This window comes from Epinephelus lanceolatus, chromosome 3 (assembly GCF_041903045.1).
Source record: "Epinephelus lanceolatus isolate andai-2023 chromosome 3, ASM4190304v1, whole genome shotgun sequence".
NCBI classification, from domain to species: domain Eukaryota; kingdom Metazoa; phylum Chordata; class Actinopteri; order Perciformes; family Serranidae; genus Epinephelus; species Epinephelus lanceolatus.
This window is the reverse complement of record NC_135736.1, coordinates 42261173-42516684: the sequence shown is the minus strand read 5'-3', so window position 1 is coordinate 42516684 and position 255512 is coordinate 42261173. Positions and strand designations below refer to the sequence as shown.

At 41.7% G+C, this 255512-nt stretch overlaps 4 protein-coding genes across 8 annotated transcripts; 3 read left to right on the top strand and 1 right to left on the bottom strand.

Annotated features, from left to right (window-relative positions):
* Positions 1-12673: 12673 nt before the first annotated feature.
* ift27 (intraflagellar transport 27 homolog (Chlamydomonas)) lies at positions 12674-25360 on the bottom strand. The gene is made up of 7 exons (XM_033624927.2): positions 25200-25360; positions 24198-24277; positions 15888-15947; positions 15507-15566; positions 15156-15273; positions 13114-13223; positions 12674-12970 (listed from the first exon to the last, which is right to left on the bottom strand). Exons 1-7 carry the CDS (start codon positions 25231-25233, stop codon positions 12866-12868), a joined length of 567 nt encoding a protein of 188 aa, XP_033480818.1. The 5' UTR covers positions 25234-25360; the 3' UTR covers positions 12674-12865.
* Positions 25361-27649: 2289 nt separating this feature from the next.
* On the top strand, positions 27650-68979 carry syngr1b (synaptogyrin 1b). 2 transcript variants are annotated; one of them, XM_033624720.2, is made up of 4 exons: positions 27650-28130; positions 59859-60096; positions 62544-62689; positions 62944-65389. In XM_033624720.2, the coding sequence occupies exons 1-4, from the start codon at positions 28029-28031 to the stop codon at positions 63043-63045; spliced, it is 588 nt and encodes a 195-aa protein (XP_033480611.1). In that variant the 5' UTR covers positions 27650-28028; the 3' UTR covers positions 63046-65389. The 2 variants fall into 2 exon arrangements, with proteins under 2 accessions (XP_033480611.1, XP_033480609.1); XM_033624718.2 differs by lacking the exon at positions 62944-65389 and adding an exon at positions 65924-68979 and having other exon boundaries at positions 27655-28130.
* A 4925-nt stretch (positions 68980-73904) lies between these two features.
* tab1 (TGF-beta activated kinase 1/MAP3K7 binding protein 1) lies at positions 73905-96384 on the top strand. Of its 2 annotated transcripts, none has more exons than XM_033625160.2 (11): positions 73905-73976; positions 75599-75729; positions 76934-77087; positions 80098-80193; positions 81034-81172; positions 85034-85150; positions 86400-86511; positions 88872-89016; positions 89417-89630; positions 92358-92511; positions 95662-96384. In XM_033625160.2, the coding sequence occupies exons 1-11, from the start codon at positions 73944-73946 to the stop codon at positions 95882-95884; spliced, it is 1518 nt and encodes a 505-aa protein (XP_033481051.2). In that variant the 5' UTR covers positions 73905-73943; the 3' UTR covers positions 95885-96384. The 2 variants fall into 2 exon arrangements, with proteins under 2 accessions (XP_033481051.2, XP_033481050.2); XM_033625159.2 differs by having other exon boundaries at positions 95659-96384.
* An 11552-nt stretch (positions 96385-107936) lies between these two features.
* On the top strand, positions 107937-224853 carry mgat3b (beta-1,4-mannosyl-glycoprotein 4-beta-N-acetylglucosaminyltransferase b). 3 transcript variants are annotated; one of them, XM_078166393.1, is made up of 6 exons: positions 107937-108091; positions 199366-199526; positions 206334-206793; positions 211739-212400; positions 215385-215667; positions 215858-224853. In XM_078166393.1, the coding sequence occupies exons 2-6, from the start codon at positions 199429-199431 to the stop codon at positions 216353-216355; spliced, it is 2001 nt and encodes a 666-aa protein (XP_078022519.1). In that variant the 5' UTR covers positions 107937-108091; positions 199366-199428; the 3' UTR covers positions 216356-224853. The 3 variants fall into 3 exon arrangements, with proteins under 3 accessions (XP_078022519.1, XP_078022520.1, XP_033480183.1); XM_078166394.1 differs by lacking the exon at positions 199366-199526; XM_033624292.2 differs by lacking the exons at positions 107937-108091; positions 199366-199526 and adding an exon at positions 123818-124587.
* Positions 224854-255512: the final 30659 nt, after the last annotated feature.

The window sequence follows — 255512 nt, the reverse complement described above, 5'->3', positions numbered from 1 at the left end:
CTTTCAAGGTGCCAAAACTGAATGATTCTGAACTTGGATGCATCAAGTCCTGATGACGAATAAAAATTGAACCCCCCCGTAGGGAACAGAATGAGTGTTTGTTGTATCATGCTTGGTCTAAAAATATCAAAGAGTCTAGTTAGAGCAGAGAGGGATCAGTCTACGTTAAGACATAGTAAACAAGAGATGGAGAAAGACAGATAGCATTTCTAAAAATGAGAAGGCGAGAAAGAGACCGCAACCAGGAGATAGGCTGGGTACTGTCATTCATTTAACCCTTTGACAAACTAAAGAAACTATCTTGAAAAGGTGTCATGGTAAAGAATCACTGATTGAAGTGCAACACAAAGAAAACAAAGTTTGCCCCTTTCTTTTATGTGGGACCCAAATGAATTGCCTCTCAATGTATTGTGGGAAAACAGATGACACAAGAATGACCAACAACATGAAGAACGGGTTGAAAGATCAACAAATGTGACCACCAGGAGGCTTCATCGTAGTTTGCCGATTAACTGTCTAAGAAATGCAGTGGTTTCCATGAAGTTCTGTTTTTTCCAGGTGTAGATCCGTCCGTCCGTAGGTTTCTTATTTCCACAATGCTCATTATAAAGCAAAATACCTGCTAGATTGCGAGCCTTGACAAGTCCACAGTAGCCTTGTCACACTCCCAGGGTGTCAAAAAACACAGCTTGGTCAGTGGCTCTCTGAGTCAGATATAGACGTCACACACAATATACCCTTTAGCATCTGTATAGCTCTGTTTCCACCGAGCAGTTTGGTACGTTTTTTTTTCATTTCCACTGTTTAAAGTTGTGGATGGTACCACTGGAACCATTCTGTACTGTTCCCATTTTTGGTCCCCCCTCTGTTGGGGTACCTAGCACACAGATCTGGTACTAAAAGGGGGAGCTGTGAACACTGCAGTCTGATTGGTCAGTAGAGGACGGTCACTCTGCTCAGGGCTGAGTTGTGTCTGGTTTTGAGGTTCATGTAACCACTGTTTATACTGTGGAGAGTTTTATTAGTAAACTATTGTAAACTATTAGTAACTATGAAATGAGAGGATGTTTTGCTGCCTCTCACAGCAGCTGTAGAGTGAGAACAACTTTAAAGGTGGAATGTTAACTTGTAATGTTACACACCTTAAATGTCACTGTGACAACTCTGACCATCACTTTAGTTTTTATATGACATACACTTTTAGTAATGAGTGGATCTTCAAGTGTTTATATGTATTAATTTCGACCGGATTATGTGAACTCCATATATTCTAATCCTCACTCCAGGAAAAGAAACAAAAGTGTCGTGGAGTGTTGTTCTTGTGGGCTCTGGAAACACTAAACCCCTGAGCTTGCCTAAGGAGGACTAAATGCACAAACCCGCTATGTTTAAACATCCCATGGAGAGAGACTCTCACTGCAGCCTGTTCTAAAATGTCGGCATGCAACCCCATTCTGTGGATGATAAACGAGGCGCACACACTCTTCGGCGGTGGAAACAAACCTTGGGTCTAGGTACCACGTCTGAAGGGTTACTTTTGGTTCCAAAGGTACCACACCGAAAGTGTTTGGCGGAATCAGGGTTTATGTGTCACACATCTGAAACACATGGATAATTTTGTGAAAAATTAAGTTGAGGCAATTAAACTATTGGATTAGGTTTGGACAAAAAATCGTGTTTTGGGTTAAAAGAAATGCGTTGTTATGTAACGTGACGTAAATACATCATGTGACTGACGTCAATGCATGACAGCCATACATAAAGTGTGCAATTTATTACGCTAAAACAGCATTGATATTTGGTTTTACATGGGACACGAACTGCTATCATCTGTATTGAATGCCTTTGTTTGACTCGTCCACATCGCCTTCCACCCATTAGTTGCTCTCAGGGACAAGTTTTGCAGTGGAAGGGTTTACATTGGGATTAGTTGAGAGTTTTTTAAAACCTGCAAAACAAAGACAAACAATAAATAATGTACCAACTTACAATGAGAAACATAAATCAACATTTCATGTCCTTAAAGAAGTAGGAAGAAGCAGCATCCTTGTCTAGCCCTACCCCCTATTCCAAACTAGATTAATCCATCACTAATCAAGCTATTACATAAATACACTTTCCTCACCATCGATCAACCACACATTTATACCACTGCACTTCTTAATACCTCATAAACAATATACAGTACAAGCTGAGAAAGTCAACAACAGCATCACCCTGTGTGTGCTTTACATTCCCTCTAATAATTTCTGTACCTTGTGAAAATACCGTCTTTGTACCTCTTTTTAAACTGTCCGATAACTTTGCTTTGTTCACCCCACAAATTGATATCAACACACTTTTCATCCATCTCTGTCCAAGAACATTTTTTGTATGTTGCCAGACAGTAAGTTATTTCTTGCTTTTTACATGACTTCAGCCGTTTAAAAATCCACCAAATCCCTACATTTCAGTTCATGTGACCTCAAAAACAGGTCATTAGTGTGATTCCGATATCCAAAATATCCAACATTTGACACCCTGGGGATAAGAACATGCTGTCTATAGCATACAGCGTCATCGTACACTACATGCACACATCATACTGACTGGACTCTAGTATCTGTGGCTATCAACCTGGCTCAACTTCACCATCTCACCCTGCACAACATTTTCTCACAGAGAATATTAAAATTGCTTGATCTTGTCGGGTTAACAGTGGTAGAAAATGCAGCAGTACATTGCAGCACAGTCAAAACTTCCTCAGGGTGCAAACAGTGTGTGCCGCAACATGTTGGCGAGGTTTATTAATACTGTTACACACTGTGTGTAACCCGTGGGTGAAGTATACTGTACAATGAACACTTTGTCCTTTTTTTTTTTAATCAAATTACTCTTTCATCCACTTATTTACTGTGCCATATCCTTGTTCACTCCATCACTCTACATTTTTGTTCCTCATTCACCCCACTGTTCACTCAATCTGATCTCTCTACCTCCGTCTGTCATTCACTCACTCATTCACTCCCTGTCTATCTCCCTGTTAGCTCTCCATTAGGTGGCTGATCTGCCGCTCCATCAGCGGTAGAATAAATGTCAAATTCAACATCAGCCTCGATGTCTTGCTGCATGATACCCTGTCTCTGCGTTCTCTCCCTCTCTTCCTCTTCCCTCCTTCTGTCTCCCTCTCCCTCTCCTCCCCTGGTGCGATGATCAAAGTGGCTGGCATGTCTCTCTGCAGTACTGCTGTGATCACTGAAGAGAGGCGAGCGAGGGAGGGAAGAGGAGGGAGGGAGGAAAGAGAAAAGGGAGTGGGGCAGCTTGATTCGAGCAGCACCACAGTGCCCCCCTCTGGTGTGGAGGTACAGAATGATTTTCTCATTTTAGTGTTCGAACTCAGTGACCTCGCCTAAGTGCATGGAATATAAATCTTGTACAGCAGTGTCTTTAAGCAGCATGAGTACAGGGAAGGTTAAAGAACGTTAACTTTGTCATTTGCAGACTGACTTTCCCGTTAACACCAAATGATACACATATGTGATCTATGTGTCATGATCCTGGGTTTTTATTTAATTCTGTTATCCTATGGGCTTTATTCTGTTTATGTTCCTATTCCGTGTTATTCATTCATGTTTAATCTGCCTCCTGTTTTATTTTGTAGATTCTCTCCTCATGTGTCGTGTCTGGTTTTACTTCCTGTCTTTTGTGTTTTCCCGCCTGTTTTCTGTCTTGTTAGTCCTTCCTTTCACACTTCTGTATTAGTCTTGTTTGCTCCACCCTGGTGTTCCCCTCCACACCCTTGTTGTAGACCAATCCCCAGTCTTTCTTTTGCCCATGTCCTCCTGCTCCAGCTGTGTCTCGTTCTTGTGATTAGTTTTCTGTTTGTATATACCTGTGTGTTTCCCTTTGTTCTTTGTCAGTCCGTCCTGCATTCATCCCTGCTTTTATTCCTGTGTTCACCCCTGTGTTCTCGGTGTTGGTCCCTGCTCCATTTTGCCTGAGTTCAATGTATTTTCTCCAGTTGGTTTTCAGTTTAGTTTTGGTTTTGCTTTTATTTGGATTTTTATCTACCTGCCTGTACCGGATGTTTTTTTATTAGGCCTTGTTTACACAGATATCGATACAAATAAAAACAGATTTTTATTTATCCCGTATAAAAAAAAATTTCCGGGTTGCCACGATCAGTTGTGAAAATGATATCTCTGTTTACACGAAAAAGCAAAAACAGCAGCTTTTTGCTGCAATTAGCATGCCAGGCCAGTAGGTGGCAATACGCCATATGTCAAACACCACAGAAAAACGTTCTGCACATGCACAGTGATTTGTTTTCCTCTTTGCGCTAGTGACAAAAACAATGATAAACTACATTTTTACCTTATGTAGCATAGTTAGCTGCTATGCACTTACTAATATTGGGCACGGCAGACGTCTTTGTTCCCCGATGTAGTGGTGATGTTGATGCAGCAGTGCTAAGTTCATTTGTAAGCTCGTAAGTAGTCCCAAAAGTGCTAACAAAACGTAAACAACCCGGCATATATCCGCCATTGTTGTTGTGGTTCCCGGGCGCCTAATGGTCATGCGTGAACTGGGTTGCAACGTTTTCCAAAATTTCTGTCTATCCTGTTTACACGTCTCCATAGACGTTGTGGAGACGTTTTTATTGTTAAAAACTTTCACTTTGGAAGCCGTTTTTGAAAATCTCTATCTATCTGTTCTATCTTTTTGTATTTAACTCATTTTGTTTTTGGATAACACCTATAACTTTCTCTTCCCACATTGGCCTGGGGGAAGATATTGAGTATCTTCAAGTCAAAGGGCTCAAGTCCAGGTAAAAGCCACGACCAAAGATATCATCACGTTTCTTTCACACTGGTCATCTTTCATCTGGGACAGCCCAAAATCGCACAGTGTATACCGGGCTTAACTCGAGTCCAAGTCATGTGACTTGAGTCCACAGTTTTAAAGGTGCTGGTTAACTGCAGATTTTATTACCTTCGCACAGAGTCAGACTAGCTGTTTCCTACCTTTTCCAGCCTATATGTTAAGCTAAGCAAACTGGCTAACTGCAAACATAAACATATATATGGTATAAATCCTCTAAACCCTGGGTCCCTGGAGTTACTGCAATAATATGAGCTAGATGACACTAAATCACTGTTTGGCACTTTTTTCTACATATTAGCCAAGTGGCGGTATTATTATTCCAAGTGCAGCCACGGTGGATCGTTTTGTAACTTTCTGAGCAAGAGACTCTGACACACTGGCTCCCTCAGAAACCACGGACAGAACAGCCTAGCGCTCTACAGCTGCTGACTTAGCAGCTACAGGTTAGCACAGACGGGAGAAGGACCCAAAAATATTCAGTGAAATATCTCAAGTTCAACTCAGTATATTTATATGATATTTATATGATATATGGACAAGGGCAGTGGTTCCCAACTGGTGGGTCGCTGGTCCATACTGAATGGACCGCAAGTGACTTGCAAATGTTTCAAGTTTGTAAAAAACACACTTTATTTAAAGTAAAGTGAATTTACGGCACAGAGCTTTTATTCTGAAGTGCCGTTTCCTGCTGTAGAGTGAGTGACTAATGGACAGCTACTTGACAGAGACAGTAAACTAGCTTGAGGACATGGCCAAATACAAGTATGACGCTGAATGTGTTAAACTGTGTGGACCTTGAACTAATGACCAAGGAGAAATCTGGACCCTGTGGCTGGACCAGTTGGGAACCACTGTACTAGGGGTTACCTGCGCCGTCTCTTTTTCAGTTAAGGGACTCTTTACTTGAAAAACCCACTGCTGTCTTCTATCTATTTGCCAGAAAGTCAGTAAACATGTTTCACAAAATGTTGCAATATTGAAAAATAAAATGGTTGGGAGACACTGATTCAGTAAAAATCTGGGGGTGATGTTTGTTGCATTTTACATTATATTATTTGCAATTTACTTGTGAGATGCAGATATTAGTTCCATAAACCAACAAGGCTGGTAGGCAATCAATTTCACAATGTGTGCCACTAGGCGAGGAACAGCAAATCTGTTGGATTCCTTCATGGCACAAAACAGAAAGAGAAATTTTGGAACAAAGTGCCCACAAGTTACCTGATTTCTTTTAAAATGTGAAAGCAAATGACTTCTTTGGGATGCTACTAGACCAGGAAGGGCAGCACGTTTCTAAAATGGCAGACATGTAATAATGTAATAAAACATTTTTGTTTTTTGTGCAGGTGAGCTTTGAGGCAGTGTGGCTGATTTTTGTCATGCTGCAGTTCAGACAGGAGGGTAGCAGATCTGGGGGAACAGCTGCTGTGTCCTCCCTCACCTGCAATTAGCAAGCTTTTTAGGTCACGGACAGTTAGGGGCTATGGAACAAGCCATGCTTAGACACACACACACACACACACACACACTTATACAGAGAGAGAAATAGAGAGCACAGAGAGATAGAGAGACCAAGGTTGAGGTCAATTCAATCAAATGACTACATTAATATGAATTAGCATAATTTACAATTACGGTGTCATGGTATAATTTGGTCGTATCGCTACGGGGCACGACTGATATAAACTGCAAAGGAGCATGGGGAAAGGCATGCAGAGAAGGAATGAGACAAAACAAGAGAGAAAGTCACCAGACAGACAAAAAGCTGATCTGCAGAAAAAGTGTGTGAGGAGGAGAAAAGAGGGCGAGTGTAGGTGTAAGATATGAGCTGGAACTCTTTGCCCTGTGCTCAGGCCGTGTCATGAATACAAAGCTCTGTGTTTGTTTGGGTGAGGAGCACTGCAGTGAAATAAAGCTGAAATAAAACCCTGATGTCCCAGAGCAGACCTTGCACAGACATGATGTGTGAGAGATGCACAGGGATAACTGCAACTGTTGATGTTGTAATGGTATCATTGGCTCATTACCAAACACTATGTGCAGTTTAATATGACGTAAAAGAGCACGGCAAGCATCATTTGTATCATTTGAGCATATGGCTGCATGACATTTCTAGGTAATCCAAGTGTAAATAAATTAGGTTTATCACAACATAGTAATTAGCGCTTGAGGTATTTACTCAACTTTTGCCTTTTGTAGCCGATGAGAAGATTTTCAATGCAGCAGCTCAGCTCTGCTTTGAGTTGAATACATTACACCAGTTTTTATTTGCGACAACTGCCTGTGAATTTCTACACTCATGAGAATTGGCCTGTCAAAACCACATAAATGATCAGTTAAGTTTTAAGGCTCTGCAGTAGGTGTCTGTGTTAGCTCACAGATGCTTGGGCACAGCATTCCCAAAATGTACTGCATGTGTCATGATCCTTTTTTTTTTCGTTTGTAGTCTGTTATCTTAAGCTCAAGTTTTTCCCAGACATTAAAGAGGAACTAATGTTTTTTTCAACCTGGGCCCTATTATCCCATTTCTCCAGTACGAAGCTAGGGCTGACCTGCCTGCAGCCCGTGAGCGTGCGCTATATTAAATAATAGGGCACTCAGACAGCATCAAACAACGTCAAAATACGTCCACTAAAAGTGCATTTTTTTCCACACAGACAGGCTCGGATTGTTAGTATAATTGTCCGACAACATAACGGATGTTCCTCTGCCTGTTGCTGCTCCCTCTCTCTCCTCGTCCACTCTTCAATTTCAATGAGCTCTGCATCCGTGTACGTCCGTGTACTCTGTGTTCAAATAAATATGTGCGGCCATCAAATTCAAATGGCTCATCCAGATCCAGTTGGTCAAAATCGTGTAAAAATTCAGACATGTTTGTTGTGGCAAGTCAAAACACTCACTCAGAGAGTGAAAGTCTGGCTCTGAAATCTCACGTCTCGCGAGATTTGAGTGGCCTCACTAAACGCGAGGAGTTACTCTGTTTGGAGTAGTCATGGCTGAATTTTTACCCGATTTTGACCAACTGGATCTGGATGAGCCATTTGAATTTGATGACTGCCCGTATTTATTTGAACACGGAGTACACGGACGCAGAGCTCATTGAAACTGAAGAGCAGACGAGGAGAGAGAGGGAGCAGCAACAGGCAGAGGAACATGTCCAAGTCCAGCTAAAGGTAAACACAGATGTTCATTTCTCCTTTCCGTTATGTTGTCGGATAATTATACTAACAATCCGAGCCTATCTGTGAAAAAAAAATGCACTTTTAGTGGACGTATTTCAATGTTGTTTGACGCTGTCTGAGTGCCCTATTATTTAATATAGTGCACGCTCACGGGCTGCAGGCAGGTCAGCCCTAGCTTAAACATCCTATCACTCATTCAGACAAAAGTAGATTGGAAAATAGGGTTGAAAAAATTATGATGACCCTTTGAAATAATCAATCTTTTTTTCTTAATTGTCATAGAAGAGTAAAAAAGTGTGTTTTAGGAGGTTTAGCAGGTTAGGTTTGGCATTTGGGAAGGGAACACTCGGCTCCTGGGTGAAAGTCCGGGGTTTGTTGGACCCATCCTGCTCACCCTGTACAGACTTTGCTGCTCCTTATATTCTCCAGCAACGTATCATACCGCCCTCATAAGTGGTACGTTACGTGTCTGACGCCGAAATCATTGACAAAGCAGCGGTATTTGACAACTTCTGAATGAGAGCCGGCTGGAGGATGAGGTCATAATCACAGCATATGAATTCAACAGCCTGGCTGACAATTGGCCCGTCTCGCCCTCATAGTCTATCTGACCCATTGCTATCACAATCACCGAAGACAGCATCTTTTATTATTTTGAGGGACAACTGTAAGGTTGTGTTTATTGTCTGGGCTGTCACCTAGATCCCACGTATCAACATATATCATTGAGACCCTTTATTATTTCAACATTTGCTGGAAATGCATTGATACATCATTCGCTAACATTTTTAGAGCCTTATAACCGAAAACTTTTTTTGCGGTCACAGTTGTTCCTGGTGGGATTAAATGGGTTAAGGACTTTGTTCTTTGGGTTTGGGGTTTTCTGTTTGTGTTTTCCCTTGTTTGTGTTATACCTTGTTTAGCTAATGTCTTGCTGCTAATGTTTAGTCTGTTTCTTGTTTGATTTTGTGGGTTAACTCCTCATGTGTCATGTCTAGTTGTATTTACTGCCTTTGTGTTTTCCCACTGCAGTGATTGCCCTGCCCTGATTTGTGTCACCTGTCCCTTGTTTCCACCCTCCTTCCCTTGTGTATTTACACCACGTTTACACATAGCCGGGTATTTAGAGAAACGAATATTTCCCCCCCTCCGTTTTCAATAATAACATCGTGCACACAACATCGTTTTCAAAAATGTTTTCATTTACATGAACCCAGATAAATACGCCGTCGAGCGCCGTCATAACTATGCCAAACCTATGGGCGGCAGTATAGGGAGAAGGATGAAGCCATGCAAGCCAATCCGAATCCTCAGAATCGACAACAACAACAACAACAACAACAACGAATAAGACACGTGACTTCCTGTTCGTTTGTGTGGACTGACAGTGAAGTGGAGCTACTCCTAAATGTCGCTTTAAACGCCGGATTTCCATTGGATGTGTGTCCGTTGCAGAATGGCAGCACTGGTTATCCGCTGCGTGCTCCGCCATCAGTCAATACCCACCGGCTGCGTTTGCTGCGCGGAGCGGTGCAGCTCCGCTGGAAGACATCTCGGTGCACTGCCATGATTAATATCTACTCATCTATGGTGTCAACGGGGTGAAATGACGTCTGAAAACCTCTGACCTGTTGACTTCAGGCCTGCCTCTGCCCATTATGTAGTTTTCAAGGTGTAGTGCAGGGAAATATGATCCGCCGTGAACACTGTGTATTTTATTTTGAAAATTAACCGGATGTTTTATTTTGTTTGTGTGCACGACTTCCTGCCCCGCACGATCTGCTCTGTGCTGAATTGCTGCGTTGTGCTCCAGCGTCCGGCAAAAATAGAAGTCCTGCGTGTCTGTTGCTCTGTAGTGCTGGAGCTGAGACGGAGCCGGAACGCAGCACAGCTGCAGCCGGTGGAAACACACACATTGACTAGAATTGAATCCTATTGGCTCCGCTGCCGTTCTGGAGCGGAGACGCAACCAACACGCATCTGGTGGAAAAAGGCCATAACAAAGCGTTTGCACAAATGTAAAAATGAGTACCACCTTAACAGCATCCATGATCAGTAGCCAAACAAAGTGTAAACATAGGTCGCTCACATGACATCAAGCATTTGCTGGCGCATGCTGTGACGTTTCATAACCTAAAACCCCGTTTCACCCAGTTTAGATGGCAACACATAAACGGCGTTTTCAGAAATCTCCACTTTGGCCGGAGTTTTTACAAATGATCGTTTTCCGTGAAAAAAACTCTGCGTGTAAACAAGAGGCCAAACCGCATGAAAATATGTGCGTTTTTCCTACGTGTAAACGGGGTATTAGTCTGTGCGTTTTCCCTGTTTCAGTGTCAGGTTGTCTGCTGGTCGTGGCATTGCTGGTTAAGCTTGTGGACTTATAAACCATCTCTAGCGCAACTTTAAATGGAGTATCTTCATATGGATATTACACATATGAGAGTGTGCAACCTTTTTGTCATTCCCTTTTTAAGTAACTTGATAGAGCATGGCAGCAGTGTAGTCGTTCGGTGCTCACTGGGGCTATGAATGATAAAATGCACTTATGGTATACTTTAGATAAAAGCACCCACGTGATGGCACATGTAAGCATTAATATGTAAGGCATGAGCAGTTTTAAAATATTCATTAGTGGTCTGCTGAGTGCTGCAAAAGAGACCCTGCATTAATTATATCCTAAGATAATCTTTAGTTCTACATAATCCGACATTACAAAAATCTATCTCCAATATGAGTTTAACTGAGGAAAAGGTGGTTGTGGTCTGCATCAGTGATCATGACAGGCATCTGTATTATACTCAGTGGACCACTAGATCAGTTCCTAATCATCCCACTGTCAGACACATCACAAAGTTGACCTCTACCACTGACCTCTCAGCTTTGAATGGGAGTGGCAGTGACCGCTTTTGCCCTCTCTTGTGGCTAAAAGGTGAACAGCAGTTGCTCCTGCTGTGTTACAGGTCGGCACCAAGGGAGCAAACCTGTTGTGAATACTAATTGAGGGCGAATGACTTTATTTATAGGGACATATGACACTGGATGTGTATAAAGCCGCCAAAACAGGCTTGTCTCAACGTTTCTGTGACTGCTGACTGACCGTTTCAATATCTGTGGAAATGAGGAAGTCTCTCCCAAAGCAATAAGCAACAGCCCACACTCTATCCTGAGATGTTATTAAGTGATATTCCCAAGACATGATAACATCCATTTAAAATGAATAGAAGACAGACTGTGGGATACAGCTGAAGTGCTTAGAGTGATTTTCCAGGATGCTCAGGAGCTTGTGGTACACCTTTTATGAGCGTGTGTGTGTGTACAATAATGGCTCACGTCTACGTCAGGGCTCCAGGAAAGTGCTGCAGTTTGAAATTCAACCCATATACACACATTTATATGCACATCAGTGGGCACAAATAAAAGTAAAAGATGTATAATCTCCACGCTGCTTCACAAAGCACCCTAATGTGACAGACAATATTGCTATTATTTTGTTTTTCTGCCCATATGCCTGAGTACAAAACAACCAGACACACCAGAAAAACACATGCCGACACCCTCGCACACACACATGCACATTATAGACACAAAAACAATGAGGACAGAAAGAAAGAGGAGAGAGATCCTAATTGCTGTAATTATGATCACCCACTCAAGAAGTACGAAAACATGCTGCAATAACAATTACAAGCTGTTAAATACAGAATCTGTAAGGAACCTCATTACGCATCAGTTTTCATCTTACAGGGAAAAACTAACTTTATGTATTATCCAGTAACGATATGTGTCTGTGCTGTGGTTTTAACAGCATCCTACATTTCTCAACAAATGTCAAAAGACAGCTGGAAAGAAAAATGTATCAAAAAATCAAATTCAGTGACTGTGTCTCCTAAAAGAGGACAGAGACCGTCTCATGATTATTACATGCTGCAGTCACTTTCAATGTAGCACATAATGAGATAAAAACCATTGTGTCTGGCTTGAACCAGCGCGCCCTCATTTGAATGGTGGCAGCTGGTCTGAGAGGCAGCAAGAGAACAAGGACGTGGCTTTGACCTGGTTTGAATGGGAGACTGCTAATTAGAACAGTGATTACTGGTTGTTAGCGCCGCACTGGGGACATGACTGAAATGATGTGAGAGGGCTGCAGCTGGGGAGTTAACACAACAAGAGAGGGGGAGAGCTAAACAGAGAGAAAGAGAGGGGAGAAGATAGGATTGGAAAAAGAAGAGACAGCGATCAGGAAGGACGAGTTTTTCAAACAAAGTGATAATGAAGGGAGACAGAAAGGGAAAGTGAGGCAAAGAGGAAAGATGGAGAGAGATGAGGAAAGAAGGCAGACGAGAGAAGATGAGGTCACGAACAAAGTCACATTGAGATTACAGCAAAACATAAAGGGAGGGGGGAGAGGCAATAAATAAGGGTGAGCTCCCACCTAAAATCAGGAGCAGCCATCTATGCAGAGAAGGGGAGGGGAGGAACAGACTCTCTTTCATCCACAAAGAGCTGGAGTCTTATTGTAGCTTTGGTAATGACTCCACCATCGAGGGTAAAGTAAACCCCACTATCTGTGCATACAGAGGGAGCAGACAGATAAAAGACAACACAGCTAACCACTGATTATCATAGAAAAACAACTTTATTCATGGCTGCATCAAAATATCCTTCTAAACAAGCCACTCTCTGCCGAGCCTGCAGTGCAGGTGGTACAAAAGAACACAGGGTTTCTTTGAATCGTCACATGTATTATCCATAAAGCTTATAAACTCTTTTGTGTCTATCCTATTATTAAAAAAACAAGGTGCATGTGACTGAGGGGTCTAGCCTGGACTCAGGTTCTGGATGGTCTCACAACGTTCTTGGTAGAGAGAGTGAAAGGCCCGGGCTAAACTGAGGAGCGGCGCATCACAGTTCTCCATCTCCTTCTGTAAGAGTCACACAAGAACACACAGTGATGAGTGATGCTATTCTAAACTCAAACATAAATACAGTACAAGCCATATGGTGCACTTCACCCACAAAGTCAAACGAGAACACATTAATGGTGTCCATATTGAAATAAACTTACCGCCGATGTCTCGTGGTACTCTAACCCCTGGCTTTGGGCCCATTCCTGGGCCACAGATGCCTGGACCTCCCTTCGTCCAGACAGGTCTGACTTGTTGCCCACCAGGACACCTGACACACACATAGAAAACTGTCATGGAAAGCAATGACATCTAAACAAATACTATTTGACTTATTGTCTCTATAAAGTAAAAGGCGAGACATTTCTAGGACCAAATGTTTATGCATTGCTTTTAGGGTGTCCAAACTTCTCGCGAGATTTCAAGCACGGTATGAGATCGCTGCTTGTTCTCGCGATATTTCGGCTGCGCTTTGGAAAGCAGAGCTAAATGGTAAACAAACATGGCAGCACACCGGTAAGGTAAGACAACACGTTTACATGTCGTTTTCTATATGTTCTCTGACATTTATCCTAACGATATGAGGCAGTCTTTGTGGAAAAAAAGCTCGTTTAGTGGACTAACTTTGCACTTGAAGGTTGCCCGTTCACTTACGTTTTAACAGGTCTGACGCTACTATGCGCCCCGGCTGTATCTAGGCTAATGGCTAACATGCTAACTATTATTTTTATGTCACTAATCACTTGAAACAAATTTAGGACGATAGGAGACAGGTTGAAATAAACCGATTATGATCACCCACCCATTTCCCTTTTAAGTACCAAATAATCATAAATAGCCCCCTACAGATTAGCCACCTTGTGCTATAACATATTAATGAATGCTCATCTAAAACTATTAGTATTATAGATAGGCTAATTCAGACTATCATTTGATAACAACGGTTGCAGACCGATGAACCAGGTGGTCATTTAATTCTATTCATGTCCATCCATGCATCCATTATCTCATGGAGAAGAAACAAATTAAAAATAAAGACAATATGTACCAAAGTGGACCCCCCGGAACTTCTAAAAAAAGAGAGCTTATGCCAAATGTTTGGTTGGTTACTTCATGAATTGGTATAATGGAGAATATATCAGAAGGGAAAACATGACATGTATTATTTCTGTCTTCTGTTAAGAAGTTTTGCTCATGCTTGTCGGTGCGTGAGTCCCTGCGCTGGCTAGCTAATCGCTGCCACTCTGCACTGCACTCACATGGTGGTTAGGGGCAGGTACTGCTGATAACAGCAACATTGTGAAAGCCTAACACCCAACAACCAGTATCCTCTTGATGTTAACACCATTATCTCTGTCAGCACGCTTGCCATTGTTAGCACCGTTACCTGCTAGCCACCGTTTCAGCCAACTCTATGTTGACAACCATGTGCAAACAATCCCGTCTCAGTCTCTGAATAATAGATAGCTCTAAATGTCACATACAGCTCCTTTAAGGGATTGTAAATGTATCAGTTTATGTTTAAAAACTGAATATTGGCTTATTTCTGTCTAACGTTTTCCTCATAAATATCAATATCTATTTGGGCCAAAAAATCCAGTGTCACACAGAGTCTTGAATTAGGTTGGGCACCCGCGGGTACTGGCAGAGAGACCTGCAAAAAATGTGATTCACGTTTGATATTTTGTCTTAGTTTTAATTCCAGGTTGGTTCTGGGTAAAACAAAGAACATGCGGGTTGGATTGTGGATGCTGGGTTATCAATAAAATAAAATGGAAATAATGATAAATTAATTTAAAGTTCTAGCGTTTTAATCATCTAACCACTGACTATGTGTGTCAGCTCTGTCTTCTGAGAATAAGTAAAAGTTATCTAAATTGTGTTTCCTGAATTACCTTTGTTTTAAAATATACTATCTTCATCTCACATGTATAAGATGGCCCAAAATGATCACTATAAAGCTACTGCTTAACTAAATTAACTGAACAGCGCATGGTTATTTTAAGATTTGCAGTTAGGGGTAAGGCCCTGGATCTTGTGTCAATGGATTGGGTGGGGTTTCAAAACTAACTGGTCATATATGCAGATGGCGGGTGGGTGTGGTATTGCACGTTATGGTGCCGGGAATGGTTCGAGTCTTGAAAATCAGCCCTGACAGTCTGCCAGCGTTCCACAAATTCTTTGACCTTTTAAGGGCTGTTACCTGGAATGTGGAGACCTTGGTAGTGAGCATGAACTCTCTCCATCCAGTGGCTGCAGTTAGCAAAAGACTGCTCACTGGTGAGGTCAAAAACCAGGCACAGCAACGACACCTCACCCCACTGTGGAAGAGGAAGATGATGGGTCGTGATCGGGCGTGTTGGGTTGTGTAGGGAATGAGGAGAAGGGGAGAGAGTTGGTATCACATCAGCTTATTTCTTTCTACTTCTGTGACAAAGTAAATAATACTTCAGTAGCTCCCCTGTGTTTGCACTTTGTGTAAAGACATGGCGGCCTGGGTAGTGAATTTCACTGCTTTCATGCAAAAGGAAAAACTCTAGAGAAGCAGTCTCACCATTTTCTCACAGGCTTCCACTAATGTCTGCTTCCCTGCAGAGTCTATGATGTAGAGCTCCTGGAGGGGAAAGGCGAGAAGAGAAGGGAAGGGAAGGGAAGAGGTGTTATACATGAAAATTTAGTCAAATTACATGATTTTAACTTCCTACTTTCTTTGGCAAGGGCATCAATGTTCCTCTTACAATGCTGCCCTATTGCTCACTGAATAAAGATGAGAAACTTACAATATTAAATGTCTGAGAGAACTTTTTCCACACTGAGTGATGGGTTCCAAATCTCACCACCCACCTCCTGTTATTTGGTGACTTTTATTACAATAAATAAGCCCATGAGCCTTGTGGTGGACACAGGATGAAGAAGAGACAATGGCTGGACTCACCACACTGTCACCGGTCTCTGGGATATTGACACATTTCATCAGCAGCTCCACACCGGTAGTCTGCCAAGCAAACACAACCAAGATGTTAATTATAATGCTGTTTATGTGATGTAAAGCTAAAAGACCGTCATGAAGCTCACAGTGTATGTCTGTGCTTTGTTGTGAAAAACAACTCTGTTAATGTAATTAGAAAAACATCTGCCATTTGCTTTTTTTGTACAAAGTGTCTCACAGTAGTGGGGTTCTTTTCGGCTACATTTTATGTGTAAAGTGTGTGGTTCTTTATAGAGAAGAAAAGAGACATTTGCTTGTCACAGAGTCGACACTATACACATTAGCACGGCAAACTGTCTGATGTGATTTATTGTTAACGTCCAAGCATGAGCATCACTAATTAGCAGCTTGGCTTTCCTTGAAAGCAGCTTTGATGTACTGTTGTTAAATTGAGTATTTTTATAAGAATGATACAAGCCCCCTTCGGGCCCAGTGGTGGCAACAATTAAGATGTAGTTAGAGTCTGAATTGTTAATGAAAATCTAAGGGGGGGAGGTTTACATTTATTCAGGGTTGACAGTTACCACAAGCTGACAGTTTGGCTGTGGTTTGTAAGTTATTGTGGAAAACCATTTGGCATTGCCTAAAAGTTGTTTTCCCTTCTATAATTCCGACTGGTAAAATTGCAGGCTATAAAGCTCCGTACAGCTGCGGAGATCTGCAGTTGGGTGATAATTCTCTGTGGATTTGCAGTCATGTGGTCCATTGTTAGTATAAAAATATTGATTTTAGCCGCTTTAATAAAAGACTCCATTGTTTAAGTTTTGAATGTCGTCCAGTCAGAAGCAGCAGTGCAACAGCTGTCTCACCCCAAATAAAACTAAAATTGGCAAAATTTGGATTTAAATTTGTGTGATCAAAGAAAAAGTGAACACAATTATGATTCTGACTAAACATTCGGAGAAGTTTTGGAACTTGACAGTTGTGGCTGTGGCTGTTAAGTCTCTTTTGGCAGACTTAAGCTCAGTACCAATCGCCCATTTAGCCCTTACCCCTCTGTTGTAATATGGCTGCTCAAGCAGTAAAATAAACCCACAAATGTATTTTCTTTGTTAATAAAGATTAAAAAAATGCATATTATCTTGGTTTAATGTTGTGTCAATGTATTAAGGTCATAAAAACACAATTAGTATACAGTTCTACCTAGCCATTGCTGATTTGTGCAAGACAGTCCCATATTTTGATATATTTCCTTATCACATTTTCCTCTTTGATGGCATATGATGCCCAATAAGTAAAGGTCCAGAGTGTAGAATATAGGGGGATATATTGATTGGCAGAAATGGAATATAATATAATAAGTATATAGTTTTTTAGTGTATTATCATCTGAAAATAAAAATTGTTGTGCTTTCCCTGACATGCCGTTTATATCTATAGGGAGCAGGTCCTCGTTTATGGAGATCACCATCGTCACTGCCATGTTTCTACAGCAGCCCAGAATGGACAAACCAGATACTGTACTGGCTCCAAATAGGGTCATTCACAGTCTACTGTTCTCCCGTTGGCCACCGTACTTAGAAGCCCATCAGTTTGGAGCAGCATCAGAAATACAGATTTGTAACGTAAAACTGCTTTATTTAGTGTTTTTACCAGTTAAATTATCAGGTCTGTTTTTGGAGAGGAGGAGACATCTGCGAAGAATTTGGCTAAATTATCAGAGAAAAAACGTGAGCACTCACTAGTATGCTGTGGGCAAGCCACCCGTCTCTGACATGCCAAACAGTGTCAGAGAAACACTGATTTGTAACTTGAAACTGCTTCATTAAGTGTTTTTACTGGTTTTAATTACCTGGTATGTTTCTTTTGGCGAGGAGGAGACCTTTTTTTTTACCTGGTATGTTTCTTTTGGCGAAATTCGGCTCCCAGTAAAAACCTCCTGAACAATGAACACTGAAGGAATTCCAGTTTGCTCACCACTATATGCCACTAAAGCCCGTTTCCACCAAGCAGTCCAGTACAGTTCAGTTCTGTTCGGTATGCCTTTTTACCATTTCCACTATGAAAAGTTGTGGATGGTACCAATGGAACCGTTGGTACTGTCCCCATTTTTGGTCCCCCCTCTGTTGGGGTACCTAGCACACAGATCTGGTACTAAAAGATGGAGCTGTGAACACTGCAATCTGATGACTGATCAATAGAGGACAGTCACTCTGCTCAACTTTGACTGTTCCATTAGTTTTTATTGTCTCTCCTGGATGACATACACTTTTAGTAACGAGTGGATCTCCAAGACTTTAAAAATGTATATTAATTCCAACTGGATTGTCTGAACTGCATATATTGTAATCCTCATATGGAGAAAAAAATGTTGGTAACATGTGGACTACGGCAATATTAAACCCCTGTGCTTGCCTGAGAAGGACTAAATGCACAAATGGTTTAAATATCCCATCGACTCTCATTGCAGCCTGTTTTATTTCGTTCTGAAAATGTCAGCGTGCAACCCTTTTCTATGGACAATAAACAAGGTGCAGACTTCCCTCCGTGACACCCATAATGAGGAAACATAGCGAGTGCTGGACGAGGCAGTGAATGACAGCAACTCCGCCCACATTTAAGAGTACTGTTTGCAGCGGAAATGTTAAAAAGACCTACCATGTCTGAAGGGCTACTTTTGGTTCCAAAGGTACTATACATAAAGTTTTTGGTGAAAACGGGCTTTAATCCCCCAAAATCTTAAATACTGTACCTTTAACTAAAATCCAGCATCGATTGTTGCTGTACTTTCTACCACTCCTCTAATACCACTGCAGAATGGTAGGGTAGGACCATGGGTTGCTAGCGTTAGCCTTAAGAGCATCACTAGTGTACTTTCAGTTGTGAACAGATCGGAAAGCAGGTGTCATTGTGATATACCATTATTGCCGTGGTTGACTCTGTTCACGTAAATGCCATAGATGACAATACTGATGACGCATCAGGGTTGTCCCATTTCATAGAAGATTTAAACAACCACCCAACGTGACTCCGTTCTGTGGGACAAAGGGGCAGTCGAAAATGAGGAGTAGGCCTAAAAATTGGGACTAAAATGACCAGAGTAGCTGTTTTCCCTTTTTTCTTGTATGCTAGAGGTGTGTGGCTGTGGTGGCAGATGGGTTTTGGAGCCCGCCCAGTGGTCGTTTCAAGAAAGAATAGCTGTTTGAGCTCTACTGCAGAGGCTGTAGGCATAAGTAGCTAAGTTTTTTTTTAAATTGATACAGGGCAAATAGAGGAGGTAGATATAAAAGAAGAGGGTAAGGAGGATATGATAAATACGGTCTTATCACAGATGCACGTTCTTCACAAGCTTGGAGATCTAATAAAGTCCTAAGTGGACTGGATGGTTGCAGGCTGCCTTTCGCCACTACATATCTGCTGTATGAGATCAGTGGTGACCTTGAAGAAGCAAGCCTAGGTTTCTTCACATCAGCACCAAAGTCTAAATTGATCTGATCTCCTGAGCTCACACTTAACTGAGCGTGTCAAATGCCTGAGACTAAAGCACACTCGCACACTCACACACACACACACACACACACACACACACACATACTTTTCACACTCACTGCCTCTGTGAAACACACACACAGACACACATACACACCTCAGACAAACATTTATCTGATTCATACACAGAAACAGTTCATAACAAGGATCCAATGATACACACACCCACAGACGATGCGGCAGTCCCACTTCGGAGCGGTCTAATGAGCTGGTGTGATGCATAGGAAGCCTCTCGCTGGAATGTCAATGAGGGCCTATTAGTAACAAATAAGCTTGGAATATTGCTAACGGGCCGTCTGACATTTTCAAAGGAGGACGTGAGCAGAATGGCCGACAGCCTCCGCTACCCTTCAAAATCAAAAGTTGAAGAACATAAGGGATGGCACAGGCGTCTGCACAAGGAATAACTCTTTACAGCGCCGGTTTCTTTTTCACATTAGACACAATGGAAAGGACACGCTGTTCCCTGTTTCCATCTGCAGTGAAATCTTAAAAAGAAATCCAAATCGATACATTTAACGCTGCTTAATGTTCCTCTCTGGGCATTGATCCAATCCTTAAAATCTCATCTCTGTTCCTCAAAATTACATATTTGTAAGTTTTTATCCTTGAAAAAAATCCTTCATGTCTTAAAATGGCTTTATTGTAACTCTGCACCTTTCTCATCAAGTATGCGTACCTGCTCACTTTCAATTCTGCTCATCGCACACACAAACCTCTGCTTGTAAACAGTAATAGATAACATGAGCCTCAGGCTTATACGATATCAAACAGCTAATAATGTGTTGCTCGTATTAGATAAATCTTTTTCCCGATTGCAAGGTCTGACAAGTTTAAGTGAGAGTGAAACTTAGCTTGCAAAATACTGATACTTCGCTACACTTAGATTCTCCTCTGATACCGTGCAGTTGACCCTGGAAGTAGGAATCCATGTTTTTGAGACTGTCATGGTACAATGCAGTTGCAAGGAGAAAATGTTCAGCCATTATGTTGACTGCTTCTTTTGCTCATGATATCTCTTGGAGCATATAAAAAACACCACATGGACATGAAAACAAGGGTAAAGACTTGGTTTTCCACTGGAAGGGGGTCTTTAAAAATGGTACTGGTGATGCACCTGCTAGTCATGTGTTAGGTGCCGTGTTTATAGTGGTTTAAGTATGTACAAAAAAAGGCAGCCTTATCAGAGTTTGTCCTACGAGTAACAGTAGAGTAAGGCCCTAATCACACAGAAAGTGTTTTAGCAGTTGGAGGCACCTTTTTGTAATCGTTTTAAAGAGAATTAAGCTTTTTGCTCACGGTTTTAAAGTTGCGATGCGCCTCATGTTTCTGCACTCCAGGCATTTGGTGTTTTTTGCCAGAGCGCTATGAACTGATTGAGTTGAAATAACTTCAACGCAGAGCAGAAAAGCACCACACAAAATGTTTTCATGATCTTTTTTCCCATTGTTCAATCGGATGATTTGAGAGGCCAGTCTTCTGTAGTGGTCATGACAAGTTTACAGTTGGTAAACAATGAAGGAGAAACTGGTGGTAGCGGTTGTTGGATATCCAGAGCTACATGGCCCAACGAAAGACAGCAGGTTGTCAAACTGCCCCTGAGTCATCCTTAAATGTGCCCGGAAATGGACATCATCAAGGTGAAGCTCCTGGACCAACTGGTGGTACTCCCCATGATCCACCCTCTTTTTTAGGTTCTACTGTACCCACACAGATCTCTGGCAATCTGTGAATTACAAATATGAGGTATGTTAACATTTTAGCCTGAGAATATCACCAAATGAAAATTCAAGGTGTATACATATGGAAAGAGATCACTCTCTTGGGAGCATTGAGGAGCTTAGTAAATTTCACGTCAGTCTGTCCCTTTAGATTTTGACATTTCTTGTGCATATGTGGATATCCTGGGTAAGCTGTGGTGCATGACGGAAGGGCAGGGATCATGAAAAAATGCACAAGATTCATCCCCTTCTAAATGTTTTAGGAAACATAACTGATAAAAGCATTGAGTCAGGGTTTGGTTTTACCCGGCAGTGGTGCAAGTCAAAAAGTTTCAAAAGAAAACATATCCGTGTCAAATGTGAATCTGATCAGTAGTTGTCCAGATATTTCTAAAGCTTGCTAAGCATTTCTGAAAACACACCAAGTGGTAGCAGAGTGCGGCCTGTAGTGAGTTGCCATGCAATAGCTATGGAAAGTTACGGCAGTTTAACTCTGCGGTAAAGTGCAGCCTAACTAAAAGCTGAGAATAGTCAAGACTATCAGTGACACATTGTGGTCCGACAATACCCACAGCGGTTAGCATGTTCCCCCCGTGTCAGCGTGGGTTTCCTCCAGGGGCTCTAGCTTCCTCCCACAGTCCAAAGACATGCAGGTTAACTGGTGACTCTAAATTGTCCGTAGGTGTGAATGTGAGTGTGAATGGTTGTGTGTCTCTATGTGTCAGCCCTGTGATAGTAGATAGTGATAGTCGCCCTATGTCAGCTGGGATAGGCTCTAGCCATCCCATCACCCCCAACAGGATAAGCGGTTACAGACAATGAATGAATGAATACCCACAGCCAATCAGTTCAAAACAAAGTTCTGTGACCTCTGTTACGAAGAATTTCTTCCTGCCTGAAACACATAAACACACTTCCAAGCTGCAGAAAAATATTGTTTGCTACTGCCTGGTGTGTATTTGGCACAAGATTGCAAAGGAGAGGATAACCTAAATTTAACAGATTCTCATTTTTTTGCATTCTCCTATTGCTTCTCTCAATACTACAACACATAATATAAATAGTAACTCATCAAAAAATTATTTTGAACAGCTTCAAAGTTTTGGAGGGTGTAGTGTATGAAGCACTTGGCGCCAACTGAGCAACAAGTTAAAAATACTTCAGCTAATATCAGGCAAGGGGCTGGCTTCAAATAGGTATTTTAACAGTTGCATAGCAACAGCAGAGACCGTGACCAGCAATTTCCCATGAGCATTTGTTTCAGTGCATCCAGCTAATAAAGGGGTGTCTGGTGGAAGGGGCTTTGATCTACAGGTGCACATGGTAACCTGCATGTTTCGCCTTTCACTCTCCATGTGGCATGCCCTCTTATTTTCATATTTGTTTTATTGCATATATTTGTTGACACATTTATGCATTCATCTGTATGTTTTTAATTTCTTTGTATTTTCTGATTATGCAGTAGAACAAATGTATTAAGGCTTGCATGGGGTGCAGCAACACATATTCTTGGCCAGTGCAAATTAAAAATGCAGCACTGTTGCAGCACCTTTCTACTCTGTTAATACTCTACTTGTCCAACATGAACAGACACATGCAGCATCACAAACAAGTAGGTATGGGTCTATGCAGTATGGAGACACTCAACACTGTTGTACAGTGTGTGTGTTTGTGCGCATGCTTGTTAAGTACCTGTTCTGGTGTCTCTCCAGAATCCTGCTGTATTAATTATCGACATTCCTGTCACCTCAGAACCCCCGATACTGCTGACACAGCAAGCGCTGAACAAACACACACATATACACACACTTGGCTCTTGTCCAGTATTTACCCACCAACCTTTTCTGTACCCTAACCAGCTACAAGGCTTAAAAGCAGACTTACGAATGACGGTGCGCAAGCTGTGCTAGTGCATATGCACTGCACCTGCATTCACTTGCATGTATAGTGCATGCACTTAGGCAGTACTAGCCCTTGAAAAAGTGACAGAGGAAATCAGTGAGCAGCCATGACCCCATATATCACAGAGTCAGGTTAATGACACAGTTCCCTCCCTCGTGCAGATTAGCATAAATAATGCAGATTGGACTTCTCTGCATCAGCATTAATTGGTACATTATGCTGTTTTGCACTTTGGTGATTCTTGGAGTAGACTTAAGAGACCTCTGCAGGTCCTTGAAAAGCTTGCAAGGAGTTCCATTAAAGAAACTACTCAAGTAATATGATCATGATTATCAGTTACTATTATTGGGCTTGATGATTTGCAACTGATACATAATAACATCTTGGGAAAAGGAAAGCTATGACCTCAGGCAAACTGAATAATTGCCCAATTCTAAGTGTATTTATTGATTGAGTAAATTTGAAATATGTGACTGTGCATTACTGATTCTAAACTGTGCTCCACAAGTACTTTATTACTGCTCAACTGCACTGTCTACATCTATTGAAGAGCCTGCTGAGATCTCTACAGGTCATAGTACTATGGGGGTTTCCTGGTAAGTTACTCTAAACAAAGTCTTGTTAAAAATGTGACAAGTAAAGCAGCAGATTGTGCTTATCAACTCACTGATTAGCTGCTGTAATATCAGGTAGGACCGAATAACTGAATACTAGATAAGTATTGTAGCACTTCATAGCACATGGATCCTCGTACTGCTGTCTATCCTGGGCTGGCAGTGAGCCAGACTTCACGAGTTGCTCCTTCAAATTTGATTCAAACCCTTAGCTACCCTACCTGAATGTAAAAATATAAGCCTGTGGCTAGTCCCCGGCTCAGAGCGCAGCCAATCCCTAAATCCCTCCACCAGTTGTTTTACAACCCAATTCCTCAGTTGTAATTGTGTGATGTGAATACATATATCTTTATTACAAGGAGTGTAACAAGAGTATGCAGGGTGCTCCACATACACCGCAGTGTATTTGGAACTGCGTGCCCTTGCTGGAGGTCATGTGACAGTATTGCAAGAAGGATTAAACCAGCAATATTGTATTTTCTGTGTGTGTGTGTGTGTGTGTGTGTGTGTGTGTGTGTGTGTTGCTCTCACCATGCTGTAGTTCTTCTGGAAGAGAGTACCGTCACTGTGGAACATGTGGGAAAGGGCGCTTTTCCCCACCGCAGCATCTCCTACACACACAGACAGAGAAAGAGAGACATAATATCAAAATCTGTGTCTGTTTAAGTTTTCAATTCTTATTTCTCAGCTTTGCTTTATGTAAAAGTGTGTGTTAAATGCAGTTTTCGGAGTGCTTCGTCAATCAAATTCATCGTTCACCTTTGTCAGTCAGAGTTTGAACACTGGCATTGTCAAAAACCTGTTAAGAGTAACAGAAACAAGCACTCCTTCATTCCTACTGCCATTTCTCTTTCGAATGCAGGGCAGTGGAAGAGTCATGCTTAACTGAGGCTACTCTTTTGGCTGGTTGTTACTCTTGCTGTAATCATGTGATGAGTGATGGTGATGATGTTGTTGATGATGATGATGTTGCTGATGTAGACACTGATGGTTGCTGGAGATGACCACTGTTGTTTCAGATCACTGTATTTGGATCCCCTCTCCTCACCCAATTGTTGAGTACTATTTATTTTTCTTGTGTGTCTTTTTTTGTATGTCTTTTTACTTGCTGTGCAACTAATTGCCCTCGAGGGACAAAATAAAGTTGAAGTTGAAGTTGAGTTGAAGTTTAAGTTGAAAAACAGTCAGTGGAGTCCAAACACAAACACAGACAGACCTTCTAGCAATTGTCAAATATCTACTAGTAACTTAGTGATTTGGTTGTGATGCTAATAACTGTCACAACATCTGAGGTATTATGAGTGATACTAATGAAAACATAACCAGCAAATTGTTGCGAATTGCCCGCTGCACCCTAAATACATTTTTGTACATTCATGGAAGCATTAGACAGGGGACCGTCTATTTATCTTTAGTGTTTTAACGCCTAAGTTAACTAGACGAGGGTGAGTTTAGCAACAGACTGGTTAGCTTTACCGTTAGCCCCTGTACCGTTAACCTTAAGTAGCATAAAGATGTCTTTCAAAACCTTACCGACGAGCAGACATCGCGCCCTCAGCTTCACCATCACCGTGGATAACTTCCGGACACTGTGAGTAACCTCTCTTGTTTCATTAATGACGCCAAATAAGCTCTACTTTCAGTTTTTAGCTCTCTGTGCATCAATCTTCTTCTTTTGCCCTCGGTAACACAGACACAACGCGTCTCTTAGCAACCAGCCATAGAGGCGTTTCATTGGTCCAGACAGCGAGCACGTGCAGTGCGTAGCTTTGCTGTCATTGGCTGGTTGTGAGGACGTAAGAGGAAGCTTGGAGCGTGGTGTTCTTCCCCTGAGCATGTCTGTCAGGCACGCTTCCTCAAAAGCTGTGGACAGTTATCGGCGTTTCTGGAAAGATTTATGAGCCGAAAATTCAACCATAGATAAGATCTGTTCGACAGGTGAGGCTTGCTGTTCGGGCACGATAATACGGTACATGGGTCAGGAGTGAGAACTACCTGAAAGACCTGTTTAGGGTTTTAAAACCCAGAATATTTTAAGCAAAGCCCGGTAAGGCCACTAGAGGGCGGGATTTCTTCCCTCAGCATCATAAATCACTTTATTTCTTAAAGTTTTGTGGTGTTTGTAACGCTTTTAAATGTATTATCATATTGTTACAGTGTTTTCAGACATAATTCAATATTCTAAGTCAATATTAAGTAACCTTGAACAAATATTTAATCTTAATCTCCATTTTAAGTGTAGTTTAGGGACTGTTCGTTACTTATGAGAGGGAATGGGGTGGTGCAAAATGGGACAGGCACTTCAGATATTTTTTTTTAAGTACTAGGGAGAGAGTTACGTTTTTTTTTTAAATTTGACTTAGAGCAGGGACATTCAACTTTAAATAATCGTATTTTGTATTTCTGTTAAATACCCTCAGAACCCCAAAAGAAATGGTTAAATATGGTGATTTATTGTGGAGGGAAGGTCATGCCTTTTCTCCCAGTCATTCAAGAAAGCTACAGGAAAAGTATTTGTGGTAGCTGATGAGGTATAGGTATATGAGGTATACTACTAGGTGGCTAGGTAGGTTATTGGGGAGGAAGTGGTTATATTCTGCTATACCCCTTTTCACCAAAATTAGTATGTGTAAACTGCTTTTTTTTAACATGTGTAAACCCGCTAAAAATAGGCTATAGGCTCTTTTCCCATTGCCAGTGCATCAGTGCTTTGTACACGGGTCTGCAGCAGATAAGTATGCCCTTCTGTGTGCATGTGGGTTTTTTGGTGTGTCACATTCGACATCACAGACAGGCCAGGTCAGTAAACAGCAGAGATGAGCACGGAGGCCAGTGAAAATGTTATGGTGGTTACTTCTTTTTATATATCTCTGACTTATTCAGTCTCTCTTTCAAACTCGGCGCAGACTAATTGTGGTTAAGCATTGTTGCCAACCAGGGTTTCTGGTTAGATGGGGGATTCAAACCCAGGATGGGGGAGCCTATCTGTGTGCAGTTTGCATGTTCTCCCTGTATCAGCAAGGGTACTCCGGCTTCCTCCCACAATCCAGACATGCAGGTTAACTGGTGACTCTAAATTGTCCATGGGTGTGACTGTGAGTGTGAATGGTTGTCTGTCTCTATGTGTCAGCCCTGTGATAGTCTGGCGACCTGTCCAGGGTGAACCCCACCTCTCGCCCCCCCACAACCCCAACAGTATATGCAATTACGAACAATGAATGAATGAACATCATTGCAGAATTAGCTAAAATTAGCGTGTTCACCTAGGTAAAGTATTTGTATAGCATTAGTGTTGCGGTCAGAGCACTCGTCTTCCATGCGGAAGGTTCAAGGGTTCAAATCCTGCTGGGGTCGACGTCAGCAAAGGAAGAGGTTCCCACCGCCGAATCAAACGGGATCACAATAATCTGAGCGAAGTCCTCAATGAGGGTGCATCTCAAGCCAGTCGTAGACGGGAGGTTCCACACGTAAAAGTGGATTAATTCACCCAGGTATAGTATTTCCATCCATGCCTATCTGCGGCAGAGGCGATAAATACATATGACTCTGATTCTGGTTTGAATGCTGATTAAAACCTTTCCTGTTGCATCAAAGAGACAGACGTAAACAGGTGGTAGCAGGTTTTTTGTGCAGTGGGAAAGGGGCTTTATATATTCCAATGGTTTTTAGCTGATAGGTGGGTATCTACTATAAACAGCCAGAAAAAGAAATGGGTACATGGCTACACCCCAGCGACCCCCTGCTCTGATAAATAAAGTACTGTCCCTTAGTTGTAACTTTGAATGTCCTGCTCCGGTTGAGTCCACTTGTTTCCCAGGTCTCCTCCTCCCGCCTGCTGAAGGGAAAAAAAGCCCTCAGACAAAGCGCGTGACTCCTTGTGGCGATCTTGTGAGCACCAGCGCGCGCTGCCTTGATAAACACGTGCGCGTGCTCGCCGTGTGTTTTTACGAGGGGTGCTTTCGATGTGGAGCGCCCCGTGCGAGGCGTGACAACGGAGGCGCGTTCACGTGTCCGCCACCGGCTCCTGCGCTGTGAGAGAGAGCATCATCACAACACTGGCACAGCCCACAGCTTCCTCTGGCCGGATATCGCAGGAGGACGACAGGGAATTTAGAGGTTAAATTAAAAACAACAACACGAGAGACCAGGGAGGCTGTGCGCCAAGGAGCCGAGGAGAAACCAGCATCCATTCTTGCAGCAGGAGCAGCAGGAGGAGCAGTGGTGGTGTTAGTACAGAAGCAGGAGCAGATTCGAGGATTTTCCGTGTCGGTTGCCCGGTGCTCCGCACACCCTGTGCCTTTGAACCAGCAGCGGGGAGGAGGGGAGGACCAGAGAGGAGGCTGTGCAGAAAGGAGGAGGACCATGGAGGGGATGCAGGCATACGGAGCCGGGAAAGCCGGAGGAGCCTTCGACCCCGTCACCTTCTTCCAGCAGCCTCAGACCATTCTCCGCATAGTGTCTTGGGTGAGTAGGAGACAGAGGAAATTAAGTTTGTTGGTGGAGCTACAGAGTGGTTACACAGGCCACTTATAATTAATCTAATTATATGTCTAATTTACACGTGCATATGACAAATATAGGTTTCTTTTTTCTCTTTGTTTATCTCTGTTAAGGCCCCAGACAGGCTTCATATCAGTCATAAATAAGAAAGATTCCTACAGGGATTGTAGGTAGGCTACCAACAGCCATCACATCCTGCTTTATAGTAATGGAATCTTATTTATATATATTTCATTTTTATTATACCAAAATATGTCTTTTGTATTGCAATTGTATGTTTGTGAAACTGTACATGGAGTTTATATCAGGCTGATGTAGGCCAAGAATGGGTCCTGATCACTGTTTACTGTCTCCCAGGTCTCATTATATTCTAGTTAGCAACTAATGTTTAATATAGTGGGAACACACAGGCACTATGAAAGGATTTAATAATTTCATAATAACTGCACATCCTCCCTCCCTCAGACAGAGGAACTCTGACAGCAACAGGATAGTAAGGAAAGCAAACACATGGCTACAAAAAACTCAAAGTTGCCACAGATCTATGAGTTGCAAAGGAATAATATGATATCACTGCAAATTCTAAATGATATTAAGTATGATATGATCACTTTAAACTCAGGACTTGATTCTTTATTTCAGGAATCCTTCAGCCTCAATATGGAATACCTTGATTTCTCATTTATCTGCTCCTTATTTAAAAGTGAGTTTATGGGAGCAGAGCTATTCAACGCTGACGTTCACTCAGATGATGTTCACAAACACTTTCAGACGTCACACGTCACTTCTAGACGTCAAACACATGAAATGTCAAGTGATATTTCTGTTTAGTAAAGTGCTTGTCTTTGATTTTTTTCGTTGGTGATTGGATCAAGATTAGTGATCACTGACTGTAGGTTGTGTTTCCTGTGTGTGATTCCAACACGTCATCACTTTTGTAGTGACTGTTTCAGTATACCAAAGTTCCTAGGCCACTTAGTTTGTGAGGTGTCTTGTGTTTCTGTTCCTTTTCTGGAGATCTACAGTACTCACACGAGGCAGGGAAAAAGTTGAACGAGGTTTATTGAGAATACAAAAAGAAAAACAAAACAGCAGGCCAAGCCCTTCCAAAATTACATCTTGTATTCTCTCGTATTACCTGTTATTATACTTCAACTCTGCATAACACGATCACTTATTACGATCCAAACCAACACAAACTTCCCGTCCTCTTTTACGTACGACGTTGTCCACAATCCTACTCTCATGCGCACTAATCTGCCTTACGACGCCACACCTGACGAAAATAACTTGTGTTTAAAATATACAGAAACTGTTGTGTCAACTTAAACACCATCAGAACTTCTATGATATGTTATATCAACACAGAAATTCTTGCTTACAACCTTGTTTGCACTTCCTCTTGAGAGATGTGTAACATTGCTCTTGAAGTTAGCTGGTTTTCGTTAAATGCACACAGAAAAACAAGAAAACAAAAAGTCGGTTTTGGTTTGTGGTCCCGCAACCCTACAGTGTTTATTCTGTATGGTAAAGTGTAAAATATTAAAGGAAGGCCGTTCTTTACAGTCTCCCCAAAGTAGCACAGTTGGGATTATTTCTTATTCATGGGACTGTGTCTGTCGCTGCATGTCCTTAAGTAACGCCAAAGAGCCTTTCCAAGTATGCTGAAGGGATAAAGATGCAGGTGGATTCATGTGGCTACACAAGTTATACTTTGCAGTAAAGGGGAAAATGTTGAAGGCATGCAGGCTGTTGTAGACATGGTGTCACCAAGGCTGATCTGATCTGAAGTGACTTCCCAAGTTAAGGCTAAGAGACCAGGAAACATGACCAAATCTCATTTAAAATGTTGCTAAAAATAAACCATTGGCATTAAACAGATCCTGTGAAAAAACATTAACTTCTGCATTCTTGCATAAATGACAATAGTGGAAAAAGCAACTTCAAAATTTCAATCTCGTTAATCAGCTGTCAAACTAGGCAGCGCTGAGCAAACTTGAATCAAAAGTCTCTAACTGCATTGCTTATTTCTCGCCTCAGATGTATTCAGGAACATATTTTAGTGCACCGTTTAGCTGTAAAATGAGAAGGTTGGTCCAGCTGGTGGATGGTGCTTGGCCATGTTTCCAATATGGCGGCCTGGTCGCATACTATCTCAGTAGCAGAATCTTGATTCATATTTCATCAACGCTGCCGAGTTCAACAGTTTGATCGCAGTTCACGAGTTGTGATTGACATGATTGACAGCTGCGTCAGAGACTCCTCTGATCCTCTGTTGTTTTCGTTCATATACGGTGGATTCTTGCAGAGAAGGCAGAGGAGGCAGATGAATTATCCATCACATGTAATACTTTGTGGACAATGTGGACACAAAAACTGATTTTCATAAAAGTTGCTAACTTTAAAGGAAGCATTTGTTATTGGTGGAAATGTGTACAAAATAGACCAAGCTAATACTTAGGTGTACTGTAATGTTAGCCTGTGTTGGAAACAGGAAAGAACGTTGAATAATTGTAGTTTAGTCTTTAGGTAAGAAAAAAAGAACTGACTTTTACCATCAAGTATCGTAACGCTGAGGTTCTATGTGTGTGACTAAAGCTACAAGTGTGACTGATGGTGAACTTAACATCCACATAACACATGAGAGAAGTGTGAACATTGGTTGTGTGTCAGCTGCTTAACTCTGAACGGCTTATGAAGGAGAGTCATGTGGCGATTGGCCGAACCATGAAAGACTTCATAGTCATGTAAGCTTCAGCTGTGGTTTTCTAAGAGTCATGAGGTCAGGTCTCTGGTTGGGGATAAATGCATGCACATAGACAAAGTAAATGAATGTGATGAAGCATTTTGAGTTTGAATTGGTTTTATGTTGACATTGTCCACAGATACATTTCTTAATACTGGTAACCTAGAGTATGCTACATAGTATGAATAGTTTCTGGTGTTAAAGGTCTAGTGTGCAGGATTTAGTGGATATCGGCAGAAATTGAATATCTTATAACAAGTATGTTTTCTTTAGTGTATAATAACCTAAAAATATGAATTGTGTTTTTATTAGCGTAGACTGAGCTATTAAATCTATAAAGGGAGCAGGTCCTTGTCTACAGAGATGGCCATGTTGCACCGCCATGTTTCTACAGTACCCATGAACGGACGAGCCAAACACTGACACTAGATAGGACCATTTGTGTTTCTTTCAGTCAGCCACTGTAGTGAGAAGCCCCTCTGAAATGAGAGCATCAGAAAAACACTGGTTCTTAAACAGACAGAATTCTATCCGGGAGGAGTTTTATTTGGTTGAAATCTGCAATCTTCACCCATAGATATTACTAAATGCCCTAAAGCCTAGTTCACATTACACGATTTTCACCGTGATGTTGACGTCACAGAGGATCTTGAGAGCCACCTTGGGTCAGAGGTGAATCGGCAGATAGTCTGCCACGACGAGTCCTCGTGTGAACAAGCCTACGAGCAAGTTGCCCCCTTGTCTGGGACTGGGACTGGATATTTGGCATGCTAGAAAACTGGAGAAGCCTGACACGACTGACAAAGAGCATCAGCCAGTGAGAGGCGGGATATGTCCCACTTCAGTACACAGGAGGACGGAAGAAATGTGAGGAGGACAACCCACAGGATTGCTATGTTTCTAAAGTGGAGTTGCTTATTTGGGCTTTCTCTCTAAACGTCATCTTCCTCTATATATATCCATCTAATAAGTTATTCAAATGCACGATAGTCGCTTCTTTTGGGCTTATTTCCATAGCCCTGGTTGCTTGTTTCTCTCCCAAGATCTGGCAACACTGACAAGCTGGCAAGCAACAACAACAATGGCGGCGTCCACAGGATCACGGGGAGCGTGTTGTGTTTGGATTCAGACCATGGAGGCAGATCTAATTCAACACTGGGAAGAATATCCATGCCTTACGATGTGTCGTCTCCAAGTTTGGTGACGTCACCACACTATCTGGGGCTCTGTCGGCGAGGGCTCGGTGGAGAAATCTTGTGGTGTGCACACACAGGTCGTAACGCATGAAAAGCGGTGTTTTCCATAGAATTGGAATGACAGGGGTAGCTAACTTTCCTTTTTTGTCTATGTGTCCTTGTGTATCAGTCTGTGTCCACTCTCTAAATTTGGATTTAGAGTGAAAGCAGATCCTTAGACCCAGTGCAATTAACCATTAAGTTTTACTGCACCTGATGTGCTGCTGCTCCATCTGTGTCTAGAGCACGCTCTCTGCCCCCAGTGCAATGAATAACTGAATGGCAGCGCACCTATTGAACGGTCCAGCTCCAAAAATAGAAAATCAAAACACAGCGGCAGATGTTACAACTATGGCAGACCACCTCTAATAAATTAATGTGTGGGAAACCCTGATAACTCACTATATGCCTTTTTCATCATGGCATTTTCACAGTGGGTTAGCTGGATGTTATCAAAGGCTGCAGGTTATTATAGGGCATCATTATTGGCACTAAAAATATCAGAAAATGTAGAAACAGACATTCATGATCTCACTAGATGTCCAGAGTCCAAGGTCCAGGTTAAAGATATTCGATTTACATTGATATGAAACAGATGGTGTGTCTCAAATCACATAGTTCTGTTAGTACACTTCCATGTAGTATACTATGTGCACTATGTACTCATTGGCGTAGTGCGCGAATTTCGACAGGGTAGTGTTGTCTCAAACCAAACACGGCCATTGTGCATTTACTGGAAATGACGACCGCAAATTAGCTAGTTAGCAAACTAGCATTAGCGTTATCGTTCGCGGTACCAAATCATTACAGACGGCAAAATTAACCCAACAAACATACTGCTGGCTCATAGCCGACAACAGTATAGTGGTGCTTAGTGCAAAAAACGTGTATCTGTACAATGCAGTGACGTTCACGGTTGCACAGTCCTCAGCTGCCATTTCCAGTTTGAAAAGTGGCCCCTCCCCTACCGCTACGTAGACAAGATGGCAACCATTGAGGGCGAGAAGTGTCCATAGTTCCACACTCAACTTCTTGACCGTTTTGAGTGCACCATCCAGGTACTCATAGTGCACTGCATTTTTCCATACTTCTCAGTGTGAACACACTTATGCACTCAAAATATTAAGTCTAAGTACAGAAGTACGCGATTTGAGACACAGCAAGAGAAATACAGTAAATCTCACATTTTAGAAGCTGAAACCAGCAAATGTCAAGTGTTTTTTCTTCATGAATGCTTCTGTCTGTGTGGTGATACTGTTGGCAGGTGTAGTTCTGTAGAAAGACAATAGTTCCTGCTGTACATGAAACTGCTCACCACATGGTCTGTGATTTATCTTTAGTTAGCAGTCATGATTTCCGAAAAGAGACATCGCTGTTGAGTTTTTCAAATGTATTTTTTTGGCACTTTGAGCACCTCAAGCCAAGTGCCACCTAGTCCTATTACATTGGTGAGAAGGCAGACATCTCTACAGCCAATGTCTCCAAAACTCAGCAGCTCACTCTGAAACTATCTAGACTGATAAATAGACAAAATGTATGCATTTTTGATTTGGGCGTGAACTGTTCCTTTAAACAGTCATCAAATTTTTGTCAATAAATTTTATTTTAGACTCTGAGAAACACTATAGCAAGTTTTTACTGGTAAAAGAAAAAAACAGAACATATACAGGTATGGAGGGACTGTATGGGCCCCTGTGAGATGCCTTGCTTCCTAGGTGTCACCAGAGCAACATGTCTCCATAGTAACAGCCACGGCCTGAGTTGTGATGTTTTGTGAGATGGTGCTAATACTCAGTCTGCTGTGGGTTGTGGGGGAGGAAACTATCAGCACTTTAAACATTTGGTGATGGGGAATGTCAAGTGTGTGTGTGTGTGTGTGTGTGTGGGGGGGGGGGGGGGGGGGGGGGGGGTGACATGGATAGATTTGCATAACTGAGAGAGAGGGAGAAAGAAAGAGAGAGCAGTTTATGAATGGTGGTTGAGGGTTGTATGTGGAGGTGATAATAAGTGTGTGTGTGTGTGTGTGTGTGTGTGTGTGTGAGAGAGAGAGAGAAAGTGATTTAGCCTAAGGGAATCACTCCAGTATGTTTGTGATGATACACAATGGATGGAGGAGAGAAGAAGACTGAGCATAATCCCAGATGGAGGAGAGCCGCTTGTGTGTGATAATGATTTCTAAATGAAAAAAAAAAAAAAGATAACAATTGAATTGATTTATTGAATTAAACAGAACAGGGTCAACCTGACTTGCAAAGTTGAGATGCCGTCTTTTTGCCTGTGGTTGTACTTTTGATCTGTATTTAAAAGAGCATTCCTTTTGAAGCTTGGATCAGCACTGTTTTGCTTTGAGCATAGTTCTGCTGCTTTTCAAGGATTTGGGTTATCACCAGGGCAACTTAAAACACCTATCAAATCATTACGCACCTAAATGTGGTGTTTAGTTCTGCTCTGTGCTCTCTATTCCTCTGAAGAAGCATTTTAACTTTAAGAAGTTGACATGCCCAAAGTGGAGTTTGTTTCGGCCCATTGGGCGTATTTGCAGATCAAAGTTCAACACTTAACACTGCTAAGAAGAAAGTGATATTTGATCTCTGTGCGTGTGTGTGTCTGTCTTTGAAAGAGAAAGAAGGCTGAAGCAAATAATTGCTCACTCTCACAGTTACTGTCTCAGTAGCCCGTGACAGCCACCTTTCAGTACATTGATAGTAATGAAAGCATTCCTCCACATCTAACAGTTCATCAGAGGCTGCTTTCACTTACATCTGATTCTTGATTTTAACACTTTCTGACACACAAGCAACATTTCAAAACAGACTTGTAATAAACTGATATTTACAAGTTGATGAACCTGCCGAAGAAAAATACTCTCCTCTCTTTTTCTCGTTCATTGAAATGTTCTTACATAACTAACATGGGTTAACATTTCGAATTTAGCCGTGGTGATGAGCATTTCAGATGTCAGGTGATTTCGTAATTGGTGAGTAACTATTAGCAACGCACACACACACACACACACACACACACACACAGATACTGCAGTGCAGTGCATTCTCTCAGCTCTGTGTAAAACAGGAACACTCACACACAAACACTCACAGTTTGTTAGTGCCTACATGTCAGAATGCAGACACTGTTTGAAAGCTATTTTAATATGTGAGTTGCATGTTTGCATCGTATAAACACCTTTATGTGCTGCATATGTTTTCAGATCTGTGGTGAACTAAAGATGCCTGTCTGTAGCATTACACAATTATAATATATAATATTCATGTATGGATGTATTCATGGAAGGGAGCTGAATGGGCACCAGGTGACCTGGGCTAGTAGGTATTTGAGAGTGTGTTTCTGCGTTGTACTTTGTTTGATGAAGAGGGTGTGGCTTGAAAAGTCACCCCGGTGGTAATTTAATTAAATTGGAGCCTGGTCTAGTGTGCAGACTCTATTATTTGTCTTTAGCATTACACATTCACAAATGAGCCAAGAGCAACACCCAACTGTCTGTCAAATAGGATTGTTAATACATTTTGGCATTTGGCTGGTCAGTGTCAGTACGCGAAACTCTTCACTGACATACATCTGTAGGGGGTGGCAGGGGCTCAGGAAGAAGAGCCTATCAGAAAAACCCTTCAACGTGTAAGGTTCCCACCACGAACCTTACACGTTGAAGCGTTCTTGGGCAAGATACCAAGACATGAGATGCGTCACTGATTATCTGATAATGATGAGTGTGTTAACGTTTCACCCTCCTGTCTGGTACGGTCACCATAACTGTACATCCAAGAATAGACTCTGTAGGATTGTGACAATGGCAAGTAAAACAGTTGGCAAGCCACAAGAGCCCTTCAGCAAACTGTTTAGGAAAGGAAGAGGAAGAAAGCGAGGCGTATCTTGACACATAGCTTACATCTTCTCTTTAGCCAGTTTGAGCTCTTAAGTTCCGGGAGGTGCTATAGAGTCCCCCTGGCAACCAGAAATGTATTTAAAAAGTCCTTCATCCCGACTGCCATCAGTATTCTCAACTCAACCAAGTGACTGATGACTTTTAAACTACAGACAGACAATGACCTGATCTGTATTGCCCATGCCTCCTTCAAATGTGGCCAAGAAGAATTTGGAGGATGCAACAGTTGAATTCTTTGTGGCCCAGTCTATCCCAAGATGCATTCTGCGCTGGTGACTATTATATATTATTAAGTTAACTAACAGTTCTTAACTAGCTAATGGTTAAGTATTGTCAACGTTACTATTAGCGCCTCCGGTAGTGAATCATCTCCTCAAGTATTAAATAAAATTTAAAAAAAATAATAAAATAACAATCTCTGGGTCCATGAGCTAACCAACTTACTAGATTACTCCTTCTTTCGTCAAACATAGCTGGTTACTGGGCAACAGGAACACCAACGGGTCGGGCTGGTAAACTGGTGATGCAACCAGGAAATCCGTCACAGACCAGACCATCCCATTTCAGAGACCGTTCGTTTTGGCTGATGTGGTCTTCAAAGGATGTGGCCGACGTAGATCGGGAATGCCACGTCCTTCAAAGGCAGCAGTCCCTGAATTTAGACACAGCTATAGTCTATTTTGTTCTACTCTATGCTAAGTCAGTGGCACCTTGAATGGTAGCCATGGCCACCAGTGTGTGAATGGGGTAAATGGTGTCTTTAGAATAGCCTTATGTGTATATTAAAACAAAAGATGTGGTCATATCTGTTTTCCTTTTTTTGTTTGTCTTAAGTACAGTTGAGTTAAGCAAGTTTGTTGTCTGTCTGTACTTTGTTCATTTGCCTGATTAGAAGCATGTGAATCTAATTCCAGTCCCTGTTACATTAGCTACTGGTATCTAATTTGGGAAGGAATTTTTAACTGACAAATTACAGACATGGCAGATTCACAAGGGATTAAGATCACAGTCAACCTCCACAGTTATTACAAATTACCAGAGATCCCAAGGTAATACTAGTCCCATGCAAATAGAGCTTTAGACTTGATGTTGTCGAAGAAATCACTCAAAATCCTTTGTGTCCTTGTTGCTTTCTGGATTGGTTTGTTTAACAGTATACTAACGATAAACTTACAGACACAAGGAGACACCCAAAACAACAGCAGGGTAGCACATGTGGTTCAAGAGGTAGTGATCAACCAGTGTGCAATGCAGTTGTAATCAGTGCATGAGGCACTTTTACAGACAAAAGGACCAGCTGTCAGTTTACAATGATAAAGTGATGAAATCAAGATATAAGAGGAAATGGTAGGATGCTGCTTCCACACCATGTGCCATTATCACTATGCAAAGAATTGCCACACTGGGGTTCAAAACCTTTGATCATTAGCAACAGGATATAATTAAGAATAGTGTGCTTCTTATATTATCAGATATACAGTGTAGAGATGTCCTGAGACCACCCTATGGATCTGTATCTGTGCAGATCCAGGCATATTTTAATGGACTGACATCAGCTAAAATAAAACCCATCAAATAGAGTTGCAACGCTGCTCTTCTTTACAACAGGCTGTACAGTGGGAGCAATTGCTCCATATGGAAGTGGAAATTACAGTGTGTCAATGTGAAAAACTATTCGGATATAGGCCACACAGGAATACACAGATTGTAACTTGATAAAAGACCAAAATCAGACTTGGCTGTGCCTGCACTTGACCACAGATTATTTATGAGGGAAGAAACTCCACTTTGTAACGCCACTGTACAGTTTCAAATGGACTTTGTTTTTATAGTTTCAACAAATTTTTGAGAAGAGTTTCACATGTTCTCAATAGCTAATCACTTTACGTAAATGTCAGGAGTTGCATTCTCTGATTTAAAGGGGACCATGGTGCATTTCAGGCACATACTTGTATTTTAGGTTTCTACTACAACATGTTGACCTGCTTTAATGTTATTAAAAAGCCCAGTCTGCTCTGATTGGACAGCTATTCCAGGTCTTCTGTGGCTGAATCCAACTGTCCAGATTTCACCGCATTTGCAGTAGGGCTGACCCAAAAAATTCAAAGCTTCGAAGCTTTGTTCAAAGGTATTCTTTACTGGTGAGTTAAGGGAGAATAGCTATCATGTAATTAAAAAAGAAAACATCTCCGACAAGGAAATAGAAAGCCCGACGTGCAATGAATGGAGACCTATTATCCTGCTTGAACACAGACGACTAAATTCTTTCAACAATGTGACTCAAAATAATGATAAAATAGATTTTATTGATGTAAAAATAATATGCTGATGGTGACATTTTCCACCGGTCCGCTGCGCTCTGAGTCTGGTGTCAGTGACACATGCTGCTCTGAGTCGTGCATCTGTCTGCGCGCCGAGGGTTTTAATTTTCAGTGTTAAATTAAAAGTTAAACACTACTTATCAGCAACCAGAAGTGTTTTTTCATTTGTGAATATTTTTATCTTAATTCTAGGGTTGCAAGAAACTACCTTTTCGCCATAATTTTTAAGTTATTAACTTTTTGGACTTTTTTTTATTACTCACCTTCGCTCAGCTTCGATTTTCCAAAATGAAGTCGAAGGTCAGCCCTAATGTGCAGACTTGTGGACTCTGCGGGCACGTTCCCGGGAAGTCCGGAAGTGCTTAGCGTCGTCCAAATCCACAATTCAACCAGTCCACAAGGGGCCTCAAGTGGACTTTCTACAGACTTCCAGAGAGTCCGCTTGGGGTGCAGACTTCAGCAGACTTCACTGATTCAATGTCCCACAATTCGTTGCAGTACAGACGTGACGTTGTTTTTTCAACTGCCGAAAAAAAAAAAAACCCTTATGAATGTGTAAAATAGTTATTGATAGAAAAGGCACGTACATGGGATGTATATCTTACCTGCAGGGACAGACGAGTAGGCATTATCCATCCACTTATATGACAAATATGAATGTGACAGCAGCTATAGTTGAGTGTTTCCATGGCAACTAGTAAAACAGTCTTTAGGGCTGTTTATCCGCTTACAGTTTCTGCCCTTGCAGACTTTACGTGGTGACAGTGAACTCATCACAGCACATACAATTGAAGTCCGCAAGGGCTCAGTCCACAAGTCCAGAGGATGGGCATTTGGATTCAGCCTGTATCTCAATATCTCTGCACCATCATAGCAGCCGGGGAATGATTGTAACAGAGTATAGCGGCACTTTATACCATGACAAATCATGAATAAAAGCTTCAGAACACAACCAGCAGTAATATGATCTGAAATCAGAAGGAAATTAACAATATCAGCAACTAAGATTACATGTTTCCCTGACGTTAACATGTAACAGTGTACTTGCAGCCAGGGAATGACTGTACCGGAGTACATCGGCACTTTCTACAGTGAAAAATCAATAAAAGCTTTTAAATCAAAATCTTCACAGCTGGTCAGGTTCCAGCATGAATCTGAGCCGAAATTGGGGAGAAATTAACAACATCACCGACCAGGATTATGTCCTCCAATGTTAGTTAGTAGCTCCATATAACAGTGAAGACCACATAGTGTAAACACTTGGAGTAGTATCCCTGAAGCAGATTATTATATAAAGAAATCCGTCACAAGGGACTTCACACAGGGATTACTTTCACATACATTTACTGCATTATCTGAAATATCATATCATGCATGCATACTCTTATCATGATGGCCCACTAGCAGATGCAGACATGAAATAGAATACTTTTCACTGTATGTAATATTCATTCATTGTGCATAATAAGAAAAAGCATTTTGGCCGATTTGTTCAGGTTCTTTTGATTCTGCTGATGAATTGTAACGCCAATACTGGCTGATACTGATGATGTACCAATATTATCAGCGTGTTGGCCAATCCCGATAGTTCATTTTAAATATCAGACGATACAAAGACGTGCTGACATTATCGTGCATCCTTAATTAGAGCCAGAAAGAAGCAGGCTTTTGATTAAAACTTTCACCACTAATCTTGTACTCCACAGTTCCTTGTAATTTTGCAATATATGTACTTGAAGCTGTTGTGCTCATTTTAACTCACTCTAGATATCAGCATCAGCTTAATGCAAAAGTATTCACCATTTCACAACAATGACACCGGGGGAAAAGGACCAACTCCTTCATGTGTTATGATACGTTCATCACGGAGAGAGGACAAAGCTGTAGATGAAAGACAGGTTGGATCCTTTATAGAAACCCACTGGAAATGAGGGATTCACTGAGATTTGTATTTGAGCTGCTGTCAGAATCAAACACAAACATAAAGATGGAAAAAGGTACTTGTAAAAGGAGATAGATGTGACGGAGAAAAGCGACTACAAGTCAACAGTGAGTTAGCCGGACTGCTACAGGATCACGGCTGGAGGATATTATATACCGTGTATGTGTGCGAGGGTGTGTGTGTGGGCTTATTGTCTGCTGCAGCGTGCTGGCCTGGACTGGGGATACCTGATTGCTGCTGTCACCATGGCAGCAGCTGCTCATGTAATGAGAGAGAGGGAGAGTGAGACAGAGAGGAGACCTTGTCAAAGTACAACTCAAGGAGAGCCACTGCAGCACCAAGGGTACACAATGAGACAGACAGACATAATCAGAAGTCCAGGACATAGCGACAATGATATCCACACATTTACACTCTCTTCTACCCACTCGCTTACACACTCTGCTCTCCTCAACACACCCCTCCCTTTTTTTTTTTGCTTTACTACCCCTCGCCATTTGAATTTGGGAGGCAATTAGTGAGAAAATGAGCAGATGATTCCAGAAAACAAGGTTGCATCGCTGTAAGGAAACAGACGGGTTTCTCAATCTTATAAAGCAGAGCGTAACAAAATCAAGTGGGAGTAGAATTGCAATCTGGACTGGCCGTCATTATATTACCACTGCATGTGTTTTTAACAAGTTAAAAACACAACAACAACTTAGCTAAGTACCTTAGCTCTTTTCTTTGACAACTTGCGTTTTCATCCAGTCTCAATTTAAAACTAATAGTTTTTATTATATATATGCATAAACCATAGAGGTTAAAGTATCTCGGGGGTCTTGTTCATGAGTGAGATGGACAGGAGGTTTAGCACAGCCTTAGCAGTGATGTGGGCAATGCGCCTGACCATCTTTGCGAAGAGGGAGCTGAGCCAGAAGGCAAAGCTCTCGATTTACTGGTATATCTTTGTCCCACCCGTCACGTATGGTCATGAACTCTGGGTAGTGACCAAAAGAATGAGATTGTGGATACAGCAGAAATGAGTTTTCTCTGTGGGGTGGCTAGGCACAGCCTTAGACATGGGGTGAGGAGCTCAGAGATCCAGAGGGAGCTTGGAAAGGGTTGAAAGGGTCCAGCTGAGGTGGTTCGGACATCTGATCAGGATTCCTCCTAGGCGCCTTCTGGTTTTTCCAGGCACATTCAACTGGTAGGAGACTCCAGGGCAGACCCAGACCACGTTGGAGGGATTATATTCCCCGTCTGGCCTGGGAATGCCTCAGGTTTCCCTAGCAGGAGCTGGAAAGTGTTGCTGGGGAGAAGGACGCCTGGAGTATCTTGCTCAGCCTGCTGCCCCTGCAATCCGGCCACGGATAATCAGATGAAAATGTATGGACATAAAGCTAATCCCAAACAAAGGCAGGCTTATTAAAAACAAATTAAATAATCTCACCCCACAGGACCTGCTTTCGTGTTTTAGAAAGTCTTGAAGACTGAATCTGAATCTGAGACCAAACTGCTCATTAAGAATGATGTTTTGGGGGTGTAATGACAGTTTGGACTCACATTGTCAGTAAAAATCTGTCAGTTTGCTTCTTAAATGTGCAGGGGGCATATATTTTATTCCATAGATTAGTCTATGATTCAAAAAAGGAGAAGACTAACTCACCTATGCAGTATTTTTTCCACAGATGGTTTTTCATTTATTATTCGATAATGAACACACTGTGTGGAAGGCTACAGCCACAAAGACCTGGACAAACTGCAGTGCTAGGCCATGGTCTGATGTGCCCCTCTGCATGTGTGTGTGTTGCTAGTTCTAACACAGGATTTTGTGTGAGGTACAGTGTGTGAATACTGGGGTGACATGAGGCCCGGGCTCAATTGTCTGGTCTTTACAATGGATCCAAAAGGCCTTTCAGCCAGCACAACAGCAGCTTTAAATCATTCACAAGCAGCCAGACTGGACCGATATGATTTAGGTCTACCCAGTCGCTGTTTGGCTGTTTGAAGTGGTGCATGGAGCAACCACCCAAATTTAAATTTTAGAGAAAAAAAGGGGAAAGGTAGATAGAGTAAGGAAGGTAGAAAGAGAAGGGGGGATTCCGTTTGCGAATGCATGCACAGTTTCACAAGCATGTACACACACACACATGCACATGCACTTCTAGCAGTTGGCATACTTAATGTGCAATTTGTAAGTGACCCTCTGATGGTCACAAGATCAGAAACCCACGTGGTGTCCTTCACAGAGCCTGCTTTCATCACCACCAGGAGCCTTGTGATCTGTCTACGGATCAGAGGGGCGAGGAAACCTCCCCACACATACACACCTAAAGAAGTCGTATCTACAGCATCGCAGCAGAAAAGTGTGGGGGAGGGCGTGAAGGAGAGTCATATAAGAAACCATATCACATGCTCCACTTTTCACGGCTTCTAAGCAAGTGAGGAATGTTTAGGTGCAGTGAGTTCAAGCGTTCACCACATTTCATTTGTGCGCACTTCAATATTTATGTTATGTAAGGTATCCGTAAGTGCGTACATGTATCTCAGTGGGACGCGCACAGTAGAAAAATGACTGTTAAACCTTGCGATATGCAGTCAGTGTGCATTTGAAGGACATGCTCCAGCCCCAGCCGTCACAAACCCTTCTGGATTTCTGCTCGCAGCCGGAGAAAAAAGCTCAGTAATTCAATCTGCCCCCTGCCATGTGACAGCAAATATAATTGTGACCCTGAAGACGATGTGCGTTTTCAAACCCAACGAACTAGGTCATGCCAAAACCAATCCTTATTTCAAGTAAGGGCGTTTGTGTGTTTGGTGTTTGTGTCACTGGAACAGGCAGAGAAGAGGAGAGAGTGTGGAAAATAGAGGCCAAAGAGAAAGATCATCCCTGGTGGTGAGTTTATTTCCCAGTGGAGTTTCTCAGGGGAGCATCATAAAACCAAACTGTGTCACACCACTAAAAACTAGTGGCCCTGCAGGTCCTGCTGTCCTTGTTACAGAGGCTGACAAATTCCCCTCTGCATCCAAATAAAAAGCAGCGGGGGACACAGATGTACATGTTCCATAATCACTGTGTACACTGAAACACCAGCACTTCACAATACGAAGCAAACTGCTATCACAGTAAATGTGATTTGGGGTCATTTTATGCCTTCATTAACAGGAAATGAGTCGAGAGAGATGAGGAATGAATTGCAACAAAAGTCCCAGGCCAAACTTGTGGGTGGTACATGGTCAGCTCTTAACCCTTCAGCCATTAGGGCACCCCTTTTTGAGAGCTTTGACCGAACCTTATGGCCTTGTCCAGCAAAAGAAACATACTCAGTGTCATTTCATGACCTGAGCGAAACAGCTGAATCAACATTGTGAGATATCTCCGAAAGAACCTTTTATTCTACAGTTTACAGATATGCATGTCCTCGCAAACTCAAGAACGGACCTCTGTGCTTAACAGGAAGTTTTCAGAATGATAGTAATTAATTCATAGAAACAGACGTGAGGCTTGTGAAAGCTAACTCAGGTTGGCATTAACAACATCAAACATCTGCTTTAAGTTGTTCTGTCCTACTGCAAAATGAAAGAAAACAAGTTGCCGTTGAAATAATTTATAATTTCACACTGCTTCAGTGTTTGCAGTAACAGTTAGCAGCAACAATAGGTGCTACAGTCTTTTATTACAGATTCACTGACATGTTTTAATCGGTTTACCAAATAAATGGAAACAGTTCCTTCCCATTATTATAATTATAGGTCCAGTGTGTAGGATTTAGTGGTATATACAGGCAGAAATGCAATATAATATAATGTATGTTGTTTTAATGTATAATCGTCTGAAAATAAGAATAAGAATTGTGACCTAAAGTTTAGCTGGTTGTAATCTGCATTCCTCACACTAGATGTCACTTAGCCCATAGTCTCGCTCACCAGACTTTTCTCAAAAAAAGAAAGGTCTGGTTGCGCCGACTCTCACTTTGAGATTGGAGAAAAAAAACGCCCCGGCTGCTTGTACTTCTTTCAGCCAATCACAATCGTTCTGGGCGGTGCCACAGCAACGGTGCGCTTGCAAAAATATTGCCGGGGGGAAACAGGTTTTGGTGTAACACGCCCACAAAAATATCACCTACAGGACGCGAACCATGGCAGAAAAATGGCTACATCCCCGCAAGATCAAACACCGCAAAAGTTAGTAAAGGACGTGTTGAAAACGGCTGAAAACTGCTACACAACCGGAGGTGGTAGGGCGGGACTTCAGCGGGTGGCTCGTTCCGCCCAATGAGAGGCTGATCTATGCAGCGAACGTCCGCCCGCTCAGACTACTTAGCCCACCTAAATCTTACTCACTGGACCTTTAAAGGTATAATATGTAGTTTTTCCACATAAAAATGTCTAAAAACAACTAAACCAATATTATATATTTTGTTTAGTTGTGTACTTTGATTTACAGAAATGTTTCCAACAATTTTTCAAACCCAGATAAATATGAAATATTAATAAAAGTTACGGACCGTGTCATTAGGTCGCATGTCAATGGTGACGTAACTCCAGTTACCATAGCCATTAAATGAAGGAGAAGAAGAAGAAGTAGACCGGATGAGACGTCAGAGAATGAATGTTACTGTTGCTAGGCTAAGCTAACTCGTCATGGATCATGATTACGCATTGACGGTTGCTGCACCTTCTGACACCGAAGCTGTCCCGGTAAACAAGCTGGTAAAATGGAAACGTACGGGTCAACCAAGCGATCCCAGAAGAATTTGGGATAAGAAGAGAGCTAAATCAAGGATAAATATTGGTGTGGTGCTACACCGGCCGATGGACCTCATTTGCATAAAGTGAAACATAAAGTGAATATAACTTCAGTAATATACCTCGTCCATGAGCATTTCTCTGCTGCTGAAGCTCGCTCTGTCAAAAAAAACTGCCACGGTCGGTTTCGGTTTCACGGAGTGAGGAACGTTAGATCTGTATCTGATATATAACTACAACTCCCATGATCCCACGCTAGTTCGTGACGTCATCCAACTCCGTCTTCTGTTATTGTTTTGGTTTGAGACCCCTAGCGGCAGAAAATGACATATTGCACATTTAAGTGAAGTATTCACCTTATTTTTCATGGAAACAGAACGCAGCCAGCTTCCGTTTTTTTTTGTGCGACACTTCCGGTCCAGCACTCTTGACCACTGTGTAAATGGGAATCGCCTCGCACAAAACACGGAAGTTGATCACTATTTACTTCCGTGTTTGAAAATAAGGTGGATAGCCAGAATCACGCATTTGCCCTGCAACACTTTATAGTCTGAATAACATGCATCACTGTTAGAACCTTTTGTTATTATTAAAATTATTAATAATTTGGGGTGGGAATCACCATAGAATCCACTATATGATATTATCACGATACTTAAGTCACGATTCAATTTTATTGTATTAATTCTTTCCCCTATCCCTATTATTCATAGAGTGGTTCCCCACATCAAGAAGCCAATGGGATTTTTCCATTGGATTTTGGGATTATTGCAGAAAAAAGGCTTTGTGGCAAACAAAAGTTTATGATAGGTACATGTTTAGTTCAGCGAAATAGTCTTACAAATCCTTTTGTTAGTTATCAGGAGTTAAACGCTTTATAAATATTTCAACTTAATACATGTCATGAGTTTGTAGTAGTGTGTTTTGTCATGTCTGCTTTTTGTTAGTTTCTGCCACTTTATGTGCAGGTTTGTCACAATACATAACAATTCTCACTTTATTTCACTGTTGTTTCCTATCTATTTATTTGGCATTGAACCTCTTGTTACTAAATATGTTCATTATTTATAGTATACATTTATGTCATTTTCATTGGCAATTTCTGTCAATGTGGGGTTTTTTTTTGTCTAGTTGACCTATACCAACATATCATGTGAGCTGTGTCACATGACCCTCACATGAGCTGTTAAACTGCACACGTGTTTCCAGTGCATTTTACACTCTGATGAAGACTTTCTAGTCAAAACATGTTGGTGATCCCGGATTTTTAACACAGTCAGAGTGCCTCGGATGCATTTTTTGACCTGCGTGTACTACAGACTTTTACAGTGAGCGAGCTGGCTATTAACTACAGACTTTAATTCAGGCATCTAACCAAAAACCCATTCAATAATCCCATTAACTTCAAGCCAGTTGAACCAGAAGTGCAGAGAAGCTAACAAATTTCAATTTTTTAGGGGAAAAAAATCAGCAGTTATAGCTCTAGTTTTAACTGCATGTAGTTGTTATGAAGTAAATAAGTAAATAATTTTGTGCATGATGAGTGTATATGTTGTTTTTAGGTAAACAATGTAAGAGAAATGAGCATAAATTAGCTTGTTAGTTAACATAATATTAACACACTGTTAAGATAACACTACCTGCTCCTACTATTCCTCTATGCTTTAAACACAGAGCCAAAAACCCAGCATGTCTGCGTCTGTGGGAGGCAAGAAAATATAAGCTTAAAGAAAAAAATTAAAGAGGCAAGAGAACAAGTCAGATAAAGATATGTATATGTATCTCTAACATATGTTTATTAAATGTCTACTCTGAGCACACAAAACATGCTGACATCATGTGATCGACTCCGTATGAGCTTGACTTTGTGTTTTCTGACCTGACTCTGGAAGTAAGACGGGCATGTGAAGCAGTGGACAAACTGTGCGTGCGTTTGAGCTGTACATGGTTGAGTGCGTGCGTTAGCGTGTGTGTAAGAGCGCGCTCATTTTTCTCAAGAATGCTCGTGGGCAGAGGCAGGGCCAGTAATGAGGGGAGATGGGAGAAGACGAGAGTGGAGGGAGCGAGCGATGATGCAGCCGGTCTAAAAATAACACCTCCTCCATACCCCTTCTGCCCCCAACGCTTCCCTCCGCTCGTCCCCTCTGCAATCCCGCCGCCTTTTCCTCCATCTCTTCATCATCTCTCTCTTTAATGAAAAAGGGCTGCAGGTAGATGGAGAGGGGATAGAGGTGTTAGTGTCCTCCTCCACACATCCTTCGTTCCATGGAGAGAGGAGTGCGTGAGGCTCAAGACGGACCAGAGATCAGAGAGGCAGAAAGGGGACAGACGGAGGGAGGGCGAGGGAAACAGAAAGGTTGTGCATGGTTGCTAAGACAAGACACAGACTCCAAATGCCAGCTCATGTTTCCTCCCTACATTGTGTAGACAGCTCTCCATTGACTTTGTCTTTAACATGAACATTAGTGATGTCTGTTTGCAGCCTAGCACAAAATAATAGTGTATTATTGTATACAGTAAGCTACCATACTGAGTCACTTGTGTTATTGCTGATTAATACGAGTGACTCAGGGATTAGGCTATGTCATCAGGTAGTAAGATTCATGGCTGTCAAAACTCACAGTGATGCCTGCTCTTCCCCTACATTTAGAGAGACAATTCAGGCTGGAATTGCTCAAGAGAGCTAAAATATGTAGGGGAGACCGGGGTTGGTTGTCACAGTGCTTATTACAGCCACACTAGAGGGCGCTGTAACACTATGTTGTTGAGTAATTTTTCATGTTGGTGTTGTTTTCGTATTAAAAGCTTGTAGGTTATCAGTTGTTAATAGATCAGATTCATAAAAATTCAAAGGTAATAGCTTTGATTTGAGTCAACTTTTAGCCCGCAGGCTAAAGCCATGTGGTAGCTAGCTTAAAACGTTTGTCAAGAGGTCAGCTGGGGACGGTCGTTTCAGTGCTCTGGGGGTTGGTTGTCATGTGTGACAGTTCAGAAGGACAGTCAGCATGGCAAACATGTTATGGTCCATATGTTCTCAGGTGTTTTTGATTGCACATACACACACATACACACACACACAAACACACACACACAGTGTTGCTTTAGTTCCTCAGTAGAAAACAATGTTGCATCCAAACAGTTTCATACTTCAACCTAGGCTGTTTGACATTTTAACAAAAGTTCTGGTTCATAATAGGTGCGTTTACATGGAGCCATGTATTCCTTTTGCATTCGGGTTGGAAGCCCTACCTGAATAGAAATGCTCCTTGTAAACACCTCAACCCGAATGAAAACAGCCAACCCAAAAGAAAATCTAATTGGGTGCACAGGGGTGGAATATTCCTTTTCAGAACACGAATGGAAGAATTTTTCTGTCTTGTATACACCTCCTACCCGATTACAGCCATTCCGGTCTTTCTGCGCATGCTCGTTTCCTTGCCCTTCTGGCGCGATTACGTATACAGCGTTCATTCCATTCGCCACAGCACGGACCTCTATCTCCCTTCTTCGACCTTCTACCTCCCTTCTCCTCCTCAACAGACGAAGCATTAGCAGAACAAGGTTGTTGTCGTACTGCTGCTTCAAGAATATAAGCAAAACAAGCCTGAGAAAGGCACTAAGAATGGCGTTGTCAAGCATCTTGTTATCCAGAGCGAGGACTACAGTGTTTTCTTCCGGTACACATAAAATGCGCCCCGCCCCCTATCCAATCAGAAACCTTCCCTGCCCCAAACCTTGCGCAGACCCGAATAAAGGCGGTTAAACTGATCTCCCGTGTAAACCCTCATTCGGAATGAATATTTCTCATGTAAACTACCTGGAAAAACTTTAATTCCGAATGATTTCATTCAGATTTATTTCATTCTGAATGAGAAGCCATCATGTAACCGCACCCATTGTGATGGAGATTAATCTTTTCCAATTCCACTGTTTCATTTAATGTTATATTCATAATGAATTGTTGTAAAACAATGGCCTCTTCATTACAGAGGATAATTCAAACAAACACCTGGATGAAATTTATGGTAACACAAGGGGCTACTATGATAGAGATAAAACTAATTTGGTGTTTCTGTCTTTAAAAAAACTAAAAAGTTACTCATTTTTTATTTTTTCATTCTTTTTCCTGAAACCCTTTTGATAATAAAAGGGACAACCAACCTTGTGATAGGGTTCAAATTCAAATCTCCGCTTTGCTAGGCTAATTTATACAATGTAAAATGCCATAGGCTTGTGCTGATATCGTTAGCAGTAGGGCCGTAACGGTACATGTATTTGTGTCGAACCGTTCGGTACGCGACTTTTGGTTCAGCACGACCCTGTACCGAATTATTGGGCACAGGATATTATTTTATTTTATTTTGTTTTATTTTAATTCAGTTTTTGCGAGCCGAACCATTTAAAATATCTAGTTACCCGACGGACATAATTGAGTGACGGACTGAGTCCGACCATAAATCTCCGCTTTCACTTTGTGCAACGCATTCTCGCATTTTGACAACATGGCAAGTGAGCCTGACGAACCTGAAGACCCACCCGCAAACCTCCGTTTGGGAACACTTTGGTTTCAGGGTAAAATACGAAGATGGAAATAAACAAGTTGACAAGACAAAAGCAGTGTGCCGACATGTATGTACTTGGAAACACGTCTAACATGCTAACGCATCTAAAGCGACACCACCCGAGTTTGAACGTTAACCGGCACGACTAGAAAAAGCAATCTGGGGCAAACTACGATATCGTCGTTGTTTAAAAAGAAAGAGCGTTTCCCTGACCATCGCGCTAAAGAAATAACCAACACCACTGGAGTTGAGTAAAATTGTTTAAGCTGCACTTTAGATATAAGCATGTTTTGTTTACTGCACTTTAACAAAGTGGGAAAGCTAAGTAAGTTCCTAGTAAAACTGAATCTCAGCAGGTTTTAAAGCTGACCAGCTGCACTATACTTTTTATTTTAATTGAGTAAAACTGTTTAAGCAGAAATTTATATTTATATTTTTCATTAAAAAATGTGTTAAAAAAACAGCAGGATTTTATTTTTCACTTTTATATTTCTATTTTCATTCAAACTGTGAAAAAGCAGGATTTTATATACAGTACAGGCCAAAAGTTTGGACACACCTTCTCATTCAATGCATTTTCTTTATTTTCATGACTATTTACATTGTAGATTCTCACTGAAGGCATCAAAACTATGAATGAACACATGTGGAGTTATGTACTTAACAAAAAAAGGTGAAATAACTGAAAACATGTTTTATATTCTAGTTTCTTCAAAATAGCCACCCTTTGCTCTGATTACTGCTTTGCACACTCTTGGCATTCTCTCCATGAGCTTCAAGAGGTAGTCACCTGAAATGGTTTTCCAACAGTCTTGAAGGAGTTCCCAGAGGTGTTTAGCACTTGTTGGCCCCTTTGCCTTCACTCTGCGGTCCAGCTCACCCCAAACCATCTCGATTGGGTTCAGGTCCGGTGACTGTGGAGGCCAGGTCATCTGCCGCAGCACTCCATCACTCTCCTTCTTGGTCAAATAGCCCTTACACAGCCTGGAGGTGTGTTTGGGGTTATTGTCCTTTTGAAAAATAAATGATTGTCCAACTAAACGCAAACCGGATGGGATGGCATGTCGCTGCAGGATGCTGTGGTAGCCATGCTGGTTCAGTGTGCCTTCAATTTTGAATAAATCCCCAACAGTGTCACCAGCAAAACACCCCCACACCATCACACCTCCTCCTCCATGCTTCACAGTGGGAACCAGGCATGTGGAAACCATCCGTTCACCTTTTCTGCGTCTCACAAAGACACAGCGGTTGGAACCAAAGATCTCAAATTTGGACTCATCAGACCAAAGCACAGATTTCCACTGGTCTAATGTCCATTCCTTGTGTTTCTTGGCCCAAACAAATCTCTTCTGCTTGTTGCCTCTCCTTAGCAGTGGTTTCCTAGCAGCTATTTGACCATGAAGGCCTGATTGGCGCAGTCTCCTCTTAACAGTTGTTCTAGAGATGGGTCTGCTGCTAGAACTCTGTGTGGCATTCATCTGGTCTCTGATCTGAGCTGCTGTTAACTTGCGATTTCTGAGGCTGGTGACTCGGATGAACTTATCCTCAGAAGCGGAGGTGACTCTTGGTCTTCCTTTCCTGGGTCGGTCCTCATGTGTGCCAGTTTCGTTGTAGCGCTTGATGGTTTTTGCGACTCCACTTGGGGACACATTTAAAGTTTTTGCAATTTTCCGGACAGACTGACCTTCATTTCTTAAAGTAATGATGGCCACTGGTTTTTCTTTAGTTAGCTGATTGGTTCTTGCCATAATATGAATTTTAACAGTTGTCCAATAGGGCTGTCGGCTGTGTATTAACCTGACTTCTGCACAACACAACTGATGGTCCCAACCCCATTGATAAAGCAAGAAATTCCACTAATTAACCCTGATAAGGCACACCTGTGAAGTGGAAACCATTTCAGGTGACTACCTCTTGAAGCTCATGGAGAGAATGCCAAGAGTGTGCAAAGCAGTAATCAGAGCAAAGGGTGGCTATTTTGAAGAAACTAGAATATAAAACATGTTTTCAGTTATTTCACCTTTTTTTGTTAAGTACATAACTCCACATGTGTTCATTCATAGTTTTGATGCCTTCAGTGAGAATCTACAATGTAAATAGTCATGAAAATGAAGAAAACGCATTGAATGAGAAGGTGTGTCCAAACTTTTGGCCTGTACTGTACATTTGTTTCATTCAAAAATTGTGTAAAAAGAGTTAACTGCTGTGGTGGTATGTTTTAATAAGGTTACCCATAAGTAAAAGATATTTAATAGTTGTCTATTTTTTTCTTTACTGTACCGAAAAAAAAAAAAAACCTGACTTGTGTACTGAGGTACGTACCGAACTGTGATTTTTGTGTACCGTTACACCCCTAGTTAGCAGTTTTGTCAGTGAACCTTGTGAGTTGTAATAGAGCAGCATTTTGCAACGTTACCTTTGTTAAATGTTGCTGTTGTCTCTGGCTTCATGTGAGTAGAGGAAAAGTCTGCTAGCCGCTAGGCTAATTTAAACAATGTAAAATGCCATAGGCTTGTGCTAAAAACATTAGCATGTTGTATTTGTCGGAAGAATGTGTGTGTGTTTTGTCTGTGAATGCTGCAAGTCATAATGATGTCGATTTGTGTACTTGTGTTTGAAATTGTTACTATTACGCCATGTTTAATGTGTTTTGAATCAACCAAACTTTACAGCGCTTCACAGAAACCCTGATGCCGACTAGTGGTTTGGAGGTGTAACTGCAGAGTGACACAGACGCCACCGCACAAGTAAAAATGCTCAGCCACATGCATAGGCTCCAGCGTAAGTTCTGTATAGAGCTGACACACAGGTATAAGTCCCTCTTAGAGGTACAAATACAGTAACAAGCACACTGGTTTTTGCTGGGCCAACACTGGGATAACGCAAGACATGGACAATGGGGATTTTCCTCAAAGGGTGCTATAATATCAAAACAAAGTGACTTGATTTTCAACTTTTTCCCCTCGCACAGTCAAATGGATTGTATCCCAGAATTCTCAGTCTTGAGATAATGAAGTCGGTGGAAAGTAAATTTAACAGACTTACAGTATATTCTGCCTCGGTTGGCACTTCAGATGTTGAGTACTCTGTGTCAGCAGAGAAAATGTGGTTCCCTGGGTGTGAAGCAGACAGTGGAAAGAAGAGCTTCAACGCAGATAAAGACAGAAAGAGTGGAAGAGAGAAACTGTGCTGTAATCCCCATCCTGACTGACATCCCCGTTCCCTCCCGGCCTGGTTGTTGGCCTTCATGGTCAGGGCTGTCAGTGGAAGTACAGTCTATTGTGTGCTCTCCCTTTGTATCGCTGTCATTTATCATATAAACACAGACACAACAGCTGGGTAAACTATCCAAGCAGCTCAGCAACCCAAGGTTCACTCCTAGCTTTCTGTCTCTCTTTTACTCCCTCAATGGCATACACACACACTACACACTGCGCACACACACACACACACATTCAGAATCCATCAGTCACCACAGCAAAATCCACACACAGACTGCAGACAAACATAAACACGCTCAGCCTCGGTCTTATCCAGACAGAACTGGCTCCCTAGAGGTTTGGTCTGAGGGTTTGTCAGTTGGATGGAGTTGTCTGATCCGCTGTTATCAACTGAAGTACAAAGTCGACTGCTACACTGCACTGCAGGGTGGAATACTAACACCGTGGGTGTCTGTACGTGTGTGGTCTTATATTTTATGGCCCCGGAAAGGGTGCTTCCGTGATGCTGTGCTGATTGGAGGAGAGGAGAGGAGAGTGGGATTAGATGGTATCTTAGTAACCTGCTCCTGCTATTGACTCCATTTTGTAGCCCTTTGTGTCTCTACTCCTTGAGGCAAAGGCAGACAGGAGAGGAGAAGGAAAGAAAAGAAAGGACAGAGGAGAGAGGATGAAAGGAGAGGAATGCAGAGGAGCGTGAAGGATTGAGGGATCAGATGCTATCATAGTAACCTCTTCCTATGGTATGATTGACTCCATTTTGTTGCCACCGCAGACAGACTGGCCCTGTCCGGAGAAAAAGCTCTCCATCACGTACTTGCAATTAAGAAAATCAGCATTATATTTCAACTGGCTGCCATGCATTTTTTAAATTAAACGCTTGGTTGAAAAAGGATTTCACATGGCCAAGAGTCACAGAGGACCATGTAATCCAGCAGTTGAATTAACACTGGAGCAATTACCACCAAAACCGCACTGATACGATAAAAAAGTACTTTAAACGTGTCTTTGAAATAATTAATTTTCAATGCTTATACATGTGCAGCATCAAATATTACTTTTCAGCAAATGATGGCGCATTGTATCACACACCATGTTAACATGGACAGACGCAGCACAGGTACATACCAGGTCTATAATAGAGGTGTAAAGATCATCGATTCAATGATCAGCAATCCAATATTATTGATGCAAAGTGAAAAAATGAATACACATCATCGTTTTCAATATGTGCCTTTATTTTACAAATCCAATGGCAAATTTGTGTCACCATTTCCATCCAAGCATACTTCCCTCCTAAACATTTAAACAGTGCTAGTGACCTAGTGCCAGGCAGATAATGGTGAGCAGCAGGGAAAAAAACACAGTGAGGATATTTACTAATATCGTCTGATATGGATCGCAAGCCCCTGAATCAAATCAAAATCATATCGTGGCAGACTTTGTGATTTCAGCAAATATTATATCACTGTCGAAAGAATCAATATAATATTGCATTGTGATAAAACTTGTGATTTACACCCCTAGTCTATGAATATCACTAATTACCATGTTCCTGTCTAGTATTACCTACGAGAACTGGGGCCGTATTCACAAACATTCTGTGTAGGCTCTCAGAGAGTTCCTAACTTAGTCTAAAAACAGATGTGATTGGTTGTCCTTTTGTGAGCCTGCAGGGTGTGGACACCAGTGGAAATGAAATGAACTGCATCACAATATGAGAATATGAATGTTGTCATTGTTGGTGAGATCACTCTGCTGAGGACAGGTTGAGACAGACCCAAGTCATCACTGCAGCATTGTTTTCTAAATATCTTAGTGTCGTGATCATTTTATTTCAGGCATTATAGTGTTATTGCGTTGGTCTTAACTTTAAGGGGAAATTCTACTCTAAGAATTGTCTTAGAATTTGATCACAAGGAGCAAATCTTGGTACTAGGAACCTTTGTGATTATGTGCCCTGATGTATAAATGATGGTTTTGTTACCTTTGAACAGAGCCAGGCTAGCTGCCCAGTTTCTAGTCTTAATGCTACGCTAAGCTAGCCAGACTGGCCATTGGGCAGTGTGAGAATTTTCCCAATGTGCTGTGTACAGACATGTCATTATCTGTATCTGTTGAACCAACAAAATGATGTGTCTCTGTGTCTGTATTCTGATCGAAGACTGGAGGTGGGTGTGGCTTATACCAGAAGTGACGTTAAATCTGCAACTACTGTACTTTTAATCTTTCTCCTTTAAAAAAAAAAAGAAAGAAATAGTCACATGTGTATCCTTCTGCTAACTTCGCCAAGGTCCATCACTAGCTCTCCCCGTCAGCTCGATCTGGACCACTGTAATGCATTGACCATGAGTGTCAGTATATGAGCACACTCTAGTTCTAGCTGATTTGGCCATGGAGATATGAGTGATGACTGGCTTGACCAGAGTTCCTTTCAGAAAGTGCTCTGCAGGTGACCAAAGGTCCAGTATGTAGGAGATAGGAGCCCATATTGGCAGAAATAGTATACTATTCCTCACTGTGTTTTTCATTAGTTGATAATCACTTGAAAAAAAATCAGTGTGTTTTCATTACCTTAGAACAGGCCATTAATGTCTACATAAGGAGCCGGTCCTTTCCACAGAGTCCACCATGTTGTTTCTACACTAGCCCAGAACAGATAAACCAAACACTGACTCTGCTTAGCAGGGACATCTGGACCCACTGGTTTCCAGTGAATAAGCACCCCCCATCAGTAGCTGTCTGAAGACAAGGGATGAGCTTATATAGCTAGCTGTAGACTTTGTTAGTTGGCTTAGGTTGGGAGACTCCAGTTTGTTTGTGTGGACTACCTTTTGGTTTTGTTAATGCACAAAGGCATTCAGCACTTGTTCACTCACTTGTTCAGCTTGTTTAATGGGAAAGGTTGTTGTTATAGTCAGTGATTGGGCCTTGACACACTCCCACACTCTTGTGCATTGCTCCTCATGTCTGTCTTGCTCCGCCTGCCCCTTCAACTAAAATCTTGTTTGTCTCCCTCTATAGTCTTTAAGATTCTTCCCCTTGTACCAAGGTTGTGGATATCATCCTGTGAAAAGCAGTTCAGCTATTGCTGGGATTTCATCTGGGATTGGTGGGAGAGATCGTGGTGGAACCACTTTTTTCTATGAGGGCATTGTGACCACCTTCTCTGAGCATAATACAATCAATACAAAGTGACAGATTTTTCTTTTTTTCTAATATGTACTCATTGATCGACAAACGTGTCAGTTTGTCGTATCAAATTGGGGCCACTTGACAGCAAATTCAAATGCTGCTTCTTGATGCCAGTCTGCCCCTGCTGCTGGCTGTAGCTTTTTATTGAACCGACAGAATTGATAACAATATTCATCCTTTCATCTAACTCTTGGCAAAAAAGCAAATAAGTCCATTTCCCAAAACATTAAACTATTCCTTGAAGAACAAATAGATATTGATATCCACCTGAAGTGCAATCTTTGCTTTCAAAGATTCTGGTGATGCAAAGTGAAAATGCCCTTGTGCGTTCTTTGTTGTGTTGATTTAGCAGAGGCAGAGATATAATGACGCTGGCATGCAAAACACCTGCGGTACTGTTAGGAACCTTATGTGATACTAATAAATATAGTGGAGGTCACCAGAGTGTGTGGTCCCATGCCATTTGGAGTTCCACAGTGTTAAAAAGGTTGAAGATGCTTGTTATGGATTCTTGATAACACGAAATTAAATGGTAGAGGGATTTATAAATGATACTTAAGTAATTTAATTTTGTGATGTTAATTTTTTATTTGGGAGGGAGTGTGCATATCTAAAATAATTGCACTGAAGTAAGGTAATTTGCATCTGCAGTCCCTGGGCAGAAAAGACAACTAATAAGTTCAAGATAATAATAATAAAACAGGATGCGATAAGTTGTAATTTCACAGACATTTAGGTGTAGTAAAGTTTGGAATTTTAAAAAATGATGTGGGAAAAAATGCAGCAATTGGTTACTCTTCACACAATAGACTGTCAAATTTACTGAATATTTTCCAAATTAATACAGGAAACATAACATCCTCAGTGAGCATTATATATGCATTATTTTATATTATGTAGCAGTCATACAAAATTGCAGAATAGCAGAGAATTCTTCCGCAGTCAAACTCCATGTTTTAAGAGAAACCCCAGAGGCACATTGAGCAAAACTGTTTGAAAAAGACATGAGGGATTATTCATAAAACTCCCCTGCAGGGTTGTCGTGACATTATGGGCTGAGAGCGTCATGCTGAAGTGTTCCCTTATTCATAAATTACCCGGTCAGTCTAAATATACCATCAGACTACAGCAGGTGGTTTTCTTTTGGGCTGAAAAGGGCTTTTATGAATTATTACGAAACATGCGAGTGGAGAAGAGGTGAGGTGGGGGTGTACAAACACAATACTGAGCAGGGGAGTTCAGATTAGTGAATGAAAATCCGCTCAGCCGCACACACACACTCGGGAACAAACAGTCAGCGTGAAAGTACAAGCATAATTAGGATGGACAATGGGTTCACGGCAAACAGACTCCAAACACAGGCTTTGTAAAGACATGCAAATTAAAATGACTAATATTTACTTATTTAAACTGTCCAAAAAATCTAGCTGCAGTTAAGTAAGTAAAAGTTTAAGAAAATTTTTTAATAGGATGAATTCCCAGATGAGGTAATAACATTTTTATGACTATCTTAACCAAAGACACTAAAGTTCTAAAGGTCCAGTGTGTAGGATTTTAGGGGATCCATTGACAGAAATTGAAACTAGTATACATAAGTATGTTTACATTAATGTATAATCATCTTAAGCTAAGAATCATGTATTCATTAGCTCAGAAAGAGCCCTTCATATCCACATAGGGAGCAGGTCCTCTTTCAAGGAGTCCGCCATGTTTCTACAGTAGCTTAGAACGGACAAACTAAGCACTGCCTCTAGGTTGGGTCGCATTTTTATGTTACCTAAAGGCCACTGTAGTTCTCTGACATGCTTGGAAAGAGATGGGTGAGTGGAGGGGTAGCAAAATGTCCAACCTCACGGCTAGTCATCACTAAGTCCTACACACTGGTCGCTAGGGTTGGGTCGGTTCTCGGTGATACCAATTCGGTTCGATATTCTGTCTTGGACCGGGTTTTTTTTTTTTTTTGAGACTGACTGGACCGCATATGAACATACGCGGAGCGGACTCTGCGGAGGTCCGTCCGGACTAAAAGCGGCTGTCCGCAAGCCCTGTGCGCGCAAAGCTCAGATTTTACAACCGTGCACCAGTGTCACACAAAAGACTGCTCGGCATGTATTTTTCACATCGCGGGGATTTTTCGCGGGGATTTTTACAGGAAACTGAGCTAGGGGGTGCGAGTGCGCATGCGCCGAGGCCTCTACTGTAGCCTGGAATTTGTTTAACAGTGACGGGGAGTCGATAATGGCGGACAGTTTAGTCTCAAAAAAATCAAAGAATGCTCCAATATGGCAACACTTTGGCTTTGAGCCAGATGAAGGAGGCACTGATTGAGTAAGCTAAACCTGCAAATTTATTTGTATGGAATAAAAGAAACAATGTGTTACTGTCACTCTGTTGTCCTATAGTCGTTTTTTATTTTAAATGAGTCAACTGCGCCCCCAAGTGGCGAAAATCCAGTATTACCGACTTGATGCCGTTTTTCACAACAACTGGACCGTTTTGTTTTTTCTCATACCGACCCAACCCTACTGGTCGCTGAAGTAATATTTGTCATTTGAAGTTTTTTTTATTTATGCTTTACTTTTTTCAGCAATATTTTCCAAAAGGTCTTTATTAAAGTTGAAATGATAAGTCAATTAGTCTTAAGTAGATGCCAGTTTACCAGTTTACTGACTATGTCTGGTGCAAGGTTGTTCAGACACTTTAACATTAATTTTAAAACTGTCAAAACTCAATATATTGTATTTCTGTAGAATTAGGCTGTGGTGCCATCCAGCAGGTTTCTGATCCATTACTTCCAATACCTGTTTATATAATGACCTAATGGGTGTGTGCGATCGATTGGCCTGACCCCACACAGTTATACAGTCTGATAAATGGGGAATTATCATAGGATGCATGAACTGCTGTGCTGCCCTTAAAGGTATATATTTTCTTATTAAGGGAAAGCAATTTAGATTTGTTTTAACAGTTTTGCACAGTCTTTTCACGTCTATCAAACTTAAGCTGAGAATCTAAAATTACATCTAAAAATTTAGACTCATGTCATAAGAAAATTTGCTTTATAGTTGTCAGTAACTTTTAATAGTTGATAGGTTATTTGTTTCAGTAACTTTCAAGCAAAAATGTAAAACATTTCCGGTTTCAAACTCTCAGATGTGGGAATTTTCTTCTTATCTTCATTTTAATATCACTGTTAGTCAGACAAAACAAAGCAATTTGATGACTGGCAGATGTAACCCTGATTCTGTTTCAAGTTCATCATGGATGTTCCATTATGAGTGGCTGCTGTCCTTTAAAGATGTAAATACATTGTCAGACACTATGAAACACCACGTGAATGCCTAAATCTTCCTTTTCATGAACTGTTGTCATTCATCTTTTGGTGTTATCTGGTTTACTATGCAAAATACTCAGATCATGTTGTGAAGTGTCGTGTCATTCGTGTCACACGTGAATTGATGTCTGGGCACAACAGTAATACTTAAAAGACAGAAGAAGTATTCAAAGCATGGAGGTCAGTTTGTGCCGATTTTTGAGCAAATATGATGAAGTTGCTGCCTTCCCATTGCTGGAAAGAACAGTGGTGTATCCAGATGAGTGTGAAGACACCATTAGTACGTGAGCTTAAAACAGTTGGCATTGGTCTTTTGGCACGCCATACACCACCAGTGTGTGTTTTCCCTTTTAAGAGTGATTATGTAAATAATAAAAGACAGCTCTCTTTTACCAGGTATCTTTAAATTGTATCCTGTTTATCAATGTCCTGACCGTACCTTTAGAGCTACAGGGGGTTGCCTTAGTACTTTTCTCACAGTTTCGTCCCTTCTTTTCACCTCTTCAGCTCTTCTCCATCGTGATCTTCGGCTGCATCGCCAACGAGGGCTACATCAACCGCCCCGACGAAGTGGAAGAGTACTGCATCTTCAACCGCAACCAGAACGCCTGTAATTATGGCGTCTTCATGGGCTCCATGGCCTTCCTCTGCTGCATGGCCTTCCTGGCTCTGGACGTCTACTTTCCCCAAATCAGCAGCGTCAAAGACCGTAAGAAGGCAGTGCTGGCTGATGTCGGGGTGTCAGGTAAAGCCATTATGCATTCATACTTCATTTAGCTTCATTTAGTTCTGATAAAGATTCATTTGATAATTTTGGTTTCAATTAGTCCTCCTCTTTTTCTTCCTAAATCCACTTCCCACACACTCTCTACAGAAGAGTGAAGCTTCTTAAAAGCAAGAGGAAACATTGACTGCATAGCATTAAGGCAGAGACAGATGCATGAACAGGAGTTTAAAGACCGTGTGCAAGGCAGTTGATACAAATGAACCTGGAACAAATAAATTCAAGTTGAATAGCTCTTTGAAAACAGATTCATAAAGTGCTCAACAGCTTGTGAGGCAATAACACTTAAAACCTAATAAAATAAATTAGTACAAGGCAATCAGAGAGCACATGTCCCACCAACGCAGCTATCCTTTTTAATTTTTTCTTTTTGCTGTAGCACCCAAGGACATGACTGCCATGATTTACAGAAAAAGATTTTTCTTGACCCACAATTTAACACATACCAAATCTGATCAGTCATTTCTTTATCTGACAGGCACTTTGTTTGAAGCATAAGAAGCTCAGATAAATCAACACATATCCTTACGTTAACTGCCCTGGGGCATGCTGGGAGGGTTCCCCACAGCCTACCTCTTGGGACCCACAACACGATTAGCTTATCCAGCTGTCATGACAACCATTACAGCAAATTCACAGACACAGAAGAGACTAAAAGAGGCTAAAAGAATGAGTGAGAATGTGTTGATTTGATGGATTGATTAATGATGTGAGAAAATTGTTCCTCATTAATGAGTTTAACAATAAAAAGATACAGTACTAAAAGCAGGTTTGGGAAAATTGGAAAGAGCAGCTTGTGATTTTTATCATTAAATCCGCTCTAAAGAAACAAGTCTAGCTGATGTTATTGCTGCTGTTGCCATACTTTGTATAGGAAGTTGACTTAGCATACATGCTGAGTGCCAGGATTGTCCTCTTTTCAACTCGTACATTTCTACTCTTGTGCTACCAGACTGCATGTACTGGGGTCGGGGTCAAGGTGCTTATCTTGTGAGTCAGCTATAAGGTTCCGACATTTAATCTCTTTCTCCTAGACCGATTTTCTCAGCTGATAAAAAGTCCCAAAGTACCCCACCCTCAGAGAAAATGAGCCCTCTTTTCAGTCTATAAAGAAATGACATTTCAGAGATTGGTAATTAGGTTATCATCACAACAAAGGGAGAGGAGGTGTGAGTGGGATAATAAGGAGAGGAGGACTCTTCTGGTGCTAACAAGCCTCTGAGACATTATGTTTTGGTGTCTCCTCAGCGGCTTCCTCTCCTCTCCTGCTGCACTGCCTCTGCAGTGAACTCAGACATGATGACAAGATAGTCAAGTGTTGAGTCGCTTAATGAGGCCGGTTCTGTCACAGACAAGATTTTCCTTCCCCATTTTCATCACTCACACACTTTCTGTCTCTCTTTCTCCCACTACCTCTGTGTTGTAATATGAAATGCTTTAAACCCTTACTTTAAGAAGAGGACAGCTGGTACATGTGTCCTGATCAGACCACAGTCATGTTTCTGATTACATTCTAGCTTTTGTCTCCTCAGTGACCACACATTTAGCAGCAGTAGATGTGACTGGGTGATGTTTGAATCCCCTTAATATCTTGGTCCTCCTCTAGTTGCAACAACTGGCCAGCAGGATAGAACCTAATCTGGTTTTGGGGTTGCTGCTGTTTATCTTCTCATTTTACATGTGGAATTCCACAAGGATCAATCCTTGGTCCCTTTTTGTTTTCAACAGATTCACAACTGCCTCCACAGTCCTCATCATTGTTATACTAATAATATACAGTTTAATTTCACACTCTGGACCTCCAACTATAGCAGTTTAGCTGTTTTAGCCTACCTTCCTGATGCCAATGTATCTAAGTATTTGACTTACTTTAAATCTAAATTATACCACCTCAACAGGTCAGAGGCCCCACCATGGATTGGACTTGGCTCTGACCTGTCTAGGCACTGACACAGCACCCATGGGGGTGCCCTGGGGTGTTTGGACCGAGGGAGCTGGTGGCAGATCTTTTGAGTCCTGTGGGTTGTGAGGTGGGATATTGGCACGTCCCAAAGATGCTCAATCGGATTGGGGTCTGGAGAATTTGGAGGATAGATAGAGGCCTTGAGCTCTTTGTTATTATCAAGCCATTCTTGAACTGTTTTGTGGCATGGTGCATTGTCCTGCTGCCACTGCCATCAGGGAGTGCTCTTGCCATAAGGTGGGTGGGGTATGTAGTCCGCAAGGGTGTGGTGCATGTCGAGTGGCATCTACATGAATGCCAGGACCCAGCAGGTTTCCCAGCAGAACATTGTATTGTAATAAGGTGAACAGGGTTATTCACGTCACTTGTAGGTGGTTTTAATGTTTAAGCTGATAGGTGTATAGCATTATTTTAACACTGTTTATGTATCTGTCTCTCTTCCCAGCGTTCTGGTCCTTCATGTGGTTTGTGGGTTTCTGTTTCTTGGCAAACCAGTGGCAGGTGACCAAACATGAGGACAACCCACTGAGGGAGGGAGGAGACGCTGCCCGGGCAGCCATCACCTTCTCCTTCTTCTCCATCTTCACCTGGGTAAGGGCCTCCACACCTCATTGGTGCTTCGTATAACACTACACAACAAAACACCTGCCGTTAGGTGGTGATGGATGTCCTAAGAAGACACTGAACACCTTAGATTGTGGATCACCCTTGTGTTCTTTTTGATGAGCTATTGAAAATGTGAATGCCTGCTGTTCCTCCATTTTCTTTTTGGTTAGTGTTTGGATATGTGTGGTCATGTTAATTTGTATGTGTACAAGTGATCTCATAAGATGTTGTTCCAACAGGGTGCTCAGACTCTCTTCTCTATGGAGAAGTTAAAGAATGTGTCGTTTGAAGAGGAGTACACCAAGCTTTTCCCCCCTCAGCCCCATCAACCTTTTGTCTGACTCTGCTCTGTCTTCTCTCCCTGCTGCCTTAACCCTCCACAGTTGGTCCTACACACTTTTATTACTCAGCTGTGGCTGCGCTTGTTTAAAGGCACCTAGTCACATGAAAGTTGTACCATCATTGACGCCAGTAAGATGTTGCTTGATGTTTTTTCCTACCATAGTTTATTTTCTGACCCAAGCACAATGTGATGATAATGTGTGCGCAGGTGGGTTGATTCAATTGTTGATCAATATGCATGACTCAACAATTACATCGCCAAATGCTGAGATTTTTGGCCTTTAACACCCACTTAAATTCCTGTAATCCGTTCTGGAATGAAAGCTCCCTGCCCACTGGAATTTTAAAATGCTCCCGACCAAAATCTTACATTACAAATTCATGGAGGAGTCTGTTTGAAATTTGAATTAAAACAAGACGTCAGACATTACAGACAAGCAGTATGTTTTAAAATGTGACCATGTGGTTGTTCAGTTTTTTTTACTTTATATTCAGAGCTGGCAGGTCAGTGGTGCATTGCTGAAGTAGCTGGGTGTACTGTAACACAGGCACAGAATCTGCCCAGCTGTAGCTTTATCCCCAAACCTGGAGCCTTTCAAGTGCAGTCTCAATTTATAGAACAGAGCACCACTTCTTCTCATCATTAACATGGTGGTCTACAGAGACATTGGTGCTTTAACCTTTTGCTATAGGGGACAGTTTTTATATGTAACAGTTCAGTTATGTGATTTCACTTTTTTTTTTAAACTGACTTGTTTTGTCAATACGTTGCTTAAAACTGTAAAGGTTTTGTATTTCTTTTGCTTTTTGATAAAGCTACATTCAAAATCTTCTCCTCAGTCCTTAAAAGAATAGTTTTACATTTTGGGGAATACACTTATTAACTGAGTCTCCTGCTTTCAGTCTGCATTGGCCCCTCCCGGATGTTGCAATACTGTGATCACAAGAGTCAGGGCCATTTCAAAGTCGATGCACGCAACGCACACAAGCGACGCGAGCAGAGCACTTCCTTTCATAGTCAACACATTGAACGCAAGCGACACGGGCGACACTTGAAATGCAATACATCGCTCACGCAATAGGGGGTAACAGAGTCACCGGTACATTCTGGCTAGCTGGTACTGCTGTAGCTAGCTAGTACTGCTATTTTATTAGAGTGCAGGGCACTAGAACTGTCATATTTCATACCTGCTCCTTCTGTGAATAACAAAAAGTGGTTAATTTCAAGTACGTCACTTGCATTATCACCCCCGCTGGCAACGCATGGTATTACACGCGTCGCAAATTTTAAAAAAAATGGACAACACATTTTGAGATGCAAGCACTTCATGGTGGCCAATGCGTCTCGATGCGTCCCAAGGCATTTGCATCTGCGTGCCTTTGCCTCGACTATGAAACGGCCCTTAATGTAAATTCAATCAATCCCTGTGAATTCTGCACGACCTTGCAATTTCCGACAACTTTTCGGCAAATTTGACCAACCGTTGTAGTTTCCATGTGTCACCAAATTCACTGTCTTGTTTCTGACGTGCAACACAAACATCTCACATTTACAACACAAGTTACTGCTAAAGGCTGTGCAGTGACAAACTGTGTAATACTTTAGGAATAAAAAGTCTCAAATAAAATGCAAGCATGGTATGAAAACTTTTTTAAGGCCTTTTTGGTAAGGTTACTGAGAACTCAGTGTGGTTTTATTCTTACTCGTGTTGAAGAGACAGACATTAAATCTTCTCATCTAATGCTCAGCTTTAAAGTGGAGACATGTATTTCCCAAAATGTCAGACTATTCCTTTCATTTCTCCAGTGTTGCATATCAAAGTTTTTCGATGTGAATCTCATTGTTTTTCCCTCTTTGACTGTTTCATTAAGTTTTATAGGTAGATTAGTTGTTTTTTTTATAGCTTTTTGAGATTTACTTCACAGTTTGATTGGACTGTTTTTAATTAAATTGAAGTATCAAACGGTTTTATTGCATTAGAATTTTATAGACTGGTGCATGTAACTGGGCCATAAATAAGTTTTATTACATGACTACTATATTAACATGTCCCACATCCATTTTAACAAAAAACAAAAAAATGTGAATTTTTAGGGTTCTGTCTGTAAATTGTGTTTTTATTTTATCAAGAAGTAACAATTTCTCTAAAGGTTTATTGACTTGTTTCATATTATGCAATCACCCAACCCGACAAAATCTTCGATGGGCCCGTGACAGAGTGGTGTATCAGACTGAAAGAGTCAAAACTGTTCAACCAGATTCGATCTGTCTGCAACATCTTATCGATTTGAGACACACCAGTAAATAAAACCCTCGTGAAACTTCCCAGCACTGAGAGCTTACATCAGCTCAACTCCCTCTGTGGTGTTCTCTCTCTCTTTCTGTGAGTGTCTGTGTTTGTTCTGTGTGCCCATTGTATCGTTGGCTTTGGTCCACTGTTGCCTTGAAACATCTGTAGTTATCGACAAAAATGAGTCTTGTGGTGTTTTACAGTGCAGGGCCTCAGCTGTTTAATAATGCACGCAGACACAGTTTAATTGCTTGGTCTCTATGCCGCTGTGGACTTGAGTGGCGCTGAGGTGGTGTTTCTCATTATGGAGCTGAACAATGGATAAATAGCCTTTTTGCAGCGCTGCCTATAGAACTAACTTGCTCTGACTGACTAAATGACTCACTCAAACTACCTAATAAGCTTCATAAGCTTTCCAAGCCAACTAATCAATGTTTCCTTCTCTCTCTTTCTCCTCCCCAAACCCCTGCTCTAACACTTCTGCATCTCTGCTTCTACATCTATCCATTTCGCCACACCTTTCCCCCATCTATTTATCCTCTTTGCCTTCCTGTCGGCTTCCATCTCCAATCCCTCCGTCCCCAAGGCGGGCCAGTCCTTCCTGGGCTACCAGAGGTACAAGCTAGGGGCCGACTCAGCCCTCTTCTCCCAGGACTACACAGACCCCAGCCAGGACGCAGCCGGAGCCCCTTACACCTCCTTCGGTGGGGACGACCTGGAGAGCCCAGGAGGAGGGGGCCAGGCCAACAGCGACGGGGCCTTTGATGGCACCGGAGGCTACCAACGTCAGGACTACTGAGAAATATAATAGGGGGGGAAGACCTTGTGAAGTTGCCCATAGTTCCTAATTTAGAGCAGGATTTGTGTAGTTTCTGTCACACTAAAAAATATTACAGTTTGGTTAATATAGCACAGACGCAATACCAGTACCAATGGGTTGTTTTGGCCCAGTGTTAGACACAACAACCACCCCAAAGTCAAAAATTCTTTTTACATTGTAGTTCAGCTGAGCAGGACTCCATTAACGTTAAAACCCGCTGCCTCTGCACACTCGTCGCCAGACTCCCTCTACACCTCTGCTGGACTCTGCGTTGTGATTTTTTTCTTCATAGTTGCAGTGGAGTGTCTTGTGGAGAGAAGGAGGCAGTAGACGCAGGATTTGGGATTGTGGTTGAGACCTTGACTGCGGTTTATCTCACAGTAACACTCAATAACATCTCTGTTGCTGGCATCACATCCTCAACAAAATCATCAACCTTGCAGGGCAAGAGAAAATAAAATTTGAAAAACATTGCGTCCTAAGCAAAATCTCAAAGCTACGGTGCCCTGCTGGGGACAAACAGTGTGAACTACCACGCTTGCTGCGAAATAGACAGCATGATAGCACCTCCCACTGGCTTAAACAGGTAGCTGTCTTACATTTACATCTGGAGCTGTCACTAACATGAGCTGCTCACGCATGAGTAGATGCACACTTCCTTCTGTGCAGTGATACAGGTGGTGGTTGTAGTTTGGTAGAAAGAAAATAGTTCCTACATGGTTTTGTAGTTTATCCTGAGTAACAGCATCATTATTTCTGGAGAGAGACATTACTGCTGAGTTTGTCAGATGTGCTTTTTCGCTCTGTGAGCACCAAATGACAAGTGCTATCTAGTCTTATTATATTTGAGACAAGGCAGACATCTCTATGGTCGATATCTCACACCAAAACAATCTGGATTGATAAACAGCACTACAGGTAACGGGAAAAATATGTATTTTTGATTTTGGGATGCACTGTTTATTTAAATTTTACCTTAAATCTGTCACAAATTGGTTGTTAAAGCTGCATTGGGTAACTTTTCTAAAAAATAACTTGTTATATTTGCTGAAACTGTCACCACATCCTGATAGGAGTACATGAGACGTTAATCCGTGGGGGAAAAAAACACGTTCCTCTGCCTCCTCCGAATGCTTCTGCTTTGCATTTGCAAGAATCCACCGTGCCTGAACGAAAAACAACCAATCAGAGCCAGGAGGACTCTCTAACTCAGTGTCAATCACAGCTCGTGCACATGCTGCAGAACTCCAGTGAAGCTCAAGCTGGGCTCTGATTGGTTGTTTTCATTCGGGGCAGTTGATTCTTGCAAATGCCATTAGAAGCACTAATGGCCCACAAATTATCTGTCTCATTCGCTACAATCAGGATATAGTGACAGTTTCAGCAAATATGGCAAAACGTTTTTTTCTATAAAACTTACCTACTGTAGCTTAAAGTGTACAAAACAATCAGCAAAGAACACTCAAAACTGCAAAATAATTGATAACAATTAGTCACATGTAAGATTCAAAAAAGCTAACACCAATACTGAATGAGAACAACCCATTGTGATTTTTTTTAATGCAAGGGTACTGCGTAGACTGGAGACATTATTGCATTAGTGCTATATGAACTCAAATTGGGTCAGTTTTGACATAATGACTTTTAGTGCGAGCATGCGTGCAAAAATGAAAGCACTTAGCTGGGAGGAAAAGTTGGTGGATTTCATGCCTGTGACATGTCGGTTATCGGGCTGATTTCCATATAAAGCTATATTCATCTCTGAGTCAGAAACTGTGGGCAACTTTCCAGATTTTTGGACAAGATGTCAATTAGGTGTGAGTCTGCGGTAGAACAAGAGCAAGGGGTTCAGGGTATCCATGGGAAAAGGTATTGGGATGTAGAGAGTCACTTGGTGCAGTTAAAGATGTCAGGAACAATTTAGGGGCATAAAAGGAGTGTGGGATGAATCGGGAGGTCAAAGGTTTGCAGAAACGGTCACTCTGTAGCAGATCGATGCTTGTGACCACATTGCCTTCATCCTCTGAGGTCTGCTGTCAGTAAGCAAAACGATCAGTGTTAGTTGAAACACACACAGACACACGAAAAACACACACATGCAAGCACAGGACATACAGATTTTTAACATACAACACAAGTTTCTGCTGACGAAATTCCTTAGAGGTGCATTACAGGATCTCAGCATAGACAAACAAGCAACAGTGGCATATCTGGCAACTAATCCCCTCAGTTGTAACACAGGACTGTGTTTGTGCGTGGGTCGAAAGGTCTCCATTGGGTTTTTGTTTTTATGTGTGGGTGTGGGACAGTGTGTCTTTTCTTATTTCCCTTAAGAACCCGCTTTTTCTTTCCTCGATTGTTGCCTTAGTGCTGACTGCCAAGCAAAATCCAACGAACACAGGGCAACATAACACCCAACATGCAGCATATCACAGTTCTCTCTCAGCATCTTTAGAGCAAAAATACAGCCGATAAAATTGTTTTTGTCCCCAAGCACGCAGAAACCCCGAACAAAATTAGCATTTGTCGACATTATAGCGCATCCAAAGTAAAAACGTTTCACATCAGCAGGCCTACAGACAACCTACCACACTGATAAACTACAGGTAATTTATCTTTTTCCCATTTTATTTCAACAAATCTGATGAGGCAACCACGAACATCCTGAGTATTTATGAACATGCTCCATTTTCTTAAAGAATAAAGTATATCTATCTCTCTATAAATATATGTAAATCTATAATTCAGTATATTAGAGTGTTTGGAAAAAAGATTATGCTTTATTTTAGGGCATTATGCTAGTTCTGTATAAAAAAAGAAAAGACTAAAGAAAGAAGATCTATGTTCTGTTGAGTGTTATTGTGATAAGATATATGGTGAGGTCATCCACGCCTCATATTTTACGTTGCTTTCAGGGTAAGGAGATGTTTTTATTTTGGGATAATAATACTAACTATAAGAAAAAAATACAGCAACAAAAAATGTGACCAAATTATCAAAGTATATATGCACATATATACTTTAAACTGTACAACTATGTAGACGTAGAAACGTGTGATGTTCCTTTGTGAAATCTGTCGAAAAAAGCAAGGTAAGATTTAAGACAAAAAAGGTTGTGTACAAATGTATGTTTTTGTTGTGTTTGATTTTAACCAATAAAAATAAAGAAAATACTGAGAAAGATATGAATGGCTGGTGTGGGATTTTTGGATTATAATTGCTTCACTCTGTTATTTATGCTTTTTAAAAACCTGATAAAAGTGTGTTTAGAAAGTGTCATATCGATAAATCTGTTTAACTTTCGGGTCCCCTCTAGTGTGGGGGATACATACATATGATACAATACATACACATGTCACCTACCATACTGCCTCATTGAATGAACGAATGAATGACTTCATTTTGAGCAAAATAAAAACAAAACATGCTCAAAAAGTAGTAGGAAGAACCGTACACTTATATAATCCTTCCCCCTTCTCAGTATTCATGTCTCAAAAATCGAAATTGTCAACAAGTATCTCAGTTTTAGATATTAAATATCCTCCTTAGACCCTGTGCCCTCATATGAGGACATCACATTTTGGGTTTACTCAACCTGTCCCAACACCCACACTTCCCCTAGAAATACCCACTTGCACTTGGTTGTGCGCATTCACGTTTAGGCTAGTGGTGTCCCAAAACAGAACTGAGGTAGTGGAAGGTCTCCAACACTTAAAACCCACCCTAGATTCCAAGGGAGCCTCGGCCCACACTTACATCCAAGTGGAGGATGAAATTTCCCAGAACACCTTGCAAAGTCAGCAACTTCGGCAAGTTTTGGAAAACAAATTGTTACTGTACGATCGGGACGTAGGCTATACAAACAACAGATAGCTGGACTAGCTTAACTCATCAGCAACTCGGTTGAACACAGTGTCAAAATATTTAAACAAAATCGATCAGAACTAGAAGACGTCGTAGGTGCTTCCCGTTTTCAGCATTTCTTCTCTGTTGAGTCATCAGACGGAGAAGAATAAACATAGCACACGCCACAACACAAGCGCTGGAGCTGGCATTTTCAAACCTGAATGACTACCGGTATCTTGCGTCGCTACTTGCTACTACACGTGACGTATGCCTGCATGTCGGCCACGCCGATTTGCATGATGTGGTGTCTCATTTCTTCGGGAAAGATCTCTACCCTAATATTTCTCACTTCCCTCATCAAGGGTTATCTCACAAACGAGGGCACTCAATACCAAGTGGAAGATTAAGGGGTAGAAATGGGATTGGGCCTTAATTCTACTTAACTTAATCCGCTGTCCTCGTTTGTGGACACTTTTTGTGCCATCTAGTGGTAGTAAGAGCACAATACACTAATCCATGTAAAAACAAGATGGCAGCCATCGCTGCCAAGTCAGTCTGCAGCCGATCCCACCAAAAAAATGGACAAAGTCCAAAACCTGATCACATTTTATGGTTGAAACTTGTTTGTTAATGGTAAATCATGTTTGTAGTTTGCTTTGGTAACAAATTTGACCAATTTTAGCAACAGTAACAAGCTAAGACACTGTTGATTACGATGTACTCATTTTAAGACATTGGGACTTAAATATTGTTGACAATGTTTAGTTTTTATATTTATTGGGTCCTACTGATCCCAAATAGCTAGGAGAAATTAAAAATGTAGACCAAACAAATGTTCGGACCTCAGGAGGATGTACAAACCCTATCCCAACCAAGCCCAGATAAATAAATAAACCAGCCTTTCAGCATCACCCCTCTTTGTCTGTATACCACTGAAAAATACTGTCTGTCCATCTTTTTAAAGTGCTCTACAGTTGTGCTTCCCTTTAACTCCTCGTCTGACTAGAGTAGACTATTTACATAATATACTCTTTTCAATTTAACCAAGTCCCCAAATTTCAATACATGTGATTTTAAAAACAGTGTGTCCGTATACTCCCTGTATCCAACATCATGTACAATCCTAATGGCGTTTTTTGTAACGTGTATTGTATATAAATTGCTGTTACCCCAGACCTCCACACATCAATTAAGATGCGGTAAAATGGGTGAGCAGTGGATGGTGTATAGTAATTTATGGTCCAGTATGTGTCTTGATTTTTCCATAACTGCAGTGCTCCTTGCCAGCTTTGATTGAATGTGACTTATTCGATGCTTCCAGCTGATTTCGTGATTCAGTATCACACCCAGAAATTTACTTTCACACACATTTTCTACATCAACTATTAATTCAAACTACAGCACTTTGTCTTGATTGTTCAGGAAACCCTTATCAATGTTTCTGCAAACAAAGTAACAAGTGTACTAAAGATCATTTCAAGTTTGTTTCAGTCCGGTTTTGATAATGTGAAGTGTGAAACCACATTAAAGTCTGAAGACTATCTTGAGTGTCACTTTGTTACTTCACTGATATATTTCTACAAGAAAATGTGTTTCCAAGTCAAATAATTTAGAAACTTTGGACCTTCAAACCTTGTTGTTCCATTACTGTTTTCCCTGCAGTACTCTTATAACTAAAAAGCAAAAATCAACACGCCACAACATAGCCTGCCTTGCAAGTTCTGGGACCACTGATTGGCTGCTTATATTTAAAGAGCAGGAGATATAAAACTTTCTTGTCCCATTTTACCTAAGGCTGCAAATTACCTGACTTCACCCTACTGAGCAGCTGCAGTGAGACACAGACTGTGCAACATGTCTCCCTCTGCTGGCACTTTACCTGTAGCTTTTGGTTGGAGAAAGATAAACCATACTGAAACTCTTGTAATTCATTTCCCTTTCCTCCCTGTTGACCCAAACAGTGGAGTGCAAGAGATTATCATCCAAATATGCGCTTGTTCCCACAATCCACTGATCCACTGATCCAACCCACTGATATTTAAAAAGATACATTTATCATTGTTATACCAGAGTATAGACAGTGCAAAGTCAAATACAAAAAGTAAAACTTCCATGAGCGCTTCCCTGTAGCCATGAATAAAATTCATGTATCACATACAGTCAGGTCCATAATTATTTGGACAATGATACAGTTGTCGTCATTTTGGCTCTGTACACCACCACAATGGGTTTTAAATGAAACAATGAATACCTGCTTAAAGTGCAGACTCTCAGCTTTCATTTAAGGCTTTTTTCAAAAATGTAGTATGAACTGTGTAGGAATTACAACCATTTCTTCACACAGTCCCCCAACTTTAAGGGCTCATAAGTATTTGGACAAACTAACATAATCATCAGTTAAACAGTCAGTTTTAATACTTGGTTGCAAATCCTTTACAGTCAATGACTGCCTGAAGTGTTGGACACATAGGCATCATCAGATGCTGGGTTTCTTCCCTGGTGATGCTCTGCCAGCCCTTTACTGTAGCCGTCTGCACTTCCTGCTTGTGTTTTGGGTGTTTTGCCCTCAATTTTGGCTTCAGCAAGAGAAACGCATGTTCAGTTGGATTCAGGTCAGATGATATGACTTGACCATTGCAGAACATTCCACTTCTTTGCCTTAAAAATGTCTTTGGTTGCTTTTGCAATATGCTTCAGGTCAATGTCCAACTGCACTGTGAAGCATCGTCCAATGAGTTTTGAAGCATTTGGTTGAATCTGAGAAGATAATGTAGCCCCAAACACTTCAGCTTTCATCCTGCTGCTCTTGTCAGCAGTCACATCATCAATAAATACAAGAGAACCAGTTCCACTGGCAGCCATACATGGCCATGACATAACAGTACCTCCACCATGCTTCACTGATGAGGTGGTGTGCTTTGGATCATGAGCAGTTCCTTCCCTTCTCCCTTCTCTTGTCTTGCCATCATTCTGGTAGTTGATCTTTGTTTTATCTGTCCATAGTATGCTGTTCCACAACTGTACAGGCTTTTTAGATGGTTTTTGACAAACTCTAATCTGGCCTTCCATTTTTAAGGCTAACCAATGGTTTGCATCTTGTGATAAACCCTCTGTATTTATTCTAGTGAAGTCTTGTCTTGCTTACAAGAGCAGCAGGATGAAAGCTGTCCAAATAATTATGGACCTGACTGTAGATCATTATGTCGTAGTGATGGTCAAAAGGCCCAACAGCCGACTGCAGCATGGAGCAATTTATTATTGTAGTTCACAGTAAACCCACACGGTGGCGATATTGCCAAATAAATGCAACGTAGCTACAAACCGGAAGTGGTGTTTGTCCGTTTTTTTATTTTATTTATATATATATATTTTTTTAATCTTTATCCTTTTTATAAATTACCGAAATAAAGGGCCATAGCCTACGTTTAAACGTTTTAAGTAGCAACCATAAAGAAAACGCATCGCAATAAAGAAAAATATTTATTTACCAGAAAAAAAATGATGCTACTTAAAATGCTGTCGGAAATTTAGAAGACTATTAAAGACTGGTAAATCTTAGCTGAGTATAAAACACCACAAGTCAGGAGGGAACTATTTTATACAGTCGCAGTAGAGAAGACATCTACGCGACAGCATGAAATAATTTCAACACCTGACCTAAAAAAATAAGTCAATGATTTTGTTTTGTTTTTTTTTCTTTTGTTGCGTAAAATAGAAAACAGTAGTTAAATGCTGATTCACATGTTGTGTTTTCTGGTTTTCTGGTATTCACATCAGTGGCGATACATTTTCTTAGCAGCCACGGTAGGTTTTGTTTCATATATTTTTAAAATTCATTATCGATGAATTCCACTAAGTACAATGACAGACGTGTTTCAAAGAGAAAATCAAAATTACGGACCTTGCAATGAATCCCTGAACGCAACGAGTACCGTCCAATATGGCGGCGCAGCGTCGGAATTTAATGCAGAGCGTAAGTGAAAACTCAGTTTTTTATCACTCTCACTAACCTGTTATGTTACTGTTGCACTGCCATTGAAGGTTATGTAGGTCTCGTTTATCCCCACAGGTGGTCGCCTTTGTTTGTTTTGTTCCGCTCAGTGTTGTTCCGTTTCATTCAGTGATGCTAGCTAGCTAATTTAGCTGGGCTGTTTGAAGTTGTTTGCTAACAGTTAGCTAGCTAAGTTATCCAACTTTAATCTCAACGTAATGCGATTTAGTGACTTCTAATGAACAGGGACAGTTGATATTGCTAATAATAGGAGGAGATAATTATGTGTGTGGTACTGACTTTGCATTGCTCTGTTTTTTTTCCCTCACACCTAACTTAGCTGAGACCCTGAGTCGGCTAGCTAGTTAGTTTGTAGCAATGGTCACTTCAGTATGTTTGGCTTACAGGGTTCCTGAGAAACGTTGGTGCCGGTGATTGTTTAAGTAGATTATGCTGTCTGTCAGGTCCTTATTAACACCCCTAACGAGTTCGAGTTGTAACCGCATATTAATTTTCACCAGTGTGGGGTGTGTAGTTTCATGAAAACGATGTCGGTCTCTGGTGTAAACATGAAGAAGTTAAGTCGAAATCAGAATTGTCATTTTGTTAATTACTAGTAAGTTCAGAGTTCGGATACATGTTACTGCCGAGGGACACTTGCCAGTCTGAAGCCTACCTGTTATAAACAATAGCATACAGCATGGCAATCCTTTCAGGCATGCCAGGCAAAGGTAAGTTTATTAAACAAGGCTTTCCATGAAATTCACACTTCATGTGTTTTACAATAAAGACAGACAGCAATAAGTGTACAGGAGAATGGTATCAATGCACAGTGAAATGCACCTAAAGTAGTACACATCACAGTGCATGGATACAGGAAAGGAAAGAGCACCTACCCACTAAAGATAGCTCATACCCATGGAAATGTTTTCAGTTTTACAAGATCATTATGTAGGTGAACATGGCTTTGTAGATTTTATTGCCTGAAGATCAATACAGTCTGCAGTATTTCTTTATTCTATGAAAACAGTTACTCACTTCGATTCTCCCATTAATCTGCTCGTCAAACAGTATTTGGCAACACTTTGTAGAATAACTCAGAGGTTTAAAGAGAGATAAGTGGAATTTTCCATAGAAAGAAATTAATTTCTGCCTAATAGTTTTGGCAAAGTATTTCTAAAGACATTAAGTTTCAAATTATTAGTTAACCTGCAACATATAGTCTGTGGCAGAAACATTCATGTACTCTAGTAGAGAAATTATTTCTGCATCAGGATTTGCAATGTCATGTGAACACAATGGATTTCTCTGTGTCATGGTCAGCTAGAACAAGGGGTCATAATGACCTACACTCGTAACCAATTTTGTGTGGAAGCTACAGGCTGCCCGGTAGTCATGATTAGAAAAGACACTGAAGATGTGCCGTACTCCTTAGATAATATGTGCAAACTTGCACTACAAACCTACAACATGAGGTTTCTTAAAGCTTTTAGTGAAGGCTGTGTCTATGTGTGCTCACTGCACTGAAGGCTTCTCTTTTATAGACATATAAAGACAGGACTTTTTTGTAAATTTTTTGCTCATTCCTTTTTTCCCCGTGACAGCATCAGAGCTGGACAGATGACCTGCCGCTGTGTCAGATGTGTGGGGTCGGCACAGCTACCAACTGTGTGTACGGCCCTGATGGTAAAGGAACTCAGAGCCACCCCAACGAGGACGGACACCTCGGGTTCAGGTGAGAAACTCTGGAAACACAAAAGAATGAAGCAGAGACAAAAATGAATAATAACATGCCTGGAGTGATATCTGCTGAGGAGGCAACAACATTGTCTTTCATGCTCAGTATTTGCATCTCAGATGCCACGTTGACTCCATTTTTCCGTGTTCATCATTTTGTCATACAATGAATTAACACCTGTTACATGAAACACTATCAAACTAACTGCTGTTGAACCAGCTGATGGCATTAGGATTTTGTTGGAGCCAACTTTTGAAAGAATTCCCTGAAGCTGGTAGGGATTGCGTGTCTTGCTTGAGGACACTTCAGCAGGGTAGACTCTTGCCAACACAGGGCTTTAGTCTCTAAATTGTATTTAAAGGAACAGTGTGTATATTTAGGGGGTATATTGGCAGAATTGGAATATAACATGTTTACATGTTAATAACAATATGTTTTCTGTAGTGTGTAATCTGTCACCCGAAAATAAAAATTGTTCTGTTAGCTTAGACTGAGCTCTTTATATTTACATAGGGAGCCGATCCTCATTTATGGAGATAGCCATGATTGTACAACTAGACAGTGGCTCTAGATCGGGCCAGTCACGTTTTTTCGCCTCAGCCACTATAGATAGCCCCACAGTCACAGCAAGCACAATCAGAGTTGCGTTTACCTGCTTTAACAGGTTTCCCTTTGGACAGCACGGCATTGTTTTCCCAGTTGTGTAAAGAAATCACTTTTATTCAAACAGTGTTACATATACAGCACATCCTAGTATTTGATGTTTGATGACCGACATGCTGAGTCATGTTGCTGCAAATACAACATGAGGAAGAGTTTATTGAGGCAGCCATGCTTTGCAGTAGTTACCACTCAAACTACAGAAATGTGCCACATTAAATATACATACAGTACGTCTCTGTGCTGTTTGAAAATTCCACAATTCAACATTTAAGCTAACCTAAATATAAGATGTAGAAATTATGTAGTTGTTTTCCATTTCGAATGTTATCTGATTAGTTTTTCTCAAACATGTCACTTTGCCATTATCATTATCATTATCATTAAACTACCCACACCTAACCTTACAATTTACACAAAACACACTCTATATCCTTCGAGTTTTGGATGAAGGACGTTTTGTTTTTTCACATTCTCACTGTCTTCCCTCATTGAAGTAAAGAAGTCACATGTTTGTCTTTGTTTTTCCTTCACCAATCAGAGGCGAGGATGGCTGCTTCCTGTACGGGGTTTTTAACGGTTACGATGGCAGCAGAGTGGCCAGTTTTGCCTCGCAGTGTCTGACGGCTGAACTGCTGCTAGGACAGCTCAACTCCAGTCACACAGACAGCGACATTCGCCGGATCCTCACACAGGTCTGCGACTTTTTATATTACAAGTGTCACATGTTGCTGATTGTAAAGCAAGTCACATGGTGTATTTATTTTCTAGGAAGAGTGAGAAATAAACTTTTATTCTCCAGGGTGCGGAATTGATTAATCTTCTCACACTGACACACTCACTTACGTCAAAGCAAATCTGTGACTTAAATGTAAAGAAGGTAGACCCACCATTAAGATTCAAGACACTATCACTCCAGTATTGATGGAGCAGTCATTGAAAATTTAAAGAAAATGTCAAACAATAAGCTGCATCTATTTTAATAAAGCACAAACAACATAAGGAAGTGACTTGATATAATTTAAAGGGTCATGAAAAAAACAAGCTGAACATCCTGTTTCTGCTGAAGTCTTATAAGTTTAAATTTTCGCACCTCATAAGGAATGTGACATCACACTATACTGCAAAATGCTGCTTGCACTTCTGATACAAGCTGCCGTGATGGAATGACTAGTAAGGCCACCTACTCTGTTGTTTTCTTAATGTAGCGAAGTATCATTTTAAACATCTTAGTGCAGCTTGTAGCTTCAGTAAGTGCAGTGAAATTGACCGAGGAAGCATAAAAAGATTGTGGATGTAAACATGGGACAGGAGGACCTTATGAATATATGAAATATGGAGAAAGATTTATAGTCATTCTAAAACTTATCACACCAAACTCACAGTCTACTTTATATCTGCGCATTCAAGACCCCTCTGCTTAATGTCAGGGTCATGTATCACCCTGACAATGACCACTGATTATGCCTTAATATAGACAATGAACCTCAACATAAAGTACCCAAGAGGCTGATACCCCATCTCGTTCAGTTGACAGTACAAGTAGTGTGGTATTGTACACCAGAGTCTCTGTGGAACCTTAAAAAGTCTTAGAACATGGTGAACATTTTTTTTAATCTAGGTCTTAAAATGTCTGCAGTTGTAGAAAGAGAGGCATCAAATTTTAACTGGGGCAGAATGAATTAGTCTATTTTTATTTCAGTTTCAATCAGCTGGAAAATGCATCTTCACAAAACCGAAAACAGGACTGTTCCTCTGAGTTCATGAAAAGTTGACTTTTTAGAGATGCATGGTTCTGGGGACAGGGGTGCCACAGACAGATGATGCTCTTACAGAATATGATGCATTGCTGTAGATTAAACTATCTGACAGTATATAAAGGACTTTAAATTAGCATAATCTTACACATCTAAACATGCAATATGCACCATTATTCAGTAATAGTAGAAATAATTTAACTTTACTTTTAGGGAGTCTAATGTAAAATCTGGTCAGATACTACCGATGAAAACACAATGAGTACTTCTTGGCCTGGCTCCAGATTATATTTCAGACCTGTTAGTCCCTTATGAACCTCTGCGTAGTTTGAGATCCTCGGGCAGAGGTTTTCTGCTTGTCCCAGAGTCCAGACGGAGGACCAAAGAGACAGAGCTTTTGCAATCAGGGCCCCGAGACTCCGGAATGACCTACCTGAGGATATAAGGCTGTCTGAGTCACTGGCTTCGTTTAAGTCTCTCCTAAAAACATACTTCTATCGGAAAGCATATCCTGATTTTATCTTAACTGTTTGTCTGTTTTTTTGCTATCTTATTTGATTATTATTTTTAATTTCCAATTATCTTGATTTTAGTTTTGGCCTTCCTTATTTTATCTTTACTTGTGTTTTAAATGTGTTAAGTTTATTGTACAGAACTATGTAACTCTGTTTGGTCACACATTACTTGAAGGTTTCTAAATAAGAGTGACATGACACTGTCATAACTCTGACATGATACGGTAATGAACCTGTCATGAACATTATATACATGTCATAAACCTTTATGACTGCTGTCATTAAGTGTCATTCGGTTTTTGTAATGACACGTTGACATAGTTTGGGTTGTCTTGATGATGACAAGTTGACACTAATCAAAGTGACATTACCAGAAGATGTCTTTGTCATGACAAGTTGACATTAAATGTGTTTGAGATGTCCTTATTATGACAACTTGACATTAACCAGGATGACATTACCAGAAGATGTCTTTATGTTAATGTCAAGTTGTCATTATAAGGACATCCCAAACAAATTTAATGTCAACTTGTCATGACAAAGACAACTTCTGGTAATGTCATTTTGATTAATGTCAAGTTGTCATAATCAAGACAACCCAAACAATGTCAACTTGTCATTACAAAAACCAAATGACTTTAAATGACAGCAGTCATAAAGGTTTATGACATGTACATAATGTTTATGACAAGTTCATGTCACCCTTATGTAGATACCTTCAAGTAAAGTGTTACCCTGTGTTTTGAAAGGTGCCAGATAGATAAAGTGTCTTCTTCTTCTTCTTATTATTATTATTATTAATACTACTATTATTATTGTTATTATACTTTGAGCACATTTTGATGATAATACTTAAACACGTTTACATAGGCATGGTTTTGAATTCAGGACTTCTACTTGTAGTAGAGTATTTTTAGGACCTTAATACCTCTTCCAGCACTCCAAAACAGTGATTTTGTTCAAACTGCTTTTTTCCCTTTTCATATCCTCTGCTACAATTGTACAGGCCTGAACACATCATTATAATCTATTAATAATTATTAGGATTATTGTCAAGGCAGTTTTCATACAAGGAATTATGGGGTATTGTTTTCCATTGGACTGGGTCTACTGCCACGCATATTTTATTTGCGTTAATAAATGTGCTCTGAATATTTCAGTCATTCAAAGTCAGTAAATTTCAGTAACAATGTATACTGTGGTGTAGTTTGTCAGTTTCTTTTTCCACAGTGAGAGGATTATTTTTTTCTTGTAGAGGTGTTAAAAAACTCTTAAAGATCATAAAATTTGTACTTATTAAATGTGCAGATACCCTTGTACACGCTGTATCTTATTAGTTATGCACGATATTTAGAGCATGTACTTGGCATTGATTTACTGTGCGAACCGACCTGGATATTAACCAGCATCCTGTCATGTTCTTGTCGTCGCAGGCCTTTGATGTGGTGGAGAAGAGCTACTTTGAGACAATAGATGATGCTCTGGCTGAGAAGGCTCACCTGTCCAACTACCTCCTACCACACAATGAGGTACACACACACATTCACACACATTCACACTCTTTGCAAAGCATATTGACAGATTTGGCTGAAAATTGAGGAGAGGGGTGCTCCGTACGTTTCCATAGCAACCGCAGATTTGGGCATTAGTGTGAGCTAATGCTCAGCCATTGGAAAATGAGCTTGTTATGTTCTAATTGGTCTCATCAGCCTGTTTCATTAGATAAGCAGGTCTCAGTTTTCCTTCTCTGGATCCAGCTCTCCCTGCTCCCCTGCCTCCACTCCTCCCCCTCCCTCCATTTTGTCTCTCGTCATGACATATCTCCTTTTCATTCAGTCTCTGCTGCACATAGTGGAATAGTCAGTTGTGATATTGCTGCTGGTTGTGGGCGTTTTTGTAAGATGATGTTAGTCACTTTCTGTCGCTGTGAGTTGGTTCATTAAGAACATTCAGTCATAATCTCCTTTTCTCGTTTCTCACACTTTGTTTGCTTATCTGTCTCTTTCATGCCCACTGTCTCCGGTGCTCTTACTCATCTCTTATCCTTTTTCACATCACCTCCTACCTGTTTCCTGTATCCCTCCACCACTCCTCCCTCTCCACTTGTTTCCACCTGCCTGTCCTCCTGGCTCATGTCTCTTGCTCAATGGTCTTTTATTACTCAACTCCTTTTTTATCACTTGTCTCATTCTCTCTTTTTCTCCGTCAATCTGCCCACTCAAACTGATATTTTTCCTCTTTTTTATATTCCTGCCTTCCTCCCCTCCTCTTTGCCTACTCCTCCCGCTCAATACATTTTCTTGACTTTTTCACTACTCCCATTTCCTTCAATCTTTCTCTGTCTTCCTTGTCTCCTCTTGGCTGGTCAGAATGTGTCATTCCACCAGCTTTCTCCTCAGAGTCAGAAGGTGCAGGAGCGTCTGAAGGAGCTGGAGCAGGAGGTGTCAGGAGGAGCGACAGCTGTGGTGGCACTGATCCTCAACAACAAGCTCTACATCGCCAGTGTTGGTATGGACACACATGTTTACACAGGCTAGAGTCATTTAACTTTGACAGCTCCATCTCTGGTTCTGTTCAAAATCAGTCATTATCAAAAACTTGAGAGAAATATTATGATGTACTTTTACCTTATTTTTCATCTTTGTTGTAGTGCTGGAAAATATGGTTAATGCCAAAGACCAGCCAATAAATGGCCTCTTAAGAATGAGCTTTACACCAGTAGATGTCAGGCTTGTCTCTCTTTTTTGGATTGGCTGGGTGGTATTCACAGAAAGCAGACAGGGACTTGAAAGTTTATGCATTCATGAAGGCCATTTCCACCACAGGAACTTTCCCGAGGGACCAAGAGCCTTTTGAGGAACTCAGGAACTAAACTTTAATTTCAACCGGAGGCAGCAGGGACAAATTTAGTTCAGGTGGTTCCACATGAAGAAGAAAAAAGTCCCCGCTGTGGGAGTAGTACTTTCCAAAGGTTAGGGAAATTTAGAGGTTGAGCTTGCAGGGCTGACTGTGGGCGATGTCACACTGTGGCGGCCACAGCTCGTGGGTCGTACAAGGGTCAGAACCAGTTGAGAGCATGAGTGGAGTAGAGAAATTAAACTATTTGCTCATTTTTTTCCACTGCAGTTACATTTAACACTTTACATCCACAGATAAAGGTGTTCTGGAGGTTTTAGTCTTTGTTTCTGTCTCTCTATTTCTTCTTTTTATTCATTCATTCATTAAATACAACTCAAACATCAGAGTTACGATACAGTAATATCAAACAGTACAGAATAATCCTGCAGTGAGACAAAGTGTGATGCATATGGCATTTATAAAGTCTCCCATCTCTTTTATCTTTTGCTTCTCCACCAAGAGGACACTAGTTCTATTTTTAGTAGCATGTAAGCTAATACTGGATGCACAGCATTAGCTACGGCAGAGCGAGTTCAGTCTGGGTTTGGGTTGGGCAGGTATTCCTCTTGATTATTTCTCATTCTGTTCTGCATGAGTCGTCCAGTTATGGTTTTTAACCTTATTTGTTAATTTTAGTCCAGTAATACAAACATTTATCTAAATATTTCTGTGGCCATGCGCTCCTACTCACACAGATGCACACACACAGATCTAATCAACCACGAGAAGGGTTGCAACATTATATGGCACAACAATCTAGATTATTTTGATAGTATTTACAAAATAAATGGTGATTTGTCATGGCTTTAAAAAGGTCTGCCATAGATGAGATGAAATGCTCCGCCAGCAAGCATGTGCTTTACATACTATGCCAAAAGAGGTTTATTTCTACAGAGGACAAGAAGTTGATGCCACACATTCTGTTTTCTGTGGCTGTCAAACAGATGTTGGAATCATACTGACTGAATCTGTATTCAAAACATAACCACAGTGCCGGCCATTGATTTTGAATCCCAAATTAGGCTCCTGTAGGCAACAGCTGCAGAGGGAGTCACATTAAAGCTTGGTCTGTGTGTGTGTGTGTGTGTGTGTGTGTAAATGTGTGTGTGTGTGTGTGTGTGTGTGTGTGTGGGGATTCTCACCAAACATCTTGAGCTACAGAAAAGAAGCATTTGTCATTAACTAGTCCATACCCATTGAGTGCACAGTTGCCCATGTGCAGTTTCGCATGGTGTGTGTTTGCGATACAGGTCATAGGAAATTACAGATTGCAGAGTTTTTGTGAATTTGATAGTATGATTGCTTTATTGAAAGTTCAGTAGTACCATTGCCAATAGTGGGATAGTTAGTGAGCTAAAACTGTACATTAATAGTTGAGGTGGCACGCTGAAAGGCAGATAGTTAAAGTCATTGCCTTATTGAAGCTCAGTTTTAGTAAGTTTTCCAACTTTTGCCAAGAGGGAACTTTAGATATTGGTCCCTAGATTATGCAGATCGCTCAAACTTCCTAGGAAGAGATCGATCTGAAGTGTTTTTAAAAAAATTCAAAATGGCGGAAAATCTATATAACCGGAAGTTATGGGTTCTTGAGGCAAATTTGTTCCTCATGAGGAGAGGCATCTCTGTGCAAAGTTCCATGTCTCTACGACATACGGGGCATGAGATATGCCCATTCAAAGTTTGCAAATTCAGTCGGTTGCTATAGCGCCCCCCTTTGGCCAATCGATGTAATATTGCTTCATTCGCATCCTCCCATGACCCTCTACCACTGTGCCAAATTTCACATGGATTGACCAAGTCATTGAGGAGAAAAGAACAGACACACAGACAGAGTTTTCGTCATTATATAGTAAGATATAGTAAGATATGTTTCTACAGCAGTCATTTTAGATCCATTACTGTAAACTACTACTGAAATTCTGGAGAGTGTGAGAAACACCCCCACTCACACACACATACACACACCAACCCTGAGGAGCGTTATCCCTTAGAAGTATTCCTCTTCAAGAATCATCAAAGTTAAAGTGCCAGACTCCAGCTGCTGTCTGTGTGGTTTGTTTCATGTATCTGGGCACATTAATCAAGGGTATGAATATTAGTTTAAGTTCGCACTAATTGAAAGTAAGTCTGGTTAGTGTAAATCCTTTAAATGCAGTGTTTTAGATGTTTCTGTCTTTTTGCTAACATCCTCGATTCTGTAGCAGCCAAAGGAAAAGAGCCCCTCACTCTCTCTCTTTCTCTCTGTCTGGGATTTCATTTTCTTTTGTCCGCAAGGACATGGCACAGAGCAGAACATGGGGTGGGGTGGCGGGGGTGTACTAATTAGTAGCGAGTAGAAAGGAGGACTGTCTCCCCACTGGCCTGTTGTGTGAGGGTCAAGAGTTCAGAGTTGACACAACATGAATCCCAGCGAGGTTTAAACATAAGAGTAAGTGTTCTCTAAAAAGCTCTTCCAGCTGTGTGCTGATGTGAAATATATTTGACAGTTAAGGTCGTATGACCCATAATTTGATATGCTGGGAGTGGGAGTGTGTGGGTGGCAGACAAGGGTGTATGGAGGTACAACAGGCATGGCTGGCTGTGTGTTGCACATATGTAATGCAGCTTTGCACATATGAACATGAGGATTATCACCAAGCCTACGAAGAGGGTATATAGAGTATTTTGTGACCAATCGGATCTGTTTGGAACACCACAAATGCGGTGCACCATGTCGGCACTGGCTCATTAACACATGGGGTGACAGGGGCTGAAGCCCAGGGCCCCACAGAGAGGACAGAGAGAGGCACATGGGGCCCCTGTCTGCACTTTCAGTATAATGTGGCTAATTGGTTGGCCTTGTCTGCAGATTAGACGAGCAGCACACACTACTCTGGGCATTTACTGAACTTTTTTTGGGTGGAAGTGGGGGTGGTCTTCATCAGGCTCCTGCTCAGTGTTCAGAAACTTTCATATAAAAGTGAGTTAATCACTGATGTATCTCCGGTCAGCTTTTGTCAGCAACTGGCTTCATCATTCAGTGATTGATATTGAGCTTGTAAAAGTAGCGCAATATCTGTGCTGATTCACTGGCGGAGGTTTGGGCCTGTGAGTCACAGCAGAGCAACATCACTGCATCTTTTTCCCTGCAAGATTATTGTGTGGAGAAACTACAAGGTGAAATGTCTCATCCTCATGAGAGAAATGGCAATAGAGTTGAAAGAGATCCTCTCTGAGAGTGTCAACAAAAACTGGTAACTCATTCAGATTTAAAACACTTCATTCCAGCTTAGTATTTTCTCTTTGTGCTGGCTGCTGTCTTACCTTGCAGCTCTAGTGAATGAATTGGATTATTTTTGTCTTGAATCTATTTAACCTTGTGTCGATGTTGACTTACCTTTAAAGACAAAAAGATTATTTTAAACCATGGACTTATTTTACCAGTCCCCATTCTCGTCTTGTTAATCCTTACGTGTTTGTCCTGGATTCCAGGTACCAACCGGGCACTGCTGTGCAAGTCCAGCAGCGACGGCCAGAACCAGGTCCTACAGATTGGCCGACCACACAGCACTGACAATGAAGACGAGCTGCAGAGGCTGGCTGCACTGGGTGAGACACACAGACAGACAGTCAGACTGACCAGAGTCATTTTGGTGCACTTATTCAGTTGAGATATATTTTCCGTAATAGTTTAGTAATTTATTTTTTTGCTTAGCTTCAGATCTTTCTGCACTATTAACCATTCGTTTGGTTTTATTTTTTCTGGTTTAATGCAGCTTCATTTAATTAGAACACAGATTTCACTTAAGTTTTATTAAGCGTTCAGTTTGGGGAATAAATATGTAATACTTAGCTATCCTGGGCATTTTTCATTTTGAGCTAACCATGCACCAACACACACCAAGATGAATATTCAACATTATCTGGTCAGTGACATCCCATTTCACCAATATGATTAGCATTGCTGCCTCCTTCCTCTCATACTCTGCTCACTTTGCTGCTGTTTTTTTCCAGGGACAAGACAGGAAGTAGTCCTGACAAAGACAGACAATTTGTCAGAATTAACAGTTTAGTTTGGAGGAAAAGCTTTTTGGATTTTGTTTTGCCTTTAGTCCTGAGGTCTGATGAATACTCAGACATGTATCTTGGTAGAAATCAGATTTGCACGTTAGCATAGCAGACATACCTTACATTACATAACATTCCTTGCATTCCATGCAGGACATACAGGCTGACAGTGAGTCAGCTATTAGTGTAAACTAGCTGCCACAGAGACACATAGAGATGTCTATCTATGGTGGGCAGCTGAGCTAATGGTCCAGTAATGTAGGTTGTGTATGTAGCAGGAAATACATACACTGTGATTAGCTTTGTGGAGGAAGCATTAGGTGCAGCCTGGCACCCGTAATGAATATAATGGAGAATTAGCTGCATTGTTTCCTGGTGCTTCACACCACATCATTAGAAGAGGAGGCAGAGCTCTCTGTCTCCCTTTGTTCTCCCGCTCCTCCCGTCTCCAGTTGAGAGTCACGTGATTATTCTGTTGTTCAGGCCCTTCTCCGAATGATTTAAATGAAATGGCAGTCATTCCATTAACCCAGCTGAAGGTGACCTCTCCCCTCATATTTTCATCCACCCCCAAACACACACACCCCTCCTCTCCTCCCACCCAATTTCCTGCTTCTACTTATTGCCCTTGTGTTATTGCTTTAAACTCTCCTTCCTCACACTAAATCTTTTGCTCCTCTCCCCCATACCCTCTGTCAGTCATCATATCCTCAAACTCATCTCCTCTGTCCTCATTTTCCGACTCCCCCTGTTTTTAATGTGTCTCCTGTCCTCTTCCTTTTTAATACAGGTGTAGATTCGGCCCGTGTAAGGCAGGCAGGGCAGATTGCTGGTCAGAGCAGCACCAGGAGGCTCGGAGACTACCGGGTTAAGTTCAACTACAATGAAATCGACCTGCTCAGGTGAAATCAGAATACTCAGACTACATCATAAGCACATACTGTACATGCCTGGGGAGGCCAAGCTGCCACACTCTTCTTTAATGTCTTTTTTTGCTTGTTCTGTCACATTTATGGTATGGTCTTTTTTATTTTATATATAGAATTCAGAGTCTTCGCAAAGTTATTTTATTCAGACAGCCAAGTTTCTAGAAATCTAAAAACAAGATGTTGTTTTATGGTGGGTTATGTGCTGGAACAACTTCTTGGCCTTGCACAGTGAATCCAGGAAGTCACTGAATGTGTTTTGGCCTTCTGGATTTCTGTTCATGTACAGATCAAACAAACAGGATATAAAGTCTTAGTAAGTAAAATGTAGAAATGTCTGTAGGCAAATTTCTTCAACTTTGGATCAAGTCAGGCCAGATGCTTTCCCCCTGTTTCCAGTCCAGTTTTAAAGGAACAGTGTGTAAGATTTAAGGAGGTTTAGTGGCTGCTAGCGGTGAGGTCTGCAGCTTGCAACCGGCTAAAACTTCTCCTATTAGAATTCCCTCAGGGTTCATTTTTCAAGATCCAGATTATCCGCAGAGGCCTCTTCCTCTCCAAAACAAATGGACTAGGAGCGTCATTTATAAACATTGTGTACGCACAAAACAAGGCCTGAAAGAGACATACGCCACTTCCCACGCAAAAGTTGTGATCTATAAAACCAGACGCGATAGGAGAAACTTTGACCCACGCTTCCGAACATTTTGGAGACGGGAAATTGGCGACCCAGATGGTAGGGTGGAAGTCTGATTGTAGAAATTGTTAAGTATTTTTTGGCACATGCCATTTTTGGCTTTTGTCCGTACGAACATTTTTAGTATGGATCCTGCAAACTGTTTTATAAATGAGACCCCAGATGATTAAAAACAGTAAAAACAATAAATAAAGCAGTTTCATGTCACTAAACAGCATGTCCATTGCTTGCTATGTGTGCTCACCTATTTTCTCTAATTACTTAATGTGTGCTTGCCTTGTTTCTTACGCCAGATGTTCAGGAGGGTTTTTACCATGAGCCAAATTATCTGCAAAGGTCTCTTCCCCTCCAAAATAAATGAAACAGGTGATTAAATTCACTAAAACACAGATTAAAGCAGTTTGATGTTGCAAATCGGTGTTTCTCCGGCGCTGTTTGGCATGTCGGAGACGGCCGTTAGCCCAGCACCTACTAATGTGTGCTCATCTTTTTTTCTCTTATAACTTAAGATCCAGACATTCAGGAGGTTTTTACCAGCAGCAGGATTATCCGCAGAGGTCTCTTCCTCTACGAAACAAACAGACTAGATGATTTAAACTGGTATAAAGCAGCGCTTTATCAATGCTCATGTCACAGAGGGGTTGCTAACTACTGTAGCCAAAGCAAAATTGCGAAGACTCGAATGGCTCTATCTAGAGCCAGTGTTTTGTTTGTCCATTATGGGCTACTGTAGAAACATGGGAGACTCCATGGATGAGGACCCGCTCCCTAAGTAGCTATAAATGGCTCATTCTAAGGTAACAAAAACACTACAGTTCCTATTTTTCTTATTATATTAAATTACATTTCTGCCAGTAGAAAAAATAAATCCTACACACTGGACCTTTAAGTCATGCTAAGCTATTTGCTTGACTAGCTGTTAGCTTCATATTTTGCTTATAGGCAGGAGATTGGTGCTGATCTTCTTAGTTTCCTCTCAACAAGAGAGTGAATAAGGATACTTTCCAAAACTTCTCCTTTATTACTGTGTTTCAACCGAAACTAGGGCAGCTAAATAAACACACTTAACGTACAATCAGTTCTGCAGGTTGTGTGTGTGTGTGTGTGTGTGTGTCTGTGTGTGTACTCAACAGTACCTGGACAGTGGAGGCTCTGTCTCCATATTATGGTCTTTGTTATCAGATCTGACTCTCCTCCAGCCTCTCTGAGCCTCTTGAAATTCCACGATCCGGGGGCCCCTCTCTCACACTTCTCATTTCCTGTTCCTGTCTGCTGTCCAGGCCAAGCGAATCAGGCTCAGATATCTACGAGTCATTCCAATTATGGTCCTCAATAAAACACACAATAGAATCTTCATAGAATTTCCTCCTTAGTGCCATCAAAGAGAGTGCAGGAAATTTGATGTGGACAAAGTATAAGCGATTTTTTCGGATTTATGAGATTAGCCAGGTTTATTGTATTTAGGTCAGGTGCACTTAGGTATGTCTCTATTTTCGTCTCAGTTCCTTCCTCCTCTTCTCTCCCTCCACTTCTCTCTTACTTAGTCTCTGTCTCTGTCTCTGCTTGCTTTCTTCTTCATCACTTCTTTAAATTAATTTATCTACCCCTGTATCTATCTTCTCCTGTCCTCCTACTACATCAGTGCGGCCAAGACAAGGCCAATCATCGCAGAGCCAGAGATTCATGGCAGCCACTCTTTGGACAACGTGACAGGCTTCTTGTTGCTGATGTCAGAAGGTCTTATCAATGCCCTTGAGTCCGCCCACGGCCCTGAACAAGCCAATCAGGTTAGACGATTCATTTTAAAGACTTCTTCCCACCTCAGCCACTTTCTCTCCACTTGTTTTTCTGGTGTTTTATTTTTTCAGTCTCTCTGCTTAAGTTTAATGTCTTTCTTTATTCCAAATCTGCTTTCTTTACCTTATCCTGTTCCTTCCCTCATATGCCTTCTATCACCTCCTTCCACTCAAATCTACTATTTTCTCCTTTTCATTTGATGTCATCCTTCTGTTACTATTCCTTGTCCCTTCCTGACTCTTCACTCATCACTTAACGTCCATTGTTGTTTTCTGTCTCTCACTTACTGTATTGCCTCTTTTTTTCATCCTCCTAATCTTCTTTAGCTCTTCAACTTTATCATTAATCTTTCTTTCTCTGACTCCCTGTCTCCTCTGCTGTCCACCGCAGGAAATTGTTGCCATGGTAGCAGCAGAGCTGGCCCAGCAGACCAGTCTGGAGGCAGTGGCTCAGTCGGTGGTGGAGCGCGTCAAACGGCTGCACCACGACGTCTATGTGTCCGGCCGTCAGAGGGCAACTTACTGTTCTCGGCACGAGGACATGACCCTGCTTATACGCACGCTCAACTATCCGCTGGCTGATGGAGTGCTCACACCCACACAGGGTAGGAAAGGGCATTCTGGGATTGGTTCATGTTTTATTGAAACTGCCTAGGGAGCAGACCTCTATACTCGCTACACCAACGCAACTGTTCATCATTAAAAACTTCAGAATTTTGAAGCATTTTGAATATATATTATTCAGGTTCCTACAGAACATTAAACAATCATATCAGTTCTTCCCAACTTTTTCTCTTTGAAACAATGTGAACTCACAACCCCTCATCTAAGGTTACAGTTTTTTGAGCTGGTCGTACTTTCAGATAAAAATATTCAAATTCAAATCAGGCCTGAAGAGGTAAAACTATTCAGTATTTCACAAAGAAGTCGTAGAGCTAAATGTCCAAACAAACATCATTTTTTCCCAACTTGTTGATGATATTGCGACTCTTTTGACACCTTTGGACGGTCCCAACTCCTCAGTGGTAACCACTGCTTGACAGATTTTACAATTACATTACGGTTTTCAAACCCATTTGATACTATGCTAAACACCAGACCAGACCAGTGTAGCAAATTTTACTGGGTGTCTCAACTCAGCAGCTCCTCCTGAGTTGAACATAGTGACACAGTGTTCCAACAGAAAACTAGCATGTATCGCACAGTAGGGGTGGGCGATGTGGCCCTAAAATAATACCATGGTATTTCAGGGCATTTTTGCAATTAAGATATTCTTGACAATATGACAAATTGGTTTACAAAAAAGGCACCCTGGGATCTATATCTATAAATAAACAGGCCATTTCTTTCCCTTTTAGCAAAGTTTTCTTGAGGGACTAACTCTACCATGTCTCCTTTCATCCCCCCCAAAAACACATGAACCTTCAAGTAAACAAATATAGCGTGTGCCGCTCTTACCCCCTCCCACCTCTTTTGAAAGGTGATCTAAATAAATGCCAACACTCCAAGAGAAGTCTGACCCATCTGAAGTGAACAGAAGGTGGTCTAAGTTTGGTTCACTTCAGGTCCACTGTGCAGTTCACTTAACCTGTGCAGTGTGAACACAAAGCACTCCAGGTTCGCTTTGCTCTTTGCCTTTGTATTTAGCCCTCTAGATCACATGCTATTGACCTGGGACGCCTGAAAAACCAGATAAAACCACACTGGCATAGGACGCAGGACGAGGAGTAGTTTGGTCTACGGAAGATACTGCACGTCTCCTGATGTGGAATGTAGAATATGTCAAACGGCAACGGTCTACAGCACAGAAACACTTCGGTTGTCCTCCAATTTTAAGTTCATCTGAAAGTGAGGGTCTTTGTAACTGCACCTGCATCAAAGTAAAAACAAAACTATGTCAACATATATCATATATAGACTATAGTGTGAACAGAAAGAGGACTGAGGCTTCATCAGAGCTGAACTCGACCAGAAAGAGAACTGAGTCCTCTTTCAAATGAACTGACAGTGTGAGCACCAAAAGAACTGAGTCCCTTTTCTGTGGGTCCACTTTTTGGTGCACTTTAAGAGGACTGACTTTGGTTTGTTTAAAGAGGATTATATGTGAAAACACTCCGACACACGATCTGTCAGACACTAGTGGCTCTGTTGGTCAGTTTATAAACATATTAGTCATGTTGTCATATTGCTTGTTACTAATGCTGTATGAGTTGGAATAGCTCCGTCGTATGATATCACAGATTTTTTTTTTTTATATATATATTATGTATATTATATATATATTTATATTATATATTATATATAATTATATATACTTTATTAATCCCTGAGGGGAAATTCAATTTTTCACTCTGTTTGTCAATTACACACAGGTCCGAACACACACATGCACTAAGTGGAGAGATGTCAGAGTGGGCTGCCCATGACAGGCGCTCTGAGCGGTTGGGGGGTTCAGGGGCATCTCGGCAGTGCCCAGGAGGTGAACTGGCACCTCTCCAGCTACCAGTCCACGCTCCATATTTTGGTCCGGACGGGGACTTTGTCAATTACACACAGGTCCGAACACACACATGCACTAAGTGGAGAGATGTCAGAGTGGGCTGCCCATGACAGGCGCTCTGAGCGGTTGGGGGGTTCAGGGGCATCTCGGCAGTGCCCAGGAGGTGAACTGGCACCTCTCCAGCTACCAGTCCACGCTCCATATTTTGGTCCGGACGGGGACTTGAACAGGCGACCCTCCGGTTCCCAACCCAAGTCCCTATGGACTGAGCTACTGCCACTGCTTGAACGTGTAATAATAACAAATGCCGGTTCAGCCAGTTTGAATAACATCAAACCGGTTGAAGCTCTCACACCTGACTGGACCAGCAAAACCGGATATCAACTCAACTCTATGCTGACTTTGAATAATATAAACTTCTAGGGTTGGTTGCTTTAATAAAGAAGAAGAAAAATCTAGTCCTGTACCAGGGGAATGCGACACTTCAAAGGAGATCTTAAAATAGTATTAGGTTTATCCTCGTCTGAGCAGCCAGCCCTGAGAAAGAGAAATAAAAGATTTTGAGAGGTCTAGCTAAGAATATCATACAGAGCCAAAAAAAAAGTTTGGGCAGAAACAATCCAATTTATTCCAGGTTCCCAAGACGCCCATTATGCTGAGACTACACACTAGTGTTTTTCTTGATAATAGTACTTGTGAAAAGTATATTAAAAAAACATTATTGAGCCTTCAATCTTTTGTTTCATTGATCTTTCCAAATAGGTCTGACATCAACAGGGCCACAGAATTTAAAGTGATTTTTAAACCTTTTATGTGAATGTCCTTCTGTCAGGTGGACGTATCTACCCCGTGTCAGTGCCCTACTCCAACAGCCAGAGCACCAGTAAAACCAGTGTCACCCTCTCACTGGTCATGCCCTCACAAAGTACCCTCACCAATGGAACCAACACTGCCTCCACCCTGGAGGAAGGCACCCCCACACCAGGGTAAGCTTGGTTTGTGTGTTGTCCCTGCTTGCTCTGGGTAAGCTTGGTTTTCACCCCAGCTTGTCTCCTACTCCAATATTTGGTCTGAATAAGCTCGTTTTTTTGCTTTTTATCTCACTGCTGTTGTGTTTTTATTTGATAAACTTGATTTTCCATTTGTCGCATTGCTGTCGGTGAGCTTTATCCTGACTCCTCTATCCCCTCCCGACTGTTAGGTTTATTTTGGCTGTGTTTTAGATACCTCCCTCATCCCTCCCTTGCTATATTTATTTTAGGTAAGCTTGATTTTCACTCCCCTGTGTCCCTTCACTGCCATGCTTATTTATGTGTAAGCATGGTTTTCACTTCCCCGTTGTTCCACCGTTGTGAGCTCTGTGTATCATGCCAGGGTCCTTTTCACAGTCTAGAAACAGAAGACTGATCAAGTACAGCTGTAAAAGTATTTTAATATTGAACTTTCACACGAGCATAAACACACGCTACAGTACAGTACACACCACACTGTAATGTGAGCATATGAGTGTAATCAAATCAGTATTGCTCTTGGGAGCCATTTCCACTGTGATTTTAGACAGTGCTGTACAGAAACAAATTACTGGAACACGTTACTGCTTTTCCAAGAAATTAATAGTTTTACAGATTGCTGCTTAAATTGTGTTAATGGCCTCCAGTCCTGCTTGTGCTGCCAACTGCTGCTAAACACATCCTTTTTCCTCAGTCTGTAATACAGGTATGTGGCATGACAGTGTAGTACCAAGCTACATCACAGCTGGCTGTGCTCACAAGTATAACAGAACACACTGTCATGACTTAGCAGGGACTCTGACTGAAAACAGCACCTTGTGTTAAATCAGTGCAGAGGAGAGTGATGTTTAAAGGTATACCATGCAAGAATTGTGGGTCACTGTAAACACAACGTTCAGACTTGATTCCTCCTTCCTTTGCTGCTTGTGCAAGTTACCACTCAAGGAACATTACATTTGTTACAATAGAGACACCACGGGGCGCTGATTCGCTCTGTCCTATCAAATAAAGGCCAAAAAGCCCCAAAACTCTAAAAATACCAATACTTCAGCAAGCTAACTAAGGTCCCATTTATACGACAACGATCTCAACTGAAAACAGTAAACTTTAGTTGTGTTTTGAAAACAGGTTCCAGAGTGCACTTTTTTGGACAGCACCGTCTCTGTTGTCATGTAAACTTGTAATATGCAGTTCCTCTGAAAACAGAGACTTTTCATACATGCGCATTACGCTTCCAGTCACTAGGCATGTGCGAGAAAGTTGACCATCACAACAACAATGACGGACTCCCGAGCTCTGTTTGTGCTGCTCAGCCTGTTGAATTTATTAACGCTTCTCCAGCAAAGTGTAGATTTACTGTAGCAACTCCACCTCATCGTCTGTCCAGACAAATGTTCGTGCGGTTGCCATTTTGTTTGTTTATACATCACTGCTCTGTAGAAGGAAGCGCATGTGCGCAGGTGCGTGTTGTTTCATTGCGAAGTCACACCACCAGCTACTGGCCTGGCGGGTATACTGCAGCGTTTTTGGTCATTTTTGCGGATCTGTGTGCACAGCAATTGTTATCAAAACGTTGTCGTCTGAACGCAGAATTTTTTTCAAAACGACAGTGAGAAATGATTCCGTTTTCAGCGGATCATTTTCGTGTAAACATGGCCTAAGCTAACCACCAGCACCTACTCGTCGTACAGAAAACAGGCCAACTCTGTGTCGCTCCTCATCAGCGAAAGTGTAAGGCAAAGCCAATCCCAGATTCACTTTAGTGTTGTATTAAGCTTTTTCTGCTTGGCATTTTGCCATGCTTATTTTTACGTTTTTGTTTGTTTTGTTTTGTTTTTTTGCACTGTGTCTGCATGATTTTCATAGTGTCCACTTGGGTGCATGCTGCTACTCTCTGCTTGCTGTCTGTTTATAAAGTCTTTCCCTCACCTGCAAGCTGTTACTGGCTGGGAGCTTCACTTGTGAAGTTTGAGTCACAAGGTGGATAATGAGCAGTCGATCCAATTATCCCTGAGCAGATCATTGATGGATGAGAGGAGCAGCTGCTGCAGAGGCCAGTGAATGCAAACTTTTAGACCCAGGGCAATGAACAATTAAGTTTCTCTTTCACTGCATCTGGGGTTGTGCTGCTCCTTCTGTGCTCAGAGAGTGCAGTGCAGTTAGTATCGGAACAGTGTATATATTCCAGTAGAGCTCCTATTGAAGGGTCCAGCCCCAAAAAATATAAAATCATGGGCCACCACAAAGAAATGTGAAAAAAATTAAATATGATCCAGGAAGTCCAGTTGGCATATCAGCTTAATAAGTTTAAAGGCTTGTCAGATGCTGACAGTTTGTAATACTCACAGGATTTTACAGCACTGGAAGGTTAACACACTAAGATTGAGCACTTAACATGTGGTATGTGATGTTCTTCTGCCAAGTTAATTATATGTTTAATTTGTAACAAAGCATGAATCACTGACAGCTTCAATTAGCATGCGTTAGTGTGCCTGGAGGTAGGGAGGGTACCTGCTTGTAATGTAGTATGAATAAACATGAGTAGCACTCATGTGGCTGCTGCTCTGGGTTTGCTGCATGTGCTTCACTTCCCGCGTCCTTTTTCGCCCTTTGCTCGCTTGTCCACAAGGATTGCTTCCCTGTCTCCTCTTCCTTAACGACTTTGACTCTGTCACTCACCGTCTGACTCACATCTGTGTTTCTCTTCCACATGGGCCCCGACTTGCCAATATCCATCCTACGTCCTACACTCTGTCCTTGCCTCTCCTTTTTCCGCCTCTTTAGCACGTTTCACCCCGCCACCTGCCAGACTTTCGTCGACATCCTGCAGCCCATAATTGAACTCCCTTTTTCCCCTCTTTTCCCCCTCTCTCCTCTTCCTCCTCTCCCCCTCTCCACCTCCCTCTTCTCTCTTTCAACCACTCCTCCACCCCCCCGCCCTCTCCCTCTCTCCACCTCTCTCCTTTGCCTCTCCACCCGCGACATGGACCCCTTTCTCTTTTCTGACGCCCCCACATCTTTCCCCTCTATTCCCACCCTCATACCCGTCTCCTCCTCTTCCTCCACCCTCCCCAACCAACCACCTTTCTCCTCCTCCCTCTTCTACTCCTCCACTCTCCCCAGCAGTCAGAGCCCCACGGCCACCCTCCAGTCCACCAACACCCAGACGCAGAGCTCCAGCTCCAGCTCGGGAGATGGCAGCCTGTTCCGCCAGCGAGGCAGCCAGGCGGCTCAGCCTGACGAGACGGGCAGGGTACCGCCGTACGTGGACTTCAGTCAGTTTTACCGCCTGTGGGGAAGTGACCACAGCGACGGCCAGAGCACCCAAGGAGGACTGGGACCCCAGTGAGGGGACGATGAGGGTGCTCGGTGCCAGTTGGAAAGGGACATACTCGGCTTTCTGACAGCAGGGAGGCTCATGGATTGCAAAGGGACACAGATTTTAAGAGGTAGTTTGGTTGACCAATGAAATGCTTTTAATGTATCATAACTGAAACTAAGTGACCTAAAGGTGCATGGGGACGCATGGACGAAGGACTGGGGTCACCAGGTCTTACTGTCAAACATCGGGTGAAACCAGTGGGCAAAGAAAAACCCTGAGACAGTGAGACACTGGTGTCACTACACGCCACAAAATGATGTTTGTGCTTCTGTTTCAGATGCTGGGCATGAGTGCGAATATATGTAATCCAGACTGTAGCCATTATTGTCAGATGTAAAAACATGTATCTGCAAACAGGGATCTCATCGACTTGAGAGTTCATGGAGGTGATAATTATGACTAAGGCCCTAAAATGAATGGATACGTTTGAAAGTACTTTTAATTTGTAATGAAAGTATATCTCCAAATGACTGAGTGGGCTCTCTGGGCTTCTCTTCATATTAACACTTGACCATCTCCTTCTCCAAACAAGACCAGGGACCAGATGCATAAAACTGTGTGCAGACTCACAACTAAAACTGTGTACAAACAAATACAGAAGTACGCATACGTATTATTTTCGTTAAAGTTATAAGCCACACGTACATCTGATTCTGTTTTATAAATCTCTGTCATTGTGCAGCTGGGCTCACATGCACAAGCCTCATCTCCACTCTCACAGTTCACCGAAAAATGGATGTGAAAACGCCCTTAAACATCAATTTGTATATCAATGCTTGGGCTCACTCTTCCACCATTTAGACAGAGAGAAGCACAGCAAAGAAGAAATGCAATTTTACTGATCGTTTGCATCGGCAAGGTTCCCCAATGGTGCCAGAGCAGCTCTCCTGATGCATCGCTGTGGATATTTGTAGTGTCCAAACCAATAATTCATCACGTTTTTGCAAACCTTTATCGCTGTTAAATCTCAATCATTATGATTGTTAAACGTCAGAAGGATGGTCAGTGATGCATTCATGGAGCCTGCAAAAATAATACGATCAGGATAAAAACAACCTGAAAGTAATGTTTTATTATAATGTTACATCTCTCACCTTATTTGTAATGTATACCCACATATCAGCAGCAGCTATCTGAGCTAAAACCACATGTCCGCCTGGTCTGAAGAATGCATGAGGTGCACACGTTCTCACCGCATACTTCTTTTTTTATGTGTAGCAAAAGGCATATGCATGGTTTTTGTGCGTATGCATCGCTTATACACTGCCCGGCCAAAAAAAAAGTCACCACCAAAAAAAAACGGTCATACACTCTAATATTTTGTTGGACCGCCTTTAGCTTTGATTACGGCACGCATTCGCTGTGGCATTGTTTCGATAAGCTTCTGCAATGTCACAAGATTTATTTCCATCCAGTGTTGCATTAATTTTTCACCAAGATCTTGCATTGGTGATGGTAGAGTCTGACCGCTGCGCAAAGCCTTCTCCAGCACATCCCAAAGATTCTCAATGGGGTTAAGGTCTGGACTCTGTGGTGGCCAATCCATGTGTGAAAATGATGTCTCGTGCTCCCTGAACCAGTCTTTCACAATTTGAGCCCGATGAATCCTGGCATTGTCATCTTGGAATATGCCCGTGCCATCAGGGAAGAAAAAATCCATTGATGGAATAACCTGGTCATTCAGTATATTCAGGTAGTCAGCTGACCTCATTCTTTGAGCACATACTGTTGCTGAACCTGGACCTGACCAACTGCAGCAACCCCAGATCATAACACTGCCCCCACAGGCTTGTACAGTAGGCACTAGGCATGATGGGTGCATCACTTCATCTGCCTCTCTTCTTACCCTGATGCGCCCATCACTCTGGAACAGGGTAAATCTGGACTCATCAGACCACATGACCTTCTTTCATTGCTCCAGAGTCCAATCTTTATGCTCCCTAGCAAATTGAAGCCTTTTTTTCCGGTTAGCCTCACTGATTAGTGGTTTTCTTAAGGCTACACAGCTGTTCAGTCCCAATCCCTTGAGTTCCCTTCGCATTGTGCGTGTGGAAATGCTCTTACTTTCACTATTAAACATAGCCCTGAGTTCTACTGTTGTTTTTCTTCGATTTGATCTCACCAAACGTTTAAGTGATCGCCGATCACGATCATTGAGGATTTTTTTCCGGCCACATTTCTTCCTCGAAGACGATGGGTCCCTACTATCCTTCCAGTTTTTAATAATGCGTTGGACAGTTCTTAACCCAATTTTAGTAGTTTCTGCAATCTCCTTAGATGTTTTCTCTGCTTGATGCATGCCAATGATTTGACCCTTCTCAAACAGACTAACATCTTTTCCACGACCACGGGATGTGTCTTTCGACATGGTTGTTTAGGAAATGAGAAGCAACTCATTGCACCAGTTGGGGTTAAATAACTTGTTGCCAGCTGAAAGATAATCGCCCATGCAGTAATTATCCAATAGGACGCTCGTACCTATTTGCTTGGTTAAATCCAGGTGGCGACTTTTTTTTTGGCCAGGCAGTGTACATCTGGCCCCTCGAGGCTCTCATTTGGTCGGTATGACAACACCTGTGGTGACATGTAGTCACACAGGATGTCTTAAAATAATACACACCCCAGCGTTTAATTCTAAATGACTATTTGTGTCTGTGGACAGGCAGACAGCTACACTTCGAAACAAATGAGAATGTTTAAAAGTGGAAGCACATTAGAGATTTTTATAGAAGATAACTAAGCAATAGGAGTTTTTTGGATGGAAAATAAGCAAATGTTTCTTACTTACCAGTACCGGTACGGTGTGTTAGTCAGGAGCAGCAACAAGCCACCATCTCGCCTACTTCAACATGCATAATTTCCTGTGCAGGCGTGGGTTATTTTCAAAAGCTGGAAACCAAAACTAGTATATAGAGAAGCACTTACAGAATGCGAATGCACTAAATGTCCACAGCAATAAAAATAACAGCATCAAATATGGTATTTTTAATAAAAATCTAAAAGAGTGGGGAGACCCTAGAAATTAAGAGTTTGTGGTCATTGGGACCTTGTGCAAAAAGTGACTCTTCCAAGCATGAAGGCAAGAAGGATCATGCTCTATGTGCACTTTTTAAATTACACAATGTCAAGGCCTCAGCATATGATTTTGATGGCAAGAAAAATATGACAAAATAGCTTTTTTAAATGGCATGATAGATCGTCACTGAACAAAAAAAAACAAATCTGAAAACAAAAAGCTGAACCTGGAGGTTTTCAGAGATCAGAAATGAGTCAATACTACATAAAGCAAAACAAGCTACAGTATGAGGACAGTGTGAGATGTGCGGTTCTGAGAGCCAGAGTGGACCATAGCTACTATGTTCCACTCCTTTACTATGAAGCGAAGTCTGCTCTGTCAACACGACAAGGAAGCGGATTGGAAGAGGACCTCTCTGACACCTCAGCAGCATGACATTGATGGATGGGGAGTGTGGAGACTTGAGCGCCGGCAGACTGTGTTCATAATGCAGTGAAGTAAAAAATATAATCGACCATCATGTGATGGTTAGGAGCAGGGAGGGTCGACAGGAGGAGCTGAGTGATTGTTGGAGCAAATGAAACCATCCATCAAAGCCCAGCAGAGTCATCACTTTATGGTTGTTCTATCCCATGTGCTGCCGTGTGCTTTGAAATAAAAGTTTTGGTCTTTCTAATTTCATTTATTGAACCCTAAATAGCCCCCCCTTTATTAGTCTCCCACTATTGCATTTCAGTGTGTATTTTGTGATGAAACTTTAATTTCTGCTTCTCCCAAACTCCAGAATTACTTTTAGGAAGGAGGAATGGAATCTCCCTGTTTTCCTGTCGCTGAACCGTACAACCAGCCACCATCCAGATTTATTTCCATCGCCTCCTCCCCTTGGAGGCCAGGAGTTAATCTAATCCCCTAAATTAACTTCACACTGTTATGAAACTCTAATTGGCCTAATCAGGGAACTGATTAGAAACACACACAAAAAGAAATGAATGGAAGGAAAAATAAATCCACATTAAAACCTCAAATCATCAGTTGGAGCTGCAGTGCAACACAGAGTTGTTTAGTATCAAAGCCGACAAAGGGCATGTTCCTAATTGCTCATTTTAGTGGTAATTGGTGTTTTCCTCCTGTTCAGGCCATGACCTCATTCTTGAAAAGTGGGTTCAATTAACTTTATTGCTCCTTAAAAAAAAAAAAAAAAAAAGACTTAGGTGAATGGTGGAGGTTGAACAGAGCTGGCTGCCGCCATCACTGCATTGTACTTGTACTCTGTTCATCCCTGTCCTTTAAGCCGTATTTCACTGCTGGGAAGTTGTTCTTTTCAGAAAACAAGGCTGTGTATACAGGAGAAAGACACATACTTGAAATTGGTGCTGTATGACCAGAGAACACAGTGAAAAAGGGCTGTGGCTTTTGTTCAAGAAATAGAAAACCTACAACCACCATAATGCACTGCACTTCACCAGACCAATAAACACTCCCACTGGTGGGTGACGTCAAAGACGGTGGATAAACCAAGATGGTCCACTGCGAGTCAGTTTCCTGTATCAGTGTCACGTGGGGTTTGCGACTGCCACGCCCCTTTAGGAGACTAACAGCAGGTCTTGAGTCCATTGACTTCAGTGGGAGAAATGAACGTGATTACAGATTATGGCCCATTCTTTGGCCCCATAGTCATGGAAGCAAATATTGGACCCATTTATCACAAGCCACATATCTTCAGAGCATTCCAACACCAAAATGGCAAATTTCAGACAGACAAATCAGGAGAAAATTGACTTTGTTCAAGACCGGTCTCTGTCTCAACAACACACTCTCGCGAGATCTGGTAACAGATATCTCCTCTCTGGTGCTGAAATCAGTGCAGTTTCACCAAAGATACTGGATTAAAAAAATATTTTTTCCAGCGGATAACTTAGTTACAACATGATTGAGCTAGCAAAGCAGTTTTGTGTTGCTATGTGTGGTATTTATTCAGTTTTGGGAAATCACGATGTCTAGAAAGCATCAGTGGCTGCAGCTGACAGGGACAGCTAACAGCAGCAGCAAAGCTAACATCAGGACGTCATCTGTTAAAAGCCTCCCGTTGTCGGATACGACATGAAACTACTCCAGTTAGCTCAATCATGTTGTAACTAAGACATCCGCTGGAACAAACATTTTTTTCACGGACCGTTTATTTATTTAGCTTACGGCCAGTAAGTAACACATGTTGACGGAAGCGAAGTTGGGGATACTTGTCTTTGATTGGCGGTTCTCCATCGTCTTTGATTGAGGTACGGGGGACAACACCTACTTAGGAGACCGGAAATGTATACCATTTCATACAATGGGATTATATTGTAGGTGGGCCATCTTGTAGTAATCCAGTATCTTTGGTGACGTAACGCGAGTTTGGGAGTTTTTCCACAAGAAACAATATGGCAGATGGCTGGTAACAAATAATCTTAAATTACAGTTAAACAGGAAGTGAATATATGATACTGAAAATGCGAGAGGTGAGACATAGGCAACACAGTCAAAGAATCTAGTTCATATTTTATCAGCAGTGCCTAGTTATACTGTTTGATCTAAGTTTTTTTAGTCTCCGCTTACACAATACTGGAAGCAATATGGCGCCCGCTTCTTGTTTAACAAGTTCTCGTATCACAGCCAAATAGTGCACCAAAATATATCTCTGAAGACATTTTAGGTGAGAAATTGGCACCACAGTAACAGAATCTTGTGCTGTGTCTCAAATCGCATACTTCTGTACTTAGACTTAATATTTTGAGTGCATAAGTGCGTTCACACTGAGAAGTATGGAAAAATGCAGTGCACTATGAGTACCTGGATGGTGCACTCAAAACGGTCAAGAAGTTGAGTGTGGAACTATGGACACTTCTCGCCCTCAATGGTCGCCATCTTGGCTACGTAGCAGAAGGGGATGTGCGACTATTCAAACTGGAAATGGCGGCCGAGGACTGTGCAACCGTGAATGTCGCTTCATTGTACAAACGTGTTTTTGCACTAAGCACCACTATACTGTTGTCGGGTATGAGCCAGCAGTATGTTTGTTGGGTTAATTTAGCAGTCTGTAAAGATTTGGTACCGCAAACGATAACGCAAATGCTAATGCTAGTTTGCTAACTAGCTAATTTGCGGCCGTCATTTCCGGTGATTACACAACGACCGTGTTTGAGACAACACTACCCTGTCAAAATTCCCGGACTACACTAATGAGTACATAGTGCACATAGTATACTACATGGAAGTGTACTGATGGAAGTATGTGATTTGAGACACCTTAGATCAGCACTGCACAATCTGCTGCTATACCCTTTGTGTCTGTGATGGTAGGTGTTCGAAAATGCATAAGTACAATCTGCAGTCTGAGTAGCAACCCTAGAGTTCAAACCTTTTGTTCCCAAGGCACAAAGTGCAAGCCAAAATTTAAAGGCACACCTGTATTTATATCTGCACAGTAGCTTCTATAACGTGTGTTATCACTCTTGTCACAACATAAGACAATAAAAGTAAGAAAAATAAAACAGGTAGCTTTCTTGATACTGTCTACTGACAATTTGTTTCTTTCGTTTCTTTCGGTGGTAGGTTGTCGTCGGTGGTGCTTTGTTGTAATTTGCTCCGCACAATAAAACAATCCAGTGTCCCACTCACAGCGTTCTCCTTTTAGATGTTATCGTCCCTCAGACTGGGGGTGTTTCTCAAAGTCAAGGAAGAATCCTTAAATGGCTGAATTGCAAGGATGCTATGTCGTCAAATCCCACCTAAGGACTGTTTTAATGCCAAGGATCCTTTAAATTCTACCAAGGACAGAATCCTGCATTCAGAGAATTTTCAAGGATGCATGTGTGTATCCTTAGCAGGTATAAAGTAGGCTACCCACAATTCTTTGTGCACAATTAGCTGAAAGTGAAGGCGGGGCCTCTTCAATGAATCCTGTGCCAGAGGAGCTCGGCAGGATTTAGATAAATATGTCATTTATTTGGATTAATACCTTCAAGAGTTTTTGTCATACAAGCATAAAAATTCTGACAGAAACCTTATAATTTACACTTTTCAATGTGTCCACTGCCAAATAATGAGATTTTTAAAATACTGTGATTAAGATAAAACATGAAAGTTTTTATTTACAGCAGTGATAGAGTCAAGTGCCATAAAAGTTTCATTTAGCCTACCTCTTTGTTTATTTAAGTATAATCCGGAAATATATTCTCCCTAAAAGTCATGTGACTTGAAAATACTGCATATATTTAGAGTGCTAAAATGATCCTAGTACCCTGAAGCCTCCTCGGTCTGCAGAGGGTTAATGACGCACACCTGGGGACGCTCGTTAACCTGTTCCAATATGTTCACTGGAGACTAGGAAGGACTCTTGCCTTACCTCTATAGAATGCTTCCTTGGAAGGATCCTTGACTTGGAGAAGCACCATGGCTGGCAGACAGGACCCTTGATGTGTCACACACTTATAATTCCCACATGCGAACAGCGACAAATAGGTTCTCTTGTGAAGGTTTTTTAAATTAAATTACATTTTTTAGCCAGAGTTTGTCTCTGTATTAGGAAATGGGTGCACACAACATACTGAAAATTCATTCATAACTTTTTGTACAGGCCCAGTTGAATATTGCTTATCACAAATCCCATGGCACACCTGGATTGGCATCATGGCACAACATTTGAGAACCACTGCCCTAGAAAAAAAAAATCGTAGCTGAGAGATGAGCAGCTAGATTCAGCCTCTGATAGATGAAGGCACGTTTACCACAGTTCTTTTACACATACTGTCCACATTGTTATGACACAAAGCTGTTTGAAAACCAGTTAAGTATCCCCTCAAGGAAATCTGTTCACGCTCATAAAATGTGAGCCTGCTGACTGATGGGAATGATGAATGTAGCTGTTCTGTATTTTCTCTGAGCGTGATGTGTTAGATCATCATGCTGTATGATATTAATCTGCCTTGTGGGAGATTTACAGTAGTGCCTCGCTGAGTGTATTCTCGAAACATACTGTATACTGTACAACATGACCTCATGTGTTGTAGTGATGGATGGTCTCAAAGAGAGCTCGATGTAAGCAGCGCGGCCTTGGATGTGATGATGACGATCCCGGGCGCTGTTCCAGGACTGACATTTAACACCTTTTTTTTCCATGAATAACAAACCTCAGTCTGAAAACAGGCAAACATTATGCAAAGTGACACAGAGAAACGTGTCAGGCATGCTATTAGAGCCCGACTGATGCTGGATATGTGGGGCTGGTGCTGATGTTAGGAGGTAAACAATTCAGATATTGATATAGCTGCTGATTATACATGGATGCAATCAAACATGTGGGACAAAGATGAAATGGAGGAAGGAAATAAGTAAAATGTATTGGTGATTCAAAAATTAAAAATTATTCCAAGCACCTTTCTCTGAATTATGTTCTGAGTTTTTGAGATTTGCCACCTAACTCCAGTTCAGATTTAGTTAGTGAGAAAACAGCGACCAAATGGACTGTCGAGAGTTATATTTATGTTTGGTCGTTTATGTCCAAAGCTACGCATAATGGGAAAACAATACAACCATAGCATATACCTAACTGTATCCTGATACAGTTAGCTTAGCATGAAAACACAACACAGCTCACTAAATAACCCTTTGAAACCTGAGCTAATCAGATTGGGTTCCGTAAGATACATGGTAAGAAGGCAATGAGCAACAAAAGAAGAAATGACCCCAAAAAATTATATGTAAAAATAAATAAATAAATAAAGGAGTCAAAAGTCAAAACAAACAAGGAAAAAAAGCTTAAAAATTATAATAATTCTGTAACATAATTTTCAATATGTAATGAAATGTAAATATAGTTTATCTCGAGCATTTTCTTTTTTCCTTAGCTTTTTAAAAGATATTTTCTAAATTTATTTTATTTTATTTTATTGCAGTTTGGGGAACATTTATCACCAAGTTGCTCATTGCCTTTTTCCTTAGCTTTTAAAAAGATATTTCCTAAATCTATTTATTGTATTTATTTTTTATTTTATTTTATTTATTTTTTTTATTCTATTTTATTGCAGTTTGGGGAACATTTATTACTAAGTTGCTCATTGTCTTTTTCCTTAGCTTTTTAAAAGATATTGCCTAAATCAATTTTTTATTTTATTTTATTTTATTTTATTTTATTTTATTGCAATTTGGGGAACATTTATTACCAAGTTGCTCATTGCCTTTTTCCTTTTCCTTTTTTTGAAAGACATTGCACCAATGTGCGCAGGGTTCAAAGGTTTCAATACTTGTGAAAGGTGTCTAAAGGCAGCGCAAGTACAAATTCCTTACCAGAAAATTACTAAGTTAAAGTCACCTATTATAATATTACTTGAGTAAAAGTCTTAAAGCATCTGATATTTACTGTACTTAAGTATCAAAAGTAATTTTATCATATTAAACGTGCTAAATTATTGAAAGTAAAAGTAAAGGCTGTAAATAAAAAGAATTATGAGGTTTATTTCCTGTTTACATGTAGGCTACACCACCGTAAAAATGGAGCCGACATTACACTTGAAGAAATCGAGGTCTTCTTCACAGCTGAAAGGATTTAAAGAAAACCTTTGACTATCCAGGGCTGACACGCTGCAGTGGAGCAGTCACCGCACAGTTACCTGTCACAAATCTTTATCTCCTTGAATCATTACTCGCCCTCTCTGCTGTGCGACTCCGGTCTCCAATCTTATAATGATAGATGAGACTTGGTGCATCCAGGCTGAGCAGAAATGAGCAAACAAATCATATTTACGTGGATGCTGGAGAATACAGTGGCTTCTTCTTAACGTGTACACCACCTTCAAAAATGGAGCCTACATTACACTTGGAAAGAAAATAGGTCGTCACAACTCAAAGGATTTTATACTTTGTTACATTCCTTATGCTAAGCTAAAGTTACCATTCCACTGTAGCTTCATGTTTAGTGTACAGAGTGATATCAATCTTCTAATCTAACTCTCACAAAGAAAGCAAACAAGCACATTGCCCACATTTACATTTACTCGTAGGGAAATCTCCTCATAGTGTAGATTACAGCCACAAGTTATTTGCAAACCCAGATCAGCTGCCTATGTTACAACTTTTGCTCAGACAGCTTCAATTTCCCACAGAACAGGACTGAAGTTAGTAAAAGTTTGCACACTGTATTTCACCATCTACAAGTCGTCTTGAGCATTTAGTGTTTGTGCTTAATAATTGTTTCCTTCTTTGAGAACACACACACAGCGAGATGCACCTCAGTGTGAGCTTGATGAACGTGGATGTTGGAAAAAAAAAGAAGAAAGAAACAGGAATGTAAACAGTGACGGGATGTTTTCACCATAAATACTGCGGCGACATTATCAGTTCACACTGTAACAAATAAGCTTACCAAGTTTCCATTAGGGGCGGGGGGGGTGTCTGCCTGGTTGTCTGCCTCTATGACATGCTGCTGTGTTGTGCTATGGCCGATTTAAGTGCTGGAATTTGTTGTTACGTGACAGCGCCTGAGCTGCTAACAGCTAACAGCAACAAGTGGCTCAACCTCACACACCTCATCCCTCTCCTCGCATCACTGCGCCGCTGTTAGCTGTTAGCCACTGTTAGCTGTTAGCCACTGTTAGCTGTTATCTGTAAATACAGTCAGCATGGTGAGGAGGGGGTTTGTCAACTCGCGTTGCGTGTGTCTGTGTAGGAGCCTGAATGAATACCCCATGAAGTATCGGGTCGGGTCACTCTTATCATAGCTTTTTGGTACATGGCGGCTACCGTTAGTGCTAGAGTGCGCTATCCGTTTGAATGCGATATATGATTTCAACGTTAGATGGGAGAAATTCCTACACACTGTGGCTTTAAAGGATTTCTGTTGTGATCTGGCGCTATATAGAAAATAAAATTAACTTGTCCTTCGGGGGGGGGGGGGGGGGGGCAAGCCTCCTGTTCATGAATAGATGCATGCTACCTTCTGCGTGATGATACCATTGGCGGGAAACTGTTCACAACAAGGTCTGTGGATTGAGTTTGGAAAGAGTCATTGTTTTGAGCACCATAAACCGAGTGTCGTCTATTTCCATTACATTCAAGAGAAGGCAAATCTCCAGCGTTCAGCAACTCACACCAACACAATCTAGACTGATGAGTAGCGCTGCAGGTAAGCAGAGCAATATGTATTTTTGATTTGGGGGTGAACTGTCCCTTTAAGCAAAGTACTTGAGTGAACTTACTTTGTTACTTTCCACATCAGTTACCTACAGACTTAAAATTAGATGTCTTGTACTGGTGTTACATGCTCTGAGAGACGTGTGTGACCAGGCATCTTTGCTTTTCCCTCAAATGAGACTAAAGGGAGAAAATCAGATAGGATGATGAGGCTGCTGCACCTTTCAACATGAGCATGTTTTTCTTTTTACTCCAGTAGACTTTAGGTTTTAATCATCATCAAACCTCCATAGTGAACCCACAGTTACTGCCACTGGCCCTGGTCTGTTGTGCTGTTTGTTCCAGTCAGTCCATCAGATGGCAATGTGGAGCTAGATTTCCACATGCATCACAGAGTATCTCCAAGTAGCAACCTGTGCCTTCAGGTCCTGACTCAATTTGATTTTGGCAACACAGCGCCTAAATGGTCGATTACCCAAGCGTACTGTAACCTGATGCTTTCAGGTTTAGTCGACGTAAGGCCAAGCAGTATTAAATGCTGTGCGAGAAACTGAATGCATTTCTGATCATGTTCTCTGTGTGCAGGGTCAGCAGAGACATTGAAAAACAGAAGCATAAGAAAAAAAGGAACAAGACATTTACCGCCACTGATAATATTCTGACCACTTTTATTATTATTATTCTCTGGATAGAAGTTAAAAAGTTACCAGCTATAGGGTGGACCTGCCAATCTGTGGGTGTGTTCATACTCACAACCAATGAGGCAGCCAATCTGCGGTGTTTTGTCACTCAGGAGAGTGTGGATTGCCGTGTTTGTTCAGCCCACGCTCACCTGATTCTTCTCACCTTTGATGGCAGAGCTTGTTAGTGTCACCTGGAAGCAGGAGTGCAGGACACAACAGGCAGGGGAGTGGTTTACCTGGAGCTGGACCGTTCACTGTGGCTGTGTTACTGACTGCAGAGGAGAGCACAGGCAGAGGAAAATTTGACAGGTAAGACTTTATCATTTATGCTCCCTAAGTGAGTGTGGGTGAGGAGGAGAGCTGTGCGTGCATTTGTGTGTAAACAGATGCAGGCTTGACAGCATGTCTGCCACTATTCTGGTAGTGAAGGAGAAATCCTGTGATGTTACTTCTGTCAAATGTCTGTAATTTTTTTGCTACGAATGTAATAATGTCTGACGTGCTGTCTCTGAGAGGACACACTACTGCTGAAGCTGATGCAGCCTGTGTGTGTGTGTGTGTGGAACTGTAAGGAGATTTGGGACTTGTTTCTAAAGGCAGTGGTGAGAAAATGTGTCCAAAAGCAGAAAAATGTCAAACAAGTTAGTTATTTTATCTCTCTGTCCATATGTGTGTTCACATGCTGCTTCATTTTTCATTTCATGACAAGAACTTTTAGATTTTCTGATAGTCTATGGTTACGTCTTGCAAAAACAGCAACAGGAAGTTATAAGCGCATATCAGCAATCTTTGACCTTTGGGTATACCGCAAAGTGTGCTGGTAAAGGAAACTGGGGATTCCATAGAAAATGTCTTACTTGCCAATATTTTGGCATTTTCTTAAACAAATCGTTAAACATTTTGGGAAATAAACTTTTTAGCTGTATTGGTGAGAGTTAGATGAGAAGATTGACGTCACTTTTCTGTTTGTCTTTTTGATATTAAGCTGGAGCCAGTCAGCTCTTAGTTGCAGTGCTGTGGGGGTATTGCGTGTAGCACTATATTTTTTTCGTCTGGAGTCTTCAGGTGCTATAGAGAGTGTGAAGATGTCACACTGTGTGGGTTGGGGGCACCATCTCATGAGCGCTCTGTCACTTTTATTCTCAGAGTCTATCCACTCAGTCCAAAATGGAGATAATTTACAGTATCAAGGTATGTCAGGGTCTGTAATCCAGCCTTGTGCTGCCAGTTCATATGGATCTATGGCTGTGTTCATGTTACAAGTAAATGTGGCCCAAATTGTTTTTGCAGAGGCGTGGTCACAGAAATTAGATTTTTTTCCCAATCAGATCTCAGCCACTTTCATATGTGATCCTAAATCTGATAAATGTCTGATCACTGGCAGTATGACCATCATCAGAACAGTCATATCAGGATTCATATGTGTGTTTTTCCCATATATCTTATCTTACTATATAATGACGAAAACTCTGTCTGTGTCTCTGTTCCAAGTTTTTCTCCTCAATGACTTGGTCAATCCATGTGAAATTTGGCACAGTGGTAGAGGGTCATGGGAGGATGCGAATGAAGCAATATTATATCAGTTGGCCAAAGGGGGGCGCTATAGAGTGTGCCAGTAAACCCGGAACTCCGTTAGCGCTTTTAGCACTTCCGGTTCTCTCGTCTAAAAGTCAATATGATTTTTGAATGGGATTTTGGTAAAATGCCTCAAATAAGGTCTGTGGTTAACAAAAGCTTAAGTGAGTTTCAGGTTTTGTTCTACGACATAAAACACGTCAGTAAATACCCTACTTGTGAATGTTGAAGCTTTTACGTGTCGTAAAAAAGGCGGTTGCTAACAAGTTGCTCAATACGACTACAAATCCTGTCGGGGACATTAAACGTCATCACCCCCAAACAGGCGAGAGTGCTGGCAGTCCGCCATTACAGCTTCTTATTTAGCTTAAACAGTCCGAATTCCCCATTATAAAATGTTTTTAAAATAAAGCGGCCAAAATCAGTGGAAAGCTTAGTGGCGGTGACGTCAAGAGTCATGTGACGTGGCGTAGTCATGTAGTCCGTTAAAGCCTAACATTAGCTTTTTACTTCTGGCGATCGCATTTAAGCTTCAAATGCGGTATGAAAGGTGTTCATATGTGAAGATTATCTCGCTGAACAAAACCTGTAAGTATCATAAACTCGTGTTAGCCACAGAGCTTATTTTCTGACATAATCCAAAACGCGATGCAAAAATCACATTCACTTTCTCTTCCAGGAACCAGCGCGATGCTAAACTTCTGGGTTTTGACATCAGCCCTGGCACACTCTATAGCAACTGATTGAAATTGCAAACTTTGAATGGGCATATCTCATGCCCCGTATGTTGTAGAGACATTAAACTTTGCACAGAGATGCCTCTCCTCATGAGGAACACATTTGCCTCAAGAACCCATAACTTCCGGTTATATAGATTTTCCGCCATTTGAATTTTTTGAAAAACACTTCAAATCGATCTCTTCCTAAGAAGTTTGAGCGATCTGCATGAAACTCAGTGAACATAGTCTAGGGACCAATATCAATATCTAAACTTACTAAAACTGAGCTTCTATAAGGCAATGAATATTGCGGAGGGCGTGGCTCATCACATAAAGGTGTATAACATCTCAAGGGTTTCACCCATCACCACGCAACTTTGTAGGCATATGACCACACATAATCTGAGGGGACCCCTCCATTATTGACCCCATCAAACAAAATGGGGGCGCTAGAGAGCTAATTTCTTAACTAGGCCTAACCGCCATATGGATTTTTACTAAACTTGGTAGATATGTAGAACAGGACGCCTCAAGGTGACTGGAGAAATTTAACTTTAATTGGCAACTGGGTGGCGCTATAACAACAGAAAAATGCTTAAAAATGGCTAAAATGCGACCGATCGCTGTGGCTCCCCCTGTGGACCAATGTTGTTGTTTTCTAATTTTTGGTATGACTAAGTCATGGTATGGTGTGCTGTACATAATCACGGAAACTGTCAGTGTGTCATTCTGTCAGTCAGTCATTCTGTCTGTCCCACGTTTTTCTACTCACTGACGTGGTCAATCTATGTGAAACTGCACATAGGTATTGACGATTGGCATAGGTAGAAGGTGACAAAGCTACCAATGGGTATGGACTAGTTCATTCATTCATTTTCCGTAACTGCTTATCCTGTTAGTGGTTGGAGGTGTGCTGGAGCTTATCCCAGCTGACATTGGGCGAGAGGCAGGGTACACTCTGGACAGGTCACCAGACTATCACAGGGCTGACACATAGAGACAGACAACCATTCACACTCACATTCACACCTACGGACAATTTAGAGTCACCAGTTAACCTGCGTGTCTGTGGACTGTGGGAGGAAGCTGGAGTACCTGGAGAAAACCCACACTGACACGGGGAGAACATGCAAACTCTGCACAGAAGGGCCCCCCCACCCTAGGGTTTGAACCCCTCACCCTAGGTTCAAACCAGGAACCCTCTTGCTGTGAGGTGACAATGCTAACCACTGGAACACCGTGCCGCCACCATCCCATATGTTGATGGTTTTAGCATGTCAGACTTCACTATGCAGGCACAGATTACTCACCTTACACTGTTAAAGAGGCTGCTCCAGTCACCAGCCAATAGAGCCCACCTGCCATACGCTTTCTAATGGGGACAGCTCAGCTACATTTGAGTCCTGGTGTGACAGCCTTGTTGTGAAGCATCTAAAGATGTAGTCCTGGAAATCCTCGAAGTTTTGGAGGAACTGTTCCTTCGTAAAACACTCCACATTGTGGCCCCAACACTCCTGACTCCTCTCCCAGTCACACCCTCTACCTCCACAGAACTAGCAATAACTATAGCTATGGCTTTTGTGTTTCTTTTCATCCTAAACATATGGCAACTTGTCATCCAACCTCCGCAGCAAGTCATTCGAGAGATGAACACTTGCAAAGCTACACAATTCATTTGTTTGTGACATTCTGCGTGGTTCCAATGCCCATGTCTAAGACGTCACTCACTGCATGTGAGGCATTTCAGGGCAGAGATCCTTTCACACGGATGTCAGATATGTTATTTCAATCATAATGTGAACAGTCGGGGCAGAATAATCAGCTCGGTTGTAATAATTAGAAGAGAGCATTAAGCCCTGGAATGTGAACGTAGCCTATGTTAGAAATACTGTTGATTAATCTTGATTGATGGCAGACACAGGTATCACTGCGTGATCCTCACAAGATGGTGCCCCTGTAGTTTAATGCTAACCTAAGCTAACCGGCTCTGGCTCTGGCTGTATAAGACATGAGGGTGGCATTATTAATCTAACCCTTTGGAAGAAAGCAGATAAGTGTATTTCCCAAAGTGGTAAACTATGCCTTTTAGGTCCTAAAGCCTTTGACTAAGATTCATTTTTGTTGGGTCAACCCTTTTTACCAGCCCACATTGTTCTGTTTATACTACACACACAGCATATGGCCACATATTGGCTCTCTTTGCCTTTTGTCTCAGAGAACATAAACCGTAGATAATGTGCCCTTTCTCGACACATACCTCCATGTCTCTCTAACCTTGCCTTGAGTTCAGTCAGATGGTTCGTCTCCAACTCCCGATTCCTGTTTTGTCACTCTGGAATTTTATCTGAGGGAAGCTCGTTGGTCGTAGAGGTGAAATCTGTAGCCAACAGTAACGGTTCAGTTTGTCTGGACTCAGATCAAAGTCCTCCATAACCCTCATATCTCCAGTGTCATCTGAGACGGCGCTTTGGCTGAATATTTAACATTCTGTGTTTGGAGCTCCGTGTGTGTATGTGCATCTAGGAAAATGACATTAATGTTTAAAATTGGCAGGACTTTCCATTTTGTGGGGCTTTCTGAGCAGTAAGGGTTTCATACATAGAGACAGGAGTTAGCAGTTCTGTGCCAGTCTTCAATAATCGTTTTAAATTTGACCTTTTTTAGTAACATTAAGGTTTCAAATGTTCAGTTGCTCCTGTCAGTATTTACTCCTGCCAGGGGTGTTGGTCCTGTTTTCAGGCTGTGAGATGATCAGAACCTGTTAGAGCAGGGATACAGCTGAAAAAAATTACACAAAGGGACACTAACCTATTTAATCCCATTTTTTTCCCAGAGGAAAATATCCAAATCATCTGTCATTAGTTTGAAATAATCATTATTGTTAAAAATTTCCATGGAAAAGTAGGTGAAAAGTGATTGAAATTCTTCTATATCCCAGTCCAGTTATTAACACATTTAAAACTCTGTCACTAGCCGTCCCCAACATTGCCACTAGAATGCTCTTTCACATCTGAGGGTGACTACTTCACACATCAGAAACCCTTATACAACACCAATCTGAATACTCAGAGCAAAGGCCCAAAAGCAGCCATTAGTGTATTTCAACACTGTTGTAATTGTTACTTTAATGTAATGTTAGCACTGGGTCGGGGCAGGTTTGTTGGATATGTCTGCAGCATTTAGGCGGTAAACAATGTGTTTTAGAATCACAGCAGCAACAGGCCACTGTGATTGTTTAAACACTCGATCTTTATTGTTGACTCCCAGCAGACTTTAAAAATAGTTAGAGGTCCTTAGCTGGTCTGGCTGGCCCATCTGTTTTGTACAGGCCCTTGGCTTTTCTGATTGGACCCTCTGGCAGTTTTAGGCCCTTTCCTGTTCTGGCTGACCCGTCTGGTTTGTAGAAGTCCTTGGCTCTTCTGGGTGGACCCTCTGGTGGGTAGAGGCCCTTGGCTCTTTATTATCAACAGTGGATAGGTGTGTGGGAATGGGGGTGGAAGATGGGCAAGAAGGGGTGGTGAGGGGGGAGTCATCATTACTGATAATGTTCCTGTCATGCTCTGTTTGCATAATTTCAGCATATGAATTCAACAGCCTGGCTGGCAAATGGCCTGTCTCCCCCTGATTGTCTATATCTGACCCATCGCTATCACAATCACTGAAGACAGCATCTTTTTCAGTTTGAGGGACAACTGTAATGTTGCATGCTTTGTCTGAGCCGTCATCTAGATCCAACATATCACAACTGCACTCACAATGACCCTAAAAGAAAAAAAAGAGTAGAAAGTTAGGTATGACCAGGAACTATGTGTGCTGTGTTATCCGGCCGGTCGCTATTGTTGCTGTCAACTTGTTCACTAATTCTGTGACCCCACTAAACAAACTTGGGTAATGCAAATGCACGCATCAATACTACACATTGTAAAGATGATTCGTACCAAAAAATCTCTGTCCTATCTTGATGTTAACATACATCAGTGGTTCCCAACTGGTGGGTTGCGGTCCAAAAGTGGGTCACAGGTCAAATCTGAATGGACCGCAAGTGACTCGCAAACGTGTTAAGTTTGTTAAAAACACACTTTGTTTTGAAGTACAGTGAATTTTGGCATGGAGCTTTTATTTTGAAGTGCTGTCTACCTCATAAAGAGCGAGTGACTCACAAACAGCTATGTGGCCGAGACAGCAAACTAGCTCGACACCATATGGCCAAACACAAGTATGACGCTGAACATCATACTGTGTGGACCTTTAACTAATGACTACGGAGAAGTCTTGACAATGTGGCTGGACCAGTTGGAAACCACCACTTTACATACTTTTGTTTGGGAGTTTTGATGCAGCCATCCTCTTCTTGTGGTGCAACCAGGAAGTAAATAGCTCTGGTCATGTGACAATTAACACTAAACAAGATACACTGCACATACAGTATTTCACTGAGACCCTTTATTGTTTCAGTATTTGTTGGAAATGGATTGATATGTCATTCAATGACATTTTTAGAGCCTTATAACTGAAAACTGTTGTGGTCACTATTGATATAGCATGACTGATATTCAACCTCCAAAGTTTGGAGGAGTTCTTCGGATGTAGGCGTGTTTTCTCCAGGTTTTCCAGCTTCCTCCCACAGTCTAAAGACACCCAGTTTAAGTTAACTGGTGACTCTAAATTGCCCATAGGTGTGAATGTGAGTGTGAATGGTTGTCTGTCTCTGTCAGTACATTTACATGACAGCAGAGAAAATCGATTTTGTGTTAGTCGGCCTGAAACCGGACTTTTAAATACATCTTAACATGCTGACTGAAATTGCACTAAACCGACTTTCTCAAAGCCGGACTAAGACATCTAGATAATGCACCTGGGGGTAGAATTCCTACGCTTTGCCCATGGTCCAGTTTCCGCCCCAGGCTTTGACCTGGAAGTCGAATAGCATTATCTGCAGCGTTCAAAGGTAAAAATAACTTACAGAAACATGGCTTGCAAAAGTCCACCTTTCACATTCACTTCCTTCTCTTTATCTGTCTCTCACACACACACACACATGCAGCGGCGTAAAGTCCAACTAAAGTCAGCCCCAAAAGGTCCTATTGTGTCCTGTCGAAGCTGCGAATATTTGGGGATTATTATCACTGAAGCTTCAAAGGTCCTAAAGTGGTATTCAAGACAGCTCCAATATTCAGTTAGATGAAAGAAAGGGTCAAATCAAATGTTTGTTTTCCTCAGAGTAAGGCATCATAAAGGCACCGATGCATAAGCAGTCTCTGTGGGCCCGTCTTCTCTCTCTCTTTTTTTTTTTTAAAGATATTTTTTTTTGGCATATTTAGCCTTTATTTGACAGGACAGACAAGCGCGAAAGGGGGTGAGAGAGAGGGAGTGACATGCAGCAAAGGGCCACAGGCCGGAGTCGAACCCGGGCCGCCACGGCAACAGCCCTGCACATGGGGCGCCCGCTCCACCACCAAGCCACCAACGCCCCAGGGCCTGTCTTCTCTTGATTCATATATCGTATTTCTTTCTTTTCTTTTTGGAAACCTGATTTTCCTTTCTTGATGAAAAGACATGACAGTGCACATTGATGCTCCAGCAGCATAAGAAGTCACTCACTCAGCTGGAGCTGTGTTTAGAAATGAATTGTAGTGCACCAGTGGACGAAACCATTTTGGTGAGAGGAGCCTCAGAGAGCTTCCACTAGTTTTTCTCAATAAAAAGTTGTCTTTTAACCAGGTTATTCAGCCAATTTCTAAGAAGTTATGGCACTAATTACTTTCTTTGCAGGCCTTTTCGAGGGTCCCCCTTCCAAAGGGGCCCTAGGTAATCAGTCCCACTTTTCCCCCCACTACGACGCCCCTATTTATTTAGTCCTTGTGGTCTAAAAGTGGCCAAATTTAAGCAGCATGTAGAAAACACTGGAATCCGTGTGTAAAATACCAACTCTGTGGATGTTTTAAATTGTACAATCTCAAACATCTCACTGGTGCTAAAACCCTTCACATTCCCAGAAAAAAATCCAGAGTAAAACCTCCAGTCAGAAGGCTTTTCACTTCAAAGCATGTTCCAGATTTGATGGGTCTCCAGGTATTACTCTCTCACACTTCATAACCGCGCTCTATAAAACAGTCCCCTGTTGTCAGGGATGAAAACCTTTGTCACATTGGATGTGCTGACAGGCTGATATCAATATTTGATAAAAAGGCAGAAGGGTCTGTGAGCTTCCTTCCAACAACTGCTGACTGCTCAGAGAGAGAGAGAACAAATGGAGGCTGTAAGGTTGAAGATGTCAGGCTGATACGAGGGATGCAGCACTACCGGCGGCCTTCACATCCAGCTGTATTTACAGTAGAACTAACAAGCTGAGGCGCTGCCAACTTCACCGACTTGCTGCATGAACACAGACACTCTTAAAAAGTAAGTAGGTCATAGGCCATTGTAAGTCTGAACTGTATCACTGCTGCCAAATAATGAGCATCTGAGTTCTTGTTCACATGAGTGAACAGCTCCCCCCCAGGCCCGAGTCTGAGAAAAATGACCCAACTGTAACCTGATAGTGAGCCTGAAACAGCTAGTCACAACAAATGAGAGCAATATGCACCGCAAAATCACAATCATGTAATAACTTGCTTTAGAGCTTATATTGTCAGCAATGAATTTTACAACAGGACAACAGAATGGTGCGCCACACAAAGTCAACAGGCCAATCCCCTCATGGCTCATCGCCTATTATTCCATTGAAAGATGATGAGCATTGTTGAATATGAAAAAGGTCAGGTTTATTTGTAGAGGGCTTATTCAGCGTAACAGAGCCACATTGTGAAACAAATGAGCAGTAGCTATTACAGCTATAGCATCGATGCTGCACAAATTAAAACAAACATTACACTGGAAAACATTAGCAAACACAAGTTTGTCTCCGCAAACTGTCAAAAGCTGGAAGACTTCCCAGACCTGTGTGCATCTGCGTCTCCGAGGCCTCCTAAAATGATCCAGCTCAGAGACGAGGCTGTTAGCGAAAACTGAACACATTCGTGCAATGGCTGAGTACACGTGTTGTGTTTCTTGGTGCTTGAAAAGGCCACATGTTCATAAAGTTATTGAGATCACAATGGGAGTCACTCATGTGATGTACTCAAGGAAAGTTGACATAATTGCTTGTTTCTTGAGCACATTTAAGACTTTTAATCCACTTCAGTCCAAGTTAAACTTGACTGTATATTGCCCAGCCCTATGTTACGGCTGTAATTCAGTTTGTGTCAAATTGTGCTGATATGGTGCCAGAGTTTCAGTATGGTGCCAGAGTTTTATGACATGTCATACATGTCATAAAAAAGCCAAAGTTCTGTACAAGAACTCAACTAAAATACAATTCAAAATTATGATTTAAAGTAGTCACAAGGAGCTCTTAAATGGTTATAAAACAGTCTTAATTTAATAGCAGTGTCTATATATGAATTGCATAAGCAAACAAGACCATCAGTAAAAAGATTAGCTATCGCCATGTAGTGTTCTTAATGCCTGTCCCCAGGTACAATTCCCAGGAACACCCTATGTTTACATTTTCCCAGGCACAGTTTGACAATTAGTCATACGTTAGGCAGTTAAAAGGAAGCAGGAGGAGATTTTTCTTTAGAGAATTTTATTCTTCTGTCTGATATTGGGGCATGATCAGTAAAGAGAAAAAGAAAAGAATTGACTGAAGAACAACAACAGCAAAAAAAAGCTAGAAGAGACTGAAAACATGAGTCAACCTTGGTCGGTTTGTCATATGTAGGGGTGGGTATCATAGATCAAGATACCAGTACCTTTAACATGATACTGATACCAATAGAGTTTGTCATTTGATCCCTTTTATTCTACTTCATTTGAAACCCGTCATGTGAACAGAAGCACTAGGTTGTGTAAAATGCCACCAGAAGTCACAGGCGTATAGTAAAGCCATGTTTTCAGCCCAGTCTCATTCTGAAGTTGTTGAATCCTTGCGCTTGGACAGTGACTTCCGGCATCAGACACCGATGAAAAAGGTGTCCTTTCACGTTTGCATGATACAAGGTTGGTAGCCATTAATGTGTAATGGCGCTCGGTGGCATTGGGAGTGAAAATGTGGCGGGACAACGCTGTAAGTTAATGGGGGGAAAAGTCAGAGTAGGGTGAGTGGGACAGGTGGTGGATGTGTTCAACAACCTCAGACTTTCACCTGGAGGGCCAGTGTTCACTTCTTCTTATGAATGTAAAGCCAAACAGGTTGAAGTTGACATGGCGTCCCAGACTGCAACAACAAACGCACCCAGGGTACCTTGCACGTCAAATGTCGACGTGGAAATTCCATGACCAAGTGTTGAAATGTGACGAGGTCGGATTGAGAATGTGTGTTTGGGTGGCATCTCTGCACGCTGAACTAGCACTTCCGTCAAATACCGCACTCAACTTCACCACACCACAGACTGTATGGGTTGTAGCTGCTGCGATCATCGTCCAATCACATGCAACATTAAATCAAATAACACTTGTGCTGCCAGCAAAACCTAACAAACACTAATTTTCTCTAGATCTGGGTACGTAAAGGATCAAATGCAGGTATTTTTTGACCGGTGAAGTTTCGGTACTACTTGGTATTCTGTTATGTTAAAATATACCGTAAAGGCATTGAGTACCGATACCCAACCCAAGTAATATGTCTATTTTAATTACATACATTGCAAGATGTGGTTTTACTTCAATATATGAATTTATGTTGGTGGCTAAAACAAAGTGTACTCCAGTTTGTTTCACTATTGTTATATTGCGGTTATTAATCTTATGTAGCCACAAACAGATAGAATAACTTGCGGCTATGCATCCTGCAAACAGCTGCTGAAACAAGAAAAGCAGTATTAAACATAAGATGAGTCAGTGTTTCACTCACTTCCAAAATAAACAAATGCACCCACAGGCCAGATCGAGATCTTTATGACACAAGGAAATGGTGTTCATGGAAACAATAAGGCTTTTGTCCACAAGGGCCTCTCAAAATAAACACCTTGTAGCTGCTTTAAATCAGGATTATCTCATCAATCAATTGGCAAGATTATGAATTTGACCAGACAGTCAACAGTACTTAACAGTTTTTGGACACGTTTGTTTGTCAAAGCATAAAGGTGCAATACTTTGCCCTCATTTAAACATGCACATGTAGCACCACATGCATTCAAACCATATGGAAATCAGTTGCCATGGTTCCATCAGCCTTACCATAAGTTGAAAGGTTACTGTAAAGAAAACCACATGCAACAACATGGTGTGGGTGTCCATCCATGCTTGTCGACACACATACAGCTCATTCCAGAGTGTATTACATGTGTTACTTCATTCAGATCACCTGAGGGTAAAAGGTGTGTTGGTGGTTTGAGATCTCATGCTTGATTTTAAAAGAAACTCAAGAGTATAAACTAACCAATGGGGGGTAATGGAACATTTCTAAAATCCATTGACAGTAAATGCAGTTAGAAATACAGTTTATTCTTGCAGAATGTATGGTTGCCTGTGCTTGATGTATAGTAACTGTCACAACTTGACTTGTAATGTCCCAGAGTGCATACCAGGGTAATGAGTTGTTTGACAAATTGAACAATAAAGTACTGATTACAGGGTGATGCATCAGTGACTACGACTGAAAGGAAATAGTCTCATCATGAGTATATGTATTTTGCACCAGTGCTTTTCTTCATGCAGGACTTTTACTGTGATAAGCGTACTTAATATTTGAGTACTTCCACCACCGACAGAACTGTTGAGTTGACATAGTCATGTCGGATTAAAATGTAAAATAACGTCTTAATTTTCAGCCCACACAAATATGTTTTCACTGAGTGTTGTATTGGTTAATTGATTAAACCAATGAGGTAGAGTCAGTACAGCTCTAAGGATTGCAGTCGCCTGACCTTTTGAGTTTTTGGTTTTGGTTACACCTCTTATTATTGCATAGGTTATCATTTAATTTGGTAAGAAAATTGACACGCACATCTGGCATCTATCAGTTTTCTTGAACCCTGGTAGTAAGACGATGGCGTGATGGGGACAAGTGCATGTTTTTGCTTTCTGTGTCTGGTGTGTGTTTGTGCTCAGGAGTTGTGTTATCTGTAATGTTCAGCTGGGCCCCTGCTTGTATAGCAGTCCTCCTCGTTCAGCAGAACTAAGCCAGTCTGTACATGCTGTTGATTTGTGTATCATGATGGTGACAAAACGTAAACTGAAAAAAGGTAAATCAAGTCCTATGATGAGTAAATGTAAGAGGGCTGCATTTGTATTGCGCTTTTCTACTTTTCTATGTTTACATCATGCACAGTTGTACTTCAGTATATTCAGGATGTAACATTTACATTGTACATAGAGAAACCTGGTTGTGCATATCCCTTCATGCATGATGACATAATGCAAGTTTACTTTTTCTCTGTAGTGGTGCAGGCAGGTCTTTATTCTTCACATCCAGCAAGTCTGTAATTTCTGGATGGACTGAGTTCAACCAACAATTGAGGATAAACTCAGTTTGGTTTTGGTCTGGACTCTGTACTTAACACTGTGCTGCATTTAGCTTCTCTCTTTAATCATCTGTGATGGAAGGTGAGCGCAATGAAACAACCACATTGCCACTGTCAGACTTTTATTTTCATTTCACCATGACATCGACCATATTGTTTGTTTTACTGGCTAACTTAAAGGTCCAGTGTGTAGAATTCAGAAATATGTTTCTAATCACCTGAAACTAAGAATCACTGTGTTTTTGTTACCTTAGAATGAGCAGTTTATATCTGCAGTTGCACGGGTCCTCTTCCACTGCAAGCTGCTATATCCGGTGGCGCGGCACGGCTGCGACACGGACACGAGAGTCGGGTGTCCTGTTATCACTGAGTCAGCCATGTAGCCAAGAACTGGCAAACTGCTAGATGCTACTGAATGCTACACACTCAACCTTTAAGTTTAGGCAGGACATGCACACATTGCACTCAATGGTTAGTAAATTGGATATGGTTGTCCCAGTATCCAGGTTTTTATTGTGCTACATTTAACATGTTCAGGTTTATCCAGGAAACAGTGTCATACTGACCATGCACGATATTTTCAGCCTGTCATGACCTGATCTGCAGTCACACAACCACGAGTTGCCGTATGACATGAATCACGAGTTGTAAATGTGGGAATCTCTGCCACTCATCTCATATTACAGAGAGTTAAATGAGAAAATTGATGTCCGTTACGGTTATAAATGCACTCAGTCAATATGTTTAAAGGTGTGTTGGGGTAATGATCAGCCAGGTACCACACCTTAGCATAGTGACAGGAAACAGGGGAAACAGGTGGCAGCCACTAGTTCACTAATTACCACTTAACAGCAATTTGTGGTTCAGCCTTGTTTTTTTTGTATAAAATAAACAAGTGAGGTAAAATGTTTTAATCACATAAACCAATTCAACTAAGCTAACTGGATTCTGGCTCCATTTTAAGACAGACAGACAGGGAGTAAATGTACAGTGGAGTTTTTCCTGGTAGGCTTTCTCTCAGAAAGCCCTTTCCGACAGGAGTCAAATACTTTTAATTCAAACCAGGACTCCCAAGACTTCTCCTACCTGCACAGTGAATACTACAGAGCCCCACAGTCCCGAAAGATGACATTTTTTTTATCTTGTGTACAAAAGTTAATATCTTGTGCGCACAACTTATATCTTGTGGGAACAAATGATCTTGTGCACACAAGATAATTTGTAGATAGTTATTAGGTCATTATCTTGTGGGAACAACTTATTATCTTGTGTGTACAAGATGATTATCTTGTGGGAACAAGTTATGTCTTGTAGGAACAAATACTTTTTTTGTATGTACAAGATAACATCTTATGGGAACAAGTAATTATTACTGTGGCAACAACTAATCTTGTGAGAATCGTCTTGTGGGAACAACTTACTTATCTTGTGTGTACAAGAAAATCATCTTGTGGGAACAAATGATTATCTTGTCCACACAATTTAATCTTGTGGGAACAAGTTATTTACCTTGTGCGCACAAAATAATCATCTTGTGGGAACAACTTATTTATCTTATGTGTACAAGATAATTATGAATCAATCAATCAGTTTTATTTATAAAGCCCAATATCACAGGGCTTTACAACATAAAACATCCCTCTGTCCTTAGGATCCTCGCAGCGGATAAGGGAAAAACTCCCCCAGAAAACCCCTTTGATGGGGGAAAAAATTCTTGTGGGAACAACTTATTTATATTGCACATACAAGATAATCATCTTCTAGGAACAAATTATTATCTTGTTGGAACAACTTATTATTTTGTGTTTGCAAGATAATTATCTTGTGGGAACAAATACTTTTTCTTGTGTGCAACAAAAGATCTTATGGGAACAAGCCATTATTATTGTCGGAACAACTAATCTTGTGCTAACAAGAGAATCATCTTGTGGGAACAACTTATTATCTTGTCCACACAAGTTAATAATCTTGTGGGAACAAGTTATTCATCTTGTCTGCACAAAATAATCATCTTGTGGGAACAACTTATTTATCTTGTGCACACAAGATCTTGTTGGAACAACTTATTTATCTTGTGCGCACAAGATCTTGTGGGAACAACTTATCTCATGTGTACAAGATAATTATCTTGTGGGAACAACTTATTTATGTTGCACATACAAGATAATCATCTTATAGGAACAAGTTATCTTGTTGGAACAAATTATTATGTCGAGGGAACAACTTATTATTTTGTGTGTACAAGATAAGTATCTTGTGGGAACAAGATGATCATCTTGTGGGAACAACCTATTTATCTTGTGGGAATAACTTATTTATATTGCACATACAATATAATCATCTTATAGGAACAAGTTAATATTTTTGTTGGAGCAACTTATTTATTTTGTGTGTACAAGATAATTTTCTTGTGGGAACAAGTTATTGTCTTGTCTACACAAGTTAATTATCTTGTGAGAACAAACTAATATCTCGTCCACACATGTAAATGATCTTTTGGGAACAACTTGTTTATCTTGTGCCTACAAGTTAATTATCATGTGCGAACAACTTCTATCTTGTGTCTTCAACATGACTATCTTGAAGGAACAAGTTAATTATCTTGTGGGAACAAGTTTTTTCCTTGAATGTACATTTTATTATCTCGTGGGCACAAGACAGTTTGTTCCTACAAGATAATTATCTTGTGCGCAAAAGATCAAATCATGTCACCTTTAGGGGCCTCAGGGTCTCCTCAGAACACAGTTTGCGCATTTGCCAAAATGTCTAATTATTCCTCTATGTCACAATATAGGCGTTTCTCTGGCGCCACCCTCAGGCCAAACTTTACATTCTTTGACCCACTATGGTATGTCTTTAAATAGTCTTCATATTTTATCCATGCATTTTTTTTGTGACATGCAATGTGCATTACAGCCTCACGGGGGCTCTGCTGTGGTCACTGACTTAAAGTCATGTTTTAGTTTTTGCAGAACTTGTATGGGGTTGGATATATTTAGGGTGCAGGACACCTCACAGTACCACAGCAGAAGTAGCAGTAATAATAATAGCAGTCGTCTCTGCTCAAGCCTCTGTGCAAGTTCACCACCACCAACACCCCCCCCCCCCGCTCATATTTCCTCCCTTATATCTCCCTACATGATGGGCGCCCCCCTCGTCCTCCACTGATAAGCAGCATAACGGGGAGGAGCTCTCTTCTCGCGGGACTCCTCCTTCCACTGCCTTCTTTTTCTTTCACTTGCCCCCACACACACACTCGTCTCCACCTCCTTCTTGCCTGTCTGATCGAAAGGGAGAAGAGGGGTTAGATGATGAAGAAGTGAAAGAGGGGGGGGGGGTCCTATTTTCTTACGAACGGAAAAAGCGTCACAGCGGGTGCAGAGCGCAGCACGGAGGACGGAAGAGAGGGAGACGCATCACGGTGAGGGGGAGATAGAGAAGACGGTGGGAGGAGGCGACAGCGGGTCGTAAACACGACAGAAAACGGCGAATAGGACGGCAGAGAGCGGCGATCACCCCCCACCGCCAACCCTCCTCATCTCTCCATCTCCATCCTTGTCTGCGCCGTTCGGCTCATCCCTTTGCGCACCGGAGCGGAGCGGTGTTTTCTGTTTTCTCTTTATTTTAATCCTCTCTGGACAAAACCTCTGCTCGGTCTGTCAGAGGATAAACACCAGAGGCAAGAGAGGAGGCTGTGCCATCACCACCGCCGACAGGATCCACTGGAGGTGGTGCACGGGACGATCATCGGCGCAGGCGATTCGGTGGATAAACCCAAAGGAGGGGGTAAACACTACGAGATGACCATAGAGTAACCCGGCTGAAGCACACACACACACACACTGAGACAGAGAGAGACCCCGGCCGCCGGCTACTACCGAGACTCCAGCATCACCAATGCGATGGCATAGCGGTTTCTGCTGCAAGACTACCAGACTAGACTCAGACCAGCAGGGCTCGCATCCACCATGAACCTCTGAAAGACATCCGACACAGGCACAGATGGGTAAGAGGAGATGCTCTGCTTTGCATGTGTGTGTGTGTGTGTGTGTGTGTGTGTGTGTGTTTTTTACTCCGGGATATGGAGGTTGGGCAGGGATGGGTGGGGGGGGGGGGCAGGAAGGCTTGTGACGTGAAGACCCTGGCCATTGCACGTACAGTTTAAGACTGCAATGTAGAGAATGGGGTGTATTTGTGTGTGTGTGTGTGTGTGAGGTTGATGAAGTGGCTTCTGGTGAAATTAGGAAATACATGGGTGGAACCAGATGGCCCTTTACTACTGGTGAGACTGGAGGTAGAGTATAGCTGATGCCATCTCGTATTATACTGTGCTGTGGTGTTTCGGGGGTCCTGGGTATGTGAGATTGAATGTAATAATAGGGTACCAGGATCATGGATGGGTTACGGAACGGGCCTATTGGGCGCAGGCCCATGGACTCAAGGGGTCAGGGGGTGAAATGTCACTGAAAGAGACACCAAACGGCCACAAAGAGATGCGAAAACATAACCACTTTCCCACCACTTTCACTTTGAGTTTTCTCTGTGTGTGCGATTGTTTTTGGGACGTTAACATTCCTGTGCCCACGGGCCCATTGTCTCATAATGAGTCTGTGACCTCATGGCACAGGACTTGAGGCCAAGCTTATAACATTTAAAACTATTTAGACTTCAAATCCTTTAAGTTCTTACTGCCTCAGTGGATTGATGTTGCACTAACACTGCCAGGATTTAGGGTTTGGCTGCCTGTCGTTCACTGAGTCCATGGTATTATAAGGTTTGTTTAGTGTCCACTAATTGAGCCATATTCTACGGGCTAGTTCTTAATTTTCACACCATCACACGTCCCCATTCCCCTCCCCAAACACCTGAGCGGATGGCCGCTGCTACATCTTCCAGCCCACAGAAAAGCCCTGCTCCATGCCACCTCGCCGCATGTGAATCACCCTGCCCCGGGTGGTCATCTTCTGTATGCAGCGACTGCAAGCCTTGCTGACAAAAAACATTTTCATCTCCCATCTGGTCCAAACCAAAAACCAAGCACCATCGCCTGCTGAATCCATTTCTAATTTCCCATGAGAGTGGGCCCCCCTCTCCCTGGTTGCCGCTCAGAGGTCAAGTATTGAGCCAGGGTCTCAGATGGGTTTGAGTATATGAAGGCTTGAGTAAGCTGATGGGCAGTTAAGTGCAAATTTAGCACTAATGAATGAAGGAGTTGCCTGGCGGTTGTAGAGGAGCAGGTGAGATTGTGGCTGTGGAGAAACACTGGAGAAATCTGGCTGTGTGGTGTAAATATGAACCTCTTCTTCTTTCCCTTGACATGCTGCCCTTCAGCAAGGCAATTAATCAGCAATAACGGCATTAGAGCGGCTCAGTGGTGCAACAGTAGCAGGCTGGAGCTGTACCTGGCAGCTCCCAGCTGTGAACGTGTGAAACAGGGTATCGCTGATGAGCATGCTCAGCGTGCTTCCTCAGGTTTTTAAAGATGCATGTCGGGTAGAGGTAATTATTCGAGTATCTGAGGTTGCTCCAAGAGAGATGTCTGCTTTGTACAGAAGATACGCCACTCTTCATTTGGTCCAGTTGAACCCAGAAGCAGTGATTTGATGAAATGGCAACATGGTTTTGTCTGGACAGAAAATCAGACCTGCATCTGTGCCTGCCAGGCAGTAAGGAGAGCAGAGAGGAGAATAATCTGAGCTGGGCGAAAGCAGGAAGTGTATACTTCACTGTGTTTGTAGCAGCATAAGCAGAGGCAGCGGCCTGCAACTACTGCGACGGCTCTGGTTCTCTGTGGTTATCTCACTGTGGCTTTCAAATTGTCGACGATGCCCCAACCAATATCCCAGATCCCCACGTTTCAAAACAACAACATCAACAAAGACCACATCTCATGGGGATGCTGGCCTTTTCACTTCACAGTGATGCTGATGCTGAGAGACAGGGCAGTGAGTTGGTGTGTGTGTGTGTGTGTGTGTGTGTGTGTGTGTAGGGTAGGTGTGGGGTTGCAGGAAGAGCAGGAGGAGAGAAGGAGACAGAAAATGTTTCCAAGGGATCTTAAAGGTTTTAGATGCCACAGCTGGGGACTGAACACAGTAGCCACGCCTGAACATGTATGTTGTGTGCATGTGTGTGTGCATCAGGGCCGAGGCATTGAGATAAGAGGAGTGAAATGTAAAGATGGAGAATGGACGGAGGGATAGATGGATGTACTGAAGAATTAAAATAGAGAAAACAGAAAGAGTGTGTGGACTCCAGAGATCCACCTGAGCCCCACAGCTGAAGCTCACTTCTTTTGTCAGATTTGATTAAGAGCACTCTCCTGTGATTCCCCCCCCCCACCCCCCCCCCCCCCCCCCCCCACCCCCCCACCCCTCACACACATTCTCTCAGTTTCACTTTCAGTTTTCCTTATTGATGTGACAAGTAAATATATCTGGGTTGCAAAAGCATATTGAGCAGAAAAATAGTGGTTAAAGGAGACAAAAACAAGAAGCGATGTGGAGTATAATACAAACTGGTTATGGAAGAAAACAACCATGAACAGTGACTGAAAGAAAATGATGTATGTAAGTCCTTTTTCTCTTCCTTAGATATGGAATTTAAAGGTCTAGTGTGTAGGATTTAGGGGGATATATTGGCAGAAATGGAATAAAATATAGTGCGTATGTTATCTTTTGTGTTTTGGTTACCTTAGAATGAGCCATTTCTACCTACATAGGGAGCGGGCCCTTGTCTATGGAAGTCGCCATATTGCACCTCCATATTTTTATAGTAGCCCAGAATGGATAAACCAGACACTGGCTCTAGATAGAGCCATTCGCATTTTCACATTGCCCACCATAGTTAGCAGTTCCTCCATGACAAGAGCATTGAAAAAAAAATAAATAAACTGCTTTATTCAGTATTTTTACCGGTTTAAATCATTGGGTCCATTTGTTTTGGAGAGGAACAGACCTCTGCAGATAATTCAGTTACTGGTAAAAAAAACAACAACTGCTGAACGTCTGGATCTTAAGTTATCAGAGAAAAAAGGTGAGCACAGATTAGCAGGTGCTGGGGCTAGCAGTCTGTCTCTGACATGCCAAACAGCATTGGAGAAACCCTGTTTTTTTCTGGTTTAGATCACCAGGTCTGTTTGTTTTGGAGAGGAGGAGACCTCTGCAGATAATTTGGCTCAAGGTAAAAACCTCCCGAAACTCTGGATCAGAAATTAGGTGAGCGTACATTAGCAGGTGCTAGGCTAGAGGCCTATCTGCGACGTGCCAAACAGCATAGGAGAAACACTGATTTGTAACATGAAACTGCTTTATTCAGTATTGTCACTTGTTTAAATCACCTGGTCCATTTATTTTGGAGAGATAGGGACCGCTGCAGATAACTCAGCTCATGGTTAAAACTTCTAGAACAATGAAAACAGAAGCAATTTTAACTGAAGTTTCAGCTAGTTGCAGTCTGCAATCCTCATCGCTAGATGGCACTAAATCCCCCTAACTCTTACACACTGTACCTGTCAAGGAAAAGTTAGGGGGCGATCACACCTACAAGGAGCGCTAGAAATGAGACGCCAGTAAAACAATTGATTCCCTATGGTATGGCGCGTCTGACTGGTTTTCAAGCACTTTTGATGATGAGCGTCTTTCTGGCGTCTTTTTAGACTCGCGTTTTTTTTTAGATGCACGTTTGTAGACGCTGAAAGTTGAATTAATCTCAACTTTTGGGCGTCAGGCGCCAGTAGCACCACCAGCAGAGCAATGGCAAGTGCCCTCCTCCATCTTGGGTAATTTTCAATGTTTTGATCGCCCGGTTGCGCACGCAACCCCGCTCTACAGGTGCTCCTCATAAGGAGCGCTCATTGAAAGGGCATTTCAGGCATTTCAAGCGTCTTTGGAGCGTCTGCCTTTCTAGGGCCACCTGTAGCTGTGATCGGCCCCTTATTCTTGGGAGGCATGCTTATTTGCTTTCCTGCAGAGAGTTTGATACCACCGTGATGTCTGTATGGTACAGATAAGGCTGGAATAAGCAGGCGCTTAGCTTAGCTAAAACACTGTAAACAAGGTGGACACCATTTGGTTGCGTCTGTCCAAAGGCAACAAATTGCACCTACTGGCACCTCTAAAGCTCACAGATTTTCACATCATAGTTCACCTCAGGCTAAACAGTATGGAAAAATCAATTATCAAAATATTTTTGACCTAACACCTCGATATTGATATTGCGACCATATTGTCAGTTTTGCAGTAGTGTGGATGTAATGACTAAGTGGGTAAAGGCGAATAGTAGAACAACTCCAACAGTTTGGATCATTTTTCTGTAATGCCACCTTTTAAAACCAGTAAAGACAACTCTTCCAGTATTATGATATCAAAAATCTAGGACTATATCTATCATATCTAGCAGCATGGTGGTGCAGTGGTTAGCATTGCCGCCTCACAGCAAAAGGTTTCCTGGTTCGAACTCCAGCGTAGGTTTTCTCCGGGTACTCCGGCTTCCTCCCACTATCCAGAGACATGCAGGTTTGGTTAACTGGTGACTCTAAATTGACCCTAGGTGTGAATGTGAATGTCTGTCTCTATGTGTCAGCCCTGTGATAGTCTGGCGAGCTGTTCAGGGTGCACCCTGCCTCTTGCCCAATGTCAGCTGGGATAGGCTTCAACACACCCGACAGGATAAGCGGTCATGACAAAAAAATAATGAATGTATCTAATCTCATATCTCATCTCTCAGCCCTAATTTTGCTTTGTTAACCAGAACAAAAAAATGGAGAGTAAAAACAGCAATTAGCCGCTGAACAGATGTTATGTGCTGAACTATTTCTTGGCCTGGACCCATAACTTCCCGTAGCTTTGGCCACACCATTGTCTGTTTGTATACCACAGTCTCATTGTTTACTGTACTGATATAAGAGGAAGTGAACAACTGTTCTTCCCAGAATATTGAACTTGTCCTTTAAGGCAGTTAGCTGCCCTGTGACAAATGTAGCTTCTGTCGCTGCGGTGTTTCTGTCTTACCCAAGTTGGACAAAAGGAAGCTTTTCATCATCAGACATGGCAATAACATGTGGTATGCTGTAGCTTGTATTCAAACTTTAATCATTTAGCTCAAATATTTTATTTTCCTGTCTTTGTCTCACCTTTTCAAAGACAATGTGTCCACAGATACTTTATGCACCAGCACTATTATCAACTCATCTAATGACAATAAGAGCTCATGTGGAAAAAGGCAGTGCCATACCTCTTATCTCATTAACAAACAGCAGCTCTACACCTTTGTATTTGTTTTATCACAACCGTATCACAACTCTTCCATTCTTCGTTCCTCGCTTCCTCTCACACAGCACTTTCATTATGTCGCTCCCTCTTTTCGCTGCCTGTGACTCAAGTTGCAAGGCTGAAACAAATGGCTTTGCTGGCACACGGAGAGGCTGTCAGTTAGGCGATCTGGGTACACAGAGATCAGCAGCCTCTTCCTCTTCCACAGCATCCTGTTTTGTTGGCTTTATCTCTAAAAGACAGTCTTTGTCAATTTCTAGGAAATCAGATGTTAGCTCTGACTCACAGCTAAACGTCTCGTAATCACAGCACGGTTGCATTCAGATCAAGAATCTTCAAAGCTTTTAATTTGTAGATGCATAGATTTTGTTGTTTTTATTTTGGTTCATGGAGGTGACAACAGTGGTCTTTAGAATCCAAACCATGTGTCAGCCTCTTTCCAAGGCAAACGTATTGCATTGTGTAAGAAGTGAGAATGTAAGTCTGCAGGAAATGACCACAAACCAGGCTTGTTGTTATAAGCAGATGGATGCAGACATCTGATATCCTGCAGTGTGTGAACACCAGTGAAAGACAGCAAAAAAAAAAAAAAACAGCGAAGGCAGTTTTGCATAGTCAAAGTAGTTCCTCTTGCAAGTTATGGAAGCAATCTGTGTAGCAGTGACTTTTGGTTACAAACCTTGGTTTGTCAGAAATTAGGCACAGCAGATGTGAATAAGCCAAATGCAAAATTCCACCATCCATGCCTAAAACACATGATTTGGATATGTTTTACAACCTTAATTAAATTATTTCACACAGTATTACATCGAGAAAAAACACATAAAGAAAACAAACAATGATTTTTAAAACTCTGCATTTTAACTGAACTGTGCGGCCTGATCTTTGTGCAGAGAGGAAAGAGTCTTAGTTAAATATGTGCACATGAGAGCAGAGTCTTGTGACATCATGGTGATGGGCCAACATGCAACTTGCAAAGTGTGATGTTGAAATTTGAAACCCTCAGTGAAGTAGGAATCATGTTGGTTTCACCAGTTAAACTTTTGAAACTAAAAATACTTGCATATTGATAAAGTCAGGACTTTTCAGTTTGAAGACTTTTGGGGTAATTAGACTTTTTTGTGCTTAAAAATCATATCAGGAGCAATTCTTATTCAAAGCAAAGTATTTTTGGCTTGAGAAACTACTGGAACAGTATCCAAATTTACTGTAAAGATCTCAGCACCAGATACGACAGTGAAATGTGGGAACTTTTGCAGAGGAGTGGGTGTTGTCTGTGACTGCAGGTTTATTACGGCTATATGTATGGTGTCATCCCATTGTTCCAATGGCCCAAAATTCCGAAGCCTCATTAGTCTGAAAAATGTTCCATCGGACCAAAAGCCTGTTTCTTCAACAGCCCGATATCCCCAAAACAAACGGCCATTACTCCGAAGTCCCATTTCTCAGAAAGTACACACACCCTGCAGTTATTTTCTGTTTCCAAGTGTCCTTTGAGCCACTGATCCTGGGTGTTTTCACCAACCTTTGCAGCATTTCTCAGTGGCGTTTGAACCACCGATTGCGAGTGTTTACCAACCCTTTGCGGCATTTTTCACTGATGTTTGACGCACAGAACCCAGGTGTTTTTAATCGATCATTCGCAGTGTTTCTCAGTGGTGCTGGTGCCACCGATCTCGGGTGTTTTTACTGGCCCTTCATTGCATTTGAGCTACCAATCTCAGGTGTTTTAACCAATGTGTGGCATTATCCGGTGGTGTTTGAGCCACCAAAGAAGGGTGTTTTCACCAACCATTCAAAGGATTTCTCAGTGGCACCTGAGCTACCCATCCTGGGTGTTTTCACTGATCATTTTTGGTGTTTCCAAGCAATGTTTGATTCGCTGATCTCAGGTTTTTTTAGTGACCTTCATGGCATTTCTTTGTGGTGTTCAATCTCTCAATCCCAAGTGTTTATACCAACCATTTGTGGCGTTTCTCAGTGGCGTTTGAGCTACCAATCTTGTGTGTTTTTACGGACCCTTCATGCCATTTCCCGGTGGTGTTTGAGCCACCAAACAAGGGTGTTTTCACCAACACTTCAAAGGATTTGTCAGTGACGCTTGAGCTGCTGATCCTGGGTGTCGTCACTGATCATTTGTGGTGTTTCCCAGCAATGTTTGATTCGCTGATCTCAGGTGTTTTACCAACTATTTGTGGCGTTTCTCAGTGGCGTTTGAGCTACCAATCTTGTGTGTTTTTACGGACCCTTCATGGCATTTCCTGGTGGTGTTTTAGCCACCAAACCAGGGTGTTTTCACCAACACTTCACAGTGTTTCTCAGTGGCGCTTGAGCTACTGATCCTGGGTGTTTTCACTGATCATTTGCAGTATTTCCCGGCGATGTTTGAGCCACCCTGCTTATCTAATGGCTTTTGTGCCACTTATCGATGGTGTTTGAAGCCAATACATGTTTTTTCCTAGCCATAACCAAGGGGTTTTTGTGCATAATCCTAACGACACCTTCACCACAGAGCTGTAAAGTTTCAACACATTTGCTACAAAATAAGCTACAAATGAAACATACAGTGCAAACAATATTCTGGTGGTTGGGTTTTTTTTTTTGGGCTTTTGTTTTGGGAATAATTGGCTGTCAGGGAAATGGACTTTGGGTTTATCAGAAAAACGTGGCTTTGGAATTTTGGGCCGTTGTACCAATAGGTAATCCCCATATCTGCATATACTGTGTTGATATTATGAAGGTGTAATTTCGGGATGGAAACTGAGACCAGTCAGCTTTCAGGATCCACATTTTGCATATAACTGATTTCCTGAAACCTCCTGAAACTGAAAGTTCATGGCCTTCAGCTACACCTGTAGCTGAACACTTGAGTCACTCGTTTAAGCTGTAGCTGTTGAGCAGAGTTAAAGTGGTGCAGGTGCAGAAAAATCTTCAAGTAAACGTTAAGGAACGATGGCTCACAGTTGCTGTAATTCTAGATTACCTGTGTTTCTACAGTAAAAAGTGCTGGGTGTAGAAATTAGAGCAAAGGTTGAGTGAAGCTCAATGATGTTGGAGGCCATATTTGTCCCAGCAGCCTCTGTTATTTCCTGCCCGGGGGCGGTCTTTGGCATTAATATGCTCTTTATTCCATTGGAAGTCAGTGGGACAAAGGGATGTTTTCAGCTCTGAGACACAGAGGCAAAAACCCCGGTGAGAGCCAAAGTAATTACAAGACATAGCTCAGCGGAGAGTGAAAGGAGAGAAAAAAAGAAACGCGCAGCAACACGACTGTTTCCTCTCCAGATTTCTTCTTCTAGCTCTTTGTGCATCTCATCGCCTGTGGTTTTTCCGTTGACCTGGATCATACAGTAGAACCAATCTCTGTGTGCATCATTACCACTGTGCGTGTAATCTCCCTGTGGTTCAGGCGGGGTCGTCCCAGGCTCCAGGATGTCCAAACGGCGCCATGCTTACCCCACCAACAGGTTACGTACGGCCGAGCACAGCCTGCTGCCGCTGCTGCTGGGGGGAATTAAGCTGTGTTCCACCTCTGATCTGGCATCTGTAGACACACACAGGAAGACACACGCTCACACACACACACATTGCTAGGCTCCTGGCTGTGCTCACACTATTCCTGGAGAGAGAATCAGACACACAGGCGTACATCTCTATCCTTTTTTTGACATCTCTCTCCGCACACGTCTGTGCAGTCTGATTTCACTTGACTTATCATGCTTCCAATAAAATTCTCCATCTCTCTGTCTCTCTGCCTATATTACATACCTCGTGCACACATTCATCATACACATACCTGCATGGCATTCACCCCTCTGCCCACACATACTGCAGATCCTATGTTGCATTGAAAGACCAAAAATGCAACACAGGATCTGAACCTTTGCTTCAAAACCTCCAGAGCCCTCATTAGTCAGTCGGAGGGCTTTTGATGGCTCGATGAATGAAGAGCTCAAAGTTTTCACCCGTCACTAACCTCCTGTCACCTGACAAGATACAGAGATTTTAAAAAAGACATCATCCGGGAGCTCAGCACATGAAAGGCAGCACTGTGGCGTTCTACTTTGACTCTGAAAGCTCACGTTTGCTGACTGTGAAGCTGCTGTTTTGGGTGCATGAGCATAAAATGTTTTTTTATGCAAGGTGTGCCCTCAAGCAGGGGATTTAATACAAAGATAATGTAACGGAAGCATGTCTTAACAGTTAAAGATAGTGACAGCCCCTCCAGTCATTTGGCAGCAGCGTCTGTTTAGACAAACCAGATTTTTAAGTAGGAAACTTCAGTCATTAATTTCACTTTTGAAAGACAGACAGGCTGAGATGATGAAAGAGATTTTGATGTGTGATGACATTGAGCCTCTGCAGCTGCATTAGGGCTGGGCAGTGGATTGATATTTTGTCCTCTATTATTGTAATAATAAGTTACCATAAATTAATGTCTCGCCTAACAATTGAACTTAGATTTTTACGCCTCTGTCCTGGTGACAGCTGAGGCCAGAGGCATTATGTTGTCAGGTTTCCACCCCATGTGTTTGAATGTGATATCTCAAAAACGCCTTGAGGACATTTCCTCAAATATGGCACAAACGTCCACTTTGACTCAAGGATTAACCGATTAGAATTTGGTGGTCAATAGTCAAGGTTACTGTGACCTCATAAAGCATGTTTTTTTGCCATAATTCAAGAATTTAGGAGCTTATTAAGACAAGATTCCACACAAATGTCTAATAGGATAAAATGATGTGATTTGATATCCAAAAGGTCAAATGTCAACTTCACTGTGACATCATAATATCCTGCAAAACACACTCTTATGGCCATTGTTTAATGCCACAACTTAGGAGCAAAAGAGGAGACATTTAGGCACAAATCTTGGGTGTCCACCTTGAAACTGTGCTGCTGTGTTAAAGATGTGTATGATGTTTCCATGGTTTAGAATTTATAGCTTTGCAGCAACATCCATATATGAAGCATTGCCTGCTGTCATGGCTACATACGAGTCTGGACAGACATGAATGAAGGCTGAATCTAAATGCCCAGGCCTTATGGCATTTGCAGACTCGCAAACTTTGTGGGCGTGTCCCCGGGAAGTCTGGGAGTGCTTAGGGCTGTCTAAATCCACAATTCATCCAGTCCACAAGGGGCCTCAAACAGATTTTTTGCAGACTTCCAGAGAGTCCACTTGGGGTGCAGACTTTGCTGATTTAATAACCCAATACGGACATGACATTGTAGGTTTTTCAACTGCCGAAAAAAAATCTTATGAATGTGTAAATTAGTTATTGATAGTAAGGCCTATTAACGTGCTACTTGAGTTATGTGGGCCAGAAAGTAAAAAAAAAGCTATACATGGGATTTATATCTTGTTATCTGCAGGGACAGATGAGTAGGCACTATTCATCAACTTATGAATATGACAGCAGCTATAGTTGAACGTTTCCACGGCAACGAGCAAAATGGTCTCAAGGGTTGTCTGTCAGCTGCTTGCAGTCTCTGCCCTTGCAGACTTTACGTGATGACAGTAAATACGTCACACTATGTATAACTGAAGTTCGTGAGGGCTCAGTCCGCAAGCATTTGGATTCAGCCGTGAACTGCAACTTGACTGGTTGGCGGAGGCGTACAACCGTAAGGTTATTTTTCAGAATCATTTCTAAAATACTTAAAAGAGGTCCAATTTTTAGAAGTAGAACCATAAAAGTTTCTTCTTGAACTTCCACCTATTTGATTTTTCTTTTCTGAACAGTTTAAATATATTTAGACAGAGGTGGAAAATGTACTGAAAAATTCAACTCAAGTAAAAGTACCTTTTACTTTGATGAAATTCTACTTAAGTACAAGTAAAGGTGCCCATCTAGAATTCTACTCAAGTAAAAGCAATAAGTAGTTTGTTTAAGGAAAAGTTACTTAGTTACTTCAAACAACTTGATGGGGGTCACTCCTATGCAATGCAAAAATGGTCCAGGAGTCATAAATCCAATCCCAAAACTGGTTATTTTTTATTAAAGGGAAAAACTTTACAAATATAACGAAGATTTGAGGTTGAATTTTTGAAGGCCGAGAGTTCCATCTTCCGAGGCAGGCACAGCTTGCACTGAATAATGAAGCAGCTTCCTCACGTATGTTTGAAGGCAAAGAGCTGTCTAAGATGTGGCCAGGGGTTTTCTTTCGTTTCGTTCATTTTTTTTCATTCATTTCAGCTGTTGCGTCTGCTTGTGCTTCTGCCGAAGAATTTCCACCCTCCTCCATCCCTCTGTCCAGTAACTCGCCTGCACTGGCCGCTTGTTCTGGGTCAATTCCACGCAAGATTTCCGAGATTCACCCTTCTGGTTTCCATTTAGTCGAAAACTTTTTTTTTTTTTTTTTTTTTTTTTTAAACTCAGTAACAGATGTAATCCCCAATGTAGCGAAGTACAATACTTCAGTCAAGATTTACTTAAGTAAAAGTAAAATTACAGATTTCTAAAACTACTGAAAAAAATTACACAAAAAAACCTACTCAGTTACATAACGTGAGTAAATGTAATTCATTACTTTCCACCTCTGTATTTAGACAACATGTAAATAAAGTAAACAACACATTATCTTTTGATCTGAGCTTTCAGCCACATTTATCAGTCTGCCTTTACTAAGTGGACCTTGAGGTCAGTTTTCTTTTTTCAGTTCTCTTAAGCTTGTCTTTTGCATGTCAAACTACCATTTCCAAGGCCGAAGAAGAACGAACCGTCAAGCTCAATATTTGCATTTCATTTCATGCAGCCTGAATTTGCATGAGTCCGTTATAATCAGAATATTATAACTTCTTATATTAAGCTAAGGAGATTTAGTAATGAGACTGTCATTATTAAGAAGTGATTTATTCGTTGGGTGTGTCTGCTGTTTGTGTCTGTTCGGAGTTGTTCACTGTACTCACTGATGGTTGGTGATAGTGTGTGCTCTTTACTCTTTATTTGCTTGTGCTTTTACAGCAGTATTTAGCATTCTCTGTCTTGACCGTGACCTTGCCCACATGCAATCTGCCGGCCTGTAAAGATTATGATCTGAGCCATTTCAGACGAAAACAGTTTAACACGGATCGCATAAAAAATCCCACAGGTGCCCACAGGCGTCATCATGTGGGCTGTAAAGCACAGAAATGATGGACTTTGGTTAATATGCTTGAGTAAATCCTATGTTGACACAGCGGCCATCGGTCGTATACTGTGAGATAGTGGGCCTGATGTAGTCTACATAAAGTACGGACTTACAGCGCAGTTACTCCCACTCAGTAACCTCTCGATGGGCTCTCGCACACATACACAAGCGCTGCGTCTCTCAGGCAGGGTCTTGAGGGGGCAGCAGTTGTGATGATGAAGTATGGATTTCTGTTCCTGCAGGTCAAACTGAGTGTGGCTGGGCTTTATGTGGGGGTGGATGAAGAGCACTCCACATGCTGCTGCTGTTTGTCAAGGACAGGACCGCCTGTCGAAACACCAGCATCGCAACCTTACTCTTCCTTTACACTCTCCTTTCTCTCCCTCTTGCTGTTTGGTGGGTGCTCCCCTTTTTCTAAATAAGGCAGTTTCTCCCTCCATGACCCCCCTCTACCCCCTCCACACACACACACACACACACACACACACACACACACACACACACACACACCGCCACTGTGTCGTACTCTTGTCTTGTCAGACAGCCAAGCCAAGTTTACCACCAGGCCAAAATAGAAGTCGTCTGCCCTTGAGGACGTCTCTCTCCCTCTCTCCCTTTCTGTGCGTGCCCTGCTTTCTCTCTCACCCACTCTCTATTTTTTCCTTCCCCCCACCCACCTCTTGGTCACCTCAGTGTCACCTTACAGTTATATCCCGCCATGGAGACCTCAGGGGACCCTAGCAGGGAAAGAAAGTGGCCCTGACCTGTGCTCAACCCGGCATGTGTGTTTATTGAGGTTACAGTGCTGGAGCGTACCACTGCCTCACAATTTGTAGGGGGGAGGTGTCACATGCCAGTTGGAAATAAAGCACAAGTCGTGCTGGGTCAAAGATGAATGTAGATGTTTCACTGTGTGCTTAGTCTTTGTGGAGGATAGTTTGTAATGCAGGATGAAACGTCTAAGAGGAGAAAGTTGAACTATCGAGCGCCCCTTAAGTAGGCTTGGATGGTATCTTTGTTTTTTTTTTTATACATTCATACCTTATTGAAATTTCAGTGGGGTATATAGTTTTCCAGTTTAATAAATAAACAATATAAACTCACAAAATATCAATAAAGGTAATATTCTTGCTCTTATTTTCCTCATTAAACAAATAAATACTTCTGTACACCTTCTGAATTCAAGTTTCTCGCTTTCACCAGAGAAAGACTAACTTAATTGCTTTTTTAACTCAGCGTAAAAACTCGACAAAAGCAAAATAAATCTCAGCAAAATCGCCCTAATTAGTCTTGTTAGTCATCCAGTTAGTTAGTCCACAAACTGGTTTGATCAAACTTAGTTACCATTTGCAGTATTACATTTGGTGATATGGCTCTGTTTTGGGGCCTCCCCACCTTTCCTATGCCTATGCAGAAAGCCTTAGGCAGAGACACGAGCTGAGCTTGACATTGTGTCCTGCCTGAATTAACGCTAAGCTCAATTTCACCAAATATTACCTCTTTTCTCTCTCTGCTGTTGCTGGACGGTTGTTTAGAGTCCTGTAACGTTATCCCTACCACTTGTAGTCGCTGTGTTTGTAAGCTCAGCTGCCTGTTCCACCAGGAGAGACTGCCCTCTGGTGGCACATGATGTGCACTACATACAATTTATCCCCAATACAGCATCTCCGTATGAGTTTAATAGAAGTAGGTATTTTTGACAGTGTTGAACATCATACTGTTGGATTTCTAAATACCCAGCTATACCCTGATACCGTGATATGGCCTAGGTCAGCTGTTTTTCTCATTTGCAGGTCAAAAGATGTCAATACATCTGTGGTGAAAATGGACTAAATTTGGCTTTTTGGATGCAACTTTACATACAACTGTTTACGTGTTAAACAGCATTTTTAGTCCTTAAGGCCCAGACACACCAGCAGTGGTCACTGAATTGCCTCATTTGATGTGTTGTTTCATGTTAAAGTTTCACTGTTATAAAAATATAAAATTAAAAAATGTATAGGTCTCAGATTTGAAATGCCATCACAGCAAAACCAGCAATATTTTAGGAAAAGGTTGCTATTTAGGCAAAATTACAGATACTGTGATTTACTGATATTGAGATACTGATTCTGTAGTGTATATTACAGATACCCCTATTGATTTTATATACATTTGTTGTTGAGTAATATGAAATTCCAGAACCAGCAGTATTTTGGGAAAAGTTCACCCTGAGATATATTGAAAATTTAATTAAGGAAACCATGCAAATTTCAAACTTATCATATCAAGGAAATGCTACTTCTGAAATGCTACTTCTAATAAAACATTGATGATTTTAAATGCCATTGATGATAGACTTCAGATCATTTATCACCATGGATGGAGCCCACAAAGAAGATTATGTTGCTTATAAACGGTATGTTGCCATAGAATTCATTGCAGTGTCTGGTAGTCAGGTAGGTAGCCAACACAGCTCAGCACAACTGTGGCTGGGGAAAAGAATTTTGGTCACTGCGTCCTCATTTGGTGCTCCAAAATTGTGCCCTATATGAATCTTGGTGCATGTTCTGCCGTTTAAAACAATAGATGTACTTCGAAATATGTGTGTCAGATGCTTCTTGTGCTTTTGGAAATGTACAAATTAATACACAGATGTCATACACATAGCTAACCATTTTAATCACTGGATCGTACTCTATCCAGTGATAACGGTCTCTGCAATATCCATCAAGGACAGTTGTGCATATTTAAGCTCAGATGTTGCCTCACAGTATCCAAAATTTGAAAAATGTCCTCAGTATCATATGTGATACGAGTTGTTTTCTGCACCTGCGTCGTAACTGTACATAAAGGAGCTACTAGTTGCTAGCAAAACAAGCAACATTTCATTTCAGATTTACTGACATGTAAAGAAATATACTCAAATTCTGATACTTCGAAAACACCCTAAACTTCTAAAAATATTAATGCAGTATATACCAGGCAGGCTGAGCTCACACATTAGTACATCTTGACACTTGGATGTCTTTTGACCTGTAAATGCTGACTGGATGTGATGACAGCCTCTGTAACACTATCTGTCCTCATGCTGCAAATCTAATACTTCAAGTGGGTTTGAGCAAACACTGAGAATTATTTGCCGGTTCTGTTCAAGCCAGATCTGCTGACACTTTTAAGTGAATTTATAGTCCAAACTAGAAAAGAGTAGGTGGGGGGAGTAAGTGTGACACTACTGAAGAAGGTTATTTTCCCTTTTTGTTGTTTTTTAAACATGTAGACGTTATTGGATTGAAGGTCGTCTACACACAGCACACAGCCACTTTTGACACACTTGTGTTTTATCGCCTCCTGGGAGCCTGCAGCCTATCCTGAAATGACTCTGAAAAACTGCCTCAAAATAGCAGATGATGCTGAGCATGAAAATGAAGACGCGCGGGTTTTATCTTGTCAAATCCAACTAGGTGTAAAGAACAAAAGCTTTTTCTAGAAAGCCCAAGCACATGGCGTCGGCGCTGGACAGAGGGAGGGTTTGTGAGAGAGATTCTTGTCATTTTATCAGCATTAAGTCTTTCATAATATGCACTTGAGTGCTAGAGAAAGAAGGGTACGCAGAAAAAAGACGAGAAGAATCCGGGAAGTTTAGTGGAGGCCAAGGTAGAAGCTACAGACAGAAGAAGAAGGTCGGGGGCGTGCTTATGATTCATTTCCAACAACAACAAACGCCGCTCAACAATTCTGCAGGTTTTATGAAAAAGATAATGACGCACAGTCATCGCATTACTGTTCTTTTTGGCTGTTGGGAGATACTTACGTCAGTGAGGAGTCTGTCACTGGTAGTGCGAGGGAGGTGAGACGTGAACAAAGGTTGGGGAGGAAGAGCGGGGGCGGCTGGCCAACTGTTTGTCTGCGGACGGACGGATGGATGGAGAGAACGAGAGGGAGAGGGAGAGGAAAGACATTTTCATCAGGATTATCCTGCAGCAGAGAATCTCATCTGGGAAAGTGGCCCAGTGCTTACTGAACACACACACACACACACACACACACACACACACACACACACACACACATATACACACTGCCTCAGGAGGCTGCACAAACTGGAAAAGCTGTGCTTCACCTCAGTTTGCCCAGGAAAGCCCCTGTTTTAGACTTCGTGCTACATTGTGGTCCCCCCAGGAAGACTGCCGATGGATCTTAGTGTACAGTTCTATGAAGTGTGTGTGGTCCATCCGTCTGTCCTCCTTGTTGAATCTCAGCGGAGTTCCTCCCACTTGATTACACTGTTTATTCACCGTGCATCCCCAAACTCCTGCCCACCCGCCAGCAGGCTGCAGCCAGGAGGGAAGCCTTGATAGCAGTGTGGCGCTTTGTATTCCAGTGCCGTACTTACACATGAAGACTTGAAACCACATGCATGAAGCTCTGTGAAGGCTCAACACTAACACAATGCATATGGAGAAAAGGCAGAATCATGCAGGTGCCAAAACAATCAGCTGTCTCATCAGATAATTGATCAGGCAGCAAATCCGATAGTTTGGTTTGGCAAAGACACCAAACATTGGCTCGGAGCAGCCTCGCAAATCTGAGGATTTTTTATTTTTCTGTTTTTATATCACTGTAAATTAAATACTTTTGGGGGACTGGACTGTTGGTTGGTTAAATTCAAATGTCCCCTTTGGCTCCAGGACATTGTGTCAGGCATTTTCTCACTGTTAATTGAGTTTTTTTGTCATATTTTGGGGACATCTTTTGCTTTTATGGGACAGTGTACAGTCGAGAGCTGACAGGAAATGATGGGAGAAAGAGAGATGTGGTCCCCAGCTAGACATGAACCGGGGATGTATATCAGGGCCGTGTCTTAATACACCAGGGTACCATCTTATATCTTATAGTGTAATGAGGTAATAAAAAATACCAGACAGATGAACCATTAGTTGTAGCTCTTGAAATATGTCCTTTTTCATGCCTCCGTGCGGGCGAAAGTTGTGTTCAGAGGCATGACGTTTTCGGGTTGTCCTCGCGAACATGATACCTGAAGAATGCCTTGAGGGATTTTGACATATTTGGCATGAACATCCACCTGGATGAACTGATTCGATTGTGACCTCTCAAAACATCTGTTTGGCTATAACTCAAGAATTCATGCACTAATTATGGCAAAGTTTCACACAAATATCTAATAAGATAAAATGAAGTGATGCCGTTTTATATCAACTTTTACTGTGACATCATAATGTTCTACAAAAACACTTTCTTTTGCTTATTCAGTGCCATAACTCAGTAACAGAAGGCGGCACATTTGGTCGGATAATGAATTGGTGACCCTAATCTTGGGTGCTCACCTAGAAACTGTACTGATTGTTTGATCTTCTATACTGCCGGGGTTTGAGAGGTGTGCTGAGTATCCACATTTTCAAATTTCTAGTCTTTCCGAGTCTGGATAGACATGGATGTAAAAATGCAACTTGACTGGTTGGTGGAAGCGTACAACTGCAAGGCTGTAATTCTAGTTCCTGTCGGCCTTTTAAGGACCACTGTGTGAGATTTAGTTGGATCTATTGGCGGAAATGGAATATAATTTTCATAAACATGTTTTCATTCATGTATAATCACCTGAAACAAAGAGCTGTGTTTTTGTTAGCTTAGAATGAGCTGTTTATATCCACATAGAGAGCAGGTCATCTTCTACGTAGCCCACTATGTTGCACCGCCATGTTTCTACAGTAGCTCACAACACACAAACTGAATACTGGCCCGAGAGAGGACCTTTCGAGGTTTATGTTACCTGAAGACCACCATAAGTTTCCCAACACGCTTGGAAAGGAAGGGAAGGGGTATTTAGTTGGTTGCAATCTGCTGCCTCAACACTAGATGCCACTAAAGGCCCATTTATGCTCCCTTTATGTACGTAAATGTATACGTCCGTTTCAAATGATGTTACCGTCACTGCCCACATACTTCCATGCGTCCTTTACTTGGCATGGATGTTAACCAATATATCCACCAGGAGGCAGCCCAGAGTCAAAAGTTTATGACAACAACAAACTCAAAAACAAACATGGCGAATGTGGAGGAGATATTGATAATGTACCTCTTGCATAAAAGACAAAGTCTCTAGTACTGCTGATGAGAGAATTTGATGACGAGCGTCATTTCCAGTACTTTAGGATGTCCGCCGGGGCATTCGATAACCGCCATTGTTATTTCTTCTTCCTGTCTCACTAGAGCTACGTATCAGGTAGTGACAGCAACACTGCCCCCATGGTTTCTGGTGGTACTGCTCCGTTTGGCCCGTATCCATAAGCTTTATGGAAACGTGTAGAAATACGGACGAAATGAACGCGGAGCACAGACAGAAGGCTCCGTCCGTATCCGTATCCGTATTTAACGTTGAGCATAAATGGGCCTTAAGTCCTACATGATTGTCCTTTTAAAGCCAAGCGTTGGTGGAGTTCTGTTATCAGACTTCGTCATTATTGCTCAATTTTTACCACACCTCACCTCACAGTTGGCCATGAGGGTACATAGACGCACCCACCATCAACTGTATGGGTAGTTGAATACCTCCCTTATCACCACCATTCTTCATACCTGTCAACAACAAAGAAAAAACGGTGACCTTGCATAACATTGCGAGCAGCTGTGACTATATTTACCGCACCCGCAGTGTAAGAATGGTACGCATGTGTTTTGGATTGCTGATGCAGTTTTGAGATTTCAGCAGCATTGTACACAGTGTGGGGATTTTGTGGAGAGCTAGGTATTTCGCTGTGATTGGGGAACGTTGCAAGCTAGCAGGAGAAGAAGAATTTGCATGCACCAAGAGAAACAGATGTGAGAAAGAGGAAGTACTTAAAAGACCATCTTTGGGCAGCCAGATGTATTTATTTTGTTTTCATTTTTAAATGTGATTTAATTCATTTTTGTTATTTTTGAATTTTATTTCAATCTCTGGCTCATATGTATCAGTTAATCTTTAAAACAGTAGAGCTTAAGCTAGTTTTGCTGTTTGTATTTACAGCACTACTCTGAGTTTTCACTGTTAAATTTGCTCTCGGTACCAGTAAGATGGAGTCATGATGTAGGCACAGTTAAGCCGAAACCCACTGTTGATGGGATTCCCACTCTTTCCCACACACTAATACTCTTACTCCCAGTGAGCTATTGCTGTGGGATACTACATTAATCTTAAATTCTTTCATCAGCAGATGTACATGCCGCCAGCAGTAAAGATTAAAACGTACTGAGGCTTTGGTTTTCTTACAGCTGACCGTGTGAGTTGTCAGGGGCGCTCTGCACAGGATGAGTCAGATGACACTGAGCCAAATGAAAAAATGTGTTTTGTGTTTTTGTTATGGTTGGGTTTCAGTGTCACATTTGGCTGTCTCCACTTAAAAATGCTGTGACTATACGGAGAGACTGATAGCTTTGGTGGCACTTTAACACTTCTCCTGTGTGGCACGCTGGGAAGGGGCCAAGTGTCATCTGTTAGGCTGCTCGAGATCAGGATTGAACTGGAAGACTGACATTGATTTAGACTTTATTAATTCTTGCTCTGTTAAAGATTTTTAATTTGTAGAATTAGTAATGTGATTAAATGCTTTACATCATGATCAATGCTGGCTGGTTTCGACTATGTGGGTCAGAACTGAAACGCTGCAGTAATGAAAAACTGATGCTTTTTCCTGAGTATATTATTCGTAGTAAAATTAGATATCCTTCTAAGGTTTAGGATTTCATTGAGCAGTTGATCTGTAAAACGTTTGCTCAAAACCATGAATTGATTTGGTAATTTTTTATTTATTTGTATTATTTCAGATTATCACCTGAGCTGTTGAAATTGTTAATTCTCGCCCCCTCCTCCAATTTATTGTAATCACCTGAGGGTTGGATTTGATTTAGACTATAAGCCATAAGAATGGGGAAGCTGTGATGTGTGTGTGTGTGTGTGTGTGTGTGTGTGTTTGTTTGTGAGAGGGAAAGAGAGGGATTGAATGGATGATGCATTTCAATGAGGAGGGTGGGATGTGGGAATATTCATCATGTCACACTTAGCTGTCTCCTCATGGCATCATCTTGTTACCAACATAGTTGAATATTATTAGTTGTGAGTTACGTTGCTGTCATGTGCCTTTTGTTAAATGGATTGCACACACACACACAGATTTTTGGTTGGAGCAGCTGGGTGGCCTGGTGGTTGGTAAAAATGGAAATTGAAATATACTCAAATCTGCGTTAGCATTTCTTTTGATTAAAACATCAATTTATCCATTGTTTTTTGTCCTGAGATCTTTCAGCCACAATTCATGGTCTTCTTATTGAATGATAGTAACCCTACTCTAATATAGTTTGTGAAACTTAACATGCACCAAATCAGCTTCACATTTGATCATTTTAAAGGGACAGTTTAACCCATAATTTTAAAATAACATATTCTTTGTCTTGCCTGTCGTGCCATTAGTTGCCGATTGTTGGAGATATCAGCCATAGAGATGTCTGCCTTCTCTCCAGTGTAACGGAACTAGATGGCACTCAGCTTGTGGTGCCCGAAGTCCCCAAAAAATACATTTGAAAACTCAACAGCAATGTCTTTTTCCAGACATCATGCCTGGTAGGGCTGGGCGATATGACCAAAATCTCATATCACGATATAGCACATTTTAATCCAATGAATAAAAAGTTGACGGAGTTGTCTGAGACAGACAGTGGTGGAGTTATATAAACTCATTATGTTACTTTAAGTGCCGTAAAAGCTTCGCGAATTAAAAAGCCAAGAAGAGTAATTTATCAATGTGATCCGTGCAAAAGATGGACAGACTCCAAATGACGAAAAATATTGCCGTAAAAAGTGTAATTTGCGTCACAACGTATAAACGATAGAGCAAAATATGAAACGATAGACATTTTTCTCTCATCACACGATATATATCGTCATATCACACAGCCCTAATGCCTGGGTTCCTCAAGATAATCCACAGACCTTGTTGTGAGAGGTTTCATGTAGGAACTACTTTCTCTCTACAGAACTACACGTGCTAACCAAATCACTGCGCAGATGGAAGCGTGTATCTACTCATGGACAACAGGCTCATACTCGTCCTCCTTGACTGAGCTGTAACGTTAGTTAACTCAGTGATGCTAGGTGGGCTAGAAGTCGATGCACGCTTCCTTCTGCGCAGTGATACCGATGGCGGATATAGTTCGGTAGAGAGAAAATAGTTCCTACATGAATCTGCTAACAGCAAGGTCTATGGATTGGATAATTTTGGAAAGAGACATTGCTGTTGAGTTTGTCGAATGTATTTTTTGGTGCTTTGAGCTGAGTGACATCGAGTTCCATCATATTGGAGAGAAGGCCGACATCTCTTCAGCTGATGTCTTCAACACTCGGCAACTCACACCAAATCTAGACTGATAAATAGCACTACAGGTGCAAGGAAAAATATGTATTTTTGATATACGGGTGCACTGTAGATTCAGTAAGATTGTTATTCACGTCGGCGGCAATGACACCCGGTTACGCCAATCGGAGGTCACTAAAATTAATATTGCCTCGGTGTGTGAATATGCAAAAACGATGTCGGACTCCGTAGTTTTCTCTGGACCCTTCCCAAATCTGACCAGTGATGACATGTTTAGCCGCATGTCATCATTTAACCGCTGGCTGTCCAGGTGGTGTCCAGCAAACGATGTGGGTTTTGTTAATAATTGGCAAACTTTCTGGGGAAAACCTGGTCTTATTAGGAGAGACGGCATTCACCCCACTTTGGATGGAGCTGCTCTCATTTCTAGGAACCTGGCAAATTTTATTAGTAATTTAAATCCCTGACAACCCACAGTTGAGACCAGGACAGAGAGTTGCAGTCCTAAACGCCTCTCTGAGCTTCTAGTTCAGTTACCCAGCCATAGTTTTATACAAACGGTGTCTGTCCCCCGACCACCTAAATTATTTAAATCTAAAATTAAACAAAGAGGAGTTGTGCATAACAACCTCATAAAAATTAAAACCTCTTCTGTGACAGAAAGACAAAACAGGAGAATTAAATGCGGACTGTTAAATATCAGGTCTCTATCGTCTAAAGCAGTGTTAGTAAACGAATTAATATCAGATAATCATATTGATTTACTCAGTCTCACTGAAACCTGGCTGTGTCAAGATGAATATGTTAGTCTAAATGAGTCCACTCCTCCCAGTCATAATAATACCCACATTCCTCGAGGCAGCGGCCGAGGAGGGGGAGTTGCAGCCATTTTTAACTCTAGTCTGTTAATCAGCCCTAAACCTAAACTAGATTATAATTCATTTGAAAGCCTCGTTCTTAGTCTTTTACATCCGACCTGGAAAACCTCGCAGCCACTTTTATTTGTTATAGTGTACCGTGCTCCTGGCCCATATTCTGAATTTGTATCTGAATTCTCAGAGTTTTTATCCAGTTTAGTTCTTAAATCAGATAAAGTTATTATTGTAGGCGATTTTAACATTCATGTCGACGTTGATAATGACTCCCTGGCTACCGCGTTTATCTTATTAATAGACTCCATTGGCTTCAGTCAGGGTGTACATGAACCCACTCACTGTTTTAACCATACCCTCGATCTAGTTCTGACGTATGGAATTGAAATTGATAACCTAAAAGTCTTTCCACAGAATCCCTTGCTATCAGATCATTATCTGATTACTTTTGATTTCTTTTTACTCGATTACACGCCACTCAGCAACAGTTACTATACTAGATGTTTATCAGATAGTGCTGTCGCAAAATTTAAGGAAAAGATTACTTCGTCGTTAAATTCAATACCAATACCTTCAGTAACACAGGTTTCCCGTGCCGACTTTAACCTCTCCCAAATTGATCATTTTGTTGATAGCGCCGTAGGCTCGCTGCGAACAACGCTCGACTCTGTAGCTCCTCTTAAAAAGAAGTTAACAAAGCAAAGAAAGTTTGCTCCTTGATATAACTCTCAAACCCGTAGGTTAAAACAAATATCGCGAAAATTTGAAAGGAATTGGCGATTAACCAAACTGGAAGAATCTCGTTTAATCTGGACAGACAGTCTCAAAACTTATAAGAGGGGCCTCCGCAATGCCAGAGCAAACTATTACTCAGCATTAATGGAAGAAAACAAGAACAACCCCAGGTTTCTTTTCAGCACTGTAGCCAGGCTGACTGAGAGTCAAAGCTCTATTGAGCCTTGTATTCCTTTAGCCCTTAGCAGTAATGATTTTATGAGCTTTTTTAATGACAAAATTCTAACTATTAGAGGCAAAATTCATGACCTCCTGCCCTCAGATGGTAGGCCTACCTATCTAACCTCAAACACAGCTGTAGAACCTAATATATATTTAGATTGCTTCTCCCCAATTTCTCTTCAAGAATTGACCGCAGTGATTTCTTCATCTAAATCATCAACGTGTCTCTTAGACCCCATCCCAACTAGGCTACTTAAGGAGGTCTTTCCTTTAGTTAACACTCATATATTAGATATGATCAATATATCCTTATTAACAGACTATGTACCACAGTCTTTTAAGGTAGCTGTAATTAAACCTCTCCTAAAAAAGCCCACCCTGGATCCAGAGGTGTTAGCCAACTATAGACCAATATCTAATCTTCCCTTTATGTCAAAGATCCTTGAGAAAGTAATCGCAGACCAGCTGTGTGATTTTCTCCAGGATAATAATTTATTTGAGGAATTTCAGTCAGGATTTAGAGTGCATCATAGCACTGAGACAGCTCTAGTTAAAATTACAAATGACCTTCTGATTGCTTCAGACAAAGGACTCGTCTCTGTTCTTGTTTTATTAGATCTTAGTGCGGTGTTTGACACAATTGACCATCAAATTCTACTGCAGAGACTGGATCACTTAATTGGCCTAAAAGGTTCTGCACTAAGCTGGTTTAAATCTTATTTATCTGATCATTTTCAATTTGTTGACGTTCGTAATGAATCATCCTTACGTACCAAAGTTTGTTTTGGAGTTCCGCAAGGTTCTGTGCTCGGACCAGTCCTATTTACTCTATATATGCTTCCTTTAGGTAACATCATTAGAAATCACTCTATAAATTTCCATTGTTATGCGGATAATACACAGTTGTATTTATCGATGAAGCCAGAAGAAAGTAATCAATTAACTAAACTCCATAACTGCCTTAAAGACATAAAAAATTGGATGAGCACCAATTTCCTGATGTTAAATTCAGACAAAACTGAAGTTATTGTTCTTGGCCCCAAACAACTCAGAGACTCTTTATCTGATGACATAGTTTCTCTAGATGGCATTGCTCTGGCCTCTAGCACTACCGTAAGAAACCTCGGAGTAATATTTGATCAAGATTTGTCTTTTAATTCTCATTTAAAACAAACCTCACGGACTGCATTTTTTCATCTGCGTAATATTGCGAAAATTAGGCCTATCCTGACCCGAAAAGATGCAGAAAAATTGGTCCACGCTTTTGTTACCTCTAGGCTGGATTACTGTAACTCTCTATTATCAGGTAGCTCTAGTAAGTCCTTAAAAACTCTCCAGCTAATTCAGAATGCAGCAGCACGTGTACTAACAGGAACTAAGAAACGAGATCATATTTCTCCTGTTTTAGCTTCTCTGCACTGGCTCCCTGTAAAATCCAGAATTGAATTTAAAATCCTACTGTTAACTTATAAAGCTCTAAATGGTCAAGCTCCGTCATATCTTAGAGAGCTCATAGTGCCATATTATCCCACCAGAACACTGCGCTCTGAGAACGCAGGGTTACTCGTGGTCCCTAAAGTCTCCAAAAGCAGATCAGGAGCCAGAGCCTTCAGCTATCAGGCTCCTCTCCTGTGGAATCATCTTCCTGTTACGGTCCGGGAGGCAGACACCGTCTCCACAATTAAGACTAGACTTAAGACTTTCCTTTTTGACAAAGCTTATAGTTAGGGCTGGCTCAGGCTTGCCCTGTACCAGCCCCTAGTTAGGCTGACTTAGGCCTAGTCTGCCGGAGGACCCCCTATAATACACCGGGCTCCCTCTCTCTCCCTCTCTCTCTCTCTCTCTCTCTCTCTCTCTCTCTCTCTCTCTCTCTCTCTCTCTCATCCTATTACTGCATCTTGCTAACTCGGCCATTCTGGATGTCACTAACTCGGCTTCTTCTCCGGAGCCTTTGTGCTCCACTGTCTCTCAGATTAACTCATACCGCAGCGGTGCCTGGACAGCGTGACGTGTGTGGTTGTACTGCTGCTGTGGTCCTGCCAGATGCCTCCTGCTGCTGCTGCCGCCATCATTAGTCATTAGTCATACTTCTACTGTTATTATACACATATGACTATTGTCACACAAGTATACTGTCAGATATTAATACATACTTTCAACATATTGTACCACAGTAGCCAGAACTATAACTATAATATTATTACTTTCATTAATGTTGTTGTAAGCTACTGTCATTACCTGCATCTCTCTCTCTCTCTCTCTCTCTCTCTCTCTCTCTCTCTCTCTCTCTCTCTCTCTCTCTCTCTCATTGTGTCATATGGATTACTGTTAATTTATTATGCTGATCTGTTCTGTACGACATCTATTGCACGTCTGTCCGTCCTGGAAGAGGGATCCCTCCTCAGTTGCTCTTCCTGAGGTTTCTACCGTTTTTTTTCCCCGTTAAAGGGTTTTTTTTGGGGGAGTTTTTCCTTATCCGCTGTGAGGGTCATAAGGACAGGGGGATGTCGTATGCTGTAAAGCCCTTTGAGGCAAATTGTGATTTGTGATATTGGGCTTTATAAATAAAATTGATTGATTGATTGATTGACTGTCCCTTCAAGGTCAAAACCGCAACAAACAAAGTTTGGAGAAGATCAGTACAATACAATGTTTAATACAATGTTTTGGAATCAATATCACAATGAACATGAGTTGGTTTGGAAGCTAAAACTTTATACCCAAGACACAAATACATGAGTATGGGCATAAATCCATAAACACAATATATTTTTCAAAGGATCCCTACATTTTCTAACAATTGTTGGTTCGTCTGCCAATGAAAACTCTGACTCTCGCAGAACAACTTTGCCATTAACTCCACATAAGTGCATAAACACTTCTTACACCATTTTAACTTGTTGTCTTTGGACATGCAGAAAGAGGAGAAAAGGAAAATTCACCTCTGTAAAATATGCAGAACTCTACTTGTATTCTTTGGCATAAGATTTATTGACTGAAATTTAGGTGAAACTAAAATTAGATGCACATGCTCAACATTTTCCAATAAGCTGAAAGCCAGGAACAGATTGCATAACCTAAGGATCTGATTTGATCATATTCTAAATATATCCCAGGAATATGGACACATTTGAACCTGATTCTATGGTTGGTCAACCTTTGATTATCAGTCAGTGAATATCTCGTCTCGCTCAGCTAGGATTTGAAGTCTTCATGTGTATTGGCATGACAATGAGGCCCATATAAGAGCAGCCACCTCCCCGCCCTCCTCTGCCTTATAGTAAAATACTGAACACAGAGGGTTTCTGCTCGACCTTTCACTCCACTGGTGGGTCATTGTTCGGTAAAGGTTGTGTAAGCAGACACCGCTCCCACTGCCACTGTATCTCTATCGTAGATACCTGGAGAGCTGAATAGGTGTGATTGAGCCTTGACTATTATCTGGCAGGAGGTCGGATTGTAAAGAAAGGTCATGTGAGAGATCAGGTGGGTTTGGGACTTTGTGTGTTTCTGTAGCATCTAGGTCACACACCACACACATGAGCCAGCTCATATTTAATACCTGTGTGAGGTAAGGGGTCAGTCTTACACGCTGTCAGTAACCTAAGATACTCTTTTAGATTAGTGACTGCTCAAACAATATGTACAGGTCATATTGTGTATGCTTGAACAAAGACTTTGCTGCGTGCGACCATTGTATGGATGTCTCAACTTCCCTAACGAGTGTTTCTGGCATGAAATAAAATGCTGATTGCGTCAGGTAGCACATATCAGTTGACACTTTCTGTTTGTGAAGGTTGGATAATATTTGTCACTGGTTCATTGCTGTTACACAAATCGGAGACACAAACAATAACAGGTCTGTCATGGGAAAGTGATACATGAAAAATACCACAAGTGTTACTGTCATTCTGTCAGAGTATCTGTATAACAGTCCTGTTGAGATTGTAACACTTTATTTTAGGGCTCCCAATTTTTTAACTTTTTTCCCAAGAAGTTTTCAGGAAATTATCAGAAAAATATAAAAGAATAGCTTCACATAAATCCAATTAAATATTTATAAAATATTCATAAATCATTTAGTATTGGAGACTTTACTCACGATATATGTTGAATTGTATGTTTGCCTGTAAAAAAATAATTTAAGTTATACTTTCACCTTATTTAATTACCTAGCTGGAAATGTACCAGCTGCACACTGTCTCTATTTTTCTTCCATAATTTCTACCTAATTACACATTTCTTTTAATGAAGAATCTTGAAAGTTTTTAGGACATTTATATGATCACAGATCCTTAAAATGAAGCTTCACCCTTACAACTTTTAAAAAACACAATATAGAAACACGAACAAATGTAAATGCAGATATTATTGCCTTTGTTGCGGCAGTTGACAATTTACAGTAATTAAGGATTGTATGTAAAATAGGAATATTAAATAGAAAATAGGGTTTATCGAATTCACATTACATTTTTTTATTGAACTTATTGTAATATAATTATTTTAGAGATTATACACGACTTACTATTAACATGAAAAAAGAAATCTCCCCTTAAGTACTCCAAAGTTGGGCTCTATGATGAATTGAAATATTATGGAAACCACAATATGACCAAGTGCAATATCCAAATCGCAGAGCTTTGTAGTAAAAGTAAAATGTGTCATAACATACCATTATAAATTAAGCATTGCAATGCTAAAGAGATGCCCCAGCCTTCAAATCATATTCCAGATTTAATGAAGCATGCTTGTTCTGTACAGACCCCAGTGAAAATTACATCATCATTTTCTTTTTTTTTTAATTAGGGATTATGCGAGTCTATCGTGTGAATATATTCGGTAACCGAATATTGCAAAAAAAACATACATTTGGTATTCGGTGGAATAAGGGAAAAGCAAGGCCGAATAATAGCGGCGTGTTTTGATAACGCAATCAAACAGCGTGCGGTGACGGATGGAGTAAAATGTCGGCAGTGTGGTGATATTTTACTCCATCCGTCACCGCACTCGCATTTGCGACTAAAAATAGTTTTGTGCAAGCAAAATAAATCATTCAGCATGCTGTGTGAGTACAGATTTCAACCAGCAGCAGAAACGAAAGGCGAATCCCGCCGGTTGTGGGTTGAACGGGGGTCACAGACACAGACAGGAATGTATTCCTGTCAAATCCACGACCTCATTCTTTTGGTCACTACCCATAGGTGAGGGTTGGGACGTAGATGGACAAGTAAATCAAAAGCTTCGCCCTCCAGCACAGCGCCACTGCAGAAGCTACACCAGGGGATCAACAAAGTTATTAGGGTTCGTCCTCTGGGGATCATGAATGTTAGTTGTTAAGATATTTTAGTCTGGACCAAACCCGCGGACTGCCCATAATCGCCATCTCCAGCATGATGCATTGCATTCACAACCCAACCCTGATTAGAAGTCTGTTTTTCTCCCAGCGTGATTGCACATGAATGCACCACTGCTGCATAAATCTCAGTCAGCCTGTATTTTCCTCTGCCTTTTTCACACCCAGTTTTGAAAGGCCGAAATAAACACAATAATACTAAAAAATCTGAGTGGGTGGGAGCAAATCTATTTGAGTGGGCTTCCAAGATAAACTCGGCATATAAAAAAACTGCTGCAGTGGAAGAGAAGTACTTTATTGTTTCCTATTGTTGCTATAAATCATCTGAAGATGTTTTTGGAACATACTGTGCCTGACCTCTGAGGGTAGAGTCGTCTTAGTTTTGGACATTTACTGATGATAACAGCTCAATCTTTAAATGGATATGTTGACGTTTGGGGTGCAGCCTTTTGTCTTGTTCGCTCAGGCTTGTCAGTCAAGTGTCAAGCAGTGTATTGACTTAAACCTTTTCCTCATGCGAGTCTATCGTGTGAGCAGCCTGGCTCTGCTTGTTAACTTACAGTAACATGCTGTATTACACTCATATAATGTAAATAATGTAACCATATATCATGCTGTCCCAGGGGATTACAGCTCTAGCACTGTAGCTTCTACTGTTTTCATATCTATATTGTGTTTTTAATATATTAAAATGGGTATTTATGTATCACTGATAAGCTGTAAGGGCCATCAGGTCACCCTCTGGGAGCTCAACATGCAACATGATGAACAGCGTGTCGGGGTGCGCTGGCATTACATGATAAAGTTCAGCAGTTATTATAATTCACAGGCTGACACGGCATCCTGTCGTCACACTTGCTCATGATGGTATTACATCAGTGTAATGACAATTCAAAGATGGCTTTATTGGGGATTATGTGAGTGAGTGAGTGTGTGTGACTCATAGATGCGCACACACACACATGCTCCCACCCCATCAGGAGCTGTGATACAGCACTAGTCTAGAGACAGGAGGTGGCTGCAGAGATGAATGGGCTTCTTTGTGTTCCAACAGCAGCACTATCTTGGAGACAGAATGGCGAGCCAATGTGCACACTGACACACACACACACACACACACACATAATGAGAAGCACTGTACTTGAATCAACAGCAATCTTGTTCTCTAATAAGCGCTGCATATTAACACTGTTTGTCCACATTAGCCTTCTGCTTGTCTCGACATACATCTGACACATTTTTAAACACACGATGGAGTCCAGTCGTTGTGCCTTTTGTTGTAGCCATATTGGAAATTCTTTTGTGTATTCTAGGGATGCACTATATTGGATTTTATGCTGATAAGTTACAGCTCATTTGACCGATAACCGACACCAATATATCCATTTTTTCCCTTCATAGTTTTACATGATCATCAAGTCTCTTCTGTAGTAGAATTAACATCCTAAACAGGCCTAAACACTCTCATGACCACGTGGGAAAATTGCAGTAGCTAGCACTTAAACAGCAGTTTGGTAAGAGGCAGCACACTGATTGTGTGCAGCAGTTCACCTTTAGGTATACAAGCCATAAAATAATTTTCTACCTGCGAGCCAACAAAGACAGATGATGAGTCTTGTGATGTGATGACAGATTGCTGCCTCAGTTTAGGTCACATATAGGTGTGCAAGTTTTCGTGTCAGCTTGGGTAAAGCATACTTTTTATTTTCTGTTTTTAAGAACACGGAAGGAGTTTTAAAATTGGTTGTAGAGAAATTATGTGGGATTCAAATCCTGTTATTTTTATTGGCAATGCTGGCAACGCTGATCGATCCACAGCTTTGTTCCAGACAGAAAATATCTCAAGGAATGTTTCACTGACAGTCATGATTCCCAGAAAATTACTTGACTTTGCTGATCCCTTGGTTTTTCCCCCAGTAGCACCGGCAGGTCGACATTTTTGGCCTGGAGTGAAATATCTTGACAGCTACTGGATAAAGTAATAACTTTGTTGATTTTCCTGACTTATCATGATGTCTAGCGTCAGGTCCAAATGTCAGTGCCCTCTGTTGTTTGTGACTTAATACTACTGACATTCAGATCAGCTGTCATGACTCAGCGTAGCAAAGCTTATATCACAGCCTCGGTCCTTCATTTTTTGTAGTGCTAATTAGCAAATGTCAACATGCTAAACCAGTGAACTAATATGGGGAACAAAACATTATACCTTCTCAACATCAGCATGTTAGCGTTGTCACTGTGAGCATGGTAGCATGCAGACATTAGCACACCTTTGCTTCACTATAGCCTCCCAGAGGTGCCTGCAATCGTAGTAGTAGTGGTAGTGGAAATGTCTCACAGTGATCACGTCTGTGTGGGTCAAATAGATCAAGATAAGCAAATGATTTTTTTTTTCTTTGTGTTTATTATTTTATGCAGATATTTGCATGTTTACCACATGCATGTGAAGCTATGAAACACACAGCTTATCCAATCACTGCTTTTTATTGACTGTTTCAAAATACAATACAGCTGTTTGTTTACGGGGGCATTATGTGACTGAGCATTATCAATCCACTTGACGATCAGGCGGCTTTAACCACAGGTGCTTTCCCCGTGTACAGTCATTGTCTGTCTCCATTAGAGTTGCAACTATTAAATGATACATTTTCAACTATTGAATTATTTTTCGGTGGTTTGAGTAATTTTTTAAAGAAAAACAAGTCAAAATTCTCTGATTTCAGCATCTTGAATATGACCATTTTCTGGTTTCTTTACACCTCTGACAGTAAACGGAATACTTTTTGGTAATGGACAAAACTTGAAATTTCAGGATGTCATCTTGGGCTTTGGAAAACACACATTACTTTCCAAATAATGATATGAATAAAAGGACCCCAAAATTAACACTGTAAGTGGACTACTTGATTATTCGTAGTGTACCTTTAACATGTAGGTTCCCACCCATGAACATACGCAGTCTGCTCAGCGAGTGAGCAAGAGATAAACATTACTGTCACCACCACAAAGTTCTGATTAGCCTGCCACAAACATTTTAAAGGCAAGCCAACAGACCCAACAACAACAGCCAGCAAAACAATAAATACACTGAATAAAGCCCAGAGACACGTACAGGCATTTAGCAGACAACAGATTCCCTCATTTGGCCGCGTCACACAGCAACAACATCATGAAAATATACAGCAACAACATATAACAGTAGTATTCCTACCTATTTGAAGTTCATTCTGCGTCTCCCTGTTGCATCAAACACTTCACTGATGACATATATTTGCTCTTGAGACTAAACATCGAAGTATTCTGAGCTTGCACAGCAGTCACCCATGAAGGTAGCTGCAGCGATAGATTCCTCCCGGTGCTCATCGCCTTGTGAAGCGGGTGGATCCTGGACATGTAGCTGGCTGCTAGCCTCGGTCGCTGTAATGTTATTGCTAGCAGCAGTTACTTTAGCAGACTCTGTGCTAGTACTGCTGCTCTCTGCATGCATGCTGGAACATGCTCAGTTGTTTCCATTTGCTCATTTCTGACTACTTTTGCATGCTAATACACAAGATAAGTAGCACAATATTGCTTGCATCACAACTGAGCGCCAGAAATGTTTATCACACACTGACCTCTGACATGTGCACCAATCATCTGCATCCAAATGCACTTGCATCATAGTGAGTGGACACAGCTTAAAAATGCATCTGAGGAACATTCATCAGTAAAAAAGAACCCAAAGACAATTTTATTTTCAAGATAGGGTGATAAATCATTGCAAAGAATCAGTGCAAACAGGATTATGGCTGCTGGCACCATTGATATATGATACCATTGATAGACCATTGATAGACGATAGTGTGCATTCCTCCCAGAAATCGTAAGTGCTATATCGTAGGCAACTGGACTTGCAGTTCTTGAAGACGTTTTGCCTCTCATCCAAGAAGCTTCTTCGGTTCTAAATGACTGGTACGAAGTTGCAGGCTATAAACCCTGTGTGGGTGGGAACCCTTGCAGAGTTGTAGGGGTCACGTGAGCTCTTAGTTTCAGAGTCGGTAAGATCACAATGTGAGTCGTTGAGTCTTCTGGGGGGGAGGGGGGGGGGGGACCCAAGGTGGGATAAGTGGTGTCGTAAGCCACCCTCTCTCACACAGGGTTTAAAGCCTGCACCTTCGTACCAGTCATTTAGAACTGAAGAAGCTTCTTGGATGAGAGGCGAAACGTCTTCAAGAAATGCAAGCAAGTCCAGTTGCCTACGATATTAGCACTTACGATCACCATGACCTGGATGACTGAGAATCTTCACCGACAAATTCCTCCCAGAAATATTTGGCAGTATGATAGGTGTGGATTGTAAGGTAAACCATGCTACTCTGGTGAGCCTAGGTTGTATCACAATGGAGCTACATGAAACATGGTTAGCTGTTTGCTACAGTGTGAGTGTTGATGTGACTACAACAGACTGAGGTGAAATTCAAACAGCTTCTTCAGTGAAGCCAAACCAGAATGAAAACCACAGGAGCTTTGATCTGCACATCTTTAACCACAGTTGTTATTGTCTCCCTCTGTCTGCGTATAGGTTTGTAGTTCAGTTTGATCAATACAGCATAGCACTTTGTTTCAGATTAGTTTCTGAGCTTCTGCAGATGTCAGATTTTTTTCAGATTAAAAGGAATGCTGTTTTCCTTACTGCACAGGAAACATAAAAAGCGTTGTGACCCCGAAACTGGGCTCAAATTGGATTTTGTGTACTGTTGCAGCCATATTGTTGACACAGAGCTCAGTTTGTCAGAGCTGATCTTAGTTCTAAGATTTAACAAGTGCAAAAGCTTTCATTTGATGACTGTGAGCATGAAGGACTGGCATATTGAGTTTTTCAGAGCTGCAGTGATGGCACAAGAGGAAGTTGAGATGTGATAAAAAAAAAAACACACTGAGGGCTGACACACACACACACACACACACATGCACACACACACACACACACACACACACTATTGGCTGTCTCTTGTGTACACATGCTGTTAGATCTGCCTCCTCTCTCACACACACACATATGCTCTGACACTTCTATATCTGTGTCACACAAAAACACAAGCTCCCCCTTTGCTCCCGTTCCTCTCTCACACTGTACAGCACAATCAGTGGCGATGTGACACGCAGTAAAACACGACTTGAATATAAATCAGCTGCAGGAGGTAAAAGCCCGCAGAAAGGTAGAAGTGCTCATAATGGCTGTGTCAACACAAATAAATGACACATGCAGCCACAGTGCACACAGCTTACATGAAAAACGCCTGATTGCTTTGGTGTTAGATGCAAACCACATGCAGTTTCTTTTTCTAAGTCAAGAGATCCGAGATACAGTATGTTTTAACTTCCTCTTTAATCGAGCACTTCCTTTCTTTGCATGTTTTTTCTTTTTCTTGACACAATATCAAATCCTCATCTAGTAACTAAATTTTACTTCGGTGAAGGTTGAACTTGTAGAATTGTAACCCTTTAAAAACGGACTACCCTCGGACGGCCATAGGAGATTATTGTTTGCTTGATCCTGTTCAAATCAATCTATATAAAAACCATAATAGCTGGAGCATTCATTCTTTCTGCAGGAGAAAGCCAGTGCTTCTGTAGTCCATGTCATTGTGTACACTTGTTATGATGCCCGCACTGTAACTAACTGCACTCCCTGAAGAAATATTATCATGTTATTGGAAAATGAAAGAGTGATTCCAGAGAGAAGCAGACAGAGGGGTCTACAGTCTGTGTTGGAAGGATATATCCAGGATGTCAAACTGACTCAGCAGCAACAACAGGTTAAAAAGACAAAGATAGTTAGAAGCTAAAGCCGAACTATAGGCTACACATCACAGTGTAAAGTGAACCACCACATCACTGCTGATCGCCACACAAGACAATGAATATAAAGGGAAACTCTGATGATATTGAACCAGCTGTGTGGCATCACAGTGCGTGCAGATGAACAGTGTGTGCAGATGAACAGTGTTTGGCTTCACCCTCGTGCCGCTGCCAGCACCCGGACCTCCGCCACCGGACGGGTAAGGATCTATGGGGGAAGTCAAACAACGTTCATCTGAGCACAATGCAATGACACACAGCTGTTATAATCATTAAAAATCAAAAGCAGCATGTGTATACATTCAGTAGGCTATATCTTCAGTAGCTAGCTAGCTAACCCTACACTTTTCAGGGTTTGATTTTGGTTTTGGAACAGGGAAGAAACATGTGTTTTTCCAACCTCTCCAGGTAACGAGTATCATTAATACACGACGTGCCCCAGGCACAACATTTAGCTCCAAATCCACAAAACCAGCCTGAAAATGAAGGAAATCTGAAACGACTGCATTAGAGTCAATGGAGCACAGCTGTGTTGTTGTCGGACTCTGGTCTGAGCCGGCCTGATGCTACATTATGATTGGCCAGTCTGCGTCTTGGGGCGGGACTTAGTGAAGAGTCAGTTACGTTACATGCTGTGCAAAAACCACACGAAGACGTTCCGGCACCGGAGGAATGAAAGTTTAAGTAACTTACGGAGTGTTAAGAAGTATTTTATTTATGTTTCCACATTTCGAAAACAATTTGGATCAATATTTTTTGTGTTTTTATTCTTAAAATTTGATGAAAAAACATATTCGGTTTTTTTTTTTTTTTTGAGACAATTTCTATGCTAGTATCAGTAATTATGGTTTACTGACTTACATAACCCTTTTGGTTTGGTTGTACAGATTTTAGAGATGTCACACATTTCAGGATACTCCAAGAAATGACATCACAATAAGCCAAACTACCACTGTAGGCACTGGCGGACTATTTCTATGGCAGAGTTCAAAGGGTTAAACAGAAAGCAAGGTCCTTCTGTCTCTGGGATAATGTACAAAATGGAGCTGCAAGCAAAAGGTTTTCATAGTTTGCCCAAATTTCATTCAGCTGTCAGGTTATAGACACTGGAGGGAAATCTTGTCCTCACAGGCGGCGACTAACCAAGCGTTTTCTTATAAAAATCTGTTTTACAGCTCTCAGTTGTGGATTCATATGACTAAAGAGATTCAGCCTTGGTTCAGGTTCTTGGCTTTTTTTGTCCAACAAAAACCCCTGCAAAAAAACTAAAGAAAAATATTTTTCCTGTGCTGCTCACAAAGTATGATTGACACACCATAACTTGGAATCGTATCTTAAAAACACCACAGTAACGAGACATTAGCACCAAACATGTCACCCTGAAAGGATATCACAGACGAGCTCTTTAAGCTTTTAAAGTACCCCTTTCATTTGGGGAAGCTAGCATGCAAACCTCTGTGGGGATGTTTTAATTCTTATGCAGTTTTACATGTTAAGTTTCCCAGGACGACCACAGTCATCAGCTGGTCGACACTGAGCGGCTTCAGTTGGACTGTTTCGGAGTTAACGGCCTCGGTCAGGGGCAACTTGACTTTTGTCCCCTCCTGTGTTTTTAAGGTAGTGCTTATCATTACAAGGTCACTCATCTAATCGGTCTTATTGTAACACACACACACACACACACCATTTCCTGCCTTACTTTCTCATTTCATGTCACCCCCTGCTTCTCTCTACCTATTTTTGTCTCTGTCTCCTCCCCCTCTCAGGCTGACTCTGGAACAGTGTCACGCTGCCTCGCTGCAGGTCTCCTGCCATTACTGCCAATCTGCCATCACAGTGTGTTTTCATCAGTCTGTTGAATTGTGATGGAAGGCTGTTGAAAGAAAGTTCTATTATTATACAATTGAGTCTTGCCTTTTATATGAACATGGATTTTTTTTTTCTTTTATGACTCGTAGCTGCGATTATTGTGCTGTGTGAACTGTCAAACTGCCAAAATGTCCTTTTTTTCCCTCCTTTAATTTATGTAAATGGAACAAAGGTTAATGGATATAATTAGCTGATTATATTTTTGGTCCACAAGGCATGAATACCATTTCCCCTTGTCTGTCTACCAGTGTCACGGTCAAACCGAAATTCCCACTGGTACACAAGAAGCGTCAGAACTTATTGACAGATGGTTTGATACAGGATACATCCTCAATCACAAACATGAGGAATCCTGTTGCTCTGTACACTCACCTTTTCCCCGGCACCATTAGGGCAGACTATGTACCCAAAACAGTCCTCTAATCCACAAGCATACTACCATGACATATACTGAGGAGATTCATGCTGTTAATGACAAATACTTTTGAGTTTAGTGATCCCAAGGCTTTACTAGTTGACACTCTTAACATGATTGGGACTGTAAATCTCAAAAGAAAAGCAGAGGCATTGGTGTGTTTTGTGTTGATCACTGTAAATCACTGGTGTAATAAATGTTGCAGCCTCAGCAAGCTGCAATTTCCGCTCCAGACTTTTAACCTTGTTTTGCTATAACCAATTAATTTAACAAATGAGCTTCATTACAGTAGCTGAATTTTTGTTACAAACACGATTGTTATTCTTTTTGTATTAACCAGAGTTTGTAGCAGTGCACCTTAAATGAAGAGCAGCTCAGCTAACATATTTTTTTTTTAAAAAATACAGTTTTATGAGATAGATGAATTACTTGGGGAGCTCGCGTCAAACCAAAAACGCCTTACATTTAAAAGTATGGCTGACGTTTAGATCATTATCTTCTTAAATCGATCACAGAATCAATCTTGGTGGCACACCACCTCTGCTCAACACTTTTCTGGGAGATAACCCTTGTTAACAATAACTAAAGAAGCATCTACTGTAACACTGCCTGTATTCAGTGGGTTTTATGTCACAGTGCATAGATGGACAGTATTTTGTGTGGTTAAAGGAATACTTCAACTCCCAAATGACCATTTGTGTATCTGTTACTCATCACATGTTATGTTAAATTTGTAAAGAAAACTTTGTTTTTCTTGCATGCCTCCAAGGTGAATCAGGAGTCCAAAAAGGGAAGTAACTGGGGTCCGTGTTTAACTACAGCAAATTATATCAATACATCTGTTTACAAACTCTCACACAACTTGTGCGGTACAATCCAAGCCCATTTATCCAGTCGTATGCTCAGTACTTCCCAAACAGACAGCCTTTTCCACAGGGGACTGAACTCAAAGTGAAACTCTATGCGATCCTCAAAGCCAGACTCCACTGACAAAAAACAGTGATTTTTACCTCTCTGACGAAGGAGCTGCTGGTCTACCACTGCCTCCATCTGTGAGGTAGTTTGGGTTATTGTGTGACTTTTGGTGTTTTAAAGGGTTAGTTAGGATTCACCAAAGCGACACACTAACGCTATAGAGGGAGAGGTAGACCAGCAGCTCCTGTGGTCAGCCAGGTTAAATCACTGTTTTTGTCAGTGGAGTCTGGCTTTGAGGAGAGCATTGATACTTATCACTTATACTTTTAATTCAGTTTCCTATCAGACAGGGGTGTCTGTTTGGTAAGTACGAAATCAGATAGACTCTCATATTACCCCTGTACTAGAATCCCTTCCTTGACTCCCTGTCTAGTGTAGGATCTAGTCCAAAATTTTCATTACATACTGAGCATTACATGGTCAGGCTCCCTCTGATGTAGCTGAACTACTTCACCCGTATTCTTCAGCTCGCTCTCTTCGATCAGATGTGCTAAATTTGTTGTCCGTCCATCCATCCCTCACACTCAGCTTAAGACAGGTGGTGATCAAGCTTTTGCAGCCATAGCACCTAAATTTTGGAATGCTCTGCCTGCTCCCTTACAGTCTGCTGACTCTGTGGTTTCTTTTAAAAGCCAGGTGTTTGGGTAACTTGTACGCACCAGAACTGTGTTTTTCAGATTTTGTTGTTTCGTAGTGTGGAATCTTCTTTTTTGGTTGTTTGTGCAAATAGTTTTGCTAGTTGTGCACTTTTCATTACGTGGTTCATGCATACACTTTGTCTTGTTTTGTCTTGATTTCTGTCTTGTTGTATGTTGCCCTTGTGAAGCACTTTATGACCTATGTCTGCAAAAAGCACTATATAAATAAATTTTACTTGCTTATTACTGAGTCTGGATAAATGAAACTTGGATTAGACTACATTAGTTACGTGAGAGTTTGAGAATTTTCTCCGTTTTTGGATTTTTCGTTCATCAAGGAAGCATGTGCCAAAAACCAAAGATTTCTTGGCTAATTCAGCGTAACACAGGGTGAGTAATTGATAAACAAATGGTCATTTTGTGGGTAAAGTTCAGTGGATTCCTTCAACTACTGGTGCAGTGTTTTTGGTAGCTTTGGTGCTTTTATTTTGCCTTGAACTGAACAGTCGTAGCTGCATGTTGATCCGGAGAGAATGTATGAATAGTGTTGTAAAGCTGCTCTTTCTATTCGACAACACTTGCTTTTATTGTTTATTTTTTTAGCAACAAGACTTGTTGTGAAGCAGGAAGTGTGTGGCTGTGTGTGAGCACATTCTAACATCCATAATCTGCTCTTAAAGACTCACTGACGAGGCATGAAGTCAGAGAAAAGCCCCCGACTGTTCAGTACCCCTCACTGTTTCAGGGACATAATGCAGCATTTTGTCAGAAAATAGAGAGGCTGTTTGTGCATCTAAATGATCCAATTTATCTATTTGAGCGTACAGCTGTGTTTTTGTTCACGTCGCACCACAGTCTAACCAGAGAGACTGCCCCGCCATTGTCAGCTTAATTCAGGAATTTGTTTTTCTGCTCGGGTATAAGACTTTCTTTGTCCTTTACGGGAAACTTAATTTACAGCAAATCAAAGATACAATACGCTCAGCAACATGTACATGAATGGGACATATTAACATTCACAATGGTGACAGGATGACCCTCTCACCTTTTTCAGAGTGTGAGGCGCTGTAGGCTGAAAACTCATCACGTTAAGAATAACCTCACGTCACCCTGCTGAATCACATCCTGTCTCCTACATTGTCCTCCTCTGCTCACACTAATTACTCTCATTAAAGAAATCCACCTTCTTCCCCTCTCCTAACTTCTGCGTCCTCCTTTCCACCAAGATCCCTTTAAGGTTAGAGGAATTTTGTTTTCCTCTCTGTTGCTGGGGAGCTGAGGCTCTCTCTTTTTCTTTTCTTTCTTTTTTTTTTTTTTTTTTTTTTTTTTTTTACAGTTGGTTGATTGAGACAGAAGTGATCCAGGAAATGAAGCTTATTCTGCTCCCGATGCCAAAAAATGTAAAATGTAAGCAATGCGAGGAGCAGGAAATTGAATGAGCAGTGAAGTGGAGGGCTGCTGGAGCATTTTGGTGGAGGAGACTTTGCAGGGAGTTTGATGTCAGCGAGGAAAGTTGCTGCAATATAGAGCCATTGTTCTCAGCCTTCCTGGTTTGTCAAACTCCTTATCAGAAGTTTAGAGCAATGAGCTGAGAGCAGAGTACCGACAGAAGGTGTTTCCTCTTTCCAGATAGTTTAATTTGAATATTTTTAAGATCTGAAAAAAACGTACTTTCTGTCTAAAATTCATGCATTTCCTTTTCATCTCTCAGCTTTTCAGATCATCTTTTACTGCCTGCGGTGCTTCCCAGGTTGCAAACGACTGGGTCATAGCACAGTTTTACTGTTGTTTCTTAGTTTGAATACATCATAGCTCCCTACTTAGCTTTCTCAATTTATATGCTGCAAATGGCCTCTCTTCATAAGACTAACCCAGAGGCAGAGAAAGTAGCATCGAAACAGATGGGATACAGATGGCAAAAGAAAAAAAGGGAAAAACAAATCTCCACGTTAAAACGTCTAAGAATAGTTCTACAGTCAGAGGCAGGTGTTTGGTTTGCGGGAACAGGTAGCTCGAGCTGATGGATGGTTTTTCAGTATTTGTTTGTGAGATGAAAAATTCTGGAGGACTCTCACCTAAAACATTGATTATTGGAAGTTTTAATCAGAGTTACTTAAACTGCCTGGTACGACAAATGTGCTGAAATTAGTTTTGGTGGCGTTGGTGCGGAGACGGTCTATACTCTGCATTGATTAAGGCCATGTGATATATGATTTTAAATGTCTGCACTGAGATGAGAGGTTGAAAAACTCCCTCTCTGTAGTATGGATTGACAGCCTGATAAAGTTCAGTCAGATGTCCACACTGTATCTCATTGTCATTGGATAGAAACCCCATTTCTCCCTAAAGGTCTTTAATTTTTGGATAGATGTAAGTGTGTGTGATCTTTGTGTACATAAGTTCCCAATAGCTGATGTGTCCGCTCTTCTGTCTTTTAGTTTTCATGGCAAAATGTTAAAAGTACTTCCAGATATATTTTCTTGTCAGTATGAATGTGCCGATCCGTTACTGACATTGGATACTGGGCCTGTACTGCAAAGCTGTGGTCATGGAGTCAACACTGGGGGTACAAAATCTACCAAAGGATCTGGGGGTCCATGCTACACATCATTAGCTACAATCATTCAGTTCACTTTACTGAAACCATGAGCAATGTTTCGGTCAAGTCTGATGTTGCCTTTTAAAGAATGATCCCAGTCTCTTCCACACAGTGAGACATACAGCTTTTTAATTAAACAGATCAGCACTCGGCTGGTACCCAAAGCCCAGGCTTCAGTTTTGGGCCTGAGAAAGTTGAATCGGTGCATCCCTCCTTGTCAGGATGGAACAGCCTTTGAGGCAGCATTTAGAACATCATGAAAATCTTGTAAAATCCACCACAACCCAAACTGACATAATTGTTTCCGGGTCGGCGGCTTTTAAATGGCGGGTTGACCCTCTGAACCCGACCCACAGCAGAGGAAATGGCCTGTTTACATCACCTTTTAAATTATTTATAGGTTTTAAAAGCAGCTACCAGAACTTGTGTAGAAATGCTCAGTTCATTAAAGACACTGACTCTTCGGGGCCCAGTCCCAGCTGCGCACCCGTATGCAAAACAGCACTCAGGGGGAGGCCAACACATGCAAATCTACAGCATCCATTAGCCTGCTCTCTCATCCTGCCATCACAAGAAGGAAGGCTTAACATCACTAATAGGCTGTCTGTAATTGTGGCGTGCGTGTGTTAGTGTATGTGTGGCTGATTGAATGCTGCAGAGTCAAGATGAGGAGGAGCAGACAGATGTTGCTGAATTGCAGGAACTCAATTAGACCCTGTTGCTTTATGGGAATTATGCAGTGGGTTGTATGTGTGTGTCTGAACGTATGGGCATAAGGAGTTCTCTGTAGACTAAAGACGCCATGCTGTATCTTCTGCCTGTCTGTGTTTGTGTATATTTTTGTCTTTTGTTTGTCTTGTTTGTGTGTTTGTGCATGCATGTTCTGTCATCCTGTAACGTCTAATAGCAGGGGTAAGGTGCTAGCTGTGTGTCGCACTCGCCCACCGCTCGCATCAGTAACAGGTTGTCTTCCAGGGTTTAATGAGCTGCCAGTTCCTCTCCCTTCTCTCACATTTCCCTCCTCCCTCCTGATGGGAAAGGTGCTTATTTGCTAATTTTTAGATTTTGTGGAGAGAGAAAAAAAATCCCTTATTTGTCTCGGTGTCAGTCAGGTTAGGGTTTGCACGGCTGCCTGCACGTATCAGCCGAGGCCTTTATTTACCTCAACAAAAATGTGGCAGGTATTCATCAGAGCCAAGTCGTTATTTCTTGTGGCAGGATTGCAGTGGTCTCCGTGGCTTAAAATAAATTATTGACCGCTGTGTTACAACCTGAAGCTCCAGAATAAAACTGATTTTTATGGTCCATGCCGACGAGAGCCGTGGCTGAAGGCATTATGCTACAGGTTGTCCGTTTATCCTGGTCTTGTGAATATGATACCTCAAGAACACATTGAGGGAGTTTCTTCAGGTTTGGCACAATCATCCACTTAGACAATGAACCGATTAGATTGTGGTGGTCATAGGTCAAAGGTCAAGGTCACTATGACCTCATCTGCCTTTTGTAAACATGGTATCTCAGTAAAGTTTTGAGGAATTTCTTCCAATTTGGCACAGTCGTCCACTTGGACTTAACAATGAACTGATTAGTTTTTGGTGATCAAAGGTCAAGGTCACTATGACCTCATCTGCTTCATTCTTGTGAATGTGGTATCTCAAGAATGTTTTGAGGAATTTCCTCAAATTTGGCACAGTTGTCCACTTGGACTCAATGATGAAGTGATTAGTTTTTGGTGGTCGTAGGTCAAAAGTCAAGGTCACTATGACCTCATCTGCTTCATTCTTGTGAATGTGGTATCTCAAGAACGTTTTAAGGAATGTCTTCAAATTTGGTATGGTTGTCCACTTGGACCCAATAATGAACTGATTAGATTTTGTTGGTCAAAGGTCAATGTCACTTGTGCCAAATTTTTTTCAAATTTGGCACAAACATCCACCTTGACTCAAGGAGGAACCAGTTAGATTCGGTGGTCAAAGGTCACTGTGACCTAGCATCTGTCTTGTTCTCGTGAATGTGGTATCTCAAGAAAACCTTTGAGGAATTTCCTCAAATTTGGCACAAATGTTGACTTGATCTCAAGAATGTACTGAGGAGAATTTGGTGATCGAAGTCAAAGGCCAAGGTCACTGTGACCAAACAAAATGTTTTATTTTTTTGGCCATAACTTAAGAATGTATACCATTTATGACAAAATCTCTCACAAAGGTCTGATAGGATAAAATGATGAAGTGATGACATTTGATATCTAAAAAGTCAAAGGTTAGCTTTACTGTGACATCATAATGTTCTGCAAAAACATTTCTGGTTATTACTCAACACTGTATCTCAGGAACAGAAAGGGAGACATTTGGTCTGATACTGAATTGGTGACACTAATCTTGGGTGTCCACCTTGAAACTGTACTGATTGTATAGATTTTCTGTGCTGCGAAGATGTGTGTGAAGCATCCATGTTTTCACAGACATGGATGTAAACTGTACGTGCAACTTGACTGGTTTGCAGAGGCATACAACAGTGAGGCGGTAATTGTAGTTTAGTCCTGGGGATGATTAACATGCAGTTCAGTCACTGCTGACCAAAGCTGAAACGTCTCTCTTTGCGTTTGCAGGATATTTGGCTGTGATATTCTTTATGGCATCCCGTTGTGACCAGGGCTGGTTGGATGGATGTTTGCTGTGGTTCCGCACCATTAGCAAATGAAACAACCGAGTAATGATGAAGCATTTCCATGCTGTGCTGGAGATGGATCAGCGTTTTTGTTTTTTTTTGTTAACTTTGCATGTGCCACATGCAAAGTTAACTTCTGATAGTGTGAGTGATGCTTGACTTGCTTCTATTGGAACAAAAGACATATTTCTACATCCCTCAAGTCACTGCTAGGCAAACTACAGTGGTTGCTGAGGTTATACACATTGGTGAATCTGATTGCTGTAAAATGCGACTGTACTGAAAACGTGAGACAAAACAGAAAATTCAACATCACAGGAATCTCACAAACAAGATCCAGTGTGTCTCTTTGTCTTTCCTAATGTTTATGTTCCCCTGAGAGAAGACTGAGACTGGGATGTTGCTGCAAATACTTTCTGCAGTATGAGGAAAGGTTCAGAGAGGAGATTAAGTGTCTGTGCTTTCATCCAAAGATGCATCATGTTTGTTTAGATAACCCTCCCCACCCCCCCTCCGCTCCTCCGATCACTCCATTAAAGCAGAAAAATGCACTGGAAATGAAGTCAGATTATTTACAATTTTCAAAATGTTCCATTTGCCTCCAATGAACCAAAGCACAAGAGAAACCACAAGTGGCTCATCAAACCGCTGTGACCCATCTGCTGGAGATTAATTTGGGGGAGAATCAACAAAAAAAAGTATCAGCAGAGTAAATGTCATTCTGCATATTTTAAATTTTGTCAGACAGCAGTGGTTGTTTGAACACTTCGAGGTCCATAAAGTTGCTGTTCTGGAGCTTTCTGTTATTATTATTATTATTATTAGTATTAGTATTATTATTATTATTATTATTACATGGTCTTCATCGTCAGAGTTTTCCCAGTTGTCTTGGAAATGTTGATGGTCACATTTCATTTTGTTTCCATCTGTGTTGTCAGCTGGTGTTGACTTTGAATCCCTGCTTTAAATGACCTTTTAGTGAACTGTGGTTTTGTTTAGTTTTCCTAACCAGTGTTCTCTTGTGGTTGAGTGAATGACGACCGTCCTCTGTCAGCATCAAACACAGAAGCAGATTGATGTTGTTGTACTACCACAAACCCTCAGGGTGGATTCTACATCATACAAGGCATTTGACTTTGACATACAAAACCGCAATTCAAGTCGTTTTTCTACCACCTGTCAGTGTTGTTTTCTTGTAGCTATAAAGGGGTTCTTTCTTTAACCATGCATGTTTGTATCCTAACAAATGATGCATTGACTCATACCAAAGTAATCTCTCTCTCAATCACTTACAGTATGTCTGGCTAGAAGTGTGTGGTAGTGTGTTTATGTGCAGAGACCCTGCCCTCTGCTTGTATTTTCTTATTGTCTTCTTGTTCTGCTATGTTCGGGACGTTCTTGGGTAAAGAGTGAGTTCAAGATTTTGTAAAAAGGTAGCGTTTATGTACCAGATCAAAAGCAGCATGCATCTGAGTTTAAGCTACAAAAATCACAAACACGGCGCCAAAAAATGCAGATATATTGTTCGGAAACTGGGGTTGGCTTTAACTTTTGCTGGCAATACTGTTTACATACAGTAACCGACAAATCCCACCTTTTAATGAAGTGGTTTCGGTGCCTAAAGTTGGCCAGACTTTAACCAACACCTGTGAGCGGTTATGTTATGTTGTGTTTACACTGGGTGCGAATAAAACAATTCAGGCGGCGCGATGGATTTGGTGGATGCTACACAAATTAAGTGGCGCAGATGAAGTGAGTAGAGTGATTCTTCGCGAGAGTTGAAAAATCTGAACTTCCACAAATCAATTTGCGCTGTGATAGCCATTCAGCAATGAGATCCTCCAGGGATGTATGATGTGGAGGACGTACTGGCAGAAGTTCATTCATTAGTTCAGCGATTTCACGTGCGTATTGTAGCATTTAAACGTGTTTGAGTAACGCAGCGGGAAAATTCGCATCGTGTTTGGTGTGAACAACACATTAGAGCATGTTGGAATATTCATGGCTGCATTGATACTAATTCTTAATGGGAATATTTGATGAATAATCATTTTCATTGGCCATGTAAACAGCTTAGAAGAAATATTGTCGTTTTTGGAGTACGGGAAAAAACTGAATATTTTGTGCATATAAATGTAGTCCTTGATGAGAAGTCTTTAAAGTGCTCAGAAAACAATGTTGAAGATCTTTGATTCCATGACAACTGGGCATCTGCTGGTGACGCTTGTGATATGATTTAAAAAGTTTTAGAAGAGTTCTTAAATGGTCCGTCTTGAACATTTTTTTTTCCTCACCAGTTTGTGACCTTTAAGACCTGCATACACCAAACTAATGCTGTAAGTTGGGGCTGTTAAAGAAGAACACAACAATGTTATTTCAGTTTCTCACGACGCTGTGTAAACTCCATGAAAGGCAGGTGCCCTGAGGCTGCGCGGCTGGTTGTTTACACGTGGGCTGAACACAGCAGTTGATGCACAGATCTGATCGACATTTGACTGAAAGGTTTTACCACACACACTGCTGCATTCATACTTTGACATCATTACTTGACCCGAGTTTGTCTGCCATTGACGACCAGTCTGTGTGGAGTTGTTTCTTTTATAAATTCAGGTGCATCTAGGTTAATTCAGAGGTCTTGTGAAATGTGGAAATGTAACAAATGGATCTCTGCTGGGACTGATTTATGACTCTGGAGCTACTTGCACATTTGACACAACAAAATGATCTGTTACATGGTGTTACTGAACTGCGCAAATCTAATTTTCTTCCCTCATTTAATCATTGTTCTGTGTCACTGTGTTAATACAAACAATGTGCTCCAGTGGTAATCATACCTTTGAGTTAAAATGTATATTGTGCTTTCCTGCCTGAAGCCATTTATAGTTTTGTCATGTTGTTGCCGCCGGTGATTTTTCATTTAAAATAATGAATAACGCGTCATGGCGATGTGCTGTAGTGCTCGGCAAGGAGCTCGGAGCATTTGGCTTTGCAGAAAGGTAGTAGATGGTGTTGAGTGCAATCTGAAGCCGTGCAGCAGTGGGAGCTTTAAAATGTCAGCAAACTTTGTCTGTTTTGAAAGGACCGCAACAGAGAGGAAGATGGAGACGGAGAGAAAAAGGCTGTGGGAGAGACAGAAGAATGACAATGAGGTGTCAGCTATAGGGGAAGATTGAAAATGGTGTCAATGTGTTATTTGTGTGTGCGTGTCTGAGTGAAGATTAGCATGAGCGCTATAGCAGAAGAGGGAGCACAGTAAACAGCCCGGGGTTATTTACCCGTCTCTCAGAGGGATCGGACATGCTAGCACGCCGCCTCCACTATCTAATGTACGCCCTGCTGACAAATAGCTCACGGTGCCTGACATTTTCTTTTTCATTTGTTTTTTTTCTCCCCGTTTTCTTTTTTCCCCCATTCCTGACCTTTGCAGTTAGCACTCGGTGTGCAGGTGAGGTTTGTGCTGTTGAAAGGGAAGAAGGGTTGGTAGAGATAAGGGCACTTGAGATGCTAGCAGGTTGGCTTGGCTGCCAAATGGTCAAGGTGGACACCACTGGCAAGGAAACGTGAGCTGAATGTAGAGCTACAGTGATTGAATGTTGTTGTGCTCGAGCAGCTACTGACAAATGATCCAAACACAAACACATGAATGATTCACACATTTATATTGGATATTGTTCGACTATCATAAGGTCTGTTCACCCAAAAAATATGTAAATAAAACCCCATATTTTCTCACTACCTCTAGTGGTATCCAACCATACAATTAGTTTTGGTTTTATTTGCAAAGGTTTTGAGAGATTTGAGTTTCCTGCCACCATGATCTGATGAAAAGTACATTTGTCATGCTTACATAACACTAACACGGGCTGACAACAGTTTTCGTGGGGATTATGAGTTTCCTTGGTAGACAGTAGTTCCAAAGAAAGCTCTTAACTGGTGAGGTTAGTGGATTATCCAGAGTTACTGGGATCTTGTTTCAAGAAAGGCATGTTGTTTTTCAAATTTTTTTAAAGCTGCACCATGAATATTTTTAAATTAACAACGGATCAGAAGACTGTGTGTAATGTGGAAGAGCCCAACGCAGAGTAATAACCTGACTCTGCAGTTTCCCTCAGCTTAATGGAGCATTTTAGCATCTTTTAGGTCATTGTTTTGGAATTACAACCTGCAGCTTAACTGTTTTGGTTCACTCTCACAGCTGTCATTGACCTTGTTTCCAGCAGCAAAACCTGCACCAAATGGCAGACACACAAAGGCCCCATTTATACTGCCTGTTCAAGGCAGGAACATAACGCTGTAATTCCGCATTACTGTTCTTTATCAAAGGTACGACTGCAGAAAGGTGGGACAGTGTTGTCTTGCTTTTAAGCTGTCATTGGAGGTAGTTACAGTGCCAACTGATGTCCATATTAAATGGACAGCCAGCAGAACAAGACTGGTATGACGTTTTAACTAGCGCTGTCAAAATAACACATTCATTTCAATTAATAAATCACAGAAAAAGCAACACGTTAAAAAAAATTAACACTGATTAATCATGTACCGTGGTGCCCTTTGACCCGGTGCATCACTGAAGGCCACAGTGGCTTTGTCACATGATGGAGACAGATGAGACGATGCATTCATGGCGAATGGAATATTTGCATTTAAAAAATGCCCTGATGGAATTGTCGACAGGAGCATTGTTCTCTGCAATATCTGCAGTCAGGAATTTCCATATCATCAAAGAAATATCACCGCAATGCAAAGCATTTTGCAGCCAATCCGGAGGTCCGAGCTGGCACAGCTTCTGGGCTTCTGGTCCTAGCGCTAGCAGCCAGCCTCGTCAAGCCGCACTCGATGAGGCGTTCAGACGCAAACTGAGTAAGTCTACCTGTGACCTACTAAGTTAGCCCCTTGCAAAATGGATTGTAATGAAATTTTTAAAATACTTTCACATCAAAAGTTGATCTATGTAATGAGTTAGTCTTTGGGTTAGTTTTTACGAGTAACTCAAAGAAGAGGAACAGTAGCCGAAAATCGGGAAAACAATAAGGTCTGGAAACTCCTTAATCCATTAGCAGAGGACAAGATCGACCACCATATAACAGACATGGTATATTTTTGTTAATGCAGTGTTATGCCATTGTTATTTATTATGAAATGCTGCTGCCGTGTAGGTTATATGTCGCACTAGAGGCTGGGATGCTGTCTGAAATCACACCCTGGGGTGCTGTTGTTTGGTTCGGCGTAAAGCAGTGACTTCGTAGTGGCCCTGTAGTACAATATCTGTGTGAAAAGGGCTAGCAATTAGCTGGTGAGTGGAACATGTAGCAGCTGAAAAAGCAGATATTTGCCTCAAGAGTTGGTAGAGACCATAACAGAGCTAAAAGATGAATACATAAATTCAACAGCTGGCCAGAAAGACACGTGAAATAAATGCGTATGTTGCTATGTGTTGGCTTGCACCAAAAAGAAAAAATCAATGAATGCATCTTTGAATCTTGTTTTTTATTTTGAATGTCTATCCAGCTCTATTATAATGGAGTGGCAATAGACATCTCAGAGACAGATGTATCAAAATATGGCCAAGTAAAACCAAAACCACAGCATTTGCATGTCTAGTTATCACTAACAGCAAGAGAGAACTTGTGTTTTTAGTAATTTGGGTTGAACCAGCCCTCTGACAAGAGACATGGTGGAGGGTCAGCACTAGTGGAGTCTTCAGAAGTCTCCCTGACACTCTAATTGAAGCATTTCCAAACTGCAGTCTCTGAGCTGGCAGCTGAAAACCTTATAAAGTGTATCAGTCAGTCTGTCGCTTCCACTTTCCTTCAGTGGTCTTATTGCTGTAATGCCGCTATCTCAGATTGAAGGAGCTCTGATTCTGACAGTGACTGGTGCCGACACGACAGGCTGCAGCCACCGCGACCCTTTCTGTCAGCCAAGAGAATAATAGAGTGTCCCTGGTCTGGAGATGTGTAGTGCTCAGCCTGCAGTACAATGTGCTTTATATTTCTGTTTCTATATTTTACCACATATTCTCCTTTTTTTTGTAACAGTAGCAGTGTTACCAAAACAGTGCATGAAGATTTACTTTCTACTTCAAGACAAAACAGGCCTTTTGACGCACTGACAGTATATCCAGCTTATTATTTAGTCTAAAACTGTGCATGCACTATTCAGTTACAGTAATTATCTGCCTCCCTCTGTCACACCCCCTCTCTCTGCAGCCTTTTGGGTTATTATATAACAGCACTGAGGTCAAGGACAGCTGCATTAATTTTTTTTCTGTGCAGTTTTGCAATTAACAAGCTCTTCAGTCCCATCCTGCAGTGACTGTAAAACACTGAACCCGGGTCAGTAAAACCTGCATGGCTCCACACCGGGGACAGCCTGCTCTCCACTGGCTGTGATCAAGTGTAAGCCCAAACCTGCTAAGATAGAAAACTGTTGTACGTCACTGGCTGCTTCGAATGTGAGGCTTCTATGGCAACACTGCAGGAAGCAGATCTAAGGCGTCATCATAAGTGGCACTTGGATTACAGCAGCGCCGTTGTCACAAACTCTTCATCACTCCTTTCAGTGTGCAGTGTGTTGTCAACTAAAGCATGACTTGAGGTTTTTCGATTTGCATTGTAGCATTTCCTCCACCACCATGACTTTGCATTCTGTAGTTTATGTCTGCGCAGCACATCGCCTCAGGAAGTGTATTTGAGATTCACTGTGGCTTCTCCAAAATTAAGAGCAGACGCCTCGTGGTGTGTCATGTTGCTGTTGGAAGTAATGCCACGACTTCCCAAGCAGATGTCTTTAAAGTGACACCCTTTTTTTCCCCAGATGGGTCACAGAGAGGTTAAAGGAGGATTGTAAGCCACAGGGGAGTCATGGATCACAGGAAAGGGGAGTGAAGCTCAGTTTTAAGTTATATTTTCTGGCATTTTTATTCAAGGGCTGCATAAATTTATTTGCAGGGTTGCTTTCCATTTGCTTTCCTTCCTTGTTCTTTTCTGTGCTGCTGCTAAAATTAACTTCCTAAATGTCAAGTCTGAACGTGAGGGAGGGTGCGGTGTAAAAGCTTACAGTGTTATGGTGATAACAGTAGCACAAACAAAGAGTTTCTTTTAAGAGACATGCATTTACTCGAGCGGCATAAAGAGACATGCATGACTCTTTTTCCTCTTTTCAAACACACATCCTCTACTTCACAAACACACACGGACAGCAGGAGCCAACAACTCTGAATTCCCAGCGTGCACGGCGCCTCCTGAACTGTGCCCGTAACAGATAAGTGAGCCGTGGAGTGCAGAGACAGGCCATGTGATTGCAGTTGGCACTGGACTCGTTACAAGTCTGGACAACGCTGTGGCCACAGAAATCTGCCAGACCTGATCGGACGCAGTCGCTGTCACACGTGCAACAGCGACTGCTGATCAATCTGTCACACTGCTTGAAAACTCTCCCTCAGACATGAAAAGAGCTGCGGGCAGCACGAGGGGCAGGAAACAGAGGAAGTTTTTGTGCAGGCCTGAATGTGCTTTTCAGGGTTGTGTGAGGTGAGGTACGTGGTTGTGGTATGAGTCAACAAATGGATCCTGGAGTCAGCTGGCCCTTTGCAGCCTGTACGGTATGATTGTAGGCTTAGAGTTGAATTTGGTCTCTCATATTTCAGTTTAAAGGAACTTATATCTCATATATGAGCCGACAGCTTAATGGGAACTTTTGAGAAATCTAATCACAATTACAAAGGCAGTTTCACAGGAAAAGTTATTAAGATTAACTAATTAGAAGCATGTGTCAACTTTTTGAAAAGGGTTCTTTAATATATACTTTTATGTGAGCTTTCAAAGCTGCATGTAAGAACTAAAAAGCTTTCAAAGAAAAGAGTAGCTAAATTACAGGTGCCTGGCAGAGCCGAAAAGGGAAAATAAGTTGGAAAATCATAAGAAGATGTGGCTGAAAGGACAAAGTTCTTAATTTCCAAACTTCAAACACCAAAAAAAAAAGGAGTAGGCGTGGGACAGAGACACTTCACAGGACTGTTTCTCAACACTGCAAATCGACTTTTCAACATTTTACCATTTTTCCTTCATCTGCTTTCGGAAAGCCAAATATTCCTTAAACTCTTTCCACCTGTTACCATCCCCAATCGATCTGTTTTGGTTTGTTCAGCAGTCTCATGACCATTCTGATTACTGCCATGCATCAGCAACAACTGAGCATTTTATGGCTCTTTTATAGGACTGGGTTCCTGTATGCCAACACAAAGCTCCCATTAAATACCAAACACTTAAATAAGTTCAGACCCTTCAGCTTTTAAAGGGATAGTGCACCCAAAAAAGAAAATTCAGCCATTATCTACTCACCCATATGCCGAGGGAGGCTCAGGTGAAGTTTTAGAGTCCTCACAACACTTTTGGAGATCCAAGGGGAGAGGGGGTAGCAACACAACTCCACCTAATGGAGGCTTACGGCACCCCAGATTCAAACATCCAAAATCACATAATTGAAACCACAAAATATCTCCATATTGCTCGTCCATAGTGATCCAAGTGTCCTGAAGCCCCGACATAAAAAGTTGTTTGGAAAAACGTCATTTGAACTCTGTTTTTAGTCTCATTGTAGCCTTAAGCCGTCAGCCTCCATTAGATGGAGTTGTGTTGCTACCTCCTCTCCCCTTGGATCTCCGCAAGTGATGTGAGCACTCGGAAACTTCACCTGAGCCTTCATCGGCATATGGGTGAGTAGATAATGGGTGAATTTTCATTTATGGGTGCACTATCCCTTTAATTGGCACCACCAGTGGTTTTATCATTCAGCGTCACTGAATGTGTGTCAGAAGTTTGAGTGAGCAGTGCAGGGAGAGTTCTTCTTCCGTCCTCCCACTCCGAAATGCAGGTCCTGTATCTTCATACGTTAATTTTAGATGGAACAAATCTTATTAGCCTTTTTAGTTGCTGCTGTTTCCTGATTTGCTTTATATCTCTAGCTAAGTTTTATATCTTTACTTGCAGCCTTTCTTATTATCAGCATGCTCAGTTTCTGTTTTCAAAGCACTGCAGCTTTCACCTTCAACCTTTGTTGCCTGCAGTGTCGCTGACCTAAGTCTTCAGCTGTTTCCTTTGTTGCGGTTATTCTTGGTTGCAGTAGATGGGGAGGGAAGATGCACATGCGGTATGTACACATTTGCTTATCAACAAACTGGCAGACACCTGCCAGCCGAGTCAAGCAACACATTAATGACAGCACCACATATCCGTTGCCAGCTCCCTTCCGTTAGAAAACTCCCTGGGTTCACACAAGGCTGCACTTTTCACACGCTTCCTCTTTTGTAGAGCTGAAACTGTTAAATATATGCTTCAGTGTTTATCCGCTACTTAGACCCTGCCATCTGGAACGTTAATTCAAACTGATGAGCCTTAAAGAAGACAGATGAGTAAAATAAGGTGGTCTAGATACTTTAGATACAGTTAGTGAAATAATCCTGGCCAGGCAGTAATTATAATATATACTAGGGGGGCACATTGCCACCCAAAAATTCTAATATGCACCCCCAATATATTGATGAAAAAGTGTATAAATTAAAAAGATGTGCTATGCTATCACAGGCAACCATGCACCCCATCTGAAATGATCATTAGCCATTGCCATTATTAGGTTTGTCCAAGTGTTGTTGCATGCCTGTACCTGCAACATATGGAAAACTAGAATGTAATATAAGTGTTAGGGTGTCAGTCATTTGCGTTTCACCATGTGTGTCATTTATATAGACAGTAAATCTCATGTATTGATTATTCATTGATGATATCTCTATACTTAATTCATGACTTAATACTATTGCAGTTTTGATTGTTTTTTTAAAATGTACCTAGTGGACTGAAAAAGCGGTTCAGTCAGGAAAACTTTAGCCAAAGAAAACTTGCTAATATCCATTTGCAGTATTATATTTGGAGATATGGCTCTGTTCTGGGGCCTTTCTGTCTTTCTTCGGGGCCTACGCAGAAAGACTCTTCCACGCGCTTATGCGGAAAGCCTTAAGGCAGAGAGAGCACACCTCTCTGCCCTTCCATGTGCAAAAATGAGGAAAGCCTGAAGCAGAGAGCAAACCTCCCTGCCCTTCCATGTGCCTACATGGAAAGCCTAAGGCAGGGAGAGAGCAGCAAAGACCCCCCGGGAGCAAAACAGAGCAGCATCAAGGTCAAACAGAAATGACACTAAGTCAGACAAAGCATGAAAAGGAGGATCTGGGGTGGAGGCGGGTCGCAAAGCGGCTTGCAGAGGGAGCAGCAACAGTAGGCAGGACGGAGCAGTTTAAATAGGGCGCCGTGAAGGAGATTCACCAATTGGTTGAATCGGCTGCCAGCTCTCACTTCTGTCAGAAAGTGATAAGTCAGCTGCTCCATCAGTTGATTGGACTGTTTGAGATCAGTTGATGTAACTGGGTTGTGAGCTGAGCTTGCCTGAACTAACACTGTGCTCAATTTGAATTACTTATTCTAATAGGTAAGTTTAATTTGAGTTTGCAGTATTAATAATTTATATAATGAAAAAAAACAATACTTAGCGTTTGTGTATTGTAGGGTTGTACTTGCTTATGATAAATAATATAATGGGAAATGCGTTTTCATATTTTATCCTTTGGTCCCATCCAGTGTTAACTCCTTGGCTACGGCTTTGGCTCAGACTCGTTTTGCAATTATTAGGCTTTTTATGTCGAACTGGTTTTGATGCGCTCAGGATTTCTGGTAATCATAAAAGAGGGATCGTTCTGTATTACTTGTTTTTTGTTCATGAGACATTCTGGCTTTATTTACATATACCCAGAGATGATTTGTTATGACATGATTTCCAAATTGGGGCCTTTATTTACATTCTCAGAGAGGTGATTTGTTATGACATGATTTCCAAATCAGGGCCTTAAGCTTCAAGCTAATTCTGGAAATCTGCGACATTTTCATTAACATTTCTATCCTTTGGTGCTAAGAACTCTGTATGTCATGGCTTTTCTATTGACGAATGTAATGGTGTTCATTCCATGATGGTTGTTGGTGGCGCCCATGCTGTTTGTGTTTATTCCAAACAAACCTCTTTTGTTTGTCCTAAAAAACATGAGAGGAAAATCCACCAAATCCCTAAAATGAAGGACTGGTGAATCACTGCACTGTTACAAACAGTTTGCAAACAGAAAGTAGCAAACAAGACTTTTATTTACAGGGGGTGTTGCAGATAATTCTGTGTTGCACCATTTATCTTCCCGTTCTTATACTGTCTTTGTCCTGCTTTTATAAAAGCACAGATTTAGTGAACTTTTTGTCTGGTGAGCAGGTTTGAGGGAATGGGAGGAATTGGTAGTGTGTGCCAAGTGCTTTCAGGCTTTTCACTTGGCCGTCTTTTCAGTAAGTGAAGAGCAGATGACAGCAGAGCCAGAAAGAGCAGGGCTGATACCCGGGCTCTCTGCTTTTATAAGATCACACAGCTGACAGGAATCACCTGATTCTTTCTCCCATCTCACTTTGTGGGCGGCTCTTTTTACCTTCAATTTTCTAATGTGCCACTCTGCCACCACCCTTCCCTGACCCTCCATCTTTTACTCTGTCACTCACTGTTTGCATGAACTCTAATAATTTGATTAGAGCCAGAAGGGTAATATTGCAACTGTCAGATAAACCCCTTTTAGAGTTATTGTACTCGCATTAAGGTTGTAATCGCAGAAGCGCAACTCGATTAACCCAGATGGATTACTCAAATTCCTCTTGGCACCTATACAGCTTAGTGATCTCTTCCTCTGAAATATAAAATTGCTTGCAGCTATGTCAAAGAAACAGCAGATTTTGGGGGGGTTGGTGGCAACAAAACAGCTTAAATGTTAGAACTAATGCTGTAAGTAACTGAGCTTGTGCTGAGCTCCTATTTCATAAAAAAAGAAGCACAAATGAACCCATCCATCCATTTTGTTATATCCCTACTTCCTGTTAGCTTGTAGTCTTGCACACATCAATAACATCATTAATATATTATCAAACACCTCATGTTTTTGGGCCAGTTTTATCAGCCGATTTTAGCTCATGGACATACAGTAGATGTATTAGTGTCTGCTTGTATTCCAGGGAATAACGAACGTGAAATTGCAGAATAGAAATTAATCAGGGTTTAGCTTGTTGACATAGGCCACACATTTGGGAGAAGATGAGTAAAGAGGAATAAGATGAGTTAGTGATTGGTGATAGGTCTGGAACTAATGATTTCCTTCAGTGCCCATTGATCTGACAAGTAGGCCTTACCTTTTGTTTGGTCTAAACAAGTGTTAAGGTAGAACCCAAAATTCTTATCACAATTTCCACCTCGGGTCTTATTCCCAACTGGTCAAATACTGACACTTAGGCAGTGGGCCTTGGCGTCAGATACCAATGCACAGAGGCACCTTTGGCATCTGTATGAGACACACCGGATGGGGTCATTTTGTTAAGCTCGGAACAACTCCCGTAGTATTTCGAGGAAGCCAACATGGGTTGGGTGGAAGGGGAGCTGAATGGGTCCAACAAACTCTGGACTTTCACCCCTGTTTGTCTCCCATGTGAAACCAAAAGCAAACTGAGGTATTTAAATAACAACATATTGTAGTATGATACTACGTCTACAATATTATTGACATATGTCAAATGCTACGTTACATTAATAATGATTTTTTTTCTTAATCTAACCACATGCTTCTGTTGTCCAAACATAAGGAAGTAAACCTGCTTAGGAATTCAATTTCAAAACAGAATTGCATGCATTTAACAAGCAGAAACTGTGCTTTCCTCGTAGAAACAGAAATGCATTTTAAAAAGATACAATGCATGTAAAGAGCATACACTGACATGTTGTCCCTTTGCATCCAAAACTGATGCTGGAGAATAACCAAGAGCATCATAGTCTGATGTGGAGGGCCACTGCCCAAGTGTCGTTGTTTGACGAGCTGAGAGGCAGAATTTATTGCAATTTCCTACAGTTCAAGGTGGTCCTAAAATGATTTTGACAATCAGCTGTTGCTACTGTGCAACATAGTCATATTTTGCCATTTGGGCGCAAGCCTGCAGCAGTGGTTAAAATGCGACACTGAGCCGTCAATCTCACACCGACACCGAAACGACTTGACTTTGGTGTTAAACCCATTAAAAACCATAGGGTAACATTAGCCGTGTGATGCTAACAGTTAGCCTTGTCACCATGTATGAGACTCTGTGTTTGCAGGCATGGAGCTCACACTCCTGCAGCAGTAATGATAAACAGGCCGAAAGAGGGAGCTGAAGGAATGCTGCACGCAGCTCACCAATAAAATTAGATTTTACATGTTGAAGAGTAAAATTAGTGGTATAGTTGCGACGATTGCACAAAATTACAACGTCACACCAAGTTTATGCGAGTTTGCTGAATTTACGTTAATTGTTGCCATGGCAAAATCGCAACATCCTAGAGAGGCTGATATGAATATATGATCTTAATTTTTCTAATCTCAACTATAGGATGCTCCCTCCCAAGTTTACTGTTATATATACCCAGCCAGGGACACATCATGGTTTTAAAACTAAGGATTCCTTATCAAAAATAGTATGTGTTTATGTTAAACAACAAACGCTGCTGATCTGTCTTTATTTTAATGTTTCAAAATATCCATATTGTTATCAGCCGCACAAATCCAGCATCTTACAGACTTTATTATCAGGTACATCAGGTTTCTGCAAACCCTGTTGTTCCATTAATAAAACTGTTATCCTTAATCTGAGTAGTGAAGTTGTTTGCTTGCATGTAAACGAACCAAATGTTTCATCTCTCTCTGTTGAACTTGATGTTGTACATCCTCTCCCATCCAGCTCTCCTCCACTCTGTGATCTTATCTACAGTCTTGATCACACACACACACACATACACACACACACACACACACACACACACACACACAGAGCTTCTGGCTCTTTCTTTTTCAGTGCTTCCACTGCATCGCTCCCCCACATCTCTCTCCCTATTTCTATTTCTTTCCCTCCCTCCTTCCTACTCTCACTCATATCTATACAGCCATACATCCTCCTGCTGCAGCACCACTCGCACTAACCTTCCTCATTTTTTCTCACACTCGTGCTTCCCCTTTAAGACTGCCCTTTTGCCCCCTCTTTCTCCCTCTAGCTGTTTCTTTTTAGATTTGTGCCCTCTACATTCCTCCCTTTAATCACTGTCTCTTCAGTCTCTTCTCTCCCTCTGATCACGCTCTCTGCTCGAGTGCCTCCATCGACCTGTAATTAAAAACAGTTTCCGAGGCCGGACGGGCTGCGTTCAGGTGTATCGCCTGACTCCTGCCCTCCTCCTGTTAGGGCCACGCTACTCCACAGCATCAAAATACCAGTTTGCCTTGTTGCATGAGAGAGTTAAACTGAGCAACCGCTGCAAGAATTGAATGTATGGTTGTAGATTTCATGACTGTGGGCTTCTTTAAACCAACATGGCCACCTCTCAGCATTAAGTGTCCTGGTATGCCTTACCCAGCAACATTACTGGACACAAAGGCACCATTCTCTGGGTCCATCAGGACTGATTCTGTGCGTTCAGCAATTACCGCCTGGACCGTAGACTAATGCAAAGACTATGAGGCTTAACCAGAGCCAAAATGGAACCTTTCTAATGGCTTCCATCTTCCTGTTTCCGTAATAACAATGGCAACCACACAGACAATAGGAGTGTGTCAGCGAATCCTTCAGCCTTGTGTTTTTTGGGTGTTGACCTACTTTAGCTAATCCCAGGCCTGTGTGTACATCTGTATGCTCTGTGATTAGGCTCAATTTACCGTTTTGATTTGAGCGTCAGTCGCATGGAATGGACCTGTTTTTTGACCTTGCTGATTGACCAGATCGTTAGACAGCTGGCTGATTTTATGAAATGTAACGCCGAGTGCTTTTAACTTGAGAGGATGCAGCGGATCGACGGGGGGGCGGGGGGGTAGAAAAAACAGATGAAAGGATGCGGCGAGTACAAGCAAGTGCGCTCCTCACAAAGGCTTGCTCGCACTGGGATGTGTGTTCTCACAGGGGAAAACAAACACACACAGAATCGACGGTAAACCCACTCGTGTCTGCTGCCATTTCATTTTCTCCCACACAGATAGACGCAGTGAGGCCTGTGCTCATACCCACACAGATCCACTGGAGAGACCACTGTCACCCCACTAACTCACTCTGATACTCACACACACACACACAAGCAAAACTAATGACTTCAATACTTCAGGCACCAACAGAAGCGGTAGTCCTTGCAGCAAACAATTCTCAGTTCAGCAGGCATCCGAGAGGAAGACAGGGAGGATGGGAAGGTGGGAGAGGAGTGGGAAAAAAACGAGGGAGAATTGGTTTTCATCCTGTCTTGAAAATAATGACACACCTGGGGAAAGCATGGCAACAAGAAGGTCGCCTTTGTTTACCGTCAAGATGATCTGCAGAGCCCTGTCATTACCACTTATGTTACACAAACTGAGTCAGCCATACAATCACAATGCGGAGCGGTAATGAGCTAACAGCAGCCCAGAATGTAGCAGTTGGCCTTTTAGCGTCTAATAGAGTAGAAGTGAGTGGGCGTGGCAAAAAAAAGAGGAGGATGGATGCTGCAAATGACTAAAGGAGTGAATCACTGCAGTGAAGATTGCTTTTTAAAAAGAGCCATGTTCATTAGCGGAGCTGCACAGTGATGTACGATGTTGCAGGGGATTGGGAAATTGGGAAGATGGACGTTAAAGCCTTTGTAGTGGAAGGAAGTTTTCCCGTAGGCCACAGATGTATAATTGGCTTACCTTTTTAATTTGGTGTTCAGTCAACAAGACTGGAGGCTGTGGCAGCAGAGCTGAGATGAGGAGGCTGCGGGAGTCTTATTAGCTTTTTAGGACAGAGAATATTCTGGAGATTGAAGGGAGGAAACTGAACTCAGATCAGGGTCGAGAGAAAGCTGAGAAGATGATGATGATTATGATGAGAGGACACCAAAGGAATTTCTCTGTGTGCTGCAACTCAAGACAACTTTGATTCCTCAGTGAGACTCAGACTCGCAGGGTTTTTCATCCTTCACGAGGCCTTTTCGCTGATGCTCTTTATCCCTGAAAAATGACATTTCAATACTTGGCTTTTCAATCACGGCCGACTTCATCAAATATGTAGCATATCTTATATAAAACGTCTAACATTAGCTGGCAAGGCTGCGCAAGTAAGTTTCGGGAAATGATGTATATTGTTATACAACACAGGAATTAAGCCTGATTCCAGTCCACAAAAAGATTGCGAGGTCTCCCTCTTGAGAAGACTCACTCTTAGATTGACTATTTTTAGTCTAACTTATTCATGTTTCTGTAACCTTTTAGCATGACTCTCATCCTTGATGTCTGAATTGTTCATTTGAAGAAATAATATTCTCAACACAAGGTCGAGCTTTCAACCGCAACTGATTGCATTGATTCACATGATGAGTATCAAATAACGTAGAAAAAGAAGAGGTATGAAATGAAGTACTCTGTTGGTATCGGTATCACTTTAAGGTTACTGGTATTGGTTTCAAAACTTTTCAAATGATACCTGACCCTAAGGGGAAGTCCACCTATTTTACATGTCAAAGTCAGTTAACAAGTCATTACTAGTAGCCCACCTGTGAAAACACTTCTGAAATATCTTCTGTCAAGTGTCAAGTCTGGGAAAGCTACCTTATATGACACCTTGGGTATATCTTGCTGAAACCTTGTGTTATAAACAAGTAGCAAAGAACTTTTAAGATGTTAGCATTGTTAGGGCAGCAAAAGTCTTCATGAAAGATGCTATGGAGTTGTGTTATAGTTTTTGGAGCTTGACCCCTGCTAGGGACTTGAAGCCTGAATACCTCGGCCTCTGCAGTGTCATTTTTGCCTTTTTAAATCGGTCTATTTTGGTATGAGTTCCAAAACTTTATGGAAGTGCAGAGGTAGGTCTTTGACATTTTTGTTGCATATACTGTGTACAATTTCAAATATGGGCCTCAGGAAGAGTGGACGTTGCAGACGTATAAACTAAGACAACAGTTATACCCCTTTTTGACAGTCAGGGCTTGGCTCGGCACAGCTTGGCTTGGCTTGGTTTGGGCCGTCAGCCCAGCACCACAGGGATTTGCATTTCCATGACATCAGGGCAACCATGTTGAAGGTGTGTCTTAAACTGATGATGGCTTGCCTTGAGTGATGACGTTTAAAAGCAGAGGGCTGATTCATGGCTAAAGTCCCCTGATGTTTTTGTTGCATGTGTTCTTCCATCACACAGCAGGGCCAGTCAGACAAGTTTACCTGTTGGAGGTGAGCTGTTTGCAGAGGTGCAGTAAGAGCCTGCTGTCTGCAGCTCTTCATCAACATCTCACTGTGGCTGTTTCTGCTTTAATTTTCCTCGCTGCTGTATCATTAGACTTAGTTCTATTGAAGAGAAGCTGCTAACAAGTTCTGCTAATTCAGTCATAACACACTTACTAGATACATCACAATAAAAGTCTCTTGTGACTTTGGTATGTATAAACTTTTATTTTGAAGCACCAATATAAGGAAATTGCAGTTTTCAAACAGCAACATCACACAACTTTAAATGAGGCGGATAGCAACCAGGAAAACAGTAAAATAAAGCAGATATCTAAAGTAAAAACGGGACACAGGAGAAAAACTAAACTCCAAAGCACAAAGATTCAGTTAGAAGTTATAAAGGTACTGAGAGCTGAACACACAGACTTTTAAAAAGGCCTTTCTCTCTGGTCTCCTGCAGACAGAGGTGAGTGGGAAGACGTCCCCGCTGCCTGCTTGAGGGTGGGTGACCCGACTATTAGATACTTCCGATAAAGTCTGTCTCAGGCGTGGCACTGCTCGTCTAATCTGACAATGTAAGCACAAAGCAGTATGGCATTGCTTCACTTGGCGCGGTCAAGAGTGACAATTGAAAAAGGGTGTGACAGGCAAGGAAATAACATATGTTTCACCTGTATAGGCCTGTAATTATATCTCACCTTGCTGCCATAAGGAAATGTGGGCGTTGCTCATTCCTGCAAACCATGTTGCATTTGTACATTTCATATATATCATATCAGCTTTTCTAAAGTGACATAGTATAGGAGCTGACTTTGTCATGCAGAGGAGGATAGAGGGGATAATGGATGGTGTGACACCTAGGCGAGACACCTGGCAGGCTGTACACCACTGTTTGAGACCAACAAACAACAAAACCAGTTGTGTTTTAGCAAGTCATCGCTGTGTTTCCAGCAGCTTTACAGCCACCAAACATGGGTGTGTTTTTAGCAACCTGTTGCTGTTTTTCCACCGAGGAGAGTACCATGTAAAACGGTTGTATTTACCGAGACATGACTGCGTTACCTGCTGGGATAGTGCCCCCAAAACCAACCTGTTTTAAGCCAAAACTTCATCTTTTCCAAACCATAACCAAGTGGTTTTTGTGCATAAACCTAAATCAACATATTATATTTCAACATTATCCTCTACATTATAACGTACACATGTAATGTATCCGTAGTCTTTGTAAGTTTAAAGATGCCAGAGCAAAGTGGTGATGTGCATTATGTGCACCATTCAGTGGATTCTATGACAGATTGAGGGATAAATGCAAAAAAAAAAGCGCGGGCAAGAATCAAAGCTTAGTCATCATGGCAAGGCGACGTCGATCTTAATTATATAACATACACAAACACAAGTGCTTTATATAACACATATTAAATATTTAATATTAGAAAAGCAACACACTTAGATACATAAATAAAAGGATAGACAATGCACAATGGAGAATATAAGAATATATACCTGGTTGTAAGCCCAGGCTAAGTCTTGTATCACCTCTCCGAACACATTGTGTATGTTGAGAACATCTCCATTCAGTGAAATTCACTGAGCTGCTGCTCACAGCTGCTCGGCCCCTGGAGAGGTAGTGGTAGATGGGGATGGATAGATGGGGAGAGGCAGTGTAATGTACCATGGAACACTTGTCTCCACCTTCAGTGCAGAGAGCGAACAGGGGGGAACGAGAGAAAGACCTCACGGACCGCTATGGAGCTGAATTATAGATGAGGTTGGAGGAATGGAGGCACTCCACCGGCTTTTCCCATCCTCCCACCTCAATCCATGCTCTCTCACTCTCACGCACACACAAACTCTAAATCGCACCTACTATACCCAAACAATATTCCTCACATGCACCGAGTCTCACAGAGGCAGCACACATTCACACTGCAGCTCCAGCCCTCCACTTCCCAATATTCATGTACACCTAAAACCCGGCTCTGTCTCAACATACACACAGTTTCACACTCACACATGCACACACACACACACACACACACACACACACACACTTTCTGAGGCCCTCACTGTGCCTGCATTATTGAAACCCACTTAGCACGCTGGCTTTCTCCTGACATCTGACTCACCAAACCGGTGACCCGTAAGCCCAAGGAAGAGCTGAATTCCCTGATTCTGCTGCAAAAGAGACAAGAGAAGAATATACTCTGATATTCTGCCAAGAGAGGAAGAGTTAGTCTCTGGTGCTGCAGTTGGAAAGAAAAGAGAAGGAATGACTTTTCATGTAGGCTGCTGGAGGAATGAGAGAAGAAGAATTCTAATGTTTGAGCGCTTAAAATCATTAAAATACCACAATAAAGTGTCCTCAAAGATGCCAAACCCTTTACTTTAATCACCTGTTTTTTGGCACTTGAAAAAGACAATATTCCTACTAAGCTGATTACATGGCTAATGATGATGAATATTCCACTAATATTCCCGTGCAGCATGCAGCGGTGCGTACCCCGATTAACATGCACAAACATGTTTGTCACGTCAAAATATGGAGTAGTAGAACGGCTGGAGTCACTTTTGACACTTTGCTTATTTGCATCGAAATAGTATTTGTTTTCCAGCGGTGGCGAGCTTGTTCAACAGAGTGAACACAGCCTCTCTCTCTCATTCCTTTAACCACCCTCTTGAAAAGGTCGGTTTTGGGTCTGTCATATTGTTTTAAAGCAAGTCTTCCTCTAACTATAAATATGGGCTTTTCTTTTGGGCATGCACCTCTACCACAGCGTTGCAAATTGCAGACTAGTTGGTTTGTTAACAACACATCCATGACAATGCATATTCTAAATGCGCTGTATTCATGGCTAAAGAATAGTCCCAAAACCAGAATAATACTGGCATATTCCACATGTCTTAGGGTGCATTCAGACCTAGAGTTGTCTTGCTTTGGTCCGAATCAGGGACTTGTTTTGTTCGGAAGTTGCAAAATTGTCTAGAGTTGGTTTATGTTCTCTCGTCAGCATTTACAAGCGGACCAGATGAAATGCCTTGTGCAAGAAAGCTGCTCTTGATTGGTCAGAATTTCGGGACCACCTCTGTAAGAAAGTCTCAGTCCGGTTGTTTTGTTGCACAGCTGAGTGTTCACACCTAACCAAACCAAACCAACCGCACTTAGGGGGCAAACGAATTTGAGTTCGATTGAACCGAATCAAACAGGGCAGGTGTGAAAGCACCCTTAATCAGAAAGTTTGGACGAATCCTCAAATCAGAAAATCCAAACAAAATATGCCGTTTCCATGACTTGTATCAAATGTGGGATGTTGTCATATTCAGATCAATAGTGGAATATTAGTGTGCATGTTAACGTAGTCTATGAAGCATTGATCAAAAAGCAACAGGTCAAAGGATCACATACATTCAATAACACTTAACACAATTTGAACCAATACAATAGGCCTAATGTAGCTTAAAAGCCACCAATCAAGCATAAGGCCAAGTGGATTCAGGGAATGACAGTGATACACTTTCATTATGGGCATGAAAGCAGGAAGTGTTAGCAAATGTGCTAAGTGGATAGCTTTTATAGGCACACTGATGGGAGGCGGTCATAGCTTCAAAACAACGTGCTAAAAATGCTCAAACCCAAATTAAAGTCAAGTTTTGGTTGGAATATTTATGGATACTTCATACAACGAATGAATCACAGCAGAGAATAAGGAGCTAACAAGCCACTAGTTTGTGTGTGAGCTTTTGGCTAATGATGCTCTCAGGCCTACAAATGCTATGTGGCATTCATCCAAAAGCAACAGCTCAAAGCATCATATATATTCAAAATCAGCTTAACACAATTTGAACCAATACAGTAGGTCAGGTATGACTCAAAAGCCACAAAACAAGCATGGCTGCCGGCCAGGCAGATTCAACAAATGATTCTAATTAACACGCATTACAGGCATTGAGGCCAAATGAATCGTTCAGCATACAGTGTGCACTGAGTGAACAGCTTTCATTGGCGTGAATGGGCAGCCATGTTTGGATACCTCATCGAGCGCTAAATTCATCCACTGGAGCTACAGTAGTTTTGAAAAAGTGAATAACTTTATATCTTCAAAAGCTTCTTATTAAGTCATTAAATTACTAGGAGCTCTACAGACAAGCAGTTTAACATCTCTCAGTGAAAGCCTTGAATCATATCCTGTTGGGAAATTGTCAGAGTGCATTCATTTCTTGTGTATTTACTGTTCTAGAGCAGTGTTTAAATTTTGTTGGCCCACAAAGGTCAACTTGTCTTGCTTTTAGCCAGCTTAATGTTGGTTAGAGGAGAAAACTACTGAAAGCTTTTGGTAGTGAAAGGAAAGGCGAAGTGTTGAAAAACAGCTGTTTGGAGGAAATATTTTTACAGTCCTTCTGAGCTTCCTGAGGGGACAAAAATAAGAGGGTACTTGTGATAGAGTTAAACTTTTTGTGTTTCCATAATGCTACATGAGGAACAGCAGAAGAGCAGTTTTGTTTTTGGTTGCGTTATTTATTATTTATAGATCGAGTTATTTAGGAAACTCATCTTAAGTTTCCCGTAATGCTCTGTTTGTCACTCCACATATACATTTACATGAATCAGAGTGTGTCTCTGCATGCATCTGGCGTGTTTGGGGAAGGAAGGGGGAAATGTCAATGAGGAATGCAGTAAATCCACCCAGAGTGAGCAGTGAAGTTCTGGTGATTGCCTTGGTGAAGTTTCATCTAATCACAATCCGTCCACTGAAACACGCTTGTTTGCTAATGGAGGAACTACATACAAGGAAGTCACTGCAGCTGAGCAGGCATTAAAAGCAGGAACAAGAGGGGAAACTGCGGTCAGCGGTGCATGGTGAGAGATTTACTCTAATATGCTGCAAGTAAAAGGATCAGGCCAATAAAACTTTATGGCTGAAGTGTTTCGTTCTAAAACTCATCCATCTTTTGAGGAAGTTGCTGCCTGATGCTCAAGATTTCATTAAAAAAAGTAAGGATTTCTTTTTCATATTCAGTAATTTCAATTTCATGCCAGTGCTTGTTTATCAAACTAGGAGTTGTACATTTAAAGTGGATTTTAGAAGAAAACCCTTCAAGAAATCCAAGTCTGTATGAGAGTGTTAATGGGACCTTGGGGTTTAGCCCATATTAAATGAAATACTTGTGGCTGTAGCTGATGATAATTTGGATTATGGATTTGTCCTTTATTGCTTGAATTAACTGATTAGTTATGTTGTCTTTTAAGAAGTCATCACTGACCACACATTCGAAAGAATTTTTTACTTGATAAATTCTGATTGATTGTTTTAAAATGTGACATTTTCAGTGTTTTGAGCTCTCAGTAATGGTCTGGTTTCAGACTTACATAGGATGAATTTACCTTGAGGTGCTTCAACAATGGCCCTCCTCTCTGCTTCATGCATTATCTGCTTAGCAACAAAATCTTTCATTAATTCAGCTTTATCTGTGTTGTATTCCCCTGCAACAGCGACAACTGAGGTCAGAGGCATTATGTTTATGAGTTGTCCGCCTGTCCGTTTGTCCCATTCTTGTGAGTGTGATATCTCAAGAACTCAAGGATGAACTGATTAGATTTCCGTGGTCAAAGGTTCAGAGTCAAGGCCACTGTGACTTGGTCTGTCTTATTCTTGTGAACGCGATATCTCAAGAACGTCTTGGGCACTTGGACTCAGGGATGAAGTGATTAGATTTTGGTGGTCATAGATCAAAGGTAAAGGTCACTGTAACCTGGTCTGACTCATTCTTGTGAGAGATGTCTCAAGAACGTTTTAGGGAATTTCTTCAACTTTGGCACAAACGTCCACTTGGACTTAAATATGAAGTGATTAGATTTTGGTGTTAAAAAGTCAACTTTATAACTAAGGAACAGAAAAAGAGGGAGACATTTGGTCAGATACTGAATTGGTGACACGAATCTTGGGTGCTCAGCTTGAAACTGTGCTCATTGTATAGATCCTCTACACTGTCGGGTTGAAGATATTTGTAAAGCGTCCATGATTAGAATTATCCTGGAAATCCAAACCCAAATCTAAAAGATTTAGGGTCTGGCTATGAGTAATGCAAAAGGCCCAACTCGAGGGGCGGCACCAAGCATGCATTTGAAAATATCACTGCACGCAATTGGATAACACTACGACCAATCAGAACAGTACACGGTTTGACGTATCCAGAGCTTAGCTACCAGCGGAGCTAACTGGTAGATTAGACTCTTGGTCAGCAAAACAGCAAAAACGTCCTTCTTGCAAAGGAAAGACTCGAGCGCCATCTTCTGTTTCTCTTTTAGAGAAAAAGCCAAGTCTAACTCGTTCATTGTAGCGGCCAAAGCCGTTTCAAACGACTGGTGTTCATCCGTAGCCATCTTGCAATGTTTACTGACTGATTCCGGACTTCGTCGTCGCAGCGCTGTCGTTATCTGTTTAGCTCGCGTCTGGCCCGCCTATATCAGATACACCGATGTGATTGGTGCAGCTCGGCTCCAACGGCATGGGTAATGAGCATCATTACTGATTGCCAGAGTGACTCGCTGAGCAAATTCAAATTATGCTCTTGCGAGAACTCTGGATTTTCAGGGTAGTTTAGAATACCGCAAAACTTCAATTAAACGCCTAGTCACTTTTACTAGCCTGGTGTGGCTACACATTGTGACAAATAAACACCTGTCTCAATTAGATGCTGATAAGGTTGCCAAGCAAGCTCTTTTTTTTTTTAAATTTTTTTATAGAAGTTCTTCAGATGTATAAAACAGAGTTGATGGCTACCTGAAATTATGTGTCCATTCTTCAATGACCTTGTAAGTACTTCATATTCATTTAGCCCGTAAGGGACCTCACATCAAAATAATCAAAAGGGTTTTTCATAAAAAAATGTATATTGTTTTAACGGGATAAAGTGTTGTGTCAGTATGCCGGGTGTTGTAACTCACTCTCCGTTTAATGTCTGTCAGAGCTAGATCAAATTAATGATTCATAACTGATATTATTATCTGAAAGCTAATTTTTAGAGTTATAGTCAGCATTCATTCATTCATTTCCTGATCTTTGCTGAGCAACAGTTTTGTTTTAAAGGAATTAAAGGCCTGTCCCACACCTTGACGCTTGTTCAAAGTATAGGCCTGTTGATTTCAGTGATTTAAGCAAATAATAGCCCAGGCTATTAATTGAAGTATGTAGCGTCTTTGGGGCAACATCCATACTTGAAGCATTGTAAACTCTCTTGGCTACATATTAGTCACAGACATGAATGTAAACTGTACAATTCATGGCAAACGACCGCAAGGCAGTAACTCCAGTTTCCTGATATCAGGTGGAGGAAATGGACATTAAAGTGCGTTAAATTGTGTCTTCATCTGACTCAGCCTGACACCTTATATACTGTTGGTTCTCGATTACAGAGCTTGCTATTGTTTCTGACCCTGAGCATGTAAAAGGATATGAGGTTAAGGGCTCTGGATGTGAATGTATATGCCGCTTTTGTGTCCATGTCAACTGATGCATCATCCCTCAAGCACCCACATGACGCTGATACTCTTTTGTTGTGTCCTTTGACAGTAAAGCCCATCAAGACAATAGATTTTTATTTCAGAGGTCCCCAGGAATTCCCCTAGCTCTCGGTATTAAAAATAAGTTCATGCCTTTCTCTGGCCCAGTAAAGACGATCCGTGGCCGTGCAAGGACACGACTTAGGGGTTTGTGGCTTAATTCAAGTTGTCTTTCTGCGCACAGTTCAGACCCTGAGACAAAAGAAGCAAAAGAAAACAAATTTTGCAAAAGAAACAAACTCTTAATTGCACAAAGGACACTCTGATTGGACCAAACTTGTGATGGTCTTGTTGGAAGTTGGTCTCACTTACTGCTCTACCCAAGGTGCTTTGTTTTGTTTCGACATCCCCCTGGGTGCTTGTTAGGTGAGGTCAACAGACTGGTCAGAGACTGCGGGTGGTACTCAATAAGCTGAGAGACACTTTGTAGTTCAGATGAGACGATACCAAAGCCTTTCCCATGTGGAAAGATGTCTGTGAGTTTTCTTTGTGCTGAAAGAGAAGAAGAGGCGATTTAGCTTCTCACGGAGCATCGTCGCACACACAAACACACACTGAGCACAGCTTTACTGCCGTTAGTTCTTACAAAACAAAGGCCTTTAAGCACTTTGGAGAGGTAGTGCATCATTTATCATTCCACCTATGAAACCGTTGGGCTGACGTGGCAACATTTTTAAAGCCACAAACCACCAAGTGTGACATTGTGTGTGTTCAAGTGCGTCCTCCTCCCTGTGTATCTGCACATTTAATATTTTAGAATTTTGCTGTAGTTGGGTCCAGGGCTCAATGTTGAATCCCAGTCTTGTCTGCGTATTGACACAGCTGCGTTTGTGCAGCAGAATCTGGATAGTGTGTGATTCCACCTGCCATATATCCAGTAGTAGGGATGCACAGTAATATCGGTGCGCCATCAGTATCGGCCAGTATTGCCTTTAAAATGAACTATTAGAATTGGCCAACATGCTTTTCCTTTATTACATACATTGAAAAGCATTCTATGTCATGTCTCCATCTGCTGGTAGGTTATCATGATAAGAGTATGTGTTGATTCCACTACAGAAAATACTTGATGATCACTGAAATTAGGTGGAGAAAATGTGTTAGTTATCGGTCAAATTAGTTGTTACATATCGGCATATTGGATTTAGGTAAACAATCCAGTATTGTGCATTGCTATCTAGTAGTGTAGGTGTAGTGGCTTTTGAGCATCCTCTCTGAATAGGTAAATATCGGTGCTAGGGATGGGAATCGAAAACCAGCTGTAGTTGAGCCCCTGTTCCAAAATGCCTGATCGACCGGCCTCATATGCCTCCGAGCTTATCATGTCCTTTAATCAATGGCGCCATGTTTTTCTGACAGCTGCACACTGTAATGCTTGAGGCAAGTTGTGTAACTCCACCCACGTGCTGTAAATTCATATTAGCATGTGCTCTGTGTGTTAGCATTGTGACTTACTGTAATGTTACTACTAACAAATGAATATAATGCACTTTGCAATGATAAACTATCTCTCATTTGCAGAGAGAGAGGAGAAGATTGGGTAGGAGATGCAAATGAGATGCTAATTAGGCAACAATTTGTTATAGGTAAAAAAGAAAACTAAGTACAGAATAAAGCAATGATGCAGAGTGTTTGCACTGCAGGTATTTTTGTTTTACTTTCTAAGATTTTTTTTCTTAATCTGATTTTATTTTTATAATGTAAAAAGATAAATGCACTGATATGTTGTCTGTAGCCATGACAATAGACAGACCCCCCTTTGTCTACCAGTCCCAAATTCAGTTTTATGTGAAATTGGTTCACCAGGTCAGCAGTGCGCGCACACACGCACACACACACACACGCACACACACACACACACACACACACACACACACACACACACACAGTCAGACTGATGAAATTAGGAGCAGTTAAGCGGGACTCCTCCTCCCTGCACGTACTCTCTCCTGTGGTTGTTTATCCCTCTGATCGGCCTCCGTGTCTCCAAACCAAATGTTTTGGCTGCATTCGCCAACCAGCAGTCTGGGCTTTTCTAAACTCTCCAGGGGTGCATGCATGTGCAGTCCCAAAACTTCTTAAAAAAATTCCCACAGAGGCAGAGCTGGGGGTGGAGAAAGAAAGAAAGAAAGAAAGAAAGAAAGAAAGAAAGAAAGAAAGAAAGAGAGGGGGAGTTTTGTTTGGAGTGGGGAGGGAGGAGGAGTGTGAAATCTACAAGTAAGACCATACTAATAAGATAAACAAACAATGTTGTGGTGGAGAGCAGCTATCTCTCCTGCTCTCTGCCTCCTCTGATATCAGACTGTCCTCAAATAAAAGCTTGCAGTTGTATAAACACAGGAACTCAGGCCGGCCCGAATTAAAAAACAGAAAAAGCACTTTTCTGAATATTTCCTGTTCCCTCAATTCAATGCATTCCAGACCTGAACACATGATTGACTGGCTTTTTGCCATGGAGACGGTTTCTGGGTGTTGCCTTGGCCGTACGTTGGCGAGATCTTAAACAGCTTAGACCAGACCAGTTTGCCCTGTTTTAAAGGTGGAGTGGGCAGTTCTGAAGATAGATGATTGTTTACACTTCCCCCAGTATTACTTTTAAGTTGCCAGCCACCGCCAGCATCTTTGATCATAATCACTAATCTTTCAGGACCCACAGAATAATTTGTTGTTGAATACAGTACAGGCCAAAAGTTTGGACACACCTTCTCATTCAATGCGTTTTCTTTATTTTCATGACTATTTACATTGTAGATTCTCACTGAAGGCATCAAAACTATGAATGAACACATGTGGAGTTATGTACTTAACAAAAAAAAGGTGAAATAACTGAAAACATGTTTTATATTCTAGTTTCTTCAAAATAGCCACCCTTTGCTCTGATTACTGCTTTGCACACTCTTGGCATTCTCTCCATGAGCTTCAAGAGGTAGTCACCTGAAATGGTTTCCACTTCACAGGTGTGCCTTATCAGGGTTAATTAGTGGAATTTCTTGCTTTATCAATGGGGTTGGGACCATCAGTTGTGTTGTGCAGAAGTCAGGTTAATACACAGCCGACAGCCCTATTGGACAACTGTTAAAATTCATATTATGGCAAGAACCAATCAGCTAACTAAAGAAAAACGAGTGGCCATCATTACTTTAAGAAATGAAGGGCAGTCAGTCCGGAAAATTGCAAAAACTTTAAATGTGTCCCCAAGTGGAGTCGCAAAAACCATCAAGCGCTACAACGAAACTGGCACACATGAGGACCGACCCAGGAAAGGAAGACCAAGAGTCACCTCTGCTTCTGAGGATAAGTTCATCCGAGTCACCAGCCTCAGAAATGGCAAGTTAACAGCAGCTCAGATCAGAGACCAGATGAATGCCACACAGAGTTCTAGCAGCAGACCCATCTCTAGAACAACTGTTAAGAGGAGACTGCGCGAATCAGGCTTTCATGGTCAAATAGCTGCTAGGAAACCACTGCTAAGGAGAGGCAACAAGCAGAAGAGATTTGTTTGGGCCAAGAAACACAAGGAATGGACATTAGACCAGTGGAAATCTGTGCTTTGGTCTGATGAGTCCAAATTTGAGATCTTTGGTTCCAACCGCCGTGTCTTTGTGAGACGCAGAAAAGGTGAACGGATGGATTCCACATGCCTGGTTCCCACTGTGAAGCATGGAGGAGGAGGTGTGATGGTGTGGGGGTGTTTTGCTGGTGACACTGTTGGGGATTTATTCAAAATTGAAGGCACACTGAACCAGCATGGCTACCACAGCATCCTGCAGCGACATGCCATCCCATCCGGTTTGCGTTTAGTTGGACGATCATTTATTTTTCAACAGGACAATGACCCCAAACACACCTCCAGGCTGTGTAAGGGCTATTTGACCAAGAAGGAGAGTGATGGAGTGCTGCGGCAGATGACCTGGCCTCCACAGTCACCGGACCTGAACCCAATCCAGATGGTTTGGGGTGAGCTGGACCGCAGAGTGAAGGCAAAGGGGCCAACAAGTGCTAAACACCTCTGGGAACTCCTTCAAGACTGTTGGAAAACCATTTCAGGTGACTACCTCTTGAAGCTCATGGAGAGAATGCCAAGAGTGTGCAAAGCAGTAATCAGAGCAAAGGGTGGCTATTTTGAAGAAACTAGAATATAAAACATGTTTTCAGTTATTTCACCTTTTTTTTGTTAAGTACATAACTCCACATGTGTTCATTCATAGTTTTGATGCCTTCAGTGAGAATCTACAATGTAAATAGTCATGAAAATAAAGAAAACGCATTGAATGAGAAGGTGTGTCCAAACTTTTGGCCTGTACTGTATGTAAACAATATGAATCGAAAGAGGAGACCGTCTGCCTTTAAACACAAAAAACATTTTAGGCCCTGATCACATGCGTTTAGCAGGCTGCAAAACGCAAGGTGCCGCACTGCCTTTCTTTTTATAGCCGAATGCCACTATTAAAAAAAACAAAAAAATGCCTGCTGTGCCTTTTTATTGTTGCCAGGCAACCAGCCAATTCTAATCAATATACTGTTTATTTATTTGAGAGTAATTAGTAACGAGTCCCTAACATGTTCAGGCACTTGCTGTAGCTCTGGTTGAGGGTGAGAGGCTGTCAGTACATAGTTTGTTGGGCACAGGGAAACAGAGATGTGTGTGGGTACATGAGACCCTAAAAAAGAGGGTGGATCATGGGGAGTACCACCAGTTGGTCCAGGAGCTTCCCCTCCATGATGGCTGTTTCCAGGCATATCTTAGGATGACTCGGGGCAGTTTGACACCCTGCTGTCTATTGTTTCTCCTCCATAGTTTGCCAGCTGTAAACTTGTTTTCATGATTACCACAGAAGGCCCCTCTTTCAAATCATCTGATTGGACAATGGGGAAAAGGCAGAGATGACGTGGGGCATTTTTCTGGTCTGAGTTTTTTCAACTCAAGGCGTTCAGAGCGCTCCGGCAAAAATGCCAGGCACTTAAAGCACAGGAATGAGAGGCGCATCGCAACATGAAAACCGCAAGCAAAAAGCTTCATTCTCATTAAAATCAATTAGAAGAAGGGGCCTCCAGCTGTTAAAATGCGGCCTGTGTGATCAGGCATTATGTTATCTTATTCCATTCTTTAATATAATAATAATAATACTAATAATGAAAATAATAATAATAAAAATAATGAAAATAATATTCTCTCTGAGGTATAGCGGAACACGTTGCCATGTTCAGTGATTGTTCAGTGTTTTCTCTTTTGTGGTCATCTTGGCCGTGTGTCATTGTCACCGTCATGGAGATCCTGTTTCGTCCCGCCAAACTTGTTTGCTTCTTTGTCCAAATCGGATTCAGAATGTTGATCAAAACAGGAATTGTCCGAGTCTGAATCTATCAACATCTCTACAGCTTGCACCGGCATTTTCGTGCAGTTTACAAGCTGCTGCATCTCTGTAAACTTGCTTTGGTGTATTTCTCTGTGTTTTCTCTTTTGGCAGTTTTGTGCCTTCATATCAGAGTTTGCACAGTTACTGAGTTCTACACAAATACATGTAGAAATAAAGTACTATACTAGAATTAATTTCAAAGAATAAGACATGCTTAGTTATAATAAATGCATTTTGTAATCATTGCTGATGACAAACTGAAAATTTAAAGTTCATCTCTATAAAAAAAGAGCAAAGTGTTACACAGGTATATCTTTTCACAATGTGGCAAATTGGTCATACAATGTATTGTCCATGTACAGGGTAAAGAAAAAGTGAAGCAAATGTGCTGCCCAGTTTATTATTAAGAAATATAATTTAGAAAGCAAATGTGTTCAAAAAGTATATCCATGAAATGTTAATCCCATGCTGCACATACTTTTGGTTGTTTGTACATTTCCACAGCTCACACTCATCATTGGTTTTAATGTTCCTTGTCCTACTTCAAGGATCAGGTTCACTGACTTACTTTGACTGAAAATGACAAAAGATTCAGCAAGTATTTTTAAACTCCACCCTGCTCATTATCTGACAGGCAGCGTCACAGGGAAGACGAAGGTTGCAGCAATAGACTGGCAAAGACTGGTGACATGAGCACATGGGAGTAATTACGGCACTCATGTCTTGGACTAGACGTACCTGGGAGTCCCAAAATCAACAGCAAACACCCTCACGATGCCTGCGGTTTCTCTGTTTGTAAGTGCTTTTGAATATGGATTGGTGATGGGGTGTGTGGATTGGTGATGGGCTTAATAAGTGTGGTAAATTTTGCACTAACTCGTGCCCAATAGCTCAGTGGGGAGGGCAGGCACCCCATGTATGAAGGGAGTGTCCTTGCTGCAGTGGCTGCAGGTTCGATTCCACTCTGTGGCCCCTTGCTGCATGTCATCCCTTCTCTCTTTCCCCTTTTCACACTTAATTTGTCCTGTCGTATTAAGGCAAAAGCCCAAAAAAATGTTTTTTAAAAAAATTTAAAAAATACAGCAACATTTTGCCCTTTTTTATATATTCAAAACATTTCAGTCGTAATTTAGAGACCATCATCATTTGATGAATTAGTTATTGTTTTGTTTTTCATCCCCATCTGTAAAAGTACCTGGTGGTAACAATAAATCAAGGGCTGCCCCTGACTAAGAATTTTCCGACTAGTCACCCGCATGTTTACAATATTAATTAAATCATTAAATGATATATTTTGGGCAGGGCAACACAATGGTTTGAGTTGAAGGTGTGAGAAAGAATAGTATCAGTAACATTGTCAACACTGTGCTACATTACAGAGAAATACAAAACCGTACTAATGAACCTTCATTAATATAGGCCTATATTTTATCTACAAGTGCACGTCACACACTGAGCGAGCCGCCTGTTACTGACGCTGTGGGCTAATGGGCATGTAGCTACTTCCATGTTTCAGATGATACGTCATGTTTGTAGTCGACCAATGAAGATGAGTTTACATATCACCTTGGGTTTGTCCTTCACCTTCTCAAAATGATCCCACACTTTGGATTTCCCGCCCGACATGTTATTAACTAGCCTGTGGAATAACCGCAGGTACCAGCCCTGGAAATTAACCTGACTCCTGTCTGACTGCTTCCTGTGTCTATCCTTTCAAATCAAATTCCCACATGGTCCAGTCATATAGGTTTTGATTTATGTTGTCAAGGTGCAGCTCCCAAAAGATTTCACCTTTCCTTTTTTTTTTTTTTTTTGCAACCAAGCGACCAATGAAATTTTGCCGACTAATGACCTTAATGGTCAACTAACATTTGGCCAACTATTAGGGGGCAGTCCTAAATAAAACCCACAGCAACTAAACTTTTCAGTTATGTTTTTAAATCAAACCACCTGCACCTGCATTGTTTTAACTTCTTAATGGCTTTAATTAATGAACAAATTATTTCCCAATTTGAATTCAAAATTTTAGGTATGATTTCTCTGTTGAACATCACAGTGGTTGAGGTGTATGGTGTTGGGAAGTCTAGTGAAATATAGCTGGCATTGACACCTTAAATGTTTGCTCACTGTTTAGTTTCAAAATCAGACCATTGGACATAAGACCCAGCGCTGGCAGACATCTTGGATTTTACCTCTCACGGTCCTCAGATGTTATGCTTTTCTTATAAAATGCATTGTTATAATATGAGAGCTTATCCACCGTACTACAGCACCGGCTTTTCAGCTAAGCATGTAATACACTTTCGTGTGATGTCCGTGCATTAACTTAAGTGTCCCTGTTTTCTTATGATGTCCTAAATCCTGAGCATCTGTTTCTACATATTCTGGACATGTTTTTAATAATTGTTCCAGGTTATGACTATTACCGTGAGCATTCGTGGGCAAAATGTGCAAAGATGATGCATCCTCACTAGTGTCACACCTCTTCAACAACTCACATGTTCACAATGTCTGTTCTTTTGAATGTGTACTCAATCTATTAATAACTCTGTAAGCACGGCATCTCCCTCCCTAACTATAGTCTTTAACTTTAGATATGTTACTCTACAGGTTAATGTCTACATCGTCAACATATAGTGGCTTCCCTTTTAGTGAAAGCAACTGGAAAAAATCTCCAACAGCAACCGCACTTATATTACCAAAAGAAAAATAACGACTTTGTTTCACCTGCCAAAATCTGCAATGAACATATGCTATCTTTTTTCACTACATTGGTAGAAAAAAAAAATTGTGCACTAATCTGACTCTTCATCAAGTCATCTCCAAATCCGACATGCAGCATGATTTAAATGTATTAAAGGATTTTTGGCAAGGAAGAAAGAAAGCCCGTTTTGCTTCCCTCTCTGTCACCGTTTCTTTCCATTTCTCTGTGTATTGGTGGAAAAAAAAGGGATGAGTCTTTTACTCACCCCTCGCTTCCTCCTCTTTGTCTTTTATGGCGAGCTGTGTGGGAGACAGAAGAGTGGAGTGAAGGAGGGAGTGAACGTGAAGGGGAATTGAAGATGACAGATAATAGTGGGGAATTGAAAGAGTTGCAGAGAGGATGTGGCAGCGGGAGATGAGGTGGCGCAGTGCTTCGGTAATACACCAAACGCCACCAGCTTCCACCTCATCTCCTCTTTTCCTTTGACTTCATCTTCTTTTCTCCCTTCTGCTCCCATCACCCTGCCTTATCCTCCTCCCTCTTTTCTTCCATGTGTGATTGTGCTCATATCAGCTGAAGTATTATGTATATTTCACATATATTTTAATGAGAAGACAGAGTTGTTACACAAGGTAACACCTCTCTATCCAAAGATATTAGTGCCTGAGCTGCTGTATTAGTGCTTGTTGACTGACGACACAGGGAGCGCGGGACAGATTTCTTTCCCACAACACGACCCAAAAAGTGCATCAACATCTCATTTAGAAACGCTTACATTTCCTTTTAATCGTAGGCCTTCAAATTTTGTCAGTTGATATCAATCATTATCACACTTAAAAAATCTGTTCATGATTTCTTTCAAGTTTAAAGGCTGATTTTTGCTCCTGAAATCAAATTTGAAGAAACCAGACGGTAATTGTAGCTTAAATTACGATTTAATGTCAGATTGTGTCAACTTTTGCCAAACAGTATGACATTTAACAATTCTGATAATGTCAATAAATAAAACAGCAAATAGATAAAGAACTATGTTACATATATACGTACGCCACATTGTCACATTACAATAAGTACATATTGTGACAACTAGGGATGTTCCTAATGACTAATTTCCCTGGCGTTAAAATGAGGTTTAAACTTAAGCTAGTCAACTAGTCTAAAAGTAAGAAAACACTCAAAAAATTGAGCTCAAATTTAATCTGACAAGATTAAACATTGCAAAGAAAATATTGTATATAAGAGCCAAATCAAAACTGTGATCACATTTTTCAGCAACTACACACATACATCCTTGAAAATTCTCTGAAGGAAGGATTCAGTTGTCGGTAGAATTTGAAGAATCATTGACATTGGAACAGTTCTTTGGAGGAATTCAGTGACATAGCCTCCTTGAAATTCACCCATCTAAGGATCCTTCCTTGACATTGAGCAGCAACAACTGTAGAGACGTTGATGATCAGAGTCACTGGTTAGGCTCGCACAATGATCCAGACTCCTGTGTATCTTGATAATAACTGACTTGAAATTCTGGTACCTGTTAGCGAGGGTAACAGTTAATCAACTAGCCTATTTATCACGCACATCCCACACCTTATGACAACGACCAGCCATGATTCTTTTGCTAAAACTAACCTAATCAATAGGGGTTTTAATTAGGAAGATATACAAAACTTTCAACTTGACAAAACCAAAAAAGGACTTGCAACTTTGCAGAGGCTTAAACACGAATGCTACTTAACTTCATTTGGACTTGAATCATGACTCGGGACTTACCTGACTTGACTCAGGACTTCGTAGCCAAGATGAGAGTCTTATCTTACTTTGTCCCACCTCTGGTAATTCATTTTCAGATTGTGGGACTTAGACATAGCTAAAGATCCATGTGCAGATTAGTGTGATTACACTCTTAATACTTGTGTTAAGCCGTTAACATGAACCTTTTTGAGCTTCTGGTTCAGCCTCACAGCGTTCTGTTAATGCAGCACATGAATGTAAAACGCTTCATTCTCACAGAGGACTCTCACTCTCCCTCCTCTCTTCTCTGCCCTCACATTCACTCCGTCAGGCTCCCACTCATGCCTCATTCATTCCTCTCCTCCCTCCACTGGACCACCATCCTCTCCTCCTCTTCCTCCTTGTCCTCCCCCATCTTCAGCTGGACCTCACTCCTCCCCTGCCCCTCTTCACAGCCCTGTTCCCGCTCCGCCTTTCGTTTCATACCCAGCAGTGGAGACCCTCGGGGGGTCTGTGCTGAACAAGCTACTTCAGATTCATGTGATGCATTGCTTGGAGGTCACAGGCAGAGTCGGCTCTTTTTTCCCCCTTACCTCAGTGTTTTGTTTTTTTTTCTTCTTTTTTATTCCCCTGCACATTGTATGCTTAATGTGTTCAGATGTTCAACATTTTTTTTGAGGATGGATTAGAGTGCAAGAATAAATCTTGCTGCGTAAGCGCTGAGTGTCCCCGTTTCTTGACCGTACTGCCTGTGAGTGGTTAAAGAGGAAATCCCACTGAAAAGCCAAGAAAAATGCTCATGTTCAGATGCTTTGAGTCCACTTTAATGTGCTATTTGAATCAATTTTTTATCATAGCAGAGAGAAAATGTAGGTGAAATGACTCAGGCAGATGTGTAGAAGTAGGACCAGATGAGGATTATCTGTAATCCATGTGTCACAATGTATTTTTGAATATTATGATAAGAAGTACGTTTTATGACAGTCCTCAATGAGAAGCAAAGACAGTGTAGATAATGATGCACTTGACAATGGTGATTTTCTGTTCTGTCAGCTCACTCTATTCCATGTATGCTTAACTTTATCTTTGTCCCGTAATAAAAGGCTACAGAATGGAAATAAAATCGAACCGTTTAATCAACATGATCATCAGAATAAATTATGTACAGCTCACTGCACAGAGCAGGCCACAGCACTGCCATGAACAGGCCTCTGATTCTCAGTGTGGGCGGTTATGTGTGTATTAACAAATGTTTAAGCAGTTTAGATTGAATAAACCTGCACTTTCACAGGTTTTAGCTTAAACCTGAATTAATTGATTTGGCCGCTTTAGGGACAATGAAACAAGCTGTGAAACAACATGGCACATTATCACCCTTTAAAGTAACCTTCTACACATCCAACAGATAAAGCACAAAATTATTGACTCATGTTTCTGTCCACTTGATGACCTTAAGTCTGACAAACTACTTTTAGGTTTAGTTTTGGTCTCCACCAGCTGCTGAGGGAAATATTAAGGGATGCATGATGTTGTATTTTTTTTGCTAATATCTGATATGCCGACATGTAACAACTCATTTGACTGATAACTGATCCTGATATCGATTTCTTTACCCACCAATTTTAGTGATTATGAGATCTTTTCTTTCGGGGAATTAACATCATATTATGAGACAGGTGGAGAGACGAAATACAATGTTTTCCAATGTACATAATATTAATTAATTGTGCAAATTAAGAAAACAGCATGTTAGCCAATTCTGAATATTGGCCAATACAGATGACCAACTGATATTATCAGCATGTTGGCCAATTCTGATATTTCAATTTATAGCCAATATCGGCTGCTACCAATGACATGCCAACATTATTCTCCAACCCTAGAAATATTTGTCTCTTTAGCTCTTAAATACTACACTATGTTCATCAGTTAGCCAGTTAGCCGCTAATGTGTGCCATTCAGTGCTGGGCAGGTAGCATACAGTTGATTTATTTGAAACTTTTCATTAGAAATATGTGCCTGGATGTTAGCTGATGAGAGCATGGATGTATAAAGAGAACTAGATATATCTTTGGAAGCAGGCAATCAGTCATTTCTATGAAAGTTGCCTCATGGAGCCAGAAAGAAAAATGATTAAAAATGATTTAATCATGCGGCTCTTCTAGACTTTCCAAATGTTATCGGACTGAATGGATCATATCTCGATAGTGAAACAAGTAATTTCACGGGGGCTGTAACGCTAAAAAAAAAATGTATTTACTGATTTTCAGGCATCTCTTTCTCAACATAAGTCCATGGCAAAAGACTTTTCTGGGCCACATGGACCTGGAAGTTGTAGTTCCATGTTTGGCCACTATGTAAGATTGGCTTCAAACTGGGCACTGTTCCTGGGGGCTTGGATAAGAACATTAAGAGAGAACCAAAATAATGAAGTTGTGGACTGTAAAACAAAAACTATGAGATGAAAGATGCTACAAAGTGCAGTAGAGCTGAAGAGGACTGTAATCCGCTAATTATTCACTGTTTGTTTGTCACTAGGAGCGACACATCAAATTACACTTTTTTTTTTTTTAAATGACTTAATGGCTTAATTGTATTCGAGCTTGTTGACTTGAAAATCCAGACTCATGTTAAATTATGCGTGTTCTAATCAAGCTAACTCTGTTATTGATTCATTCATTCATTTGCTCTTTATTGATTGAAAGAGCAAAGAGCCTGGAACCCCCGCGTCCTTTGCGTCTAAAAATCTATTTAAATCCTAATTTTCCTTTTTAACAATTGTTTTTAAACCTCTTCAGGTACTTTCTTCTAATTAGAGGAGAAAACAACAGACTGGGTGGGAAGACGGTAAACATTGTCACTTTTGTGCTAGTTCGAATGGTCAAGGCCATGTTCATGGCTCCATGAACTTGAGGCTAACACTTTCCTCCTGTTACTTGGACTATTGCTCCTATCAGAGCCAAGAGGTGCTGATTGTTTTTTATTTTTTTCTCTTTAGCAACTCGGAGGCCATTATTTTTAAGTTAATTGTGACTTGGCCACAGAGGAAGATAGTGCATATGTGAATAAAGAGATTATTCCAAAACGGAAATTGTTTTCTGATGTTATTACTCAGACTCATGTTTCTTCATTTCTCTCCGTCTCCTCCCTTCCTCTCTGTCCAGGATGAAAATGCGGCGGCACAGGGTGTTCTTGCTCTGCACAGTGGGCCTGTGCGTCATCTCCTTCCTCCACTACTACAAGGCCCTCCACTACGTCTCCCTGCTGCGCGAGCTCTCAGCCCCGTACCCCAACATCAAGTCCTTCATCATGGTCACCGGCTTCTTCTGGAGGGAGAAGGGTGTAGGCACCACCCCGCTCAGCCCCGCCTCTCCTGAAGAGGCCCCTCCCCTACCCGTCCTCCGTCAACCGGACACCAAAGCTAGAGCTGTAGCGGGCGCTGTGGGAGGGGGAGGAGGAGGTGGAGGAGGAGGAGGGATGGGGCTGGGGATCGGCGGAGTTATGGTTGGAGGTGCTGGGATCGTTGGCAGCGCAGGGCTGGAGATGAGGTTGAGGGAGGAGCCGGCGCCCCCTCACCCTTGGGAGAAACCAGAGGAGAATGAGCGGGGAGACACTCCGAATGAGGTAACTCTATATACTCTAACATTATGTACACCAAACAAAAAAATAAATGCGACACTTTGGTTTTAGCTCCTTTTTTTACGGGGTGAAATAAAGATTTTTCTATGCAAACAAAAACTTATTTCTCTGTGAGCACGTTTCCAAGATAATCCATCCACCTGGCAGGTGTGGCTTATCAAGATGCTGATTAAACAGCATGATTACAACACAGATGTGCCTTGGAATGGTCCAAATAAAAGGCCACTCCAAAATCTGCAGTTTCATCACACAATGCCACAGATGTCACAAGTTTTGAGGGAGCCTTCTATTAGCATGCTGACTGCAAGAATGTCCAACAGAGCTGTTGCCTGTGAACTGAATGTTCATTTTACTACCATAAACCATCTCTAATGTTTCCAAGAATTTACTGGTCCATCCAACTGGCCTCACAACAGCAGACCACTTGCAACCAGGCCAACTCGAGAACTCAACATTTGATTTCTTGACCCCCTTTCCACTTTCAAAACACAACTTTTCAAGCTGGCATATTCGGTCTTGATTTAATGGTGACACACATATAGTGACCTGCACTGATGATGACTTCATGATGATGATTTTATACCTGATATTTGAAATTAGACATGTTTTTTTCTTTATGGATGAATTTGCTGTAACCAAAACATGCATATCTGTGGCCCAAGTCTTGTGAAATCGATAGTTCAGAGTGTTTAATAAATGTTTTCAAGATAAAACTGCACATTTTAGAGTGCCCTTTAATTGTGACCAGCCCAATGCAGGCGCACCTGTGTGGCAGTGTTGTTGCTAATCAGCATCTTGATATGCCGCACCTGTCAGGTGGATGGATTATCTTGGCAAAGGAGTGCTCATTAACACAGATTTTAAAATATTTATGCACAAAATTTGAGAGAAACAAGGAATTTGTGTACATTGAAAAAGTGTTTCATCTTAAACTTATGAAACTGGGAGTGAAAACAAAAACTAGATAATATTAAATACATTTCTGTTGACACCACCTTCTTTAGTTGTTAGTATACTGACCAGTATGGTGTGATTGTAAGGCTGTAGGGCTTCATGATGGATTAGTTTTTCCCCTCCTAATGATTCTCAACACTGTTAAAATCTGCAAAATCTGTGTTGGTAATTAGAAAGATTACAAAGTCTCAAGACCAAATTGGTGTTTCTTGAACAAGGATTCCTCCGTACTTGATGAAAAGCCAATTTGGGCTCACAGCATTGTAATTTCTCTCATGTCATAAAATAGAATTTTTACACCCAGCTCCTCAGTAGTGCTGGGAGTGTTTGGAAGGCAGAAATCACAATTATAGTTTTTTGGACTCCCGGTCAGGAAAATGTGTGTGAGTTTTGCACTCTGGTTGGCCGTATACAAAACATAATTTTAATGAATTTCTACTTTGGGATGAACTTGAGATTCGTAAAATATTACCAGTATCATTTTTTACATATTTAATTATGCACAGGTGGAGTGTTTATATTTTATATTATCCACATGCAGACAGTATTGAGTCCAGGATGTACAGAAAGGCTCCAGTCACTCACTTAGGCTTTCTTACTGTCACTCATCTGCCACCTGCAGGAAGACAATGAGGGAGAGGTGTTACTTTAGGAATCTTTGTTTTCCCAAAATACTTAAAATTAGTTTTTATGAAACAGAGTGAGTAAAAACAACAGAAATATTGTTTCATAAGTATGCATTTTTAGAAAGACAGCAGAAAACCTAACAAGAAAAACAGAGTAATAAATGCTGTTTGCTTTGAGGCAAGATATTTTCACAACCCTCTTGAGGTAATTCAAATGTAATATTACCTCACACGTTATTGATCGTGTTTCTTTTCTCATCTCTTCCTGCCATCATCCTGTTTTATCACTCTGTGTTTTTATCACGCTGCCTCCCTTTTTATTTTATCACTTTGCAAATAATCTCCAACACTCAGCAAGTTCTCACATCCGTGTTTATGGAACCTTTGAGACCAAAAATAAATAAATAACACTCTGTAATCACTCGTCCTAGGTCATGTGGTGATGCACTGTCGCCAATCAACACTAAAACGGTGTTTCACGGGAATTGCTTTCATACCAACGTAATGATAAGGTGTCATTGCTCAGTGATTGCAGAAGCTACACTTTATGCATGTGTTTCTAAACATTAACTGCACAGTTTGCCCTCATTTCTTTCTGTCACATGTGATCTTTTTACAAGGTTACTTAGTAACCTGTTAACACTTGACAATGAGACAAGCACAAATGTTGTTATTGCACTTTAAAAGATGTGGGTAACTAACAGTCTTACCAAAGGTTTCTGAACGTACATTTACATACTCTTTATATCCAATCATGAATACCAACTTTGGCTTAGGCCATGATATAATAAATGTAGGGTAAGTTCTATGCAGAAGGAGCTACAACTTTGTAAGGCTGCCCTCTGAAAGTTGAAGTATGACAAGTCAAGCAGTCATTCGTGTTTTTGTCTGTCAGCGTGCATTGTACCTCTGCTCTGGGGACGTTTCAGTCCCAAGACATAGTTGCGGCATGAGCGTTTCTCGCTGTCACGCTGCACGTCACTACAGGCAGCTGCAGACACAGACTCAGGGTGAATCTGAGTGAGACCGAGGCAGCTGCCTGCCTGGTCATGCTCCGAGATGACATAATCTTCTGCCCTCTGCTTAGAAGTGGGGAATTTACAGCTCACAGCGACTTGATACAATACAGTCTCTGGCTTTTGTTTGACATTTAGTGTTGGCAAAAAATGTTATTGCATATTTTTGATTCACCTTTAGCGTAGTTAGCACGCATTAGCTCAGTGGGCAAACTTGGCTTGCTTACTACATTGTGTAAATGTCACTGTCACCCTGAAAATCCATCCGAAGCCGGATCAATGCCTCAAACGTGGTATGGAATATAATGTACAAATAGTCAAATATACTGTAGCTTCTTTACATGTGACATCTTACGCTAGTGAGCTGTCCAGATGGAGGGCAGGCAATTGGAGGCGAGGACTACCAACACTGCATTAATGCCTGATTTGTGCTATTTAGGGCTGTGCTAATCAAATTGAAAATAGTAGGATGTGAAGTGGAGAAGTAAAACAAAAAGTCACTGAGAAACAGTGGCAGATGTGGATCAAAAACCTCTGTTTTCAGTCTGGAGGAGCGGAGTTAACTAATTTCAAATGTAAACGTTAAATGAACATGCCTTGAGCTGGATGCAATTACAGTGTGCTGTAAGAACTTCTCAGTTTTTTTTTAGCCACAACCCAGATTTTTAACAGCGTTTCACCAGGCCTCTGGGAAGGGTTAACCTAGTAGGTAGACAAGAGTAGCTAAAGCTAGCTAATGTTAGTTAGTAACAGTAGCCTGATGGCCAAGACTGAAAAATAAACTATGCTCAAGCACATTTACTCACCTGACCAAAAAGAAGACAGCAATCGTTAAGTCATGGACCCCACGTAAAATAGTTATAGTCCACCAGATATTTGTATACTTTCATTGACTTGCTGTGTAACATTAGTAACATTAGGAGGTCTGGTGGATAAAGTAATTTGTAACAAGGATCGTGTTTACACCGGGCAATTTGGTCAAACTATGAGACAAATTTCACATTTCCTTGTTTTGTATGGATCATGTCCAACATGATTTTCATTTTTGTGATGATACCTGCTGCCTGCAGGTTCTTACAACCCTTTTATATAGTCATTTTCCTCTATATCTAATTCACTGAGTATGTGGATTTATCACTTGCTGCCCTTTATCTTAATTTTGCGTGTCATAATAGCCACATGATTGCAAACAAGCTATTCGTATTGAACAGCCAAATCTACAAACAATCTACTAACAAAATTCTGTGTTGGGTACAGCCCTACAACTTTGTGGAAGAAATCAGAAAAAAAGCAAAAATAATTTTGGCTGGTGTTTTGACTGTCGGAGATGGAGTTCCAAAATTTTTAATTTAATGGATCATAAGTACAAGAATGCATTATTATTCTGAAAAGGATACATCTTGTCTCTTTCACTTCTTTAACTTTAAATTTGGTTCTATGGCTGCTCACATCAGTCCGAGAGTTAAGTTGAATATTTGGGATGGGATCATGGTTAACTGACCCTCACTTTTGACAAGTCACCAACTTTGATCAGCTTCAGTTATCAGAATGGGCAAATTTGGTGAAAACCAGACCAGTTAAACGTGTAGTATCCCCAGCTGTAATCTGCTGATCCCCGAAGACAATGAACGGATATTTTTTCTTTATTTGGTTTCATTTTTTTTATCAAGCGGGAACTAGGAGTAGAACCCCTGCTCCATCACATCGAAAGGGGTCAATAGAGGTGGTTTTGGCATCTGATCCCAGACCCAGAACACACCGGAGGGGTTACATATCTCGTCTGGCCTGGGAATGCTTCAGGATTCCCCAGGAGGAGCTGGAAAGCGTTGCTGGGGAGAGGGGCGCCTGGAGCACTTTGCTCAGCCTGCTGCCCCCGCGACCTGACTTCGGATAAGCGGTTGGAAATGGATTGATGGAAACTGCTGTCACTGTGCTAAGAACACTTTAAATTTTCACAGCAAAACAACGCAGAGCACCATCATGTAAACTTTGTCACATGAGAACTTTTAAATAAACATTTGGAAGTCACTGCAGGTGTCAGCTGATGCGTAGGTGTTATTTGAAATTGTGGACAACAGTACAAAGCACCACCTTCATTGAAACGTGCACTGGTCAGGAGTATAACTATGAATTCCAGTCTAGTAATGTTTCAGTGTTTTTACCATGTCCTTCCTTCATTATGGCGTATGTGTGCAGCTCATAGCTAAAAATGTCAAGCTGTTTCATGGTGTACAATTCAGTTTATCAATGACAATGACATGTACTGGTTTCAGGCATTAATTTTAAACAGAAGTTGACTTAATTCCCCTCTCTCTTCTTTGTCTATCTTTTTAGGAGAGAGCTGAAGACCACTTGAAGCAGCGGAGCCCCAGTCACCCAGCCCAAGATGCTGGGCCTGACCTCCCAGAGGTCCCATTTGTGGATAAAGAGCACCTGGACGCGTTGCTCAATAATCAGTTGCCAGACCCCATAGAATCCATGGGAGACCTCCACACCCGCAAATTCCAGCTTCAGGATGACAAAACACCTTACTTTGTCCGAACCAAAGCTGGGGCTCTTTGCTTCAGGCAGGGGACAGAGGTGGCTACCCCAAAGGAGTACTCTGGGAAATCAGGGGGGTCTGTGGCTAATGGAGCCGGGGATGGTGCCCGAGCTGCTGGGCAAAGGAAACCTCTGGAGGTCCAGCAGCAGCCCTCCGTAGCTCCAAAAGCCAAGACGAGGGTCAGGGGCAACGGGAAGCGGCTGGTTAAGTGTGTATGTCGGCCGGGATGGCACGGACCTTACTGTGGGGTTCCCACCATGGTGTACCACTCCAATTTGCCCACCAAGGAGAGGCTGACGCCCAGAGAGACCCCACGGAGGGTCATCAATGCCATCAATGTTAACCACGAGTTTGACCTGCTGCATGTGCGCTTTCATGAGCTCGCACAAGCAGTTGATGTATTCCTTATATGCGAATCCAACTTCACTGCCTATGGAGACAAACGGCCTCTGAGGTAAGACACCATATTTTGGACTGGTGTGTGTGTATGTCCACAGATTATACAAGCCATGCCCTTATGGCCGAGGTATATTTAAGCAAGATGTGTAATCCTCAACTGAGCTGCTCTGTGACCATCAGTAGATGATTCTTTTGGCCTGACAGTATGACGTTATAAAATGGCATGCTCAGCAAACTTTAAACGGGATTAAAGAGGTAAGAGTATGGCACAGTGATAAGACTTGTATCACAGAGCAGTAAAGAGAGTAGTAAATATTGTATAAAATCCTGGTCATGTCACATAAAGGCTTAATATCCATAAATTTAGTTCGAGAAGCCCCATTTATGGTATATTTTTATACATCGGTGCAAAATTCCGAAATTGCACAAAAGCCAAAGTTTTTGCCAAGTTGCGACACTGCCGGAGCGTTGAATGGTAACTGTTTACAGCTTGCAGTTTTTGTTTACAGCCAACCTTCACGCTTCTTGAGTATCAGCGTGCTGAATAACAGTTACAGTGAAGTTCCTTTGGCAACAACATGAAATGCCTCAGGAGCAATTTTACAGCAGATTATGACAAGAGCGACATGATTGACTCAGCGTGCAGCCTTGGAAGGAGAGATTGGTGTGTTCAATCATAGGATGTGACACCGCATGAAAATGGCTACATTCAGTGAACACTCAGTTTCGCTATGCATATCAACAGGTTAATTGAGTTGTTCTTCCAGTCAGTTTGGTGTATGGACAGTGGGTGTTCTGCACTGAAAGGCTTCATTTGTAAAACAAGAACCTTTTGTTACCCTGTGTACTTCATGTGCACTGTAGCATTTTGCCAGTCTTTCTATGCAGTGTGAATGTATTTTTCTTATTGTTCCAGGCAGCATTGGTTTCCACTTTGTTCTGTACAGTATAAAAAATCAATAAGCAGGCTTTTGAAACTTGCTGGAGTTACGTAATCCATTACAGTGAACATCAAGTCTCTATAAATCTTTGTCAAAGTCATGTTATGGTTGTATAATCATGCAGTTCAATGGTACCATGTGTAGTTCTCCTGTAAAGGAACCAGAGGTGGGTATGGAACTCTGTACTTATAAGGGTACCGACCAAATTGCATCAGTTTTACCAAGTACCAATTCATGTTAATCAATCGGTGCCAAAGTTTGATACCTGAGAGTGCATCTAGGTGAGAGATGGGTTCAGACAAGAGGTGGATTTGACAGTTCTAGCATGAGCAATAGCCTGACTGTTCACATCAGAAGTGCATTTCTCTGTGCTGCTCGACAAGCCATTCTGCCCTTTTCTAACACCGTGACCTAACTGGATGCAAGTGTCAGACTTATCACGCCACATTGCGTTACATCGGACACACTCTGTCCACACTGGATCCGTTAAATATGGAACTCCGTCACGTCATAAACAAACAACTTACTTAGGAGCTGTGGTGTCACAGTCACCACTGACAAGATGGTAGCGTACGTATTTCCTTACTATATCATACCACCATTTCCACTTTGTAAAACAAGCTAGCTTGCGAGCATCCCTTTCAGTTCTTCCTGGAAATGTTAACCTTCCTGGCGATCTCCCTCCAGCCAGATGCCAACGTATTTAGGTTTTTGTAGTGAAATAAGCAGGTATCCTGTAGGTAATTCCTCATTTAAACCTTGTGAATCAGCCATTCCTTGTCCATTCGGCACTTATAAAGTTAGCGACAGAATACAAATAGGAATCGGGCAAATGTTCAGCTCAAAACGACATGCAGCATCGTGCTGTGTCACGTCACATCGCTCACAGGCAGAATATTCCACTATGCAATCAAACTGATAAAGTCGCTGGTGCTTGCTCAGGTTGCATCCAGTTAGGACACAGTGTGACCGCACATAGAGCTTTATCATAGGTAACCTCTCTCTGTCTGTCTGTCTGTGTATGTAATTTAAAAAAAACACAACAGCAGTGATATTAGACTAAGTTTAATAAATATAGTGGATTGGCAGATTTTGAAATTTCATCATGTGTGGAGTAAAAATCAGGGAGCACCAAACCATGGTGCACCCTGTCTCTGACCAAAAAGAAGCGAGCAGTGCTTTCCATCAATTCTGGGCACTTCGTAGAGCTTCCACCTCCTGTCTGACACCAGTTAATCTCAAGTATAGAGAGAGCACGGCTTCATCACCCCTGCAGATTGTTCAGAAGTCACATTTTTGTTATAACAGAGAGAGAAAAGTATTAAAAAAGTGTACCGTTGGGTACCGGTACTGAATTCCAGGTACTGGTACTGGCATTTAAATGTAACCAACCCAATAAGGACCACAGTTACATTTGCACTGCTTTATGGCAAATGGCTTTGTATGGAGTCTTAAAGTCCAACAAGAGTGTTTATTTCCAATTTTTCCTTAGTGAATGTTCAAAGCAGATATTTTTTTGAAAAACTAAGACATGCATTTTTTTTTAAATATCCTTCTTCATCACCTTTAGCTGGTGCTTTGCTATTTTTCTGTTATTAGCTAAAATCGCCAACTGTAAATCATTGGAATATTGTGAAACTCAAAAAAAAGTGGATCTCGTCAACCACATTTTCATGGAAGGACATGTGCTGGTACAGCATAAGATGCAAACAAAATGGAGATCAGCTCATCAAAATGTTCTTTTGTAGCAAAGGTAGCTTTTAAAAGCAGCATGAATGGCAATCCACTCTTGACAAGGAATTATCTGTGTTTATCTGTCTTCGTTTACATTGTGATGGATTACACCCAAGCAAGGTTTCAACTCCAGCAAGTTTTGAGAGTCAACTAACAGATTTTTTTACCATATGGAAATTAATTGAAACCAATGGCTACCAGGAGTGGTAGATAAAACGCATCCAAAGATCGAAACACAACATAAAATAGTTAGCTGTGATGTGGTATGTTCCAATATAACAACACACAAATTCATGGCACTTTAAGTTTCTTTGGATAAAACAATCTGCTAAATGGCATTTATAATATCTGTAATTCTCTCCAGTTTCCTGCGGCTCCTTCTCAATGGTACGTATGACTACATACGTCACAAGATCCTGTACGTGTTCCTCGACCACTTTCCGGAGGGTGGTCGGCAGGACGGCTGGATTGCTGATGACTACTTGCGTACCTACCTGACACGCAACGGCATGTCCAGGTTGATTGGCATAAGACCGGACGATGTCTTCGTCATCAACGACGCAGATGAAATCCCAGCACACGAGGGTCTGGTTTTCCTAAAGCTGTTTGATGGCTGGACAGAGCCTTTTGCCATCCACATGCGCAAGGTAGCAGCGATAAGTTAATTGTTTGTGTGGTGTGGTTGCTCATTTCTCACCAAGAAGACATGCATGGAATTGTTCCTCTTTTTGTGTAACCTACGCAGCTTCCTTTGCTCTGTGTTTTTTAACGTTTTGAAGCAAAGAAATGGATCATATTTCTGTTTGTAATTCTGGTTTCTTCTCTTCCCACATCCAGTCACTGTACGGCTTTTTCTGGAAGCAGTTTGGCTCTTTAGAGGTAATATCAGGCTGCACAGTTGAAATGCTCCGCGAGGTCTACGACGGCGATGGTATCAAGCTCCGCCGTCGCGAATACTACACCATGCCGGGGTTCCGCAAGTACGAGAACGACACAGGCCACATCCTGGTGCAGTGGTCAGTGGGCAGCCCCTTCCACTTTGCAGGGTGGCACTGCTCCTGGTGCTTCACGCCCCAGGGGATCTACTTCAAGCTGGTGTCAGCGCAGAACGGAGACTTCCCGCGGTGGGGCGACTACGAGGACAAGCGTGACCTCAACTACATCCGCGATCTGATCCGGACGGGGGGCTGGTTCGATGGCTCCCTGCAGGAATACCCACCTGCGGACCCCAAAGAGCACATGTACGCACCCAAGTACATGCTGGAGCACTATGACAGGTACCGCTACCTCCTGGAGAACCCTTACAGCAAAGTGTCCAGACTGAGTGAGGGCTAGGAGTTCAGCTAGGAACAGATAGATGAAATAACTAGTAGGACCCAAGTGAGGCCTCAGCACTGAGTTTTGGGGGGCGAAACGGTACTGATGAACTACATCTCTCATTGGAGCAATACTACATGTATCTCCACCAGGCAGCACTGATGTTGCAGGGACTTAAAATCTCTTAAAAATAATTATTTTGGAGTCAAAAAAGGGAACACTGAATCGCATTCATCATGGATTTGCGGAGCGATCATCGAGAGGATACAACCACTGGATAAACAAAATCATAGATTTCCTCATTCCTCCCTTTTTGGGGGAGGAGCCAAGCTATCTCTCTTTTTGTCACCCCACCCCGTCCTCTCTTTCTTCGCCCGAGCCGATTCCACACGCCTGCTGTCTGAGAGAAAGGGGCCGCTTCGGCATAAGAAAAAGAGGGATATTTCGCAGTCCTTAGAAGCCTGTGGAGAAACTTGGAAGTGAAGAATTGTTTTTTTTTCTGTCTGTGTTTACTGAAGTTTATGGACTGGCTGATGTTCCCACCTCACTCCTCACCTTCAGATGTCTTCCTGTCATATTTGGTGACCTCCTTCCAGAAACAGACACACGTTCAGATATTATTCTTGGGTCTCAGTAGAAAAGTATGAATCCTATTAAACCCCGCTGGAGTACCCACTGCCAAATGAAAAGGAATGACTTGATGGAGAAGCCTCAGCTCATGTAATCTCACTCATCCACACGCACCTTAGACCTGTCTGTGTGTTTGTAAAAAGTGTGTGTGTGTGTGTGTGAGAGTGTGGTCTGTCTTAGTGTCATATTGCGAGGTTTTGGGCTGTGAAGGGGGGACAAGATCAGCATGAGGAAACAGAAAGCGAGAAATAATCACCAGGGGGGCAACAGGGAAGAAAGACAGAAAGCGAGATGGGAAAACACAGCGAGCAAGACAGAAGGCAGGAAAGAAAGGAGAGTAATGAGGGAGGAAGAGAGAGCCGATGAAAAGGAAAAAAAAGGAGGCTCTTTCGACGTTCCCTTTTCCCACAGTGTCTGCTGACGCACGAGCGTTGCAGGGATGAGTGTGCAGAATGTGCGCAAATGTGTGTGTCCCTCAGAGCTCACAGACAGCTCTGAATAAATCATGCCCTGTCGATGGCATCCGAGACGGTTGAAACTCGCCGTTATTGTTTGTCCGATGAGAACAACCGAGGCCTGTTGGGGAAAAGATCACCCCTCAGTTTCGTCTTTCTGTCTGTCCAGCAGCCGAGATGACTTTGTTTCCTTGGAAACTAAAGTATCTGAAAAAGGAGACGGGATGGGTGTTGTTAAGATGAGTGGGTGGGTTCACATCAGGCGAGGAGCTGCAGCGTTCAAACGAGGTCAGCGCCGACTGCAGGTCCCCTCAGTTAAATATTCCTCTTCCTCCTCAGCCATCAATCGCCCACTCTCTGAAAATGACTCTCCCGAGCTCTTTCTGTCTCTCTCCTGTCCTCTTTTCTCTTCTTTACGCCGCTAAGTGTCTTTTTTTTTCCATCTTTGTTGTTGGTGTCCTTTTAATCCTCATTAGCGAGGCACTTTTTTTTTCTCGTCAATTCAATTATTAGTCTCTCATTCTCTACCCATTCCCGTCTCTGTCGAAATGGTGAAATCTTCAACTCTTCCTCTAACTTTCCCTCACACACATGCACACACACACGCACACACACAGGCTCTCATGCTTCATTTTGGGTGTGTGTCTATTTTCTCTTAATCCTCACGAGAATTTCTTGTTTAAATAATAGGGACATATCTATCTTCTCTCCACATCATTCCTCTTCCCCTGTCTCTACAGGACAGGACAGGGCAGTCGTTACCATAGCAATGCCTTCCCTGTGCCCACAGATCACTATCATCTGAGCATTAGGCATGAGAGCTCATGCCTCTTGCCTTCTCCCCGCCGTAGTCGGCTGTCAGTGTGGCTAGATGCCGAAATCCCCACCCCACCTCGGTTTGGCAGAAGTTGGCGATGTTGCGGACAATTTGGCGAGCATAGTTTTCTCTGCGGGTGTCTCATGTGGGCTGTGGCCAGCGATGGGTTGGGTTACACTCTTGTCAAGGGCAAGGGAATCATAGCAGCAATATTAACAATTCCTGGGAGCAATTAAGGGAAAGTAGGAAACTAAACATGCAGCAGACAGACAAGTCAAAAACAGCAAAGGCTTTGATTTTTCTTTTAATTTCAGATTGACAGCATTCACCATCTGCTTCTTCAACGCCTGTTTGGGCTTTACAGTTATTGTTTACACCAGCTTCAGGCAAAACGCTGTTTCAAAGTGAGCAGTGCCTCAAGAGGACTAAAAAGTTTTGGGGAAGGAAACTTGGTAAAATGCAGAGGGGTGAGGACAGGACTGAGAATATTTTAAAACCTGGAGGCAAAAGTTTGATGTTGCAGCTTTAATTTCACGTCCAAACAAACACTGACACATAAGTCTAAAAAAGAAAATGCCTTGAATGCTCCTCGCTTAAAGTGTCCTTGAGTAAGACGTTGGACCGTAGCCATCAGTTAAAACCCCCCAAATGTGTGATTAAAGAGTCAGCGACAGAGTAGCTAACAAAGCTGAGATCTTGCAAACTTGCGTAAGCAAATCTGAGTATGACTCGGTCACCGCGCTGGCTCTTCATGGCTGTGAGCTCATAGTGGGAAAAGCAGATTAGCCAACAGGCCGCTGACAGTTGTGTTGGGTCTGTGCTGCAGCCTCGATGGCAGTGTGGTCTGCGGCAGCAGCTGTTAGGGGTTTGGTGTTGGTGTTGGGAGCCAAACTCCCATCCAACCCCAGAGGGGCTGCAGAGAAACAAGCTTTAAATAGGATTTGACATTATATGACCGAGGAGACAACAACAATGCTGGGTGTGATGCGTTATATCCCTAAATTGGATTTTCTGCCTTTTAAAGAGGTGATAATTGATACTGATTGACGGAACAAAAATGGAACAGATGATGAATTTTGAAGGGAAGGGTAGCAAAGGTAACTTGAGTCTTGGGTTGACAAAGTTGATATTGTGCTTTCTAGAGATGTTAAATCATGAATCTAGGCAGTTATCCAAAGAGGAATGGTTGTGAATCACTTTGGATTTCATCACTTTGCTTCAGCTGCTTCGTTTTTTTGTGCGATTCTGTGGCAAGTGGAATTAAAAACTTTGCAAAACATCCACTCCTAAAAATTAACATTTAGAAACATACTTTATAAGCTTTTTGAGCAAAAATGTCATCAATGAATGCTGGTATCAAACTGACCAAAGTATTGAAGGCTAGGTTCACATTACAGGGCTCAATGCTCAATACTGATTTTTTTTTTTCTCCCTAGATCCAATCTTTCTCCTTAGACTGACGTGACACATATCTGACATCAGTGTGAATGTATCTCTGCCCTTAAAAGCAGTGCAAGCTTTCATCTCCCAAATGATTTGCTGCAGAGGTTGAATGACAATTCATCATATGTTGAGCATGAAGGTCAGAAAATGAAGGAACGCAAAAGTTGTAGAAAATGTTAGCTGCTATTGCTGGTAGTTCTGTGGATAGAGAAGTGTGGGTGTAGCCAGGAGAGGAGTCAGGAGTGATGGGCCTGCAGTGCGGAGGGTTTCAGGGAGGAATAGTTCCTATCCAACTTTAGGATGTCCACTATCTCTGCCTCACCACAACACTGTCATGGCATGTATGCAAGCTATTCCCATCAGAAAGCATCTGGCAGTCAGGCTCTAGTGGGTGGCGACTGAAGCAGCCTACCACAACAGAGGTACGGCCTCAGCAGCATTCTGTAGTTTCAATGAACAGCTGCGACACTACATGGTGAGTGATCTGGGCCAGCACAGTGACGTATGATGTGGTAAAAACCATGGATGTATGAAAGAAACACACATGAATTCCTACATGACCGTTCTCACAGGGGTCGCATGTGCAGCGTCTGGATAAGTACGGCTCTAGGACCACATATGAAAGTGGCCTGGATCTGAGTGGATGAAGTTGGATAACTGCGTTCACTCTACTGTAAAAAAAAAACAAAAAACAAAAAAAAACAGACATGTGACAGCAAAAAAAATCGTATTTGAGCCACATTTGCTTGTAATGTGAACATAGCCTAATTTGATGTACAAAAAAACAAACAGATCTTACGTACTTCCCTCTGACTTCAGGGCTGTAAACCAAAACCATGTGCAGGCTCTCCCTGTTTGTCTGTCTGGTGAAATAAAAGTTCCTATTCTCATTTACACAATGCCACGTGCAAAAAAAACAAAAAGTTTGTGCTGCATAGCTCAAAGTCATCTCAGAAATGGGGCCACGAGGGTGGCTGTTCAATCCCATCAAGGGCCGGGGAGTGTGTTTGTGTTTAAGCTCTGCCAAGAGACATTTAACCAGAGTTAACTCCCAACTCAGACCTGCCGCAATCAGGCTGCACATCTGGTGAACGGTGTGTGTGTGTGCGTGTGTGAGTGTGAGTGTGTGTGTGCACATATCAGTATGTATGCTATGCACTTCCAAAATCATGTGTGCATGCAACAGACTGAGTGACTCATGCCAGATAAGGGTGTCTGGCCCGCTACAAGCCAGGGTTAAATCACTCGGCCTGTTGCCCCGTTATCGTCATGGCAACACTCCTCTTGATGAATTTCTGAGATCCCTAACAGCCTGAAGTCATCAACCAAGATAGCAGACCAGTAGGATAAGAGGTGAGGGAGAGCAGAGGGAGGATGATTGAAGAAAACCACCAAACAGTTTTCTATTTAATTCTGCTTACACAACCCGACCTGAGTAAAAAATGCAAAAACCTCAGTCGCTTTCAGTAGATGTCACGGCACCGCAGAGCCGAGAATAGTGACACAGACACATGCAGTGTGCACCATTAAACTGCACACACCTCTGTTTTTTTTTCTCGTCGATTTGACTGACTCACCACAGCAAGCAAACAATTTGTACGAGAAGCAGAAAAGGTAGACAGAAAAAATAAATCTTGATTCAGGAATAAAACATGAATGGGGAATATTTTTCGGACGGAGCGAAAACAAGACAGAAAAGACAGAGTCGTGGTTAAATCAGAGCCAAGGCTTGATGAATGGAGACTCAAATCCAAAAAGAGACAGTTTGGAAATAATCCTGTCACTGCTGTTCCCTGCAACTGTCTCATTGGATGTAGCATGGTAATGACATCGGGAGAGGAGGGAGGTAATAAGCTTGACCGAACGGCTTTGATTTTTCACTTTGATGAGGGAAAGTCATAGCAGCAATGAAATGAAAACTGTCTAAATGAAGGGAGCAGCTCATCATCCCTGTAAAAGGAGATTTGTAGACCAGTGAAAGCTAAAGTGAAAGCAAGGTTGTGATCTTGAACGATTGGAGCGGCATTCGCTGAGCTTGTAGCAGATTCAAAGTGTTTGATATCCGAAGAGGAGGGTTCTTGTCTCTTGTGTCTTGTCTTGCTCAAGGACACTTAAGTATTGTGGCCACTCAGCAGATGTTAAAACACTGAAACCTGTGACATTTACATTCCTGGACAGTCTGACTAATCGCTGGCCTGGTGCCTGCTGTCATTTCTGTCATGATCAGTCACAAAATCAATAAAGCAATAACACACATGGGAAAGGAAATAGCTGCAGCCTGTAGTCACAAAATACCTTGGGGATGTTACAGCTTATTTACAGCATGTTCAGCGTTTTTACAGGGGTGTCAGACATTATCCAAAGAAACGAGCTTTGACTGTTAATTTGATCAGATTTTCTCGGGCTCTCTACCAACAAATGTTCTGCAGTAAACATGGCTGCTTGCTTCGGGTGATTGGAACACAGGGAATAAATTAAGTGTAAAATGCTAAACTGTAAACGAGACAGTCATTGCAGACAGTTTTGGAGTTGTGTTGCTAGGAAACAGCTCAGCGCCATCTTTATGTCTTTTCAGTTATTAATATAAGCTACAGGAAGCAAACTTTGACCCATTCTGTGGGTTAATGTCTGAGAATGGAGTGGTCTAAACTCAGGATGTGGGTGCTGTCAGAGGGTTTCTATACAGGTTGTCTGCTACATTATTCTTCAGTATATCAGAGCTCTGTCAGTATGTAGTTAACTGCTGGATAAAAGCCAATCAGCCATTTTTTTCCCCCCTGACTTGAGCTTTAAGCATATTTTCTTTGCATGAATTCATAAATTAGCAACTCACTTTATTCTTACAGATGCACCTGAAGGCTTAAAGGGACACTCCAGTGATTCAGTAAGGCACTTGAGGGACTCCAAAGACACAGATTACAAAAGAATGATCAAAATTGGTGCAGCAGAGGTCAAGATCTCCTCCAAAAAGCCTTGATCAATCATTTCCCATCACGCAACTCTTCTTGATTAACCCTCTCTGCCTGGTAAATGTTCATGTCTGTAAGGGGCCGTACACATGCCACGTCCTTAACTGCAAGGTCAGGTGCTCAGTGATACTGTTGTGCCTACTGGTGCCATCTTTCAAGGGCACAGATGAAGGCAGGTCGCATCTAAGGTTGCTAAGTGACCATAACCAGCACTGTATCACAGTTTACTTACCTGAGTGCAGAGCTGATTTTCCAGGCGTTGTTTTGTAAGTGTGGATGAGGCCAAAAATATTGTCGGTGGGACAGATGCAAAGCTCTGGGCCGCCCAGCACTGAAATGATCAACTTCTTCCTCAGGAGAAGGGAAAGATATCTGCTGTCTGTGATTGGTTGTTCCTTGTCACATGACATGCAGTGCGCACTGCTGCTTTCCAGAATTTGAACTCTGTTTATCTCTAGGCACAGCCGTCACGCCCTGAAAAACAGGCGCTTGGGAGCTGTGATGGCGTCGCTCAGGCTTTTGAGCGCACCTGCCATGCATCGTCATTGAAAACGATGAATTTGAGGGCACACAAAATGCAACATGTGTACAGCCCCTTAACCTCAATGCCACAACTTTATAGCACAGGCTTTTTGTTGTAAATGTGTTGTTTTAAAGCCCAAGGTGATATAACCCCGATGACATCATTATGACAACATTGGGCTTATTTTCTCGATCTTGACATGGCTCCTCTCGAGCCACGGGAAACATTACACGACAGTTGTCACAGGTTGAGTAGTACTAACCACGCCTAGTAAACTGAAGTGCCAACTTTGACCTTACAGAATATTGTTTCCAAAATCACAAACGTCAGTCTAAAACAATCACCATCAGCCTTTAAAACCCTGCTAATGGTCCAATTCTCTTTTCAGCCAACTTCCTAACCATCAACACATGTTCATAGCGTTCAGCACGTGTGTGTATCCTGTACAGATGTGAGTCTCCAGGGCTGTGTTGCCCCACCACCTTCACCACCCCCCATCTGTTGTTTTGCTTGCAGAGTGGCTGCCTGTCTACGGGGCTTACATGCCTTCACGGCCCTGGCCCCCCGCCAGCCCTGTGGCTTCCACCGATTGATCTTTTCCAAGAAACATTAGCGGCAGGCAGGCCGGAAATCAAGGAGGAGGGTGCAGGGGTGTGGAGAGTCACTTTACTTGGGTCTCCTTCTGACTTTGTTGTTCAAGTCATGTCTTTCTTTTTCCTCTCTGTCCGGTGGCTCCTATATGGGTCTGGAATGTGTGGTAACTTTTAGCAAAACACAAAACAAGTGCCAAGTGTGCCATCTTGGCAAGCCAAAAACTACTTTTCCTGTAGATTTGACTCCTCGTGTCACATATCACAGTCTTCATCAGTGGAAGGTTGCAGCTGTTATATGCTAAACACCCTGAACCCTTCAAATCAACGAATTAAGTTCTCAAAAATGGGAACCAGAATACGCCTCCTGTCAGGCCACAGCGACAGAAAGGTGCTGCTGTTGTCTTGGCTGCAAACATGTTGTTATTCTCTTCATGTAAGCGACGGAAAGCATTCGCATTCCACAAGCTGAGCGATCGCATTAACTCCGACAGCTGCAACTTTGTGTCACCACTGATTGGAAAGTACTCGGTGTTACTAACCACGAGCATTGCCCAAAACAAGTGCAAGTCTTTTAACTAGCTTTTTTGTGCTTAGTTGGACTCCAGGGCTGGATTTGTTAGTATTAGACTGAAACCTATCAAGGGTATTATAGGGGTCAGTTCACCCAAATAACAAAACACTTCCCTCTAGTGCTGCAGAATCCAGCTTTTGTTTTCTATCATCCCCTTATACAATGGAGGATAACAGCATTGAAAAATGTCATTTATTGTCTCTGCAGTTTTTCTTGGAACTACTTTCGACCAAAGTAATACTCCCTATGAAAACTGATGACCGCATATTCTGTGGAACAGCCAGAGTCACAGACGCTGTTCCTGGAAAGAGATGATGCTATTGAATTTTTGTAGGTTTGTGAAAACCACAAAAGATATTCTATAAACTTCCTTTGTACTGGGGTGAAGGCAAATGTCTCAGAACTTTGCCAGATCCAACCAAAACTATCTGCATGACTAGAATACCACTAGAGGTAGGTGAGGACATTTGTGTGAACTCAGCCTTTAAAACGTTAAAAAAAGTACCAGTGAAAAAGAGAGAGCCTCAGAATGTTGGATTCTTCCCCCAAGAACTAAAACCTTCCTTTTGTTTATGGGTCCTTTTAATGAGTAAATCAATTGGGCGCGGTCCAGTTCTGTTCAGTGAAGCAGCCAACTCACGTAAAAGTTCCATGGAAAATAATTTGCCCTATCACACATTGAAGTGGGCTCCAATTCAGCAAAGCAAACACACCAAATTAGGTAGCAGTGTAGAGGTGGTGTTGCATATGAAATAGTGGAAACTAATGTAATATGTAATGATGAGCAGGAAACTCCTGTAAACATGTCACGTTTTGTCCGATGAACGCGTCTGGTATCTATAATAGCAAAATAGGAGAGGTGTGAGCGAGTGTTTGTCAGTCAGGGCTCATAACACAACTATTTGTGCTCCAGGACAGATTGTTGGCTTCGGGGGTGGGTGTGGGACCAGTCTGGTCCAGGAGTCCATATGTTGTGACACCGCAGATCAAAAAGATGAAAGTCAGTGTGGCGCTGCAGAGACAGATGGACGCAGTGACACATACTACGTGCGCGAAAAGTCGGGCACGCAGACAGGCCGACACCTGGCTGCAGATCAGATGCCATCAGACACTGGAGGGAAGGGATGTGTGTTGAATGTGTGTCTCTAGTTGCGTGCGTGAGACTACACAATATGGCCAAAAGTATGTGGACAACACTCAACATTATTTTGTGTAATTTTGCATGGTTTAAGGTGCGGCCCGTTTGTTGCAACTGTGAGAAACATTAAAGTATTTCTCAGTGACACCAAATATATGTGACTAAACAGTCAGAGTTTAATATTACTCTACAGGTACTATTTATTAAAAATTTAAAGGAATAGTTCAACATTTTGGGAGATAGTCCAGAAAGTCACCAGGGCTGGACCTGAATATCAACTATTTGGATTAGAGTCCGCCCATGCACACACATCACACATTAACAAGGCTAACTGTTAGCATCACATGGCTAACTTTAACGAGTTAAACAATAGAGTCAAGCCATTTCGATGTTGGTGTGAGTTTGTTGGAACCGTTAAACAACAGCAATGTTGTCAGATGTTAGCCGCTGCTACCTTGTTGGCTCATGCTAACCGGGCAGATGTTGATCTGACCGTTCGACGGGAAGAAAGCGGCTCCTGAGACAGTGTTATAAAACATTGTGTTTTATAAATGTGAATCTCAAATACTTAATTGGTTGCAGTTACTATGGTCAGATTTGGAGTCTATTGTGATGACTCCCATCCCGGCAAAAGCTTCAGATATTCGCTGCTGATTACTACCAAAGCTCCAAAAGATGCTACATACTGCTACCAGCCAGGAAATTGTCTGGTTTATAGCCCCAATAAAACATCCAGATATTATTTTTTACAATTCAGCAATCAGTTTTCTTGGCAAAAGGACGAATTTCCCAAAATGTCAAACTTTCCCTTTACCACTCAGCACCTTTTTAACTGCTTTATCAGGACTTTGTGGGCTTGCTTTCATTAGAATTGACCGACAATGATCATAACACCCACCAGCTGTCATCAGATTCTGAATCAGAAGCGGCTGAATCCTGATTGCTGCTTTTTCCGTCTTTGTAATTAAGTCACGCCCACTGCAAACCAGCGGAAGAGCAGGGACAAAAAAGGAAAAACAGAAAATTCATGTGAAACAGCCAAAACTGCTCCCACTTTGGCAGAAAATACTGTGTCCACGCAGGATCCCATCACTCATAGTAAGAAGTTGATTGCGAACATATGTTTTCAAGGCCTTTAATGCCACAGCATACAGTGATATTTTAGACTACTGCCAACTCTGTGGCAATGGTGGGAAACCTTTTCCTGTGTCAACATGACAGTGCCCCCATGGCCTGAGTATGGTCCATAAAGATGTGGTTTTCTTAGTTCGGTGTGGAGGAGCTTGACTGACCTGCATAGTGCACTGACATTAACCTCACCCAACACCTTTGAGATGAATTAATTAATGCTCCTGTGGCTGTGTTGGAGAAAATCACTGCAGCCAGGTTCCAAATTCTTGTGGAAAGCCTTCCCAGAAGAGTGAAGCAGTTACAGCAGCAGATGAATGTCCATGGTTTCGGAATGAGCTGTTCAACAGTCACATATGGGTATCATTTTCAGGTGTCTACATACTCTTGTCCATTTAGTGTGTTTAGTCCTTTTCTGCGTGCATGTGTGTGGTCTGCTTTGTAACTTGAGCCTACCTGCAATTCTCAGAAACTTGCCGTCCCCAAGCAGCCCGACCTGAAGTGAGACAGAGGCAGAGAAAGAGAGGGTGACGGGGTTAGAAAAAAGAGGCAAACAAAGGTGAAAGAGGGCGAGAGCGAGCCTCTAGAGGGGTTTGAATTCCCCGCAATCAAAAATGGAGACAGAGATGGAAAGAGGGAGTGACTGAATCTTACAATCACAGACTTCCCACATTTATAGCCCCCACCGTTTTTGGGTTTGGTTTGGTTTTGTTTTGCACTTGTGCTTTTGTGTGAAGTCAATCGATTCTGTTTTAATTATTGTTTTTGGTGGTAGTCTGAGAAAAAGAGAAGACACGATGATGACTTTTTTTTTCTTTTTTTTTTTGGCCCTCTGTTTTTCTATTTAACTTTGTTTTTGTACATTTTTTTTTGTAACTTCATCCACTTGGCAGCTTGATATTTAATGTCTTTTTAAGGCGGTGTGTGTATGTGAATAAATGTGTATGTATGTGTGTGTGTGTGTGTGTGTGTGTGTGTGTGTGTGTGTGTGTGTGTGTGTGTGCGCGCGCGCGAGCTCATAAGCACTGTCTCAGCCTACTGCCTGAAAAGACTTCCACTCCACCTCACAGATCTTTTACCTCCTTTGATGCCGTAAAGGGGACTTCATACTGTGGCGGCCATCTTGTTTGCGCTCTGTAACTTTAATTTTGTTTTGATGACATCATCTTTTCCTTGTGACCTTAACAGCATCACATAACCACTTGTTTTGCTTTTTTCTAAAGTTGCTTTTTTGTTTTAATGTTTGTTTGTTTTTAATAAGACGATGTAATTAATTTTCTCACCTTCACACATGCAACTCACAGGGAACATACACATCTACATATACATACATGCACGCAAACACACACAGTACAGTCTTTGTTATTTTGCCGTGGTCTGATTGTGGCCGTGTCCTCTGCTGGTACAACAGTCAGACTACTGTAGCCGCTCTGTTTGCGCCCTCGCTGTTATGTGATCGCTATGAAGGCTCGCCATTGTGTGACCAAAAACCATTTTTGTCGTCGCTCAGCCACTCAGAACCGGTTTGGGCCAGAGAGACCAGACCTGAGAGGAACCCAGGATACAGAAAATAAATGGCCATTTTTGCCCACGTCTTTTGTTTACTGTTCTGTGTGTGTCTGACAGCAAAATGGTGCCGGTTTGATGCTCTTTTCTGTTGTTTCTTTGTTATCTTTTATCACTGATATTGTTTTTTTTCCCTCCAAACAAACAAAGATGTCAAAAAAAAGAAAAAAAAGAAATTATGATTTCTTTTGGAAAAAGCTTTTTATTTGAGTTGCATGCTGATGTGCAGATAGTACTTCTGCCTGTACTATGAACTATGAATTGCACCTTATTGGAGAGATGTGTTTTTGTTTTTGTTTTTATGAGTACATAAATATATATATGGGGGATGTATCTGTTTTTAATTTTGTTAAAAGATGTAACTGTTAGCTAGTCAGGCAATGTATTGTATCATAAACAGGGTTATGTTTTTTATTTTTTTACGCCTGTTAATGCAGGTTCCATCATAAATGATTCAGTCACTGATGTTTGCTGTGGGAAGGCTTCATTAAGCAGCGAAAATAAGCTGGAGACTGGTGAACATGCAAAAAGTCCAGCAGACTTCCTACAATGGATTGTGATTCAGATTTAAAGGTCCAGTGTGTAGGATTTAGGGGCATCTATTGGCAGAAATTATGTTTAATATTAATAACTATGTTTTTGTTATGTTATGATCACCTGAAAATAACAATGGTTGTGTTTTTGTTCCCTTAAAATAAAACATTTATATCTACATAGAGATAGTACTTCCAGGATGTTGCCATGGTGTGATCGTTACAGCTAAAGCAAATTCAGCCCATCCCAGTAAAAAAAACCCATCTGACTATTTAAAACGGATAAAATGCCATTTCGTAGAGCTGTCTCATTCTCTCTCTGTTTATCAAACAGAATGACGGGGACAACTGTTAGCATCACACAGCTAATATTTCCCAATGGTTTTAACAACAGAGACGATCTGTTTTGGTGTCCATTTAACTGCACAGTGTTGGATGTTATAGCCGCTGCTGCTGCGTTAGCTCGTGCTAAACGGGCAGAGACAGCAGCAGGAGAGTGCATCACCGAGATGGTACTTAAGCGCTGTTTTGAAATCCTGGAGGGACTCACACAGAGTGGATCTTTTTCCACGGAGTCCCCCATGTTGTTCTACAGTAGCCCAGAATGGACAAATCCAACTGGCTCTAGATAGGGCCATCCACGTTGGCCACCATACACGCTTGACACCCTGGATGAGTTTAGTTCTGCAACCTCAAAGCCATATCCCACTAAATCCTCCACACTGGACGTTTAAAAAGAAAAACATTTTAAAATCTTTACTTTATATAGGCTAACTAGAACTTCTGTGAGAACAGATTTTAAAATGAAGTGGACTTTGGGGTTCAAATTGGGTCACAAATTACAATTCATCCAAAAGCTGCCTGGAAACCAAACACAGTGTTGTTCCAGGAAGTTTGATGGGGAAGAACATAGATGACAAAACCACAAAAACTTCTTTCTCTACAGACTTTATAGCAGAAACAGGTTTGCTTCGTTGGTTCAGACAAAAACATCCTGTAATGAAGACAAGTGTGACTGCCTGGCTAATTGCTGCTGCTTAGTGGAGCCTTGTCTACAGACACACACAAACACACACACACAGGCTTGTCCTTACAACCACTAGGAGGCATCCTGCTTGTCCTCTCATACATCACACAAACACGACTTAAGCCTTCCGTCCATCTTGTCCTTGAAAAAAGGACAAATGACTTACAAAAGACGCCATGTTGCTTAGACACATTTTCACACACACACACACACACACACACACACACACAGGCAAACACACACACACTAACAATAAGGCTTTGGCAGATGACTGGCACCAGGCATGATGCTGCCACCCGGTCTCACATCCCCAGGGCAGGGTGCTGTCTGCAGCCAATTAACCAACAGGGCCGGATGCCAGGTCCATATCCATCTAATCCTCTCCACCCTCCCGCCACGTTGCCAGATTTAGCCCTCCACTCTTTACGCAGACTTTGTTGTGTTTAAAAAAAATAAGGTTTACAATGTGAGCGGGATAATGAAAGTAGGTTAGATGACTCGGGTGTGTTTTTATTGGGTAAAATCCTGTTGAAAACGAGCAGGTTGCAACACTTTGTGCTTTTTTTAGTCGACCTAAATGAGATTGGAGAGATTAGTAGACTGGTTATGCCTATTCTGATCCATCCTTGTCTACAAATGGAAAAACACCTAACATACAAAAAAGCATCCCTACCTGAGAACAAAAATGTTCTTATGTAGCCTGCAAACCACAAACCAGTCGCTCCTTTTCAAGCATTTGAAAGCTGTCAGAAAAGGGCAACGCAAGGATTATTACCTTTGTATTTTTGACACAGTGGCTACATATGAGCGTACGTCATTACATATTGTGACATGTACCATAACACAATCTCTGTCCCCTGCCTCCCTCTGTCCCCCATGCACTGATAATGATTGTATATGGTCGCATAGTTTTATTTTTTATATCATTGTTGGGGCTTAATTTTGTTTCTGGGGTCATTTATTATTTTGTGCTGTTTTGTTTGAGATAGTTTGATGAGTCTCTGTAATTGGTGTGCAGGAGAGTGCGTGTTTGTGCGAGTGAGAGTGTGTGTGTGTGTGTGTGTGTGTGTGTGTGTGTGTGTGTGTACTGTAGCTTACTGAATGTGTGTACGAGAGGGGACAGAAGAGAAAACGACTGGGTGTGTTGTTTAGTGGCTCGGTGTTCAGCTCCTAATGCACATCAGCCCTTTGCCTGTGTTCATCATTGTGCCAGTGTGTTCAGGTGTTCCCTTGCCTCTGCATCCGTTCATCCAAATGAAGAGAGAGAGAGAACAGGAGATGAGGAGGAGGAGGAGGAGGAGGAGGAGGAGGAGGAGGAGGAGGCAGAGGGCCTTTTCCCTCAGGGGGAAAAAAAACACAAATGAGAAAAGATACTTTTGAAAAAAGGATATTTTTCTCCTCTGCGGGGTCACAAAGAAGAGTGTACATTTCTAAGTTAATTGAAAATGATGAATAAAAAAACTCATTTGTTCTCTATATGAATGGCTGTATGTTAACCATGAACAAAAAGTAATGAGTTCTATGACAAAGACATATAATAAATTAATTTTAAAATTTTAACACTGCTGTCTGTTTACTTCTCGCGTCAAGGCATGTGTTGAGGTGTGTGTGTGTGTGTGTGTGTGTCTGCAGATGCCCTGCAGTGTTACTAGATTACGGTGATTTGCATCATCCATCCCTCATCTCACTAGAGGGCAGCACCACAGCACACATCATTACTGCTCATTAGGATGCATCACTGTGAGCGCTCTATAGTGCTTTGGATTCATGTTAAACAGCAGACTTTAAAAGTTCAAGCTCTTAATGGAACAGGAGGTATTTTATTACACTAAATGCTGCGCTTACAAACACAAAAACAAATTCAACTGGCAAATTCAAAATAAACATTTATGCTGTTATTGGAGGGCATGTTGATCCCAGGTTCAATTCAGTATTGCAGAATGAAGCAACTTTGCCTGGATTAGAAGCACTGAAACACATCTTTTTATCACGGCTGGATCTGTTAAGTGGCCCCCGAGCTAAAATATGTCGTTTGGGCCTTTGTGACCCCCCCACCCTTTCCACCCTTGGTGCGTTGTGTATGCACCATGTCACCACCAAGCATCCATCAAACCAGAAAGTGCTCCAATGCTGAAACAAAGTTGCAGTAATATGCACCACATGCAAAGTATAAACTAAAATAATGCAGTGTTTCTGGAGGTCCTTATAAGTCTAAAAATGTCTTAATTTTATTATACCTCAGAATTCATTAAATCATCTTAAATTTTAAACTGAGTAGGGTTGCAACGATTGGTCGACTAATCGATGACTAATCTACTATTAAAATAATCGGTGACTATTATAGTAGTCGACTAATCAGTTTGAGTTTCATAGAAAAGTACTATAAAAGTACGTCAAAAAACTCTTATTGCAGCTTCTTACGTTCAAATATTGGCAGCTTTACTCACTCTCCCATGACGGTGAATTAAAACTCTTTGGCGTGAGTACGAAACAAGACATTAGATGACCGACATTTTAACAAATTTTTCGACAAGATGATTAGTCGACTAATCAAAGAAATAATCGACAGATTAGTCGACAATGACAATCATTGTCAGTTGCAGCCCTAAAACTGAGGTCACAAACATTTTATTCTATTTTATCCATTTTTTAATCTCTTTCAGTTAGAATGATTTAAGCTTTTCTGCATGAAAGTTCCATTTTCTGATGTTACAAATCTTAAAACATGCCACCACTGAACATAACAATGTATTTTTACAGAACTAAATACTTGCACTTACCTGTTGGCAAATGTAGATCAACCTACTTCGCCCTGAGTGCTGCATAAAATCTGCCTCTGCAAGGGACTAAAGTATTTTAACCTTTATTTAACCTGAAAAAAACCCTCCTGAGATTAAAATCTCTTTTTCAAGAGTGTCCTGTCCAGGACAGCCAGCAACATAAGTTACAGACAAAATATACAGATCTAAAATAAGCAATACACAACACAAAATGAGATTACTATAAAGAAAAGCCAAACACTATGTTAATATATGCTAAAAGTGAACCATAAGAATGCAAACAATAGGGCAACTACTCCTACTACTACTATGATTACAAAGATACATGACACTACTTCACTTTAATCTTACTTGCAATGCTTAAATAAGAAAAATAAATAAATCTGAAAAGTTCTTTGAAAGCATTAAAGTGTCCTGTAGACATCCTGCCTGTTAATATTGCACCTTTTGAGTGTTTTTACATGTGTCTGTTTGTGACCACGAAACATTTTAGGCCGTCTCAGGTGCACACACTTTTATTTTGTGTCTGTATTTTCGTACAGTGTGCAGAGTACGCCCCTAGTGTTTAATGCAAGGAAATGCATCTCTTTACTGATGGATCAAGTGTAGACTTTTTGTGAAATGCATACACATTATGTTACACAACCAGCATGCTACCAATATTAGCTAGCTAAAAATGCTGTTGAACTTTTAACTCAGAAACAATGCATAAATAGAGCTGTATAACATTTATCAGTCTGTTAGCTATTTCATTTTATGCTCATTTCCTGTGGAACGATGCATACGGTCTGTCTGAAGTTACATTTAGCAGCAAAAGTTACTGTTTTTTCAAAATACTTGAAGCAAATTCTGGACCAAACAAAAAACAAAGGAGGAGTCAGAGGTCATGAAGGTTCTCATAGGAATGAACAAACCTCTGGTTGACTTGAACACAGAGCTGTGTGAAAATGAGGTGTTGTACTAATGTGTAATGCATAATATGTTATTATACAGGTACATTTATAAACATCACTGGGAAGAAAAATCAGAGGCTAGCTAGGTTGCATTGAAAACACATCAAACAAGAGATGAAACAAAATCAACTGATGGATTTTCCACAGAAAAAAAGTATCTACAACACCTGAAATGCAGTCAGGTAGGGCAGTGTTGCAGGCTGTTGCTCCTGAGCAACTGCCAGTGTCCCCTCCTCAGTCTAGCCAGGTGACTAACACTTCAACCAAGTCTAGAGCTGCAGCTAACTGAGCAACAGCAAGAGCAGTCAGAGTCAGGGACATATCAAGGCTTAAAATCGACTAACTAAATGATTAACTGCATGTCTGCAGATTGGCCTTTCACCTACGAAGAACAGCAGACAATTTTCCAAAGGCTAGTAGTGAATATGTCTTTTGCAAAGTTTTTAATGGCATAGCAGGTCCTTGATGTCATGTCACTTCAGCTGAAACAACGCCCCTGTTTATGGGCATGTTTTTCTTAACTTTGGTCAGAGCCATGCTAGCTGTTTTCCCTCTGCTTCCAGTCTTTATGCTAAGCTAAGATAACCGGCTGTTGGGTGGCAGTAGCTTCATATTTAGCATACAGAGAGTAGAGTGGTAAAAAATTATAAACATATTGGCCAAAATGTTAAGCTATTCCTTAAAAGAGGTGCAAATTCCTCTTACAAATTTGCAACCAGTCAAATAACTAAAAACCAACTGACATGCAGTCAGCTTGGGCTTTTTGTGGCCCCTGGGGGTGTTGGGTCCTCGAGGCAGTTGCCCGCCTTGCCTGGTTGGTAATTCACCCTGGCTTTTAATCACTGATATTACTGCAAGTTGTAAACATTGACTGTAAAATTCTAATAGCCTCCGGGGACACATTTGCACCAAGACTTTAACATTACGAAAACCATATGTGGAGAAATTACTAACCTGCACTAAAAACAGGAAGTAACTGTTTCTGTGGATATGACCATTACCAAAATATTATAAAAGTAGAGCATACACACACTACCCTCAAGTGTGTGCAAATTCAGTGGCAGCAGTCCATCTTTCCATAATTGAGGAGGGAAAAATGGACAAAAAAAGTGTCATCTGAGGCCATGACACCACTATGACACATCCAGCGGGGAGGAGGGCGCCACTTTATGTCTAAACATCCAGTTAATGTCCAGTTTAAGTGCCAGATCAGCCACAGAGGACCAGGGTGTAACAGCTCCCAGCCCAGGCACACAGACAAAGGAATGCACTGCTGTTGTTTTTTTGTATTTTAAGTGGATACAATGAAACACGACCAAAAGATCACCAAGTATCTGTAATCAAGAATTCAAACAGTTGCATGCGCATACAGACATATGATATCCATAGGAGCATGCATTCATATTAATGAATATGAACATTGACAGACAGGTGAGGTTTGTGATTAATTCATTAAACTCAAACTGTTTAAAAGCAATTCATTGTGTAAACATAATATCAGCTGTCACACTGCAAGTATTAACACTCAGCTCAGGGCCTTAAGATTGGATAAACATGCAAGTGCCACCTCAGGGCCCCAGTTTTAATGTGCAAACAAATTTGTGATTAATTACATTACCACAAAGTAATTGCTACACAGACAAGGATCTGAAAGTTGCCCAACTGTCAGGCAGATAATTGAGCTGACAGGGACAGTTCAGGGATGTATTGATAAAATGAAGGTACATATGGAGTGCTGCAGGGATGATGTTTATGCTGTAGGCCAACGCAGACAGGGGAATTAACTGAAGATGATTGTTTAATATGAATTAGAGGTGTGCAGATTAACGTGATGATGTGATGTGATGATTAATAAGATTTGATAGGAGGTCTTTAGCAGTTGGGCACCAGAGGGGGCTTCTGTAACTGCAGGGCATTCAAGCAGCAAGATAAATGCCCCACAGAGTCCAGACACTGGTGGTGGTCGTGGTGGCTGATGACTCTAAAGGTGCGGACAGACCAAACCGACATCAACTAGCGGCGACGAAAGCCAACTGTTGCGTCGTCTACGTCGCCCTATGTCAGTTGCATTTTAACACACTACAAAGACTACATCCAATGGCCAAGTAGCACGTACATTCTGCGCCTGCGCAACAGAGTGCAGAGTGAGAGAGTCGTACATCCTGTCAGCCGAGGGGTTTCCTTTCTGTGCAGCCCAGCACCACAGCACCTCCACGGACTATTACATCCAGACGGTCCCGGTGTTTCCTCCACAGGCTCCATTTCACTCAGCTTCAATCAGCTGCCTGATAAACCCGCTGCTTCTTCCCACTTTAACCTGAATAACAAACCAGGGCTCGGTGCTCCGGTTGGATCCAAACAGAGAGCCAGGGCTAGCTCAGAGACTAGTGGAGGCTAACTGGCTGTGCTTCCCTCCAGTCATGCTGCGGCTAACGCCCTGCTAGCCGCTCCCAGCTAGCTCCGGTTTGTTATTCAGGTTAAAGAGGGAAGAAGCAGCGGGTCTGTCGGGCAGCTGAGTGAAGTGGAGCCTGAGGAGGAAGCACCAGTTAGCCACAGTTTCACTACAGGCAGATTCACTCGCTACAGGGGCGAGGAAATAAAACCTGAACAGCCAGTCACAGTGATCTCTCTCACCGACAAGCTCCGCCGCCGATTCAACATGCTCAATCAGCCGAAAAGCCGCCGACGCTGAAGTGCCGATAGTGCAGGACATACTGTAAAAACTAGGCTGACAGACGCTCACAGACAGCCCAACTTTGGTGGCCGACCGTTGGCTTGGTGTGTCAGGGCCTTGAGACTGATGGCTGATGAGGCTAATGAATCTGCAAAGATGGGGCGGTGATGGGGAGGTGGAAGGTGCACACAACTGCAGCATGAAAATAGGCTAACAGAGGTGTGTCACTGTGCTATTGGTTAGTGGTGATCAGCTGACAGAACAGCTGATGTCTCAATTGACCACCCTCAACAATGACAACAAGAAGTTATGAGGGAGTGTGTGTGCATGGAGTGTAGGGCCGATGGTATGAGATATAAATTACAGACCTAAACATGCAAAAAAATAGTCTTCCTGACTTAACTTTCGCCAGAGCTTAATTTAGCATTGCCTTGGTTCCCTTGTCAAAAAACCAAAGTGATTTTTCTATTGGGTTTTGCAGAAAATAGGGTCTGTGGCAAACTTTCGCTCGATAATCCTCACACATTAACACCTCTTTTATAATTTCTGAAGCGTAAATAGAGTTGCCACAGGTAAAAAGCTGACGCTAGGCTATAAATGAACTACCATCACATGACTTTAACATCACCACAACAACAAAGCTGTAAAGCTGTGTTTGTGTGATGACATTCTCTAGCGGCATTCAGCCACTCGTTGGCAACCACCATGTTTTAAGACACCTAAAACCTTAAAAATTCTTGAGGGGGGTATTTACTGACATATATTGTTGACCAAAACATGAAAGACACACCTTCAGGCAGGCAGCCCTGCTGTATAAAGATGCAAATCCCTGCCGTGCTGGGCTGAAGCTCCAAGTCAAACCAAGCCAAGGCAAAAAAATGTATACAGAAAAGGGCTATGAGAGAGTCAGGTGACGAGGACTGGTGGGAAGTTCTGAAGGCATTTCATCCATCCATTCATATTCAACTGCATATTCAAAGCCAGGTCGTAGGGGCAGCAGGCTGAGCAAAGTATTCCAGACTCCTCTCTCCCCAGCAACGCTTTCCAACTCCTCCTGGGGGATCCCGAGGTGTTCCAGGGCCAGATGAGATATGTGATCCCTCCAGTGTGTCCCAGGTCTGCCCCGGGGCCTCCAACCAGTTGGAAGCACCCAGAACACCTCTAACGGAAGGTGCCCAGAAGGCAAACTGATCAAATGCCCGAACCACCTCAACTGGCCCCGTGTGATGCAAAGGAACACTCACTCTACTCCAAGTTCAGATGATGTCCGAGCTCCCTACCCTATCTCTAAGGCTGGGCCCAGCCACCCTCCGGGGGGAACTCAATTCAGAAACTAGACATCTGGTGAACAGGTAGAAAATGGCAGTGAAGGGGCCTGGGGAAGTGGGAGTGTGGCTAGGAGGACAGAAAAGAATAACACAACTGAGGCAGATGTTGTGACAGTTTCCTCATGTTTCCCCCACAGAAACTGAAACTGTACACTTCTTACAATTCTCCCACTGTATTTTTTTTAATGTAATTATGTAGCTCATTTATTTAGTCTCTGTAATACATCTTTACATCCTGAATAGACAAAGCAAGTTCAATAATGCCTGCCTGGCTTAACGCTGCTGCCTATGGCCATGTGTGAACCTGTCCTAAAACCACCCTAAACGTTTGTTTTCAAAGCCATGAAACTCACCGAGTGGTCAGTGGTGTTTGTTGATGTTCTGACATAAAAATCGTAGCAAACTGTGGTTTCCATCCGTGTTTTCTCTATTCATCTCGATTGTGGAACTATTTTTTCAGCTGCCTCACACCCGTGTGTAAACTTCCGCTTGATCGTTCATTTGACCCTGAAGCATTACACACTCCAGCCCACTTGATGGCGATAATGCTCCTTTACGTGGGTGTCGCCAACCAGCAGGAAACCATTGCAATGTAATGGGACACAGAGAAGAAGCAGAAGAAGAAGGCTGGCGTTGTGTTCAAAGGCATGGTACTGCGAAGGCTGTTTACAAGCGAGTAACATTATTACAAAACTTTTTTGTTCGTTCTCGTTCTTTCTCCGGGAGCACACACAGCACTGTCGAGCCGGTACTTTCGCTGAGCTAAAAGACTACAATGACTACAACCTTGTCGTAAACAACCCCCTTTCCGTTTCCGGTGGCGGATTACTTCCAATGGACAATGAGGCTTCTATAGAAAACCAATGGATTAAACAAAATGTCAAATAAATCATCACGGAAACCACAGTTTGCTATGACTGTTATGTCAGAACATCAACGAACACCACTGACCACTTGGTGAGTTTCTTGTCTTTGAAAACGAACGTTGCGGGTGGTTTTAGGACAGGTTCACACATGGCCATAGGCAGCAGTGTTAAGCCAGGCAGGGGAAAGCCAAATTCTCCGAAAATGAGCAATCATCACTATTTTGGTTTTAACCACTCAATTTCATCATAAACAACCCAGAGATGGGGCTCAAAGTGCAAAATGCCGGGCTTCTCCTTTAAACGTACATTTGATAATAGTAAAAATTTCTGTTCAGTGCTGAATATGATCCAGAACAGTTGTGTTTTAAGGTTTAGTATATGATCAGAGGTCTGTCGTTGCGTCCTTCCTCAAATCAGCAGACATACTGTATGCTTTTACCTCCTGTTGCAGCAAGTTTCAAATGTTTTCAAGGAAAACAGCAGTACCACAGTTAACTTCTACATCTCTTAACAGGTCCCTGTTTGTACAATGTGTCATGATGTGTATAAATCAATGTTGCATTACTTCTTTTCTTTTTTATCATTTGAAAAAAATCCATCAGAGCTCCATCAAACACAACGCTCGCAGACATCCTCATCAGTCCAAAGCTATAATTCATCATGAAGTACTCAGCAGGGTTGCATTGTGTGCTGAGACTTAGAGCTCCGTTCAGGGAATAACCGTGATAGCTGACAGCAAGCTTCTTCGCAGGTAGCACTTGAATAATAGCAGAAAGCAACAGAGGTGCATTATTAGAATAGTATATTTGCGTCATGATTTACACAGGCTGTTCCAGTAGCCATGGGGAACAGACTGACTGCAACACTCAACGTGCAGTCAAAGCACATTTTCACACCTCTGCTCTGTTTCCTCCATCAAATCTTGTAAAGATGTAAACACAAAGTAATGCACATCTGCACGTCCTGATGCTTTCTGCAATGGATTATGAATTTGTAAATCTGTAAGATTCAATCAAAAAGAAAACAGAGGAGAAAAAACATCAACAAAATTAACAGTTTTATGAAGTATGTCTTCATAAACTTTAACACTTTGGTCCTCCATTGTTTTTTGTTCACCAGTTCACAGCCATTTCCCAGTCGGCAGCAATCAATAAACTTAATCTCATCGCCTCATAATATCCTCTTTGTGTTTTGCCTAATTGCTGATGATTCACACCGCCATCTCAGCAGCTAATGACCATTCAATTAAAAAGCTCTTCTCCAGAAAAACAGCAACCAAGCGATGTATGAGGAGCAGAGCTAGGAAATTAAATATACTGTGGTGCAAAATGTAATTATAAAGAAGGAAATGACTCCAAAGTGGCAAAGAAACAAAAATATGATTTTCCCTGCGGGGAAGATGATGTGCTGTCTGGTAGATCAGAAAGGAACAGCATGTAACATTCCTGTTAAATTGTACATTGTGAATCTGTTGGTTGCTATAATACAGCAGCACAATGTATGAGAACACTGTGATAATTTGCAGTGATGCTGTGAGCATAAACACCGTCTACACCACCAAATACTCTATAATCACACAAATAAATGTCTCTTAGTTTTCTGTAGGAGACATTCAGAGCATCAATATCGCAGCAAACCACTATTTGCTTTGTAAAGATATAGTCGAGTAATGATGTCCTGAGCAGAGAATGAAGTCATGCTACCTTTGACTGTGTTATTATCCCAGCCTCTTCAGCCCCATTCCCACCAAGCAGTCCAGTTCAGTTCATTTCAGATTGGTACACTTTTTTCTGTCATCACTGTGAAAAGTTGTGGATGGTCCCAATGGAACCGTTCTGTACCGTCCCCATTTTCGGTCCCCCTCTTTTGGGGTACCTAGCACACAGATCTGGTACTAAAAGGTGGAGCTGTGAACACTGCAGTCTGTTGATTGGTCAATAGAGGACGGTCACTCTGCTCAGGGCTGAGTTGTGGCTGGTTTTGAGGCTCATGTAACCACTGTTCATACTGTGGAGTTTATTAGCAGACAGTAACTATAAAATGAAAGGATGTTTTGCTGCCTCTCAAAGCAGCTGCAGTCGGAGAAAAAAATTCAATTCACTGGACAGACAGCCGGCAACTTTTAAGATGGCATGTTTACTTGTAATGTTATTCAATACATGAGTTGACATCATGAATCCATCAGCACACCTTAAATTTCACTGTGACAACTCTGACCCTTATTTCAGTTTTTATATGACATACACTTGTAGTGATGAGTGGTTCTTCAAACGTTTCTCACTACTGCCTGTTTTATTTTGCTCTGCTAGGAAAGGCAGAGAGGCCCAGGACAGAGCCATGCTGCCAAATATGATACTGCAAATGGAAATAAAGTTTTCTTTGACTAAAGTGGTCCTGGCTGAAATATACTTATTTTAAGACAAACCATGATGAATTCCCTAAGCCTAAACATGTATTTACACCTAAACCAAACAAAAGCGAAAGGTACTGTAAATCTAATGCTCTTAATGCCACCAAGCATTTGATGGGCTGATAACAGCATTCTGAACCTACTACACAGTATAACTGGACCCCTGTAACCCAAATCTGTAAGACTAGCCCTTTTTAAATAGGAATTATGCAAATTTGCAGGAAAGCCCAATCAGTCTTCTTTCAGCATTGGCAGTATAAAAAACAAAATCAGGGAGTGCAGCAAAATGCTGCCTGCCTACTTTTGTTTATACAGAATGTGCCTTTTTCAGGGCAATGGGGGCCGTGAGCAAGTAACAAAACGTGTAGCTCAGCGTGTGACGTAAACAGTGATGTGGGAGGGAAGCCGCGGCTGGTCAGTCCTTCCGCCATTCTCTCATAAGTCAGGCCATCCTTCACCGTCCCCGTCATTTGACGGTTAATGGCCTCTTTGTTTGTGAGGACAAGGAGGGCGCGCAATTTCTTGTCTCCCCAGTTGCTCATCTTTACAGTGTCTGTCAGGTTTGTGTTTCCCTCTTGCTACTAGTACTAGCTGCTCGCTAATTCCTGCTATCAGCTGTTTCCTGTTTATCCACTGCCAGTGGGTCGCACGTGCAGCGTCATCAACAGCTCCTCCCACAAGTCATCAACAGCCCTCCCGTGGCAGAAGGGCGCCTCGCTCTTTTTAAACCAATAAGGTTCCGCCAATATGACTACCCTACGAGGCGGAAAATTGGGCACCTCGGATCAACTCACCAATCCGGCTCTGCGTGTCTAAACGCTCGCAGCTTGCCAGCTAAACGGCCCAACATTCGCCGAAAATCTGGCAGTGTAAAAGGGGCTACTGATAACCACTGATAATGTCCATTTAAACCAGTAATAACATTCAAAATGTGTGTGGAATGTGTTGCTTGGTACAGGAGCAAGGAGGTGAAGGGGACAGCCACAGTGAGGATGTGATATAGCAGGCACTGACAGAATAAAACTGTTTTTTGTTTTGATTATGTCTGTCCTGGCAGCCCAGTTTGATACTTGTGTTGCTGTGTTGGTTCAGGTGCAGCAGCTTCAGTCAGAATTTCTGTTATGGAATAAAACCAAAACTCATTAGTTACACTCTTCACACTGAAAACACACTAGAAATGAACAAATAACCATCTGTGCTACTTCTCATTTGTTGTTAGGGAAGTAAGTAGACTATTGTTAGCAAGCATTATGTCATATCAACTTACAGTTTTTGCCAGGCAGCGCTTAATATTTGTTTATATTTGTAATCTTTTAAATGCTGCAGTGCAATATTAATGACCTTCTCTGAATGTATTCACAGCTGGAAAAGAGAAAATTTCCTGGCTCACCACTGCATATTTTTTAGCCTAATTTTTTAAAGCCACAGTGTTGCAACTTTCAACTCCTCTCATTTCTCACACTGCTGGTCAGTCCCACATTGCCTTAAGAATAGATTCACTCTCATCATCTAGAGAACAAATAGCTTAAACTTAGCTTAAATAGCCAATAGTTATGACATAGTGTGTTGCTAAATAAATAATGTTGTTTAGTTGGTGATCCCCTCTCTTCTACAGCACCTGTCCTGTTACTCTCTACAGTTTACTATCAAATTGAGCGGTAGTGCCAAAACAATGAAAGCAAAATCAGGCTGGTGAGAGCCAGAGGTCCTGTGTGTCAGCGTAATTGATAATAACTCATATAAACCTCCTGCAGATGGAAAACTCTGGATTGCTGCTGCAGAGCTGGATGGCAGAGATTAGAGAAGGCCTCAGGCTGAATGGATGGGTATTGCTTCTGTATTACATGGCGCTCCGTGTGTGTGTGTGTGTGTGTCAACCGGCTTCTCAGAAAAAGCACGGGGTGGGGTCAGACTAACTCGGGCGAACCACTCTGTAATTTGCGACCAAAAAAAAAAAGGCAAGGCCAGACAGCTTGTCATTTATTTTGTGTGTGGCTATGTGTGTAAGTGCGTGCATGACTAAATGAGCACCTGCGGGTTTTTCTGTGTGTGTCACAGTACATGTGACTGTGTGCGCTTGTTTATTGCAGATACAACCATTGTTGTGGGTGGTTCAGCTTTGTAACAGCATCAGCAGGACATTTGGGCGGTGTGGTGGCTCTAGTTGGCTGTCTGGATGTTGTCCTGCACCACAAACAGAGCAGACTGAGCTACTCTAACCCAGGAGATGGAGCAGGCACTGGTGGTCAGACAGGCTGCTGAATGGTTATCGAGGCAAACATGATCTAGATAAGCTCAAAAGTTCCTAATTTGAAGCAAAATGCCAAAGTAAAAAGCTATGTTGCATCTGAGGGCACTGTGACTGAAAGTCGGCACATATTGGCAGCTTATAACATCCACATTGAGGTCATTTAAAACTGAAATGTTCTAACGTTCAAATTTTGTTCAACGTCATCTTTGTGGTAGCCTGCTGTTTATAGACAAGCTATGGTCTGGCTGGTTCTACAGGGATGGCAATGTCAGTTTGTTGGTTAGTCACCCAGCCACTCTGAACCAGACTGAAATATTTAAACCACCCTTAGATGGATAAAATGTGGACAGGCAACCATGGTTTCGAGAGGATCAATCTTACTGAGTTTGGTGATTCCCTGACATTTTCTTTGGTGCCACAATGAGGGTGACACTTTTCCTCTAGCACCACCAGCAGGTCAAATTCAAAATCAAATGGTGAGATATCTTAAAGAGGATCCATTATACTCATTTTCAGGTTCATACTTGTATTTTGGGTTTCTGCTAGAGCATATTCATGTGCTTTAATGATCTGTTACATTTCCCTAAAGATGAAAGGGTGATTAAACTATACTGTTGGCCTCTCCAAAACCACCCCCTGTACCCTCTCATGGCCATGACGTGTCCACCACATTATGTGCCATCCTAAACCAACTACTGGGGAGTGGAAGTGGATTATAAAACCCTGCAACTGCGAGCCTGCACTGATGCCGACTTACTGACCATGTGCAACACAGAACTGTGCTCCTTTGATAGACATTTAATATGTCATACAGACGTTAACATCCTAAATGCTACATTGTATTTAGGATCAATTATACACTTTTCCAATCTCTATCAAACGGTAGTCGTGTTTATTTCATAGTTTAGTGTAACAGGAACTGTCGCAAAAACAAGCAGCTGATAAACATCAACTTGAAAAACTAGAAGATGTTTACGAAAGTAAAAGACAAGAAATGTCACCATTGAATCTCAGGGATAAGCTTTAATCCCTTTTATGTATTATTTATTTGTTTGTTTAATTATTTATCAATTTGTTTATTTATTTTAAAGATATAAGGAGGATATATGCTACTGAAATTCCAGTAAACAGCAGCACAAATCAAATAAAACTAATATGAATAGGCTACATATAAAGAACATAAACATAAAATGGGAGTCATTTTACTTTCCTTCATGATAACTAAATGTAATGCCAGCTACTTTTTTTACAGCAAAGGGAAGTGTGTCCCAAAGCTTGCCTATGTATTAACACCTTACATCTTAATGTAGGGTGTTTCATTCAGCTGTGAAGGTGTTTGTGTTTATTTATATATTTGTCTGCTGTTGCTTTTGCTTTATGTTTGCTTTTTAAATGCATTTTCTGCGCTGTTTTTAACCATTTATTGTCTTGCTTTTAGCTTTTGTTTTTAATGATCTCAAACATAATTTTATTGTTCCTTTAATGTTTTATTTTAAAGTATTTCTCTTGTAAAGCACATTGAATTGCCTTGTGTATGAATGGTGCTATATAAATAAAATTGCCTTGCCTTGCCTTGCCTTACAAACGGAGTGACAGAGTGGGAGCTCGAAGGGTCTGGTTTTGGAGAGGCCCTGTGTTGCTCCTCAGGCTCTGTGGGCCTCATCTCCAGCTCCTCCTCCCCTCCTTTGTGCCATTGGCTGGGGACCAGCTCCTAATTAGACTGTCTGGGGTATATAAAGGCTGAGGAGCTGCTCTTCAAGCTCTCTGTTTACTGCCAGTTGTTGCTTTGCTGGGATGTTGGTGAGCCCTCCTGTAAAGAAAATCCAGAGCTCTTTGTGTCTTTGTAGACTTGAGGACTATAAAAAAAACTACAACTCCCAAGAGGTGGAGCCTCTACCATCAGGGTAGTGCACAGGTGTGTTTAATGCTGCCAATGATTAGACTGAGACTGGTTATTTTTACCTGCCTGTCCATTGTTGCCTTATTTATACTTTGATGCAGGTCAAATAGACCGAAAGCTCAAGAATAAAGTGAAACATTGCATAGACCTGTTGAGGCAATCTTGCTGTTGCTAGATTCATCTGTGTTAAACTACTGTGAACTGTTAAAGAAGTTTTGTTGTTTGGCTTACCTTTGCCAAGAAAGTGTTACCTGTTGAACTTCATTTGTATTCAAAGTCAGAACCCTTTAGTCCATTGCCAGGAGGCTCTGTAGAGGAGAGCTGCCAGTTTTGTAGCACCTTTTTCCCTGTGTTAGGGAGTTAGGTTTAGGATTGTACCGTTTTTGGGTTTTTTTTGGCAGTCAGTTAGCACTGTGGTTTCATTTGTATCTAAAACTGCACCACCTGACCTCCTTACCTCCTCACCTAGTCTTGTTATTTCCCTCTCCCCTGCACCAACTTGGGGGTCATGGCACACTGTAATGGAGCATAGCATTAGTTTCTACCATGAACAATTGCCAATAAAAGCTTCTGAACACAACCGGATATGTTTCAGCAGGACTATGATCTTAAGTCAGGGAGAAATTTACATTAGCAGCCAATATGTTTTCCTGATGTTAGCATGTAGCTTCATGTAACAGTGTAGGTGTGCCGTTGAAATCCGTCCCAAGCTGGTGTCAGCTTGTCTCAAAAGTAGAAATGAACATTTGAAACAGTATTCAGAATAGTCTTAAGTCTGAGGCTTTTCTTTATCTGCTATACTGTAGCTATAAAGAGCTCGTTCCAAGCTAACAAAATATGTTTATGTTTATATTCCGTTTATGCCGATATATGCCCCTGAATCCAACACACTGGACCTTTAATAACATCCTAGTCCAGGGGTCTTTGCCATTAAAAGAGCCATTTTTGACCAAAAATAATTTGAAAAAATCTGTGTGGAGCCGCAAAACATGTTTGAGCCTTATAATCAAGGTAAATAGCCTATTAAGTCTAAATTAGCGTATACTTATGGTCTAAATAAGCATTTGTTAATATGTTTTACCACAAGGTGGCCACTGTGCAGGGCACTATTTATGATTATTTGGTACTTAAATTTTGCAGAGCTTGCAGTGAGAGCAAACAAATCTGTCCACGCACTACTACATTCTCTATTTTATTCAATTTACTTTTTGGGATTTGGCATCCATAGCTAACCAGCCACTGCTATCGAGGTTGAGCAACATTTGGATTCATAAAATGAATTTTCATAGACTTCTTTTCTCAAAGGCTCAAGGAGCCACTGGACAGGGGCTAAAGAGCCACATGTGGCTCCGGAGCCACAGGTTGCCTACCCCTGTCCTAGTCCAACAGCACAGGTGTGTGTAATACCATTAATGATGACTGCATTCACATCTCGTGTGCCTGGGAGCCATAACAGTGAGCCAGCATGCACCAGGCGTGTGACACAGAATTAAATGGCTCTGATTAACCTCCGGGCACAGCCTGGGATACTCAACAAATTGAACCCATATTAAATGGACAAACATGCTGAATTCACTTAAGTCCAACCACTAATGCAGGAAGAGGCAGCGGCTGAAACAGCAATGATGAAGTGCCCAGGAGTACTAGAGCACCTAATCTATTTATCAGTACGGGTTTGGTCACATAGCTGACGTCAGTATTACTCTACTTTTACATCACATTCACCCTCTGCTTCTTCAGTGCCCGTTGCTCATCAGATACCAGTTACCTTCAGGCTAGATGCCATTACCTAAGAGACAGCGGATCAAGATGAGTGACGAGTGTGGGATTGAGAAAGAAGGGGACTGGAGTGGGAATAACGATACACCTGTCAAGTAAATGTTTTTGTGATGATTACCTGGTGAAATGTCGTCTCCAGTCAAGTCACACATTGTGCTTGGAATGAACAAGGACTCAAGGCCTACTGAGAGATTATTGCTTCGCTCACATTTTCTAAAGCAAATATTCCATTCCAGCTTTGTGTCTTAATATTTATCACTACCTCTCGCCCCAAAGCAACAGCAGAGGGTGACAGTTTGTTAGATGTCTGTCATGGTCATAAATTGCCTGGCCATGAAAGACATGCAGCAAGCTTCATTGCCTCGAGACCTAGATGGCTTTTCATCAGCTGAAGCTCAATGTTTTGCCTGAGGGAGAGAAGCTGTTTATTGTAGCTTTACATGAAGTTCAATATGTGGCCTCACATGATGTAGGAATGAACCCACAGCATATGCAGCGTTGCGTTGGTACAGGCCGAGCATGGAAGTCATGCATGCTTTTTATTTCTGCTTTGAAACCATTGGATAAAACCATCAAATGTTTTTCTATCAGCTGACTAGTCACATCAAGTCATATTCATGATCCATGCATATCCATTATAACCTGATAAAGAGCCTTTTCTGCCAAGTCCAGCTGTTTAACTATTTATAAGGCAAATTCGTATTTGACAGTTAAGCATTACCAGCAATACATACTGATATACCAATAAAAAATATAAATACCATTTCACACATGCACTGCAAACCTAAAATTACCTGGAAGAGCTGTATGTAAGAATGTAATGTCCCAATCAGTGTAATTGACCTATGGCTAAGCCACGCCCCCCTCCACTCATTTGGACAAACTATCAACATTCAGTGACCGGTGCTATGACAGGTGTCACAGTACACGGCATTTAGCAGGAGGCAACTGATGATTTTTGGGGACATAACAATCAGATGTCATTGAGAAGTAACCAAAAGGGCCTAAACTACGCATTGGAGGGATATATTCATCATTTTATTGTTGAGAAGCTCAATGAAAAGCTTAAATTACAAGCCAAAATTTACAGGTCACAGTGTATGCTTGTGAACTGCATCTCGTTGCCGTCGCCATCAAAGACAACAAGTTAAAGTGCCGCTGAAGTTAAGGTTTTTGGCTCAGAATATGAGAAAAGGATAACGGCCTTTTTACCATCTTTACCAAGAGTGTCTCTCCGTTAGTTTGGTGCTACAGTACAGAACGAACTCCGCGGAGGTCTGCGTGGACTCAAAGCGGACGTCCGCAAGCTCTGTGCGCGCACACCGGTGACTGCTCAGCATGTATTTTTCACATCGCGGGGATTTTTCACGGACATTTTTACAGGAAACTACAACGCAGAAGTACGCTCGACTATGAAAGCCCGAATGACTGCGGACATTCCTCACGAAGTAGTAGTCTCTGCATGTTTCTCCTGTTTGTAGAAGAGCATCAAATTAGCTGGTAGCCCATCTGTAGCAATCCTAGACTGCCCTCATGCAGTTAGGAGCTGAATTGCATGTCAAATAAAGGGGGGGGGGATAAGACGGCGAATAGTAATAGTCGCATTAAAAAATCGATTTTTCAAAAATAAAACGACTACTTGAAAATCGTGACCCATCCCTAATTTACACTGAATCATTCAGCATAACGGTTGCCAACCTTTGTTATCTCTGCCATTACAAATAAGTTAATGAAGCTAAGCTCCAGAAGTTAACGTTAGCTTAACTAGAGCCCTTTGGACAACAGCTAACAATGATGTACGATCACCAAAGTACAAAACTAGAACAAAATAGGCTAATGAACTCCCAGCAAACAAGGTGACATGATGAACAACGCAGCTAGGAGCTAACGTTAGGCTAACTTTAGCTAACGTTAGCTAGAGATGTTAAAGATAACTTTATATTTCTTTCCAGCAAAGTGACAATATGTTGCCTCAAACACAATGTTGACTTACCTTAGAACTGATGTAGACGTCATTAGCCATGTTTCCATCAGCCTGTTTAGATGCCCATCTAGAAGTATCGCATTGGAAAATTATGATAGAAACGCCAAAATTCGAATTAAAATCCCCTGATTCGCACAAACTAAAATACGCTCGCTTTAGCCAGATTTTGGTTGATTCGAAAAAATGTTGATTAGCAAAACGAGGGATGGAAACAGTTATGTTCGAATTAAGTCTGACATAGCGCACCTCACTCCATGGTGATATCCACACTCTGGGGCGGGAAGGCGGTAATGCATTTACAAGCTGGTTGCCAACTGGCTGAAAACGTAGAAGAAGAAGAATGCGAGACGTGTTTTGTTTCCGGTTCTGCGGAAAACTCGCGTGAGTTCGTAGTTTTCACCAAAGTCCGTACATTTAATGGAAACACACAGGATTCATATTTCTTTTAATGCGCATTTCCCAATGATTCAAATCACTTTTGGATGGAAACATAGCTATTGTTAATCTTATTCACGCTGAGTTGATTTTGTGGTCTAACATTACCACATAGCTTTATCCAAAGGAGACACTTTTCTCGGTTGAGATGTGATTTAGGAAAGGGTAAAAAATACGCCCCGTCGCCCAGCCTCTCAGGATACCTTGTGTCGGAGTTGCATGTACCCCATGCACACCGTTTGACCATTTTTAAACTTCTAATCTCTGGAAAAGCTCATAAAACCGAACAAAACTGACTTTCTGTAATGCATTTAAATGGACATCCAGGCAGAGAATGTCCGAATGTATGGGAATGGCTATACGCACTGTGATTGGCTCATCGCATTTGAAGGCGGGACTTAACCATAGGTCAATTGGATGTTAAACAAGCTTTACCCTGCCAGATCCCTGGTACGAAGTCCATGTAATGTCTGATTGAGCCTGTGGAGAATTCATGGCGAGTGGGCATGCTGATGACATTTCTATCATGAGGCTTACGGTGACAGGAAGAAAACAAACATTTGAGGGTCATTTACACACACAAAAATGTTGACTGGAGGAGATGACGAGATTTGAGAACTTCTGTCAGTAAGGATGAAGCTGAAATCATCAGACAAATTCAAGGAACAGCAAGAGACTGTTGTTTATGACCAAATTAAGAGCTGGCTATGGGACTGTGCAATACGCTGCTTGGTGGCGTTGTAATGTGGCCGGACCAAACCTTTTACAGTGTTAAGATACTCTGCTGGTCAACTGGACGGCACCTGTGGAGGCAGTGAGATACACAGTTGGGTGGTGTCAGTTCATAACATGGCTGGTGTGATATGCTGCTGGATGGTGTCAATTTGAAATGCTGCCAGTAATGATATTAAATCAGGAGCTGGAAAGTCCCTATAGGGCGGGTGAGAGGGGTATTGGATGGGTCGAACAAACCCTGCAGCCAGTGTTCGCTTCCTGTATGAATGTTGAGCCAAACCATGATGTTTTTTCCTAAACCTAACCACATGCTTTTGTTTACATCCTGGCATTGGTTGCAGGGTCCTGGAACATCAGCAGCAGATGTAGGAGGATACCTGGCATGTGATATGTAGATGTGAAAGTCCCCTGACAAAGCAACCATATGTGATGACTTGGGATGACAACGTGTTGGTGCTATGTGTAAAAGAAAAACTCTGGACATAGATTGTGTTTCACTCAGGTTTACTAATTAAATGATTTAAGCTAAGGTGAGGAGCTCAGACATCTGTGGAGAACACACAACTGCTGCTTCTTCGCACTGAAAAGAGCCATTGGAGGTGGTTCAGGCATTTGATCAGAATGCCACCTGGACGCCTCTCTGTTTAGGTATTCAGTGCACGTCCAACAGGGAGGAGACCTGCACAGTCAGAACATGCTTAAAGGAATTATATATTCCATCTGCACTGGGATGCCCCAGGATGAAGAACTGAGGGAAACCTAACTTAACCTGCTGCTGTTGTGACCCAGAGCTCCATAGGGCACAGAAATTAGATGGACAGATTTGAGGTTCCTTTTCTGAAGCGTTTCAATGCCGAGTACCTGGATGAGCATCATGTATTTATTCTGCTGCTTCCATTATTTTCTAATCAAAAGAAGTAATCCTTGCAGAAAAAAAACTTAATGCTCTGAATAACTGAGCTGTAGATTCACACAGGATGATCATCACGTAACCTCAGGTAGGTAGTTTCCAGTGACTGTGACTTCACTGAATACAGGCATGGCAGGTCCACACAGGATTAAAAGCACAAATGGCTTTTGAAATTAATGCAAATTACATGAGGACCGGTAAGCTAAGACCAAGTAAGATCATCCTGTGCAAAACAGTCTTTAGGTGTCTGACATATGAGCCTCTTAATTAGTTAAATACCCTCATATGACCCACACGTGCTGCAGCACTTTGGCAGCACACGCATGCAGGCCCTCACGCAGACTCTGGCACAGAAGATGTCTTCAAGTATCGGCCAGAGAATCAGTTTACTCTTTCCCAGCTTGACACCACACACTGTGCACGGAGCAGATAAGAGCTTTGACCTGGGGCGTGTGTTTAGGAGTCAGCATTTTGTTCTTCAGCCCAGAGAGAGCATCTGGGCAGATCGGGGCTTGGATCAGAAGAGGAACCTTATACGTCTCCTCGAGGATTGCCCTGTCAGCTGTCTTCTCTGGCTCAGAATACCAAACAACTAAATTAGCCTCTGATAGAGAGATAAGTCAGAGCAAAGAGGTGTTTTTTTTTTTCTTTCGCTGTACATCTGCCCTGAGAGAAACTTATGTCCTCCAGAAAACCTTGGCCTTGTTTTCACAGCAGTTTAAAACAGGCTTTTAAAGAAATATTGCAGTGCAGTGTTGTATAGGTGTTAATCAGAAGAAGCCACAACAGTGGGATCATACTACCCAACATTTAATTTTTATTCCTTTATGTCTAGTCACTGTGTGTAGCAGGGGGACACTATAGGACCCATGCAATAAGTAATAGCCAATCAGGTGAGAGCCACAAGCTAATAAGTAGACTTATGGGCAGCAGGTGTGGAGACTGCAGGCTGCCTCCACACTCAGAGACAACGGTGTTTTGTGTGCACCCTGTTCTCAGGTATAACTGTTAGGTGTGGCTTCAGCATTTCAATGTGCCTTTCAGCTCGAGTGCTGCAGTTTCCTGATGAGACTCTTAATATCTTACAGATTATATTAAGAGTTAGGGACTTACAGAAATCCCAGTGCCATCAACAAAAGATCCTGGGAATATAAGAGAGGATGACACACTGAGTGAGTGATTGAATCCATTTACCAACCCAATCTGCAGAAAGCATGTTGGCATTGTACATTTCTGCAAACAACAGATATGTTACATTTGTTATATAGCACATATGTTGAAATTTCATGTACACCAAACACTGTGTTTAATATATGGTTAGGTTTTGTCACCTTTATGGATAGGAAAAGATGATGTTTTGGGGTTAGGGTGGTTTTGGGGGCAAAATCCTGGTAGGATGGGGAGTGATGGCTTTTCATGCCACTATCATGTGCAGAAAATGCAGCAATTTCTCAGTAATATACAACCACAATTTGTGCTACCATCCCAGCAGAAAATGCAGCAATTTTTTGGCATAAAACAACCTCTTTTCTTGCCAATATCCAATTAGAAAAACGTAGATGGGTCACTGCAAAACACCCATGTTTCGCGCCTAAAAAGTTGGTGGGAACACATAATGAGCAATAGTAGTGACTCAATAAAACAGAACCGGCCTTCTTGTTTGCCGGTCTTGAACAGTGGTCTGTGTTACAGCGTTCAGTTTACCTTGACCTTGACCTTGACCTTGTTAAGCCACTGATGGGATGCTGCAAAACACCCACATTTGGAACATAAAAAATACTCACTAAAACATATCTGGTTTTGTTTTATTGTAGGTCTTGAACAGTGGTCTGTAGCTTGGCAGGTGTTTTGCCTAGGTGACACACCAACCACCATCCCCTCCACCTCCCGATGGTGAATTCAGCTCATATACTGTGTCACTTTAGAAACCTTGATATGATACAACTGAAATGTACAATACAACAAAATAGTGGTTTACAGAAATGTACAACACCAACATTTGCTTCTGGCGACTGAGCTGCATTTACACCTGGAACTGTAACCACGGTGTTCCTCAAAAATCTAATACCTAACATCTCTCACACACGGACCAAACAACTTTGCAGCAGTTTAACTGAACATGAGCAGACTCCAGGTTTTGTTGTTAAAGTCTAAATCATGTTCTGCACAAATCTCCCTGCCTTTGTCCTCCACTGACCGGCCCGCTCTGCTGGCTCAAGACGAGATTTTACCTCATTTGCACAGACCTGAATCGGCTTGTCTTTGCTCAACTCATGACCTTCACTGCAAGATAAAATAAAGCCAACAGAGCGTTGAGCAGTGTCTGGCAGTGGCATGTACCTCCTCCCCTCTCTCATATTTGACTCACCCAGCAGCACTCTGGCAGCGCTCTCCTAAGAGCCATTACCCAATTATTAGGCAGTGAGGCTTTTACAAGGGAAACAGACGAGTGAGTGATGAGGGACAGACAGAGAGACACAGCAATGGAAAATGTGAAAAGCAGTGAGACAGCAGTTTGATCCTCAGACACTCACATTACTGTCTCTTGCTTTTAAAGGATTAGACACTGTGATTATAATAATTTGATAAAATTCGTTGTTAACCTTGAAAGTAAAATGTAAAAGAAAACTTTTGATTACTCAAAAACACAAATTGCCATGTCTATAATGTACTTTAATAGATACCTTGAATGCATTATGCATGCAATACAATATGAGAGAGTTCCTTTACGCCCTCATAATGCATTGTAATGTCTTATATATATATATATGTATATATATATATATATATATATATATATATATATATATATATATATATATATACAGTACAGGCCAAAAGTTTGGACACGCCTTCTCATTCAATGCGTTTTCTTTATTTTCATGACTATTTACATTGTAGATTCTCACTGAAGGCATCAAAACTATGAATGAACACATGTGGAGTTATGTACTTAACAAAAAAAGGTGAAATAACTGAAAACATGTTTTATATTCTAGTTTCTTCAAAATAGCCACCCTTTGCTCTGATTACCGCTTTGCACACTCTTGGCATTCTCTCCATGAGCTTCAAGAGGTAGTCACCTGAAATGGTTTTCCAACAGTCTTGAAGGAGTTCCCAGAAGTGTTTAGCACTTGTTGGCCCCTTTGCCTTCACTCTGCGGTCCAGCTCACCCCAAACCATCTGGATTGGGTTCAGGTCCGGTGACTGTGGAGGCCAGGTCATCTGCCGCAGCACTCCATCACTCTCCTTCTTGGTCAAATAGCCCTTACACAGCCTGGAGGTGTGTTTGGGGTCATTGTCCTGTTGAAAAATAAATGATCGTCCAACTAAACGCAAACCGGATGGGATGGCATGTCGCTGCAGGATGCTGTGGTAGCCATGCTGGTTCAGTGTGCCTTCAATTTTGAATAAATCCCCAACAGTGTCACCAGCAAAACACCCCCACACCATCACACCTCCTCCTCCATGCTTCACAGTGGGAACCAGGCATGTGGAATCCATCCGTTCACCTTTTCTGCGTCTCACAAAGACACGGCCGTTGGAACCAAAGATCTCAAATTTGGACTCATCAGACCAAAGCACAGATTTCCACTGGTCTAATGTCCATTCCTTGTGTTTCTTGGCACAAACAAATCTCTTCTGCTTGTTGCCTCTCCTTAGCAGTGGTTTCCTAGCAGCTATTTGACCATGAAGGCCTGATTGGCGCAGTCTCCTCTTAACAGTTGTTCTAGAGATGGGTCTGCTGCTAGAACTCTGTGTGGCATTCATCTGGTCTCTGATCTGAGCTGCTGTTAACTTGCGATTTCTGAGGCTGGTGACTCGGATGAACTTATCCTCAGAAGCAGAGGTGACTCTTGGTCTTCCTTTCCTGGGTCGGTCCTCATGTGTGCCAGTTTCGTTGTAGCGCTTGATGGTTTTTGCGACTCCACTTGGGGACACATTTAAAGTTTTTGCAATTTTCCGTACTGACTGCCCTTCATTTCTTAAAGTAATGATGGCCACTCGTTTTTCTTTAGTTAGCTGATTGGTTCTTGCCATAATATGAATTTTAACAGTTGTCCAATAGGGCTGTCGGCTGTGTATTAACCTGACTTCTGCACAACACAACTGATGGTCCCAACCCCATTGATAAAGCAATAAATTCCACTAATTAACCCTGATAAGGCACACCTGTGAAGTGGAAACCATTTCAGGTGACTACCTCTTGAAGCTCATGGAGAGAATGCCAAGAGTGTGCAAAGCAGTAATCAGAGCAAAGGGTGGCTATTTTGAAGAAACTAGAATATAAAACATGTTTTCAGTTATTTCACCTTTTTTTGTTAAGTACATAACTCCACATGTGTTCATTCATAGTTTTGATGCCTTCAGTGAGAATCTACAATGTAAATAGTCATGAAAATAAAGAAAACGCATTGAATGAGAAGGTGTGTCCAAACTTTTGGCCTGTACTGTATATATATTATACTGCAGCTTACCAGTGAACTAGATATGTAACTTATTGTTAGGGTAATCTGTAGCTGTTGTTTTTATATTTGTCTGCTTTTGCTTTTGCTCAAACACAATTTTATTGTTCCTTTAATGTTTTATTTTAATATATTTCTCTTGTAAAGCACATTGAATTGCCTTGTGTATGAATGGTGCTATATAAATAAAATCGCCCTGCCTTGCCTATAATAACAGTGAAGAATGATTGACCATCATCATAAAACTCTGAAGCTCCAAGCTCAAGTACTGTTTCTTAAAATGTCTCTATTGTTTTTACAAAAGAGGTTAC

Coding starts and splice junctions, on each gene's coding strand:
- mgat3b (XM_078166393.1), top strand. CDS start 199,429: ATGGGAGTAATTACGGCACTCATGTCTTGGACTAGACGTACCTGGGAG. Junction 199,527..206,333: donor TGCCTGCGGTTTCTCTGTTT/GTAAGTGCTTTT, acceptor CTCTCTGTCCAG/GATGAAAATGCGGCGGCACA. Junction 212,401..215,384: donor GGAGACAAACGGCCTCTGAG/GTAAGACACCAT, acceptor AATTCTCTCCAG/TTTCCTGCGGCTCCTTCTCA.
- ift27 (XM_033624927.2), bottom strand. CDS start 25,233: ATGGTGAAGCTGAGGGCGCGATGTCTGCTCGTCG. Junction 24,278..25,199: donor GGCGCGATGTCTGCTCGTCG/GTAAGGTTTTGA, acceptor CTGTGTGTGTAG/GAGATGCTGCGGTGGGGAAA. Junction 15,567..15,887: donor CAGAGACCGGTGACAGTGTG/GTGAGTCCAGCC, acceptor TTTCCCCTCCAG/GAGCTCTACATCATAGACTC.
- tab1 (XM_033625159.2), top strand. CDS start 73,944: ATGGCGGCGCAGCGTCGGAATTTAATGCAGAGC. Junction 86,512..88,871: donor AATGAAATCGACCTGCTCAG/GTGAAATCAGAA, acceptor CTACTACATCAG/TGCGGCCAAGACAAGGCCAA. Junction 92,512..95,658: donor GAAGGCACCCCCACACCAGG/GTAAGCTTGGTT, acceptor CACTCTCCCCAG/CAGTCAGAGCCCCACGGCCA.
- syngr1b (XM_033624718.2), top strand. CDS start 28,029: ATGGAGGGGATGCAGGCATACGGAGCCGGGAAAGCCGGAGGAGCCTTC. Junction 28,131..59,858: donor TTCTCCGCATAGTGTCTTGG/GTGAGTAGGAGA, acceptor TCACCTCTTCAG/CTCTTCTCCATCGTGATCTT. Junction 60,097..62,543: donor GGCTGATGTCGGGGTGTCAG/GTAAAGCCATTA, acceptor CTCTCTTCCCAG/CGTTCTGGTCCTTCATGTGG.